General features: G+C 40.6%; 1 protein-coding gene and 2 non-coding genes across 18 annotated transcripts; all 3 read left to right on the forward strand.

Annotated features, from left to right (window-relative positions):
• The first annotated feature begins 2,512 nt into the window (after positions 1–2,512).
• On the forward strand, positions 2,513–229,368 carry OSBPL6 (oxysterol binding protein like 6). 16 transcript variants are annotated; one of them, XM_055396929.2, is made up of 28 exons: positions 2,513–2,671; positions 67,554–67,636; positions 79,996–80,041; positions 137,062–137,316; positions 157,025–157,117; positions 162,762–162,884; positions 165,511–165,564; positions 166,902–167,015; positions 167,122–167,292; positions 170,534–170,666; positions 178,958–179,061; positions 179,615–179,707; positions 184,060–184,134; positions 188,644–188,809; positions 192,424–192,557; positions 193,344–193,367; positions 199,761–199,868; positions 201,718–201,855; positions 209,352–209,439; positions 210,030–210,283; positions 211,003–211,140; positions 211,488–211,551; positions 213,585–213,663; positions 218,552–218,696; positions 220,330–220,474; positions 221,829–221,955; positions 224,287–224,409; positions 225,676–229,368. In XM_055396929.2, exons 4-28 carry the CDS (start codon positions 137,215–137,217, stop codon positions 225,782–225,784), a joined length of 2,904 nt encoding a protein of 967 aa, XP_055252904.2. In that variant the 5' UTR covers positions 2,513–2,671; positions 67,554–67,636; positions 79,996–80,041; positions 137,062–137,214; the 3' UTR covers positions 225,785–229,368. The 16 variants fall into 16 exon arrangements, with proteins under 16 accessions (XP_055252904.2, XP_055252906.2, XP_055252907.2 ...); XM_055396931.2 differs by lacking the exon at positions 184,060–184,134 and having other exon boundaries at positions 2,514–2,671; XM_055396932.2 differs by lacking the exon at positions 179,615–179,707 and having other exon boundaries at positions 2,514–2,671.
• LOC129538765 (small nucleolar RNA SNORA79) lies at positions 189,072–189,214 on the forward strand. The gene has a single exon (XR_008682306.1). It is a non-coding gene; the product is annotated as a small nucleolar RNA SNORA79 (small nucleolar RNA).
• On the forward strand, positions 198,421–198,493 carry TRNAQ-CUG (transfer RNA glutamine (anticodon CUG)). The gene has a single exon. It is a non-coding gene; the product is annotated as a tRNA-Gln (tRNA).
• Positions 229,369–255,327: the final 25,959 nt, after the last annotated feature.

The following is a 255,327-nucleotide window of genomic DNA, read 5'->3' on the forward strand; positions in this document are numbered from 1 at the left end:
ACAGAAGATGAGATGGTTGGGTGGCATTACTGACTCAATGGACATGAGTTTGAGGAAGCTCCAGGAGCTGGTGACAGGCAGGGAGTCCTGGCGTGCTGCAGTCCATGGAGTTGCAAAGAATCGGACATGACTGAGCAACTGAACTGAACTGTTCATAAACACATCACACGGCCAAGGAACTGGCTGCATCTCCTCAGGGTCATGAAGCACAGACAAGGTTGGCAAGACACCACCATGTATTTGCTTCCTGTTCTTTGTTGCACGTTTTTTCCCCTCACTCTTAATGCCCTGTGATTGCATCTTTCACTGAAGTATTAGCTTTTCAGTATACTTAAGAAATCCCAGCTAAAATTATACACGTAGAAAAATTGCAGTGAAAATAGTGTGAGTGTGATATGAAAATAACTGATGGTGGGGGCTATGATTCCAGTTTATTTCCGTATCCTGAAATTATGGCATTAATAGTAGTATTTAAGAATATCTTTATCTTCTTTCATTGAAAAAGTCTATGAACAAGTATTTCTGAGACAAACTGAAGGACTGAATCAGGAAGCAGAGATCCTTTTTGCTAACATATGACTTGTGAACTAATCTCTCAACAAGAGTACACTTAATGAAAATATTGCTTTCTGGCAACTTCTGAGCAATAACCCTGTCATAGCTCAGAAAGCAGTGAAAAGCCTATTATTCATATTGACATATATATGCCAGTCTAAGTTTTCAAAATATTGTGATACACACACTGGAAAACCTGCCTTTATATTATTCCATGTCAGCTCTCTTCATTTCACCCATATCCCCAAATGGATGGGTATAGTGCTCTCACAGCTTATTTGATCGTTACTCAATAAGACATGTAGGAGACTTGCCTCCTGATATTTAAAACTTACTTTCAAACAATAAAACGAGAAATTCCCTGACATTTCAGTGGTTAGGACTCTGTGTTTTCACTGCTGAGGGTCCAGGAACTAAGATCCCACAAGCTGTACAGCTGCCAATAACTAACTAAATAAATAAAATAATACAACAGAGATACTGTGGAATAGACTGAAAGCATACAAGTGTTCTTAAGGTAAAACATTAGATTTAGGGTGTGATAGTTCCTTTACCCTCCCTAATAAGTTTATGGTTCTCTGCTACTAGAGGTTCCCATAAAATATTTGAGCATTTCTTTAGGTTAACTACTCTGTGTGTGCTCTCTCCTTTCACACTTGTATTTTCTTATATGTGGGATTTACCTTTTTTTTCTTAAGAGAGAGAAAGAACCGTTTCAGTAGTTTCTATCAATAAAATCCAGATGAAAGGGGTGAAAATGTGATGGTCAACTGAAGGTCAGCACCCCAGTTGTCCCCTTGAGGAGAATATCTTCACAGGGAAGGAGTTAAGGTGAAACTGACACGTCACAGGGTCCAGCATCTATTATTTTTTGATAGGAGGATATGAGAATGATGTTAGGGTGGAAGTTGCTAAACCAAAAAGTGAGATTGGAGAGTCAAGAGAAATTGTGTGAGAATGAGTGTATATGATTATGTTTCATAGCAAAACAAGTTTGTCTTTGTTTTTTTTTTAATCAGCACAGAGAACGGTGAAATGCCATCGGAATTGCCTCTGTGAGTAGCAATATCTTAAATTTTTAAAGGCATCGCTACCCTCCTTCATCCAGTCCGGAACCCCAGAGAGCCCACAAAGCACTCCAGCGCTGTATCTGTAGTAGCTCCTGTGACAATCCGTGTTCTCGGGATTTTTTCCTCCTGAAGATGGTGATGACAGAAATGTCTTGAGATATTTCGTATATTTCCTCAGTCATCCATCTACAGAAGAAATCACCCCGTCCTTCCTAGCATATTTGCCTTTAGATTAACCAGCCCTGGCACCGGCTGGGAACGGTTTAAGAGTAGAAGAATGTAAGAGGGTGGGAAGGGTCCTAGTGAGGTGTTTCTCCGGGCCTGAGAACTTTTCCTCGCGAGTGTCAGGGCCGGCTGGGAGCAGGCAAACACAGTCCTGTCTGTTCACTGATCACCTGAATGAAGGCCCGAGTCTCCGGGGAGGTGACCGGGCTGCTGTTCTCTTCCGAATCCGCTCTCCCACGGTGCTCGAGCGGCTGCTCTCCGGGCCCCGGGCGCTGGGACCATCTGGGCCAACCCGCGCGAGCCCGGGCTGGCCCACCTCCGCCGGCTGGAGCTCGGGCGAACCGGGTCGTTTCTACGGCGCACAGGCCCGGGTTTGCCGGGTCAGGGGCTCCACGGCTGTGGTCTCTGGACAGCAGGGGTGTTCCCAGCGGGGCCGGCCGGGGACGAGACCCGGCAGTGAGACCCCCGCGCGTCCCGGCTCGGCGCGCCCGGCCCGCGGCTCTCCGGGGGGCCCGGAGGTGTCCAGCAGGTCCGGCGAGCGGCGCTCCCACTCCAGCTCCGCCGCCAGCGGGAGGCGGGGGCGGGGAGCCGGGAGCGCCGCCCCGCCGCGCGCCCCGCCCGTGGGAGAGGAGGGGCTGCGGCGCCGCGGACCGCTGGAGGCGCAGCGCCGCCGCCGCCGTGGGTGCCGGAGACCGCGGCTCCGCGCAGGCGGCGCCCGCGCCTCGGCTGCCCGGCCGGCCCGCGCGCCAGTCCGCCGGGGCCGTCTCCCGCCTCGCGTCGCTGCCCCCGCACCATCGGCTGCACCGCTGCTCGCCCTCCCGGTAGGTGCCCTAGCTGCGGAGGGGACACCCGGAGCCGCACGACGGTGCCCGCACCGCGGCCCGGGGGCATTGTGCGCGGCCGGAGGGCCGAGGACCCTCAGGGACGCGCGGCCGGGCAGCACGGCTTTGGGCCCCCGCGGCAGCGGAGCCTTCCGGGGGCTCCCCCGGCGGGAGAGCGGGCGGCGGCGGTGACAACCCCGCCCGCGGCCGTGGTGGGAGGGGGCGTCTGGGTCACGGGCCCCGCTGCCCGCCCTCCCCTCCCCCGCGTGGTGGGGAATTCCGGGCGCGCGGCTCTCCCGCCCGCACCCCCCGCGCTCCCCGCGCCCCGGCTGCTGGCGGGGAAGCTGGGGCAGGGACAGGGACTGATGCAATTGTCGGCGGAGAACCGAACCCGCGCGCCCGCGCCCGCTCCAGCTAACGCCTACGCCGCACCTTTCTGGGAAGCTGGGGAGCCGAGAGGAGCGGCTGGGCAAGTTGTGCATTGGGTTTTATTGTGCGCGTGCACTGCGGACTGCCCTCTCGGGGCACCCCTGCCCACCCGCTGCTGGCTCCCCTGCAGTCTTCTCTGCAGCCTTCGTTCACACCCCGGCCGGTCCCGAGCCTGCCTTCCCTGGTTCAGACCGGGACAGGGTTTGCATTGCAGTCAAGACGTGCTTCCCCTGCATCCAGCCGGGAGCTGCCCGCAAAACGTGTGGCCGGAGATGCTGGGGAGGAAGGGATGGGAGACCTGGGGAGGAAGCCGGGGAGAAGTTGTGACACCAGCACATCTTTTTTTTTTAAAGCCTCTGCTGAATACAGATATATCTGTATGACATCCTTTGAGCTGTTTTTGAAAGTTATGGCCAGATACTGATATTGTAGCAGTTCTGTTACATACCTGAAGGTAGCTTAAACATAGAGACTTAAAGCTGGGGGAAGCATTACATAATGGACGTGAAGCAGTTGACACGAAACTAAGTGAACCCACGGGGGTGCCAGATTATTTCTTTCTCCCGGATGCAAAGTCCTGTAGGATTTTTCTCTATACGAATTTCCATTTTTAAATCGCTGGACTAGTTTTAGTAAATTGTGATTTTCCCCCCAATACCAATTTTTTTCTTGACTATCTTTTCTTAAATTTAAAAATTGTATGCTAACGGATAGTTATATTTCACAGAGATGATTAGCAAATATGGTCTCTCTCCAAAAGTAAAATAATTTAATAGGCCATCTTAATATCATTAACTTTATTTTCCTCTTGGTATTTTTTTTTCCACCCTCCCTCCGCCCTTTTTTGGTTTTTGGAAGCATTTCTACAGTTTTAGGTACTGCGACCTCGCAATGTTGATATTCCTATCCAGTGCTACAGCATTGCAGATACAAAGACTAATAATAAATGAAACAGAAGACCTCGCAGTAACTCAAAGTGAGCAGAGTTCCCAAGGTCGAAGGGAAGCTGCAGTGTAACTGGGCTATAATCACCTATAGAGAATATGTATGCATAGCCCTCCTTGGGTTATAAGGAAGGCCCTGATAGGTGGACTATTATTCCTATCATTCCTATCATTCTTTCACCCAGAATGTCACGTGTTTCCCCCTAAAAATAATGTGGTTTATTTTTTTCCTCCAAGTAGAAACACAGCATTTTGAAATTAAAATCTTTGCTTTTAGAAAGCCTGAAAAATCCAGGGTTTGCCCATATTTTCAGTTTTGATGTTGATAGCTCAATTATACAATCAGTGGATGAATTCCTTTTGGGATATCTTAGTTTCAGATTATGATGACTTATCAGTTGTCTCCTGGCTATAGTAAAATGTGATTCTGTTAGACTTTTACAGAATTGCTTAAAATAAGTTTTCTTGTCCTTAGATTGCTTTAACTTTGTGTTAGTTAACTTTATTCCAAGAAGAAAGGTTAGGTCCTTCCAAGATGAAATATTTGTTGTTGGATATCTGTAGCATTATTGAAAAATTGTACAGAATTATACATAATTCCATAATTGTAGAATTAGGTTAATGCATAAGTAGATAGAAGTTTGTTGTCCTTTATGGAAGGATAAAGCACGAATTCTCAAAAGAGGATTTTTGTTGTTGCTGTTTTAGCTGCAGAGCTTAAGTAATAATTATAATACCTTTTTTTAGTTTGTTTTTAATTTTGAGGGAAAGGTCTCATGTACTGTCTGTTGATGTGTGAGACTTTTTTTCCTCACTCAACGTTATGTCACTATGATTCATCTATGTTGTATGTAGCTGTAGTTCATTGACTTACACTGATGTACAATATTCCATCATGTGTCTGTAACAAAATGTTTCCCTGCTCTCCTCCCAATAGCCCCCCCTTTTTTCATTTTTAAGAAGATTGCAGAATGCTGCTTTGCTCATTCATATTTCTTGGGGCACACGGGCAGGTGTTTCCCTTGGGTGAATACCAAGGTATAGAATTGTTGATTATGTAGGATGTGTGAACATTCAACTTATAGAAATTGCCAAATTATTTTACAAAATTGTACTAACTTACAGAAGCCAGGGAAACAAACAAACACAAATAATCAAATACAAACAAGCATACGTGTGTGTGTGTGTGTGTGTGTGTGTATGTATGTTAAATTGCTTTCCCCTGGCATAGTGATTTGGAGAACATCTTGCTGGTAGTTCCAAAAGCAGTTGAATGACAATGTGGCAACATCTTTAAGACAGAAGGAGAGAAGAAAGAAAGACCTCCCAAGAAAAAAACCTTGTTGCTTACCAATAAAAGTCAGATGTTATCAAAAAAGAAGCTCGTAAGAGAATAAAGGACTATAAACCTCTGTTATTCAGGGATGATTATCCACATCCCCTGCTTCAGCTGTACATTCCTTACATCCCCTGAATAGATATATTCAATGATTTGAAATTCAGAGTGAACTTAGTAGCTTTGATCAAGAAAATGAACTAAAGTTAATTTTAGGGATGACTGACATGGTGTATGTTACTTCTGATACTGACAGGATGTCAGTTACTGAACTTGTAGGTCTGCCCTTCTAGTGTTGTTCTGAGTCTCCATGAGCTTTGTGAATAGTTCTGTATCCATTCCTGGGCTTCCCAGGTGGTGCTAGTAGTAAAGAACCTGTCTGCCAATGTAAGGAACCCAAGAGACGCGTGTTCAGTTCCTGAGTAGGGAAGATCTCCTGGAGATCTTCCATGGCAACCTACTCCAGTATTCTTGCCTGGAGAATCCCCTGGACAGAGGAGCCTGGCAGACTATGGTCCATAGGTTCACAAAGAGTGGGATATGACTGAAGCTACTTAGCACACACGCACACTATGTCCATCCATTTGATTACCAAACCCTTGGCCAGTCACTCCTGTGGGTCTCATGTGGCAGTGATGTTGCATGTTCTTTCTCATTCAGCCTGCGTTTACTGAACACCTAGTATGTGCCAGGTGCCTTGTTAGGTGCTGGGTCAAAAACATGCCTGCCCTTAAGGATCTACTCAAAACAGCATCTACCAAAAACAAATCACTGTTGAATATGTATGCATGTGTGTGGGGTGCATCTGGCTTTGGTTTAGAATTTGCATGAAGTGTCTATTTTTTCTTTTGTTCCCTAAACTTTTTCCAGATTTATGTTTAGACCTCCTTGAGTTGAGAGTGCTTTGGGGGAAAAAATGCAGTTCTTGCAAAGAACAGTTACTTTAAATACAGTTTTATTGATTTCTTAAAAACAGAAGCTTTAAAAGGACTTATTCATGGTTAAGTCCTATTGTCATGAAGACACATGTTATCAAGTAGGAGAAAGACAGAGATCAGGGAAGGGATAGTTGGATGGTTGAATTCAGATTTGTTGGGAATGGAACATGACAGTTTTGAATTGGTTTTTCAAGAGAAAAATAGAAAATAGACAAAGATGAATGGTTATTAAGAGATCCAACTTGAGTATTACAGGAATCTCAAGAGTATATTAAATCTTGATGGTTTCAAGACAAAGTTCCTGGTGGATTATGTGAAATGTTTTCTTGTAAGTGGGTATTAACTTACATTGTGTTTGTATGAATGTAGTTTTTAATTATAATATAGTATAAAACAAATACTAAATATCTGTAAAAGGATAATGTTAATAGAGTGATGAATTATGAGAAGCAGAAATGTCCGAAGACTCTTTCTTGCAGTGGTTTTGCAGATTACTTGAAAGTAAAATCTACCCCGGGTGAGAGAATTCCAATGGATAGGGCCAGTATCTCAGAAAATCTATATAGTAAGTTGACAAAGGACAGAGCTACTCCAAGGAGGCCACTCCAACTAGTTTGATATCTAGGACTATCTAATGAATAACTGGGAAAGAGAGAATATTAAGTATGTCACTTAACCCGTAAAGTAAACTTAAGTAAATAAAAAAAAAGCTTAATACATAAAAATAAGTTTAAATAGGTAAAAATAAGTAAAATATTGGCAGATTATCATTTAATATCACCAGCATTATGAGAGTGAGTACAAAGAATTCATGATTAATATACAAATGTTTATCTTCTCCTTTAGAGATGATGGATTGTATGTTTTTCTATTCAATAAAACCTAGAGGTCAATTCATGAAATATATGAAGAAGGTACCTAGACACTGAAAATACTTATATTTTTTGATGTGCTTATTCTTAAATGACCTTCATATTAGGGTGTTAGAGGGCTTCTCTGTTGACTCAGATGGTAAAAATTTGCCTTCAGTGCCGGAGACCTGGGTTCAATCCCTGGGTCAGGAAGATCCCCTGGAGAAGGAAATGGCAACCCACTCCAGCATTCTTGCCTGGAGAATCCCATGAACAGCAGAGCCTCATGGGCTACAGTCCATGGGGTTGCAAAGAGTCAGACACGACTGAGCAACACACACACACACAAGGTGTTAGAGGTGTTCAGTTCAGTCCAGTTGCTCAGTCATGTCCGACTCTTTGCAACTGCATGGACTGCAGCACGCCAAGTCTCCCTATCCTTCACCAACTCCAGGAGTTTACTCAAACTCATGTCCATTGAGTTGGTGATGCCATCCAACCGTCTCATCCTCTGTCATCCCCTTCTCCCACCCTCAATCTTTCCCAGCATCAGGGTCTTCTCAAATGAGTCAGCTCTTCACATCAGGTGGCCAAAGTATTGGAGTTTCAGCTTCAACATCAGTCCTTCCAAAGAATATTCAGGACTGATTTGTTTAGGATGGACTGGTTGGATCTCCTTGCAGTCCAAGGGACTCTCAAGAGTCTTCTCCAACACTACAGTTCAAAATCATCAATTCTTCGGCACTCAGCTTTCTTTATAGTCCAATTCTCACATCCATACATGACTACTGGAAAAACCATAGCCTTGACTAGATGGACCTTTGTTGGCAAAGTAATGTCTCTGCTTTTTAATATGCTGTCTAGGTTGGTCATAACTTTCCTTCCAAGGAGTAAGCGTCTTTTAATTTCATGGCTGCAGTCACCATCTGCAGTGATTTTGGAGCCCCCCAAAATAAAGTCTGCCACTGTTTCCCCATCTATTTGCCATGAAGAGAAAAGGGCTTAAAAATCTTTTATTCCAATTCCAACCTTTCCCATTTTACAGGTGGAAAAACTGAGGCCCTGAGACTTGCCCAGTGAGGTGCCAGCTCCATTAGAAGATAGTGTGCCAAATAATTTACTTCTGTTGGTGGTAACAGGAGCCCTAAATTATGGGTAGGGGAATAACAAGATGAATCAATAGCAACATCTGCAGTGGATTTCCTGTCATTTTCTTTGAGTGGTTGGTATAGGAAGTGAAATCGAACATTTATTCTAAAGTTTTGCTTAGAGTTTTAGAGAAAAGTCTTCATTTTTGAGGGTATGATGAGGGATTAAATAAATATCATTATTTAAAAATTTTTGATGTTTGCTATTTTTATACCCATAGCTTTGTCTTTTGACTCAATGGACGGGAAAGGATAGCGGAAATTAAATTACCTTGTGCTTCTCTCTTTTCCTTTGTCATTCTCTTTCCATAAGCTAATATGAGACAAAATTGAAGTGTAGAGGGAATTGTCAGGAACAGGACATCAGCTCTTACGTTTTTACCTTGCCTGTTATTGAGGCAATTCTTACTATAACTCTTGACATAGTCCTATCCACCTTTTGAAAAGTGTGGAAGTAGAAGGGAGAACAACAGCAGTATATTTTTAGAATCTTTTTTTTTCCAAAAGTCAAATCTAAAATAAACGTGGCCTCAATTTCCAGCAATAGCTTTATTTCACAGCTCCTAAACCAGTGCTTAAGTTTTATCATAAATTTGAAGTTACCTTGTTATATTTTTATACATAATACAGTGTTGCTACAAGTAACATACTATGATCAGCTACTAAAGTTTAAAGAATCAAGTATCTAAAAGAACATTGCAGTTAAAAAAAAGTTTTGTTACATGTCATCTCTGGAGATAAAGAGGAAAGTCTGATTTATTTTAAATTAAGATAACATTTTTGCTTTTTGTTTGTCTCTAGCAGCTAGACAAGCTTTTGCATATTCACACCCCATCAGGCAACAATCTGAGCAGTTTTTGTGGTATGATTTCCCTAAAATAGAAGAAGTAGCACAATTTGAATGGCATGTTGATTATGAAAAGCCATTAATGAAATTCTTTTTGATCTCAATAAACTTCAAATTGAGCAAGAACTATAAAAAGAGTGTGATCTCCAAGGTAGGTCAAGCAAATGTAGGAAACTTTAGGAAGAAAGCAGGGAAAAGAAGAGATCAAATTCTATAGAAACTCGGTAAAATGGAACAGGAACGTCACGGAAGGAAGTAGATGGATGTATTATATCCCAGCTTGTTTTCCAGTTTTATTTCAAAAAATGCCAACAAAAAAAATAAACATGTAAATCTAAAGAGATGGTCGATGCAGACGATGGACTTCCCCGATTGCTCAGTTGGTAGAGAATCTGCCTGCAATGCAGGAGACCTGGTTGAATTCCTGGGTCTGGAAGATCCGCTGAAGAAGGGAAAGGCTACCCACTCCAGTATTCTGGTTGGGAAGATCCCCTAGAGAAGGCAAAGGTACCCACTCCAGTATTCTGGCCCGAGAATTCCATGGACTGTATAGTCCATGGAGTCGCAAAGAGACACAACTGAGCAACTTTTACTTCACTTCACTTCATTGTAGAAGATGTCTATTTCTACACTTAAAAAGAAGTTTTTAAACATCTTAAAGAAAAAAAAGAAGGTATAAGATGGAAATTGATAAATTCGCTTCATTTAAGAAAAGGTAGAAGGCAATGGCAACCCACTCCAGTACTCTTGCCTGGAAAATCCCATGGATGGAGGAGCCTGATGGGCTGCAGTCCATGGGGTCGCGAAGAGTCGGACACGACTGAGCGACTTCACTTTCACTTTTTACTTTCATGCATTGGAGAAGGAAATGGCAACCCACTCCAGTGTTCTTGCCTGGAGAATCCCAGGGACGGAGGAGCCTGGTGGGCTGCCGTCCATGGGGTCGCACAGAGTCGGACACGACTGATGCGACTTAGCAGCAGCAGCAGCAGCAGTATGTGTAAGAGGAAAGAGAAACATCATCACACCAGGAAGAAACTATTTTTAACATGTCATAGACTAGGGTTTACTTCTTAATATCCAAAGAGCTCCTATGTATCAATGAGAAAAAATGACTGTTAATCAGATAGAAAAGGGGGCAAAGGAAATGAAGAAACAGTTCACAGAAAAGGAATTACTTAGTGGCACTTACAAATATAAAATTATGCTCAACTCATACAAGAAATGCAATTTGAAACTATTTAACCTGTTAAATTGGCAAAGATCTTAATGTTTGTTAATTCCTTGGGGTGGCAGGGCTTCACGGAAACTGACAGGCTCGTACATTCTTCAGTTCAGTTCAGTTCAGTCGCTCAGTCGTGTCCGACTCTTTGTGACCCCATGAATCACAGCACGCCAGGCCTCCCTTCCATCACCAACTCCCGGAATTCACTCAAACTCATGTCCATCGAGTCAGTGATGCCATCCAGCCATCTCATTCTCTGTCGTTCCCTTCTCCTCCTGCCCCCAATCCCTCCCAGCATCAGAGTCTTTTCCAGTGAGTCAACTCTTTGCGTGAGGTGGCCAAAGTATTGGAGTTTCAGCTTTAGCATCAGTCCTTCCAGTGAACACCCAGGACTGATTTCCTTTAGAATGGACTGGTTGGATCTCCTTGCAGTCCAAGGGACTCTCAAGAGTCTTCTCCAGCACCATAGTTCAAAAGCATCAATTCTTCAGCGATCAGCTTTCTTCACAATCCAACTCTCACATCCATACATGACCACTGGAAAAACCATAGCCTTGACTAGACGGACCTTTGTTGGCAAAGTAATGTCTCTGCTTTTTAATATGCTGTCTAGGTTGGTCATAACTTTCCTTCCAAGGAGTAAGCGTCTTTTAATTTCATGGCTGCAATCAGCATCTGCAGTGATTTTGGAGCCCAAAAAAATAAAGTCTGACACTGTTTCCACTGTTTTCCCATCTATTTCCCATGAAGTGATGGGACCAGATGCCATGGATAGCAATTTGGCAATATTGCCAAAATTAAGAAGCCAGCTGTCTTCTCGTCCTAGGAAATATAAGAAATTTTGCTACAGACGTATTTGTACATTGCACAATGAATTTCACCAAGACATCCATTATGGCATTGTCTGTAACAACAAACAAAGATTTAGAGAGCAAGAGATCCATCAGTACGGGATTGGTTAAATAAGGAGCAGAAACAAGACTAGGTAGCTGTTATAAAGCTGATGTGAAATAATGTGTATTTGTGGAGTAATTCTGTATTTGCTGACATGGAATGATCTCTAAGATGTAAGAAGGAAACAAATCAAGGTGCAGAGCAGTTTGTGGTCATTGATGTTAAATATGTGCTTATAAATCTGTGCTTATGTTTGTGACTCTGGAGACTACCTCTTGAAGGTGACATAATGAACTAGTAACAGTGATTAGCTCTGAGGAAGAGAAGTGGGTGGTTGGGATGCGAATGAGCAGGACACTTACTTAGCATACTGTTTAAGTATACCTCTACTACTATTTGAACTCTTAAATATCTGAACATAGTATGTATTCAAGCCAAGATAATTTTTAAATTTCTTGAGGATCCCTTGTGTTGATCTAGAATGTTGAGGAGTTGTAGCCAATAGCGTTCCTTTGCAACTTTGGGTCCTATTCTGTGTTGACATAGGAACATGGTAGTTGTCATAAAGACTCACCCTGACTACTACCCTGACAGGCTGAAGTTCAAAGAGGAGGGAAACTGGCAATGGTTGCCCTTTGGGACGGAGTTGGCACACCTTGGTTCCCTGAAGTTGCCCTGCCCTTGCCACTATGGCCTGGCTAACAGGTCTTCCTGGAAAGGAGACTCAAGGGAGTTGATTAGGACCAGGGTACAGATGAGAGTGCCTGGGGAACAGACATCAGAGAAGGTGGTGGTAGATGCCTGAGGCTGGTGGAATGCAGAAAGAGAGATGATGTTCGTAGCCATCCTAACTTCATAAGATGCAGCTTACCGTGACACAATGGAGAGAAAGTCATTTTACCGGTCAGAGTCTTGAGGTCCTCTGCTACCCTTGAGGTTTGGTGTGGTGTCCAGGAATATGCATTTTTTAAAAGTGCCCATTCTGGGAATCACTGTCTCTTCCACCTTCCTTGTTTTATAGCTAAGACGATTCCCTTCATCCCTTGAAAAAAAAACATTTCATGGAATATTTTTCTAATGACTTCTGAAACCGTTGATGATATTGTACTCTTAAACTCATGCATTCATAGGGTGATGGCTTCATCTTGTATTTACCCTCCTAATGCCCACAAAGGGTATCTAACACTAAGCTATAGAATAGTAAGAAAGAGAACGCTGAGAAAATAGTTGAGTGGTTAGTGGGTCATAACTTTGGGAAGAGTAATCATGTGTTTAGAAACTAGGAGGAATAGGCAGCAGCCTCCAAGTGGCACACCATGAGAAGAGTTGGGTGTCCGAGTAGGGTGATTTGAAGAGCAGAGAACGATAAAGGTGAGAGGAGAGAGGCCAGAGAGACTCTGTATCACAGAAGAGGAGGCACTGGCCGGCTCTTTGGGGCATGTGTGTCAGTATCTAGACGATTCCTTACGTAACTTTCCAGGGCTCTTGAAATTTCAGGGTGCATTTGACCCTTAATCTGTGTATCTAATGTGTCTAATTCCCAGTGGGAGTTTAGAAGCAGGTTTAGTTTGACATGAATGAACGTTTACATTTCTATAAGAGATTCAGTAGCATATGTTAAATAAAATACACATAAACATGGTATTGTGCTTCTTCTTGCCAGACTTTCAACTTTTTATTTTCCCCCTTACTGTGTCGCTCTTTGAAAATGGCCTGCTATCTTGTGGTGCTTTTTGTCACAGTACCCACTTTGGAGAAGCAGTATATGTTTGACAGGAAGAACCCCGGAGGAGGTATTAATATCATGGATACCCAAGTTCTGTTCCCAGCTTCTCCGCTTGTTAAGCATCTGACCCTGGGCCAGTAACACCTGGGAGCTTCATCTGATAAATGACAGCAAAGCAGTTGTTGTTGGAGTGACCACATTTCCAATTAGTATATGGAAACACTTAGAGAACTATTAAGTCTTATGAAGGCAGAAAGTACAATTATTAATCATACCTTAATTTCCCATTTGCCTAAAATCCAAATAACCAGAAGACCAAAATAACTACAGTTTTTCCCCAGACTTGTCCAGTGATAACTGATTTAATGCCAACCTGCCCTGTGTCCCTGTAAATTCAGAGGTGACTTGGAAATCAAATACCAGCTACAGTTATATTCAGCAGGTTGTTTTTTTTTTTTAAACTAGTTCTTTGAAAATTAGTTGATTATATGTGGAAAGTCAAAGTAGAAAAATCCCAATTTCTGACCAATCTGGGGGAAAGCAGTCATCAGTCACAAGGTCAGCCCCGCTCTGGCTCCTTGCTTGGATGCTGCTCTTCCTGTTCGCAGTGGAGGCCTTTGTTTCCCTCGCAGCCCACGTCATGTACTCTTTCGCCTGGGATGCCCTCCTCCCTTTTGAGCCCCGCAAGGCAGTCAGAGTTCCTTGCAGCCCAGCGGCTTCTCCTCCTCTCCCCGCTCCACTGCGCGACTGCAGTTGGTTACCTTCTTGTATGTTTTGCTCTCCCGAGCTGGAAGGGCACCCCTTCCTTAGGGCCGGGGCTCTTTCTCGTTCCTTTCTGTCTTCAGAGCTCCTTCGGTGTCCACTCTGTGGTTGCTTTGCACTTCCCTGCTTCGCAACTCTGTGTTTGTCTAACACGATCAAGGAAAGAAGTGTTTCCAAAAAGTGACACCCCCATTAATTATGAACTCCCCTCCTAATTTTAAGCCTCCTTTTTTTTTCAGAAGTCTCTCTAGAATGTTTTCTATACTTTGAGTAAAAGAAGTTGCACGTGGAGACCGCCCCCAACAACCAACAATAGAGTCCAATAAATTGACAGTAGTAACTTTATCTAGACTGAGTGTACATTTAAATTTATTTTTTATGTTTTTGGCTGTTCTGGGTCTTCGATGCTGTGAAGGCTTTTCTCTAGTTGTGGGGTGCAGGCTTCGCGTTGCAATGACTTCTCTTGTTGAATAATGGGGGCTCTAGGGAGAGAAGGCTTAAGCAGTTGTGTGCATGCGCTTAGTTGGCCCAGGCATGTGTGGAATCTTCCCTGACTAGAGATTGAACCTGCGTGTCCTGCGTTGGCAGGCAGATTCTTAACCACTGGACCACCAGAGAAGTCCTCCCTACAAGTGTACGTTCTTGTTCTCCTCTTAATACAGAGGACTTTGGCTGTTTGGCTGCATGAATTGCTCCTTTACCAAATAACCCTGGAAATCTTCTACTTTGACTTTTAACTGACTGCCTCCACTCCTCCCTCAGATCTTTGCTTTCTCCTTCCATTAAGAGTTAGCTTTCTGATACCTGTGCGTGCTGCCCTTTCAGGAAGTGAGTCTGTCTTCTGACATATGGGAAATACTGAAGTAATTTTATTTTTCAGCCACATCTTTGAAGTAGTAAGTAGGAAATGCTTTTTACCCCTTCTTTTTCCGAAGTAGTTTTTCTTTAGCTCAGGGGTTCATTTTCCAGATAGAGCAAGATAGTTTAGATGGCATGAAGTCTCTCCCAGTGCTAATTAGGTCTGGATATTAGACTTTGTTTTTAGATTATAGAAGTGTTTATAGTTGCTGTGGATACTGGCAATGAATTATCATTCTCACCTTCTCTAATCTTAACAGGATGGTTAATTTATTTGACAAAATATTTGTGCTTAGAAATCACCAAAGGTCCCTGCTCTCCTAGAACTGACATGATAATAAGAGACAGTGAAAGTACATCGCTGTTCAAATGGCATTAAGAACTATAAGGACAATAAAAGTGACCAGTGGGGCAAGAGTATTTGGTGGTGATGGTGGTGGTGGTGGGTGTGTTATTTTCTTAGGGCTGCCATAACAAAGTGCCATGAATTGGCTGGTTTAAAACAATAGAGGTACTTTTTCTCAGTGCTGGAGACTAAAAGTCCAGAATCAAGATGGCTCCTTCCTTGCCTCTTCCACCATCTGGCAGCCCCAGGAATTCCTTGGTTTGTGTTAGTAAGCATTCTTTGCTTACTAAGCATAACCAGTCTCTGCCTCCTTCTTTACCTGGCCTTCTTTGTGTCTCTGTCTCTGTGTGTCTCTCCTTTATATAAGGACACCAGTCATAATTGATTAAGAGTCACCCCTACACTAGTAAGACCTCATCTTAATTAACTACCTTTCCACAACCCTATTAACAATTAAGGTCACATTCTTAGGTGTTGAGGGGTTAGGACTTCAGTGCATTTCTTTTGGGGATACAGTTCAGCCCTAAACAGTGGCATCTTTGGGTGGACTGACCAAGCAAAGCCTAGCTAGGTGGTAACATTTGAGCTGAACCTGAATGATGGGAAGGGGCAGACTGTGGAAAAGTCTAGGGCAGATCCTTTCCTGGTAGAGGGAACAGCAAGTGCAAGGACCTGGGGAGTGAGCCTGTTGGAGTGGAAGGTATGTACATTAGGAGCAAAAAATGTCTGGTTTGGGGAGGTTACTTATAAGACCAAAGGAATTTTGCTTTTGAGCACTTTTGGATATTTTTACTTTTGGTCAGGCAAAGACTGAAACAGTTTTTCTTAAAAAAAAAAAAAAATTAACTGCTGAGAAATCAGGCCTTCCAGCAGTATCTAATCACATATTAAGAATTTTGTTGATTAGAAGTTCACTTTGCATTTTAATAGTATAATTCTCCATTACTATATTTCGGCTTATTAACCTAAAAGTTTTAAGTATTACAACATCTGAGTATTGAGAAGACTTTGTGATAGTGGATAGAACTGTACATGGAACAACAGACTGGTTCCAAATAGGAAAAGGAGTATGTCAAGGTTGTATATTGTCACCCTGCTTATTTAACTTCTATGAAGAGTTATGAGGAACGCTGGGCTGGAAGAAGCACAAGCTGGAATCAAGATTGCTGGGAGAAATATCAATAACCTTAGATATGCAGATGACACCACCCTTATGGCAGAAAGTGAAGAGGAACTAAAAAAGCCTCTTGATGAAAGTGAAAGAGGAGAGTGAAAAGGTTGGCTTGAAGTTCAACATTCAGAAAACAAAGATCATGGTCTCTGGTCCCATCACTTCATAGGAAATAGATGGGAAAACAGTGGAAACAGTGTCAGACTTTATATTTTTGGGCTCAAAAATCACTGCGGATGTTGATTGCAGCCATGAAATTAAAAGACGCTTACTCCTTGGTAGGAAAATTATGACCAACCCAGATAGCATATTAAAAAGCAGAGACATTACTTTGCCAACAAAGGTCCGTCTAGTCAAGGCTATGGTTTTTCCCATGGTCATGTATGGATGTGAGAGTTGGACTGTGAAGAAAGCTGATCGCCGAAGAATTGATGCTTTTGAACTGTGGTGCTGGAGAAGACTCTTGAGAGTCCCTTGGACTGCAATGAGATCCAACCAGTCCATTCTGAAGGAGATCAATCCTGGGTATTCATTGGAAGGACTGATGCTAGAGCTGAAACTGCAATACTTTGGCCACCTCATGTGACAAGTTGACTCACTGGAAAAGACTCTGATGCTGGGAAGGATTGGGGGCGGGAGGAGACGGGGATGACAGAGAATGAGATGGCTGGATGGCATCACCAACTTGATGGAGGTGAGTTTGAGTGAACTCCAGGAGTTGGTGATGGACAGGGAGGCCTGGCGTGCTGTGATTCATGGGGTCGCTAAGAGTCGGACACGACTGGGCAACTGAACTGAACTGTGATAGTGGAGATTATTTTCTAGTGGTAGGAAATTAATTAAGGCTAAATATCCTCTAAAAACCTGACATCATAAATTAAATTGTCATTTTCAGCAAGATTGTAGCATTATTGTGGTTGTCCTATGTGACACCTATGCTAAGTAGCATTAGAGTGATTTTTGGTACATATTTATGAAAGTTCTTAGTTTTTGTTGAGCTTAAAAATAGATACAGAATCTAGAAAAATCTATATGGAAATGTAAATTTCCCAAGACACTCAAGAAAATTCCACATGGGTTGATAATACCATTAAGGATTCAAAAGTAGGATAAAGTAACTTAAACTATTGTAATATTTAATGCAGAGTTGACATTATGAAGTACGCATCAGTACATTATATATGTGTACTTTTAGCCAGAACTTGGACTTCCCTGGTGGCTCAGATGGTAAAGAATCCCCCTGCAAAGCAGGAGACCTGGGTTCAATCCCTAGGTGGGAAGATCCCCTGGAGAAGCGAATGGCAACCCCCCTCCAGTATTCTTGCCTGGAAAATCCCTTGAACAAAGGATCCTGGTGGTATGCAATCCATGGGGTTGCAGAGAGTTAGACATGACTGAGTGACTAAACACTCTTCACTTGGTGTAGTTAATACAGATATATTTGTTTATATTACAGAAAAAATATATTACTTATGGATAACAAGTTTCTCTAAAAAGTTCTAAATGAATTTTAAAATGCTTACATAAAATTAGATTTTTATGGTGAATGACTAGTTGACTCACTGGAAAAGACTCTGATGCTGGGAAAGGTTGGGGGCAGGAGGAGAAGGGGACGACAGAGAATGAGATGGCTGGATGGCATCACCGACTCTGTGGACATGAGTTTGAGTGAACTCCGGGAGTTGGTGATGGACAGGGAGGCCTGGCGTGCTGTGATTCATGGGGTCACGGAGAGTCGGACACGACTGAGCGACTGAACTGAACTGATGGTGAATGACTATTTAGATAAAGTTCAGGATTACAAGTCTAGACTGGAGTGAAGAACACCTGGGTTTAAATCCCGACTTTGTGTTGTGCAGCTGTGTGACTTTGAATAAATCATGTGATTTTGAATAAATTGTGTGATTTTGAATAAATCATTTAACCCTTCTCTGCCCTAGTTAACTCACTTGTAGAAGGGGAAATATAAAAATAATACCTAACTCAAAGCATTGTTGAAAGGATACAATTAATACATATACATTTCCTAGAAAGGGCACATACAAGTGCTGTGTAAGTGTTAGCTGTTATTATTTTTAGCATGTTAATTGAAAATTAGATATATTAATATTCATTAATTAGGAAACTCATTGTGTAAAATGTAAATAGAGTCAGTGTCTCTTATGTCTTCTTATACATCAAAAGTTAATTTGAGAGAGATAAGAAAATTGTCAACAGAATTCGCAAGGCTCTGTTAAGATGTTAATAATGTAAACGTATTTTATATGCTTACTCATTTAGTTACCTATAGCAATGACTATGTTCAAGAGACTTTGTTAGGTCTTAAGGGAGAAGGAAAGATGATTAAGCTGTTGGTCCTGCTTTCAAGAACCTGCCTATCCAATGGGGGAGATAAGACATAATTTAGTATAACATGAAATATAATGAGGTAAGTGTCATGCCAAGAATGTGATTTCGTACTCTGAGTATCTCTGGAGGCTGGGAAGCATCTGAGGAGGTATTGTGGATAAGAGGAGCATGTACAAAAATGTAGGAACGATGACATCATTAAGGGAGGGGAAGAATAGGAGAAATCTGAGGCTGAGAAGGAGTAGTTTGGTAAATAGGCAGAAGACCAAGACTCGTGTCCCTAAGTCAAGAGAGGAAAGAATTTCTAGGAAGAGAAATGGGCTGTCACAAATACTATAGAAAATTTATTTAAGGGGAGTGAAAATGGAAGAAAAATCATGAAAAACGTTCCCTCCTCATCTTCCTTGGGGCCAGAGAGGCTTTGTTGGGGATTCATTGGCTTTTCTTGACAAAATGGCATGAAACAGCAGAATTTCTAGGACATGACATATAACTGAAAAAACGTCACATCAGTTAAGGTATAGTCTGTTTGGTGTGACTCAAACATAGTGAAATTTCTGGGAGGTTCTAATTTCTAACTCCTTAAAGAACACTTTTAAGACTACCTACCATTCATTTAGCTTTTTTTTTTTGGTCTGCCGTACATTGAAACAGTCAAGATAATCATCCTCTCATTTAAAGCCTTTCAGCTGCTTTTGCAGCAGGTATTATTGCTTCCATTTTACAGATATGCAAGCCATGGTTCAAAGAGGAGGTGACCAGCTCACAGTCCTTCCATCTGTGATAAGCGACCACCATGGAATCAAACCCAGCCTGCCTGGCCCCAAAGCCTGAACTCTTCACCAATTTTAGCTGATAATTGTTTGGTAATTTCAAGGCATTTTGATGGAGAGTTAAGACCAACATTTACTGGTGACCAGCCACATTGGTCTTCTTGCTGTTCTTTAAATAAAACCGGGTTATTCCCCAATGTGGGCCTGTGCACTTGCTCTTTTCTTTCTTTAGAACTCTTTCCGCCTCTTTGCCTGATGGGCTCCTCCTCACCTTTCAGCTCTAGTGGCAGAGGAACCTTCCCCAGCACTCTGGTGAAAGACGTCCATCACCCCTGGTGCATGCTAGTCTGAGAACTAGCTCCCTCCTTGGGTGGTACTTGCTATTTTTTGCCTCCTAATATTCAACATCTAGCTTAGGTGCTGCTCTATTTCCAGGCCCCACTTCATGTTTCAGTAAATATTTGTGGAATGAATGAATGCATAATATCTTAAAGCCACAGAATTTTAAGTAATTGGTGAGATTTTTTGGTTTATGGAGATGTTAGAAGTATCAATATCAGTGATTATTTCATTTCTATTTAACTACATGCCTTCTTTGAATAACTTTGAATTGAAAACTGGGTGATATTTTAAAGAAAAGTCCTAAAAAGTTCTTATGTGTTGAAAGTGATACAAGCTCATTGTAGGACAACTTGCAAACTCATAAAAGAATATTGTAAAGTCAGTATATTTTACCTGAAGGTAAATTTTAATATTCAGGTATATTCCTTTAATTCTTTACAAATTGCTTTCTTTCCTCAGCAGTGTTTCATGAGTATTTCTTGTGTCATTCAGTATTCTCCTTAACTTCATTTTTAAAATAGAATTCCATTTTTAGAGCAGTTTTAGGTTCAGGGCAAAATTTAGCAGAAAGCACAGAGTTTTCCTGTGTCCCCGCTTTCTGCAAACAAGCCAAGCCCCCACCATCAACAACCCCCTCCTGCCACCAGAATGGTGCGTTTGTTACAGTCAACATACCCATATACATCATCATCACCCAGAGTCCATAATTTACATTATAGTTTGCCCTTGGTGTTGTGCCTTCCACAGGTTTTGATAAATAGATAATAACGTGTATGCACCATTAGAGTACTGTACAGACTACTTTCTCTGCCTTAAAAATCATCTGTGCTCTGCCTATTCATCCCTCCCTCCCCCCAACCCCTGGCAACCACTAATCTTTTTACAGTCCCCCAGCTAAATTTAATTTTTAATACATGCAGAATATTCCATTTTATGCACATGCCATACTTAATACTAGCTAGGCAGTGAGGTATTATAAATAACTTGATGAATGGCCTTGTGTAGAGATCTTTGTGTACAACTCCAGTTATTTCCTAGAGTGGCTAGATTAAGGGAAATGAACCTTTTAAGGCATTTGTTACATATCCCCTGACAGTCTAGCCCTTCAGATTGTTTTTAAAAACCATTTTTTGCTAAGAATGTATGGGAAGGCTTAGTAAAAAAACTGTCTAAATGTGGTGAAAATGTAGACACAATAATAATAGTTGATATATATGCAGTTTATGTATGTCAGGTGTTGTTTTAAGCACTTGATTTGAATTAACTCATTTAGTATTCACAGTAAGTGCTCTTATGAGTACTAATATTAGCTCCATTTTAGAGCTGAGAAAAATGAGGTACAAAAGGTTAAGGAATTTGCCCAAGTGATTTCCTTAATTGTAATATAGGGATACTATTGAGGCTATGGTTTTTCCAGTGGTCATGTATGAATGTGAGAGTTGGACTATAAAGAAAGCTGAGCGCCGAAGAATTGATGGTTTTGAACTGTGGTGTTGGAGAAGACTCTTGAGAGTCCCTTGGACTGCAAGGAGATCCAACCAGTCCATCCTAAAGGAAATCGGTCCTGAATATTCATTGGAAGGAGTGATGCTGAAGCTGAAACTCCAATACTTTGGCCACTTGATGCGAAGAGCCGCCTCATTGGAAAAGACCCCAATGCTGGGAAAGATTGAGGGCAGAAGGAGAAGGGGATGACAAAGGATGACATGGTTGGATGGCATCACAGACTCAATGGACATGGGTTTGGGTGGACTCCGAGAGTTGGTGATGGACAAGGAGGCCTGGTGTGCTGCAGTTCATGGGGTCGCAAAGAGCCGGACATGACTGAGTGACTGATCTGAACTGAACTGATTGAGACCTAAGTTTTAAGTTGTTGAGTTGAGTGTTCTGTGCTCTTCTGGCCCGTAGAAAAACTAATCGATTGTCACCAATAGTGTTAGGGAATCATCCCTGTTGTAGAAGTGATGATCAAAGACATGACAACTAAAATGATCATAGAGAATATATTAGCTCTTAGTATTTCAGTAAATATTCAAACAGAAAGTTTCTTTCAAATTCAACTTTGTCTAAATAACTCAACATTTACCACATCATTGATGTTTGTGCTATATGTGACTGCTATTTAGTGACAGCTTATGAATTTTTTTTTATTTTCTGAGAGGAAATTGGCTGTTGCATATGTATATCGGATGCTTTGGATTTTTAACACTGGTTTGGTTATCTTCAGTGTATAAATACTATCTAGCACATAGAAAAATATGACTAAAATTAGTAATCCTCATTGATGATTAAAAGAAGCATTAACATAAAACCCAGTTTCCTAAACTCAAAGGGAAGCTTCCATGTGTCAGTATGCAAAGGCAGCATTTCAGTTTTTGACTTTACTATGGAAATACTCGGCTGGAAGAATCACAAACTGGAATCAAGATTGCTAGGAGAAATATCAATAACCTGATATGCAGCTGACACCATCCTAAGTGAAGAGGAACTAAAAAGCCTTTTGATGAAGAGGCTTTTGAAAGAGGAAAGTGAAAAAAACTGACTTAAAACTCAACATTCAAAAACTAAGCTCATGGAATCCAGTCCTGTCACTTCATGGCAAATAAACGGGGGAAAAAATGGAAACAGTGACAGACTTTTTTTCTTGGGCTCCAAAATCATCGTGGACAGTGACTATGAAATTAAAAGAGGCTTGCTCTTTTAAGCTATGACAAACCTAGACAGCATATTAAAAAGTAGAGACATCACTTTGCCAACAAAGGTCTGTGTAGTCAAAGCTATGGTTTTTCCAGTAGTCATGTATGGATGTGAGAGATGGACCATAAAGAAGGCTGAGCATGGAAAAATTGATGCTTTCGAACTGTGGTGCTGGAGAAGACTCTTAGAGTCTCTTGGACTGCAAGGAGATCAAACCAGTCAATCCTTAAAGGAAATCAGTCCTTGAATATTCATTGTAAGGACTGATGCTGAAGCTGAACCTCCAATACTTTGGCCCCCTGATGTGAAGAGCCAACTCATTGGAGAAGAACCGACTCATTGGAGAAGACCCTGATGCTGGGAAAGATTGAGGACATAGGAGAAGGGAACAACAGAGGATGAGGTGGTTGGATGGCATCATTAACTCAATGAACATGAGTTTGAGCAAACTCTGGGAAGTTTGTGAAGGACAGGGAAGTGTGGTATGCTGCAGTTCACAGGGTCACAAAGAGTTGGACACAACTGAGCGACTAAGCAGCAAGGAAAATTCTGCTTTAAACAGATACAAGTCAACATTCTTTTCCCTCCTCTCTGCTGTTTCTCCCAAGCCCCAACCATTACCCCTTCCACACACTTAATTTCTCTGTTAATTTGCTCCTGAGGATGCTTATATATTTGCTGCTAAGTTTTCTTGGGTCTTTTTAGAGGACAAACTGATTTTACTGCCAAGATTTGGGGCTCCATCCGATGGTTCCCTGGCTTGCAGAGATATTGAGTCTTCAACCTTTAGTCTTTGAGTGACTTGTCAGATGTCACGGTGAGGCTTGGTGGGACTGATAAATCTTCGTTCGTTCGTTCGTTCCATCTCTCAGTCGTGTCCAACTCTATGCGACCCCGTGGACTGTAGCCTACCAGGCTTCTCCGTCCATGGGATTCTCCAGGCAAGAATACTGGAGTGGGTTACCATTTCCTTCTCCAGGGGATCTTCCCGACCCAGGAATCGAACCCGGGTCTCCCGCATTGGAGGCAGACGCTTTAACCTCTGAGCCACCAGGGAAGCCCGATAACTCTTAGGGTTGTTTTTTATTTTCACTTGTTAGATCTCCCAAATTAATGCTATTAAAGGGCCTTTCATAGAACTAAAAAGCTCGATCTAGTCATCCTTTTAACTCCCACATCACATTGTCTTGTACATAGTGGGCATTCAGTAAGTTGTTGAATATGTAATTTTTTGCTAATCGATTCATATAAAATTACACTGTACATTGTTTGCTATTATACATGCTAATTGTAAGTTTATTTAGTTTGTATTTATGCTCAATTATTTCAAAGCACTGAAGAAAAAACCTGTAGTTTTTCCTTTAAACTTTAAGAGCAAACACATATTCGGAGAGAGCACTGTTGTCCTTCTATTCTTAAATGTCTATTATGGCTTAGCTAACTAACAATTATTTGTTTCAATATATAAGAAGTATTTTTAAAAAATACCTTGAGAAGAATGCCCAATTATCCTTTATGAGCAGGATAATGTGAAATAACCGTTTAGAGATTACATTTTTCAAAGCCAGGAATAAAGTAAACAAAAGCTAAAATGCATTTCCTTAGGTTGGAGATACTAGCGCTTTTCAGTTGATTCTTTTTGGTTTTAAACACACCATTTGACATTTCTTTTCAGAGCAATAGCTTATGAGTTAAATAGAAGCAAGATTCTTTTTCTTCAGACACTTTAACAACTACCCACAAATCATAAGATAACTTTCTTCATTTCTCTTCTCTGGTATAGGTGTGTGATGACTGTATTAAAACAGGAAATTAGTAATCTCTTTTTGAGGATGGAGGTAGAAAGTTATCCCTGACAAATTAACCCATATGTCTGCTCCCAGGTTTTAGTTTAAATGTGTAACTCAGGTGATAATATTGCATTGAAAAGTGCTTCAGAACCAATTGGTCCAAAGTACTTTCTTCTTACTGAGATTGAGATTTCTGTTGAATGAGTAACTGGGGAGTTGAGAGTGTTAGAAAGAGAAAAGTTGAAGGGATAGCCTGTGATTAACTAGATCAGGTAAGGAGGGAGTCAGAGTTGAAGGTTGATGGGATGGGGAGAAAAATGTTGCAGAAGCCTTACGGTTTCTATGGTTTGACAATGGCTGTGATGGCCTTAACAAAATAAGGGAGCATGTACTTAGTCTTGGATGATGACAATGAAAGTGACATTGGTGAAGGAAGGTCCCCAGAATTTTACCTGATCTTCTAGTGAATCCTGGTTCTCTGATAACAGTTCCAGGGAGATCATAGACCTGAGAAAGGTGAAACAAAAATGTTCCAGAAAAAGTGAGCGAAGATTTTTTAAGATAAAACATAAAGAGTGTTCATCATCAAGGGGTAATGTATTAGAGTTCTTTTCATTGCAAACTCTGGCAGAGAGCAAAATAGCAGGCAACGGAACAGAGGATATTTCCAGTACATATATCCAAATCCTTTTCTGGTCAGTTTTACTTGGATGAATGAGAAGTTACATGTCGTCATTTATTGAAACACTAAAATGTTTTATTCTTTCTATCAGAAATTCATTAACAAACACCATGGCTTTATATATTTCCAGAATTGTTTGTCTAATCCTTTTAAGGGCATTATACCACTAAGCAGCACAGCTAAGTGTTTGATCAGTTTTAATTAGAATGATCATTTGTCACACTTTAGAAGCATTTGGCTCTTGGCTATAGAAGTATCAAGGCTGGGCAAAGAAGTATTAATTCTGCCATCTTTTAAGGTTACATTTCAAACTGTTGGTCACAATTGAGTCAGTTTATAACGTTCAACTATACAAGCCTATTCAGTATCCTGGTTAATCAGATTATGCATCTATTTTTTCCACAATATATGAAAGTCAAGCGATTAGGCTTTCTCTTATTGACTGTTTTAAGGAAATCAGCATCTATTTTTTGTCCTATGTAAGAATTAAAGTTAGTAGCTCAGTCATGTCCTACTCTTTGCGATCCCATGAACTGTAGCCCACCATGCTCTTCTGTCCATGGAATTCTCCAGGCAAGAGTACAAGAGTGGGTTGCCATTTCCTTCTCCAGGGGATCTTCCTGACCAGGAAGATTGAACACAGGTCTCCTGCATTGCAGGCAGATTCTTTACCCTTTGAGCCACCAGGGAAGCCCATAGTGTTTTCCAATAGGTAGAATAAGACAAAAGAGGATTGAGGAGTCTTGTATTCTTATATAGGTTAAAAAGCTATCGCACATTTTGTCAACACAAAGGAATGTAAGAACTCACAGACTGTGTAATATTCAGTGGTAAGAGATTACCAGGTAAGATGTTGCAAAGAGACCAGGTCCAAAGCTGCCTGTGAAAATCAGTGTCACGGCTTGCAGGATTATGGTAGACCAATGGGACACAAAGTCAGAGCGTAAGACCATGAGACCACAGTAGTACAGCCTATACACTTAGTGATGTGATTTCTCCTCTGTTTTCAAGGCGAGGAAAGAGTTAGAAATTTGATTCATGTTGAGTCACTCTCAAAAGGATTTAATTTAGTTGTCAAAGACTTTAGTACCTCTTTACCACCCCTCTCTTTTAGGAGTTGGGTTTTTAAATGAGAATATGCTGTAACTCAGGGGTCCCCAACCTACCTCTGGGATCTAATACCTGATGATCTGATGTCATAATAATAAAAATAAAGTGTACAATAAATGCCATGCACTTGAATCATTCTGAAACCATCCTCATCCCCCCACCCTCGGTCCATGGAAAAATTGTCTTCCACAAAATTGGTCCCTGGTGCTGAAAAGATTGGAGGAACACTGGTCTGACTGGTAGGCTCCTACTTATAAAGGTGATGCTGAGTAGCTGCCTCTGTGTGTGGGAGTTATACTGAGGTGGTGTATTAGTTGCCTGTGGCTGCTGTAACAAAGCACCACAAATTTCACAGCTTGAAAGAACACAAATTTATTCTCTCATCGTTCTGTGGACCAGCTGAAATCACGGGGTCAGTAGGACCACTGCCCCTCCGGAAGCCCCAGGGGAGAATCACTGCTTGTCTCTTCCCGCTTCCAGTGTTCCAGCATTCTCTGGTGGTCCTTGGCTTGTGGCCTCATGTCTCCAAATCTGTTTTATCTCTGCATTGCTGTTTCTTGTGTCTGTCTTTTCTGTTTGTGTCAGAACTCTCTCTGCCTCTCTCTTGTAAGGTTACATTTAATTGCATTTAGGGCCCTTTTGGCACAATGGTAAAGAATCCACCTGCCAATGCAGGAGACACAAGAGACTCAGGTTTGATCATTGGGTCGAGAAGATCCCTTGGAGAAGGAAAAGGAAGCTCACTCCAGTATTCTTGCCTGGAAAGTTCCATGGACAGAGAAGCCTAGCAGGCTACAGTCCATGGGGTTGCAAAGAGCTGGACATGACTGAGTGACAGCACCCACACAGATAATCCAGGATAAGCATTTCTTCTTAAGATCCTTAACTTAATCATATATATATATATATATATATTTTTTTTTTTTGCCTTGTATATAAGGCAGTAGTTTCTCTTTGGCCATATAAGGTAACATTTGCAAGTTCTGGGGATTCAGAAGTGAATATACCTTCGGGTGGCCATTTTTCAGCCTATCACAGTTGGTTTTTCCTGCTGTGAGTACACCTGCCATCAGGAGATGCCTGTAGAGGTACATTGGTGAACATCTGGATGCCATGAGTATGCAGGGGAAGTCACCTGTAAGAAACCCAGGTATGGTGGGCTGAATTTATAGCTCCTGGGTGTGTGAGGTGGGAGAGAGATGGAGGTGGAGTGAGTATTTTGAAAGAATGTTGAGGAAAGATACCAAATGTTCAGAGACCTTTCTAAAGCTAAGTAGTAAATGGTTTAAGATAGTCATGGCTTTCAGCTAATATTGAGGGTATTTTTTTCTTTCAACTATTTGATGATTAACAAGTAATAGAATTTTGGAGATTGAGTTTGGAGACCTTGTATATATCAAAGTGATGATTCAGTTCAGTTCAGTTCAGTTCAGTCGCTCAGTCGTGTCCGACTCTCCGCGACCCCATGAATCACCGCACGCCAGGCCTCCTGTCCATCACCAACTCCCGGAGTACACTCAAACTCACGTCCACAGAGTCGGTGATGCCATCCAGCCATCTCATCCTCTGTCGTCCCCTTCTCCTCCTGCCCCCAACCTTTCCCAGCATCAGAGTCTTTTCCAGTGAGTCAACTCGTCACATGAGGTGGCCAGAGTATTGCAGTTTCAGCTTTAGCATCAGTCCCTCCAATGAACACCCAGGATCGATCTCCCTTAGAATGGACTGGTTGGATCTCCTTGCAGTCCAAGGGACTCTCAAGAGTCTTCTCCAACACCACAGTTCAAAAGCATCAATTCTTTGGTGATCAGCTTTCTTCACAGTCCAGCTCTCACATCCATACATGACCACGAGAAAAACCATTGCCTTGACTAGATGGACCTTGGTTTAGCACAATTTTATTAGGAATAAAACATTGTCCAGTAGAATGCTTTCAGTATTATTGCTCATTATTTGGACTTATCCCTTTTTGTTTTTATCACACTCTTTAAAAATTGTTCAAGCACTTTAAAAATTGTTCTAAGCACTTTTAACATGATTAATTAGCTTTACATTTATTGCACTTTATTGCTGTTTATCTACACTTAAAAATTCATAATAACTGTAGGAGATGAATATGATCTCCTTACAGACGCATCTGTAAAGAAACTAAGGCATTGAGAAGTTAAGTAACTTGCTCGTGGTCCTGCAGTCAATAGTGTATTACCAGGATTTAAACTGAGTTTATACTCTTGTTTGTCAGGGTTTGGCAGGCTTTTTATTTAGAGTTGAATGGTAATTACTTTAGGCTTTGCAGGCCATGAAGTCTGTTGCAGCCACTCAGCTTTGCTGTTACAGCAGTGAAACAGCCATAGATATTAATAACAGGTAAATGAATGAACGTGGTGGTGTTCCAGTAAAATCTGATTTACAGAACTAGGCAGTGGTCAGATTTGGCCTGTGTGCCCCAGTTTTCAGTGTTTGCACTGTGCTGTACAAAGTTTTTTTTTGTTTGTTTATGGTTTTAATTTTGTATTTTCAAATAACTTTAGACCTACAGAAGAGTTGTAAATGTACAACAAAGAATCCCTGGTCCACCCTCATCTGCTTCTCTAATGTCATCCTCTTGTATAACTATAGCATGTCTGTGAAAATAACCTTGGTATAATACTATTAACCAGACTCTAGATCTCTTACCCTCTCCTTCCTCCCACCCTTTTTTTCCCTTCCAAAAGATTTAAGAGGTACAGTATGAAAAACTGTTAAAACTTTAAACGTTAGGATAGTCAAATCTGGTGCTAAAAGGATACAAATTTCTTAATTGTATTGTGCAGATATATATTTTTAGTAAATCAGTCTGCTTTTTTTCTCTGACAGCTGTATTAAAGTCTCCCACTGTACTTCTGGATTTGTCAATTTCTCCTCCTAGTTCTATCAGTTTTTTCTTTATTAATTTAAAAATGACTCTGTTAGGTGTATGTGTGCTTGTGCTGAGTCACTCAGTAATGTCTGACTCTTTGCAACCCCATGGACTGTAACCCACCAAGCTCCTCTGTCCATGGAATTCTCCAGGCAAGAATACTGGAGCGGGTTGCCATTCTCTTCTCCAGGGGATCTTCCCGACCCATGAATCAAATCCACAACTCCTGCATTGTAAGGTGGGTTCTTTACCACTAGAGCCACCTGGGAGGCCCTGTTGGGTATATACTGTGTCTGATTGTGCTTTCTGGTGCCTGACCCCTTTATCAGTATTAAATGCTTTAAAAATATGTTAATGATTTTGTCTTAAAGTCTGTATTGTGTGATATTACTCTAGCTAAGCCATTTTCCTTAACCCAGGCTTTCCCTTTCAGCCTTTCTTTGTTAAATTGTCTCTTGTAAAAGACATAATGTTAGTTTGGAAGTCTTTTTGTATTTGTTTGAATGTTTACTCTCATTTACATTTAAGGTGATTAGTGGTATATCTAGGATTAAACCAATTTCTATGTCCTTTTTCATTTTAAGACCTTACTTGTCTGTAAATATTTTTACATTATTCTCATTCTTCACTGATAGCTTGACTGAGCATAAAATTCTAGGTTGGAAATAATTTTCCTTAAGAATATTTAAGTCATCATCTCCTAGCTTCCAGTGTCTGTTAAAAAGAGCAAGGTTCTTCTAAAACCTCACCTTTTGAATCTGATTTCAAGTTTGCTTTCAGTCTAGTAGTTAATATTATTTTCTATTGTTAAATCCAATTTTTTTCTGGGTATATGGTGAGCCAGTTCAGACTGGAAAATTCAGGTTCTTAAGATCTGAAACATCTTCTTTAGTTTTATTGATGATTTTCTCCTCTTTATTCTTTTTTTCTGGAATCTTTGTTTGAGCAATAGACTTCTAGGATTCACTGATTTTATTTTCTCATATTTCTTCATTTTTAATCTTTTTTGCCTGATTTTTTGAGAAGTATCCTTAGCCTTATTTTGCAGCCCTTCTTCTGATTTTTTTCTTGTCTGAATTTCCTTTTTTTTTTTTTTTAAAGGATTTCTTGTTTTATGGATACAGTGTCTTTTCTTACTCCTTTAAGAATATTAATGTTTTCAATTCTCTGTACAATCTCTGTTTCCTCCATGATCCTTCTCTTCTGTTTGCTTATTTTAGTCTGTCTTTCATGTTAGAGCTGTTCCTTAGAAGTCTGGTAATCCTTGACTGTTTACTTCTCTTTAAGAGTGAGTCACCAGGGACCCGACTGGGAAGCTCGCAGCACTCACGGGGGCTTCTGAGCTGAGGGTTTTGCGGACAGAGCTAGTTTCATGAGGAAGCTTACCCTCACTGCCACAGCAATATCTTTAGGTTTTTTTCAGTCGGTCAGGGAAGATTTTACAAAGAGCAAGCTTCCTCTTGAAGGCTACAGACCTGGCTGCTGTTTTTCTTACCTACTAAGTGACTTAAAAGGCTTTTTAAGACAATGCCTTTTACCTCTTTTGTCCATATTATTGCTATGTATTCGGAAGAAAAATAAGGCTATATTAAAAATAAAAGTTGTAGGTATATTAAAAGTTTTTTAAGTCAACAAAGGCTTTAAAATTCATCTTCCTCTGCAATTAGGACAGACTAGTACTCTTGCCTGGAAAATCCCATGGATGGAGGAGCCTGTAGGCTGCAGTCCGTGGGGTCACTGGGAGTCGGACACGACTGAGCGACTTCACTTTCACTTTTCACTTTCATGCATTGGAGAAGGAAATGGCAACCCACTCCAGTGTTCTTGCCTGGAGAATCCCAGGGATGGGGGAGTCTGGTGGGCTTCCGTCTATGGGGTCACACAGAGTCGGACACGACTGAAGTGACTCAGCAGCAGCAGCAGTAGCAGTACTTTACTATTAGATGATTCAACCAATTTGATGGCTACCTTTTGTATATTTGGCTTCCTTGATAGCTCAGTTGGTAAAGAATCCACCTGCAATGCAGAAGAATGAATACTCTCCATTTGATTCCTGGATCGGGAAGATCCATTGGCGAAGGGATAGGCTACCCACTCTAGTATTTTTGGGCTTTCCTAGTGGCTTAGCTGGTAAAGAATCTGCCTGCAATGTGGGAGACCTGGGTTCAATCCCTGAGTTGGGAAGATCCCCTGGAGAATGGAAAGGCTACCCACTCTAGTATTCTGGCCTGGAGAATTCCATGGACTGTATAGTCCATGGGATCACAAAGAGTCGGACACAACTGAGCAGATTTCACTTTTGAATATCGTGCCTTGATGGCTTTTTGGGTTTAGATATCAATTTTGGAAGACTAATAAATATAGACACTATATGCCTTTTGTACACTGGACATATGAATGACTGCTCTCTCCTGGGATGGAACAGAGGCTCAGACAAGGACTGGGGTGAAGATAGAACCAAGCCACCAAGTCCAAATGGGACATAAGTACATGGATATGATGTCAGGGAAGTCTTGAATCACCTAGAAAATCCTGGGAAGGCCAGGCAGAGAACCTTTCGGTGTACAGATAGAGGAGTAGCTGCATGACTTTTGATATGGTTTCAGAGACTTCGGATAACAGTCTGTCCTGAAGGGCCAGGGGCCTTCGGTCTTCGATTAATACCTAACCTTGTCTAGGACTCACCTCTCAGGTTGTCCCTGGCCCGAGAACCACTTTTCCCCTCAGGGCTTCGGCTAGCACATAGTTGCTTCCAGCACTTGCGGCATATCTCTGACCACAGCCTCGTCATTTGGGGAAGGAATCCCTGACCCTCCTGTATCCCTGCAGCCCTGCTGGGGCTCGTGTCTTTGTCCTGGCCCACACTCACTTACCCTCCACATCCTCACCTTTGGGTTTTGGTCTGCCAGTGGCAGCCACTGGCCCCGACTCCCAACTACCGTCCGATCTTTACCCTCTGCCCACGTTCCTGGCCTGGAGCCAGATGAGTCCTTTTCCTGCTGCTTCGGAAAAGTGGCGTCTTTGTCCATTCTTGGACTGCTGCCGAGGAAAGATACATCCTTGGAATACGAAGTTATGCCCGATGTATTTTCTTCACAAAAGCATTGTTATAAATGGTGGTCAGAAGCTCTAGTTAAACTCTTGGGTTTAACCTATGGCCTGGGCTCCACCATTTATTACAGAACTTTTAAGGAAAAATGTGCTTCCGGTTCACATCATAGACTTGGCTCCAGTCCATTGATAAGATGGGGGCTGCCTTGTAACCGCATGCAAAGGAGGAAAAATGTCATTGTCAAACATTCATCAAGTTCCCCCTTGAGCACCATGCTGTGGTGACTGCTGGATCTGTGGGCCTCTGCTGGGCCTGTTTTTATAAACCATAATAAGGCTGCCTTACAAATTGCCCTCTGAACCTCAACGCACTGTAGAGCTTTCTCTGACATATCTTGTATTGTATTAATGGGGAGGATTAAGGCAAGAAGTGTTCCTAGTCTGAGAAAGTGCAATTTCAATTTAAATGTGTTTTTTCCTGGAGCCTAAGTTCCTTTAGTCACTGAGCCTGCACTAATTTGTGTGATTCTCTTGGGGGCCGGGGCGCTCTTCTTACAGCTTTTTAAAATTAGTACTTCCTATTGGTTCAGTGTTTTCTTTCAAGTGAGGCACTCTTAGAATTATGTGGCACATGGTGATTTTCAAAAGATTAAAGCAATGTGTTCTAATGTGAGCCTTGTAACTAATTGCCTCAACTAATTATACATAAAGGACGGAGTCATTAGTGTTAATAAGAAGTGACTTCGGAAAGTACAGTTTGACCCAAAGACTGAGTAACTGTTGCAAATAGTAATCAGTGAAGTGGTTTTCATTGTAGAAAACACCTTAGCTGGAAATTATTCATGTCGGTTTAAAGTGGGTTTTCCCTAAGTTGTTACCTTTACACTTGGTTACTAGTTCCTTTTCAGTGAAAAATGGGCACCCTTTTGCATGTAAATCTTCTCGATTGCTCCTCTTCAGGCTCTTCTTCCATCCACTTAAAATATCTGTGCTCCCAGGGCCCTGTCCTAGGTCTTATTCCCTCCCTATACTCCTTCTCTGTTTGACCTCATCAAGTTCTGATTCCACGCTAGCAAGTTCCACATATATTTATGTGGGCCAGGTATCTTCTAGATTCGAGATGCATGTATCCATGTGGATATCTTACAAGAATTGCAAACTTGTGTGTGCCCAAAACAGATCTTCTCTCCCAAATCTTCCCTCTCCCCACTCCTCCCACCCTGGCTTCTCAACCTGGGAAGTGATCCGTTGCAACCCCACATCCTGTTGATTTCTTTCAGCCATCTCTCTCCATCCCCATCACCTTGCCCTTGTCCATGCCCTCATTGTCCTTTTCTTTGCAGCAGTGAAAATCTTGTAACCACTCTCCCCAAATCCAGTTTGCTTCCTTTCAAATTTTACACAGCTGTAGAAAAATATTAAAGCACAGATCTGATCAGGTCACTATCTGCTTTAAAGTGTGCAGTGATTGTTGTTGTTTGTTGTTTCAGTTGCTGAGTCGTGTCCAACTCTTTTGCGACCCCATGGACTGTAGCCCACCAAGCTGCTCTGTTCATGTGATTTCCCAGGCAAGAATACTGGAGTGGGATGCCTTGCCCTCCTCCAGGGGATCTTCCCGATCCAGGGACTGAACCCGAATCTCCTGTGTTGGCAGGTGGATTCTTTACCACTGAGCCACCTGGGAAGCCCCTGGCTATATCCTATTGACCCTTCTAATCCTAGCTGCAGTGACATTTCCAAAAGTCCTCCCCAGTTGGTTAGATTCCCCTACTAAATATGCCAACAGCATCCTGTATTTCCTAGCATTCATCATAATTATAATTAAATGAGCATTAGTATAATTACTGTTTTGATTCCTGATTCTCTTACTAGCCTATAAACTCCCTGAGAGCAGGGACCATGCCTGTCTGGCTCACCATTCACTCCACAGTGCCTCTCATTACAAATATTTGTCAAATGAATGTATAATGAATATGGTTGGACAGAAGCCATGGCATATGTTATGTGTATTTGTTGGAATATAAGGTATCTGATGTTCTAGGACTCAAACACTTCCTACTCCATCATGAAGCAATACTGTGAAAGCTGATTTAGATCTTGTTAACTCTTCAGCTATTACATACTTGCATACATATTACAGCTTTCCCCCTCTATTCTAGAAGTAGTCTGTCTGTATATCTGTCAGGGTTCTATCAGAGAAACAGAATCAGTAGGAGAGAAAAGATTTATTGCAGGAGTCAGCCTTCTCACGTGATTGAAGGGGCCAGCTAGGCAAGTACATCTGTAAGGCAGGAGGTCAGGAAAGGCAGGCTGGAATTCTTGGGCTTAGGGCATAAGAAGGCTGCTGTTCACCGGCAGAATTTCTTCTTCAGGGAAGCCCCAGCTCCAACCTTCAGATCTTCCAAGTGACTGGAGCAGGGCCACCCAGATTATTTAGGATGACCCCCATACTTAAAAGTCAGCTGATTATGGACTTCAATTGCACTTACAAAGTATCTTCATAGTAATACCTAGATTGGATTGAATAACTGGAAACTGTAGCCTGAAGCCAACTTGATACATCAAGCTGACTCTCAAAGAAAACTTCGATACAAAGCACCTGTTTAAAAACATAACTGTGTTCATTGGAAGGACTGATGCTAAAGCTGAAAATCCAATACTTTGGCCACCTCACGCAACGAGTTGACTCACTGGAAAAGACTCTGATGCTGGAAAGGATTGGGGGTGGGAGGAGAAGGGGACGACAGAGAATGAGATGGCTGGATGGCATCACCGACTCAATAGACATGAGTTTGAGTGAACTCCGGGAGTTGGTGACGGACAGGGAGGCCTGGCGTGCTGTGATTCATGGGGTCTCAAAGAGTCGGACACGACTGAGTGACTGAACTGAACTGAAAAAAACCCCAAACAAACCAAACTTGGCACTTCTGGAATAGGGAATGGTAGTTAAATATTTATTCACTGGGTTTCTTTCTAACTATGTAATTAATGCCTGTTTTAAAGAGATTTTTACCTGTTCTGCTTATTCTAAATGACCTCATTACTCTGCTATCCAGAACAAATTTGTTATTACTTCGTGTGAATCAATAATAAAATTCTAGGAAAATTGGTTGTTTTGTGTGTGGTGCTTCTAGCAAGTGGACGGCTGTACCTCAGCCTCAGGTGCCTTTTTCGTTATTAACACAGACAATATTACTGAGAGTAGAGCTGGGCAGTGGAGATACAGGAAGAGCACAATACCGCCCTGTATTTTGAGGCCTTCTTTAGACAAATGGGTAATCAGATAATTACAGGCCTGGAGTTCAGTGAGGTTGCAGTATGGAATGCTAGGGAGACTTGGTTTGGTGCCACGCACCAATCATGGGGATCCTTCCTTATTTGACTGGATCCTCCGAGCTGAGGAGGGGCATGTTCGTATTAGTCAGAAAGAGGAACCTGGTGTGGAGGATAAAGTGAGGGAAGGAGAGAATGTTAAGGGCAGGAGCCTGAACTAGAAGCTAGATTCTAACGCTGGCAGAGTTTTATCAGCTGAGGGAGGGAGAGAGAAGATTTGAAGATAACTTTGTGGTTTATTGGTCAAAAGATGGGGTATCTGACAAGATTAGGTAGATGGAGGTAGATGGTACCAGAGGGGGAATGGATGTTTATTTCTGAGGTGGGTAGAAGGACAAACGTTAACAGCTACCACTAACTGAGCATCTGTACTGAGTCGGGTGAGTTATACCCATTATCTCATGTCATTTGAGGTGCCAGTGTGACCTGTAGCCAGTGTGAGATCACCAAGGAGTGTCCTGAACCACGGGAGATCTTTGAGGAAGATGCTTGGTGTCGAAAATTCTTTTTTACGTCCTTTTCTTTTTTTTTTTTTTAAAGGCTCATATAGGTACTCCCTTTTAAAAGCTATCTGACAATTGATTCTAACAGGAGATCTGTTTATAATTAAATATGAATGTCAACTAGGAGATAATGGAAAATAAAGAAGCTAGGATTTGTGAATGATTTCTGTGCTGTCTTACAACTCCCAAAGCACACTGAAAAAGAAGAGGTTTTTTTGGCAGTGAACATACCTCTGGGTACACAAAATTGTATTCACTGAATCTGCTTTCCAAAAACACAAGCGCAAGGGGCTCTCACAGATCATATCTGGAAAAACTAGAGCATTAAAATAAATAATGTAGAAAAGTATTATAAAGCATGAACTGAAATAAGATTTAATGAATCTGTGTTGATCAATAAATGAATGGGAATGGGGGAGAATAAGTTCTTACAGGAGAATGCCCACCAAAAAATTAGAAGGGTAGAAAATAGGAAAGTCATCATTTGGCAAACATCACAAGGATGATTGATAAAGACAGGAGTTGTCTGTGTGTGGGTGGAGGTTTGATGAAGAGTGGATACTGGCATAGTCTCAGTATTTTCCACAAAATACTCACTATTTACAAAGGAGGAAATGGAGACTTGATGGCGAAGTCTGGCAGACACAAACTTGTGCAGGTGATCAAGGTTAACACCATCAGTGATGGGATGACCTGACGTCCTTTGCCTACTGATGTGATGCGCTGAGAACAGCATAGCATCATTTTAGGGGTTTTCTTGCTAGGAATACAAAGCCCAAATGCATATTCACCTTGAATCCTCCCAATATTTTGGAGCAGATGTTTTTAATCCTTGTATTACAGAAAATTGAAGTACAGAAGTTGAACAATTAATCCAGAATCAAAAACGGCAAGTGGCAAAGCCCAGTTTCAAAATCCAAGGTAAATTTATCAACTTGTGATGCTTCAGTCCTACTGTAAAGCCCATGGGGGTTGTTAGTTCCATGACATTTGGGTTCTGTAGATAGTACCTTACGGTCCAAGGATGACATTTAGAGGAGTATCAATAAGGAGCCACAGATAGCAAGTCTTATGTTGCTTATAACATTAGTAGGGGAGGGAAAGCTGAATTTTATGTCAGCATCTGAATGGCTGGTTCTTAGCGAGTAATTATTTATGATCAGTGCGTGTTGCTGCTGAAAGCCATTCCATCAGACCCCTTTCCAGCAAGAGTCTCCTGAAACAGGAACTGATTATGCACTATTAAATCTGAGACCCATTTCATATTCAGAGGTTCCAGTGGTAAACCTCATATGTCAGGAGCAATTAGTGACCTTGTGACATGTCATCTTCAATATGCTGAACTGTGGTCAATAAATCCTAGCAGGATGGATGGAATTAAATAACTATCTCCACCATCACCCTAGTGCATCTGAGTAATGCCTTTTCAAGGCGACAAATGCAGGACACTCTCCTAACTAGTGTTACGAAGATTCAAAAAATGTGAGAATATAGTTAATTCTGAAAGTTCCGATTTTGAATGCTTAGGAAAAGGGACAGACATCTTGGACAGAGGATGAAGTCGTGCAGTATGGTCTGCAAGCAGATCATGGGGGCACTGCTCCTATGCACCTTCAATGGAATGATCACTGTGTGCTGAGGAAATCTGGGAATACACATAATCAGAAGCCAGAATGTGACAACAGGCTTGGCTAGGACTTAAGAACTAAGTTCTGTTGTGCTAATTTACTATCTCAGATTAATGGGAAATATGTAAGTTGGAAAATGAGTAAACTTCTTACTGGAATTTGATATCTGTTTATAAAATATATTTCATATTCTTATTTTATAGAGAAAAATGAAGAAATGAAACCATATTTTTAGAAGTAAAATGTGATGTCGCAGAAACATCAATTGAGTTGCATACACAGCTGGACTGTCTCTTGTAGTTCTGCTTCTGTTGCTAACATCAGGATTATCTCCTGAAATGGGATTTTCCTGTTGATTTTGGATTTTTTGCATGTTGCCTAGACACTCCACGGGAAAATGCAGTTACAGGAGGTTGCTAGTGTGTGGCAGAGCAGTGAAAGCATCTGAAAAGATTGCTCTTGTGGGATCACTGGACTGTGTCCATTAAGCCAGGTTCTTGCCCCAGAATGCTGGTTCTGTTATGGGCTTAGCTCAGAGGTAATTGACTCTTGAGCCCACTGAGGCAACTCAAGGACTCCCTGTGGTAAAGAACCTCTTTGTCTCCCCTGCATTCTGGGGCTTGGCTGTTTCAACTAGACTATTCACATTGACTGTAAATTCTAATCACCACAAAACAAGCTTCTGGAAGTCCCATTTGTGCACAGCCAAGAGACTGCCACTTATCAAATGCCTAAAAATCAAGAGAAAAAAGAAAAGAAGAGGAAATATAAACCTGAACAAAAATAAAAATAAAGAACTTGAGCAGCATTGGTGAAATTTAGGTGGGCCTGGGGTATTGCCAGCTATTTTAGTGTTGGGTAGAAGTATCAATCCAGAGAAGGCAATGGCAAGCCACTCCAGTACTATTGCCTAGAAAATCCCATGTTTGGAGGAGCCTGGTTGGCTGTAGTCCGTGGGGTCGCTAAGGGTCGGACATGACTGAGCGACTTCACTTTGACTTTTCACTTTCACACATTGGAGAAGGAAATGGCAACCCACTCCAGTGTTCTTGCCTGGAGAATCCCAGGGACAGGGGAGCCTGGTGGGCTTCCGTCTATGGGGTTGCACAGAGTCGGACACGACTGAAGTGACTTAGCAGCAGAAGCATCAATCAGAAATATCTAATAAGCACACCTAATAAGCTTATTATAAGCACATTTGCTAAGCACATTAGGTGCTACTTGAAGGATTGTATTGGAAACTGAATACATAACCTCTTAATAAGTGAGTCTGTCATTATTGAATGAACCTGATGGAAAGCACCCTGCATGGGTAGATGAGGCTGTGAGCATGCTGTTTTGGAAAAGTAAATTCTAAGATTCACTTCATTCGCTCAGTCGTGTCCAACTCTCCGCGACCCCATGAATCACAGCACGCCAGGCCTCCCTGTCCATCACCAACCCCCGGAGTTCACTCAAACTCATGTCCACAGAGTCGGTGATGCCATCCAGCCATCTCATTCTCGGTCGTCCCCTTCTCCTCCCGCCCCCAACCCTTCCCAGCATCAGAGTCTTTTCCAGTGAGTCAACTCGTATTTGTTGGTTATGCACATAAGTGTGTGTTTGTGTTATAAAATTTTCACCAGGTAATAAACTTCTAAACAGTCCCACAATGACAATAGCTGATCTTTAGTTTAAGGATAAAAGTTAACACTGTTCATCAGTCAAGCGCAATGTAGCCTTACAGAGATGTGGGTTGAGTTTTCAAAGGTGTGGCTTGGATTAGTGAATGATGCTCACAGGATAATTGATGCAGTCAACCAGCCATGTTTTGCTGGGTAGAAGGGAGCTGGTTTCATGACTGCGGATACATGAAGCAGCAAGCCTGAGATACTTTTACTTGGCAGAACAGGTAAAAATGAATGATTTTGCTTTCCTGGGGTCAGACCTGTTTTGTCAAGTGATCTCTCACAGGCACAGCATTTAGATTGTACGCACTAGAGTAAACCACCATGGGGCCCTGTATTTGAAAAATCCTCTTATTAGATCCTACTCTCAGATCCCGTGTTCTCTGTAGGTGTTGGCTTTTTTTCTGTTTTTTTCTATGGTGTACATTGAATTGGAGGGGAAAGGGGCAAGATATCTGCTGAGGAAATCACCCTCTTGGAGCCTGTAACGAGTGATGGTTTGTAGCATGTTCCCCACGAAGTTCTGATTCTGTGATTATGTCAGGGAGCATCCCTAAGCTGCAGCTTTCTCAGATACTATCCTGACTTGTAGGAATTGATGCTGGTGATGTTGTTTTAATCTCTTGTCCATCCATCTACCTAAAATCCATAGATGTCTAAGGACCTTCTATATTCTAATTTGCAGAGACTCACACATTACAAAGAGATTTAATAATCTTGGCCTAAAGCAAGTTTGCTGAAAAAAAAATCTTGATATGCATGTAAGGTAATTACAATTCATTTTAACATTTTAAAACTAAATGTTATGGGAGGTAATATTTTTCATGCCAGAAAAATAGTTAAGATAGAATCTCCCCCAAGAAATAAAAATCACTCATAATCCCACTGTCCAAACTTGGTGTTAAATACTCAGATAACATTTGGTGTTTAAATACCCATATTTTCTTCCCTAGGATTTATATTCCTATATTATTTATTTATTTTAAAAAATAGACACATGGTACTTTGTAAACCCTTTCCTTACCTCTTGCTCCAACCAGAGCAAATATTTGAACTGCTGTTCCATATTGGTGACTATATTTACATCATCACTTAGAATGGCTGTGAAGATTTGCTGGATGTAGGTTGTGTCCTGATTTTTTGCTATAATAAGCAGTCCCATGATGAACATCTTTGTATACATGATTGGGCACTTGCTTGATTATATACTTAAGATAAACTCTTAAATACAGAATTTATTAGATCAAAGCAGAACCTACATTGAAGGCTTAGAAGACTTGTTACTAGATTCCTTTCCTAAAAGTTTATTCTGCTTCATTAGTAATCTGTCACATGAAAAGTGGTTTCTTATTGTTTTAAATTGCATCTTTGTTTTTCAGGCTGAGCGTTTCTCTGTATTGTATTGGCCATTTGAATTTTGTGATCAATTGACTAGTTTGCTTTATCCATTTTCTATAGGAGTATTCCTGTTTTTGCCTTATTATTTTGTGAGAGCATTTCCTGTATTAGGGGCATGGATTTCTTCTCTGCATTCACTCCACTCAATTGGAATTTTGATTGTGATTTAGTCAAATGTAACATTAATTTGGTGGATATGAGCATGTTTTTCAATGTTGTGTCTTGGTGTTTGAGAATAACGTTTTAAATACTTCTGGTCTCAGGAAATTATAAAAAGTAAAAGGTACAGAGTTACTTTTTCCAGACCCTTCCATTTATTGCCTTGCCTCAGGGTAGAACTGTTTCTAAATCATTTGAGAAAACCCGAGTAGCTAAAGTGTTTTCACCAGCTAAGTGATCGAATTCCATCTGGTTGGTTTTTTAAGTGTTCATTTTGATGATTTTAGCACACTCACCTATTGTTCCTTCTCTAAGCCAGTATCTTTGGCTCTCTGAAATAGTCTGTTCACATGGGTCCTCATGGCTTTGGGAGGCTGACAGTTTTATGATTATGCAAATGTTATTGAGATCATCTTGATGGATGCTCCCTGAGTCCTTGGCTGACTGCACAGAGACTGTGCCTTTAACTGTCACGGGGTTGGCTAGTATGACCTTCACATCAGGCTGTGTAAAACACTCTTGCCAGGCATCCTAGGACAATTTGGAGCCGTTGCCTGGGCAACCTCACTTGCTTCTAATCGAATGCCCCAAGTCCCAGTGGGAATGCTACCACTGAAGGGAGGAAGTGAGCGGAAGTATTAATACATTTGTCTGTTTTAGGACATTCTACTAATGGGGGAAGTGAGGTTATGCCATGATCTCACATGAACTCAGGGAAGGGAGAGAATGAAGAAAAGAAAAGAGAATTGACAGAACAGGGACAGAAGGAGAGGCTGGAAGAAGGACGCATAGAAGTCAGTGATAGATATCAAAATAATAAATATGAGCAAAATAATAAATATGCATAAGAAAACAGTGTAGCCCAGACTGAGCAGAAAGGAATTGAGAATGAAGACCAGAAAGTTACTCTTAGGGAAAAAAATACATGGTCAATAAATGAATATCTGGGGAGAAAAAAGAATAGTGGAGACTTCTGGGAAGTATACAATAAAAATGTTTTTCCCTGAAACAGACTTGCCTATATGATGTCTTTGGTCAGCTCTCCTTTAGGAACTAATATTGTTTTCTTTCCAGTACTCTCCATTGTACCTTGAATAAATCATGAGTGATTTTTCTGGAATCAGAATGATGCCACTCAAAATCATAGGGCACAATTTTACTCACTGCTTTCATGAATCAGAACCATCACAGACTTGAAACTAGTTTAGTTAAAGCAGGTTTTTAAAAAACAAACCACATCTACAGTATACCTGGATGGTTATTATGACAGGTGGCGGTGTTTTAGCTGCTTGGATAAGCGGAATGCAGGCTCAGGCAAACAGGCATTGTGTGGTCCTGGGAAGGAAGCCTAGACAGGAGTACCAGTGAGTTGACCGTTCTCTACTCTAAGAATTCTTGGTCAGATGCTTAATTAGTCCTATTAAAAAAGTCCATGACTCATTCTTGAAATATCCAGAACTGCTCTTAAGAGCCCCCTTTTTGCAAATGTCAAACCAGGTTCAGGAGAGATGCAAATTTTACTCCAGTTGAAGCTAGCATATCCAGCACTTGATAAAATGTGCTGTCCAAGGCGTACCTTCAGTCAGTGTTGAACAGTGATATATTTCAGGCCCTTGGTAAACAGAAATTTTACTCAGATATTTTCAAGAGATTGGATTTTGTAGTTCCAGATGAGGACAGGGTCCAGAGAATCCCCAGGTTCCCTGGTGCCAGCAGGAGTGGAAACCATGACCTTCTCTAGGTCAGAAGGAACATGGGAGAAAACAGTGTTTCTGGGACCCAGTGAGTGAAAGCTCTGGCCATGAAACTGTAAGTGTGTAAGAGCTACAGCCAGGGCAGAAACAGGCGGGGAGATGGGGGTGAATGTAAATACCTTGACTCCCCTTTCCTCTCCTCTCCTATCTTCTTTGATCTGCTGGTATTTTTGTAGCCAGATTCATCTGGAAGGTAGTGGTAAGGGATCTTGGGTGATGCAGTCTTTGTGTGTGCCAAGTCGTTTTAGTCATGTCCAATTCTTTTGCAATCCTATGGACTATAGCCCACCAAGCTCCACTGTCCATGGGATTTTCCAGGCAGATATACTGGAGTGGACTGCAATGCCCTCTTCCAGGGGATCTTCCCAATCTAGGGATTGAACCCGTGTCTCCTGCAGCTCCTGCACTGCAGATGGATTCTTTACCACTGAGCCACCGGGGAAGCTGTGATGCAGTCTGTTGAGGTTAGCTTCCTGGAACACAGAGAAGAGCAAGAAAAGATTGGATAATGGAAGGGCAGGGAGTGGAGAATAACTAGCACAGTGTGCAAATCTCTGTTCTCTAAGGCTAGCCTTTACCCTTTGAGAGCAGAAGCATTTGGAAGAGAAGTCATTTATAAAGGATGCCAATTATAGGAGCTGGGCAGCAGAAAAGGAACACCAGTCAGTCTTAGATTTTCCCGTTACCTACTCCCTTGTTGGTGCTACGTGGAGTCTGGCGCATATTCTGCAGTTGCTGTTATTTCTTTAGGTGTGTCTTTCCCCCTCTAGACTTCAAATCCTTCAGATTATGAACTTCCTTTTTTTTGTCTTTGTCTCCCCAGCATCTAGCCAGGTGCTTGGCATTTGTAGGGAATTATGTCTTAAGTAAATGACGGAATGACTCTTCTAGACTCTTGCAAAATAAATTTGAGTTCTGTAGTGCTTTTCATAGTTAAATAGTTAATCATCTTTCTCCAGTGCTGGGCCTTCAGTACTGTTCTTTTTCAGTGAAACAGGGAGAATTCATGAATCTTGGTTCCTTACCAACTGAAGCTCCTGTATTGTTAGTGGCCACAGTGGAAATAGTTTGCTGTCCTTGTGAGCCATACAGTAACAGTTTCATTGAACATCTCCTGTGTGACCGACGTGTTTACTGATCCTTGTTTTCCCAGTAGTCATGTATGGATGTGAAAGTTGGACTGTAAAGAAAACTGAGCGCTGAAGAATCGATGCTTTTGAACTGTGGTGTTGGAGAAGACTCTTGAGAGTCCCTTGGACTGCAAGGAGATCCAACCAGTCCATCCTAAAGCAGATCAGTCCTGGGTGTTCATTGGAAGGACTGATGTTAAAGCTGAACCTCCAGTACTTTGGCCACCTGATGCGAAGAACTGACTCATTGGAAAAGACCCTGATGCTGGGAAAGATTGAGGGCAGGAGGAGAAGGGGACGGCAGAGGATGAGATGGTTGGATTGGGCATCACCGACTCAATGGACATGCGTTTGCGTGAACTCCAGGAGTTGGTGATGAACAGGGAGGCCTGGCGTGCTGTGGTTCATGGGATCGCAAAGAATCAGACACGACTGAGTGACTGAACTGAACCGAAAGCTTTTGACTGTGTAGATCACAATAAACTGTGGAAAATTCTTCAAGAGATGGGAATACCAGACCACCTTACCTGCCTTCTGAGAAATCTGTATTCTGGCCAAGAAGCAATGGTTCTTGAACCGGACATGGCAAACAGACTAGTTCAAAATTGGGAAAGGAGTACATCAAGGCTGTATATTGTCACCCTGCTTATTTAACTTATATGCAGAGTACATCATGAGAAATGCTGGGCTGGTTGAAGTACTAGCTGGAATCAAGATTTCCGGGAGAAATATCAATAATCTCAGACATGCAGATGACACCACCCTTATGGCAGAAAGCAAAGAGGAACTAAAGAACTTTTAGATGAAAGTGAAAGAGGAGAGTGAAAAAGCTGGCTTAAACTCAGCATTCAAAAAACAAAGATCATGGCATCTGGTCCCATCACTTCATAGTAATTAGATGGGGAAACAATGGAAACAGTGACAGATTTTATTTTCTTGGGCTTCAAAATCACTGCAGATGATGACTGCAGCCATGAAATTAAAAGATGCTTGCTCCTTGGACGAAAAGCTATGACCAACCTAGACAGCATATTAAAAAACAAGGATATTACTTTGCTGACAAAGGTCTGTATAGTCAAAGGTATGGTTTTTCCAGTAGTCGTGTGTGGATGTGAGAGTTGGACTATAAAGAAAGCTGAACACCGAAGAACTGATGCTTTTGAACTGTGGTGCTGGAGAAGACTCTTGAGAGTTCCTTGGACTGCAGGGATATCCCACCAGTCAATCCTAAACGAAAGTGAAAAGTGAAAGTGAAAGTCACTCAGTCGTGTCCAACTCTTTGCGACCCCATGGACTATACAGTCCATGGAATTTTCCAGGCCAGAATACTGTGAGTGGGTAGCCTGTCCCTTCTCTAGGGGTTCTTCCCAACCCAAGGATCGAACCCAGGCCTCCAGCATTGCAGGTGGATTCTTTACCAGCTGAGCCACAAGGGAAGCCCAAAAATACTGGAGTGGGTAGCCTTTCCCTTCTCCAGTGGATCTTCCCGACCCAGAAGTCGAACTAGGGTCTCCTGCATTGCAGGCAGATTCTTTGCCAACTGAGCTATGAGGAAAGCCTAAAGGAAATCAGTCCTGAATATTCATTGGAAGGACTGATGCTGAAGCTGAAACTCCAATACTTTGGCCACCTGATGCGAAGAACTGACTCACTGGAAAAGACCCTGATTCTGGGGAAGATTGAAGATAGGAGGAGAAGGGAACAACAGAGGATGAGGTGGTTGCATGGCATCACCAATGTGATGGATGGGAGTTTGAACAAGCTCCGGGAGTTGGTGATGGACAGGGAGTCCTGGCATGCTGTAGTCCATGGGGTTGCAAAGAATCAGACATGACTGAGCAACTTAACTGACTGATACTAAGAATGAGACCATTACCCATAGAACATGTGTGGGGAACAATCTAAAACTGGATGAGGCTTGAGCGTGGTGGTGCCAATCAAATGCAATAGGTTTAAAAAGAAGAGGGATCATTAGTGTTCCATTATAGAGTAAGTTAAATCTGAGTTTGACCTTGAATGTATGTATAAGGTTAGTAAGGAGGACGGACTTGCCCTGCCATATATCAAGACCTGTTATGAAGTTATAGATATTTAATGTGGTACTGGCACTTGGGCAGGTAACTGATCAGTGGAATAAAATAAAAACCCCAGAAAATACTGTATTAGTCTGCTGCTGCTGCTGCCAAGTCACTTCAGTCATGTCCGACTCTGTGCGACCCCATAGACGGCAGCCCACCAGGCTCCCCGGTCCCTGGGATTCTCCAGGCAAGAACACTGGAGTGGGTTTCCATTTCCTTCTCCAATGTGTGAAAGTGAAAAGTGAAAGTGAAATCACTTGGTCGTGTCTGACTCGTAGCGACCCCACGGACTTCAGCCTACCAGGCTCCTCCATCCATGGGATTTTCTAGGCAAGAGTACTGGAGTGGCTTGCCATTGCCTTCTCTGATTAGTCTGCTAGGGCTACCATAACAGAACACCATAGACTGAGTACCTTAAACATTAGAAATTTTTTCCTCACAGTTCTGGAATCTCGAAGTTCAAGATTGAGGTGATGTCTAGGTTTGTTTCTGGTGAGGACTTCTCCTTGGTTTGCAGATGACTGCCTTCATGCTGTGTCCTCACATGGCCTTTTCTCTGGGCATGTACTTCCCTGATGTCTCTTATTCTTCTTATAAGGACACCAGTCCTGTCGGATTAGGGCCAAACCCTTATGGCCTTATTTAACTTTAGTTACATCCTTAAAGGCCCTATATTGAATTACAGTCACACTTAGGATTTCAACATAAAATTTTGGGAGAACACAATTCAGACCATAGCACATACCTACAAACAGGTTTACATCTTTGGCATATGTTAGATTAGTAGGAAAAAAGAAGGGCTATTCAGTAAACAGAGCTGAGAAAAAAATGCTTATCCTTAGGAGAAAAGATGAAAATAGATCCTTACTTCATACCCTATCCAAAAAAAAAAAGAAATCAACTCCAGAAGAGTCAAAGTCTTAAATACCAAGAAAAAAACAAAACATAACTTTAAAACTTCATACTTGGTCATAAGAAGAAATTTCCTAAGGTGTTTTCGATTTTTAGTCTTCAAAGAAGGAGACTTCTTCAGACACAAAAAACACTTAATATAAAGGATAGATTGACAAGTTGGATTACATTAAAATAAAATCTAAATAAGCATTATTGAAATTATATGATGCCTGTTATTTGCGTCAATATAATCTGTGGGAATGGAGAGGAACAGAGGTATAGATGAAACAAAATTGGCCATGAATTGATCATTTTTGAAATTGAGTGTTGGGTACATGGGGTTTATTATACCAGATACACAAAAGATGAAAGGATTGGTAGAATATACAAAGAAGTCCTACCAATCAAAAAGAAAAGCATAAACATAGATACAGACAAGGATGTACATATGGCCAAGAAATACACCCAAAATGTTCAACATCATTTGTGATTTGGAAGGAAATATGACTCAGGGCCACAATGATGTACCATTTTATACCTACTCGACTGCAAAAATTAAAGGGGGTATTAATGTCAAGTGCTAGGGTAGATGGGGATCCAGAGGATCTCATTCCCTGCTAGTAAATTGGTACAACTGCCTTCGAAGATAGTTCTGGTGTTATCCCATAAAGTTGACCACATTTCCAACATTTTGCTTTCAAGTATATATGTAAAAGAAATTCTTGAACATATATACAGAAATATTTATGGTGGCACAGCACACAACATCAAAACCTTGGAAAACCCTGACATCTCTGGACAAGAGAATAGATGAGTAAACTGTATGATATGCACCCCGTGGGAGACATGCCATAATCAAAATAAAGTACAATGAAAGGGTTGCAGCATAGATGTTTAACAATATGGTGATTCTAAAAATATTACATATATTGCCTTTTCTATACATTTAAAAGCAACTAAAATCATAACCACAGTTTTTAGGAATACATGTAGATGAGATGATAATACATAGAAAGGAAAGCAGTAGAATCTTGAGTACAGGATTCAGGCTGCTTGTTATCTCAGGAGGCTGAGACCGGGAGAGCTATTTGAGTAGGTATTAGTAAGTTATTGTCACAGTCTAACTTTTGATTCGGGTGATGGGTTCATGGTTCCATATTACAACATTAGATATGAAGGATGAATGAATGAGGGAAGCCTGTGTGACCCAGAGATATGAAAGTGTTCCATATCAAAGATAATGATTAATCCAATTCTGTGCAGTTGAGGTTGAATTGAAAAAGAAAAAAGGATTAGAATGAGTGGAAAGGGAATAGTAGCATATTACATTTGTCACCAGGACTTTGGAATTTGTATATTTTGCATAGGAGGAAAACAGGGTTCAGGCTAAGTAGCTATTATAAAGAGACTGAAAACAAAACTAGCTGCTCATACAAGACAGGTCTGTGTCCCACTTTCTCTTTCTCATTCACATACTAATCTAGATCATTACCATTCAGTAAAAATGCAGTGTGAGCCACGTATGTAACAATATTAAATTTCCTAGTAGCCATGTTAAAAAAGAAATAAGTGAAATTGGTTTCATAAATATATCTTACTTGACTCAATGTAATAAAAATATTATCCTAGTATATAATCAGTATAAAATTTATTAATGAAATAAAGTTTCATCTTAATAAGTCTTCAAAGTCTTACATATATTTTATCCTTGTATCACATATCAACTCAGACACTAAATTTTCATCAGAAGTACTTGATCAGTGTTTAGAGTTCATAAAATATATAGTTGAAAAAAGTAGTTTCACATACCCAAGATATTCTAAACATAGTTAAAAGTTTTCTATTAACCAAACCAAATATTGGTACTTAGGCAATTAAAGTTAAATAATATTAAAGATTCAGCCCCTCAGTCTCACTAGCCACCTTTCAAGTGCTCAGTAGCCACATGTGGCTAGTGGCCACCCTAACAGGAGAGCAGTTCTGGTTGGTTCGTTCTTTAGCAGGATGTCCTCCCCTAGATAGACTGGCAGCCTTAATATCACCTGGGGACTTTTTAGAAATGCAAATTGTGAATCTGAAACTGGAGTTGGGCCCAACACTCATACTGTAAAGAATCTGCCTGCAAAGCAGGAGACCTGGGTTCAATCCCTGTGTTGGGAAGATCCCCTGGAAAAGGGAATTGCTACCCACTCCAGTATTCTTGCCTGGAGAATTCCATGGACAGAGGAGCCTGGCATGCTACAGTCCACCGGGTCACAAAGTGTGGGACATGACTGAATGTCTAACACTTCCAACACTCTGGGCTTAACAAGTCATGCAGGTAATTGTGATGTACACTGAAATTTGAAGACCACTGGTATACAAGCCATTTAGAGACCAGTGCTTTATACCTTGTTGTTCTCCAAATCACTTACAGTATTAACTTCATCTCCAGAGTAGAAACTAGCTGATTAGGGCCACTTTTGCACCATACCTGTAGCAAGGTTGGGAGCTGGGGAGAGAAAATAGAGTGGGCAAGCAATTTCTTTTTTTAAAGGCCTAATTGCACACATCCTTCTGCTCAGATTCCATTGGGTAGAGAGAGCTGGGTGGCCATGTCTAGATGAAAGAGAGGCTGGGAATTGTAGACAGGCTGGCTGCTACTGTGTGGAGATTTGTGGAGGTGGAGTGGTAGAGGGAGTTCTGTTTCTGTTAAAAAGAAGGGGAGAATGGACACTGAAGGAGGTTTGAAATCTCATAACAGATGGGTACAGTTTGATTTATTTTGCATCCTAGGACTTAGTCTTGGTTTTATTATTTCATTGGCATATTGGGTGGGTTCCTTGGAAAAGTCAAATAGATGAAATATGGAAGCATACAATGCCTCGGGAAGTGTGAAAGGCGCTATGGAACTGAGGGATGCAGGTCAGACAGAGAAGGAGAAATATTGTATGATATCCCTTATAAATGGAATCTAAAAAGAAATGATTGGAAAAGGAAATGGCAACCCACTGCAGTATTCCTGCCTGGAGAACCCCATGGACAGAGGAGCCTGGCAGGCCGTGGTTCATAGGGTCACGGAGAGTTGGACACGACTGAAGCGACCAAGCACGCATGCACAAAAGAAATGATGCAAATGAACTTACAAAATGGAAAGAGAGTCAGAGACTTAGAGTATGAACTTATGGTTGCCTGGACATAGTGCCATATTTAAAATGGATAACCAGCAAGGACCTACTATATGTAGCACATGGAACTCTGCTCAAAGTTATGTGGCAGCCTGGATGGGAGGGGAATTTGAAGGAGAATGTATACATGTGTGTCTGTGGCTGAGTCTCTTTGCTGTTCACTTGAAACTGTCACAACATTGTTTGTTAATCGACTATGTGCTGTGCTGTGCTTAGTCGCTCAGTAACATCCTACTCTTCATGACCCCGTGGACTGTAGCACACCAGGCTCCTCTCTCCATGGGGATTCTCCAGGCAAGAATACTGGAGTGGGTTGCCATGCCCTCCAGAGGATCTTCCTTATCTAGGGCTCGAACCCAGGTCTTCCACATTGCAGTCAGATTCTTTAACATCTGAGCCACCAGAGAAGCCCAAGAAGACTGGAATGGGTAGCTATCCCTCCTCCGGGAGCTCTTCCTGACCCAGGAATTGCTCTGGGGTCTCCTGCATTGCAGAAGCTACCAGGGAAGTCTCAAATCAGCTATACCCCAGTATAAATTAAAAAGTTTAAAAAAAATAAAGTTGCTATGAAATATGTGTAAACTTGAAAGGTGCCAGAGAGTATATGAGTTACTGAGATTATCCTTGACCTTTGATTATCCTTGACCTGAGATTATCCTTTGAAGTGGAAAAGGCTTCATGTGACACACTGGTGGAAGGCAGAACTTACTCTTAGGTATGATTGTTCAAAGAATGAATATATAATTGTCCCAATTGCATCCTGTAGAGATAATTGCCATTAACACTTTGGAGTGTCCACCACCTAGACTATAAAGATTTTTAATGGAATTATACTTTCTTGCTCTTTTGTAATCTGCCTTTCCCATCTAACTCATAGCACAGGTACATTTTGTACCAGTGATATAGATCTGCATTGTTGAAGACTACATAGCATCCTGTAAGTTAATCATTTCCTGTTGTGGGGATATTTCCATTGCTTATACTTTCTGTTTTATAATTGGCACCACAGTGACTATCAGTGTGCATTTCCACCTACAACAGTTCATCCATCCGTGGTTCTTTCCCCACCTCCTCATCATCCATAACATCCTGTTAAATCTCTGTGAATTGAATAAGCCTATTTAATGAATTTAAGCAAATAGGAGGTTAATCTTTGTTCAGATTTACACGTCTTTGACATCCATTTTAGAGTTTCTCAAACTGTGCCCCTATCACCTGTGAACTGGACACTGGTGTTCTGGGGTTCAGAGCCTTAAGCTGGGTAAAACAATAGTTAACTTTTCTCACTTCACAGACAAAATAAATCACAGCACAGCTTTCCTGTATTTAAAGTTTTCCTGTGTGTTTTTCTTAAATGTTTACCATGTTTTGCTGTTTACCTATTCTCTAATCTACTCTAAGATAACTTGGTATCACATAAAGATGTATATGACCTTTAGGTTTATTTTATCAGTACTTTATGGTGCTTTCTCACGAGTTCCTTCACTTCAAAGAGATACGTTGTGAAACCTCTAACCCAGGAGCCATAGGGCACTGTGGCTAAGGGCAGGGGAAGGCTCCAGATTCCAAGCACTTGTATTTGAATCCTAGCTTTCCCCTCCCAGCTGTATGATCTTGGAAAAGTTGTTGAATCTGTCAGAGCCTCAGTTTCTTCATTTGTAAAAATGGGATATAGTATTTATGTCATAAGGTGGTTGTGATGGTTAAATATGAAGATTAGTAGTACCCTTGTCACAGCTCACTAAGCAATTATTAGCTACTATTTTTATTTTCTCATAGAGGAGGAACCTGAGTTACCCAGCTCATTACTCTCAGAGTTTAAATAATGTATTACATTTGCTTTTTGTTTCTGTTGTCTGAAATCACATGGGGGCATTGTTCTTTATTTTGAGAATGCTGAGTTTCTACTCAGCCCATTACTTTTTTCTGGATTAACAGCTTCAGACTGGTCTTTTAAAAATTGCCCAGCAACACCCCTCTTTCGGAGAAGGCAATGGCAAGCCACTCCAGTACTCTTGCCTAGAAAATCCCATGGATGGAGGAGCCTGGTAGGCTGCAGTCCGTGGGGTCGCTAAGGGTCAGACACGACTGAGCGACTTCACTTTCACTTCTCACTTTCACACATTGGAGAAGGAAATGGCAACCCACTCCAGTGTTCTTGCCTGGAGAATCCCAGGGACGGGGGAGCATGGTGGGCTCCTGTCTATGGGGTCACACAGAGTCGGACACGACTGAAGTGACTTAGCAACACCCCTCTTTAGAACCTTTCCGTTCAGTATAGTGGAAGCAGGACATGCCCCTATGCCCCAGGTCTTCTCGTTCAGCTGCTGTGAGAAGGTTCATAGTGACTCAGCACTCCTGATTGTTTTTAACTATCAGATAATTTTTAATTGCAACTAACATTGGATAACAAATCATTACATAAGAAAGATTTCCTAATGACTTGAATAGAAACTGTCATGGTGTACTGCCTGGGATGTATTCATTTTCATAACATTCAGTTCAGTTCAGTTCAGTCACTCAGTCGTGTCCGACTATTTGAGACCCCATGAATCACAGCACGCCAGACCTCCCTGTCCATCACCAACTCCTGGAGTTCACTCAAACTCACCTCCATCAAGTTGGTGATGCCATCCAGACATCTCATTCTCTGTTGTCCCCTTCTCATCCTGCCCCCAATCCCTCCCAGCATCAGAGTCTTTTTCAGTGAGTCAACTCTTCGCATGAGGTGGCCAAAGTATTGCAGTTTCAGCTTCAGCATCAGTCCTTCCAATGAACACCCAGGACTGATCTCCTTTAGAATGGACTGGTTGGATCTCCTTGCAGTCCAAGGGACTCTCAAGAGTCTTCTCCAGCACCACAGTTCAAAAGCATCAATTCTTCAGTGATCAGCTTTCTTCACAGCCCAACTCTCACATCCATACGTGACCACTGGAAAAACCATAGCCTTGACTAGACGGACCTTTGTTGCAAAGTAATGTCTCTGCTTTTTAATATGCTATCTAGGTTGGTCATAACTTTCCTTCCAAGGAGTAAGTGTCTTTTAATTTCATGGCTGCAATCAGCATCCGCAGTGACTTTGGAGCCCAAAAGAATAAAGTCTGACACTGTTTCCACTGTTTCTGCATCTATTTCCCATGAAGTGATGGGACCTAGGAACTGTAAATTATTATTTTTCACATTTTATAATTTTTCAAGCAACCTAAAACAGCTGATTCAAGAAACCTGTTTAATAGTCCCAGTGTAAAAATAACAAGACTTATTTCTTCAATCTCTAAGTTTGGAATCAGGGTCGTCCCTTTAAGAAAAAAATTGAGAAAATACTCAGAATAAATCCTTGAATTAGCTTCAGAAGTGAAATACACCATAGAAGTGAAATTTAGAAATCAGATAACAACCACTTCCATTGAATTTCTAATTCTTGTAAAATGGCCTTGCTCTCTGAAAGTTTATGACCATTTCCATGTGGCGCTAGTGGTAAAGAACCTGCCTGCCAATGCAGGAGATTAAGAGACATGGGTTCGATCCCTGGGTTGGGAAGATCCTCTGGAGGAGTACATGGCAACCACTCCAGTATTCTTGCCTGCAGAATTCCCATGGACAGAGGAGCCTGAGGGACTATGGTCCATAGTGTCACAAAGAGTCGGACACAACTGAAGTGACTTGGCACACACACACGTAAAAATAACAAGACATACTTCTTTTGGAATCAGGGCTTCCCCTTTAAGAAAAATAAATAGAAAATATTCAGAAAGAATCCTTGAATTGGCTTCAGAAATGACATAACATCATAGAAGTGAAATTAGAAATCAGATAACAACCACTTCCATTGATGAATTTCTAATTCCTGTAAAATGGCCTTGCTCTCCCAAAGTTTGTAGCCAGTCCCATCGGTTTTGCTTGGCCTTATTTTATCATGGCTGCTTCCTTTGAATTGGTCAAGGCTTCTCAGTGTGGTGTGAGTTTCAGTGTTAATCCATCCACAGCAACTGGAATTACTGTGGACATTATTGTACACTCTAGTTGGTTGTTAGAATGTTTGGTGTCAAATTAAAAACTTTACCGGAAGCCCGAGCTCCTAATTTCTCTGACATTTTCAGAGCAGACCTGGGGTATCCCTGATCTGGAAATGTAAGGTGGTGATGACGTGGTGGGGGCAGTGGCAGTTGGATATTCAGTAGTTGTGACGTGAGTTCTAACATCATAGGAGCTCTGGCCATGGACTAGCTATTAAATCTCTCTCTTTACCCATCTTTCATAACAGTACCTACCTCATGGGTTGTATATATTAAGAAAGATGATCCACTTATGATGAGATTATTAGCACAGCATCTGGCACATAGTAATTCCCTTATGATTGCTATTAATTAAGTAGTAGTATTATTCAGAATAATTGAGACACTGAAAATACTCTTGCTGGCACACTATTTTATATATTGAGACAGTTCCTTAGTGCCAGTCTTCTCCTTTTCCCTATAACTCTATTAAGCTTTTGAATAATACTAGTCATAAAGCCTTCAAAACTAATATTTGTTCAGTATTACATTAATAGGAGAAAATGGAAATATTTTTATAACAGTTCTTAATGTTAACTACTGCATATGTTTGAAGTCATATAATTTACTCAGTTTCTATGGTGTATGTCATAATATGACTTCAGAAAGCAAAATAGTAATAATAATGACAACGGCATTAAACATCTGAATTAATATGAAGAGAATGCCTATGCCATTCAGGTTAACATTGTTGAAGATTTCATAAGTTGTGAGTTGTCAAGCTTTGCTGGATGATAACTCTTTAAAATAAATACTATTTCAGGTTGAGGTATAACTCACCAGCTTGTTATCAATGTGATAGCTAGATAGACAGGTCAGTTCAGTTCGGTCATTTAAAAAAAATTTTTTTGTTCTGAGATAGATTTACAGGAAGTTGCCTAAAAATGTATAGGGAGGTCCTGTGTATCTTGTCACTCGGTTTTCCTTAGGGACCATCTTACATCACTATAGTATAAAGCAAAACCAGGAAATGACATTGATGGCAATCCGCAGAGTTTATTCATATATGCAAATATTAATAATTTTCTTGTCTTTTCATTCTCTTCAAGGGGTCTTTTATAGAGCAAACATTTTTAATTTTGGTAATGTTCAATTTATCAGTTTTTCATTTTTATAATATAGGGTCAAGTTTCTCAAAAGGTGGTCTGCACATCACCTGCTTTGGAATCATCTGAAGTATTTGTCACAAGTCCATTTGCTTGAGCCCCACCCCAAATACTCTGAATCAGATTCTCAGGAATGGAGTCTGGTAGTCTGTTTAATTTAAGAAACTCCTTAAAACCTGAGAACCACTGATTCAAATTTGGCCTTGGGTTTTTTCCTTTTTGCTCTACCTTGTCTATAGGTTGTCCATTCTTTCCTACCTCTTATATTGTCAGATATATGTGGATAACTTCTGTACAACCTCTCTAATGAGCTCCAGAATTGCTGCCTTGCTGGATACTCTCTGCTACTGTACACAGAAAGTCTTTAATAAATAGATTATTGGTTAGATGGGCTGCTATGAGTAAGATGTAGTAGAATAAAAACCATCCTAGGAAATGGCAGTCTACTCCAGTATTCTTGCTTGGAAAATTCCAGGGACAGAGGAGCCTGGTAGGCTACAGTTCTTGAGGTCACAAAAAGTCAGACTTGACTGAGCATATTATAATTATAATTTTATAATTATTATTTATAAATTGTCAAAAAGCCTAGGCACTGGTCTTAGTGTTTGAAATTACTTAATTACATAATATTTGGGGGGGAAGTTTAGTTATAGAAATCTATAAATGGATATTTTATATACACACACACACACACACACGTATATGCTGCTGCTGCTGCTAAGTCACTTCAGTCATGTCTGACTCTGTGTGACCCCATAGACGGAAGCCCACCATTCTCCCCCGTCCCTGGGATTCTCCAGGCAAGAACACTGGAGTGGGCTGCCATGTCCTTCTCCAATGTGTGAAAGTGAAAAGTGAAAGTGAAGTCGCTCAGTCGTGTCCGACCCTTAGCAACCCCATGGACTGCAGCCTACCAGGTTCCTCCGTCCATGGGATTTTCTAGGCAAGAGTACTGGAATGGCTTGCCGTTGCCTTCTCTGCACACATGTATATAGTCTTGGGGTTATTTGCCTAACAGAAGCAGAAGATATTAAGAAGAGGTGGCAAGAATACACAGAAGAACTAAACAAAAAATATCTTAATGACACAGATAACCATGATAGTGTGATCATTCACCTAGAGCCAGACATCCTGGAATGTTAAGTCAAGAGGGCCTTAGGAAGCATCATTATGAACAAAGCTAGTGGAGATGATAGAATTCCAGTTGAGCGCTAGTGGAGGTGATGAACTGCAGTTGAGCTATTTCAAATCCTAAAAGACGATGCTGTGAAAGTGCTGCACTCAGTATGCTAGCAAATTTGGAAAACTCAGCAGTGGCCACAGGACTGGAAAAGATCAACTTTCATTCCAATCCCAAAGAAAGACAATGCCAAAGAATGCTCAAACTACCGCACAGTTGTACTCATCTCACACACTGGCAAAGTAATGCTCAAAATTCTCCAAGCCAGGGTTCAACAGTATGTGAACCATGAACTTCCAGATGTTCAAGCTGAATTTAGAAAAGTCAGAGGAACCAGAGATCAAATTGCCAACGTCCGTTGAATCATCAAAAAAAAGCAAGGGAGTTCCAGAAAAACATCTATTTCTGCTTTATTGACTATGCCAAAGCCTTTGACTGTATGGATCACATCAAACTGGAAAATTCTGAAAGAGATGGGAATACTAGACCACCTGACCTGCCTCCTGAGAAATCTGTATGCAGGTCAAGAAGCAATAGTTAGAACCAGACATGGAACAACAGACTGGTTCCAAATTGGGGAAGGAGTATGTCAAGTCTGTATATTCTCACACTGCTTATTTAACTTATATGCAGAGTACAACTTGAGAAACGCTGGGCTTGAGGAAGCACAAGCTGGAATCAAGATAGCTGGGAGAAATAGCAATAATCTGAGGTTATTGAGATATGCAAATGACACCACCAGTATGGCAAAAAGCGAAGAAGAACTAAAGAGCCTCTAGATGAAAGTGAAAGAGGAGAGTGAAAAGCTGGGTTAAAACTCAACATTCAAAAAATGAAGATCATGGCATTCAGTCCCATCACTTTATGGCAAATAGATGGGGAAACAGTGGAAACGTGACAGACTTTATTTCTTGGGCTTCAAAATCACTGCTGATGGTGACTGCAGCCATGAAATTAAAAGACGCTTGCTCCTTGGAAGAAAAGCTATGACCAACCTAGACAGCATATTAAAAAGCAGAGACATTACTTTGCCAACAAAGGTCTGTATAGTCAAGCTATGGTTTTTCTAGTAGTCATGTATGGACATGAGACTTGGACTATAAAGAAAGCTGAGCACAGAAGAATTGATGCTTTTGAACTGTGGTGTTGGAGAAGACTTTTGAGAGTCCTTTGGACTCCAAGGAGATCCAACCAGTCAATCGTAAATGAAATCAGTCCTGACTATTTATTGGAAGCACTAATGCTAAAGCTGAAGCTCCAATACTTTGGCCGCCTAAATGCGAAGAACCAACTCATTAGAAAAGACCCTGATGCTGGGAAAGGTTGAAGCTGGAGGATAAGGGGATGCCAGAAGATGAGATGATTGGATGGCATCACTGAGTTTATAAACATGAGTTTGAGCAAGCTCCGGGAGTTGATGATGGACAGGGAATCTGGCGTGCTGCAGTCTGTGGGGTCTCAGAGAGTTGGACATGACTGAGCAACTGAACTGAACTGATTTGTACCTCCTCTTCTATTCATTGGAGCAGATAATTTGATGCACTTTGGAGAAAAATTTATAGCACTTGAATATCACTATTCGTGTGGCTTAAAAGTGTAATATTTAGATGTCTGGTTGCTCTTTTGAAGAATTTAAAGTGGTTTAGACTACTTTATTTTTTAAAATGAAATTCTCATTTTGTGTTTTCTTCTGAATCATTTGCTCATGTTTCTAGCTGCTGCAGTCCCTTAAAAATTAAATTGTCTCTTTAAGATTCTCGGACACGCTGGAACAGGTCTCATGCTAAAAGACAGCAGCCAAAATGACGAAACTGTTTCTTGTATCTTCATCTTGGAAGAAAATGATAAATTTTAATGATGTTTGTATCTTCAGACAGGTAGAGTCCAGAAGGCAAGAAATTAAAGCTAATGTTGCCTTGATTGTGGAGCTGGATCTAGTCATCACCATGCTAGAGAGCAGTGATAACTGTGGGTCATGATGTACATCCTGTCATAAGGAATATCATGTGCTGTTCTATCATGGTGTCATCTTCCTGCATGTGCAGCTCTCAGGGGAGTTTGATGTCAGAGAGGTTTGAGTTCCATGTGGGCCAGCTAACCCTGGTGACACACCCTCCACTAACTTCAGATGGCCATGTCACTGATGCATGCTGTGGGATACACAAGGAGATCAAGTGACAGTGTGATTGGTGAACCTTAACAGAGAGATACTGACCTCTGAAGACTGATGCTGGTAGGAATATATTAAGGTTGGTGCAATGTAGGATGCAGTCCTTCCTGCCCCCACTGGATGTCAGAATTAGTCTACAGCCGTGGCTTTGTCTTGGACCTCATCATACTTTGGAACAATTTACCCTCCAACGTATGAGACCCCAAAGAGTTACTATCTTTGACCTTGGCTTCCTACCACTCTTTCTCCCTTCCTTCTTCCTCCTACCCACCTGGGTGTCTGTCCTTCCCATGGCACCCAGCCTCCTTTCTGTCTTCCCAGTTCATCTTCTTTTGGCATCATTACCATAGCTTGGATATCATGTAAGCCAACTCAGCAGGGCTGCCTAGTTTTCTTATCTCTTGTCCTTCAGTGATCCATCTGGCCAATCCTGACCTTGAGAAAACTCTGTCATTCTGCTTTGCTTTTCATTTCCATTATCATCAAGTTTCCCTTGTAGCCTGCTCACAACTCCTAATCTCCATTTCATCACTATTCAATTGATCATGAATCAGGCTTCTGACACCACCCATTACTGAAAATACTCTTAGAGGACCAAACTGCTTCTCTGGCAGCCAAATTCAGTGAATGGCCTTTGCTCAGTTCCTTAATTTTTTGCAGGTTTTGACACTGTAGCCTCATTTTTAATTGTATCCATCTCATTTGAAAAGACCCTGATGCTGGGAAATATTGGAGGCAGGAGGAGAAGGGGACGACAGAGAATGAGATGGCTGGATGGCATCACCGACTCGATGGACATGAGTTTGAGTGAACTCCAGGAGCTGGTGATGGACAGGGAGGCCTGGCATGCTGTGATTCATGTGGTCGCAAAGAGTCGGACACGACTGAGTGACTGAACTATGTATTCTTTTGGGTCTACTCCTATCTCCCTGTTTCCTTTCGATCTCCTTTCTCCGATACTTTCTAAATTCGGGGACTGTCGTCCATGTAATCCCCAGCTGTGTTCTTTTTCACAGTTCTTATCCCTTCTCATGTCTCTTCTGGTCACTGCTGTGTGGATGACTTCTAAATATAGATTCCATCTCAGCTGAACTCTAGGCTTATGAGTCCTTTTGCCTTTTGGCGATCTCTGCTTGATCTGCTACATGACGCATGAAACACAGTATGTTTTAAAACATACTATATGTATATTTGAAAACAAACTCCTGGGACTTCCCTGGCAGTCCAGTGGTTAGGACACTGCACTTCAGCTGCAGGGGGCATGGGTTTGATCCCTGGTTGAGGAACTAAAATCCTGCATGCCATATGGTGTGACCAAAAAATAGGAGAAAAATATGTAAGTAAAACTTCTTCCCCTTCCTTCTTTCACTGGTTCCTGTTAATGGGGCCACATTCCTTTATGTCAATGGTTCCCAAATGTTTTTGGTTGCACACCGCAACAGTAAAAAGTTCTGTGCATGTTATATCCAAAATATGATATTTGTTAATAATTATTATATGTGTATGATAATATTCTTATAAAACTTAGGAAACAGAAATTTTACAAAGATTATGGAAGATGAAATTAACATTTAAAATTTTAATAGGAAAATTTTTGTTCTAAAATATTACTAATAATTTAATATGCTTCATTTTTAAAAATCCGGATTTAATACCTTGTTATATAGAAATTTGAGTACCGTTTATTTTGATTGTTGATTTTAGTGTTTTAGTTGAAAACGATATCCTACAAATACATGTGAATTAAAATAGAAGAAGTATATTTTTAGCTATACTTGTGCTTAGTCACTCAGTTGTGTCCAACTCTTTGTGACCCCACAGACAGTAGCCCACCGGGCTCCTCTGTCCATGAGATTCTCCAGGCAAGAATGCTAGAGTGGGTTGCCATTTCCTTCTGCTATATTTATGTACTCATAATTCTTGAATAGAATGATGGTTGTCGGGGACTGGGGAGGCGGGCATGGGAATTATTATTTAAAACAGTACGGAGTTTCAGTTTTACAGCATAAAAAGAGCCTGGAGGTGGATGGTTGCACAACAGTGTAAATGTCCTGAATACCAATGCAGTGTATATTTAAAAAGGTAAATTTTATGTGTATTTTACCACAACTAAAAACAATAATTTGCCATAAAAAGGAACACATTTGAGTCAGTTCTAATGAGGTGGGTGAACCCAGAACCTATTATACAGAGTGCAGTGAGTCAGAAAGAGAACGATAAATACCGTATTCTGACACATATATGCAGAATCTAGAAAAACGGTTCTGAAGAATTTACTTACAGGGCAGCAGTGGAGAAACAGACACAGAGAACAGACTGTGGATGTGGGGAGAGGGGCGGAGAGGGTGAGATGTGTGGAGAGAGCAACATGGAAACTGACATTACCATGTGTAAAATAGACAGCCAACGGGAATTTGCTGTATGGCTCAGGAAACTCAAACAGGGGCTCTGTATCAACCTAGAGGGGTGGGATGGGGAGGGACATGGGAGGCAGGTTCAACAGGGAGGGGACATGTGTATACCTATGGCTGATTCATGTTGAGGTTTGACAGAAAACAGCAAAATTCTATAAAGCAATTATCCTTCAATAAAAAATAAATTAATTTTTTAAAAAAGTACTTAACTGAGAACCAGTCATATAATAAGCACATAATAAAAGTTAATGCTAATAATTGCTATTTCTGTACCACTGTCCTTGCTAATCATTTCCACAGGCCCATTCATACCTCTCAGTGTCCTAATTTTGACTCAGTAATTGAACACTGTACCCATTGGTTCAATAATTGATCACATAGTTCCTTATACATACTAGGCACTTAATAAATAATTATTGAATAAATGATGTGACAGCAATGGATTGCAGTTGCTTCTTGCTTTTTTCTTTTTACTTTAGGGACCTAGTTCTATGACCATGGGCATGGCTTGTGATTAAATATTTAATTCATTTTGATTTGATACTTTAAATGTACTAATGACATTCTGCATGGATACATACTCATGGCAGAAGTTTATATTTAAGACAATTAAGTGCATAAAGCACAGATAGGCCTTTTACTCCACAAATTATGTTACTCATACTGTGTATTGGTCATTTTAAATTTTATTTTGTGCCTTTAAAAAACATGTCTGATAAAATTGTGCCAAATTAACATAATTGCCTTGGATAAGAGTGGCTTTCAGATGATTTTAAGATATATCTTATGAAAGAGTGATTGAGAAGCTATCATTTAAAGTAGGTTAGATATGGAAAATGTCCTTTCCCTACAAGAAAAGGGAACGCTTAAGTCTTAATCTTTCACAGCTAAGACTCCGTGTTTTACTTGCCTTGCCTGTGTAACAGCATTTGACTCTTCTAATCTCATTTGACAAAGTACCTGCCTATTCTTTCTTTCTTCACTGGTTACCAGGAACCTTTCTGAGCAGCTGTCTAGCTCAGCAGCCGCGTGCCAGTAAAATGTAGTCTCACTCGCCACATCACTCCTGGCTTCACTGTCTGCTCTCCTGTCTCCTCGCTTTCGCCGGGAATCAGCGGATGAGGGTGACGTCATTTTTTCCTTCGGCCGTCTGGCTGGTGTTAAATGTCGCCCTGCCCCAAGTCAAGTGTGACAAGCCTGCTGCTTCGGCAGTTTTTGCTGGTATTTCAATCGATGGAAGTTTTGAATGAACAAAAAATTTGAATCATGGAAATTTAGTTAAAAGCAAACAAAAATCAACCCAGGGATCAGATATGAATGAATTAGAAGTTCCTGTAACCTGAAACCATAAACCAGTGGCTGATGGAAACAGTGATTGCATATCATCTTGTGGGGTTTTTCAAAATGCTACTAGTTGGCCAAAATGGGAGTAGGATGTTAATGCCATAAGTTTTTATCAAAGAGATGTTACATGAACTCACTTAATCATCTAAGCCCTGTCTTAAACATTAAAAAAAACCTATCATTTTAAGTTTTTTTATACTACAGCTGTGAAACAATATATACGATACATGGACACACAAAGCCTTCAAAAATGTACTTGTATTTTAAGATATAAAATTTATTTATAAATAAATAATATTATATATTTCATATGAACCAGTGAAGTTGCTCTGTCGTGTCTGAGTCTTTGCGATCCCATGGACTGTAGCCTACCAGGCTCCTCCATCCATGGAATTTTCCAGGCAAGAGTACTGAAGTGGGTTGCCATTTCCTTCTCCAGGGGATCTTCCCGACTCAGGGATTGAACCCAGGTCTCCCACATTGCAGGCAGACGCTTTACCGTCTGCGCTACCAGGGAAGCCCATATATTTTATTACTTATACATATGGGGCTTCCCAGGTGGTACTAGTGGTAAAGAACCTGCCTCCCAATGCAGGTAGACATAAGAGACGCTGGTTCACACCCTGGGTTGGGAAGATCCCTTGGAGAAGGACATGGCAACCCATTCCAGTATTCTTGCCTGGAGAATCCCGTGGACAGAGGAGCCTGGGGGCTTTCATCCATGGGGTTGCAAGGAGTCGAACGTGACTGAAGTGACTTAGCTCCCTTGAACACACTATATAAGTATATAATTTATAAGCTATATAAAATTGATAGCATAAAAATTTATAAAATCTACAACCCCATGTAGCTGGTATATTTCAGAGACTGCTTTGCTTTCTCAGGATATAAATTGCTCTACTCGAAAACGAGCACTGTTCACAGTTCTTAAAAAGGACCTATGTACCCATCTCCTTGGTTTGCTCCTTGGCAGGGAATGGACTGTGTCTGGAAGTGAGAGTGCGTGTGTGTGTGTGTGTGTTTTAGTTGCTCAGTTGTATCCGACTCTTTGCGACCCCATGGACTGTAGCCCACCAGGCTCCTTTGTCCATGGGATTCTCCAGGCAAGAATACTGGAATGGGTTGCCATTTCCTTCTCCAGGAAGTGAGTGAGGGTGGGAATGACTCCTTCAAAGGAGGCTGGACAACCTTTACCTGATGCAGCTACTAACTTAGATCCTAAGAATGAAATGCCACATGTATTACATTTCTGTTTCATATTATCCCAGCATTTACTTAACATTTCTTCCTGGAGATACCACAGAGATCTTCCACTTTTTAACATTTTGGTCAAAGCCAGCCTTACTTACTGGCTAAGCCTGTGCCTCTGTCCCTGTATGAGATCGCCCCCCACTCAGTTAGTTGCTCTAGTCAGAAACCAGGGGTCTTGTTTGACGCCTCACTTGCTCGCTGCTCTCCTGCACCCTTACTGAGCAATCCTGTCCGTTCATCTCCGAAATATATCCCAAGCTCATCTTCTTCTCCCATTTCCATTGCCATAACTTTCCCATTTCTTATCCTTCTCCATCCATTCTTTTAAAAATGCAAGTCCCATTCGGTCTGTACCCTGTTTGAAGCCTTTCGCTACCTTCTGTCGCACTAGGAAATGAAAACAACAAAGCATAATGCAAATCCTTTATTTGGCTCTGAACATTTGGTTCCTACCTACAGGCGTCACTTCATTTCACTCCTTCCTGTCCTGGCATACTCTGCTCAAGCTCCACTGGTCTCTTTTCAGGTCTGTAGTATGCCCAGCTCTTTCTTGCCTCAGAACCTTTGCACATGCTGTTCCTTTTAGCTAGAGTTTCCCCTCCCACTTTGGCCTTCAGTTTTTGGCTTAAATTGCTAATTCCTCCAAGAAGCCTTCTCGTCTCGAGTTGAATTCAGTCCCTGTTATTTATTTCTCATAGTACCATATCTTCTCCTTCTAGTATTTAATGTTTATAAGCATATGCTTACCTGTTTAATTTTTTAACCTCTCTCTGCCACCAGACCATAAGTCCATGAGAACAAGGACAGGTCTGTTTGCTGTATCACCATATCCCCGATCCCTAACACTGTCTGGCATGTAATAGAGGCTTAATATATTGCATAAGTGAACAAGTGAATGTCTTCAATAAAAAGAGGATAATAACAACCTCACATTGCTAACATCTCCCCCTTAGTGGTAGAGGTAGAAAGTTGATGGCTCTCTTGACTTGAAGGTGTTCAGTAGCTGGTGCTGCTGCTCCGTGTGCTCTTGGAGTTTCATGTGATTCTGAATATCCTGGTATTTCTATTCAAAGAGAGACTACCACTTATGCTTATTTCATGGTTCCTGACACTTGGTTAACAATTTAATTTTAAATCACTACTGAGATTTGCCTCGAATGGAAAAATAATTTTATCTAGGTTGTTTAAAATGTATGAGCCTTACTGTACTGCGTAGAACAGCAAAAATAATTTGCTGCTTTGGTTGTGAAATAAAAATTTCTCTCTCTGCATGTGTTATTTCTTCCCCCTACCTAGTGTAAGTAACAGAGCCAGTATTATCTCCATAATAATATTTTGATTGAATGGTAGGTAAGGCTGTAGCCTAAGCCACATTAAAACATACTTTTCCAGAGTATGCTTCGTTTCAGGGCTAAAGGGGATGCAAATGTGAAGTGACATGATGGATTTGACTGCAGCAACTTCTTACTTGGTGATTTGGCAGAACTAGAGCGTGTCTTCCACTCCCTGTGGGTTTCTGCCACTTGAGGGACGGTGTGGGGGAGTGCCTGACTCCTTGATCAGCTGGGAGGTAGTGGTTGGATTTTCTCTAGATGTCTTTTCTAGATCCATTGGCTGAGTATGCTTGGAATACGATTGCTTACTGTTTTCTTCTTAATTAAAAAAAAATCGTTGTAACATATGGAAGCCTTTTCATAATTGCACTTCTGCTAATTTGAGAATGCTGTTACAAAGCATTTTCTGTTGTTTGCTAGGAGTCTTACTAAAAACTCAGGCTGGGAACTGAGTTTAGGGATGTTGCTGTCCCTGTGTAGCCCTGTGGGATGTGGAAAACAAATGCAGTCTCACACTGTCATGAGGAGCAGGCTGGTGTTAGTCCGAGTCAGTGCGTGGTGAACACATGGGTGCAAAGTACTCTGTTAAAACCTGTGTGGAATGCACAGAGGTTGAACTAATCCTCCTCTAGTGAGAAACAAGTATACATGGAATAATAAGAGCCAATGATTTACCCATGGGGCTGTTCTGTCTCTTAAGGTGCATCTGCATGCGTGCTGTGTTTGAGGCCTTGAAGCGATCCTATGAAGTAGGTGGGAGTGTGTGTGCCTCGTACGGTTCTGCCTAATTTACTGATGGCAAAACTGGGCTTCTGATGATTTACGACATGCTCGTGGGTAGGTATATAGGTGGTAAGTGGCAGGACCAGCCCACAAAGCAGTGTCTTAGACTCCAAGCTCCCAGCCTAAAATTCCATAGAACAGGCCTGTAGGAGTTCAGAGAAGGGGAACATGCTCATATGCCTGGGCCCCCTGCACAGACCCTGTCCTCCTTGGTCTCACACATTTGGAAGAGACCCTGAAAACTGACCTCAAAGCCTCCATCTAGACCCTGACCCCTTCCTCTCTTGCTTTACCAGTTCTGCCCTCTCTTGGTGTTTCTATAGTTCTGGCCAGAAGGGGATGACAGGATGAGATGGTTGCATCGCATCACTGACTCAATGGACGTGAGTTTAGGCATGCTCCAGGAGATGGTGAAGGACAGGGAAAACTGGCGTGCTGCAGCCCATGGGGTCGCAGAGTCAGACACGACTAAGCGACTGAACAACAGCAATAGTTCTGACCTTACCGCTGGTTCTCCCATCTTTCTTCTCCACGTTTTTCTCTTGATCCAGCTTCCGCTTCCTGTCACCATCCTCTGCCTCCCTTCTTCCCCCGACTGCGAGAGCATTTCCTAAATCTCCTGTGTGGATGCCATTCACCCCTCAACCTGAAAGTTACTTATCGATAAGATCCCCAGTGGCGTCTGAGTTCTCATCTTGGTCCTTCTTCTCTTTGGTCTCCATGGAGACTGCCTCAGTGGACAAGCCTCCAGTTTCTGAATGTCTCCTCTTGCGGTTTGGATTCAGGGCACCTGCTGCTGCTCTGTCTTCCAGTGCTTTACCTCTACTCTACCCCTTAAGTATCGACACTTAAGGTCTGTGGTCTTCTGAGGCATAAGAACTGAGTTATCTGTGGCCATCTCTTCACGTCCAGCGGCTGCCCCATCAACCAAAAGATGACCATCTCCAACATCTCTAGTTCTGTGCTCTTCTGAGGTTCCGATCTCTGCATATCATATCACACGATGCCCAGAATGGAGCAGAAGTTCTTTCCATCTATTATGGAATCATTCCCCAGTTTCCCAAAAATAGCAGCCTTGGTGGCATCTTTATGTGGGGTTATCGGGAAACCTTGATACTCTTTTCTTAGAATTATTTATTGTGGCCTCCTAATTAGCCTCCCTTTCAGTCTCGCCCCACTCCAGAGAGTCTTCCATCCTGCTTCTAGAGTTACTGTCCTCTCAGTTTAGTCTGATTATATCACTCTCCTGATGAAAGGTCCCTGACTCCTATTTGTCTTCCCTACAGGGAAGGAGCCAGTTCCATTCATAGTGACTAGCAACTGGGCCTTGAATGCAGTTCAGTTCAGTTCAGTTCAGTCGCTCAGTCGTGTCCGACTCTCCGTGACCCCATGCATCACAGCACGCCAGGCCTCCCTGTCCATCACCAACTCCCGGAGTACACTCAAACTCATGTCCACAGAGCCATCTCATTCTCCGTCGTCCCCTTCTCAGACACTCAAAAATACCTGTTGAGTGAATGAATTTGGTTCCAATCTCATCTGTCAATTTTCTCTCTCTGCCCCTGTGCTGCTGTGTATCCGACTTCTCACCATTTCCCAAACCTCCACTTCTTGACTATTTCCTGCTTTTGTTGGTTTTATTCTTCTGTGCCACTTATCAAATTTCAGCTCAAACCTGTTTTCTCTTGGGCATCTTGTAAGTGATTTTTCTGTTCTGAAGAAAGCATCCTTTGTCTTTTTCTTTTGTCGTCTTTGTTGATTTCAATCAACTCTCCTTGCATCTCTTCTTTTTTTTTTTTTTTTGTTCTTTATCAACTTCTGTTGTTAATTTTTGTACTTCTGTTTCTAAGTGTTTTTAATTCCCCAAGTGCTTGTGTGAGAATATTTAATTCAGTTTGGAATGTTGTGTTATGGTTTTCTTCTGTTTCATGATTTTTGGTGGGGAGAATTTTCAGCAGCTGTTTGATTTTATGCTGATATTTTTCTCTTCCTGGGCACTTCATGAATGTTTCCTGGTTCAGGAGCTCTCATTTCTGTCAGAGGTGCAGTTTCTTTAAGGGATGATGGTGGTGCCAGTAGATGGAGAGGATCTGGGGTGTGCGGTATCCTCCATTTCTCCTTCTAAGATCCTTTACCATCCTGGCACCACTCCTTCCTTTACTTCTTTCTCTTCTAGAAGCACTAATTTTCTGGGTCTTGGGTCTCTCTCACCTTTAAACCCTTTCTTGACATGTAGCTGGTGCTGAGAACTACCAGGTCTCAGGCCTGAGTGTGGTGTGTGGTAAGTTGTTAGTGCAGGACTGTCTTTCCCTGTCTGTGGGTGATTCTCTTTGAATTTCATCTCCGTGTCCCTTTTCTCCTGTTCACAGGGCTTCCCTGCTCTTCACACACCCTGGATTGTAGCAGCGGCAGGAGCTGAGTTGGAAGTCGGTGTGTATTTCTCCACTCACAGGTAGTTTGAAGCTTGTGGTATTCCTTGGTCCTAATAATGCTGAATGGTTTGGGTCTCATAATGATATTTGCCCTCTTATTGAATCTGTGGTCTTTTGAGAAGGATGTTAGCGTGATTTGGGTCCACACAGCTTTTATTATCCTCCAAACCTGAAGGTTCCTGCTAGGAAAGTTTTATTCTCCCCACTTTTAGATAAGAAAACTAAGAAAAGCGAAATTACTTCGCCGAGGTTGCACAGATACCATGTACTGGAAGAAAAGGAGACCTGGCTCTTTTGCTTCTGTCAGAAACCGTTTAATCCCCTGTTGCGAAGCCTATTTATGTAATTTTTCTTGATAAATTTTGAATGCTATAGGGAAGTGAAGGTCCTCTAAAAATGTTTAATGTTTCTTTAAAAGAAATTTCAGATTTGGTTGTGGATGTGATCGTATGTAAATATGTACAAACTGGAAGTTTGTGTGACTTTCTCTTTTTACAATGAAACGAATCTTTTTCTATGATTTTCTCTCAGTGTGTGTTGTTAAAGATCAACAAAGAATATAGTCCGATTTGTGACCCTGATGTCAGTTGTTTTAGGGTTAGAAAAGAGCAGCACCAGTGGGGAACATGGCTCTATTTCATTAACAGAGGCTCAGGAAATACTACTGTCTGTCCCTGCAACAGTGTCCGGCTCCTTTTACTGCAAGGAGGAGAATGGAGATGTCTGTGTCGAGTCTTCAGTCTCACTGTTTCTCCTGAGCTTTGGTTTGGGGATTTGAGGACAAGGAGTGTCAAGTGTTTTTAAGGAAGAGTAGAAATTATCTGGCTTGTTTCATTTTCTTCCTATACAAGTAGCATCTACTCGTGCTATATCTGAAAAATAAAAAAGTACAAAGAAAGGGAAAAATCACCTAAAATCTTATTATCCAGAATTAACTTTAATTTTCTGGTATTGTATGCCCTACTGGGGTTTTTTTTTTCTATTATGCTTTTTTTTTTAAAACAAAACACTCAATGTTTAAAACAAAACATTGAGCATGCTAGTTTGTAGCCTACTTTTTTGAGGTACCAATAAAATATGAACATTTTCCCAATAAATCATCTGTGCCCTGATATCTACTAGCTATACATTTATTTTCTTACTTAGATGTGCCACACTTTACCTAATCAGTGTGCTGTTGTTGATTTAAGTGTTTTCGGTCATTTTTGCTCTTTATAGCATTATAGTGAATGTTCTTGCAAATATATCTTTGTATATATTTCTGATATATAAGGAGTTACTGATTCTCCTGTAAGATTGACTGTCGTTTTTTGGTTTGAAGATATAGATTTAAATGTACAGAACCTTTTTATGTCTACTGCCTTTCCTTCAACTCATCAACCTTTGTTTTGTGTTTGAGTTTAGGGAACTCCCTACAGGCTCATTCCCTGTTTTTCTTCCTCTGGACTCACTTCTGCATCAAATGATTCTGTTTTCTACAACTTCGGGTGCTATCTTTATGCTGTTGATAGCCACATGCTGACCTTTTAGCCAATTTATAAGTAAATCTTCAATTGCTATTATGAAGTCTCCAACTAGATGCCTGATTCATAATCTTCCAGCAGCATACTCAAGCCCTGAACATGCAGGATCCTTTCCACTATCTCCCACTAGGAGAGTTGTGAGCTGTAGAGCTCAGCTATCTAACTGCCTGTTGGACATTTTACTAAGGTTGCCGATAAGACATTTCCAGTGCAGAATAATAACTATAGCTGCTAATCTTTTATTGAGATTATTGTTTGCCATGCTAAGTGTTTCACTTTATATGCATCAGTTTTTTTATCGCAACAGTCATGAAGTTGGTACATAATTCCCGTTTTACAGATGATGAGCACAGGAGCTTGCAGAAAAGCCAGTAAATCTTACTGTGCTCTTTACAGATGTGCTGTGTGGTTTGCAAAGTGGAATTCTTGATGCTTCACCCTACAGTATCTTCCAAAAGCATGTCTTATCTTGGTAAACGGTGCGCTACCTACCCAGGAGCTCATGCTAGCAAATCGAGAGACATCCTTGGTACCTCTTTCTCCCTCATTTGTCAGTATATCCCCTGTTGATCATGTCTTCCAGATATACCTTGATTAATGCCGCTGTTCTGCACAGCTATTGCACGCCTCCCCCCCACCCCCTTTCCCAAAGCAGACCTCCATCATCTCCTGGGGCTCTGCTCCTACCCCTCAGGACCAGCCCTCACACACGGATGGTCTCTTCCTCCCCTGTTCATGGCCTCGCATTGTGCTTAGAATGAGTGAAAGTCACGGCTCTGATTTAGAAGGGATTGCTTCTCTTCCCAGCCTCTCTCTCACCTCTCTTGACTGAGCCAGACCTTCTCTTCCTTAGGGCTTCTGCACCTGCTCATCCTTCTGCCTGAAATACTCCTCAGCTCCTTTCTTCACCTGAACAACTCCTGCTCCTCCTAGTTTCATTTTAAATGTACTTGGGTGGAGCCAAAGCCTTCTCAGATCCCTTGATAAAAATGACGATTTCCCCCATATATTCTCACACTCCCGCTGCTCACCCTCACAATGCTGAACACAATTTATACACTCATAGTCTTAGACTAGACTGGGCTGTTTTTGTTCCCTTTTGAACCTAAGTGCAAATCCTGGCAGATAGGAGACATCCTTCAAATATTTGAATAAAAAAAGAAGCATATCGGAGCTTCCCTGGTGGCTCAGGTGGTAAAGAGTCTGCCTGCAGTGCAGGAGACCTAGGGTTCGATCCCTGGGTCGGGAAGACCCCCTGGAGAATTCCATGGACAGAGGAGCCTGGTAGGCTCTAGTCCATGGGGTCTCAAAGGGTTGGACATGACTGAGCGACTAACACGTCACTTCAAGCATATTGAGCCCTGGCCACACCTGAAATGAGATGAGCTGGGATGTCTCTCCCTCCAGGGGCGTGGGTGTGTATTTGACTCTCTAGTTTGTCCAGGGGGAGCCCAGGGACTTAAGGCCCAGGGCACACATTTAGACCAAGGGAAAGGGAGAGGTGGCCTCAGGGAGTGAAAGATGGTCCATAATGGAGAAGGAAGACCTGAAGGAGGGTGGAAGAGCCTCAGCTCTGCTTCCATCCCAGTGGGAGAGCCCATTGTGGTCCCCCACAGGGGTTGAAGGATTGAATTAGACCCAGTTTTTTAAGTTTTTATTTGGTAAGCCATCTATTCTTTCAATACCAGAAAGCCAAACTTAGCAACAGTTACTATGGGTGTTTTTTTTCTTCTTCTTCTTCTTCCTTCTCCTCTTAACTAGAGGAATATCTGTGTTTAATTTTCTGTGGCATAAAATTTCAGTAACTGTGAGTGTGTCATGTCTGCTTACAAGGACTTTCTGTGGGAGCAGAAAGGAGATTGCAAGGGGCCCTTCATGGTTGATTACTGTGGAGGAGGTGGCATTCAGCGAAGGCCTCTCAAAACCATAATGTCCTTCTGGCCATCAAGTCTGTCCTTCCAGGCACCTGTGTGGAGATCTTTTAAGGCTCCCAGTAGTCTCGGTTTTGAAGACAGTTGTTCTTTCTGATCACGCACTCTTCCTGCCTAAAGCAGTGAAACCACGGAAGAACTATGTTGATTTAAATTCTAAATCTCTGTAACAGTGACAATACCCTCAAAGGCACCAGCGCCAAATGGAGACAATTTCTGTATTCCTGTTTGACTGCATTTCCCTCATCAGACTACAAATACTGGTGGCAGCAGCCATCCAACACGTGTGCTTATCACTGTATAATTTCACCTCCTGAAATGCTGGACTCTGAGCAGCAACAAATGTGTTTTCTCATACTTCTGTGCCTGTGTGTTTATCCTTTGGATCCTTAAGAATATCTGAGACTGAGGAGTGGTGTTCCATTGAAACTATAGATAACTATATGAGCTACTACACCAAAAATGTTCCCTGGGCACTTTAGAGGTTGCAAAGGCTGAGTTCTTGACTGTGCCAGAAAGAACTCCTGCATTGGAAAGCTCCCATCCATTTTTAGAAAATTGTTACCCAAAAGATATAGAGCCTGGAATACTGTCACTTCATTTCTCTTTTTTAAATGTGGGATTAATGTTCAGTTCAATTCAGTTCAGTCACTCAATCGTGTCCGACTCTTTGCGACCACATGAATCACAGCACGCCAGGCCTCCCTGTCCATCACCAACTCCCGGAGTTCACTCAAACTCATGTCCATCAAGTTGGTGATGCCATCCAGCCATCTCATTCTCTGTCGTCCCCGTCTCCTCCTGCCCCCAATCCCTCCCAGCATCAGAGTCTTTTCCAGTGAGTCAACTCGTCACATGAGGTGACCGAAATATTGGAGTTTCAGCTTTAGCATCAGTCCTTCCAATGAACACCCAGGATTGATCTCCTTTAGAATGGACTGGTTGGATCTCCTTGCAGTCCAAGGGACTCTCAAGAGTCTTCTCCAGCACCATAGTTCAAAAGCAAGATGATGCTGTGAAAGTGCTGCACTCAATATGCCAGCTAATTTGGAAAACTCAGCAGTGGCCACAGGACTGGAAAAGGTCAGTCTTCATTCCAATCCCAAAGAAAGGGAATGCCAAAGAATGCTCAAACTACTGCACAATTGCACTCATCTCACACGCTAGTAAAGTCATGCTCAAAATTCTCCAAGCCAGGCTTCAGCAGTATGTGAACCGTGAACTTCCAGATGTTCAAGCAGGTTTTAGAAAAGGCAGAGACACCAGAGATCAAATTGCCAACATTCACTGGATCATGGAGAAAGCAAGAGAGTTCCAGGAAAACATCTATTTCTGCATCATTGACTATGCCAAAGACTTTGACTGTGTGGATCACAGTAAACTGTGGAACATTCTGAAAGAGATGGGCCAGACCACCTGACCTGCCTCTTGAGAAACCTGTATGCAGGTCAGGAAGCAACAGTTAGAACTGGACATGGAACAACAGACTGGTTCCAAATAGGAAAAGGAGTACGTCAAGGCTGTATATTGTCACCCTGCTTATTTAACTTATATGCAGAGTACATCATGAGGAACGCTGGGCTGGAAGAAGCACAAGCTGGAATCAAGATTGCCGGGAGAAATATCAATAATCTCAGATATGCAGATGACACTACCCTTATGGCAGAAAGTGAAGAGGAACTCAAAAGCCTCTTGATGAAAGTGAAAGAGGAGAGTGAAAATGTTGGCTTGAACCTCAACATTCAGAAAACAAAGATCATGGCATCTGGTCCCATCACTTCATGGGAAATAGATGGGGAAACAGTGGAAACAGTGTCAGACTTTATTTTTGGGGGCTCCAAAATCACTGTGGATGCTGATTGCAGTCATGAAATTAAAAGATGCTTACTCCTTGGAAGGAAAATTATGACCAACCTAGATAGTATATTAAAAAGCAGAGGCATTACTTTGCCAACCTAGGTCTGTCTAGTCAAGGCTATGGTTTTTCCCGTGGTCATGTATGGATGTGAGAGTTGGACTGTGAAGAAAGCTGATCGCTGAAAAATTGATGCTTTTGAACTCTGGTGCTGGGATTAATGTTAGTCATTTACAACTGGGATTGGCAAAGTTTACAGAAGAGCCAGATAGTATATATTAAGGATTTCGTGAACTATACAGTCTGTTGCCAACCACTCTGCTGTCATAGTGTGAAAGCAGCCATAGATACTACACAGATACATGAGTGTGGCCGTAGGTCAATAAAACTTTTATTGCAAAATAAGCAGAGGGCAAGATTTGACCCCATGGACCATAGTCTGCTGCTATAATTAGCATACTTGCCCACATCAAAGAGAAGGAAATGGCAACCCACTCCAGTATTCTTGCCTGGAGAATCTTGTGGACAGAGGAACCTGGTGGGCTGCTGTCCATGGGATTGCATGGAGTTGGACATGATTGAAGCGACTTAACATGCACGCGTGCATTGGAGAAGGAAATGGCAGCCCACTCCAGTATTCTTGCCTAGAAAATCCCAGAGACAGAGGAGCCGGGTGGGCTGCTGTCCATGGGGTCACACAGAGTTGGACACGACTGAAACGACTTAGCAGCAGCAGCAGCCCAAATCAAAACAGTTAAAGCAGGAGAAATAATTTGAGTGAACCAAAAAAATAGGAGATTTTGTGCTCTTGTATGATCAGTGCCTAAACTCAGACATTCAAGAGGAGCTCAGGGGTCTTTGTTAAAAAACTATGACCAAGTTAGATTCCATCTGTATCACAGATAACAACACTGGTTACTTGATCAAGGCCTTTTGAGTAAAACTAAATATGTACAGAGAGCCATAGTTCCTACTCCTTCCTCATGATAGTGCTAATACTGTAGACTGTCTTTAGTCAGCATGAATTAGACGCCTGCTATTTGTTCCTTCCTGACTTGAAGAGTTCATGGCATATCTCTGTCTTAGAATAATTTTGGATCTTTACTAAAATAATGTGAGTTTTTGGTAAGCAGTACATTAGGGATTACCATGTGTGATCATAGCCCCTGGTGTGATCATTATGAGGGAGCACTGTTTTCTGTGTAACCCCTGAGCATTTCTGATTTAGTGGACTGTGGACAGAATCTCTAGAAGGTACCAAATATTAGAGAACATTCAAATCGCTGTATAAAAGGAGCTGTGCAAAAAGAGGTTTCAGAAATTGCTTTTGGAAAAGTAGAAATGGATGACAAATTGAGTTGGTTGGCTATTTGCTTTTGTGAAGAAACTTCGTCCAGGAGACATGAGAATTTCAGACATTGATAACCAAATTTGATAAGGGTAAAGGTTTGTTAATAATTCAGTGGTTTACAGGAATTTTAGACCTGGTCCAACCCTTTCCATTTCACAGTTGGGGAAATTGAGGCTATCTGAGTAATATCACCATACTCATTTTCTTATTTTCTGAATTATCTACATGCTATATATTCTGAAGAGAGAAATTCTGAGTTAGCAAATCACAAGTGGATATAACAATGTTATGTTTTTTATGTGTATTTTTATTTTATCCATCATTATAGTGGAGGTGGGCCTGACAGTTGCCATTATTTAGCAAATAGAAATATAGGACTCCAAGTTAAATTTGAACTTCAGACAAACAAGGGATCATTTTTTAATATAAAAGTATAGTATTATTACTCAGCACTCTGTGGTGACCTAAAAGGGAAGGAAATCCAAAAAAGAAGGGATATATATATATATATGGGGCTTCCCTGATGGCTCAGGTGGTAAAGTGTCTGCCTGCAATGTGGGAGACCTGGGTTCAATCCCTGGGTGGGAAGATCCCCTGGAGATGGAAATAGCAACCCACTCCAGTACTGTTGCCTGGAAAATCTCATGGACAGAGGAGCCTGGTAGGCTACAGACCATGGGGTCACAAAGAGTCAGAAACGACTGAGTGACTTCACACACACACACACACACACACATTTTTTATTCACTTTGCTGTATAATAGAAACTGACTTAACATTGTAAAGCGACCATAATCCAATAAAAATTAATTTTAAAAAGGTGTAATATTAGGATTTCCATGGTGGCACAGTGTATAAGAATCTGCCTGCCAATGCAGGGCACATGGGTTCAATCCCTAGTCAAAGAAGATCCCGTATGCTGCAGAGCAGCTCAGCCTGTGGACCAGAACTACAGACCCCACACTCTAGGGCCCTCCAGCCACATCTACGGAGCCTGTGTGCCACAACTAGTGAAGCCCGGGTGCCTAGAGTTCGTGCTCCCCAATAAGAGATGCCAGTACAGTGAGAAGCCTGCACACCACGGTGACTAGTAGCCCCCACTCGCCGCAGCAGAGAAAGCCCTTCTAAAACAACGAAGACCCGGTGAAGCCGAAAAAAAAAAAAAGTCTTTTTTCTTTTAAAGTGTAATATTAAATGCAATATTTGAGATACACTAAATGATTAATAGTTTCAAATTTAACCAGATGTCCTATATTTTATTTGGCAACTCTGAGAGCACAAGATGAAGATGGAGAAAGACTAGCGGTGGTGGCTGCCAGAATTGGCCGGCTTGCGGATCCTCGCATCTACCTCGGGAGCTTCTGAAAGATTCTAGTTTCCAGGCCCATACCAGAGTCTGAATCAGTAGGACTGGGATGAGGTTCAAGTGTTAATACTGCTAACAGTGTCCCCAGGCGATTCTGCAGAGCTTTGGGGCTGCTCTTTTGTACTGTTCACTCACTGGTGTTCTCTGGAACGTGAGTCCTCAGAGAGGTAGCTCTAACTGTGGCCTTGACACCGTTACCCTCCACTGACTGAAACTCTGTAAGGGTTTTCCTCCATTTGTTGGTGGTTGCTACTGTGAGGTTGTCTTGAGGCTTACTTACCAAATGACTCAGCCCCTCACCTTCATTTCCTTCATTCACAGTGTGATATCAGGGCCTGGGTTTAGGGGCAAAGTGGGGACAGATTTGATAAAATGAACTAATTCGGAGAAGGGAGATAACAGAGGAAGGGGTCAGCCTAAAATCCTGAAGAGCTTCCTTTCAAACACCCTGTTCTCACTAAATTCCTCTGTTTTCCCACTTGTCAGTGTTTCCTTCTAAATGATAGAACTTCAGTTAAAAATGACCTTTGTGGAAGTCATCTGGCCTAAAGTCCTTGGAATGCATCCATTCAAGTTTTGGAGTTCACATCCTGTGGTTTGACCTTGATGTCTGTGATTTCTCTGCTCCATGAGGCAGCAGTCAGGATCTGGGATAGACAGTTGAGAAGTGAAGGTCCTTGATTCAGTGGACCACACGGCCAGTTACATCGTTCTGTGGACCTTGGGAACCTTTTCTCTTTGGCAGAAAAGCTGTACAACCCTGTGATGTTTTAGAGGGAAAAAAAGTAAAGAGCCGGTGTTTAGAGAAAGCAGCATAGCCTCTTAGAGGAAAGATCACTCTCACGGATAGAAGGTGTCAAACTGTAAGAGGAAATATGAACTTAGAACCTACCTCTAACTAGAATGTGAAGGTTTTGCTAACAGGGTGATAGCCTGAGTGAGGGTGTTAGCTTCACGCTTTGCTTTTTCTTGAATTGACCAGTTCTTTAACTGAGATACTGTGTAATGTTCTTTACCTTAACAAAGGAATAAGAAATGGACAGTTTCAGTCATGTTTTTGTTAAGTAAGTTCATAAGCAGCAGTTCAGATGGTCTTCCTTGCGCCATCCTAAAAGGGGTTGGCAGGGTTGACTGGCACTTTTTAGGGAATGTCATGGAAAAAATGGCCATGGCATTTGAGGCCATCTGAGGAGCATAGCAGGTCATTTCATACAGAGCCAAAGGCCACAGGAAGAGCTGAACTGAAAGGAACATGTTCCCCTAACCCAGATCTTAAAAGACATGGGCACACTACAAGTAGGCACTTGGTATGTACAGCTATCATTTGAAGATAAGATTAATGAAGAAGAACTTATCCAAGTGATTTATTAAAGTATATTTTGAACAAGAAAGTGCTTATTTAAAACATTGCTTTGACATGCTTGTTTAATTTGAAACTTGGTCCCATGACAGCACACCACCTTAGCCTGTTGTCCTTTCAGGGTACATCTGACTCTTGGAGATTAGACTGGGATATTAGAATAGACTCACACCTGGAAAGCACACACAGTCTCTCTCTCCCATGTCCTCTTTCTTTGAGTTGTATTTTGTGGTAGTTGTAAGGTTAGCCTAATAGGTTTAAATAAATAAATAAGTAAAATAAACGGAGCTCAGATGTCCCCTGAGCTTCCTTGAGTTGAGCCTTAAGATTGGAGAGCCAGATGGTTTAGCTTGCAAAGTATAATCAATTTGCATTAAGAATGTAACGTTTCTTATCTCTAATGTTGTGACTTTTATATGAACATTGTTTTGGATGGCCAAGCTTCAGTCGATTTTATAAGACTAGATTCTCAATTTTGATCATGTGAATTATCACCATCATTTAAAATCCTGAACAATCTTCCTTCTGTGGTGTGGTTTTAGGCATCTTCTTTCAGCCATCAAGTTGATATGTACACAAGACACTCAAGCTTTTCCTCAAGACCTAAATTTTTGCAGTCTTATGCAAAATAAGTCATATAGTATATTCTGTGATGAAATATGAATAACATTTATGTTATCCATATTTTATACTTAACCAGCTTTATTACGTTTTTTTTCAGGTAAGAATTAATAAAAAATGAGTGGATATACCTCATGTTACTACTGAAAGAAATATATTAATGATCTCTTCAGACATTCAAGGATGGAATGTAGTCTATTAGTAATTACAAATTTCATTATTATTGATTTTATATATTTGTATATTACTTTGCAGTTTAGAAGTTTTATATCCGTTGCCTTCCATGATACTTAGCAACATTCCAGGGTTGTTTTGAGTGAGGTGGGCACCACTCCTTATCTCCAGCTTATAGATGAATAAAATAAGGTTCAGAAAAGATCCAGAGACCCAATAGCTATGAAGTAGTGGGAGGAGATTAAAGTTCTAATTTTTTTTTTTTTAGAGAGTTCGCTTGGAACGTTTCAAACATGTACAAAATAAACAATAGTAAGGTGGATCCCCACGTACCCATCATCCAACCTCAACAATGATCAATATACTGCCATCTTATATCATCTATACCTTTACCAGCTCTTACCCCCCCCATGCTAATGATGGTGGTTTTCATAGTTTTTAAAGTAAGGTCTACATACACTGGAAAGTTCTAATCTTAGCTATATAGTTTTGACAAATGGGTGTACTTGTATAACTTACACCCATATCGTGATGATTGTCTCCCAGAAAGTTCCTTCATGCCCCCTCTCAGTCAACTCCCCCCTCATCTCAGATAACCACTGTTCTGATTTTTTTCACCTGATATTGGTCTGCTTGTTCTTGAACTCTTCATAACAGTGGAATCTCTCAGTGTGGCTACTTTTGTTCAGCATCATGGCTGTGAAGCTTTAATTTCTTGACCTAGAATTCAGTGCTGTTTGTTGAGAAGGGAGCTATATCTTCATCCCATAATTATAGAAAGATGATTCCCTGGATGATACCCTTTGAAAACCCAGGCTCTGGCTCATCTCTCTTTGAGTGCACATATAGACATGAAGCGGAGAAGGCAGTGGCACCCCACTCCAGTACTCTTGCCTGGAGAATCCCAGGGACAGAGGAGCCTGGTGGGCTGCCGTCTATGGGGTCGCACAGAGTTGGACACGACTGAAGCGACTTAGCAGCGACAGCATAGACATGAAGAGTTTTTCTTTACATATGGAGGATCCATCATTCTCTTCAGTGACGGAAGTGATTCCTTTCTGAGGGTTGGTGATGAAGGGGTGCTTCACCCTGAAATAATTTACCAACGTAGTCATTTGCTTCTAAGGCATGCATCCTCACCCTTCAGGCCCTCAACCAATTTCTCCTAATGTATTTGCTTATATGTTCTTGGCAAACTCCATTTGAGGTTGTGCTGATTTTTTAAGGTCAAGTACTGATAATTGTAAGATCCAGAAAGTCATTTACTTGTCTCATCATTTTTAATTAGATTACTTAATGGTATAGTTTTGCTAATTAAGTAGAAGAGAAATTATCAAAATAGTGGTTCAATTACTATATGCAGACCTTGCTTTTCATTTCATTTTATTTAAAAGAACTCAGTGAAGATTCAAAAGTAGAATTAGATCCAAATGTGTTTTTCTTCTGTAGGGAATTTTCTTTGAATTCTTTAATTCAATTATCTCTATTTTAGGTTAGAAAAGAACAACACAGACCAAAAAAAAAAGGAAGAATGATTCGTCTAGCTTTTAGGGAGGAAATGTGTAAGAATTATATAAGGAAGTTTCATAAGGAGAACAGTGAACTCAAGGAAGAACTAATTTATAGGTGCTTCTGGTTCCTTTGAAAGGCAGTGGCTTCTTTCTGAAAGAAAGTTTATACACCGATGTTGCTGAATGACTTGTAGTTTCTTAAAATGATTGGAAAGAAGAGAGCCTGAAAAGTAAAAATAACTTTGGCTTTATTCCCTCTGCTGTTCAAGTTTGAGTCAATACTGGATGACTTGTTTCCCCATATTAAACTTTTGAAGTAATCCTAGCAGCAATGGTGATCATTGCTGAGATCCCATTCATTCATTAGGAGATGTACAATGGTAATCGTCTGACATTTTTCTTCAGTTATTAGCTGGAATAAATTACTAGTTCCTGTAAAGAGAAACTTCTGTGTCATGGCCTCATTACCCAAGGTATAGCTTGTAACAGAAAAGCAGGGTAAATGCTGACCCTTTCCCTTTATTTACCAGTTTCAAAATGAATTAGTTAGATATCCTCCTCTAAAGGTGACCAATGCCTTTTTTTAAAAGATCGTAATGAACTTTGGGATTTTAATGCATTTGATATATTTCAATCCATTTGCAGTAATTATTTTATTTGATGATCAAATTGTCTGATTTTTGTCTAGGGGAGCCTCCTCCAGTTGGCTTCTGAGCTGTATGTATGTGATATATGTAAGTATCCATGCGTGTATGCATCAATAAGTCATCTATTTTTCTATCTTTCTATTTATTTATGATATGATTCTACTAGTCTTTGGTAGCAAGATGTTCCTACCTCATTGTATTTTTTGTTCCCAGACCTGAAATTAGCCATTTCTCCAAGGAGCTCTGGTTCCTTTTAATAGAAATTGTATTTCAGGACACAGTATAAACACTCATGGTGGTGACTGCTACTTGGTTTGTCATTATTTGGAGAAGGCAATGGCAACCCACTCCAGTACTCTTGCCTGGAAAATCCCATGGATGGAGGAGCCTGGTGGGCTGCAGTCCATGGGGTCAAGAAGAGTCAGACACGACTTCACTTTCACTTTCACTTTTCACTTTCATGCATTGGAGAAGGAAATGGCAACCCACTCCAGTGTTCTTGCCTGGAGAATCCCAGGAACAGGGGAGCCTGGTGGGCTGCCGTCTATGGGATCGCACAGAGTCAGACACGACTGAAGCAACTTAGCAGCAGCAGTTGTCATTATTTACAGGTCTTTTCAGAGGATAAACTTAGAAATTTTTATCTTTACATAAACTGCTTCATGAGTTTGTACCAATACTTCTAATTCACATTGAAGATTATGAAAAAATGATGATTAGATGGAAAATAATGGGGTGAATAAACAAGGACTGTAAGATCATGTAAAAGGCACTAAGGAAATAATTAATGAAATTATGGAAAATAGAACTGCAAAGGGAACTTAAAATAGCCGTGGTCTGTTTTTCTACCTACTCCTTTGCCTGCTCATAAAAGCTAAGTTTCAAGCTGTCTGAGTAGAGAAGAGGTTCAGGAAGGTGAAGCTCAAATATTAGTCACTGGCTTTGGCAGGACAGAAATGACTGGAGGCCACAATGTGAAGTGATTCGTGTGAACTGAAGAGATCAGAAAACAGATTACAGCAGTTCAAACGGAAAATTTTGTATTGAGCAAATTTCAACTTTAGTTGACCCTCCTGCAACTGTTTTCTCACTTTGAACTTTTTCTTGGAGAAAGGCTTTTATCTCTAGCAATGAGAAATCTGGTATGTGAAAGCAGGGCAAAGTTAGTTGCCAACAAGTCCCTCTCACACATGGTGGTTCTGGATTTTCCTTTTTGGACAAAAGAACTCTAGTTTATCATTTTTATTAGATTTCTCCTACTGATCTTAACTTTAATATCGTTGCTGTTGTTATTATTTAATGAGACGATGTGTAGGACATTTTGACTAGTGTTTTGTATTTACTATTTAGTATAATATTTAATATTAAAACAGGTGGAGGCAAGAAGCCTGGGCTGTAGTGTCCCCAGTTCAGTCTGGAAGGCAAATGTATTCATGTACACAGTCAATATCTAAAGCAAAACGTTGCATGTATGCAAGTTATCATAATAGAGATGCAAACTTGAATTACTTTACTTACTCCATAGGAAGATTCAAAAACTTCATATACATGTTTAAAATGCCAGTCTTGAAAGTATGTCTATTTTCAAATTGAATATCTGCAGTAAATGAAATAAACATCCCCAGCTGTTTGAGCATTAAATTTTCTTTAATTCATGTTGCAAAAGAGAATTGTTTTTGATGGGGAAAAAATGCAAATGTTATCAACTTTTAAGGTTAGTATCAAAATGTTAGCAAAACTCCATTTCATTATTAGTATTCAGAATCTGTCTCCAAGGGGAGCATTTCATGAATCAAGGTACATAAATGAAGTGTCATTGTGTTTCTTTAAACCTGATATTCATTTTCAAAGGGGAAATGTTAACATTTTGAAGTAGTCAGCAGTGAAATGCAGTGTTTTAAGGACAGGTTTCTTTTTAATGTTTCAACAAAAAATAGCTTAATAGCCTCCTCTCTAGGGTTATGGGATCCAATGGATTAAAGACAGAAGAGGTTGGCCTTCATTAAAATTAGAACTTCTAAGGGTGGCACAGTGGTAAAGAATCCGCCTGCCACTGCAGGAAATGTTGGTTCAATCCCTGGGTCAGGAGGATCCCCTGGAGAAGGAAATGGCAACCCACTCCAATAGTCTTGTCTGGGAAATCCCACGGACAAAGGAGCCTGGTGGGCTACAAAAGAGGAGCATGGGATCACAGAAGACTTAGGGAGTAAACAACAGCAGCAGCTCTGTGGAAGACACTGCCAGGAGGATGAGAAGACAGATCACAGATTAGGAGAAAATATGTGTAAGATAAGTTATATTATCCAAAATTTGCAAAGAATGCTTTAAAATTCAGTGTAAGAAAGCAAACAACTTCATTAACAAATGGGCCAAAGACCTTAACAGGTACCTCCATCAAAGAAGATAAATATACTCCACATCGGTATATTCTCAAGGGAATGCAAATTAAAACAGTGAGATACCCATATACACCTACTGGAAGGGCCAAAATCCAAAACATTGATAACACCAAACATTGCTGAGGATGTGGAACAACAGAAACTCTAATTCATTGCTGGTGGAAATGCAAAAATGGTTATCTGCCACTTTGGAGGACAGAATGGCAGTTTCTTACAAAAGTAAACATACTCTTAACATACAATCCAGCAATCACACTCCTTAGTATTTACCCAAAGGACTTGAAAACATATGTTTACACAAAAGCTTGCATTGGTATGTTTATTGCAGCTTTGTTCATAATTGCCAGCACTTGGAAGCAACCAAGCTGTCCTTCAGTAGGTGAATGGATAAATAAACTGATATATCCAGACCATGCAGTATCACTCAGCACTAAAAAAGAAATGAGCTATCAAGTCATGAAAAGACACAGAAGAATCTAAAATGCATATTGTTAAGCAAAAGAGGCCAATTTGAAAAGGCTACATAGCGTATGATTCCAACTATATGACATTCTCGAAAAAGCAAAATTATGAAGACAATAAAAAGATCAATAGTTGTCAAGGTTTGGAAGATGAAGAGGGTTGAACAGGTAGACAAAAAGGATTTTTGGAGTGGTGAAAATGCTCTGTAAGATACTATAATGAAAATAGATAACTTCTAGTCATTAGTTATACCCACTCTGGTGTTCTTGCCTGGAGAATCCCAGGGACGGGGGAGCCTGGTGGGCTTCCGTCTATGGGGTCACACAGAGTCGGACACGACTGAAGTGACTTAGCAGCAGCAGCAGCAGTCATTAGTTATATAGTATAGCTATGTTAGTATAGCTCAGGGAACTCTACTCAGTGTGCTGTGGGGACCTAAGTGGGTGTGTATGCACATGAGATGACATTGAAGTCACTCAGTCGTGTCTGACTCTTGCGACCCCATGGACTGCAGCCTACCAGGCTCCTCCATCCATGGGATTTTCCAGACAAGAGTACTGGAGTGGGTTGCCATTTCCTTCTCCAGGAGATCTTCCTGACCCAGGGATCGAACCCGGGTCTCCCGCATTGTAGGCAGACGCTTTACTGTCTGAGCCACCAGGGAAGTCCAGTGCATAGTTGTGTCCTATTCTTTGTGGCCCTATGGACTGTAGCCTGCCAGGCTTCTTTGTCCATGGAATTTTCCAGGCAAGAATACTGGAGTGGGTTGCTATTTCCTATTCCAGATCTACCTAAGGGGGAAGGAAATCAAAAAAAAAAAAAAAGGAGATATATGTGTACTTACAGCTGATTCAAGGGGCTTCCCTGGTGGCTCAGCAGTAAAGAATCTGCCTACAATGCAGGAGACTAGGGTTTGATCCCTGGGTCTGGAAGATCCCCTGGAGAAGGAAATGGCACTCCACTCCAGTATTCTTGTCTGGGACATCCCATGGACAGAGGAGCCTGGTGGGCTACAGTCCAGGGGGTTGCAAGAGTTGGATGTGACTTAGCAACTAAACCACCAACAACATAGCTGGTTCACTTTGCTGTACATTAAAAACTGACACAACATTTTAAAGTGACTATACTCAAATAAAAATTAATTTTGCAAAAAGATACTATAATGGTGGATGAATGTCAGATGTTTGCCCAAACCTGTGGAATGAAAAGCAACAAGAATGAATCATAATTTAAACTGTGGACTTTGGGTGATTTTGAAGTGTCAGTGTAGGTTCATCAGTTGTAGCAAAGGTTCCAGTTTGGAGGGGGTAATGATAATGAGGGAGGCTGTGCCTTTGTGGCTGCAGGGGCTAATATAGAAAATCTCTGTATTTTCCCCTCAATTTTGTTGTGAACCTAAAACTGCTCTAAAAAAAAATTGTCTTGCGTTTTTAAAGGTCTTGGAAAAAGTGGTACCAAGAAATTAGACTTCTTGAGTTTCTGCGTCTCTCACTCTTTCTTGGGATTAATAAATTGGAAAACTATAAAATAGAAGTTAGATAGTCAAATACCACTGAAATGCAGAGTTGGAGAAAGGATCTCCACACCCCGTATAATACTCAACATAACCAACACCCGGAACTTAATTATCCCTGTTTCATTAGTGGTTCAAGACTCAGTGTGCCATAGATATAGTTCCCAGATTTATACTGGAAATGGGTAAATAATTTTTTTTACCCATTTTACCCAGATTTGTTTCCTAACCTTTTCTTTTTTAAAAGCTGGACCATATCTATTCTGAAATGAGAGCTAGTTCTATAATGGGTTTCTCCAAAAACCCAAGTGCTCCTGTGATCCTGGACGAAAGTACACAGAGAGTAGCCTGTCAGAGTCGGAAGGAGCTTTGCTGTTATCTGGTTGCCTCACATCTTCGGTTTATAAATGAAGAAACCAAGCTCAGTGATACTGCTCAGTGACTTGCAAAAGGTGACACACTTTGAAGTAGCAGAAGTGTGACTGGGAACCCAGGCATCCAGCTCCTGGTCAGTGTGTTTTCCGCTGTATTGGGATGCTTGGTGGTTGCGTCCTTCTCAGTCTGACCGAGGGACTCCCACATCTCGGTTAGAAAGCTTAAGGGCCTTGCAGAGATACTGAGATCGATGTGTGTATGTATTCATCATTCAGAAGAGATAGAAAATTCTCAGTATCTTCTAAAATGATGATGGTGAATGGAAACTTGGCTTCAGGATATTAGGACGCCTCTGACATTGTAGCCTTTTGGCAAGAGCTTTTACCTCTTTTGCTGGCCAGAGTCACACTAAGTCATGTTTAGAAATAAAAAGGGGGGACAGTGACATGGTAACATGGTGCTCAGGGAGCTCTCCAGGTCAGGTGTGGCGCCTCCTTTCATTATGACTCACAGTGCGGCTGTGCATGGGACACAATTCTTGCATTTACCTAACTCCTGTATGCCAGTTGCTTTGTTCAGTAATATCTTCCAGTATTATTGAGTTTTTGAAATTATCTAACTAGGGAAAGTAAAATCCATAAACGTGAAAAAAAGTAAATTAAGTCCTTGAAATTACATGATCAAAAGCATCTTCCTGTCATATACATGTCTAAACTGATCATCAAATCAACTCTGTGGATTTATAAGACATCATCTCCTTTTAAGACCTTGTAGCAATTCACAAATGTTGATGAATGAATACTAACCATACTCCTCCTTGCATGACCTGTGAATTCTGTAAGGCTATTGGCAACAGTTTTGGCTCAGAGTAATAAGGGCACGTTTCACAGGTGAACTTCTTCCATCGATTCCATGGGAAACAGGACTAATTATATGTAATTGTCAAACTGCGTGACTTTTAACTATATGGAGTATGAGGATTCTTTAAACACACATAATCTCATGCCTTTCACCATGGTAATAATTGTGTTTTAACGTATTCGATCTGCAGGCAATACTTGCTCATAGGTGTATTTGCAAGCTCCACCTCCCCACCCACCCCCGCCCCTTTATAATAGCATAATCTCCAAGGGGTTCCTGGACCTTAGGTTGGAAACCACGGATGTAGACTTCCAGGGAGTGTGAAACTCAAAGAAGAGTGTTAACAGTGGGGCACAGTGGGGTTTTTTGTTTTTTTGGCTGTGCTGGATCTTCTGTGTGGCCCAGGCTTTTTCTCTAGTTGCAGCGAGCGGGGGCTAGTCTCTGGTTGTGGTGTGTGGGCTTCGCATTGCAGTGGCTTCTCTTGTTGCAGAGCACAGGCTCTAGGGTGCTTGGGCTTCAGTAGTTGCAACATGTGGGCTCAGTAGTTGCAGCTCCTGGGTTCTAGAGCACAGGCTTAGTAGCTCGGGTGCGTGGGCTTAGTGCTCTGTGACATGTGGGATCTTCCCAGATCAGAGATTGAACCCATGTTTCCTGCATTGGCAGGTGGATTCTTTACCAGCAAGTCACCGGGGAAGCCCAGTATTTTTTTTTTTTTACTTTTTTAGGGTTTTGTACTGATTATTTGATTTCTTTTAAAAAGTGTGTGTACATATGTTAAACAACTAAATGCAGCTCCCAAATTTTGCAGCATGTACTTTAGTCCATGCCATTTTTCAAATCCAGGATTGAATAATTGTCCCACAGCTGTTAGAGGTCATTGACTGTTTCCTAGTGATTTGACTTAAAAATTTAGGCCGGCTCTTGTAAGCATAGCACCATTTTAGTGGCAAGTATGAGCTAGATCAGCATGCTCTCCTCTGCCATTGACCTGAATCTGACATGACGGAAGCATGTATGCAGTAGATTGAATGTGTCCTCCTGAAACCCATATGTTGAAACCCTAACCTCAGGTGGGGTCTTTGGGAGATGATTAGGTCATGAGGGTGGAGCCCGCAAGAAAGGGGTTAAGTGTCCTTCTAAAAGGAACCCCAAAGAGCCTCTCACCCTTCAGCCTTGTGAGGACACAGGGAGAAGACGGTAGCCCATGAACCAAGATGGTTTTTTTCCCCACAAGGCACAGAATCTGCCCTGAACCTTGATCTTGACCTTTGCAGCCTTCAGAACTGTGAGGGATAAATAAATGTTTGTTGTCTGAGCCCCCCAGTCTGGTATTTTGTTACGCCAGCCCCATGGATGAGGTCAGTGGTCTATAGTTTTAAACCTTGCTCTTCCCTTTTCTTGCTCTTCTCCCCTCCGTTACTCTTTTCCTCTCTTTTCATGATTCTTTTTTTCCCTTCCTCCCTGCCCCACTTTGTTCTACAGATATTAAGCATGTAGCCTTGGGAAGCTTACAGATTAGTGGTTGAAACATGTGCTTCAAAAGAAATCACAGAAATCTCTGGCTGCAAACTGTGATAAGTGTTGAAGCAAAAATGTGGGTGCTGTGAGAATATGACAGAGATACAGCCCTGCCTGCGGGATCAGAGAACACTTCCCTGGGGAGCTGACAGTTGGGCTGATTTGGGATGAACTAGATGGTAAAGAAAGATGCGTTTTCCAGACAGAGATAACAATGTGCTTAAAGAATTAAGTTGAAGAGCAATAGTTTTGCCGAGGGGTGTGTGTGTTACTCTGTCAGTCATATCCGACTCTTTGTGACCCTGTGGACTGTAGCCCGGCAGGCTCCTCTGTCCATGGGCTTCTCCAGGCAAGAATACTGTAGTGGGTTGCCATGCCGTCCTCCAGGGGATCTTTCCAACCCAGGGATCAAACCCGAGTCTTTTATGTCTCCTGCATTGGCAAGCGGGTTCTTTACCGCTAGCGCCACCTGGGAAGCTGAGAGATGAGGCGAGGGCAAATCACACCAAAGTTTGTAGGGTCTGCCTGTTCAGAATTCTGGCTTCAATCCTAAGACCGGGTCTTAACATGAAATACTTTTGTGTGCCCAAGTGATTCAAGGACCACATTGAGCCCAATGAGCTACTGTTCGTATATGTTCCTATACTATATGTTCTCTGATTTTCACACGACAGTGCTAACCCCATAGCTCCTTACTGACTATATGTGTCCACTGGGGCTGCCATCACAGGATGCCACAGGCTAGATGGCTTAACACAGAAACTTACGTTCTCAAAGTTCTGGAGGTTCAAGTTCAACATCAAGATGCCATCAGGGTTGCCTTCTTGTGAGGACTCTTTTCCTGGCTTGTAGATGGCTACCTTCTTACTGCATCCTTACATGACTTCTGTATGTGCTGGGGGTGGGGGCGAGGGAGATCAATATCAGGTGTCTCTTCTCAGACACATGTATCCCATTGTTCACTGCAGCACTATTTACAATAGCTAGAACGTGGAAGCAACCTAGATGTCCATCAACAGATGAGTGGATAAAGAAGTTGTGGTACATATACACAATGGAATATTGCTCAGCTATAAAAAGGAACGCATTTGAGTCAGTTCTAATGAGGTGGATGAACCCAGAACCTATTATACAGAGTGAAGTGAGTCAGAAAAAGAAAGATAAATACTGTATTCTAACACATATACGGAATCTAGAAACATGGTACTAAAGAATTTATTTACAGGGCAGCAGTGGAGAAACAGACATAAAGAATAGACTTATGGACCTGGGGAGAGGGGAGGGGAGGGTGAGAGGTATGGAAAGAGTAACATAGAAACTGACATTACCATATGTAAAATAGACAGCCAATGGGAACTTGCTGTATGGCTCAGGAAACTCAAACAGGGACTCTGTATCAACCTAGAGAGGTGGGGTGGGGAGGGAGATGGGAGGGAGTTTCAAAAGAGAGGCGATATGTGTATACCTATGGCTGATTCATATTGAGGTTTGACAGAAAACAGCAAACTTCTGTAAAGCAATTATCCTTCAATAAAAAATAAATAAATTAAAAAAATCTAATGTCTCTTCTTATAAGACACCAGTCCTATCAAGTTGGAGTCCACCCTTTGACCTCATTTAACTCTAATTACCATCCTAAAGGCCCTATCTCCAAATAGAGTCACATTTGGGGGTTAGAACTTCAATATATCAATTGGTGGTGGTGAGGTGGGGGATGGGGAGACACAATTCAGCACATAACACTCACCTGTCACAATCTGGAGTGTGACATCCAGTGATTGTCCAGGACAATACCTCATGATTTATAATGAGCAGGTGTCTTAGAAGAGGACAGACCTTAAAGCCCTGCAAAAGAGCCAAACAGAATATGATTCTGTTAGGTCAGCGTGCTCCATCATGGAATCCCCAGAACTTGGGATTGATCAACTCGCTGCAACTCTAAGGTGGGCCTAGGCCACCGCCATGGACAGATGGTGCTTGGTCCTGGGATGCTGCAGGTCAGTGGGAAAGTTAACACAAAGCTTCAACACAGAGAGATGCCGAGACTTCCAGATGCAATCCTCAGAGTCTCGTGACATCAGGTCATAACAGTCAGCTTCAAGAATCACGTGAGACCTGCTATATTTAATAAGACCACAGAGAAGAGAACTATGAAGCTTAGGTAATGCACTGTTCTTGCCCTTTTTGTGAGAACAGTGGGAATTATGTTAACTACCTTTGGCTGTGGGGCTTGTGCTTTTTCCTGGGTCTTTTAAATTAGTGATCCTTCAAGAAAAGATTCTAAGGAAATGAATAAGCATGTCATTCTCAAGGGTATTTTCTGGACATGTTGATGCATCAGCAGGGCCGTGAGCAGTCTAGGATGGGGAAGCCAGAGAAACATGTGTATTTTTGTTTTTGCCAGTGCATCGCAAGCTGTCAAAGGAAAGTTTATCGTTTTCTCCCCAATGACGTGAGTTTATTGATTATGTCTGTACTTTCCCCACTTTACCTTTTATTTATTCTTATTATAAGATTCTATAATGAGATGAAATTATATACAATGAATTTCAATCTCTTATAGGTTGGAAAAGGATCAGTGAAGGAAAACTTAGAATAACAGAATCTCCATCCTACACTCTATTGGTAGATATAGTATATATAAGCTATATACTGTCTTAAGTGTCTTATGGGTTTTCAGGCTTCATATGTGGCATAAAAAGTGAAAACCTGGAGAAAAAGGACATTTGCCAGGAAACCTGAGGCAAAGAGAGGGACTATGATGTGATAGGCTAATAAATTATCAAACACATGCTCGGAATAAGATGCTGTACTAGGCATTTAAGGACATCAGTCAGTTCAGTCGCACAGTCATGTCCGACTCTTTGCGACCCCATGAACCGCAGCACACCAGGCCTCCCTATCCATCATCAACTCCCGGAGTCCACCCAACCCATGTCCATTGAGTTGGTGATGCCATCCAACCTTCTCATCCTCTGTCGTCCCCTTCTCCTCCTGCCCTCAATCTTTCCCAGCATCAGGGTCTTTTCAAATGAGTCAGCTCTCCGCATCAGGTGGTCAAAGTATTAGAGTTTCAGCTTCAACATCAGTCCCTCCAATGAATACCAAGGACTAATCTCCTTTAGGATGGACTGATTGGATCTCCTTGCAGTCCAAGGGACTCTCAAGAGTTCTCCAACACCGCAGTTCAAAAGCATCAATTCTTCTGCGCTCAGCTTTCTTTATAGTCCAACTCTCACATCCATACATGACCACTGGAAAAACCATAGCCTTGACTAGATGGACCTTTGTTGACAAAGTAATGTCTCTGCTTTTTAATATGCTGTCTAGGTTGGTCATAACTTTCCTTCCAAGGAAAGTGTCTTTTAATTTCATGGCTGCAATCAGCATCCACAGTGATTTTGGAAACCAGAAAAATAAAGTCAGCCGTTGTTTCCACTGTTTCCCCATCTATTTGCCATGAAGTGATGGGATTGGATGCCATGATCTTAGTTTTCTGAATGTTAAGCTTGAAGCCAACTTTTTCACTCTCTTCTTTCACTTTCATCAAGAGTCTCTTTAGTTCCTCTTCACTTTCTGCCATAAGGGTGGTGTCATCTGCATATCTGAGGTTATTGATATTTCTCCCGGCATTCTTGATTCCAGCTTGTGCTTCCTCCAGCCCAGCGTTCCTCATGATGTACTCTGCATATAAGTTAAATAAGCAGGGTGACAATATACAGCCTTGACGTACTCCTTTTCCTATTTGGAACCAGTCTGTTGTTCCATGTCCAGTTCTAACTGTTGCTTCCTGACCTGCATATAGGTTTCTCAAGAGGCAGATCAGGTGGTCTGGTATTCCCATCTCTTTCAGAATTTTCCACAGTTTATTGTGATCCATTAAGGACATAGGAAGATTAAAAAACAACCAAGAAACTCAAGGAATTTGCATTTTAAGTTAGATTAGCTATAAATCTAAGCAAAATATAAAATGTCAAGTAATTGAAGGAAAGTAATACAGACTGTAGCGACTTAGCAATACAGATGAACTATCAGAAGGTGGTATTTGATTTATTGCCAAATGACTGGTACTACCTATCAAGAGATTTTCTATACTAGCATCCGAACTCTGTAACAACAAGGTCTGTGCTTGCAGAGTTTAGCAAAGTGGTAGGCATTCATTGGAATGGATGAATGAGTGGTGTTTTGGCTTGTTTGTTACAAAGGCATAACTTATATATAGCAGGGTACACAAATTCTGAATGTAGACTCACTTTTCTGTATCTGTGTCTATGCACAGAACTACCTCCAGATGAAGATACAGAGCCTTTCTAGCACACTGGAAGGTTCTTTCATGCCTCTCCCAATCTGTGCTGCATAATACCATACTTACTGCTGTCACTGTTTTAATTCACCCTGTCTTTGAGCTTCATATAAATGGAATTGGAAGGTGGTTCTCTTTGGCTTAAGATTCACCCTTGTTGTGCTTTTGTAGTTGCAGTAGCCTGCATTCATAGTTGATTTTTTTTTTCCATTTCTGTTCATTGTTCTTAATGGACATTTGGGTTTCAAGTTTGAGGCTGTTATGAAAAAAAAACAGTGTGAACATTCTCAAATTTGCCTTTTGATGGATATAAACAGTCACTTCTCAGAACATATATCCGTTAGTGGAATTTCTGTGTCATAGAATATTATTAACTTTAGCCGACATTTTTTTTGAAGGGATTATATCAATTTATATTCCTATCAGCAGTGTAAGAGAGTTTAAATACAGATTCTGAATTGTATGTTTCAGTAAACTTTATTCAAAATGTATAAAGACTCTGGTCATTATAACTTGAGGGAGGGAATGAGTTTTTCCTAATATTAATATTGCTCATATTTCCAGATTCTGAACTCTCATGTCCAGACACAGTGTAGGCACTCAGTCGATATTTGAGTGGATTCTGAGATACGTCCGTAGTTCAGGAAAGAAGGCAAACATGAGAGCAGAGCATTGTGGCAACCAGTTATTTAATTCTGCCTGTTTCTTATCAAGCCTTCCCCTCATCAGTTTCACGATGCCATTGACTCCACAGTCAGAGTCTGTGCTCATTGAGAGTCTGTGCTGTGCCAAAAGCTCTGCCCCACTACTGTCGCTGCTGAATAAAGTTAAGAATGTCAAGCAAGGCCCGTAATATCACAGTGGCTGGTGCAGGCCTGTGCTGGTGACCAGTTTCCCTCTGCTCCTTCCTCAGGATGGGTTGTGGGCTGCACCATAATAGGAACCTCTGCAGTGGGGCCCTGCAGCGGGGTTGGGCTGGGCTCAGGTGAGGTCTCCACCAAGTAGGATAGGAATTAGGCCATGAATGCTTTCCAGTAATTTCCTCAGTTTAGCTCTCTTATCAAGAAAGATCTCCTGTTTTCTTTTTGTGGGGATGAACAAGGAAAACCAGAAAGCGTGACTGTGAGTTATGTGAGTCAGGATATATATGCAGTGTGACTGTTGGTCACAGTTGCTTTAATGATAATAAAAGCTGACATCAGGCACCTCCTGTGTACCCACTATTCTTGTTCAGTCCTCATTACAACCCTATGAAATACATACTCTTAGTCGCTCCATTTCACTGATTATGAAACCAAAAAACAGAGGAAAGACAGAACTCTTCCAAGGTCACGCGGCTAGAGAGGGGCAGAGAGGAATTGGAAAGTGGATAGTTCTGGAGACTGGGCTCTTAGCTGCTTACTGCATGATAGTTACCTATTACTTGTGACTTTCACCTTTTCAATTCACAGTCTTTATTTCTATGAGCCTCATAGAAGTTGACTATTTGACATGAATATTTCAATGATTTTTGCATGTAACTGTCCCCTGGGATGGCAGATTTGTAGTCTGAAGAAAGTATATAGTAAGCCCTCAAAATCTTCAGGTTCTGTATCTGCAGAGTCAACCAACTGCAGATTGAAACTATTCAGGGAAAAAATTTTCAGAAAGTTTCAGAAGCAAAACTTGAATTTGTGCTGTACCGGCAACTACAGGTGTACCTTGGCAGTATTGAGGATTTGGCTCCAGACCACTGCAGTAAAGTGAATATTGCAGTAGTCAGTCATACAAATTTTCTGGCTTCCCAGTGCATATACAAATTATGTTTATACTATATTGTAGTCTATTCAGTGTCCAATAGCATTATGTCTTAAAAAGCAATGTACGTACCTTAACATTAAAATACTTTATTGGGACTTACTTGGTGGTCCAGTGGTTAAGACTTCACCTTCCAGTGCAGGGGGTGTGGGTTCAGTCCCTAGTTGGGGAGCTAAGATCCCACATGTCTCTTGGCCAAAAACCAAAACATAAAACAGAAATAACACTGTAACAAATTCCAGACTTTAAAAATAGTCCACATTAAAAAAAAAAATCTTAAACATATTTTATTACTAAAAATTAATAACCATCATCTGAGCCTTCAGTGAGTCCTAATCCTTTTTGTAATAGTAACATCAAAGATCACTAATCATAGATCACCATGACAAAAATTATAATAATAATGAAAATGTTTGAAATATTGCAAAAGTTATCAAAATGTTACAGAGACACAAAGTGAACAAATGCTGTTGGGAAAATGGCATGTATAGACTGACTTGACAAAGAGTTTCCACAAGCGTTCAATTTCCAAAAATGTGCAGTATCTTTTAAGTGCAATAAAGTGAAGAGCAGTAAAAGGAGGGAAGTATGCTTATATTTAAATAGTATTCACATTGTATTGGGGCTTTCCTTGTGGCTCAGATGGTAAAGAATCTGCCTGCATTGCAGGAGACCTAGGTTTGATCCCTGGGTTGGGAAGGTCCCCTAGAGAAGGGAATGGCTACCCACTCCAGTATTCCTGCTTGGAGAATTCTGTGGACAGAGGAGCCTGGCGGGCTATGGTTCATGGGGTTGCAAAGAGTCAATCACACTTTCACTTGCACTTTTCACTTACATTGTATTAGGTTTTATAAGTACTGCAGAGATGATTTAAAGTGTACAGGAATATGTGCATAGGTTATATGCAAATACTATATACCGTTTGATATTAAAGGACTTGAGCATCCTTGGATTTTGTTGTTCACTGTAAGTAGGTGGGAATCCTGGAACCAATGCCCCACAGATAAGGAGGGATGACTCTATGGCTTATAGAGGTATTAGAATGATCCATAGATCTCAGTTTTTTAAAAAGAAAAAATTTTAATCTAATATTAGTTCCTCTATGTCAGAAGGTATGTAAATTGGCAGCCATACATACTACTCAATAATGTCTGTGTATTTTTAAATAAATTATGTGTTGTATGTAATGAGAAGTAAACAATAATTCTGAGGTCTGAAAATGTATGAGTTTAAAAACCTGTCCATAATTAACATTTGAACACCTGTCATGGGGTATGCAAAGTACGATCCTGAATGTATATCATCTGAAATCCCCAAAGCAACTTAAAGTAGGTTTTATTAGAGCCCAAATCCCCATTTTTCAGGTGAGAAAGTTGAGGATCAGATAGGCTAATTAACCTGCTCAATTTCATAGCTGGAGAACTTTGCTGGGATTTGAAGTAAGTCTGTTTTACTCCAAGACCCATGCTCTTTCCAGGATGTCACTGACTTCTACTTGTGCCCAAAGGAAGCCCTCAATTTCAACTAAAACTTCTGTTATATGATATCATAGTCTACCCAGCTTTCTTCATCTATTTTCTAAATCCATCTATGACATCAAATTAAATTTCCTGAAAAACAATTTTGAGTTGTAATGGATGGCATTGTTCATTGTCTCAGCATTTTAAAATTTATCCTGCTTTTACTGCCAGTATCATCTATCTGAATACCGGAAGCTTTAGTCATAAGAATGTTAATAGGCCTGATTCAGTTGTCAGATTTTTTTGTGGTCTGATGAACAAACAAGTAAGTCACTGTGGAAACCAAAGAGAAATCTAGACGCATTGATACAGCCAGAGGACTAAGAAATAGGGCAGCTTGAAATAATTCGATCAAAGTAGCATAGGAAGTGAAAGAGACTGACTCAAAGAGAAACAAGGCCAGAATTATTCAGTTAGGCCTTGTATGGAAAAAAAATAAAGATTACATATACAAAACTAATACTTGTTTAAGATCTTTTTTTAAAATTTTTATTATTATTAGTTAACACCAAAAACATTTTGTATTGGGGTATAGCTGATTAACAATATTGTGAACAGGGAAGGGACTCAGCCATACATATAGGGTCTATTTTATCATTTCAGACCGCTGCATAATTTATAACGATGCCACTGACAGTGTTTACCTGATTTGTTAACAGACTTTAGCATTGTATTGACTTCAGTTTTCATGTGGTAGGCATATTTGTACTATAAAAGAACATATAATTATAAAAGAACATAAAAGTAAGTTAAAACAGGGTCTCCAGCTACCTGCTCAAAAGGATTCAGTTTCTCGAAGATTCCAGTAGTCTGAGAGACACCAGCAATGTGATATTGGAGACTGGATGTCCAAATGTCATTGATCGGAAAACCATCCCAGGTGGAGCACTCAGCAGAACTTTCCATGAGCATAACTCCAAGTCCAGACATCCCTGTAAAAATGTTCTTTCCTCTGGGTTTGGGACATTAAGTTGTCTATTCTTTCAGGCTTTGGAGTTTAGGAAAGTTACTTATGTTTAGGAGTGCGTATTTAAACTCATTAATGTGATAGTTTGTGAACTGAATAGGAGAGACGTGTCATCTGTGAATATGGATCCACAGTCCGGATGTGGACTGGGCAGCTGTTCAGTGGCCTGGGAAGAACGTGGCTATCAGCACAGTCCTAGAGCATCACCCCAGAGTGAAGTGAGCCTCTCCTTTATGATCCAAATAGGTGTTTCACTTAGCACCACCCAAGTGACCTGTCTGACAAGTGAACTTCTGCCCAAGCTATAGCAGATTGCCAGGGTTTAGGGGTTCTTTTATTCGTCTTTCCCTCTCTTGGCATTAGTGGGTTCTGTTGTATATCAGATTCTCCAATTTTTGCATTTTGGTCCTTGGATATTTAGAGTTTAAAGCACATTAGATATGATGATTGCAACTATCACTCTGTGCACAGGTCTCGAGGGCTATTTATCCACAGCCCAGAGGCAGGTAGTGTTTTGAGTCTGTAGTCGGAGAAGTACAAGACCAGCTGTCTTATGCCTTCGCTAACTTTGGAGGTGTATTACCAGTTACATGAGTGGACGGGAAGCTTTTCATGCATCACTGTTAATAGTCGTTGACAAATCACCAGTTGGAAAATGTAAACGGAGTGTCTGTGTCCTGGGAGTAGCACTGAAATTCTCATCTCTCAACTTGCTTCACAAGAAAACAAATCGTACTGCATATCTTTTTAACTGTAGCCTTTTTTTCAGCAAAGTTTATCTGAGTTCATGTTTGTCCATTTGGTTTTCATGATCAGTCACATTGAACTTTAGCACATTCTAGCGTACTTCTTGTATACTTTAGCAAAATAGTAGATGTACCATGGTGCAGTCGGGCTTACAGAAATAGTGCAGGTGTGGATGTTGCCCTCAGAATGCATCCATTCTGGGAATTGAAAGACACATGTGTCAAAAACTCTGATCGAAATGGACTGAGGAGAGTCCAGGAGGTACTGAGCAAGGATTATAAAAGTCAGAAACCTGAAGAATTACTTCTAGCTGACCACGGAAGTAATTCCATGTCATCTGCACAGGGTTTAAAAGGAAGAATGGGTTTTAGACTTTGGAGGGTAAGGGGAAGACTGTTTTCTTTAGAGGAAACACATAAAATAGGCAAAGAGTGAGTATATTCGGGGGAATCACAAAGAGTTGTGTCTGTTAGAAGATTTCAAGGAGCCTATCATGGAAGATAAAGTTGGATAGTTGGTTGGAGTTAGATCATGGAAGACCTTTAATACTGGAATAAGGGATTTGAGCTTTATTCTCTTTCCTTAGTTTCAAATATTAACTCAAGTGTATTACCTTAGATGTGATTATTAGGTGTGATTATGCATAAGAGTACCATGATGCTTTGGGCAGTTTGCTTGGGAACAAAAAAAACTGTTACCCAGCTGTAATATGTGTGGTCTGGGTCAAATGGCTCTTTTTGGCTGAGAATTTTCTGCAGAGGCGGTGCCAAATATATCACATAATCCTTTACTCAGATGAAAGTCAGCTACATCACTACAGCATGCACTTATTTTGATTACTCCCTAGGTTCAATTATATTCAGTTCAGTTCAGTCGCTCAGTCGTGTCCGACTTTTTGCGACCCCATGAATCACAGCACGCCAGGCCTCCCTGTCCATCACCAACTCCCGGAGTTCACTCAAACTCATGTCCATCGAGTCAGTGATGCCATCCAGCCATCTCATTCTCTGTCGTCCCTGTCTCCTCCCACCCCCAATTCTTCCTAGCATCAGACTCTTTTCCAGTGAGTCAACTCGACGAATGAGGTGGCCAAAGTATTGGAGTTTCAGCTTTAGCATCAGTCCTTCCAATGAACACCCAGGATTGATCTCCTTTAGAATGGACTAGTTGGACCTCCTTGCAATCCAAGGGACTCTCAAGAGTCTTCTCCAGCACCACAGTTCAAAAGCATCAATTCTTCGGTGATCAGCTTTCTTCACAGTCCAACTCTCACATCCATACTTGACCACGGGAAAAACCATAGCCTTGACTAGACGGACCTTTCCTGGCAAAGTAATGTCTCTGCTTTTTAATATGCTGTCTAGGCTGGTCATAACTTTCCTTCCAAGGAGCAAGCGTCTTTTAATTTCATGGCTGCAATCAGCATCTGCAGTGATTTTGGAGCCCAAAAAAATAAAGTCTGACACTGTTTCCACTGTTTCCCCATCTATTTCCCATGAAGTGATGGGACCAGATGCCATAGGATTTATATTTCACAGCTTTCTGTTTGTTTGTTTGTTTGACACAGTGGGTGGTACTGTAATGCCTAATGCTCCATGTGCCTGACAGACAAGCTAGTTTGAAAGCTGAGTCATTAAGCTCCTTCATCTTCTCAATTTCCTACTTAACATTTTCCCTTCATATGGGCACTTTGTAAGCAATGAGGTAGCTACTGCCCAGGAAAGAGTAGCCCTGGTTTTTTTGTTGTTCTGTCCTATTCAAAGAGATTATTTTAGTCTACCTGTGTATGCCTTGGAAATGTTCTGAACTGATATTTTTTAGCTATTGGAGGCGAAGAAAAGCATCTGAATTTTATCAGACTTGGAACACTTTTCAACTGATAAAAATGGTAGTGAAAAGGGCCTTCATTGTTAGTGTTCTCTGGCTAATTGATTCAGTAGACTAAAGCTTGAGGCTTATGTGGCAAGGTCAGTTAGTTTTGCTCTCTGATTATCTCTTGGAGCCTCTAGTCCTGGCCATTGATTTCAAAAATAATTACAATTAACAACAAGCACTTACACAGTGCTATACACATAACCTCATTTAATCTTCAGAATAATCCTGAAGGGTAGGTACTGTTACTGTCTCCATCTTTACAGATCTTGAAACTGAGGCATTGAGAAGCTGTGTAACTTGCCATTACTGGTAGTTGACTGAACCAGGATTTGAACCGAGGCACTTAGGTTCCTGGGTCTTTATTCTTGATCTCATTAAAATCTAACTATGTCCCTACACTTAAGGAAACACAATATGCATCTAAATGTTTAAGGCAATTTATTTTGTATAGTATGAAGCTTTGAATTTAAGAAGTTTCAGGTCAAGGTATTTTATACAGACACCCAGAATCTATTTAGCATCTCTTTTGTTGTCTGTGGGAGGGGGCGGGGCGGGGCAAGGCTTCACAGAGGTAACATTTGAGGCCTGAGCCAGGACTTAAAGGATGCTCATGTGCTCATGCTCAGGCAGAGAAGAGCATCACAGGTTGGGCAAACAAACATACAGAGGCTTGAGGAGGCAAAAGGGCATTTGATGTGCATGTTTGTAGGAATGTGTGGTGTTCACTGTATCTAAAGCGTGGAGAGAGGGACTAAGGTGTAGTTTAAGAGTGCAGATTGTACCCTGCTAAATAGCTTAAAAATTATTTTCTCAGACAGAGACCTTTAAAAAAAATCAAAGGCTCACAAATTTTTGTATTCATTTCCAGAGGCTTCCCAGGTGCCCTGAAGCTCATGTGTAGGTCTGTGGGTCCCTTCCCCCAAGCAATTGAGAATAGCACGATCCAATATATGTTTTAAGAAAGATGACTCTGATGACAATGAAAGATGGCTTGGAGGAGAGAAGGATTAGAAGCAGAGGAATCAGGAGGCAGATACAAAAAGATCTGTCTGAGATGGCAAGAAGAACCATGTCTCTGAAAGATGTTTAGGAGACAGAAATGAGAGAGAGGACCCAGGGTGAGTTAAATGGGAAAGTCGTACATAAAATAGTTAAAAGTAACTGTCATATCTAGCTTGGTTTAAGGATGTACAGTGATGTCATTAACAAAAACTAAAGGAGAGGAAAGGGGCAAGAGTAGAAAGATTTGGGGCTTGATTTTTAGGCCTGCTGAGTTTCAGTGCCATGATATATACCAATGGGAATGTCTGCTGTACAGCTGGAAATGCAGTCTGGAAGAGAACCCAGCACTGGGGAGAGAGATTTAGCTGCTCGAAGGCAATGGCACCCACTCCAGTACTCTTGCCTGGAAATCCCATGGATGGAGGAGCCTAGTGGGCTGCAGTCCATGGGGTCGCTAGGAGTCGGACACGACTGAGCGACTTCACTTTCACACATTGGAGAAGGAAATGGCACCCACTCCAGTGTTCTTGCCTGGAGAATCCCAGGGACGGGGGAGCCTGGTGGGCTGCCGTCTGTGGGGTCACACAGAGTCGGACACGACTGAAGTGACTCAGCAGCAGTAGCAGCAGCAGCAAATGGTAGTTTGAAGCCCTCTGGGTGAGTCAGGGCCACCCAGGGGAGCCCAGAATGAGAAGACAAGGGCAGAGGAGGAGTGTCTGGTAAAGCTGGCTGGGGAGGCGAATCAGGGGAGCAGCAGCAGCCTTGAGGCATTTGAGCACTTCCTGTGTGCTGGGTCTGTTCTGAGCACTCTGTGGGCATTAGCTTGCCTAACCCTCAAACACCTCCCTGGAACGGCTGCGTTTTGCACAGGAGGAACCCGAGGCCGAGGCCGAGAGAAGGAATTTGCATAGAACTAATAAGTCACTTTTGATGGTAAATTAGTGGTTGCCTCATTAAGTTGATGTAATTGAATTAAGATAGCTTTTGTTATCACCTTTTTACAGATTTAAACAGAGATTGGTAAGCTTTGATGATACTATTTCCTTACTTTTGCCTCTGTTCTATCAAGTTAATATAGTATAATCATCAGAAGTCATGAAGAAAGTATGATAGGAGACTTGCATAAATTTCCAAATTCCCTGGCTTTTTCTCACGTGAATATTCTGTCAAAATTCATGCATTTCTTAAACGTATTTTTATTTAATAGCGTAAATTTTCCCTGAAGTTTTCTCCTAATTAATAATATGTTTGGCACTAATTGAAGAACTTCCTAAAATGGTTTCATGAGTCATATTTTCCTATTTCCACCTAGAATATATGTTGGACTCTCTTAGCAGTTATCTGAGACATCATCAACTCTACATTCTTATTTTAATTTACCCCAAACTTCTCGTGTCTCCTTGAATCCATCCCTTGCTTAGAGCCTCTTCATTTTGTTTTCCCTTTTATCACTACACCAGCAGTGGCGATTTTTCTTGGAGCCTGTTTACCCAGTAATTTTTTTTTATTACTTTATCAGAATTTTTCACACCAGTTAGATAAGAACAGTGAAACCATACCAGGTTGCCACAGTGGGATAATTTGCTAGACTGGGGTCAGCAAGCTACAGTCCATGGGCCAAATATGAGCTATTACATTTTTGTAAGTAAAGTTTTATTGGAACACAGCATGATCATTCATTTACATATTACCTGTGACTGCTTTCCAGTGCTACAAGGGCAGAGTTGAATAGCTGCATTAAGTGGTACAATGCATGGCCCACATAATCTAAAATGTTTAATTTGCTAATTTGGACCTTCACAGAGAAAATGCTGACTCTTGCTCTGTAGCATACGACTTTTGGAAAATTAGGATTGTCCAAAGAATAGGAATTATCCAAAGCTTTACAATTAAGGAGGTTCTCTTTTAATAAAATATTAAAGAAATTTTTTGAATCATGTAATAGAAACTGAATGGTTTCCGTAATATGTGTTGTTTGAATATATAACAGAAATTGTCAAGGGAATAATAAAATTGAAGACTCCTTTAAGTAATCTATAATTAGAATTCTTACCTGTAGCATCAGTCATCTGAGTTTTTGTTCATATTAACAGAGCTGTTTCATGTGGAAGAATTTTTTTTTTCTTTGAGTGCTCAATAGGTGCCAGGCCTTTTCTTGTGCTCAGCTTCTGGGAGTTGCAGAAATGTTAACATTTCCCTACCATCAGAGAAATATGTCTCAATTTCAGCTAAGTTAAATAGAAACCAAAAAAATTTGGAAAAATTGGCCTAGATCATAGATATGTAACAGAATGAGAAAAATATGTTTTGTGTTGAGTACATTATTTTAGTTTGTTAGCATATTGACCAGATCTTATACTGCAATCACATTTCTCAAAAAAAAGGAAGTGCTTTCTTTTCTCTTTTTTACTTGAGATATATTTGGTGTTCAGTATTACATAAGTTTCAAATGTACAGCGTAGCACTTCACAATTTTTAATGGTTATATTCTACATATAGTTACTATATAATATTGGCGGTATTTCCAGATGTGCTTTATTTTCTATTATTTTGTTAAAAAACAAGAAAAATGCCAGGACCAATGGGACCCCGTTCTGCCGTCTCAAATACGAGCTCTTCGCGTGTCCCTCCTGAATGCCTGTTGGTCTCTAGCTCTGCCCTCCCTTTTTGGCTGCTTTATCTTCCGAGATTCCCTCTTGCGTCTGGGTTCTCTTTGCTCCAGCTTGTCCTCCTGGTTCTGCCTCCCTGAAGCATAATCACGTAACTCCTCTACTCTAAACCCCACTTCAGTCCGCTGCAGCCCACCCAGTGAAATCTGGTCTTTCACCAACACTGAAGAAGACCTTTCAAAGCCACTCTCTGCCTTTTCTTCCCCTGTTGTCCTCCTTTGTACTCTAAACTCAGTACTGTGTCTGTACTTGCCTTCTGCTTGATTTTCATACGCTTTCCTCACTGTTTGAAATGCCCTTTAATTTCTGTGATACATGGTAGGATTAATGAGATTAGCTAAATTTTCAGTTGAAAAGTCTGCTCTTCAGTTATTGACAAGAAAGCCACCATAGTTGCTAGCTGAAAGTGCTTGGAGTCTTGGTTTTCTTCAGGAACTTACCTCAGCACATGTTTCCATAAACTCTGTTGGGTTGTAGCACTAAAACTGTACTCTCCGGGGGTTTAGACACAGTGTAAAAAGCTTCAATGTATTGAGATTATCACAGGTAAAAAGAGAACAATCAATTTTTTGTCTAAACATTGCTCCCAGAGAGAAAAGCAAAATCCTTCCTTTTACCAACTAAGGTATTTAATGGAGACAGTAGACAAGGAAAGCAAGACAATGAAGAAGGGTCTCACATGGTGTCTTGGGCTACGGTTTTCTGGGAAAGCACTTTAGGATTTTTAACCCTATATCACGACCAAACTTCCTTCGTGGACGTGATGTGCACATTGAATCAGAACTGTGGGCCACATGTTGTACAGAAACCAGCTGTAAAATAGACTTTGCTGTGGAGACTGCTAGCTTTGTGTAAATATACTCTTCTGGTTATTCTGGTCATCTTTACTGCCTTTACTATTTTAAGAATCTTTTCTGTAGTATTTTACAGAGTGACGGAGTTGCGTCTCCTTTCTCTGCACCGACTTAGTGCTACAGGGACAGTCCAGTCCTTGGTAGACTACATCATGTGCTAAGTAGAGGGGCTTGAGTAAGACGTGAGGAGACTGTGGGGACTGTGCAGACAAGAACATGGTGTCTGGTGGGCAAAGTTCAGGCTGTAGGAGGATTAGTCACATAATTTACAGGAAAAATTCTGTTGCAAAGAAAATGGATCATTTGGTGCCTGAATGAGCCATTCAGAAGGAACCTTTGCCACGTCACTAAACTCCCCTGATGAGATTTTGCAGAGACACCTACTCAAGTACTGTCTAGCATAAAAGACTTTGTTCAAATCAGCCTTTCCAACCTTTCCAACTATTAATTTATTAAGAGCCGAGCAGGTGGGTGTCAACCTGCAGAGGCCATCATTAAGCTGGAACTTGATTCCTTCAGTGTATTTTGATAGAAAACAGATATAATGTTTTCTTTTAAAGCGTCGGTTTTGGTTATAGTTTTAAAGAGAAACTGCATCTTCCCTTCTCTGAGTGTATTTTTTAATGAGGGTTTTAGGAATTAATCTTCAGTGTGTTCTGTCACAAGTAGTAATCAGACTTGAACTTTGTAAGCTTAGAGCCTTCGAACTTCTGCCCCATACACAGTTTATATGCAAGGTAAAACAAGATCCTTTATAGTTCCTAATTAAAGTTTAGTTGCCACTTGGTTAACTTTCTGGTTTTTGAATAAAACTTAATAAATTGGTCACCCAGAAATTTGGAAATAGAATGTGACAATATAAATCTTTCTGTACTAATGAAGTTTTTGAAGATGAATTAAAATGATTATTCCTAATATTTCTGGTATCAGGGACGTTTGATTTTATGTGACATATGTATTGATAGATTGGTAATTTTTAATGTAGAACGGTCAGCCCCCCAGAAGGTTATAGAGGGCACTACAGTATATAGTGGTTGTTGTCCTTTTGAAAATGATGCAGAATGTCTGTATAAGCATTAATTATAGTCTCAGAAATACCTTTTGCAAAGTACATATAAATAGAAAACTTCTAAAATTCACTTTTTAACTCCCACACTTACAGTGTACAAGAAACTGAGGTCTGGTCCCTGCTTCCAGAGTCAGCACAGCCTGGTAAGGCAGTGAGAGGTGCAAGCAGCATGAAAGACCAGGTCAGACTCTAGTCAGAACTGACCAAAGTACCAGGTGTGATGATGAGAAACTCCTTTCCAGCTGGGAACATCGATGAAGGAGTTGGAAGTTGTGGTTTTCAGCTGGATTTTGAAGGCTGTATAAGCAAAGACTATGCGGAAAGAGATGAGTGGAGTGAAAAATGGAACCCAGGCCAAGATGTGGTTCACACAAGCTAGACACCGGACATGCACGCAGTGTGTGTGATGTGGGAGGGAGGGGGGATGTACGATTAGCAAGATTCAACCACTCGGTGGGTCTGATATCTGCTTCTTGTCTGCTACTGGACTGGAGGAAACAGAGAAAGAGAGGAAACTTTGCTATTACCCCATGGTCCTCTGTTCTCCCTTACCTTCCTATTTGCTGTTACAGGATAGTAAGAAGTTATGCAGAATAAGACTAGGGAAGAGAAATGGAGGTGGGAGTGCACACTAAGAACTGCAGTGTAGGGGAGTTTCTATAGCTGACCATTCAGTCTGAATTATATTCAGTCTGCCTATAATTATATGGGATTAAAAAGCAGAGATTGAGTAGTGTTTGCAGAAAATAAACATATAATGCTGAGCATACAAAAATAATCTTGATGGATGCTAACCCTCATTCTTCTTTGTCATCACCATAACCAAATTTAAATTTTATAAAATATTATTTAATAATTATAAGATGCGCAGAATTGTCTTACAACACAGTAGAGATTTAAAAAGCTTTTTTTTGTAGAGTTAAAGGGGCTCTAAATGAACAAACACTTTTTTTTTTGTATAAAAATGATACTTAAAGAGCAACCATACACAAGATACTAAGTAGATGAAATCTTTTGCACTTTTAAGTCCTAGTTTTTCACTATATGCGTTTTGCTTTTTTTTTTCTTCTCTATAGGTAAAATGAGAAAAAACTAAAGCAGAATGAAAGAATAGGCTTGAAAGATAATCAGACCAGAGGAGTCATTTTTAAAGCTACCTTGTGAATAAACAAGGCTGCTAGAGAGAGGTCTGAGACTTGAAGGAAAAGACTGGTTGTCACATTTCAGGGTCAGATATTTATTTTCCTTTTTTTAAAAAACTTAAAGTGAACATCCTTTTGTCTTCTCATAAAATATTGTCTCTTTGCCTTCTGAGATATAATGCCAAGTTGAACACTATGCTTTGCTAGTATAGTTAGCTCTTTTTGCTAGAGGATTGTTCTAGGAATTTGGCAATAATTCTGCTCAGGGAAAATGAGAGACCATTAATAGGTCTTCGTCAGGATATTGGGATTGTACATTTGTGCAGTGGAACCACTTCATAGTGACTGTTTTAAAAAACTGAAAGAATCTAAAAATGACTAGGCATATGTATATATAACAGATTCACTTTGCTGTTCACCTGAAATTAACACAACATTGTCAATCAGCTATAACCCAATAAAAATTAAAAAAAAAAACTCTTTGATGTTTACATTTAATTGGATGTTTAAACATGTTTCTGGAAAAAAATCTCAAATGCCATACCTTATGAACTTTCTCCTCTAAAGAAAAATTGGAAAGAATTTTCTGTTGGCCACAGAGGCTCACGAAAGGTCTATGGAGACGTACTATACAACTGTAGTATCTCTCTTTTTCAGCTTCTGCCCCTTCCTGCAAAGAGAAATCGAGAAACCACTCATAATTTACCAGATAACCCCAGAAGCCTCGGTTGACAGACCAAATTCTCCAGTCAAAGCTACGGGCACTTTAGGATAAACTGCTTCAAACAGTTTTTACCTTAAAGCCAACCTAGAAGCCTTTGACCCCCAGTTACAAGGTGAGTTAGGATAATGCAAGCTTAAAATTAGAAGCAGGGCCTGGCTGTCCAGTGGTTAAGACTTTGCTTTCCAATGCAGGGGGTGCAAGTTTAATCCCTAGTCAGGAAAATAAGAAAATAAGATCCCACATGCTTCATGGCCAAAAACCAAAACATAAAACAGGAACAATATTGTAACAAATTTAATAAAATTTGGACCAATAAAAATGGTCCACAGAAAAAAAGCCTTTAAAAAAAATCAAAAGCAGGATCAGATTAGTCAGTGCTCAATGACAGCAAAAGATTAGCGAAATATTACCAAATCACAGAAATTTTTTTTTTCTTTTTTTTATGTATCTATCAGATCCAAAAATAAGGCATGGTAATTCTAGTCATGTTTAGCCATCTTAATAAAAAGTTCTGCGGTAATTTTCTTAAAGATAGGAAGTAAAAAACATGCCAAAATATTGAACCTTTTTTTAGTCTGATGTCTGGCATCGTGTGGAAATAAGACGGTCCCCTTCCCTTCTTGAGTGATGAGCCTGCAGACCTAATCCTGAAAATGGCTGAAAGGTTATCCTTGCTTTCATTATCTATGCATGGCGTTCACATTCTTAAAATGCATCCAGTTTTTATAATCTTTCATAGTGAATACATAGACAATTGATTGTATTATTTTTGCACATGAGGCTGAAATAAATAATATACCAGCAGTGCTCACTATGGGCTCCTTGTCATCTTTGATATTTGCAGTTATCGTTTTCAGAGCCACCTGACATATGCTATTTGACATTTTAGGCCCAGGGTCTTCACCGTTTGGACCCATCCCTCCCAGTTATATGAAGCTTTCTACTTTCTGAGGTCAGTGACCCCCAGAGTGGGAGGATGTATCATCATTGCTCTTGGGGTTCTTTTGCAGTGTTTGTCCCCTACTCAAACCCTTATTTTCTTGGAGGCACAAGAGCAGCAGTGGTGGTGGTGGTGTTACGATGGGAGCTTTCTGCTTATTATTTATTGCATTATTTAAAGTTAAATTCTAAAGCATAGCTTGCAAACTGGTGGCCTACTGGCCAAATTTTAGGCATAATTTTTTTAATCTATAGAAGTTTATTTTTAAAAATTGAGTTAATTGCCAACATTGGGCAATCTGGATACTTAACGTAAGATATATATATACACACACACCTGGCTTCTCTTGGTTGATTAAAAAATATGGTCTTTTTACTATGTGAAGGACTGAAATGTGGTAGTCTTTACCATCCCCTAAGTCTTAAAGCAACCAGCCTTGTATGTTACCTGCCTGTCTATAGGCTTTTGAGGTAAGATTTCTGCTTTAAGATCAGTTTCTTCTCCCCTTATATGAAGCCTCTTCCCTGTAGTTTACACATAACACTCTCTTAGTCTTTATTCACTTTCTCTTTTGGCATTTTATTATTTATATAAAATTTTGCACTGTGAGAATGATGATTTTCTGAGATTAAGCTAACACCTGCCAAGCTTGCCTATGAAGAAGGAAAACTTATGAAACCAGATGGCCCATGGTTCTTAGCTTGGAAATCTAATTTCCATGGTGATAAGGTCTGAATCATTTTTTCCAGCCCCGAGGTTGTCATTTCAGTCTGATGTGTCACAGCCTAACGGTTCCATTGCCTGATCTGACTATTTTGGTCCAGGGAGGTAAAGTGATTCATTGGGTTGGCTTCTTTTTGAATGACATGTATAGGCATTTGGGCTTCCCTGGTGGCTCAGATGGTAAAGAATCTGCATGCAATGCAGGAGACCCGGGTTTGATCCCTGGGTTGGAAAGTTCCCCTGGAGAAGAGGATGGCTACCACTCCAATATTCTTGCCTGCAGAATTCCATGGACAGAGGAGCCCTGCAGGCTACAGTCCATGGGTTGCAAAGAGTTGGACACGACTGAGTGACTAACACTTTAACTTATAGGATTTCGAGTCCATCTTCTAGGCCATCACTCGTTCTGGACGCCAGAGTGAATCACTCTGCCATCTACATGCACAGAACTTTTGACACTGAGAAATTTCACCATCAGAATCAGATACATCTTCAAGCACAGTGGGTTGTAGTTAATCACAAATTTCTCTTTCCCCATTTTTGATCACTGTATATTGTTGGGGACTAAATTACTTGCTGTAATGCTCCTCTTAATTTGATATTGAATCAAACTTTTGTATAGTAATAAAGAGCCTTAACCATGAACACATTTCAAATTATAGGACCCTTATGGGCATAATACCTTTTTGTCTGCATTGGCTAAATTCAAACATTACTTATTTGATCATAGTTTACAGATGGGGGAAACTGACTTGATCCCAAAACAGTGGTTCTTATCCTAGCACCTCATTTTTCAAATGGATAGTGCCTCTTACTAGAGCAGATTTTAGGTCTCAAAATACTCACTTTTAATGTTGAAGCAAACAAGAAAGAAGGCTACTGGGACTGGATGTTTATTTCTGGTAGTTTACTGTCCTCTGGCTACACTGCTTTTGCTTTATCTCATGGGATCTCTTAGGTATTGCCCAGTATCTCTTGATACTTGACCATACATGAAAATGAAATGTACATGAGTCCCTTTGACTGTCAGGTTAAGTTTATGGGACTAAAGTAACTGGAAATTTGTTTCCACACATTTGTGACTTGACTATATAAGAAAGAAATTAAACTCTTCTTAAAAGGAAAAAGTAGGTAAGTGGCATCTCATTTCCTTAGGGAAATAGGTTTGTTTCCATTCCTCTTTTGGAGTTAGTGTATATCCATGTAGAGTCAGCAGCCTCAGATATGCAGATGACTGGGGGAAATCCCTGGGTTGGGAAGATCCCCTGGAGAAGGGAAAGACTACCCGTTCCAGTATTCTGGCCTGGAGAATTCTGTAGACTGTGTAGTCCATGGGGTCACAAAGAATCACATATGACTGAGCGACTTTCACACTCACCACCCTAATAGCAGAAAGCGAAGAGGAATTAAAGAGCCTCTTGATGAAGGTGAAAAAGAAGAGCAAAAAACTCTCCAGCTTAAAATTTAACATTCAGAAAACTAAGATCATGGCATTCCATCCCATCACTTCATGGCAAGTAGATGGGGGGGGGGAATGAAAAACAGTGGCAGATTTTATTTTCTTGGGCTCCAAAATCACTGCGGATGGTGCTACAGCCATGAAATTAAAAGAAGCTTGCTCCTTGGAAGGAAAGCTATGACAAACCTATACTGCTGCTGCTGCTGCTAAGTCACTTCAGTCATGTCCAATTCTGTGCGACCCCATGGATAGCAGCCCACCAGGCTCCCCCATCCCTGGGATTCTCCAGTCATGAACACTGGAGTGGGTTGCCATTTCCTTCTCCAATGCATGAAAGTGAAAAGTGAAAGTGAAGTTGCTCAGTCATGTCCGACTCTTCGCGACCCCAGGGACTGCAGCCCACCAGCCCTCCATCCATGAGATTTTCCAGGCAAGAGTACTGGAGTGGGGTCTGCTACATGTTAGACCAGTGCAGTACCCTGAGAACAGAGAGACACTGCCTCTCCTGTCTCCCAGGGAGATATTCACACCTTGGTGATACAGACAGGTTATATGCCCTCTGCAATGGCAGAGAATGAGAGGAAAGCCCACAGTAAGAAACATGGCAGCATCCCCATTTTTAGAAAAGGGAACAACACAAACTTTGCAACTGAGCCTAACTTCAACTCGAGGTAAAATTCCAGAGCAGATGATCAAAAAAGGGTTTGTGGGCACTGAGAAAAGGATGAGGCGAATGGTTAGAACCGGCAAATGTACCTGAGTAAGCCACACCTGGCTAATGTCATGTCCTTGGTTTGATAGTTAATAGATTGGAAAAGAGTTGATATATCTGAATTTTATTAAAATTTGTTGATTTCATCTCTAATACTCTCTCTCATGATAAGATGGAGAAAAATGGGCTAAAATAAGGGTCAAGTATATTTGGAACTGCTAGAATGGTCTTGAGAAAAGAACTGATTGAGTAAACAGAGGTCCTCAAAGAAATGAATAACATTTTTAATAAATAAAGTAAAATGATAAATGATACCAAGGCAAAAAGATAACGGCACAGGGAGTTCCAAAGAAAACAGGCCGGCTAGACCACACTACAACGAACCCCACAATCAATAAGCCCTTCCCCAAATGAACATGAAGACATAAATGATTTGCTGACCAAATTATCAGATAATAGAAACTTGAGGAAGCAATAGCAAATACAACAGATAATAATGTCAGAATTCCGAAAGCTCATACAATCTGCCAAACTGGGCAAAAATTAGCAGCTTTACATTTTCTCAGAAAATTCAAGTTTTCTACTTATCTTTTTAAAATCCAACACTACTAGAACATGGTTGGAAGTGTGGGGGGCGGGGAATGACTTAGGGCTTTTGGTGGAACGCTAATGTAAGTAAAGTTGTTGAAAAGGCTAATGCAACCTTTGCATGTGTGCATGCTCGGTCATGTCCGACTCTTTGCAACCCCATGGACTGTATCCTGCCAGGCTCCTCCATCCATGGAACTCTCCTGGCAAGAATACTAGAGTGGGTTGCCATATCCCACTCCAGTGGATCCTCCTGATCCTGGGACCAAACCCGCATCTCCTGCATTGGCAGGCAGGTTCTTTACCACTGAGCCACCTGGGAAGCCCAATGCAACTTTAGGCAGCACTGAGAATTCAGAAGAAAGAACTGACTACATCTAGTCGAGTGAGTTCCTTTCTATGCACCACACTTCAGTGGAACTGTTGAACTAGAATTCACTCATACGGATGAGAGACATGGGTAGTACTTCTAGTAGTTGCTAACTGAACATATGCATTTAATGCTGCTCCCTCCCAAAATGCCACTTAAATGACAGTAGAGGAATGCAAAATATCTGGAACTAGGATTTAGGTAGGAAAAACAAGCAGAGACATCTCTTTGCCAACAAAGGTCCATATAGTCAAAGCTATGGTCTTTCCAGTAGTCATGTGTGGATGTGAGAGTTGGATAAACCATAAACCATAAAGAAGACTGAGTGCCAAAGAGTTGATGCTTTCGAACTGTGGTGCTGGAGAAGACTCTTGAGAGTGCCTATTACAGCAAGGAGATCAAACCAGTCCATCCTAAAGGAGATCAGTCCTGGGTGTTCATTGGAAGGACTGATGCTGAAACGGAAGCTCCTAACCTTTCCCAGCATTTTTCCAGTGAGTCAACTCGTCGCATGAGGTGGCCAAAGTATTGGAGTTTCAGCTTTAGCATCAGTCCCTCCAATGAACACCCAGGATTGATCTCCTTTACAATGGACTGGTGGGATCACTCTCAAGAGTCTTCTCCAGCACTACAGTTCAAAAGCATCAATTCTTCGGCGCTCAGCTTTCTTCACAGTCCAACTCTCACATCCATACATGACCACTGGAAAAACCATAGCCTTAACTAGATGGACCTTTGTTGGCAAAGTAATGTCTCTGCTTTTAAATATATTATCTAGGTTGGTCATAACTTTCCTTCCTAGGAGTAAGCGTCTTTTAATTTCATGGCTGCAATCAGCATCCACAGTGATTTTGGAGCCCCCCAAAATAAAGTCTGACACTGTTTCCACTGTTTCCCCATCGATTTCCCATGAAGTGATGGGACTGGATGCCATGATCTTTGTTTTCTGAATGTTGAGCCTCAAGCCAACCTTTTCACTCTCCTCTTTCACTTTCATCAAGAGGCTTTTTAGTTCCTCTTCACTTTCTGCCATAAGGGTGGTGTCATCTGCATATCTGAGGTTATTGATATTTCTCCCAGCAATCTTGATTCCAGCTTGTGCTTCTTCTAGCCCAGCGTTCCTCATGATATACTCTGCATATAAGTTAAATAAGCAGGGTGACAATATACAACCTTGACGTACTCCTTTTCCTATTTGGAACCAGTCTGTTGTTCCATGTCCACTTCTAACTGTTGCTTCCTGACCTGCATGCAGGTTTCTCAAGAGACAGGTCAGGTGGTCTGGTATTCCCATCTCTTTCATAATGTTCCACAGTTTATTGTGATCCACACAGTCAAAGGCTTTGGCATAGTCAATGAATAAAATAGGTTGAAATGTGGTGAAAACGGTAAACCCAGTAAATCAGCTAGTGAGTGAAGGTCGCTCAGTCGTGTCCAGCTCTGTGACCCCATGCACTATACTCAGTCTCAGTTCTCAGTTCCGTCGCTCAGCACTATACAGTCCATGGAATTCTCCAGGCCAGAATACTGGAGTGGGTAGCCTTTCCCTTCTCCAGGTGATCTTCCCAACTCAGGGATCAAACCCAGGTCTCCTGCATTGCAGGTGGATTCTTTACCAGGTGAGCCACAAGGGAAGCCGGTAAAGCAGCTAACCAGTCAACAAATATCACATAGGCAAAAACTGGAAGAAGAGAAAGAGTACTCAGTTCTGGTACAGCAAGACAGTTGATGTTTGCTCCCTTTTGCCTGTTATGAAGATCACAAGACTTCTCCCTCAGGTAGTGGAAATGGAGAGACTATCCAATGAGAACGGACAGTACTGATACCATTCCACTTGACTTCTCTGTTTAAAAGGTGATCAGAGATATTTCTTTTGTTCTTTTAGGGGGAGAGCTCCTTTTTTTCTTGAGGATCATTGTAAATTCATGGATTTTAAGAGTCTTAATATTTTGATTAGTTGCAGTGACTTTTTCTTTTTTTCAGAATACTCAAATAAAAACTTCTTTGTTCCTTGGGAACCCGTTCAGATTGGTTCCTATAAATACATACGGAAAAGAGAATCCATCATAAGTGAATCACAGTGAGTTTTCACAAACTCGGTATTCCCATATAATCAGCACCCAGATCAAGATAAAGAACATCCCAAAGGCACCCATGCCCTATTAGGTTTTTTGACCCCCACTTTTCGGTTCAAAGGGATACTTGAAGCTCCTCTTGTTCACTTCATAGCCCAGTCTAAGAATCAGTTATATCAGTTATTACAAGGAGCTCTGGTTCCTTTTAGTAGAAAATGGAATTTAGAAACTACAGTCTGAGCATTAAGGATATTCATTCTTATTGGTTGTCAGTGTTTCCAGGCCTTTTTAGGAAGCAGAGTCAGAAATATATATGTTTTAAAATAAAAAATTATAAGTTGACATTGAATTTTTCAAGTTAACCTTATGGAGTTTTAATATTATGTGATTTTATATTTGTATCTCTTTTCAGATGAATAATCTCAGTATTACTACTAACAATTGTTCTATTTTTGTAGAGGAAAAAATGTAGAATTTTATATATCTTTTATCATTATCATTATTTTTCATCTTCCAAAATTTATGTATGTGGTCAAAAACTGAATTTCTTTCACCTCCATTTTTGGTATTGATGTTGATATGTTTCTTGGCAGTGAGATTTAGTCTATTAAATCTTTAGTCCACCAATAATTTGAGTTACTTGCAAGTCATTACATCTTCAGCAGGAGAGGTTCCGGAAGTGACAGTGGGATTATTGTACTCTCTGCATGGTGGATCAATTTGTGCTGCATTGAATGCACTTATTAGTGTCTACCCTTCATTATAGTACAGGTCCAGAAACAGAAGAAAAATACTGTAAATAGTCTGAAAGTGCCACTGCTTCTTGCTTCTTTGTATCTGATAAGTGGATATTTTATGGATGCTTATCTTAGAATGCCTTTCTTTTTCCTTGCTCAGTCAAGGGATCAAGTGATTTGATTTTTGGACACATTTTGTAATATTTGATCTTGGGAGAAATGTACGTGTTCATATAGAGTACAGGACTAGATAGTTTCCTCTCCCTTCCTTCCTGCCATCTGTCCTTCCTTCCTGCCACCTGTCTATCCTTCCTTTTTTTCCCTACAACCAGGTGATTCCTTGAACTTGAAGCTGAGGGATAGACAGTAGGAGGGAAAAAGGAGAGGTTTTTTTCCCACTCACCATTAGACTTTTAAGCTTTTCACCTGTTTTCTCAAAATGTCTCATTTCCTAGCCTCCATAAAGTTGGAATCCAGTATTTTTGAGTTTTTTCCAAATATTTTTAGGTACAGAAATATGATTAATTAGACTTTAATTATGACTGAAGTGACTTAGCAGCAGCAGCAGCAGTCTAACTCTGAGGGTGATTTAAATGTTTTTTTTAATTGACTTTTCACATCAAATGAATAATGCCAGGAAGTCCTGAGTGCAGTGAACCAACAGTACAGATCTACTTTGAAAGCTTTGGCTTTCAGACTACAAGGATTTATTGGAAGTAACTTTTCTAGATTTTGTCTCAGTAAGAAGTGGTTACACAGGTGGTAGACTAACAAATAATCTCCCGAAAACTTCAGCTGTATATGGCTGGTGGTAAAGGATAGAACTTTCAGAAACAATGACAATTTAAATACATGTGTCTTTTATCACATGCCTTTTATCACCCCTGCCATATCTGGTGTTTGCTCATTTATTCATTCATCCAGCAAAGTCTATTGAGTGTCTCTATTCAGTGTGCACGAGCAGTATTCTAAGTGCAGAGATTATAACAAGGAGTAGCAGGAAACAAAACAGGTGAAGTCTCTGGGGAAAGACAAAAAGCCAATAAACAAATATGGTAACTATTGAGTGAGATGAGTGCTGTGAAGGAAATGAAAAGAGTATCACGCAGAAAAGTGACAGGGCATATGCCTATTTGAGGTGACAGAAGCTGAGAACTGAAGGGTGATTTGCCAACTAAATTTTCATATTAAACTAAATTTGAAAGTACTATACGATTTATTTAAACAATAACTGCACATTTGGCATTTGAATTTATTTTCAGATGTCTAATTTTTTTTCAACTGACACTATAAATTGTTGAACTGAACTTTCAAATGAAGATGTCTTGTTTTGTCAGCTTCTGAAAACTGGAGGAAGTCCTGGGTTTGGGGGAACTCTGTACTGTATTTGTAACTATTCTAAAAATCCAAAATTATTCTAGAATAAAACATTTAAAAGGAAGAACTGGTGAAAATTTATGCCAAAATGTATACTAAATCAAGTATAGTGTGGCAAAGATGAGGAATCCAGACTGTACAGGAGGGGTCTGCAAGGAGAATGGTGGGTGCTGAGAATTTGTTACTTGAGTGCACTTGTATAGACTGTTGTCTCATCACTCATTTTTTAACTAAACACATTTTGCCCCTTTTCATGTTTCTTTTTGCCTTCTTAAATTTTATAAACTTAACAAACCTTGCAAATAGAGTTAGTTTACATTTTTCCTTTTGTTAAAAAATTTATTCATTTTCTTAAAATATTCTTCGACTACTTAGGATGTGATCCTTCAGGTAGAGATTAGCAAATCTTTCTCATGTGTGGCTTTTAATAAAACTGTCATCAGAAGTAAAAGTTTCCTCTGATTAAAACAGTCTTCGCTAGACTTTGTTTTATTAGTGCTTTTCAGTTCATGTATTTCTAAGCATAAAGTACCTTTTTATTCACATGTTGGTGGCATTCCTGGGAACTCAGATGATAAAGAATCTGCCAGCAATGCAGGAGACCCAGGGTCAGTCAACGGGTCAGGAAGATCCCCTGGAGTAGGAAATGGTACCCACTCCACTATTCTTGCCTGGAGAATTCCATGGACAGGAGCCTGGCGGGTATAGTCCATGGGGTCACAAAGAGTCAGACACGACTGAGCTACTAACACTTGCACATGTTAGAGGAAATAAAAAAATCTGAAGTTGGCAAGAAGCTAATAAATTCAATATCTTCTTTATAAATAACTTTGCCAACTGTGTGTGTGTTCAGTTGCTCAGTCGTGTCCAACTCTTTGTGGCCTGTGGACTGTAGCTCACCAGGCTCCTCTGTCCTTGAGATTCTCTAGGCAAGAATACTGGAGTTGGGTGCCATTTCCTACTCCAGGGGATCTTTCCGATCCATGGATTGAATCTGTGTCTCTTGCGTCTCCTGCATTGGCAAGTGGATTCTTTAGTACATATTAACAGACCTGCCATGGGAGACTCTTTGGTAATCTATAATCTTTGAAAGTACTCTGTAGTATCCGGTCCCAAGAATGCTTCCTAATCATTCAAAATCTGGTTCAGGAGTCAGCAAATTATAGCCCACAAGCTTGCAGTCTTGCTTTGTAAATAAAGTTTTATTGGAACAAGCTGTGCTTGTTCAGGTACATATTGTCTCTGGCTCCTTTCCCACGACTGTAATCCCTCTTTATCCATGAGAGATAGATTCCAAGACTCTCAGTGGATGCTCAAAACTGTGGATAGGGCTGAACCCACTATATATGGTTTTTTCCTAATTATACATGCGTGTGATAAAGTTTTACTTATAATTAGGCACGGTAAGAGATTAATAATAATAAAATAGAAAAATTATAACAATATACTATAATAAAAGTTATATGAATGTGATCTCTTTCAAAATATTATGCAAATGTAATGCCTTTTCCATCTTAACTAAGCACTTAGGCACTGTGGCCCTAACTTTTGCAGTTTGAGGTATGATAGCAAAACTAGCACAAATTTCTTTTTTGTTTTACAGATAGAAGTTTCATTCTTACTGTAGATCTTATCAGCCTCCACATACAATTTTTTTCTTTACTTATTGAGTCAAGACGTTTACCTTTTCACTTAAAGGCAAGACGTTATGGCTTCTCTTTGGCAGATCTGAATTGCCAGCATCACTGCTCTTGCATTTTGGGGCCGTTATTAAGTCAAGTAAGGGTTAGTTGAACAAAAACCCTGTGATGCTACACCAATGATCTGATAACGCAGACAGCTACTAAGTGATCCATAAGTGGGATATGCCCGACACAGACTTGGTTCATGACCTGGGCCGGACAGAGCAAGATGGCAGGAGATTTTATCACACCACTAAGGACAGCATGCAGTTTAAGGTAAATGAATTATTTCTGAAATTTTCCATTTAATATTTTTCAGATCATGGTTGACCATGGATAACTGAAATATCAGAAATCAAAACCACACAAAAGGGGTAACTACTGAATAATGGTAGTGTTGAATAGTTGCAGTGAGGTTGTATATATGCCAGACCCTTACATAAAAAGTTTATTGACCTCCTTTCTAGTCAGTGGCAGTGACTGGATTATATCTTTCGTTTCTGAATCTGGAATTCAAGATATTTTGCAATCCCAAGGATTCAGTTCAGTTCAGTTCAGTCGCTCAGCCATGTCCGACTCTTTGTGACCCCATGAATCGCAGCACACCAGGTCTCCCTGTCCATCACCAACTCCCGGATTTAGCCCAAACTCATGTGCGTTGAGTCGGTGATGCCATCTAGCCATCTCATTATCTGTCATCCCTTTCTCCTCCTGCCCCCAATCCTTCCCAGCATCAGGGTCTTTTCCAAAGAGTCAACTCTTCACATGAGGTGACCAAAGTATTGGAGTTTCAGCCTCAGCATCAGTCCTTCCAATGAACACACAGGACTGGTCTCCTTTAGGATGGACTGGTTGGATCTCCTTGCAGTCCATGGGACTCTCAAGAGTCTTCTCCAGCACCACAGTTCAAAAGCATCAATTCTTCGGCGCTCAGCTTTCTTCACAGTCCAACTCTCACATCCATACATGACCACGGGAAAAACCATAGCCTTTACTAGACGGATCTTTGTTGGCAAAGAAATATCTCTGCTCTTTTAATATGCTATCTAGGTTGGTCATAACTTTTCTTCCAAGGAAAGTGTCTTTTAATTTCCTGGTTGCAGTCACCATCTGCAGTGATTTTGGAACCCCCAAAAATAAAGTCAGCCACTGTTTCCACTTTTTCCCCATCTGTTTCCCATGAAGTGATGGGACCAGATGCCATGATCTTTGTTTTCTGAATGTTAAGCTTTAAGCCAACATTTTCACTCTCCTCTTTTACTTTCATCAAGAGGCTTTTTAGTTCCTCTTCACTTTCTGCCATAAGGATGGTGTCATCTGCATATCTGAGGTTATTGATATTTCTCCCGGCAATCTTGATTCCAGCTTGTGCTTCTTCTAGCCCAGCTTTCCTCATGATGTACCCTGCATATAAGTTAAATAAGCAGGGTGACAATATACAGCCTTGGCGTACTCCTTTTCCTATTTGGAACCAGTCTGTTGTTCCATGTCCAGTTCTAACTGTTGCTTCCTGACCTGCATGCAGGTTTCTCAAGAGGCAGGTCAGGTGGTCTGGGATTCACATATCTTTCAGACTTTTCCGCAGTTTATTGTGATCCACACAGTCAAAGGCTTTGGCATAGTCAATAAAGCAGAAATAGATGTTTTTCTGGAACTCTCTTGCTTTTTCCATGATCCAGCGGATGTTGGCAATTTGATCTCTGGTGCCTCTGCCTTTTCTAAAACCTACTTGAACATCTGGAAGTTCACGGTTCACGTATTTTTGAAGCCTGGCTTGAAGAATTTTGAGCATGAATTTACTAGCATGTGAGATGAGTGCAATTGTGCGGTAGTTTGAGCATTCTTTGGCATTCCCTTTCTTTGGGATTGGAGTGAAAACTAACCCTTTCCAGTCCTGTGGCCACTGCTGAGCTTTCCAAATTTGCTTGCATATTGAGTGCAGCATTTTCACAGCATCATCTTTCAGGATTTGAAATAGCTCAACTGGAATTCCATCACCTCCACTAGCTTTGTTCATAGTGATGCTTTCTAAGGCCCATTTGACTTCACATTCCAGGATATCTGGCTCTAGGTGAGTGATCACACCGTCATGATTATCTGCGTCGTGAAGATCTTTTTTGTACAGTTCTTCTCTTCTTAATATCTTCTGCTTCTGTTAGGTCCACACCATTTCTGTCCTTTATCGAGCCCATCTTTGCGTGACATGTTCCCTTGGTATCTCTAATTTTCTTGAAGACATCTCTAGTCTTTCCCACTCTGTTGTTTTCCTCTATTTCTTTGCATTGATCACTGAGGAAGGCTTTCTTATCTCTCCTTGCTATTCTTTGGAACTCTACATTCAGTTGCTTATATCTTTCCTTTTCTCCTTTGCCTTTCACTTCTTTTCACACCTATATGTACGGCCTCCTCAGACAGCCATTTTGCTGTTTTGCATTTCTTTTCCATGGGGATGGTCTTGATTCCTGTCTCCTGTACAATGTCATGAACCTCCGTCCATAGTTCATCAGGCACTCTATCTATCAGATCTAGTCCCTTAAATCTATTTCTCACTTCCACTGTATAGTCATAAGGGATTTGATTTAGGTCATACCTGAATGGTCTAGTGGTTTTCCCTACTTTCTTCAATTTAAGTCTGAATTTGGCAATAAGGAGTTCATGATCTGAGCCACAGTCAGCTCCCGGTCTTGTTTTTGCTGACTTACAGAGCTTCTCCATCTTTGGCTGCAAAGAACATAATCAGTCTGATTTCGGTGTTGACCACCTGGTGATGTCCATGTGTAGAGTCTTCTCTTGTGTTGTTGGAAGAGGGTGTTTGCTATGACCAGTGCATTCTCTTGGCAGAACTCTATTAGCCTTTGCCCTGCTTCATTCCGTGCTCCAAGGTCAAATTTGCCTGTTACTCCAGGTGTTTCTTGACTTCCTACTTTTGCATTCCAGTCCCCTATAATGAAAAGGACATCTTTTTGGGGTGTTAGTTCTAGAAGGTCTTGTAAGTCTTCATAGAACCGTTCAACTTCAGCTTCTTCAGCGTTACTAGTTGGGGCATAGGGTTGGATTACCGTGGTATTGAATGGTTTGCCTTGGAAACGAACAGAGATCATTCTGTCGTTTTTGAGATTGCATCCAAGTACTGTATTTCAGACTCTTTTGTTGACCATGATGGCTACTTCATTTCTTCTAAGGGATTCCTGCCCACAGTAGTAGATATAATGGGCATCTGAGTTAAATTCACCCATTCCGGTCCATTTTAGTTCACTGATTCCTAGAATGTCTATGTTCACTCTTGCCATCTCCTGTTTGACCACTTCCAATTTGCCTTGATTCATGGACCTAACATTCCAGGTTCCTATGCAATATTGCTCTTTACAGCTTCAGACCTTGCTTCTATCACCAGTCACATCCACAACTGGGTATTGTTTTTGCTTTGGCTCCATCCCTTCATTCTTTCTGGAGTTATTTCTCCACTGATCTCCAGTATCTTACTGGGCACTTACCGACCTGGGGAGTTCCTCTTTCAGTATCCTATCATTCTGCCTTTTCATACTGTTCATGGGGTTCTCAAGGCAAGAATACTGAAGTAGTTTGCCATTCCCTCTCCAGTGGACCACATTCTGTTAGACCTCTCCACCATCACCTGTCCGTCTTGGGTGGCCCCATACAGCATGGCTTAGTTTCATTGAGTTAGACAAGGCTGTGGTCCATGTGATCAGATTGGCTAGTTTTCTGTGATCATGGTTTCAGTGTGTCTGCCCTCTGATGCCTTCTTGTGACACCTACCGTCTTTCTTGGGTTTCTCTTACCTTGGACGGGGGTATCTCTTCATGGCTGCTCCAGCAAAGCGTAGCTGCTGCTCCTTACCTTGGACGAATCACCCCTCCTGACCTTGAACGTGGATTAGTAGACAACAAAGTCCTGTTGGTTCATGATAGAGCTTTTTGCTTTATTTTCTTTTTTATTCATAAATGGAGGTACTGTTTTGTAGTAAAATTTTTCCATGAGCTTTCTAAAGTTTTCAGAAATAGGTTTGTAACACAGTGTCCATTTCTAGAAATACTAAAATATATATACTTTAGTTATCATTTAAAATTATTATTTTTGTTTAAATTTTGCAGGAAAAATATTTAAAATCCCTCCATTTTTGAGGCTGTAGGTCTTTACCTTGGAGTGCATCTGTGTCTCATGCTGTGTGATTCCACCCTGTGAAGAGCAGGGCCCCATTGGTAATCATCTACAGCTGCTGCATAGTTACAGGTTTGTCTTGAGCCTCAGAGTATTTGGTTCATTGGTATGGATGAATTTCATTGAAAATTTCATTAGAATTTCATTTGGAAATTATATTCCTGGGTATCTGGAAAAAAACAAAAACACTAAATCGAGACATACACTCCAACACATATAATTAACCAAGATATAGAAGCAACCCAAGTGCCCATCAACAGACAGTTGGGTTAAGAAGAATGTGTGTGTGTGTGTGCATGCACCTACTGGAATATTACTCAGCCATAAATAATGAAATCTTGCCATTTGTAGCAACATGGGCGGACCTAGAGAATATTATTCTTGGTGAAGTGATGTCGTACAGAAAGACACATACTGTATGATAGCACTTATGTGTGGAATCCAAGAAATAATACAAATGCATGCATATATGAAACAGAAGCAGACTCACAGATATGGAAAACAAACTTGGGTTACCAAAAGGGAGAGGGAAGAGGGAGAGGGAAAAATCAATGCTATAGGATTAACAGATACAAATGACTATATATAGTATAGATAAGCAACAAGGATTTACTGCATAGAATAGAGAGTTATATCCATTATCTTGTAATAACATACGTGTGCTGTGCTAAGTCACTTCAGTCATGTTCGACTCTATGAGACCATATGGACTGTAGCCCTCCAGGCTCCTCTGTCCTTGGGATTCTCCAGATAAGAATACTGGAGTGGATTGCCATGCCCTCCTCCAGGGGATCTTCCCAACCCAGGGATCAAAACTGCATTTCTTATGTCTCCTGCGTTGGCAGGCAGGTTCTTTACCACTAGTACCACCAGGGAAGCCCAAAATGGAATATAATCTGTAAAAGTATGCTGTACACCTGAAACTGATGCAATATTGTAAACCAATTGTATGTCAATTAAAAAAATAAAAAGACTTTGAATTTGGAATAAGTTCCCAGGTGGCACGTTCCTGACACCGCCTTTCAAAACCTCTGTTGTAGATAGCACTGGCATTTCCCAAACTTAAAATCTGGTGGAACAGTAGCATTTCTTCATCACAATTCAATATCAAATGACATTTTAGGCCTTTTTAAAAATTCCTTAAACTTCCACTCGCTGTCTTTTCAACTGGATTCACTAACGACTCAGATACGATTTTTCCACTTTTATCTGTTTTCCAGTCCCCAAATTCTGTCCTCATCACTCTTACGAAGTTCTACTTCAAGAAAAAAATGTCTCTTTACTGTTCCTTTCAGTGGTGTTTTGAAGTGAAATAGATCCTGTGTTCAACATGCCAGCTTTACTCTAAGATGTGTATGTGTATTTTAAAGTAATTCTTTCTTGATTCTCATAAAATCACACAATGTAAGTTGGACACAAAAATATCTGCCCTGTGCAGAGGAAGCAAAGACCCTGAGATGTAAGATCACGTGATCTGATAAAAAAGGAAAGTTCAAAGTCAGGTATTTTTTCATCCATTTCTTTGTTATTTATAATATAGCATGAATTTGACACTATCTGGACCTCAAACCATCAGGACCCCATTCCTTTACTTCATATCAGTATCTCAAGTATTCTGGACACTAAAATAATCTTAATAAGTACATTATTTGACTGTTCTCTTGTATTTATTTATAAGCTTATTTTTAATAAGAATAGTCTAGAAAATCCTTTTAAAGGCATATAGTGGTATGTTGTTTTCTATTTTGTGGATTTTTAAATTAATTTAGCGTTTCTCTTCCAAATACTTTTATCCTTTGATGGAAAATTGGCAAAGCTTTTACATAGAGACTCTTAATAAAATAACATCATAGATCAAATCAGTCTCAAAGTGGGAAGTCTTGAGACTGAAGTGTCCTGAACAACCTGATCTTGGAGGAAGGAAAAGGTCTCTTGGATATACAGTGTGTCCTCAAGTTTGTTTCCCCTCACAGAGTCTTCTGGAGGGTGGGTCAGACGAGGATGTGTAATAATACTAAGCATTTTGCATAGACTACTGCATTTATTTCTCACAATTCTGTGAAGTAGGATGTTATTATCTGTGTTTTATAGATGGAGAAACTGAGGCACAGAGAAACTAAATAAATTGTCTGAGGTTTCACAGTGTGGAACTGGCAGAGTTGGGATTCATCTCTAACCCAGGCAATCAAGGAGATTTTTTTTAGTGTAAACATAAAAGGAAGAAGCGCCACTCGATACGGGCCACGGTGAACAGATAAATGTTTAAAACTCAGCTCTCAAAAAAGAAAAAAAAAAAGGCACTGATTTGTATGGCATCCATACTCCCACCGTGGCTGAACCCGGTTTCCAGGGCTTATGTCTCTGGAGGCCGAGCTGGGGAGAGGTGTGTGCCGTTGGCTCCTGAGCCCGTGTAAGCCTGCCCCAGTAACCGCTAGATGTATGCAGAGATTACAGCACTCCAAGGAATTGCATTCACAAGGCGGAAGAAGCTAGGCCTGGCAGTAGATCTTTGGTTATTGCCAGCTGTTTCTTCCCTCTTGTAACAATGAATGAGCAGTAATTGAAAGCAACATTCCTACTGAATGCCCAGTGCAAGGAAAATTTAATTATAGGCAATCTGAGATATGGGTAAAGGTCTGCATAAATAGTGGTATTCTGGAGGGGTAACAGTTTTTAAAAATGCTGCTGAAGCCTTCTGAAATATCTGTTATTGGGAAGATAATGGGTAGTAAATTAGGTAAGTGGCAGGTAGAGCAACTGTGTACCCAACCTAACCTATCAGGCAGTGCTTTGAAAGAATTACACTGCTGCCTCCATTCCTACTTCTAATGTACAACTCTGCACCTGGGAGAATAGAGCTTAATAATGCTCCAGGCCTCTAGAGCACCATTAGCAGCCTGGTGGGTCTCTTTTTAGGACAACCAGGAGGTTTTCTCTTGGGAATGTTGAACTTTGTACAGTCTTTCTCTCTAGCTGACTGCTGAACAGATAGGGAACTCCAGTCTGCAAATCACTTGGGTTATTTTGAATTATCTTTGGTCAAATATAATAAAATCAAATAACTGATGTGAGGGTGGTTATCTTCAGGCAGACTGTGTGCGAAGTCAGCTGTACTTAATGTGTAGAACGGAGGCTTTAAGTCTTAACTAAGCATCTGCCTACAATGCAGGAGACCTGGGTTCGATCCCTGGGTCGGGAAGATCCCCTGGAGAAGGAAATGGCAACCCACTCCAGCATTCTTGCCTAGAGATTCTCATGGATGGAGGAGCCCAGTGGGCTACAGGCCATGGGGTCGCAAAGAGTCAGACACGACTGAGCGACTTCACTTTATATAATGATAAGCCCAGTAAACAATTTGAGTGGATTTTGTGGCCCATGACATCAGACTATAATGCTGAAAGTGACATAGTCCCCACCCTCAAAGATTGTGCAGGATCAATACAAATAAACACAGTGTAGTGTATGTCCAATATATGTGCATATATATAGAAATATTATAATACAGATTGAAGTGGCAGTTTTCTCTAGTAATTAGGGAAAATTTTATAAAGAAAATGAAACCTGAGCACAAAATAATGTAAAATTAATGCCTGCATACTATAAAAGTAATTATAGTTGATTATATTTTTTATGTGCATGTATACTAAGTTGCTTCAGTTGTGTCCAACTCTGTGTGACCTTATGGACAATAGCCTGTCAGACTCCTCTGTCCATGGGATTCTCCAGGCAAGAATACTGGAGTGGGTTGCCATGCACTTTTCTGGGGGGTCTTCCCAACCCAGGGAACTTGTGTCTCTTATGTGTCCTTCATTGACAGACAGGTTCTTTACCACTGGCACCATCTGGGAAGCCCCACAGTGATCATACAAGGACATTTTTATTGTTGCATAATATACATAAAATTTACCATTTTAATCATTTTTAAGTCTGCATTTCAGTTGCATTAAAGGCATTCACATTGTTCTGTAACCATAACCCCCACTATGTAAAATATACATTTATGTATATATTGTTGATTCCCAAAGAATCAAAAATAACAAAAAACCCTTGTAAGGAAACTCCTGTAAGTCTTTTTATGTATATTTTACAAAAATGAAAAATGTATGATCAGTTATGCACACAGTGTGTCTGAAGATAACCACACTCATGTCAGGTCTGGATGTTTGTGTGCTCCCTAAAATCCATGTTGAAACCCTAATCCCTAAGGTGATGGTGTTAGGAGGTGGGGCCTTTGAGAGATGACTGAGTCATGAATGGAATTGTTTCCCTTATAAGAAACCCAGAGAGAGCCCTTGCCTCCTTCTGCCATCTGAGGGCACAGTGAGAAGAAAGCCAACTGTGCCCTAGAAGAGTGTCTTCCAGTGCCACGATCCTAGACTTCCCTGCCTTCAGAACTGTGAGAAATAAGTGCTTTTGGTTATAAGCCACCCAGTATTTAGTTAGAGCAGTCCAAAGGGACTTAGACAAACCATTTTCTATCGTGGGAACTCTTTCATCTTCCGATCAGGACCCTGTAGCTATTAAATACTAACTCCATTTCCCTTGCCTCATAGACCGTGGCAGGCACCCTTCTGCTTTCTCTCTCTATTCACTTGGCTACTCAGTATTTCACATAGTACTCTGCCAGATAGAACCATGCAGCATTGGTCCGTTTGTGTCCAGTTTGCATCACTTAGCATAACCGTTTCAAGTTTCATCCGTGTTGTAGCGTGTGTCAGAATTTCCTTCCTTTTGAAGGTTGAATGATATTTCATTCTGCAGACACACAGTACTTTATTTCACTTGACTTTATTGTGCTGTGCAGATACTGTGTCTTTTACGTATTGAAGGTTTGTGACAATCTTGCATGGAGCAAGGCTATTGGTGCCATTTCTCCAATAGCCTTTGCTCACTTCATGTTTCTGTGTCGCCTCTTGGTAATTCTCACAGTATTTCAAACTTTTCCATAACTATTAGATTTGTTATGGTGGTCTGTGATCAACGATCTCTAATGTTACTATTGTAATTGTTTTTTATTTTGTATTTTTAAATTAAGGGATACACTTTCTTTTAGACATAGTGCCGTGCTGTGCTTAGTCGCTCAGTCGTGTCCGACTCTTTGCTATCCCATGGATTGAAGCCCACCAGGCTCCTCTGTCCATGGGGATTCTCCAGGCAAGAATACTGTAGTGAGTTGCCATGCCCTCCTCCAGAGGATCTTCCCAACCCAGGGATTGAACCCAGGTCTCCCACATTGCAGTCAGGTTCTTTACCATCTGAGCCACCAGGGAAGCCCAAGAATACTGAAGTGGGTAGCCAGTCCCTTCTCCAGGGGTTCTTCCTGACCCAGGAATCAAACTAGGGTCTCCTGCATTGCAGGCAGATTCTTTACCAGCTGAGCTAATAGGGAAGCCCAAGACACAGTGCTATTGCACCCTTAATAGATTACAGTATAATGTTAACATAGTTTTTATATACGCTGGGAAACCAAAAATTCATGTGACTCGCTGTATTGCCATGGTCTAGTATCTCTGAGTTAGGCCTGTATGAATATACCACATTTTGTTTATCCATTTATTGATGAACTCTTGAATTGCTTCTAGCTTCTGGCTATTATGAATAATGATGTTACGAATATGGGAATCCATATCTCTATTCAGATTGCTGCTCTCAGTTCTTTTGGGAAGATACCCTGTGCTGGGTCCTCATTGCTGTGCACGGACTTTTCTCTGGTTTCAGAGAGTGGGCCTCCTCTCTCGCTGCAGTGCATGAGCTTCTCATTGCAGTACCTTCTCTTGTCAAGCACAGCCTCTTGGCACTTCGACTTCAATAGTTGCGTCACGCAGCTCAGTAGTTGCAGTTCGAGGGTTCTAGAGTATAGGCTCAGTAGTTGTGGCACATGGACTTATTTGCTCCTGGATATGTGGAATTCTCCACGACCAGGGATCTACCCAAGTACCCTGCATTGGCAGGCAGATTCTTAACCACGGGACCACCAGAGAAGTACCCCCATGTTTTTTTTAAAACCTGTACTAATAACAATGCTTTTAGAAATATGAACCCCCAAGGACGTACTATTTTAGCTGTTTGATAATCTACTGAAAACTATTGAATAGCTCCTGAGTAATATAAAATGCACATGTAGCCAACACTTTTCAGATCATTCCTGGGGTTTAAAGAATACACTAAACCTTTAATAAACCCAGGCTAAGAGCTTCTATAAACGTGTATTGTACATCATCAGTAGTACTGCTAGGCTGATTTGCTGCTCGTGTATGTGTGCTCAGTTGTGTCCAACTCTTTGAGACCCTATGGACCGTAGCCCACCAGGCTCCTCTGTCCTTGGGGTTCTCCAGGCAGCAATACCAGAGTGGGTTGCCATGCCCTTCTCCAGGGTGTCTTCCTGACCCACGGACTAAACCCACATCTCTTAAGTCTCCTGCACTGGCAGGCAGGTTCTTTACCACTGGCACCACCTGGGAAACCCAGGTTACATGTAAACAGTGATGAAAGAATTTGTTGCGTGGGCTTTGATGTCAAATAGATTCGAAAACCAACGTGAGGACTGTTTAATAAACTTCCTCAGCCCTACGTTTCTCATCTGTGTACTGTGAATAATGAGAGTTCCTGAGAATGTATGGCAAATGCTTGGCAGCCAGGCCTGGCATGTGGAAAGAGCCTGATATTTTTATTGGTATTTTCCTCTGACATGATAGAGAAAGCTGGGAAGGAGGTAGTTGATCTTTTTTTTAGGACTCCAACCTCAAATAATATATTTTTTTACTCATTGATAATTTTCTGAAAGGCTGTTTGTTTTATCAATTAGAAGATGTCCAAAGAAGAAGGATTGCTTGGGGAAAGAGTATAAAAGGTAGTTTGGTTCTTTAGAATAAGGAAGTATTCCCTAATCTCTTTATGATTAACAATTTTTGGAAGTTCTTAGAACAATTCAATGCATCATGCCCCAAGCTCAACAAAACCTAAAATAGGAGGAAAGAACTTTCCATGTTCCTAGAATATAAATTTCATGACAAGTACAAAATTAAAACTAGATTAGAAAGAATATATAATTATTAAATCTAGGGACATGTATCCCAAATAGAGAATACCTCAGCTCAAGTTGCTGCTGCTGCTAAGTCACTTCAGTCGTGTCCGACTCTGTGTGACCCCATAGACGGAAGCCCACCAGGTTCCCCCGTCCCTGGGATTCTCCAGGCAAGAACACTGGAGTGGGTTGCCATTTCCTTCTCCAATGTGTGAAAGTGAAAAGTGAAAGTGAAGTCGCTCAGTCATGTCCGACCCATAGTGACCCCATGGACTGCAGCCTACCAGGCTCCTCCATCCATGGGATTTTCTAGGCAAGAGTACTGGAGTGGCTTGCCATTGCCTTCTCCGCAGCTCAAGTTACATTTCTCAAATAAAGACATTATTATATTAGAGCTTAACAGAGATTATGGGCTTCCCTGGTAGCTCAGTGGTAAAGAATCTGTCTGCCAATGAAGGAGACATGGGTTCCATTCCTGATCTGGGATGATCCCACCTGCCTCAGAGCAACTAAGCTCATGCGCCACAACTTGAAAGGCATAAAAATATAAAGTAAAATGTATTTTAAATTTTTAATTTTAAAATTCAAAGCTGTTCTTTAATATTGGTTAGGTTCACAGCAAAATTGAGCAGAAAGCACAGAGTTCCCCCATCCCCCACAAACACATAGCCTCGCCCATCAGTGTCCCACACTGACAAGTGCATAGTTAACTGTAGGGTCACCCTTGGCCTCAGCAGTCTATGAGTTTTGATGCACGTGCTTTATGTTGACCATTATAGCGTCATACAGAAGAGTTTAACTGCCCTAAAAATCCTCCGTGCTCCACTTAGTGCAGCCAGCGATCTTTTTTGTCTCCACAGTTTTGCCTTTTCCAAAATGTCAAGTAAATGGAATTATACAGTGTGTATTCTTTTCGGATTGGCTTGTTTAACTTAAAAATGAAGATGTGTGTGTGTGTGTGTGTATTTTGTAACCAGGTACTTAAATGAAATCTTTTTTTTTTCCTGGTTGATTTTCATTTGATTCTTACATTCATTTCACTTGGACAGCTTTATTTTTCGTAAGTTAGTACTCTGAGAACACAGTGTCAATAAGACAATAGCCAGCATCATTATTTTGTTGCTGACATCAGTGGAAACAGTGATCATCCTGTACCATTAAGCTTGATACTCGGTTGGAGCTTGTGTGTGTGTGTGTGTGTGTGTGTGTGTGTGTGTATGTACAGAAGAACACAAAAAACATATAAAAGCAGGTGTTCCAATATTTGTTAGGAGTTCATAAATATTTGTAAATGGATATTAAATGGATAGCGTACCTTTTAAGTCAAGATGATTGTAGAATATTCTAACTTTGACTTCTTATTTTAGTTGTTTATTATAGATTATAACAATTATCTCATAACTTAGTGTCTTCTGTTCCTTGGCTATATACTTTTTATAGCCTTTTTTCTATACTTATGGTTCCTGTTTTCTTTATTTAAAAGTGAAATATAAATAAAATAGTTAAACTGATAAATCCAAGAGTAATTATAGTTACTTTCCCTATATTTATCTTGAAGGGCTGGGTAACACAGAACATGGTTGCTGTTGAGTTGCTAAATCGTGTCTAGCTCTTTTGTGACCCCATGGACTGTAGCCCACCAGGCTCTTCTGTCCATGGGATTTCTCAGGCAGGTATACTGGAATAGGTTGCCATTTTCTTCTCGAGGGGATCGTCCCAACCCAGGGATTGAACCTATGTCTCCTGCCCCTCCTGCATTGTAGGCAGGTGGTCCCCGCTGAACCACCAGGGCAGAACATCAGTCAGTCAGTCAGTCAGTTCAGTCGTTCAGTTGTGTCCGACTCTTTGCGACCCCATGAATCACAGCACGCCAGGCCTCCCTGTCCATCACCAACTCCCGGAGTTCACTCAATTCATCATCAAGTCGGTGATGCCATCCAGCCATCTCATTCTCTGTCGTCCCCGTCTCCTCCCACCCCCAATCCTTCCCAGCATCAGAGTCTTTTCCAGTGAGTCAACTCGTCGCATGAGGTGGCCAAAGTATTGGAGTTTCAGCTTTAGCATCAGTCCTTCCAATGAACACCCAGGATTGATCTCCTTTAGAATGGACTGGTTGGATCTCCTTGCAGTCCAACGGACTCTCAAGAGTCTTCTCCAGCACCACAGTTCAGAAGCATCAATTCTTTGGCGATCAGCTTTCTTCACAGTCCAACTCTCACATCCATACATGACCACGGGAAAAACCATAGCCTTGACTAGATGGACCTTGGTTGGCAAAGTAATGTCTCTGCTTTTTAATATACAATCTAGGTTGGTCATAACTTTCGTTCCAAGGAAAGTGTCTTTTAATTTCCTGGCTGCAATCAGCATCTGCAGTGAGTTTGGAGCCCAAAAAAATAAAGTCTGACACTGTTTCCACTGTTTCCCCATCTATTTCCCATGAAGTGATGGGACCAGATGCCATGATCTTCGTTTTCTGAATGTTGGGAAGAACATAGATTTGTCTTATTCATTTACTGTGTAAAGAGCCTTTGGAGTGTGGGGAGAGATTAGTGTCTTGTATAGTCACCAGTAGAGAGTTTGTTTCTGTATTCATTCCTTTTAGTTTTGTAAATGACTGCACCAGAGGCCAGCTTGGTGATTGGAAGCTATATTTTAAGGGTGCATTGGGACATGTCCATGGTGCTTATCAGAAGGCAAGGTTAAGGGAAGCAACAAAGGGCAAAGTACCTATGGACTTGCTGTGCTGGGAGAGCTGTGCCTCCATGGGCTCTGAAAGCTTGTAATCTGTGACCAGCCTTTCCCCTAGGCCTCTTGCTGCCTTCCTTTTCAGCTTGGAGGAAAGTGGTTGGATCTTCCCAGACTTCCTTCCTATGACACCACTTGACTGTCTTGAGAAGGGCAGTCACATGTTGGTTTTCATATATTCTGGTTTTGTCCTGAATTAAATGATTCCTTAGATTTTATAGCATGTGGTGGCCACTATTCCCTAGAATAAGTACTAAATTCTTTTTTTTTAAATCCTTTTAGTCATTTTCCAGGAAAACCCTTATCAGATCTCACACTGCCATCTTTCCTGGACGTCTACAGCTTGCCCTCTTGAAATCAGTCCTTGAATTTCTTTTCCTCATCTGTAGATTAATGACCTTAGAAATAAAGCTTTCCTACCCTTTCTCTTTAAGGAAAAAAAGCTGTAATATATAATGATATTGTAATGAGTACGATATATAATGACAATGGGCATTCGTTGCTATGGTGATGAACTTGATAGAAAACTAATTTATTCCACCCAGCAGTACAATGATATTTACCTTGATAAGGTCAGTTGATAAGAATGTCCTACCCCAGGTGGCTGGTGTCTAGAATTATCTGATGAGGCTCCTCCTAATTGTCTATAAATAGTCATGCAAATCCAGAAAGGCAAGTTATCTGTATCCAGAACACTAACATAAAACAGAGTCTAATGTCAAAATGTTGAGGACTAGACCCCAGTTCTAGGGCCTCTGACATTGAGGAAAGTCTAACCGGGGCCTGATTGTGACGAACCTCAGCTGGTCTTGAGAAGAAGGAGACGACTTGCAAAGGGAAGAAAAATCTTTGCTTTACTCAGTCTGTCCTCACACTTAGAGGTCCCAGTTGGCCCCAGAGAAAGTCGTGTCAGCTCCTCCCTATTGCTCTAGAATCCTAAGTACAGTTCTGCAACACTCCAGATTAAATCACCAAGTTGAAATGAGGACTCAGGGGAGAAATTTTTTATTTGGGGGGAAGGGGTGTAGCGGCAGGAGGAGGAGAGGCTTATATTGCAAGGGAAGACTTGAAAGATACTGATTTACTCTTGACTCTGTCACTTACAGACCCCAGGTTCCACTATAATTTAGAGAGACTTAAAGGGGGTATGAGGCTTCCCTGGTGGCTTGGACGGTAAAGAATCTACCTGCAGTGCAGGAGACCCAAGTTCAATCCCTGGTTTGGGAAGATTCCCTGGAGAAGAGAATGGCTACTCACTCCAGTATTCTTACCCAAGAAATTCCGTGGACAGAGGCCGGCAGTACAGTCCATGGGGTCACAAGGAGTCAGACACAACTGAGTGACCAAGTACACAGTATAAAGGGGAGGGATTCCTTGGTGGGCCAGTGGTTAGGATTCCATCCTTCCAGTGAGAGGGGCATAGGTTTGATTCCTGATTAAGGAACTAAGATCCTGCAAGCCACATGGTGCAGCCAAAAAAAAAAAAAAAAGAGAGAGAAACGTAAAGGAGTTAATTTAAAAGGAATTTTAAATATAATAGAAAAAATAGAATTTTAAAGGGAGAATTGTATCTTCCAAATTAAGGACAAAAATAAAAGTCAGTTAAAACCATGGAAAAGTCAGTAGTATAAAGAAAGGCAGATTATATAGGAAAAGCCATCAAGCATTAGAGGAAACAAAGACAAACCAGAAAATATAGCGTAAAATGGTATGGCAGGGGTAAGGTGAATTGTTAGTGAAACAATAAATGGAAATGGGGAAAACTGAAACTAGTTTTTTTTATTAAAAACAACCCAACATGATTATTACTAAGAGGAACACATAATACACAAGTGTAGAAAGTTTAAAAGCCTGGACAAATCTCATTAATTACAAACAGGAAAAAAAAAAAAAGCAAATGCTATCAAGTAAAGTAAAACAAAGAGGGTGATTTTATAATAATCAAAGGTGGAAATATCTAACTGTCATGAACTCCTCTATGATAAATCTCATTGTTTCAGAATAGACTGAATGCAGTCTAAAGGTCCCACTAGAAGTTTGGTGAAATGTATTGTGTTATACCTCTGTGTTGGCCTTGTGCATTCCTTCTGTTGTTAAGTTGTATCTGACTCTTTGCACCTCATGGGCTGCAGCCTGCCAGGCCCCTCTGTCCATGGGGTTTTCCTGGCAAGAATACTGGAGTGGGTGGTCATTTTCTTCTCCAGGGGATCGTCCCAATTCAGGGGAACCCACATCTCCTGCATAGGCAAGCAAGTTCTTTACCACTGAGCTATCAGGGAAGCCCTTTGGTAAATACAATACATCATATTACTGTGCCCAAGTAATCACTGAGAGAATTATACTTTCATGCCTCATGGACTTCAGTTTGTCCATATGACTCGTTTTGGCCAATGAAAATTGTGAGTTTGAAGTAAGCTGCCTTCAAGCAAAAGCTCTAAGAACTTTTGGTCTAATGGTTTTGCCGTGGCTCTTTTCCTCCTTCATATTGGGCTGTTAGAGTAGCCAACCTCTAATGGACATGTAAATGGCTGAGAAATAAACCTTTCTTGTAAGCCCTTGAGATTTTGGAGTTCTTTGTTACCGCATCACAACTTAGCCTGGGGTAAGTTGTCCCCAGTTTCAGATGTTTTTCTGGACGTGCATGGTGTATGATACCTATAAATAGCAAGTTCTAAAAGTCTTCCCTACTACCTTTTGCTTTAGTTAGATCCACAGGTCATAAATCTGATTTTTATGTCACTAACTGTAAATGCAAGTGTTATAGCACTTAGAAACAATTGTAGTGATCCCACTGATATGTGAAGGAGGAATAAGACAGGAAAATTAGATGTTAGGTTCTTGTATTGCTGTTATTTTCAGCCACAATACTTTTCTCATTGAGTATAGGAATTATGTTGGTGTTGACTTTAAAATCTATGATCTAAAATAGGGCTAGAATTTTGTTTAAGTGATTTCTAAAAATGTGCTTTGACAGAGATTAAAGAAGTATTTTTTAATGTCACAACATTTCTTACATTCTAGGAATAAAGAATAAATAGACCTACCAAAGAGTTTATACTTACTTTTGTCAGTGCATTTTGAAATAGAGCATTGATCAGACCCTTGATTTATAATCAAATTGGAATGATCATTAAAGGTCATGTCATTCAACTTTTTATTAGGTATTTGAAACTTTTTTTTAAAGAAGATTTTTAAAAATAATAGAAAAAGCAATGCATGCTTAGTCGGTCAGTTGTGTCTGACTCTTTGTGACCCTTTGAACTGTAGTCCACCAGACTCCTCTGTCCATGGGACTTTTCAGGCAAGAGTACTGGAGTGAGTTGCCATTTTCCTCCTCCAGGGGATCTTCCCGACCCAGGGATCCAACCAGGCATCTCCTGTGTTTCCTGCATTGCAGACAGATTCTTTACTGGCTGAACCATCAGGGAAGCCCAGCAACAACAGTAACCTCAAAAACAATTCATGGAATGAATTAAATTCTCTTACTCACTTTTTCCTCATTCTTGACATTATTTGAGATATTCATAGTTATAATTCAACCAAAAATGCTGCCCTTTCTTCAAAGACAAGTTACTCTGAAAATATCACTTTGAATTAAAACAAAAACCAAAGTGTTAGCATTGATGTTAATGAGCAAAGTGCAGTTGGATGCTATTAGGGGAAAAAGAAAAGTACATCAGAGGAAATGTTGGCCCTTGATGTAGGTTGGGTTAAATTTACTTCCAAATGGATAAGAGTTAATGAGTTAGGTTGTCTCAGCATCATCCCTTGGGGCACTTGAGCACATCACAGAACCTCCATAGTTTTTGCTCAGGTATCAGCATCTACTTGTAAAGCTTCTTGGGCCAGTAAGCAAAGTACTTCATATGAAGAATTTGAGCAGTGTTCTTGCTTTCTGTTTGCTGGCACCAGAGCTTAGCTTGAGAACATTTATTAGACTACCTCATAAAAGAGAAGGACTAGCTGATCGTCTTTGTTGACTAATTACTCCCTCTTGCCAGTACTAAACAAAACCTGATCTCAAGCCAAAGAGCCAGCTCTACAGCTCTTTACATGTCTATTAGTCCAAACAGTAGTTTTGTTTCAAGAGAAAGTCTTCCAATTTGGGGGATAAGTAGATTTTGTTTTTCCTGTGGTGACAATGGCATTGAAATCTTGTGAAAGGACCCCAAGTAAAGTCCGATTTTCCAAGTTTATAGTCACATGCCTTTTACTTATTGGGATTGTTCTTTCAAATATTCTCTGTAGCCAGCTGACCATTAAAATCCTGATTACATTTGAGATCACATAATCAGTTAACATAATGTTGCAGGTTTTAAACATATAATGATAGGCTTTATGAAATTTATTTGCACTTGCAAAGTTTCCATGATCTATGTGTAAGTTGCTCGATATATTTGTATTGTTAACATAATCTATTAAACATTCATCTCCAGCCTAAATTTCTCTGAACTCCAGACTCATGTGTTTGTCTCCGTTTGAATGCCTCTGTTGTGCTTCACTGCTAATGCATCTGAAATGATACTCATGACCTGCTGTCAATCCTGATTGCCTTTGGCCAGCACTCGCTTGGAATACCAGAGACCTGGGAATCATCCTGAGCCCTGCTGTTTCCCCTTCTTGTGTGTGTGTGTGTGTGTGTGTTAGTCGCTCAGTAGAGTCTGACTCTTTTGCGACCCCATGAATTATAGCCTGCCAGGCTCCTTTGTCCATGGAATTCTCCAGGCAAGAATACTGGAGTGGATTGTCATTTTCTCCTTCAGGGGATCTTCCCAACCCAGGGATTGAACCCAGGTGTCCCACGTTGCAGGAAGATTCTTTACTGTCTGAGGCACCAGGGAAGCCCTTCCTCCCCCTTATCGAGACTCAGTGACAGGACCAGGTGCAGAGCGGTCCTGCCACCTCTCTGGTTCATCATCTTTTATTTTCAACTGGACTTCCCTTTTCTTCTTTACTTCTCCATTCTGGTTCTGCTCATGGCTGCCAAAGTGATCTTTTTAGCATACAAATCTGGTTATACCTCACCTCTTTATGGTCTCTTAGACTTAGGATAAAAATCTGAGTGCCGAACATGCCCTACAGGAATTGAACTCTGCTCTTCTTTGACCCTCTTGTCACTGTCTCCATGTGTTCTGATCGTATTGACTAGCATGAATTCCTAGATCACACCCAGCTGGACACCCAGACACCTGGTTAACTCCTTGTCATCTTTCAGATCTCAGGTCAAACCCATCTGCACAGGGATACTTCTGACCTCCTGACCCAGTGAGTTCCCCTTGTCCTGTGTCCTCCTAACACCCCAGGGATCTTCATCCTTTTTTGATTTTTTTCATTGACTGTCTCTGCCCCTGGACTGAAAAGTTCAGGTCTCACTTTTCTTCAGCCTAAAGATTCATATCTCTTCATCATTAGCAGGTTTTTTTGTTTGTTTGTTTTTTTCTGATTTGTGCTAAAGTACTTACCCAAGGGTCTGTGCTTCCTTCAAGGTATTTAGATTGGGCCTGGAACTTGGCCTTCCACTTTCTTAGAAGAGGACAAAGTTCACTTTAGTTGTCAGTCTTTGGGACACAGATTGTTGTATAAGCTTTTCATCTTACACTATAATGCTTACCTTAAAATTTTTTTTTCCCAACAACCTGTGTTGCCAGTTGAACAACAGGGACAAGTTTTTAGCCATAGTAGTTACAGTGCAGACTTTTCCTTATATGAATACAAATGAAAAATGACGTGGTTCTTGGCTGTGGATAAGTGAAGCAACTCCATCGTTTCCCCAGTCCCAGGACATGCCTGTCAGCCTGCAGATGCTTGTGAGCCTGTTGGTGTTGAGAGTCACATGTAGGTGTGCTGTGGTCTTGAAGTACAAATAACTGTTCATACGTGTATCCCTTCAGTTCAGTTCAGTTCAGTTGCTCAGTCGTGTCCGACTCTTTGCGACCCCATGGACTGCAGCTTGCCAGGCCTCCCTGTCCATCACCAACTGCCAGAGTTTACCCAAACTCATGTCCATGGAGTCAGTGATGCCATCCAACCATCTCATCCTCTGTCGTCCCGTTCTCCTCCTGCCTTCAATCTTTCGCAGCATCAGGGTCTTTTCAAATGAGTCAGCTCTTCGCATCAGATGGTCAAGGTATTGGAGTTTCATCTTCAACATCAGTCCTTCTAATGAACATTCAGGACTGATTTCCTTTAGGATGGACTGGTGTATCCCTTGATCCTTTCCACACTGGATCATATGATGCATGAAATGCGTCAGCTCTTTTCACTTTTGTCACAGACTTCTATGTGTTGGATTTAACTGTCACATGTATGAAATGACTGAACTAAAACAGCAACAGATATGGACGGCACTCCCATTATAATCCCTTGAGCAGGGGAAATTGCATTTCAGGGGAAGCAACTGATGTACTTTGGCATGAAGGTCCAGAACATAACGTTGTAATTTGCATTAAAACAATGAGAATACAGTGTAAGAATATCACTTTAACATATGGTCTCTTCCTGTTTTCCATGTTGACAGACGTTTGTTACATATTAACACTTTTATCCTCTACCTTAAAATCTAGAAGAAATAATATTTAGTAATATGTCAGAGTTCTTCCTCTCATATTTGTTTCCTAAATAGAATGATTTTTAATGTAATGTTTTTTAAAATCATTTACATGAGGTTTCTTTTTTGTTTGTTCATTTTACTTTTAGGTGTTTGGGACACCCTCAATATTTGTCTCCTCTTTTCTAATCAAACCTGATTCATGAAATGGACTGAAGCTGAAAAAATCACCTGCTTCTTTGTGAATCTGAAACACGATTGGCATGGTCTTCAGTGCGTTCAACTAGACTGTAACTGCAGCTATGAGTTCAGACGAGAAGGGCATATCCCCTGCTCATAAAACATCCACCCCCACCCATAGAAGTGCCTCCTCTTCGACGTCCTCCCAGAGGGACAGTAGGCAGGTAAGAGAAGCGTATAAAGTGCCTTTTGTTATTTTGGAGCAACTGTAGTACCATCACGATATGATGGGATGGCTAATCAAGTCTGAAACTTTTGTTGTGAACATTTTTATTCCCCAGGAAACCTCACTGTGTTCTGTAGATCTGCCTGATGATGTCATGAAGATCTTGCTCTTGCTTTTCTGTAATTGAGAATCCTTTTTCAGAGTACAAGCCACAGGAAGAGTGGCTAAGTGAAGCCCTCGATGTTCTCCTCATATCTGTTCCTGGGGGCAGAATGTGGCTTCTGGAACGTGAATGCTCTGCTGTTTCTTCTTCACTTGTGGAGGTGGCAAGGGACCTGGCATATTCCAACAAGTCTCTCATTGGTCTACCATGCACTAACTTTTGTTTGGAGTTTCATGGAATTTGGTAACAGATTCAGGAATGAGGTTACAAATTTAATTGTAGAATCAAGAAATTGAAGTCAATAGAGAAATTAAATTATTGTTGCTTAATTATTCCATGTAGCCCATTCTGTAAATTATTTTTGTTTACAGGATACTATATTACTACTTTGGGCTTCCCTGGTGGCTCAACTGGTAAAGAATCCACCTGCAATGCAGGAGACCTGGGTTCGATCCCTGGGTTGGGAAGATCCCCTGGAGAAGGGAACGGCTACCCACTCTAGTATTCTGGCCTGGAGAATTCATAGTCCATGGGTTTGCAAAGAATCAGACACTACTGAGCCATTTTCACATTATTACTACTTTAGTGGCTATTATACAGGCAAGGTTGTATAGAGATTAGTCATATGAATATGCTTCTTTGTCAAGACAGGTGAATCTTTTTGCCCAGCACTTAACTGAATATTATTTGCCATTATAATCTTATCTTGTGATAGACTTTCACAATAAGCAGATGTTAACTTTTTCTAAAAGCTTTCCTTTTGGGGGACATCCAATTAGCGAACATTATTGTGCGGTTTTTTCCCTCCTATTTTATATGTTCAGAGTATTTTGCTTAGTTTCTAGAGGTGCACACCTCAGTTATCTGATATTCCATAATACAGACTTGGGCCTTGAGATGCCAGTTCCACATGAGAATTCCTTCTTCTAGATGGTGGGAATGCACTTCTGGAGGTGTTTCTTAGAGAGCCCTCAGTCTACAGATTTCCCACTCCAAACTCCCTTTCCTATTTCTAGCAAGAAATTGCAGGGGAATTCAAAGAGGACATCTACATTCTGTTCATTAGAAGCAGTTATGTCATTAGCTGAATCTGTGATTACACATAGTTATAATGTTTATTGCATTACATCTTTAGAGTTTAAAAAAGTAAGAGTACTATGAATGAAAACACATTTAAATTAAATTACTGCTGCACACTGAGATGCTTTCTAAGTTTGCAATTTCATGCTACCCTTCACCTGCCTCTGTCCTCTCTTGTCATGGCTTCTCCATTTTCCCCTTGCCCTGAGCATTTAAATTGAGAGGAATTTTAAGCAGTGTGGCCGTCTGCCTGCTGAGGGAAGGAAGGGATCAGCCCTGCTCACCCTGGAGAACTTCGGCAAATGGAAGAGACTGCTGACTGTTGCAGAAACATCTATCAGGCTTAGTTGAACTGCCTATTTTACCTGAGCTCTGGAATGAGCATGCAAAAAAACAGGAAGGAACTGAGACTCTGGTCCACCAGAGGAGGTTTGGAGGTGGAATGTGTGACTCCTGGCTGGTTTGTGGATGGAAGGTTTTATGATGGGAATAAAATAGCATGTCTGCAAACTGATAATGCATTCTAGAAAAATAAGAAACGTTCAAATGGTGATTCTTCTTCAAGGAAAGAGTTTACTTTCATTCCTGTTTATCTCAGCAGGGGGATACTCTCCCAAGTACTTTCTCCCATGGTTCCTTCCTGCCTCCTGTTTTGGATCTGTTCATCTGCCTCAAGGGATAGGGGAATGAAGAACCATTCCAGTTCTTTTCCCTCCCTGTCTCATCACTTGTTAAAATCTGGTATTAGCTTAAGGAAATCAGAAAATGTGAGTGATCTTGTGACAGACTATGATGTAGTAGTTTTTAATGCATCTATTTTTGTGTGTGTGTGATGGCTGTTTTCATGGTGAAGGACATAGAGAAAATGATGAGTTAGTCTTCATTGAATGTTACCATTCTCCTGATTTGACAGACATCTATGTAGATGGTGCCAAACTGCAAAGTCCATCCCTGTTTCTCTCCTCAATTGATCATATCTTCAAAGGCTCTAGCACATTGTACATGCCATACAGTGGTAACTTCCTGCACATTATTTGCCTGCCCTTCCCAAGTTCTAGTTCCAGATCATGAATTACTTGATTGGGCATTTCTACTTAATTGTGTCATTGTCACCCTAAATCAGTGTGTATAAAGCAGTTTGCTATCAGGATAATCATTCTCTTGTAGACCCAAGGCCAAAGTCATTTCTTTCTTCTTTGTTTCTCCCACATTCAGTAGGTTAACAAGTCCCACTGATTATTTCCTCCTTCATAATATCATTATTTCTTTCTAGTCTCACTGCTCATTTCCTAGCCTAGATTCTCATCACCTCAGACTGGGGTCCTGCAGAGTACTCTTGCTTCACTGATTCCTTGTGGCCTCCTGAGCTCAAATTTCCTGAATTTGGAAGATTCATGCTCAAATTATTTCAAAGACTTTCAGTTCCCTATATGATTATGGCCAGATTTCCTTACTTAGTATCAAGAGACCACCATGATTGGATCCAGCCGCAGTGTCCTGTTTTCCTCCCAACCTGTACAGTCTTGTCTGCTCATGGCTCCCAAAACTTCCTTATCTCCATCTCTGCTCCTGACTCTCCTGCATGGATTCCCACCACCCTCCTCTCAACTCAGTACCTCCTGTGCTTCAAGGACTAGTCAGGTGACACTGTCACTGGCCACTAGCCCATGATGACCTTTCCTTTCTCTGAGCTTTATAGAACTTTTTGACAACATTTGACACTTTCTTAGTATCTTTTTATGTACTGATCTCTTCAACTATATTGCAAGCTCTTTTAAACAGACTTCACAGTATGATTCTTCAGAGACAAGCCTTGCACCTCAAGTATTTTAATGTATCCTAGAGGATATTTTTAAAGACCTGCAACAATATTAGTCTTGTCTTTTTATTACAGATTTTCCAATCCAGATTTATTTATCCTCATAGATGAGTATAAACAAAGAACATCTGCCAACTGCATAGTAGTAATTGGCTGCCCTTCCTGTCACTAAATTATGTAGCCCAACCAGTGAAGGAGGGAGAGGAGATGGGAAATAAAGTGATTTAGTGCCCCTGTGGTTTCACTGTTTCTTCACCAATGAGAGGGTCAGGATCCCACTTAGTATTTAACAATTTGGAAGACTTTAGTAACTGCTCCATTTACACTTTGTTCAAGACTGATATTAGATGTTAGAACGTCTAACAAAATTGGCTGTATCTGTGAATATGTATGTTTGTGTGTTCAACTATGATTCTGAAAATGCAAGAAATACACTCCCTAAAATTTTAGAAGAGGAAATAGGTTGATTATATGTCTAGGACTTTTGCATAACCAGCATTTCCCAAAGTATGGTCCAAGGAATGCTTGTCCCTTGAAATGTTGCATGAAAAGAGGGTTCTCAGTTCAGTTCAGTTCAGTTCAGTTGCTCAGTCGTGTCCGAGTCTTTGCAACCCCATGAATCACAGCACGCCAGGCCTCCCTGTCCATCACCAACTCCCGGAGTTCACTCAAACTCATGTCCATGAGTCAGTGATGCCATCCAGCCATCTCATTGTCTGTTGTCCCCTTCTCTTCTCGCCCCCAATCCTTCCCAGCATCAGAGTCTTTTCCAGTGAGTCAACTCGTCGCATGAGATGGCCAAAGTATTGCAGTTTCAGCTTTAGCATCAGTCCTTCCAATGAACACCCAGGATTGATCTCCTTTAGAATGGACTGGTTGGATCTCCTTGCAGTCCAAGGGACACTCAAGAGTCTTCTCCAGCACCACAGTTCAGAAGCATCAATTCTTCGACAATCAGCTTTCTTCACAGTCCAACTCTCACATCCATACATGACCACGGGAAAAACCATAGCCTTGACTAGACGGACCTTTGTTGGCAAAGTAATGTCTCTGCTTTTTAATATACTATCTAGGTTGGCCGTAACTTTCCTTCCACGGAGTAAGCGTCTTTTAATTTCATGGCTGCAGTCAGCATCCGCAGTGATTTTGGAGCCCAAAAAAATAGTCTGACAAGTAGATTAGAGAAATGCCAAACCCAGTCATTTTTTGCAATTAATTAATTAAAGACACCAATAGATCCTGCAGCCAGAACTTGATTTAACTGAGCACTTCTTGAATGTGATAGATTGTGGAGCTTTTTTTATTTCCCTAATGTTTGGTTGTTGAAAGTCCAGATTCTTCTCTGTGTTTCGAAGTGGGAAGGTAAAGGAACACTGGGCCCAGATCCCAAATGGCAACACTAGATTGGGCTCAGGGTTGGCTTCCCATTTAGATGAGGCATTTGCTCTTTCATCAGCCACAGTCTCTTCCTCTCCTTATTGTATTTCAATATTTTGTGTTTCCTGCCTGGCCCCTGAAAGCATTTGATTTCACGAACCCTGATTCGGGATGTCAGTCAGTTGACAACAATAATATTTAAGTGACCAAGGGAGAGCTCCACTTGGATACTAAGAAGGCATCTCAAACTTAACATGTCCAAAATTCTTAATTTCTCTCTCAAATCTACTCCTTCCCAGTCTGCCTTATCTCAGTAAACAGCAACTCTGTCCTTCCACTGGTCAGGCCAAAAACCTTCCAGGAGCCATCCTCGACTCCTCTCTTTTCTTCACACACTGCCTCCAGACCCTCAGCGAATCCCATTGGTTCTGCCTTCAGGATGTCCTGAATCTGACCACTACTTCCCTCCTCCTCCCCCTCTGCCCTGGTCTAAGCCGCCATCATTCCTTACCCAGACTATGGCCGTATCCTTCTAACTGGTCTCCCTACTTCTACCTTTGACTAACCTTCAGGTCATTTTGCACAAAGTAGTCAGAGTGGTCCCTTTAAAGCTAAATCAGATCAAGCTTCTCACCTGCGCCCAGGCCTCCAGTGGTTTCCCATTGCTCTCCAACTATTTGAACTGCTGACCGTTGTCTACAAGGTCATTCGTAACCTGGATGTGCATATACCTTTCTGGTCTCATCTCCTACCATGTTCCACTTAGTGCTCCCTGGCATCTTCCTTAGATGTGATAAGCATGCTCCCAACTTCAGGGACTTTGCATTCAGGGCCCCCTCAGACCAGCTCGAATTTCTTCCGAGTATCCCCAGATATGGTCACACTCTTGACTCATTCTCCAAACGTACCCTCTTCGGGCAGTCTTCCGCCACCCTCCCCTGTGTATCCTCGTCACTCACTGTCCACTTACGTGCTTTTGTCTTCAGAGCATTAGCCACTATCTGACATGTTACGTATTCGCCTGTTTACATTTGTATCCCTTTCCTCTGCTCCTTACCACTGCAGTGCAGGCACCCTGGAAACAGAAGTTTTATTTTGTCTCATAATGTCTCCCTAGCACCTTCTACAGCCCTGGCATATAATTTGGCTCAGAACATATTTGAATAAGCAAGTGAATAAGAGATTGGCATGGAGAGAAAGACTGTGAACCAGGTTCCAGAGGCCTTGGTAGCTGTGAAGGAATGATCATGCAATTGGGAGATGACAGCAAGGAGAGAAAGGAGTATAGTCAGGAGCTGAGTCTCCCAAGAACAGTGGGCTTTGAAAGTAGAGGAGAGATGATCCAGAGGTGGCAGAAGATACCAGGAGAGCACCGACCCTCTTGCTTGCTGCTAATGGCAACTGTACAGCAGAATAAATGACTTGGGGCTTATGTAGGCAGAGATAGCAAACAAAAGCAAAGCAATGGGAGCATTCTGCACAGATGTTTAAACTATTGGTGGGGTTGGAGATAACCCTAAAATAAGAGTTGTTGTTTCCTAGTTTCTCATCGTACTTATTTTACAGTCATATTATGTAATTGGCTTATAGCAAGCTGATTGGATTTTGTTTGTTTTGATAATTACCCTTATGATTACATTTTTTAGAGAATTTTTTGCAGTATACAAAACTGAGACCACCCTGTTGAGACAGTTTCAGTAGTTTGGGATCAGGCCAAGGATCTACATTTTAAAAAAGCTTTTTTTTTTAATGTGGACCATTTTTAAAAATAATTTTATTTATTTTTGGATGTGCTGGGTCTTTGTTGCTGTGGAGGCTTTTCTCTAGTTGGGGTGTGCAGGCTTCTCACTACGATGGCTTCTCTCGTTATGGAGCACAGGCTCTAAGGGACGCGGACTTCAGTAGTGGTGCCTCCCAGGCTTTAGAGCAAGGCTCGGTAGTGGTGGCGCATGGGCTTAGTTGCTCAGAGGCATGTGGGATCCTCCCGGATTGGGGATCAAACTCATGTCTCCTGCATTGGCAAGCAGATTCTTTACCACTGAGCCACCCAGGGAAACCCAGATCTACATTTTTTAAAGTAAAGCCTCTGTTTGGAGCCAGTGCTTATTTTTACTTGTGTCATTATCAAACCATTTCAGAAGATCAGATACTGTTGCTCCAAGAACTTGGAATTTGGAATGAATAACCATCAGATAGTGTTAGTTGCTCAGTCGTGTCCAAATCTTTGCGATCCCATGGACTGAAGTCTGTCAGGCTCCTCTCTCCGTGGGATTTTCCAGGCAAGAATGCTGGAATGGGTAGCCATTCCCTTCTCTAGGGGATCTTCCCAACCCAAGGACAGAACCAGGGTATCTCACATCGCAGGCAGATTCTTTACCATCTGAGCCACCAGGAAAGCCCAATTACCAGGTGACAGTGTCTGTTACTAGAGTGAATTGTTATAGCTCTACCGAGTTAGATGTGAAAGACTCACATATGAGTCAATCTGTTTGTTTAATGAAAAATCAAAGAAAAAAATACCAGCTATCCTTATAATAATTTAAAGTTTACAGAAGCTTAGAGATCATAAAATAAAGAACTTTTTAAGGAAAAAAATGATATTCCTAATAAGTCATAAGCGGCTGGTAGTTAATCTTCTTGCCAGTGTTTAATAAAATATATATTCAATATTATGGTCAGTGATTACAACTAATAGAACATTTCAATTACATGGATATCTAAAAATGTTTCCTGGGACTTCCCTGGTGGTCCATTGGAAGACGCTGCATTTCCATTGTAGGGTCATGGGTTCAATCCCTGGTTGGGGAACTAAGATCCCACATACCATGTGGCACATCCAGAAAAGAAAAAAAAAAAGAATAAAATATTAATAGTAAGAAAAAAATGTTTCCTATACATTATCTACAACAGTTAACAAAACAAACCATGGCCCATTCAGTTAATGTCCTCTGGTAGCTTGGGAGGCTGCCCCAACAGTGATTCAGTGGGACTCAGGTAACCATGATCTAGTTTACTATCACATAACCACCCAGTTCTGATTTCAGCAGCGTCTGCTCTATTTTCAACTTTCATTACTAGTGAAGGAGATGTCTAGCAAACCAGAAAGTAAAAATGTTCCTCATTAACAACTATACTTTGTGTATAGGGTTTTCATAACAAGTTTTATTCTTGGACAAACATATTGATAAAAATATCCCCCAGCATATACATGAACTGACTTGGAATATTTTTCTTCCAGTTGAATCTCTGAAGTATCTTTTTCAAATAGCTTTGCTAAACCAAGTTACTGCTTTGAAATATAGTATCTTTATTTTCTGAATATGAAACCTATTTCCATCTTTGGATTGTGAAAAATAAAATGTTCCCCAAACAAAAATATTCTCAGTTCTGGAGAGAAAAATTCAAGCATTCTTGATTTATATCTAACTTCCAGTTTAAATCATCTTGAGTCTTATCAGTGAGGAGGTGTATAATTTGAAATCTGCCAGTATCTAAATAGAAAAATTTTAGAATTCAATGCATCTAGGGATTTGCCAGATAACCCTGGAACCCAGCTCTCAGTTCAGAGAGAAATACTAAAGTGAAAGTGAAAGTTGCTCAGTTATGCCTGACTCTGAGACCCCATGGACTGTACGGTCCATGGAATTCTCCAGGCCAGAATACTGGAGTGGATAGCCTTTCCCTTCTCCGGAGGACCTTCCCGACCCAGGGATCAAACCTAGGTCTCCTGCATTGCAGGCAGATTCTTTACCAACTGATCTATCAGAGAAGCGGTGTCTTAACCAGAGCGAGACTGATATATAAAGCCCTGGGTGCCAGGTTAGTTTAAATTCCTGACTTACTTACAAATTAGCCTTTTGGTGATTCCAGTCATCCCAAGGAACCTAACTTTTAAGACTTCGGACCAGTGTTGATGGGAAAAATAGTATCTGCTTGCAAAAAGTCACGTTATGACCGACTTTTGTGATTTAGGTGCATGTTTAAAAAATTGGGTGTTCTGAGAAGTCTAAATATTAGGCACAGTTCATGAATAATAGAACAATAACAGCAACAGCTGCTATCTCATGAGTTCTCACTATGGACACCTGAAATATCATCAGTATTTCAGAGAACTAAACTTTGGTATAAAGCGGTGAAATATTCTGGCCACAGCTAATGAGCAGCTATGTCAGGGTTTGCCCCCTGGAAGCCTGATTCTGGAGTCCTGTTCTTGACCACTCCACTGCATGCTCCGTAGTAGGGCTTGATGAGCAGGAATGTCTGGGGAAAGGGCCTTCTGTACTTGTCTAAGTGAACTTTGTAACACTGCATTTGTCCGTTACCCTTGAGTTATGTATTGCCTCCTCATTTCTTCCCTCAACAATAGCAGTAATTTTTCACATCCTCGTTGGCCTGGGAAACAATAGACCAGAAGATACATAGATGAACATATTAATAATGATTATGAAGTCCTGGAATTAAAGGTGAATTTTTGTAGTTTGTGCTTTCCTGAATATTACATTTTCTGGACTTTCACTCCGTGTATTGCTTTTGGAGTGAGAAGTTCCAATCATTTATTTGTTTACTGAAAATTACAGTTAGCCTTTTCTGTGAAACAAAATGAGCAGCCCCACAGATTTCTTGCTGTCCCCACCATTTGGAGATTGCTGTCACTGCTGCTTGGTGTTTACGGCATGTGTTCAGTCCGTGTCAAATGTGCTGAAACTGAGACCACTGGAAGGAAATTTGCCACCTGGCACGTAGAAACTCATTACCCACAAGTGATTGAGAACTCAGTGTTATCCCAGAAAGAATCTGCTTGCTGCTTGCCCTGGTATGTTGGCCAAAGCACTTTGGTTCTCTCTGCCTGCCTTGGTTTCTCACTTAAGGAATTATTTTATTCCCTTCATCTGGCTGGTTTGGGTTAGCCTGTTTATAGAAGCAAGTCTGTCTGTCTGTCAGAGCCAGGATGAATACTGCCTGCTGGGTTCTTAGGCATAACACTAAATGGAGAGAAGCACACTATAATCAGTTATGAACCCTGGAGAGCCTCATTCGTAGGTCATTGATGAGGCCGGGGAATCTGTTGGTTGCAGAAGCTTCCTCAGGAGGTTGTTGTTCTCTGAGACTGGGACACAATCACTCCTATAGAACACATTTCAGGTATTTCATTAGGACTATAAAAACATCATCCCAAAGGACCACAGATCAACAAAACTGCTTTATTTGACTTTCAACTTGGACACATAGAAAAAATTACCAACCCTCTATCTTAGTAATTCTCCTAGGTTGTGTCAGGGGAGTGTGTAATTTCCTCGGTTCTGTCTCATCACAACAAAAATTTGAAGCGACGGACGTTAAAGCTCTCGGTGTGTCACACAGCTCTCAGACAGATCAGTGTTACAGCTCTGTGTTACAGCTCGGATTTATTTAGAAAATAAAGGAAAACACATTCTCGAGGTGTGAGGGCATGCCAACCCAAAAGACGGGAAGAGAAGAGAGAGGGAGAAAAGAGAGAGACCCTCGGCCCTTTGGCTCCTCTTTTTATATGTTTTTTCTTCTCCCCCTGGGCCTGCCTTATGTAAATTGGGCTAGCCAGGAGAGCTGTTTGTTCTACCTGAGGTCCTCACTCCAGTCCTTGGGCCTTCCTTTGTTCTATTTTCATGGGCTTTTCCCTTCCTTGCCTTTTAGCCACCGCCATTCTGGACTCCTTTTTTCTATTCTAGCTACCTAACAGTTGTAATTAAAATACCTTCACAAAAGTAAAGGAAAGCTCCATGCATGTTGTGCCAGCCTTCTTGACCTCAAATCCTAAAGAGCAGATTTTGTAGTAATGGGAATAGCCAGATTTGATGAGGTTTCAGGGAAATTGATGCTGTCATGCACTACTGCTTGGCATGTTAATTAATTCTGCTTTTCTGGAGGGAAATTTTACAGCATGTATCTAAAGTCTTTTAAAAAGTCAAACCATGGGACCTGGTAGCTCAGCTTCTAAGAAATGCATTCTAAGGAAACAACCAAAGATACATGTAAAGATTTCTGTGCAGAGATATTTGTCAAAGTATGTTTATGGTATTAAAAACTTAGAAGTAATCTAATATTCAACAAGGAGTTCATTTAATAACCGGACTCATAGCCATATAATGGAGTATTGCACAGCTGTTAAAAATGTTTTTAAAATGTTTAAAGCTCTTAGAAAATTGCATATTGTTAAATGAAAAAGACCCAGGTATTAAATTGAAAATATAGTGTATTTCCAATTTTGTTTTTAAGAATCAAAAAAGTATATGTTCATTTAAAAAGCTGAAAGCAAATATACCAGGATCTTGGAAGAGTTTGTTGCTGGTTGTGGGTGGTTTTAGTTTCTTTCTTTCCCCTCCCCTCAAATTTCTGCAGTGGATGTATATTGCTTCTATAGTCAAAAATGTTTATTTTTAAAGGTTATATTTTATGGGTTAATGTGCATATGTATGTAAAACATATATATTTAAAACAGTATATGGAATATAGTAAATACAGTATAAATGTCATCTATTTTAATTATAAAATTGTAAGCCTTAACTCCATAAGATTTAAAATTAAATGACTATGAAGTATATACCAGATGGGACACTTAAAGCAAGTTTTTAAAACCATTTTTGAGATGCTGTGAGCAAAACCTGTGCCCCTCTTTGCCCTTTCACTATCTATATTTATCTCATAGAAATTTAAGCAAGTTTTCCAGAAAATGGGAACTTGGACACTGTGTATTATTATAGTACATATTGTTCATTCTTTCAGCAAATATTTATGAGTACATATAGGCAAATCATAGATATATCTGCTCTGAGTTTACAAGGGTAATCAAAACAAACCAATTCTGCCTTAAATATACATATAAAAATGTTTATATGATTTTTTTTGCTTGTATTGTTAGCAAAATCTTGAGTGATTATCAAACAGAAAACCTTTGTCTGTTCTGGGTCATTTTAATAGCCTTAGAAAAAAGTACAAATTAACTTGAGTTAGTGTCCTTTTCTAGTCATACAGAACTGTTCTCCTGCCTCTTACTAACTCTGTGTGTTCCAGAGCCTTTGCTCTTGAAATGGCTTCGTATTTGTCCCTTTTATTTGCTGTTCGGTTGTAAGTGCTGTAGTGAGGTATGATCATAGTTGCTGGGTTTTTGAGTAGTTTTGCTGCATGTTTATGAGGATAGGTAGGGAGCAAGCCCACAGGTAAGTTCTGGTTCTAGTGTTACTGAAAGGCAATTGTGAGAATGAAAGAACTGTTTATTCATATGCCTTTTACCACTTCATAGTCAAGATTGCTGAACTCCTCTTGGCTATAAATGGACCACTCGATGGGCCGTGATTGTATTTCTTACAATGCAGGGTTTCCAACAACAGACGACTTCAGTGTGGGGCCATAGCTGTTGGCTCTTAACAGGCTTGTGTTTCTCTGCAGCAAGAGTCAAGAATGTGATGACTGTTGGTTCTTCCCTCAGGGTTTCCCAGGTGTGCTGTGTGGAATTTTCCCAGCCACTGTGTCTGAAGTTTTCTACTTTCATTTATCTTAGTGGTGCTTATATGGAGATTTATTATTAATGTAATTCTGCCGTCTTTCAGTGAGAGCAACATAATCATTACTATAGAGAAAGTAGTAGAATTAATTGCTTCTTCAGTCATGGCCTTCTGGCTTTGGTGATTTTGGTATTTTATGCCATTCCAAAAATAATAAAAAATAGCCCCTTAAGAACATGATGAAGAAGATAGCAGGCAAGACCGTGAGCCTCTTGCTGTAGGCATTCACGAGATATGGAATGTGCATACTATCCACTGCTGTTGCTCTCCCACTGGCAAGTATCCAAGGGCATCTGTCTCCACTCACTTTGTCAGCCTTCTCAGTAAGCTCCGGTGGTTCGGTCGTGAGACGGTGCTGACTACAGTTGCAAGATTGACCAGATAACATAACGGCCTTGTCAGATATGGCTTCCTTGCTTCCAATGGGCACCCAGGTGTTGTACACCTGTAGAGTATTTGGACACATCTTTCTGTGGAAATAAGAATGCACAAGATTCCTAAACATTTTTTCTTACATCATTTGTAACTGAGCTGTTAGTCACCATTTATGGAGTGCCTGCTGTGTGCCAGTGTAAGGTAGAGTCCATACACTGGGTGCCAACTCAGTGACTTGCAGTGTCTTCTAAGGTAGACTTTAACATCTCCATTTTGGAGATAGAAAACACTGAGGCTGAGAGAGGTTCATGATTTGCCCTCTTTATTTACATGGTAAATAGCAACATGGGGGTTTGTATGCTTGTCTATGTGACTGCAAAACTACGTTTGTTTCTCTTCATCAGACACTGCATTCCTGAAGTAGAGCTAGCTGACTTGCTCTTAGTTCTGGAAACTTGGAAGCAAACCTCATGGTTACACCCTATTTAAGAATGCTGTAAACTTATTTTTGTTTTATTCATTTCTGTCCCTCTGTTTCCATGAAAGGTTGTGGTATATGTGTTCAGTTAGTCTTAAGGTTAAACACTACTTGAAATTGCTGTACTTTTTGTCATCTAATATTGTATTGTTGCTGTTGTTCAGTTGCTAAGTCATGTCTGATTCTTTGTGACCTCATGGACTGCAGCATTACTGACTCCTTTGTCCTCCACTATCTCCCTGAGTTTGCTCAAATTCATGTCCATTGAGCCGGTGATGCTATCTAATCATGTCATTCTCTATCACCCGCTTCTCCTTTTGCCTTCCATCTTTCCCAGCATTGGGGTCTTTTCCAGTGAGTCAGTTCTTTACATCAGGTGGCCTAAGTATTAGAGCTTCAGCGTCATATTCAGTCCTTCCAATGAATATTCAAGGTTAATTTCCTTTAGGATTGACTGGTTTGACCTCCTTGCAGTTCAAGGGACTCTCAAGAGTCTTCTCCAGCACCATAGTTCAGAAGCATCAAGTATTCGGTGCTGAGTCTTCTTTATAATCCAATTCTCATATCCCCGTACCTGACTACTGTAAAAAACCATAGCTTTGACTGTATGAACCTTTGTCAGCCAAGGGATGTCTCTGTTTTGTTTTGCTTTTTTAATTATTTATTTATGTTTGTTTGTTTAAATTTTTGGCTGTGCTGGATCTTCGTTGCTGCGTGCTGGCCTTTGCTACTTGTGGTGAGCGGGGGCCACCCTGTAGTTGAGGTGCAAGGACTTCTCACTGTGGTGGCTTCTCTTGTTGAGCAGTACAGGCTCCAGGGTGTGCTGGCTTTGATTGTTGTGGCATGTGGGCTCAGTCGTTGGGGCTCGTGGCTTCCAGAGCTCGGGCTCAGTAGTTGTGGCACATGGGCTTAGCTGCCCCATGGCATATGGGGTCTTCCGGGACCATGGATTGAACTGGTGTCCCCTGCATTGCAAGGTGGACTCTTAACCCCTGCACCACCAAGGAAGCCCTGTTGTCTCAGCTTTTTAATATGTTGTCTAGGTTTGTCATAGCTTTCCTTCTAAGGAATAAATGTCTTGATTTCATGGCTACAGCCACCATCCACAGTGATTTTGGAGCTCAAGAAAATGAAATCTGTCATTGCTTCCACTTTCTCCCAGCAATCTTGACATCTCATACTAGCTTTGACTTTAGTAGAGGTCAGTATTTAAAAGCTTGGAGTCCAGAGGAGAATCTTGATTTTCATTCCAACTCTAATACTTACTCTGTGTCATTAACCTCACTGAGGCTCTGTTCAATCAGCCATAAAATAAATTGAATAGCCATTATTTAAAGGCTTTTAATGACGATGGAATGAAATAATCCGTGTAAGAGACAGGGATATAGAAAGCACTGAATATGAACTATACTATTGTCATCATCATCAACACTATAAAGGTTACTAGTATCACTAGAATAGTGTTGCTATGTCAAAATTAGAAAAACTAGAAGAGAGACAAGCCTAATCATCAGAAACTTGAATAAGTAAATACTTTTGAAGTTTATAAATCATTTTGGATATCTTTCTTTGAAAATAGTTTATACAATTCATGAACAGAAAAATATTATAGCTTAGATAAACTCATCGGACAAGCAGTTTCAATGGAGTTAACATTCAGAAAGCAATGGTCTCTTTAATACTGTTTTAAATTTGTATGGAAAGTGAGTCTATACAGAAATTGGTAGCCACAACCTACCATTTTTCCAGCAGCTCTTTTACATCTCTAAAATGAAATTACACAACAGGCCAGACAAGCCAAGAGACCCATTCAGCAGTTCTGTGGACTTTCATTTTAAGAGTCATGTTTCTCTCTGCAGGAGTTGCTACTAAACCACTCAGCTGCTATTAAATGTCTCTTTGTATGTCTGTTTACCCACATCTTTGATACCACATAAACCAGACTGTAGTCACGTAAACAGATTTCTGCTTGCTGCCCAGGAGGTATTAAGGTTCGTGGGTATTACCCAGGGGACTAACTTTTACCAATTGAAAGAGCGGCAGTGAAATATGCACTCAACTCCTGGTTTTAAGCTAAGTGCGCATCAGTTTTCTCTGAGCTGGAAGGTCAAAGGATGGGTGAGTACGTTCACCTTCTCTGTGTGTTCCAAGTTCCTTAAAATACTGACCTGGAATGAACCTAAGTTCATTTGTCACAAATGCACCACACTGATCAGAGGGATTGACACTGAGGGAGAGCAATGCGTGCGTGGGAGGACGGGTACATGGCACGTCTCTATACCTTCCTCTCAGTTTTGTTGTGGAGCTAAAACTGCTCTAGAAAAAAAAAAAGTCTTTAAAAAAAAACAGTGGTCTGGAAATTAAGTTGTAATTTTAGTATTTGAAAGGAAACTTGATTTTTAAAAGAACAGTGAACAGATATATGTAATCCTTTATTTAACCTTCTTATATAATATGTATAACACCTTGAGGGTAGGTGGCATGTGTCTCCAAGTCACCGTGAAAGAATATGAAAATAGGCAGCTTGTGAAGAAAACCAAGTATAGCAAAAGTTATGATCTTAAAGGGAACATGAAGGTTTAGTTTTTGTTACTGAAGATGTTGCCACATTATTAATACATTTTTTTGTGTTCTCCATTGACCGGTCACAGCTTTAAATCTAATGAACAAGAGCTTAATTCACCAGATGTTTTCGTTTTAAAAGTTAAGTCCTTATTTTAAAATGTTTTCAAAAGTTCTATCTTATTGGAGCTGTGATTTTTATAATTCCAAGATGAACCTCGAAGGGGGTTTTATACCTGATTTTGTGTTAATGATTGCTGAGAGACCATTCTCTACAACTTAATAAAAGAGATCTAAAAAATTCTAGAGATTGCCTGACTATAGTATGCAGGGCCTTGTGCTAGAGGTCAAGGGGGTGGGATACCAAGATGAAGATAAGTTTGTTCCTACTCTCATGGAACACACAGTTGAACTCGAGTCCAAGACTGAGTATGACAGATTTGAAAACTGTCTTCTTCATATCTGCCCATATTAAGAACATAGCATTCACGTACTTAGTATCTCATTAAAATAAAGAGTGATTGTGTGTCCTTATGTAACTTCAGGGATGTATTTTTTACTTTTATTTAAAAGCCACAAGTTTGAAGCCAATTCTTAAGGTAGTAGATTAATTTTTTATTATCAGATAGATGATAAGTTTGAATAATATACAAATATACAATATACTGCAGAAATTTGTTTAAAGAGCTTTTGGCTTCTTTATTATCATTATGAAAGGTAAATGAAATAGCTTATTTGGGGGGCTAGTTACATTTATAGTTGGTAATTTTATAAATCATGCCTTACTTTTCCAGTAAAATATACTGAGTTAGTGATAGTTGAAGGAGAAGACTGAAATTAAAGCGTGACTTTAAACAGTTTTTCCAAAAAAGAACTTAAAAACTTCTGTGATTATTTTGATAAGGTGTGCACCCAGATGTCCCCTGATAAGCAGGAAACTCTGTGGCCTTCAGGGAGATTGTCTGGCCCCTCCAGAATAAGGGGTCCCCAGGGAAACCCACTCCAGTGTTCTTGCCTGGAGAATCCCAGGGACGGGGGAGCCTGGTGAGCTGTCGTCTGTGGGGTCGCACAGAGTCGGACACGACTGAAGTGACTTAGCAGCAGCAGCAGGACCCTATGAAGAATCATTAAGCACTGAGTTTTTAAATTCAACTTAAGTTCCACTGAGTTTTTAAATTCAACTTAAGTTCAAATCTTGGATCCTCCATTTATTAGCCTTGTGATATAGCACAATTTAATCTCTTAAAGCCTCAATTTCCTCACAGTGGTAATAAAAATATCCATTTATTACTAAGATAGAATTATCTTAGTAAACATTTTTATGATTCTCTGTACCTTGGAAAATCAACAAAATTTGGGGTTTGGATTATCCACTAAGTTGGAATGTGTTGTTCAGCCGCTAAGTCATGTCCGACTCTTTGTTATAACAAGTTTGAAATGAATGAACCTCTTATTTTCTTCCCTAATGCAAACTTTTGTAAAATTGAGTGGAGAAAACAACTAGTATTGTGTTCTCTGTGACAGGTACTGCAGTAGGTATTTTACGGATCCTGCCCTGGTTTGTTTCATCACTAACCTTTCTGACCCACAGAATCCAAGCTACACTTTAAGTATCCCCAGGTCTCTATAGAGACAAAACTCATTTTTTTCACACTTTAAATATCCTAAATTGATTTCTGTGTCTGTAGCTTGATTTGAATATTAGGTGATTTAGTTTCTTTCACCTGGCTAAGTTTCTGAGTTAGTCCTTTATTTCTTGCCTACGTCGCTGCTAAGGTCAAGTTCCTTTCCAACTTTTGCATTTCTTACTGTGTGTATTTGTTATGGGGGGTAGGGAACAGGGACCCGAAGGCAATGTATGTGTGTTTTATTGCCCAGACATCTATCTACATGTATGAAAATAAAGAGGCGTCCTTATGTTATATAACCTCTGAAAAACTTCACTCTGCATTAGTGAGAGAATGAGAGTTAAAAAGATAAATAACATTTTGGTATGGTCAGAAGAAGTTTTCAACTTGCATGTGCCCTGGAAGGGCCATGGGAACCTCTAAGGTTCGTGGACAACCTTTTGAGAACCACTGCTGCAGAAGCTAGAGGGATGAGGCGTGGGGTGGGAACATTGACTTCTTTTGTATATTTCTGTTCTGTATTTGAATTTTTTATAATGAGCACATATTACTTTTATTATTTTTAAACACACACACAAAAATGAAAGGCTGTGAGGGCATCCTCGAAGGTAATACAGTTTTTGCTTCAAGCACGGCAATACTCATTTTAGTTCCTGTTACATACATGATCTCAGAATCAATCTAAATTTCACATTTAGCTGGTATGTTTTGAACAGGATCCCATCCAGAGCACTAACATGAACAATAATGCAAGTCCCAGATCGCTTGTTCCCATTGTTGTTAAAGATCTGAACACACACCGCCTGTTTTTCTCTTCATAGTCTGCCTTTGCTTCTGACTCCCACAAAAGGCACAGGCGCAGATGTGGATACCCGGTCCCATTTATCATTTTTCCCTGCTAACTGAAGTGAACCTAGGAATGGAAAGAGCAGAATCCCATTTAATGCTTAAATTGTCCTTGGACACATTGGCTGTCAGATTAGAAGTTCTTGCTAACCTCTGCCGCTTTGTGTTTGGTCACCAAATATCTGTTCTGATTTCTTCTGCTTCCTCACAAATTGGAAAAATAAATCTTCCACCTCAGTTATTCTCTTTCTAGTAAGTGACTTAAAAAAACAATCAGATACGATTTTTAAAAATTTAGTCAGACTTCTTATTTTCAAGATTACAGAAATCAAAAGTCTGAATAGAAACTAGAATAATTTGGCTTAGGTCAAAGTGTAACTTGCTTTATGAAGAAGCAAACATTAATCTGACAATTTTCCAATGAGATATGAAAACTGGAGAACTTAATAGGTAAATAAAATCCAACTTTGTGTATTGAAACAATGAAATGTTATAACTAGAGTAAAAATGTTACATTACATTTTCAGCCTATATCTAAATATTAATTCTATTGGATTATTTCTTTAATGTCTTTCAGATTTATCCCTTTGTATAAAGTGCACAATTTCTTCCGAATATAATGTATATTTTTGCACTAAAAAAATTAAGAAAAAAACTAAAAATCATCTGTAATTCTACCACCTCTGTACAGCTACTGTAACATTCTGGAATATATTTTGATTATAAACTTAGCATCATCATATTCTACATATTCTTTATAACCTGATTATTTAATTAACCAAACACCATGACTATTTTTTCCATATCAATAAACCAAAGTTCATGTTATCATTTTTAATCATTGCATGATATTAATACTTCCTTGAAAATCTGTACCATTCTCATCTATATTAGATTGTTTTACTATAATAAGATAATACTTTAGTAAGTATATCTGTTCCTGTATCTTTCCATATTAGTCTGATTACTTCCTTAAAGACTTAGCTATAAGATTTCTGGGTCAATGAGGCAGTACTTTTTTCTCCAAAGACTTTTTAATAAAATTGCAAAATTCCTCTTTAAAAAGTATACAGAATGTATACTCCTTTTCCCCCAACCCTGATCTATTCTTGAATGTAATGGGTTTTTAAAAATCATTATTATTTTGGTTTTCATTTCTTTAAATACCTCGGTGGTTGAAGTTGAACATCTTTTCCAATATACTGCACAAGTTGCCTACCCATATACTTTGCCTGTTTTCCTACTGGAATGTCATCTTACTGATCTGTGAATGTTCTTTATAATCTTTGTAAAAGACATCTACTGCTTGTTGAATTGTTTTCTTCTCTGCATTTAAGATTTATATTATTGTAACTATAATAATTATACTGTTATAATATATAATTATAAGGATTATAAGAAACTCTAGAGACTAAACAGTATTATGGCTCTGGGATTTTTGATGTAGACCTTTCTGTTTCCTGCCATTCAAAAGATGAGCAAATATGTCTATATAAGGCTAGCCATCTAAGTAGTAGGTATACCACCATTCTCATAAAGTTATTAAAATGTTGGGACTTATTCCGTGTTTGTTTTTTTTTAATTTATATGCTCTCTGACTCTTTTATAAGACTAAAATCAGTATTGTAGCAGAAATTCACCATCAAATCTATAAGGGAAGGAGACAAAATCCTGTCCTGACACTTTTCTTAGAGTTGTTGCTGCCTTTGGTCTCCTCTGGAACTTGTCATCTTTAACCTAGCTCACTGCTCTTACTGTGATATGTGTGATCTCACCCTCCTGTCCATCCACATGAGGAATGGATTCTCTAACCCTCAGCTGTATTTCCGTGTATTTTCAGAGCATCCACATACTGGAGAGGACTTCTTCCACTAGCACCGAACCCTCTATAAGTCGGCAACTGCTGGAACCAGAGCCGGTGCCCCTCTCCAAGGTCAGTGACGCAGTGTGCTGCTCTCTCAGGCAGCAGGATGCCTGGCCCGGGGCCTTTTGAATGACACTTCTCTCACCTGACTCCCCTAAACTAGTTGTGATGCCCATTGTAGAGCTGCTCTTTCTCTTCTTTCCACCCCCAGTATGTAGGGTATCTTGCCCTAAGAAGGGAAGAGATGAAAGTGTATTTGCTGAGATTTGCAGGGTTACATACAGATGGATAGAATTCTCTTTGTTTTGGGCTTCCCCAGTGGCTAAGAAAGTAAAGAATCTGGCTGCAATGCAGGAGACTCGTGTTGGATCGCTGGGTCTGGAAGATCCCCTGGAGGAGGAAATGAATTGAAATAGGCCAATCCACTACTGAAATTGAAATACTCCAATCAGTATTCTTGCCTGGAGAATTCCATGGGCAGAGGACCCTGGTAGTCTACAGTCCATGGGGTTGCAAAGAGTTGGACGCAACTGAGTGACCAAGACTTTCATTTCTTTTCACTTTCTCTTTGTTCTAAGGGAAAGGCAAGAGAAATTATTGTCCTTCTCTGTTGGAGAGATGAACTAATATTTCTATATCAAGGTAATTAAAAAAAAATCACTGGGCCCAGAAGTAACAGCAACAGCAGGTACCATGCACTGGGTGCCAGGTATTATACTAAGATTTGATTCCATTTACTGTAATCCTTATGAGCAGTTCCATGTAGTTTAGGTACTTACTACATTTTACAAATACAGGAACCAAGAGTTAGTAACTTGCCCAGAGTCAAAAAAGCTGCTGAGTAGCCAGGCAGGGACTCAGACTCATTTAAACTCTGCCCCACCTGCAGGGTAAAAGAGTCCCTACCCAGAGGGGCTGCTGTATGTTCAGAGCTCAGTACCCTTCTTACAGCTGGTCTTCCTAGCAGTGAGCTCAGAGGAGAACACATAGACTACTAATGCAGACCTTTTCTGAATCTTAGAAGCCGGTGTTCCTCTCCTTGGACCTCCTTTTCCTCAGACTATCAGTTTAGTTCAGTCACTCAGTCGTGTCCGACTCTGCGACCCCATGAATCACAGCACTCCAGGCCTCCCTGTCCATCACCGACTCCCGGAGTTCACCCAAACTCATGTCCATCGTGCCATCCAGCCATCTCATTCTCTGTCGTCCCCGTCTCCTCAGACTATGGGAACATCTAAATTAACTTATGCCTAAGCTGCAAAAATCATAAAGAAAAGTCAAGGAGACACCATCCTACTTATTCCCATCCCCTGCTCAATTCCCTGAGATTTTCAGGCTCCCCTATTGAGAAACTCAGAAAATAGAATGCATGGGGATTTTGAATCCAGATACAAAAATGGCACTTTATTTCCCCAAAAGGTTAACTGTATAACTGATTCATCCATGTTGCTTTTCCTACATTAAACAGAATCCTTTGTGAAAAGAATGTTCTACTACACTATTGTATTATAGAATATAGTACCTCTTTATACTTTGAAGGTGTTGCAAGCCATAGAGTTTATTCTGTCGGATAGGAGCAGATTGCCAAACTAAAATAAGGGAGTTATTGTTAAAAAAAAAAAACAACTTAGAAATGAAAACAATCTTATTTCTATTTGAATGGCAAACAGAGGGTGTCTACTTGGTAAACATGGCCAGAAATCTCTTTGAAACCTCAGTTCTCTCTTAAGACACAGCTAAAGGACAGAGCGAATAACTCCATGCAGGGGTGATGGAGAAGGTGGCTCACACTGATTGAGCACCCACTTTGGGATCTGGGTAGGACCCTGGCAACATCCACTTCTCATTACTTCTCCATGCATCTCCTGCTTAGATCTTGCTGTGTGACTCATATTCTTGTTGTGTTTTTGTGCAAATACATAACAGCTGTCTTGGGACCCCCTGAAATCAGAGAGTCCTGTTCAACCCAGACACCATAGCATCTCCCCATCCCTCAGCCCCTTTGAGAGAAGATGGGCTCCCTGGTTGGTGGTGGAAGAACACTGTTTAAAGTGCACATAGTCTTGTCTCAGGATTTGTTCAAATGCTTTGCTTGATACTGAAGCATTTCACACATCCACTACCTACATGTGTGCGCCTATAGAATATACTCTTGAGAAAGGAAGTGTCTTTTTTTTTCCAAATGAACAGCCTAGGGCTGTTATCAGGTTACTTTCTGTTTTGGGATATTGTTATTAAATCAAAGGGGGTTTTAAAACTTCTGTAATAGCAAAAATGTCTGTATATCTGTTTCAAGTACTGATTATGTTAGGATTTTTGACTCTGTTTCTAATATACATAAACCTATGACTTTAAGAAGAAAATTGATATTAATTGAAATTAGGAATAGTTATTAAATTTTCAGAAAGCAGTTTTAGCTTTCTCAAAACAGACCTGGTCTACTGAATATAGAGATGAATTGTACTAAGTCCTGAGATAGGATAGTTCATTTCTTACACACCTTATTTGTAGCATTATCATTAGTATTTATAATTGGAATAGAGTTGTTTGCTCTGGCATTATCCTTTGCTTTTTTGTCTGTTTGACAGTTTGTTTAACAATAAGAGCTGTATTAGGATTCTTCCTAATTTCTTTTGCTGGGTTTAGTAATGCTGAATCAGAGTGAGTGCAGTTACCTGTTCAGAACTGCTGCATGTATGTTTACAAAATACATTTTTAACTTTTTGCTTTTTCTATCTTATCCACACAGCCTCCCCGCTTTTTTTCCCTCTGTGGTTAAATTCCCAAAGAAGAAAAAAACTGCTGTGATAGAGATCAGTAGTCATAGTTCTATAGGGACAAGCTATTACTACATTCTGAATTTAATTAGGAAGAAATTCAAATAGCATTTGTACTTATTATTAAAGATTTCCATTTTCATAAGTAATGCAGAGTATTCGTCACACACGGAGAGAGAATAAATCAAAGAACACTAGCCTTCAAATAAGATAAGATCTAGTCAAAAATAAAAATGCTCTTCTTCTGGAGATGCTGTCCATGGATGGGACTACTAAAAATAGAAATATCATTAAATACAGCTGATATCTCTCTAAGACCAGAGAGAGGGCTCATGAATATAGGTGCACATATGTAGAGAGTTATTCTTTTAATTTTTTGATTATATTAAGGCTTTCTAAAAGAAATCTATAGAGACCTATTAATTTTATGGAATAAAAATCAATCATTTTTATCTGCTTTGCTGATGGGAGTGAAAAGCCAAAGATAACTGGACTTTGTACAAGAACCTGCTATTTTCTTCTATTATTCCCTCATTATTTATAAACAGTGCTCACCTGGATTGAATTACAGTTCAGTATTAAAAAATGAATATACCAAAGCACTCTGCTTTGCACTTCTGATGGCAGTGCCTTTTATTGTCCTCAAAATAGGCTACAGAGCCTGAAATTGTCTCATCAGAAGTTTTTTTTTTTTTTTTTTTTTAGGTAGGAATTGGATTTATTTAGAAAGAAATATTTTTGAAAAAATTACCATATCTAATTAACGGTTTTGATGAGATCAGTCACAGTTTCTGACAGTACTTAAGTAGAGAATCACTTTGTAGGTTGTTTTCTTGTATACAGGGAAGTTTACAGCTCCTTTAAAAGGTTCTTAATGTCACCAGATAAACACTGGTAGCTGCATTTCTGTGAGGGATGTATTAATAGTTCATTCACCAGGCACCCTCAGAGATGACCAAGAAGATGGAGAAATGGCAATGATCTTGGATTAGTTCTCAGGGGTGTTGGTGGTTGTGGGCTTGGGCTTCAGTCAGGTAGAAGCATGATGCTGGCTTCAGAAGCCAGGAGTATCTCCTCGACTTAATGATGTTAGCATGAAGCAATGTTCAGCCACATCTTCTGGAAACAATTTTCTGTGAAAATCCCACTCCATTTACACATATTTGGACTTAAACATAGATTTGACTCAGTCATAGAGCAAGTGGGCTTCTCTGCTGGCTCAGATGGCAAAGAATCCGCCTGCAATATGAGAGACCTAGATTTGATTCCTGGGGTGGAAAGATCCCCTGGAGGAGAGCATGGCAACCCACTCCAGTTTTCTTGCCTGGAGAATCCCCATGGACAGAGGAGCCTGGCAGGCTACAGTCCATGGGGTCTCAAAGAGTCAGACACGACACATAGCAGAGGGCAAGCGGCTTCTGAGATGAAAGGAGAAGACAGAAGAAAGAGGCATGGATGGTAAATATGCAGCCCTCTCCCCTCCCATCTCCGTGGCTGGTGTCAGTAACTGACTCTGGCCCCTTGGCCCCTGGGTCCTGTCAGAGCCTCACAGTCCTGCAGCAGACTCTGGACAGCCACTACCCAGACCCTGGGCTGGCAAGTCCATCTGCCCCAAGATAGAACCCCTTGCCATTCCTGCTGAAGCCTCTGCGCTATAGTCTAAAGAAGATTGCTGATAGGACAACCCTCAGAAGTCAGCTTCCTGAGTCAGTTTGGGTTAGTTCGTTCTGCAGAGAGGCCTGCCCTGATCCGTGAAGCTGCATCCAGCTTTCCAGAGCTGAGGTGGCCAGGCAGGTTGTGCTGAGAGATTTTGCTTCCCTGCTCCATGGGCAGGATTGCAGCATTTGTGCATGCGATGTGACCTCATTGTTCCAGCCTCTACTTCTGCTTGAGTGAGCCCCAAGCCTGAGATCTAGAACACGAGTGTTTGCCAGGTCAGCAGTTACTATAGAGCTTCCTGGGCCCTTGGAAATTACCTGGTCCAGGGATTTTAAAACCCAGGATGTTGCTACAGAGCAGCTATCCAGCATGGAAGCAGACCCAAGGGGGACTGTGGCAGATTGAAGATGGGCTGCCATCCCCCAGGGCAGGACCAATGTTGCCAGATCTTAGGCTTCCACAAACACTAGAAATCTGGATTTTTAAAGTCTGAAATCCTCTGATTTTTAAATATTGACAATTCATTTTAAAAGCTTTTTTTTAAAAAAAAAAAAACAACATAGATGAACAAAACATATCTTATGGAAGAGGGAACCATGATTTACTCTGTTTTTAACAGAGGAGGGTGATAATGTGGACTCTAGAAGGTCAGATTTTTGGCCATGCTGTCGGGCGTTCTTTCCACGGGCTTCCAAAGGTGTATGTTTCTCACAATGTGTGTCTTCGAAAGCACAGACTTCTTGGTGGGTATTTGGCAAGCGGGGCATTTTATGCTCACTCAGAAATGTCAGCAGCCTCACCAAGGGGAAACAGGTGCCCACAGCGCTGCTCTTCAGCCTAACAGTTTGTGAACCACTTAGGCTGCTGCAGCCTTTTTATTTCTACAGAAAGTCAGGCCCACACGCTAATTGAACATGTTTCGTCAAAATGATCTTATTTTAAAACTTTAATGTGCCTCTGTCCCCAGAGATGAACTGCCTGGAAAAGTGCATTTTAAATCTTGTGAATGCAGGCAATCAAAACCATTCTACCCCAGACTTCACCTCTGTCCAGCTTGTTTCTGATGGCCTGCATTCCTCCAGGTATACCCAGGAACTCGTTCTCACTTCAGTTATAAGTGCATAGCTGTGTGTGATGTTACAGAACGCTCCAGAATGATGTTCATACTTCTGATGGGTTGAGTGTTGTTTCAAAAGCAACTTCTACCTAGGAATTTGCTTTAAGTGTGTCATCAAACACTGAGAAATATGTGATTTGTTTTTCTTCTTTTCTCTTAGGAAGCTGACAGCTGGGAAATTATAGAAGGACTGAAAATAGGCCAAACCAATGTCCAGAGACCAGACAAACATGAAGGTTTTATGCTAAAGAAGAGAAAATGGCCTTTAAAAGGCTGGCACAAGGTAACATTTTCATCACATTCATCTTCATAATTTGAGAGGCTCTTACTTGGTGTCATTAGGTAGTTATACAGCCTTATTTTAGCCATACAGGCTGCAACATTTCGCATCTATTTAAGTCAGAGTTCTGTAATGTCTGTAAGCAGAGAAAAAATATTTTACATGATATTTAAAATCCAGTTTAGACATATTTTTGTGTACTCTGGTTTTTAAACTTAAATTAGGATAAATATGTTATTATTAAATATTCTTCTAAACCTGAGCTGCTTCAAATGCATGCATGCGTTTCATCAGATGGATTTATGCTATATATCCCACCACTACTGAATCAATTTCCTCTTGCTGTGTGTGTCCATGTATCTGATTTTTTTACTGTATGATATTGTGATGAAGATTCTTATACATGAATTTCCATTTAAGTTCTTGGAGTAAATTCCTAGAATTATTTTTTGCCAGTGCAAACTAAAGATGGAAAATCACTTGTCTTGGAAGTTTGTCTACTGCCCTTTAGTATATATGGTGTATTCCTCTCTCCCCAACTCCACATAATTTTTCCATCTTCCAGTTTTAATTATGAAGAAAATATTTTGCACTGTATTGTTGCAGTGACCTGAGTAGCAAGAATTCTGGACACTTAGGAGAAGCATGCTGTCCTCTGTTTTCAGTACAAGCCTTTGGATAGACCACCAGGATCTATCTAGAATCACTGAAAGAACAGGTTCATTACTTGCCACATCTGCTGATGGATTTCATCTCAAGGCAGATAGATTTGGGGGTGCAAATGGAGTGGTGGTTGCTGCCCATTGGCTCAAAAATGGAGTTATAGATTATAACATCCTTAAGGAAATGTATTTTTTGCAAATTAAGGGAAGGACTTAAAAATTAACAGATGGGAAATGTTGCCTCAACTCCCTATCTCTGAGGATGGAATAAAAGCAAGTCAAAGAGTCTTCTCTGTCACTTGTCAGAAACCGTGGCAGTCTCCTCAAACCCATAATATTATACCAGTACCAGGAATCTCTCTCCACCCTTGATCTCTCTTGGATTTTTGGTCAACTGGCCTTACACCTTCCTGGAAGCACCTTTGCCTTTCATTCTGACCTTCCCACTTTGCAATTCCTCAAATCAATGGCCTTGCTTATCTCCTCCCCATGACCCTTCTATAGGTTATCTCTGCTGGAATTCTCTGATAGATAGAAATGGAAAAATAGAAGAAAGGGGTCAAAGAAACACATTTATCTGAATTGCTGACTTTAATTTAGCACTCTCGGTCCATGTTTCAGCAAAATTGGCTGTGGTTCAACAGCAGCTGTCTCTGGATCTTCCCTTAGAACATTTTGCTACATGAGCAGTAGTAGCTAAGAGATCCTCCCTTGCATCTCCTTTGCTCCTGGTCTGTGATACTGTATTTATTCAAACATCAGTCCATTTGATTGCCCAAGTCATAGGCAATCAAAAAATCAAGTATTTTTCAGCTGTAGAGATTCTTTCTTCTGGAGCTTACTTGTTGCCCCCTAGAACTGTAACAAAGGGCTTACAGTGAGTTCTGTGGAGGGTGTCCCCAGGCCTGACTTCCTGTCACCTCAGCAGCCTAGAGCTCCTAAGTCACATAAAAATTTCCCAGCCGAGTAATTTACCAGCCACAGTAATTTACCTGCATCTGTGGAGACTAGAGGACCCTGGACCCATTGTTTGACTGGATCACGGGAGCTGTTTGTTCTCCTGTCAATTGTCCTTCGAAAGGAAATCAACCACAAAGAGCTCCTGAGGTTTGTGGATGAAAAATAGCTAGATTCATTTGGACTGGACCAGGAGTATCTTGGAAGAGATAAAAACCACTCCAAATATATATATTTATTCCCCCTTAATAGAGTTTAGAAATAATTTTAATCTGTTTTACTAATAGTGAAATGGAAGTATTTTTCTAAGTGGAGATGCAAGCATATTGATAAGACTACTTTTTAAACTTTCCAGATAGTTCATTATTCATAGCTCCAGTCCACTGGCTTCTATTTACAGACATGGGTATTTTCAGAAATATCCATGGTAGCTAGGGAAAGTCAAGAATTTACCTCCAAGGTGGAAAAGTAAACAAGCAGTCAAGTTCCTCACAGAATCACTGTGACCTAACTCAGTTTATTTTCATTTCTTATTTTGAAAAACACCCCAGTGTAGTTCATTCAGAAAGTCCTAGAGGTAGGCCCTGAGGTTCCTCCTACCACCCCCACACCCCCATTAAGAAAAACTGGTGATGGGGGAGATCCATGTGGCCCACTGGTTAGAATTCAGCACTTTCAGCACTGTGGCCCAGGTTCAATCCCTGGTCAGGGAACTGAGATTCCTCAAGCTGTGCGGTACAGCCAAAAAGAAAAGAAGAACTGTGGTGAAAGATTTCATCCCCATTGGATTATGTGTAAAAGAACCCTACTAGGTAAATGGTATGGAACGTGAGCTCAGATTTCCTTACCATTTCATGTGACTGGCTGTGGCCAGGTGCACTAAATTCAAATACATGGAAATGGTCAAACGTATTGATTAATAAGTACCAAGCAATATTAGACCCACATTTGTGAATGTTTTATGTAATTCAAAGTACTGATAGTAACTGGGGACTGTTTGGTTCTTGCAGCGTTTTTTTGTCCTGGATAATGGAATGTTAAAGTATTCAAAGGCACCACTTGATGTAAGTAGACAAAGAGATTGGTTTCGAATTCTGCTTGAAGTGAGTCAACACCACAGTGTACAAGTGTTGTGCCGTAGTTACCAGTTCTGTGTGTTTCTGTGCCTGTAAGACTTAACAACCTACCAAACTTCCATGTTGCGTGGAAGGTGTGTTTTATGCTTATGTTCAAACTAGCATAAAATCTCAAACTGCTGCATGAAAATTTAACTATTGTAATGTATGCTGTTAAAAGCAGAAGCTTAAACCTAAAAGTCACCAACTAACAAAAATCACCCTTTCTGTCTTAGAAAACTCAAGTAGACTTTTTTCCCTGCATTTCTCAATAAACTATGCTTTATGTGCTTTTTCTGAGATTTAGCGTTCTTACTGATGTTTTTTTAAGACTTATCTATGGTTCATTGGAGGGACTGATGCTAAAGCTGAAACTCCAATACTTTGGCCACCTCATGAGACGAGTTGACTCACTGGAAAAGACTCTGATGCTGGGAAAGGTTGGGGGCGGGAGGAGAAGGGGACGACGGAGAATGAGATGGCTGGATGTCATCACCGACTCTGTGGACATGAGTTTGAGTGTACTCCGGGAGTTGGTGATGGACAGGGAGGCCTGGCGTGCTGTGATTCATGGGGTCGCGGAGAGTCGGACACGACTGAGCGACTGAACTGAACTGAACTGATGGACTTCATTTCTGTTTCATACATTCCTTTATCTTGAGCATCCCAGCTCTAAAATTATTCCAAATTACTTTTCTTTAATATCAAAAGTTATCATTTGCATGCAAAACTGGAAAACACTCTCCTTATCACTGTGTGTGGGAGAAATAACAGAGGGCTCAGATTTCAGTTCTGACCCTAGCTCCTTCATGAGTCAGCTGTGTGTCCTTCATCAGATGAGGGCAGCCGGAAGATGAGCTGACTGCTCTGTGCACTCAGTCCCAACTGCCCATTTCTACCCTGCAGCTGTCTGCTAGCTGATTACTTGGGTATGTTTGGGGTTGTAGGTCAAAGATGGACCATAGTTATTTTAGGAACCAGAAAAAGTATCTCTTAGGATATAAACTGTATAATCTAGAGTTACAAAGAATTGACATTATAGTTACGCCAAAACAAGAATGAGATGAATAGTCTTACTTATTGAAATTGGCATAAAGTCACTGCAACTTCAGCTGTCCTCAGATTAAGGAGCTTAACTTCAGAACCTTAGCCATTTCCTCTCTGCTCAGGAGGTGTGATCTTCCATCTCCTGTAGATAAATGAGAGTTTACATTAAGCTCACTTCAGTACAGAAACACATCAGATCACATATCCTTCCAACCTTTTAACCAGTCTTTTGATTTCAGATCCAAAAAGGGAAGGTCCATGGAAGCATTGATGTGGGACTCTCTGTCATGTCAATTAAAAAGAAAGCTCGGAGAATAGACCTTGACACCGAAGAACACATCTATCATTTGAAGGTAAAGATGCCTTTCAGTGGTTTCTCTGCCAATATCTGGGGAAATGATTTGCCTAGACTAGTGGTTATTGGCTTCACCATTACCTATTCCTCTTTTTCAATTGTAGGTGAAATCCCAGGACTGGTTTGATACATGGGTCTCCAAACTGCGCCATCATCGGTTGTATCGGCAGAATGAAATTGTGAGATCACCACGAGATGCTAGTTTTCACATATTTCCTTCAACCTCCACAGCTGAATCCTCACCAGCTGCTAATGTTTCAGTTGTGGATGGAAAGGTATGACTTTGTTATGTAAAAGTCAGCCCAGAAATTGCTTGGAAGATTATGCAGATATAGTTACTGAGTCTTATTTGACAAACCAGTAAGAGAAGGTTGGCTTTGTAAACTAACTCTCAGAAGACAGTAGTGACATTTAGCATCAAAGTTAATTACAAGTATAGAATAGATTAGATGGAAATGTGGATCATCAAGAGAACAGTTACTTTTCCTATGAATGGACTACATCTTAATTTTACATGGCTTTATAAACATATTAGAGAGTAGAGTGAACATTTGGTTAATCAACACCTAGAAATCAATGTCTTCCTGGGTGATAATAAAAAGATCACGATGTTTTCAGAATGAAACTTGCTTTTTTGCCTTGAGCTTCCATCTATGGGGTCACACAGAGTCGGACACGACTGAAGTGACACAGCAGCAGCAGCAGCAGCAGCATAATAGATACATAACCACGAAAGAGACCAGTGAATTTCCCCATGATAAGGCAAGTGGGCTAGAGATTACGACAGTAACATAAGTAGTGACCTATTTGAGACTAGGCACTGTGTTAAGTACTGGACATTCATTCATCTCTAGTCTTTAATATATCCAAAGCTCAGAGACAGTTAAGAATTTTTCCAGAAGACATTATCAGCTGAGTCTTCATCTCAGCTTCATCTGAATCTTCATCTTTGTTTCCAAAATCCAATGTCTTTTCCATTGTACCAGATTAAGGGAGGCTGAAGCTATTCTTTGGGCTGTTTTTTTCTGTGTTGTTGAAAAACTAGAGGTGTTGCCTATTAAAAACCAAGGTTAAGTCAGTGGAACAGGGAGAGAGCTGTTTTTGCCTTTGCTTCAATAATTAGGTTTTCTGAACCATAGGCATATTGCACTACCTAGGAGTCTTCCAGTTTCTTACGTGGCACCTGATATTGAAAATAGAGACATCTGAACAGCTGACTGCCACAGGGAACTGAGTTAAAGTGTGTTTCAGTGAAGGTTCTGCTTTTCTCTGTTTTCCTACATAGGGATATGTGGACTAACATATAGCCAAGTTTCCTTACAAAGCATTGAAAAACCTCATGGAGTAACTGGAAGACTCATCCAATCAGATTAAATTAAATACAGCTGCATTTAGCTATTGCTCTTTTGATAGACATTATTTAAGTAATTTTTGTTAAATCCTGTTAATTATATTCAGTTGACCCAAAATTTCATTCAGGTTTTTCCATAACATCCTACAGAAACACCCAAAAGAACTTTTTGGCTAACCCAGTATTTCGTAAGGCTCACAAGCATATTTCATTCTGGAATATTTCTCTCCTAGAAACAGGGTGTTGGATTAACCCTAATACTAACTGCTTCTAAAATAAAAGGAAAAGAATCAATTGTTGTTTAGTCACTAAGTCATGTCCAACTCTTTTGTGACCCCATGGACTATATAGCCTGCCAGGCTATATGGTGGGATTTTCCAGGCAAGAATACTGGAGTGGGTTGCCATTTCCTTCTCCAGGGGACTAATGAATCAGTAAATCGGGGTTATTAGGGAACAGGGCACTTACTGAGTAACACACACAAGATGTTCAAGATAGTCCCCAAGATTCTCTGGGCCTCCTGTGTTCTCATCACAAAATGGAATGAATCCCAGAGTTAGTCCAAATTAAACAAGAATTTTATTCTAGATGGATATTAAAAATATATACATATTTAATCATTTGGTTCTTCCAGCTTCTGCCTGTGTCTTTGGCACAGAATGTTGATAAAAGATGTATTATTTTCATCTCTTGTGTTATGTATTAAATAACTTGGGTGACATCTGAGAATGGAGAACTGAAACCAAATCCTCCGCATTGTTTGCCTTGGAATAAGAAAGGGCTTCAGCTCTGGTTTTCATAGATGTATTGCTCTCATTACAAACGACATACCTCTAAGATCTAACTCGGTGAAAGATTTCCATTACATTTATCAAAATGCAGTAAAGAGGGAAAAGAGCTTTTTATCACTTTGCTTGCATTCTAGGCATCAAATGATGAAGTTCCAGAATGTTAATTGCTTTGTGGCCCTGTGCGGGTAATAAATAAGTCTGGATTTGCTAAGCATGTGCATCCTTCACTTCATAATAATTTACAAGAGACACAATCAGTTGTAATTGAATATTAAAGTCAAATATGGAGTTTTAAAGTTGTTTCAGGTTTAGGGGAATAAGTTTCTGCTTTTTTCTTGGAGTATTTCTTACACTTACTTTAGTATCTACTTACTTCATACAACTTTATTTCACGTAAAATCTCTTTAATAGAAAGTCTGTCAGCTATAGATAATAATAACTTGCCAAGGCTGCCTTTTTTTTTTTTTTTTTTTGCCATGCTGTGTGGCTTGTAGAATCTCACTTTGCTGGCCAGGGAAGAACCCGGGCTCCCTTTAGTGAAAGCGCCGAGTCCTCACCACTGGAGTGCCAGGGAATTCCCAAGACTGCCATCTTATATGTTACAGTTTTCAATATGCAATGTCATACTGCATATGCAGTTTTCAATATTTTGATGGAAAGGATGCTTGCCAGTGCATAATGTATTTAAGAATCACAAGTGGCTGATAATACCATGAGTTAGTCATAAGGGTACAGAGAGCTTTCAAAAAGTAAAGGCCTTCAGTCATGAGTTGAGGACTACAAGAAGGACACTATCAACCATAACTTTCAGTTCAGTTCAGTTCAGTCGCTCAGTCGTGTCCGACTCTTTGCGAACCCATGAATCACGGCACGCCAGGCCTCCCTGTCCATCATCAACTCCCAGAGCTCACTCAAACTCACGTCCATCGAGTCGGTGATGCAGCCATCTCATTCTCTGTCGTCCCCTTCTCCCGCCCCCAATACTTCCCAGCATCAGAGTCTTTTCCAGTGAGTCAACTCGTCGCATGAGGTGTCCAAAGTATTGGAGTTTCAGCTTTAGCATCAGTCCTTCCAATGACTTAGTGGGTAATTAAAAACGATTGAAAATTTGAGTTGGCAGGCCCTTGCAAGTATAACATTCTTAAGCATTGTCTGCTTCATTGTATGGTGGAGACGGCAGCTTAACGAGTGTTGTTACCACCTATGAATTTTTACTCCCCTGAGCTTGTACCACTTTCAGCCAAGAGGCTTCTTATGTATTTTGAGCTTGCCCTTTTCCCCCTTTCTACCGTCGCTTAGAGGATGCTAGTGTTCTGTTTAGTCACTTACATGTACTATTTCTACCTAACCCTACACATTTTCTGTTCACTGTAGGTGCAGCCAAACAGCTTTCCATGGCAGTCCCCGCTGCCCTGTAGCAGCAGCCTCCCTGCGACCTGCACGACCGGCCAGAGCAAGGTGGCAGCCTGGCTACAGGACTCGGAAGAGATGGACAGGTGTGCGGAAGGTCAGTTCATGCCCCGTGTGGGCTCTCAGGGTGAGCCAACAAGACAGACACAAAGGGGCCAAATTGTATGGGTCCTGCACCTATCGGGTTTCTTACCTGTCCATTCTCCTGCACCCTCAGAACTGCTGAATCTGGTTTGGCCCTTACGCTGACTCCCACCCACTTCAACCCTCTCACCTCCTTTACTTAGCAGTTTCCTCTGGCTTCCTTAGCCTCCCACAGCCTGGACCCTGGGGGCAATCACCCAGCTGAGTGCTGCCTCGGGAGGACCCCCGCCCTCTCTCCTGACAATCCACTAGGTCACTTACATGGCTGCCTTCTCTGCTGCTCTGTCCGGCCGACAGAACGGTGTATCTTCCCCAACTACCGGCAATAAGCAGCTATGTTATGCTGCATTTTATAGCCACAATTACCTGGGGGTGCTGTCCCACTCTGGATCAGTTATTGAATACTCTGAACTAGTACACAGTTCCTTCATTATACCATCTCTCAGCCTCTTGACCTGCAGAAGCTTTTTCCTTCCATGTAATGAACCTGAGCATGTTGGTTCAAACTGGATTCGCAGACCATTTCCAGTCTGTGAGACGGCTTTCATTTGACATTCAAAAATGAAAAGAAAAAATAAAACAGGTATTTAATAAATCTAAATTGATTTAATTTTTAAATTATTTTTAGGTGATATTGGGCCCAATTCATTTTTTAATATTAAGTTTTTTTCTTTATAAAGTTACGGTGAAAGGAGATGTTACATTATTTTATGACCTCACTTAGAAAAATTGAAATTTGGTGATCTGTGTTCATGCCCTGACCAAAACAAATTTTTTTTTTGCTCTACACATGTGTGAACTCAAAGTCTGCAGCATTTTTATTAGTTCTCTCCACATCCCAAGCTCAGTATTTATGTGAAAAATATGACTTTAAGGGGGATGTTATATTCATTAAGTGTGTCAAGCTAACATTCCATTGAAAGGGTTTTACTTGGTGTATACACAAAACACACAGATATTACTTTGCCTTTATGAACTTCAGGTTGGGGAAGAAGCTGAGCTCACTGTCCTACGGACCAAAGACTCACTCGCCCCTGTGGCTGTGCCAGTCAGCCTCTCCTCTACTTTCTGCCTCCTTGTACATGCTTGTGGCATTCAACCTGGCCACCAACGTTGTTGAAAAGATGGAGACTGTCCACTGGGACAAAAGTGCATTCATGTTACCAAAATAAATAGACATCGGCCTTGATGCCAAGAAGCCCCTGACTGGTGGGGGATGTCTGTGTCTCCCTGTGTGCTTCTAAATACTCTGTGGCCCATCCCTGTGCCCTTTCGCCAGTCTCAGAGTGACCCTCTTTTCTCCCCATCCTGACCTTTCCACCTGAGTCCTCATCCTGCCATTCTCTTCTTCAGGATTTAGCGGAGGAATGATCTCTTCTCTTGGGAACAACCTAAGTCTTTCCCACTTTCCTTGTTCCTGCCTGTAGATTCCAGCTTCTCTCCCCTAAGTTGACTTGGCCCTTATGACTCTATGGCAAAAGCGTTCTTGGCAACTAGAGGCCGTCTGATTTCTGTTGTATTCTCAACCTCATCCTCTGACCTGCCCTGCAAGACCTTGCCTAATGAGCCTCTGTGCTTAGGTCCTGTGAAGTTTTCCCTTTTTTTTTTTCCAGTTGTTCCTCCTTTATTTCACTAGGATTCTACTCTGGTCAGCCTTGGTTGTAGGGCTGATCAAGATTGAGTATTCTGCTTTTAGCTTCAGTAATAATAAGCATAGTTTATTGAGTGCTCAATAAACTATGGGTCAGGCACAGAGTTAAGTACTTCACACATGTGGTCTTTTATACATTTTCACAACAGTACCAAGCAGGAATTATGAGCCATATTTTTATAAATAGGAAAACCACAGCTCAGAGAGGTCTAGTAACTTGTCCATGTTACACAGCAAGTACTTGGCAGAGCTGCAGGGCCAACCCAGATCAACTTGATCCTAATGACTGTGCTCAGTGCTTTGGAAACAACAGGCACGCTTCTAACCACAGTCTCTATTGTGATGATGATGGTGATGATAAGATGGTAGTGGTCGTGGTGGCAGTTGATAGGATGGGTCACGTCTTGTGCAGCAAGCGCTGTTCTAGGCCTTCTATATGCATTGACTCATTCAATCCTCTCAGTGCCGCTTTACAGGTGAGAAAACATAGGTTCAGAGAAGTCAGGTCACTTTAACCAAGTTGACACGGCTAGTGACGGTGGAGCTGGGATTCAGACTCATGGTCTGACTCCAGAGCGTGCGCTCTTAGTCACTGTACCGTATTTCCCGCGGAAGGGCTGAACGCTCTGTGTGTCAGGCCTCCGTACGCAGCCTGTGCTGGGCTCCCACCCGCTTCCCTACTGTTGACCCTTTCTGTGATGCACTTAGTCACGCTTTCTTCCCAGCCTGTCAAAAGCCAGTCCTGTCTCCTCTGTGAAAACGGCCCCAGTGCCTGGATTCCCCTGTGTTTGTCAGTGCTCCTGTCATAACCACTCCTGAAACCTCCGTCATCTCTGCCCCACCCAACCTGTTCATCCTGCTGAGGCTGAGGTCGTTATTTCTTTGAAACCTTCCCCCCCACCACTCCCCCTCATCTGCCTTCCTCTGGAATTCCATTTCTGCCAACCCAACTCATGCTGTCTCTTTGCTCACCAGCCTCTGACTGGTACCCACACCCTGAGTCTCTTGCTATCTGATTCCATGGCTCTCAGAGGCTCCTGGGCAACTAGTGTTCTTGGATGTGTTCACAGATGGTGCCAGCACTTAGCAGGCATCGTTCCATTGCCCTTGGCTATGAGATATATGTGTTACTGCTGCCCCCACTTTGCAGATGAGGAAAGTGAAAAGTGTGGAGGTTAAGGAATCTTCCCAGTTATGCACTGCCCTGATGGAGAGCCTGGGGCTCCAGCCAACCCACATTTACTAATCCCAAAGCCAATTCTTTGTTCACTACATAAAATATGTAGTCCTTCAAGACCACTATTTCTTAAAATAACTTTTTGCAAAAATCTCTTGAAGTGGTTTTCTGTGGACTCTTGGGCTGTAGTCCAAACTACTTAGCCTAGCATTTAACATCCAACTTTCAGCTTTCTAGCCCTGCCTACCCTTTCAACCTTGCCTTCCATAGGCCGAATTGAACTTACTTGCTATCTCCAGAGTGTCCTTGCGCATTCCTGCCTCCATGCCTTTGCACAGGCTGTTCTTCTCAACCTGCTGTGACCACTCTGCCCTTCTCCATCTTCCTATTTTTCTGAATCCTCTATCAATCCTCCAGACCCACAAAAGTTTCTACTGTCTAATCTACTCTGACGACCTCAAACCACAGTAACTATCCCTTTCTTGAACTACCACAGCACATTTTTTTTTGTCTATTCTGATCATTTTATAGAGTCCCATCATTGAGGTTGGTTGCAGTTCAGAAGTTCATCATGTAACATCTTCTTAAACCCATAACATAGCACATTTATAGTTCCAGAACTTAAAGAGGTTAGCTATTCAGAGGTCTGGATGTGTCAGTCCAGATCTCAAGTACGTAAGGGAGTTTCTTAGCTCTTGGAGAGCATCTTTTCTCACAGATGCAAAATGTTAAATTAGTATTTTATGTGCCTTCCTTGTGTACTAGTATATGACATCACTAAAATGGGTATATAATAGTTTAAGGTACAGATTATTTATTGTATATATTTTCTTTAAACCAGAGTGTAAATTCCATAAATCTTACTTTATTGCTATATTCCCTATGCTTAGAACTGTGCTGGTTGCATAATGTCTTCCCAACCAGTGGTACCAAAATGAGATAGTAAATGGATAACTTTGGATGTGTCCTGAGCGTGTAGTCATTAGTTGTGTCCGATTGTTTGCAACCCTTTGGACTGTGGTCCACAAGGCTCCTCTTTGTGTGGGATTTTCCAACAGGAATACTGGAGTGGGTTGCCATTTCCTTCTTAGGGGATCTTCCTGACCCAGGAATCAAACCCATGTCTCCTGTGTCTCCTGCATTGCAGACAGATTCTTTACCCACCGAGCCACTGGGGAACCTTAATTTATTTAATCATTGCACAATTGGATAACATGTTTCTTTTTATTTTTTAATTTAACTTTTTATTTTGTGCGGGAGTACGGACAAGGCAATGGCACTCCACTCCAGTACTCTTGCCTGGAAAATCCCATGGATGGAGGAGCCTGGTAGGCTGCAGTCCATGGGGTCGCGAAGAGTCAGACACGACTGAGCAACTTCACTTTCACTTTTCCCTTTCATCCATTGGAGAAGGAAATGGCAACCCACTCCAGTGTTCCTGCCTGGAGAATCCCAGGGACGGGGGAGCCTGATGGGCTGCCGTCTATGGGGTCACACAGAGTCAGACACAACTGAAGTGACTTAGCAACAGCAGCAGTAGCAGCATAGTTGACTTACAATGTTATGTTCATATCAGCAGGGCAATTCAGTTATATATATACATATATTCACTCTTTCAGATTCTTTTCCCATATAGGTTATTACAGAATATTGGATAGAGTTCTTTTTAGGACAAAGTAGGGAGAAGGAACGGAGAAGGCAATGGCACCCCACTCCAGTACTCCTGCCTGGAAAATCCCATGGACGGGGGAGCCTGGTAGGCTGCAGTCCATGGGGTCGCTGGGAGTCGGAGATGACTGAGCGACTTCACTTTCACTTTTCACTTTCATGCATTGGAGAAGGAAATGGCAACCCACTCCAGTGTTCTTGCCTGGAGAATCCCAGGGACGGGGGAGCCTGGTGGGCTGCCATCTATGGGGTCTCACAGAGTCATACAGGACTGAAGTGACTTAGCAGCAGCAGCAGCAGGGATGATGAGAAAATAAGTAAACCACTATATACTTAAGTTTTCAATTTTTTACTGTTATAAACTATCTCAACAGTCTTTTCTTGGCATAATTTTTCCTTTTTCCCAGATTCTAAAAATAGATTTAATCTTGATTTAATGACATTCTAGAGATTTTTTTAAAGGTATTTTTATTGTCTTGGGTAAATTTTTATAATCCTTATGTACAACCAGACACCTAGGCAAGGAGTAAAATTCTGCCAAGGATTTCATTTCTTCCATATTTTAAATGAGAAGTGTCAAGAAATGGTGAGGCTTGTTCCAAGTTAAGGCTCTAGAAGAGTGATTAAACATAGTGCAATTAATATTCCATAAAGACAGTTTCTGGTTTTCAGAGAATTTTCTCATAAAGAAGAGAAGCGAAAAGCAAAGGAGAAAAGGAAAGATATAAGCATCTGAATGCAGAGTTCCAAAGAATAGCAAGGAGAGATAAGAAATCCTTCCTCAGTGATCAATGCAAAGAAATAGAGGAAAACAACAGAATAGGAAAAACAAGAGATCTCTTCAAGAAAATTAGAGATTCCAAGGGAACATTTCATGCAAAGATGGGCTCGATAAAGGACAGAAATGGTATGGACCTAACAGAAGCAGAAGATATTAAGAAGAGGTGGCAAGAATACACAGAAGAACTGTACAAAAAAGATCTTCACGACCAAGATAGTCACAATAACGTGATCACTGACCTAGAGCCAGACATCTTGGAATGTGAAGTCAAGTGGGCCTTAGAGAGCATTACTACGAACAAAGCTAGTGGTGGTGATGGAATTCCAGTTGAGCTATTTCAAGTCTTGAAAGATGATGCTGTGAAAGTGCTGCACTCAATATGCCATCAAATTTGGAAAACTCAGCAGTGGCCACAGGACTGGAAAAGGTCAGTCTTCATTCCAATCCCAAAGAAAGGCAATGCCAAAGAATGCTTAAACTACCGCCCAGTTGCACTCATATCACACGCTAGTAAAGTCATGCTCAAAATTCTCCAAGCCAGGCTTCAGCAATATGTGAACCGTGAACTCCCAGATGTTCAAGCAGGTTTTAGAAAAGACAGAGGCACCAGAGATCAAATTGCCAACATCCTCTGGATCATGGATAAACCAAGAGAGTTCCAGAAAAACATCTATTTCTGCTTCATTGACTATGCCAAGGCCTTTGACTGTGTGGATCACAGTAAACTGTGGAAAATTCTGAAAGAGATGGGAATACCAGACCACCTGACCTGCCTCTTGAGAAACCTATATGCAGGTCAGGAAGCAACAGTCAGAACTGTACATGGAACAACAGACTGGTTCCAAATAGGAAAAGGAGTGCGTCAAGGCGGTATATTGTCACCTTGCTTATTTAACTTATATGCAGAGTACATCATGAGGAACGCTGGGCTGGAAGAAGCACAAGCTGGAATCAAGATTGCTGGGAGAAATATCAATAATCTCAGATATGCAGATGACACTACCCTTATGGCAGAAAGTAAAGAGGAACTCAAAAGCCTCTTGATGAAAGTGAAAGAGGAGAGTGAAAAGGTTGGCTTGAAGCTCAACATTCAGAAAACAAAGATCATGGCATCTGGTCCCATCACTTCATGGGAAATAGATGGAAAAACAGTGGAAACAGTGTCAGACTTTGTTTTTTGGGCTCCAAAATCACTGCAGATGCTGATTGCAGCCATGAAATTAAAAGACGCGTACTCCTTGGAAGGAAAGTTATGACCAACCTTGATAATATATTAAAAAGCAGAGACATTACTTTGCCAACCAAGGTCCGTCTAGTCAAGGCTATGGTTTTTCCCGTGGTCATGTATGGATGTGAGAGTTGGACTGTGAAGAAAGCTGATCGCCGAAGAATTGATGCCTTTGAACTGTGGTGTTGGAGAAGACTCTTGAGAGTCCCTTGTACCGCAAGGAGATCCAACCAGTCCATTCTAAGGGAGATCAATCCAGGGTGTTCATTGGAAGGACTGATGCTAAAGCTGAAACTGCAATACTTTGGCCACCTCATGCGACGAGTTGACTCACTGGAAAAGACTCTGATGCTGGGAAAGGTTGGGGGCGGGAGGAGAAGGGGATGACGGAGAGTGAGATGGCTGGATGGCATCACCGACTCTGTGGACATGAGTTTGAGTGAACTCCGGGAGTTGGTGATGGACAGGGAGGCCTGGCGTGCTGTGATTCATGGGGTCGCTGAGAGTCAGACACGACTGAGCGACTGAACTGACTAACTGACTGAACTGACTGACTGACTGACCATCTCAGTTGCTACTTTCATTAAGAAGGTAAGAGAGTAAATATTAACTGTTACCACTCAACAGGTAAGAAAACTACAGCTGAGAAATATAAAGTAAATCAATGTTTCCCAACCCTTAGTTTTGAATCCTTTTGCCTTCGATCAAATCCATTCCCCAAGTTCTCTTTCCATTCTGTTAGAAAGGGTTTTAAGCCCCATTTTTAGATCTCTATACTACCCTCTTATACCATTTGTATAGAATAATCACAGTTATTAAGAAGAATGAATGTAGTATTTAGCAAATAGAAGGCTGAATGGATAGGCAGTGTTAGGTTATGTCCCTGTCAGCACGGTGCTTATGATGCAGTTTTAAGGCAAGTTAATATGAGGTCTCTTTTCACCATCTTTTCTCCTCTTCCATTCCAACCCCTTCCTTCTTTCTTTGTACTGCTTTTCTCTCTCATCCCTTCCCTCTTATCTTTTGTATTTCCTACCCATCCAAACCACTTGTTTTATTTTCTTCATGGGGGGAAATGGGAGGAGTGTAATGGTGCTGCCTCCCCTGAAATGAGGAGGGAGTGATGGAAGAGTCCTGGCCTCCTCTCTACTCTGGTCTGCCACCTCCATGGTCATTTCCTCTCTTGAGGAATTTAAAGGCCACTGATGGCCAAGAGTTCCCTAGAAGAACAACAGCAGCACTTGAATAGCTCAGCCAGACTCCAGCCTAGGGCAGATGCTGCCGAGAGATGGAGCCTGGGTGGGGCCTGGCCCCTAGTGTATTGCTGCTGCCCTGCTCTCTGTAGGGTGTGCAGGGGTTCTGAGTCCTATATACGAAGACCTTCACAGCAGGTAGACACGTTCCCAACAGCAAAACTGGACGACCACTGAAGTTCCCTGGAGTGTGCTTCTGATGTGACAAAGGCCATCTCAGCAGAATCTCCCAGTTTCACTGGGATTTTAATGGCTTTCGACACTAATCGTCCATCTGTAAGAGTGGGTTTTGAATTCATCCAATAAATAATCAGTGGTTTTATGGTTCTAAACCAGAGAAGGGTCTGTTTTATTTCATTTGCCACTATCATCGTCCTGTAAACGTGGATCTTCCTGATCATATTTGCCATAATTTGGATAGACTGCCTTTTATTATCATCACTTCCTGCCCAGTTGTAACGTATTTTTATTTCTGATCTGTTTTAGACCTTGCACACTGCCAGTCAAACCTTGTGGAACTTAGCAAACTCCTGCAAAATTTGGAAATACTTCAGAGAACTCAGTCAGCACCTAACTTTACTGACATGCAGGTAAACATAGCTGCTGGTCAAAGGAACTTAAAATATTCACTCAGAATTTTTACTGAATTGTTATGAATATATAAGGCAATATTTAAAGGGACATAACTATAATACAGATTAGCTTATATTCTGGAGTTATTCTTAATAACTTTTTGAATCTTGGTGTCATTGTGTTAAGATGTCTTTTTTAAAATGTTGTACATTTAAATACAGACTAGAAGTGAATATCTGAATCATTCTTCCACATTTATTTGCATTAGAAATGATAATTATGAAGGTGTAATTTGGGTAATGTAAGAATTTGTGCTATCTTTTCAAGTAGCAAAAAAACACCAAAGGTCTCTAATCCTGTTTTCATTTTGCATAGCAGAAAAATATGCTTTGTTTTTGTCTCTGCTTTTAATACCCTTTATGCATCAGATGTACCTTTATCTCCTGGCTGGTTTGCTTTCGGTATCTAACAATGATTCTTACTAACTTGCTGTGCTGTCTTTGTCTATGCCTGTATTATCTGTGTTAACTTAGTAACGCTTTGTTGCTTTTAACTATTTATGCAATGTAGGCTAACTGTGTAGATATTTCAAAGAAAGACAAGCGGGTCACAAGACGATGGAGAACAAAAAGTGTCAGCAAAGATACAAAAATACAACTGCAGGTACAGACCTTACTTTTCCTTCATTCATATTTATAGCTTTTTTTAAAATATTAGTATTTCTGTATCAGTTCTTAGAAGTTTAAAAGGTTAAAGCAACTGTTAACTGCTTTAAAGCTAGTGCTTTTCAACCTGAGTTATATTATCTAAAATAGTGAGAAATCTATTCTTATTGTGGCATAAGTAAAGATAATTTAAAAGAAAGCTTAAAATTATGTAATATGGCTGTCAAGTGGCATTTTCATTCTCAATTATGGCCTTTGAACCATTAAAATATATTTTAACAAGTCACCTTAAAAATCTAGACTAAAAGTCAAATGGGTTGTAATGAACATTTATATATACTAAATCTTAAAGGAGCCTTTTATGTGTTAGTGTTGTCCAATCTTATGTCTATCAGTACATGAGATGAAGACTGCAATAGGTTAGAAATGAACAAACTTGGGTTCTAGTCTAATTACTGTGATTTCCTGGCAGTATAATCTCATTTATTTCTGTTAAATTGTCTGGGCTTCCATTAACTTCTGGGTAAAGTGATAGAGTTGCATTAATGATCTCTGGATTACCTTTCAACTCTAAAATTCTGTGATTCTACAAAAATAGATATTATTTGCCATCAACAGTCACTTTTAAAATTTGAACTAACATCTTCATGGTTCATAATAAATTTACTTGAAATTCATTTAAAATAAGTTATATGAATAGTTGAAAATTTTTGAAGTAAGATCCTCTTATGTCATTGCATTGCAATGATACAAAATATGGTAAATGCCTACAACCTCTCATGTCAAAATTCATGTTACTTTCAGATCTTTAAGCTTGAAATTTTACCACTCCAGTCCTAACTATATATTAATATTATAAGGGACTTTTGCCCTGCACAATCAGAATTAGACTTCTTGTTTTGCTTTTCTTTTTATTATGCTGTAAATCAGTCTGTAACACAAAGAAGGACTGCTTTTTAGAATATTTCAGTGTCTTTTAAATAAGAACAATAATTCTTCCTTAATTCTGATTTTACTGATAACATTCTTTGTGTTTTGATTCTAAATGTGTAAATAACCAATTCTTCGTTACTTTGTTTACTAATCTGATTAATTTGAAAATAGATTTTTGCAAGCAATAAAGATCTTTTTTTTTTTTCAGTTAGAATGTCCACATTGTGTGAACACAATTTTTTGTGGTCTTTCGTTCAGTATGTTTTTCTGTTTTTTTCCCTTCTATTCAGAACATTAATACTGTAGAGACAAATGTGCCAAATGACTTCACAAGGAAATTGCCTAAAATTGCTTTCGGGAGTACCATATTTTTGAGCAAGTGATTGTCTAGTTTTGTGTGTGTATTTTTAAAACATAGTATCTATGGTTATCATAGGTAGGGGAAGAGAACCTTAATTATAAATAGAATAACTGGAGAAGGCCAGCGTCATAGGAGCAGGCACAGTTGTGGGTAGTTACCATTTCAATCTTGTTTTTTTATAAGATATCCCATTGAACATACTGCCATCCACAACTATGGTCTGGAGTAGGTTGGTTCTCAGTGACTGAGCACAGTATCGCTGGCTGTCTTCTTACAGTTTCGAGGACCAACACAGTCACTCAGGGTTTTTTTTTCTGAAACAAACGGAATGCCACTCTGAATAACCCTCCCATTCTTGGGCTGTGCTTTTCAATGTGTGGAGAGTTTGATGAAGGCTTTTCTTTTTTTTAATCATCAAAAGAAGTTGTTCAAAAAGCAGGAAAATATTCTTCTTTCATATTTATATCACATTCTGGGGTTGATTCTTTGTTCATAAAGTTTCATTTATGCTCTATTGTCTTGTTTCTGTTTTGCCAAAGAGTGGCAAAATGGCCCTTGTGATTCTAGTTTAATTATTTGGGGGAGAATTGAAATCATTTCATCCCCATAATCAAAGAAAGTGTTAAACTTTCAAAAGTAGGAAATTTAGTTCCAACTCCTGTGGAAATAAATAGATGAAGGGGTAGTGGTAAGCTGTTAATCATTTCCAGAAAAACCTCACTTCCACTTGAACTGGTAAAGCAAAGGATCGTAGCGTGAATGCTACAGAATTTAGTACAACCTCTAGACATTTTCTGCTCACTCAAACCAGCGACCTTCCAAGACCCCTTAGAATGCTCATTCTCTATCACTGCGAAGTTACCAGAAGTTTCTTCACCATCATACCTTACTGGGAAACCGTAAAAATCTGCCAGCGATGACTATGACTAATATGAATGTCATTACTCATCAGTTTTTTATCTACAGAAAGGCACAGCATTTATTTTTACTGTGACGGATTAAACATACCCACCACTTTCTCCCACCCTAATATGCAGATTTACTCCTCCTGTTTTAAATGTTTCTTGACCTTTAGAACTGCGTCTCATGGTTCCAAGTATTTGTTTTGAGCTCCTAATCGTCTCACTACTTGAATCACTTTCTCTGAATGAGGGGCTTTTTGTAGTAAATGGCTCGTTTTTCGTCCTCTGGCATCTGGAACGTTTAGTCCACCAGCCATTTATGGAGGAAATCTGAACTGTGTTGTGGATGCGGCAGTGCTTATTGTTATTTCTGTTGTTGTTATGGATCTTGTTTTATGGAACTTGGTCTTTAGCATTCTGTAGTTGTAATTTTTGAAATAATTATAAAATAGATCATTTAAAACATTGACCTCAGGAAAGTAAAAAATGAAGAACATGTTAAACGAGATGTTTGACTGCTTATTCTTACATAAGTACACTGTTGATTTGAATGTGAATGTTAAAATTTGGACCACATTTCTACGTGAAGCTCAAGAATCCACTGAGTAATTCATTGGAGGCACTATGTGTCCTAGAAGTCTCTGTGGAATTACCTGTTAGGAAAAATTTTCCCTGTGTCCTAAAGTTCAAATTTCTGGTTCTAATAAAAATCTCAGTATCATCATTATGCAATAAAACAGTTTGGTTGTGTTTTAAATGAGTGGAGAATGGCAAGAAGAGAATGATTTTATAAGGGTTGCTGGAGAAGAGATTACTACTAGATTTCCTGTATTGCTAATAGCATGAATTAAATACGAGGTCCCTAGATACTGGAGAGAATGAGGAATAGTTGGAGGTATGGGGTAGCAGATAAATGATCTGTTGTCATTCATTCATCCTGGAACTCACAGATGCTCATATTACATTGAAGAGTAAAACTACATTCTTTCTCATTTTTTTCTAACTACAGTAGGCATAAAGAGATTTTGTATAGAAAATGTTTTGTCTGAAACAGATTATGTGTTTGTGTTTAATAATAATATATGTATATGTACACAAAGGATTTGTGAAGATGGAAGAGAACTGTGAATGTAATTTGGAAATTTTAAAGAGAATTGGAGATATAAGAATTTAAAATATTTTTCTGTTGTCCAAAAAGACTAACACAGCCATGCTGGGTTTTTTTTTTTTTTCTCAGTCTGACTGTTATGTGACTCTGAGAGCGTTTCAGCTAATTGGAACTGAAATTAATTCTCACAACCTTGAAGAGTCAGGGTCTGTCAAATACAAGTATAGTTGAGTTGATTAGAAGGAAATATTACTATCCCTTAATCCTGTCCACCAAAAAGAGAAGACAGAAAGAAAAGCTCTGAGAGTCTTCTACTGGCATAGGTGCACATCACTAAATGAAGCATATGCCTTCAGGTTTTCATAGTTGATTTTTATAGGTGTTGTCCCAAAAGACTGAGCACATTGAGGTTTACCTTCCTATTCTATGGAGACTGGCTGCCTCCTTGGAAAATTCTTCAATCTGAAAATCCCAACACCATTCTTAGTACTGAATCCCAGAGACCTTTATAGGAGGAGAGAAAGTGGGGAGTTGAATATTCCTGGTATCCTTCCCCTTACTTTTTCCTTCCAGCAAGAAACAAAAAATTCTTCGTGGCCAACAGGAGGCTCTCATTACAACCTGTTTGTTTTAGCCTTTGCATATTATTTATTTAGTCACTTTCCCCCAAACTTATTTTTTCCTTTGCTTCCATTTACTGAGTGCCTTTTGGCTTCATATAACATAGCATTGCATGAATAAAACAAAAGGTACGTTGATTTTACCTTGAAATCGTAAACTCTTCATCGCTTCATAACTTTCCATCTCCTTTTGGGGTAGGGGTTATATTCAGCAAATAGATTTAAGTGTTTGGGTGGTCTGCATGATAGACTTTTCTCATGGCATGATGAATGCTCCTTCAAGCTCTTTTCAATGCTAAGATTTAGCAAAAGTCAACTTCAGTTAAAAATTCTCCCTCTCCCTTGTCTGATTATCTTTCATCCTCCCATATCCCCCTCCCCAATCCCGTGTTTTCTCCTCCCTCCTCTTCTCTCATTCACTGTCAGGAAGGGCCATCTGCGAAGGGCCAGTTCAGCACAACTCGGCGCCGGCAGAGGCTAGCAGCAGCAGTGGCTACAACAGTGAGTGGATTTCGATCTCCAGTGGATGTTTAAAGAGAGTGAGAAGCTCTGTACTGGTGTCATCCCCTGCTCTAATGGTGCCGCTCGCATGATGGCATCAAGCACAGCCCTCCTGGGTTGGCGGAGCTCTCACATGTTCTCTGACTGTCTGCGTGGCAGGCGTCTCGCGCACACAGGTGTTTGGGTTTGCAATGGAAGACTATCATGTGATCCAGATCTCTGCTCCTACCCTCAGTGTCAGAGACAGTTTAAATTCAAGGATGGATGTGGGATTTTCTTAAATGGTGTGGGTTGGGGGGGGTTGGTTTTGGTTTGGTTTGGTTTTTTGCCATCCTGGTCTTAGAACTTTTGCTCACTGATTTCGGGTTTTCTAAGAAAAGTCAATTACTACAGACATAAGTTGTGCTTTTTTGGTCGCAGTGTGACTGTTTGAAAAGGATGTGAGAATAAAGAAATGAGAGAGTACAAAAAGGTGAATTTTGATGCTCTCTCTCAGTGGCTATTCAAACTTACACTTAGCAAAGGAAAATTGCTTTCTGGAAAGAATATCGAGCTGAAAATCAGAAAATATAGTGTGGAAAGGAGAAAACCACAAAGTTAAATGGTGTTTAATTCACATCTAGATGTTGGTTTGGTTTTTTTTTTTTTTTTTAAGAGAAAATAGTATGGATTTTAGGCAGATAGAGGAAGTATTGAGATAGATAAGGCAGATAACCAAAACTTGCTTAGAATAGTGAACTATCCACATGGAATATGAAATAGAATATGTAAACACAAGAACCGTATGCTGGATAAAAAGACATCATAATATTTGCTTAATCATAATCATAATGTCCTATCAACTTTGTAAATACAGAGTTGTGAGTTCATAGCAGACATTAGTTTTTTGGCTGTTATATAACATTTCCTGAATTATAGTCTTGCCCTTGCTGCTGGTATATTTTAAGACTAAAATTGCTGAAAAATATGAAAAGATTTTGGTTGCATTCTAGGAGAATGGATATTGGTGTATGGATTGTTGGTTTTATGCTCCATAACTAGTGACTGACTCTTGATTTATATCTGGGTACTTAGCTGGATTGTTTGAGAGATAGAAATGATTTTGATTATGAAATGAACTAATGACTTGGAATTTATTAGGGAAGTGACTGAAACTCACAGTTCTATCATTTGGACAAAGAAATATTTTAAATTGATTTCATAGTTAGTGGCTGTCTTACACATATATTCAGATAAGATGAATAAAGTATCTAACTGACATGGTAGCAGATTCTGACAATAAATACATGTAAAATCAATTTTTTAATTCTTAAATGTAACCTTTCATTTACAAAATTCAGAAATCCACATGATTATTAGAGAACAATATCTCAGTATGGAAAGGAAAGGTCAGTCATTTTATGAAAATACAGATGTTTCCTTGAATAATATACTTCTCAGATGGCATGCAGGAAGTGATTGTATGTCTACTGTGTTCAATTTTTAATTGCAGATAAATATATAATGAATATAATAAAACTGAAATTAGAACCTGTTTGAATAGAATAGGTTTATATATTTTTTTATTTGGAAGTGCAAGAGAAAAAGGTTTTGAAAGATGGAAGGATGCTTCACCTTAATGCTCACCTTCCCCCCTAGGGTAACTGTGACCATAGAGGTTAAGAATAACTTAAAGCAACTAATGAGCAATGCTGGCACGTTTAGTCATATATTCAGGAATAATTAGAGGGAATGGGTACTCTAAACCCTCTAGGATCTATACTTTTAATTCCATACCGGAGCAGAACAACATCTAACAGGATCTAACAAAATCATTTCTGCCTCCTTCGGCCTGCTCACCACATCTCAGTGACCTGTCATTGGTGACTCAGCCCTCCTGTTTCTTTGACTGCAGTGGTTCCCCTTAACTCCCTGTCATTCCTCCTCCCAAAACTAAAATTAGCCCACATGTTTTGAGTCCATCCTATCCTGCTCGGTGTCTTTTATCTGGAATTCTTCCAGGAGGCTCCAGTCACTTGTTCTCCTTGCCCAACTCAGATGTGTTAGGGCAGCTGAGATTGCTCCCAAAGATAAGTACACCCAAGATGTTTCTGAGATTTGTTCTTGTTGATTCTTAGCACACACATCCACGATGGTCCACTTATGCCATCAGCCAGACCCATCAGAATAGGGGGATGGAAAAGAGAAACACTAGCGCCTCCCTATGGGGGAACCCTGAGAGTCCCTGCACTTGGTACTCCCCACAGGCACCCTGGACACGTGATGCAGAGTAACAGCAGCAGCAGACTTTTCACTCGGGCTCTGTGAGTGGTGTATGCTCAGTGTCTTCCTTATACCTGCTCGTGTCTGCTCTCTTTCTCGCCCTTGTTGGCCATGTTTTTCTTCTCAGCATCTGACTGAACTTTTAATAGAGAGGCCTTTATCTTGGGAACAAGCCTGGGTCCTCACTGGACTCCCCAGGCCTCCACTGCACCTGGGCCTCCCATCACCACCTCTCCCTCAGCCTCCGTGCCCACTCAAGGGAGGAGACCACCGTCCTACACAGGTTAGTGCCTGGAGTCTCAGGGTTCCTGAGTGCAGATAAAACCCTTTTACATGATCCTCAACACATTTCATTTTCCACCATCAAACACCTACATTCCTTTTTTTCAAATGCTCTCCTAGTTCCTTGTATCCTGAAACCACATCCTTAAATCTGAAAACTTCTCTATTTCCTCAAGTCACAGTCTCTGCCCTTGACCTCCTCATCACCACCATTTCCATGGACTCTCTCTGTCCCTCCTAGAGGGCCTTGGGCTGTCTGTTCTTTCTATTAATAGATTTAACATCATCACAGTCACGGTCAGCAATTTTCTTTATCTACCTTCAAACATTCTTCTACATAAATTGTCCCATTCCTTTATAGATGTCCTAGAAAACCTCAATCGTTATTGTCACAAAGTTGCCGGGATAGGATTCCAGCTAATTATTGAACCCAAGGACTCCATTTTCTCAAATGGGTTATCTGCACTTTAGTATCTGTTCTCTGGGAGAGTCTCTGGGAGAGTTGTTGACATCTCCCAGCCCAGGACCCCCATGGAGGATGAGGAAGAGTTACTCTGATGTCTCCAGATAACAAATGCTTCAGATATCCTATATTACCATGCTTAACTTAGCTGAATCTGGGAAAAAGCTTCATTCTCTCTTTCTTTCCTGGGAAGCCTGAATATCTTTCGAGATAAATAACTCCTTGCCAGGACCAAGCTGCATCCTAAGGACCCTCTTAAGTCTCAATTGCCATCATCCAGACCCACAAACTGCAGCTCAGGCTAGATTTTTGGGGGTCTCTCCCTCCCCTCCATCCTCTGTGTCTTCTGGGCACAGGCACAGTCTTGCTTGCTCTCTCTCACCCCTTCGCCTCCCTTTTTCTATCATGAGATTTAAAGCTAAGTCAAAAACTGAGGAAAGGAAGAGGTTCTAGCGTACCTATACATCAGACAAAATATTGGTTCCTTCCTCCTACAGCATATTTTCTATTAGATAGAGGTTGTGAATTAGCTTTTAATTTATATAAAATTCAGCTTGTGGAGGTGTCTTAAGTCTGGTTCTTGAAGGTAATTGAATGCATATCTGTGTAGTAAGAATTAGGGGAGGTTACTGGTGTTCTGATTTATAAAAGGAATTAGCATTCTCATTCTCCAAGAATGGTTGGCTGACAGCATTTATAATGGTCAGGTAGAACCTTCTAGAAGAAGAGAGAATGAGTATTTTGCCTCCACCCATCAGAAGCCTAGCCCAAATCCAAGGCAAGGAAGTGCCTCTAGCCATTTGGGAAAATCTATAGTAGTATGACTTTATTTTACTTAATGCTTTTTGGCCAGTTCATAAGCCACGTTCATGTATGTAAGAGAGTTGTGTGTCATATACAAAAGTAGCTATAGTAATTTATATAATATTTCCTTTACAGGTGCATTTTGATAAATCAATTTCAAATTTAATTGCAGGTCTCTTTAAGCCATTATTATATATAGTATTAAACTTACTTATGTTTTATCTAATGACAGTGGAGCAAGTGAATCTTTCTGTGTATGCACCTCTTGAATTTTTACCTGTTCAGTGACTTATTGCTCCAGGCTCAGAGAGAAGTCAGCATAAAAGCCCTCTGACTTGAACACCCAGACTTTGTGAGAGAAGGTCAGCTCCCCCTCGGTTCAGATTGCTTTCTGCCAGTGTTGTTTCAGTGGGTTCAGTGCTGAAGCCTGTCTGGGATTGTGCCCTTTCTTCCTGTCATTTTGTCAGCATCTCTGCCTGTGACAGTCAGCAGCCAGTGAGTCAGTAGCAGTACTAAATCAACCACGGGAAACAGACTCCTTCCTACCCGAACCACCTGCCAAATAGACGTGTACTGTCTCCAAGTGTGTCATCAGAGAGGAATCTATTATTTTGGAGAATAGAATAGGTCTTTTCTATGTAAGCAACTGTAGGACAATGTGCTGCTGCTCTTTAATAATTTGTGTCCTCCCTTTTCAGGTTCCTTTCAGTGCTACCATGTCCCCAGTTCGCTTGCATTCCTCCAACCCCAACCTTTGTGCAGATATTGAATTTCAGACTCCCCCTAGCCACCTCACAGACCCTCTGGAAAGTTCAACGGATTATACAAAGCTTCAAGAAGAATTTTGTCTGATTGCACAGAAAGGTAACAATAAATATAATGTGCCCTTTATAGCGGCTTTTTTCCTTGATGGGAAGTTGCCATTCATTCTCTTACCCTTGTCTAGGTGGTCATGGTGGCAAGGTCAAATGGTGTATAGACTTATTGCAGTTCTATAGATAAAACACAGTGGGATATGATGACTGCCTCCTGGGAAAACACACATCATAGGGTTTCAGTTTTGACTGAGGAAAGAAAGTATTATTGAGGGTGAGAAAAGACAGCAAGACTAAAAGGGTGTTATCTTTGATGATGTTCCTCCTATTGCCTTCAGGCCTGGCATTAGGTTTTTAGGTCATCATAAATCAAAATTTGCTTTTTCTTCACTCAGAGAATATTAGGGTAATGGGATTATCTATGTATTCTCTGATTTTGCAGAGTCAAACACTTAGGGAGAAAAATAAGATATTATGCTAGGCAGACGAGCCCACAATATTATTCAGCATCTTTTTTTTTATCATGTCATACATACTTGTGAGTTAGCAGATTCTGTTTGAAACCTTTTTTTTTTTTTCAAATTAAATGGCACTCACTGATTTTACTTTACAGTTTGTGGGTGAGGAATCAAGAGGGCTCAGCCAAGCAGTTCTTCTGTCCTCCGTGGCATCAGCTGGACTCCCTCCGTGGTATTCAGCTGGAAGCCTGGCTGAATGGTTCAAGGGGGCTTCACTGGCACTTTGGTTGGACAGCTGGGAGGCTGCACACAACTCTGTCCCTCTCCCCTCCCCTTCCACGGCAGCTCGGGGCTCCAAGTGGAGTGGATTGCAATGGAAGTGGCCAACTCTGGGTCTGGAGCGTTGTCCCTTCACTGCTAGTCCAGATTAGAGGAGAGTGGACATCCAGCCCACCTTGGAGTCTCTTTTTTGATGTTAAATGTTCAGTAAGTCATGTTACAGAAGCTCAACTGCTGTCATCAGGCACAGAGAGCAGTGTAATAGATCAGAAGCAGGAGAGTGATAGCAGGTGGATTGGACAGTCTTGACCGTGTTCACCAAGAAGAGCCGCAGCTCCTAAATTAATTCCCTCCCCTTAATGCTAAAGTATCTAAATTTCGGCCACCGAAATTCATTTTTTACCTTATAATAGTGCCTTCCCAGTCATTGTCTTTTGAAATTATAATCTTTAGGAGAAAGACATTATGTTGTTTTCAGTCACTAACATCTTATTATGAATTTTTCGCATTTATTTCCTCTGGGGCTGCTGGCAATAGGTTATAAAATATTCTTGAAAATGTGTGTTAAATGAAACATCTCAAGTACCACCCCCCATAATATTCAAAAGCCTAGTGACTCAAGAAAAGAAGAGGTGTACACTGCAGGTATTTCTGAGAAAGGTGAAGTCAGCAAAACTGCATACTCTCAAACCATCAGCAGAGACGTGCTACCAGAGATTTCTTTAATTCCACCATCCTGAAGCAACTAAAGTAAATCTTCTCCCCCCAACCACCTTTTTTTTCTACAGATTTTTCAACTGAGATTCTGTAAGGCCAACTCTCACCTGTTTTACTCCTTGTACATTTTTATTACATCTTAACCGGATGCTAATCATGTCATTAGAGCAATGCTAAATTATTTATGTAACGGCATAGATTTATGATCAGGAAGCCAGTAACTTTTGCTTTTAATGCAAGATTGTAGGAACAGGTAAAATGAGGCAGCAAATGTGTGAATTAAATATAGCACAGCTTCTAAAGGAAGACGGGTAAATTTGAAGGTAGCCCCAGGAAAGCTTTATGTATTTGGTTGCACTCCTGAGGCTTTTAGGTAATCCAAGTTTCAACAGACTTGTAAAGCCTTTGTTGAAGCAGCATATTTTCTTTTCAGCTGTGCTTGGGGAAAAAGGTGGCTTTTATATGACTATTGAGTGAACTCTTTAGGAGAAATTACGGATTTTGAAATAAATGAGAATCTCCTGTTAGAGCTGCTAGTTGGGTTAATGTATTTCAGCTATCAAGTTATTACCTTAAAATTGATGACAACTAGAACTTAGCTCATGAATCAATGAATTGCACATTCTTTATGATCCCATTATTTTTCCCATTTAATTCTGGTCACTATTTTCTGCTACATTTTTCCACTTCTTCTAAAAATAACCTTTCTCTTACAAGGAAATCCCTATTTTAGAAGACTTTACATTTTGCAGAAACTGTTACTATAAAGATAAGAGTTAGAAATTCAACATTTTTGTGTTTCAGAATTAAAGACTGCCAGACATAACAAATGTCTGTTGTTAAGTATGTGGAAATGAGGGTGGAGGTTGTTTTTAGTTGCCTTTATTTTGTTTTAATTTCCAGCTTTATTGAGATAAAATGAACATGTAACATTGTATAAGTTCAAGGTATATATGTTGATTTGAAATATATTGCAAAATAATTACTACCATAGGATAGCTAATATCTCCAGCATGTCACATAATTACCATTTCTTTTTTGTGGTGAGAACATTCGAGATCTACTCTCTTAACTAATTCGGGTAAATAATACAGTACTGTTAACTATAACCATCCTGCAGATTAGATTCCCAGAACGTATTCATGCTATAACTGGTAGTTTGTACTCTTTGAAAGCACTTTTGATATCATGATGGTTTTGGCTGAGAAAGTAATGCAAGTGTTGTTCTTAAGACCAAATCATTTCAACAAAACAGAAATAAAGACACAGATGTAGAAAACAAAGTTATGGTTACCAGCAGGGGAAGAGGGAAGGGATAAATTGGGAGATTGAGATTGATATATCCACATTATTATATATAAAATAGGTGACTAGTAAGGACATGGCAACCCACTCCAGTGTTCTTGCCTGGAGAGTCCCAGGGACAGCGGAGTCTGGTGGGTGGCTGTCTATGGGGTCGCACAGAGTCGGACATGACTGAAGCGACTTAGCAGCAGCAGCAGCAGTAAGGACATACTGTATAGCACAAGGGATGCCACTCAATTTTCGGTATTGACCTATATGGGAAAAGAATCTAAAAAATAGTGGATATATGTATATTTATATAACTGATTTACTTTGCTATACAGCAGAAACTAACACAACATTTTAGATCAATGATACTCTGATAAATATTTTTTTAAAAAAGACCAAATCATTTCCTACCACAAAGAGAACTAGCTCCAACTTCTAAAACAGCTGTTTGATTTATATTTGCAAGACTCATAAAATGCCCTTTTTTGGATGCACACTTTGGGGTGATAATTTGATAGTTCTAAATTATTTGCATGAGACTTCATTGTACACATAACTGCTCAAATATTATCATCAACTGTGGCAGAGTAAAACTTCTTCCCTTTTCCTTCTAAGAATTATGGGTTAGTTTCTAAGTATTGAAATTTAAAAATTGGTAGTTTGTATGCTGCTTCCAGGTCTTCGTTGACTTCTGGTATGAAATGCTAAAACTTTCATCCTGATTAGCTACCATTCCCATATTTGTTTTGTATTTAGATATTCTGGTAGATTCCATTTTAAGGCTGACTTTCAACTAGACTGTTAACATAACCTTTCCAGAAAATATTCATGAATGGTTACAAGTGCTGAGAAGTTTGTAATTCTGTTGTTTTTCTGGATCCATTTGATCCTGTCTCTTACTTTTCTCCCCGCCCAGTGCATTCTCTTTTGAAGTCTGCGTTTAATAGCATAGCTATAGAGAAGGAGAAGCTTAAGCAGATGGTTTCTGAGCAGGATCACAATAAAGGCCACAGCACACAGATGGCACGACTCCGACAGTCATTGTCGCAGGTAAGTGAGAGTGTTTGTATCATTCTCAGGACGCATTCCTAACCCTCCAAGCCAGCGATGGGGGTGGAGACAGTCCATCATGGGAATGACACCTCTGTCTGAAATTCCCCCAAGCCATCACAGTGTCAGTATTAAATTGTATCACTTTTCTTCCAAAAGATATCAAGGTAAGAGTGACAATCAACCAAACTTGCTTGCAAACATAATTTCTATTTTGGCTGATTTTAATGCCCCTCTGCGGTCTTATAAGGCCATCCCTGGTTTAAAAAACTAATGCATTTATACATGATTTACCTACACATCTAAACTGTGTTCCAGACTACGTCCAATCCATCGTCAGACAAAGTCTACCAGATCTTCCACACTTAGTATTTTTCCTACTTATGATGCTTTTTAACCTGTTGAAAACTACTGATTACTATTATTTTTTTTCTTTTTTGATTTGCACTCTTAGGATTTTCTTCCTGTCTATGTTCCCTGAATCCAGACTCTAAAATTTCAGTATATATTTTATGCTATAATATGTATTACTTAATATATATTATCTTGATCTTATTAATACTAATCAAATCCCTGTATATTTCAAGGTTGTAATTTCTGTTAAAAATCCTTTAAAACTACACTTCTGCTTTCTTAAAACTGAGCACTTCCTCTGAAATATTTTCTTCACTTAATCTATAAATGCACCTTTAAAATTTCCTTTAAGACTTCAATGTTGTTACTGATTTTGTGTGAGAACTCAGTGATTACATAAAATATTGTTCACTTCCTGGTGCCTTGGATCAGAGCGAAGGAGCAAGCAAATCCTGGGTAAGTGGTTTTCCATGTGGATCAGCTCCTGCTTGAACAGTTTCCCTCAGTTCCTGCAAATTAGACTTACACCGTCTCACTATGTTTTATGTACCTGAACTGTCAGCTTCTTTTCAGTGTTAAGTTTCATGTTATTGAATGCTGTTGTCTGGGCCACACTTTCTGCTGTTTGCCATTAAACACTGTCAGTTGAGGCACATACGCTGCTTGGAAACTCAAGAGCCTGTGCATTCAAAGCGGCAACTGGTTGCCAGTTTGCAGAGGGCTTCCTTCCCAAGCACACTTTAATGGTCTGCCCTGGCTCGTATATTTGTTGAACACCATCTTAATGGATCTACTGAATTATGACCCTAAAAAGGATCATAAATCAGAAAGATCAAAATAATGGCTAGTAAGCATCTTGTATGTCATCTTGCAAACGTGTCAAATACACTTTTGTTCCCCTACATGTTGCATTGTTTTATTCAGATGTACTAATGATTGAAGGCTTAGTGGTATGAAATAAGCTCGTACTAAGAAAAATGAGAAAATGTGCTTGTTTCTTGCTTGCTTGCTTTTTATTCGCTTCTTGGTAAGGCAAAGATTGGGCTTCCCTGGTGGCTCAGCTGGTTAACAATCCACCTGCAATGCGGGAGACCTGGGTTCTATCCCTGGGTTTGGAAGATCCCCTGGAGAAAGGAACGGCTATCCTCTCCAGTGTTCTGGCCTGGACAATCCCATGGACAGAGGAGCCTGGTGGGCTACGGTCCATGAGGTCACAAAGAGTCGGACACGACTGAAGCAACTGAGCAGCAGTAGCAACATAAAGAGAGTAATACCCTATCCACTAGAGAATTCCATGTTTCCAGTTCTGTGTTACACAGCATTTTGGCTGTGTTTACATCCTTGTGTCTGTACATACCTTCACATTGGGTGGGGTCATTTTCTCCTGAGCTGTTGGGCTCAGGAGAGAAGCCCAAGCTGGAGAGAAAGATGTGGATATCCCAGTATCTTGGTGAATTTATAGCTGTTGATCAATTGTGTTTTCAGTCAGAATAAAAGAGGTCAGTGGTGCTGCCATAGTGAACATTAGTATTTAAAGGACAAGCTGAAAAAAGAAAAGAGAATCCTTTGATGGAAACCCAGGGGAAACCACTGACGAATTTAGATAGCAATGACCACTGAGATCAAGAAGAAAGAGTTTTGATAATTTCGAAAACGAAAAGGTTAACAGGATCTGATTTAGCAGTAAATGATATATGGACTGAAAGTCAGCCTTGAAGTTTCAGTCACCTCAGTTTGTTTGTATCATAAAGGGAAAGAACTAACAGATAAGGAGACATTGAAGATAGGAAACAGTTAACGGATGTAGCCATCCTGGTTGGCTACCTCTGTTATTCTCATTGTGCCTCTTCAAATATAGGATTTAGGATTAAACAAGATATGAAACAGCTTGAGTATATTGAGACAGCTGTTCTGAATATGTTTATATATTAATATAATTTCACTTTACAGTGTGATTTCAGGTAGCCTAAAGACATCGTTGATCCTTTTTCAGATGTCATCAGTTAGAACCCAGATTTTTTTAAATGAATGATTTCCAACCCAAATCTCCCCCTCGAAGGGAAAGGAGAGAGACTATTTAAATAACTTCTTAGATTAGTCTAACATTTTGGAACTTATTTTTTATTTGACATAAGTCCTATTTGATATATGTCTAATGGTTAAAATGCTGCTTTTCAATAAAGCTTTTAAATATAACAACTTGGCAAATTCCATCATCCTTTTAGAAGGCACGTAGCATAATAAAATATATAAAATTAGCATTTTTCACTGCATGCTCAGCATAAATTGTTACCTGCCTTGAGTGTGTAATGATTTGCAAGGCTGAACAGTGTAATGAATTTCTCTTCTATAGTAATATTTCATCCCTGATCTATAGGTATACAGAGCCATGCATAATTCTGGTATTTTACTCCCGTGAAGCTTTAAAAGCAAACTTTTACACCTGAAAGGCAGCACAGATATCGGATTTACATCTGTAGGACAAGATATTTTATGTGGCATCTCTCCTTTTATAAATGACTTTATTTCACATCAGCTATAATTTTATGTACTAAACACCAAAATCAAATAATATGTAATAAGACTGTGGTAAACTCAGCACCCTAGATTACTGCGGTAAAGAGACTCAGCATGACTTGTGTCTGTCTTCAGGGCATTGCACTTTGTCACTGTTACTCGTTTGATTTCTGACCCCAGAGTTTGTGCACAACTTGTGCTAAATGCTTTGGGTGTCGGGTTCATACAAGTATGAACAGTACAATGATTCTTGTACTCCATCTACAACTATTACATTTCATTAAATCAGTATGGCATTCGTTGTTCAATATGCCATCATTCTGTGCACTACTAAGGAAGAAAACACTACTTAGTAGTAGTTAGTTAGTTTTGAGAACTGTGCATCTTAGAGTCAAAGAAATGTGGTATGTATCGGAATGTAGCCAAAAAATTGGCTTAAGGCACATGGCAGCATAATTAAAATCCCAGGCATAGTATTTACCATCCTTCCTGTCTACAACATTTTATACATCCAAAATAAATATTCTGTGTTGGAGTAAATGTTTTAAATATATTTGTTCCTGAATTTCGCAGTTCCCTGAGACTTAACCAAATTTGTTATTTATGAAGATATTCTTCATAGAATCCTTTGCATTTTTTTTTTTTTAGCTATCCAGTAACTTTAAATCAGTGTCATTTTGGGCATAATTTGGTGATGTTTATTTAAAACCTTCAAAGTATTTTATGCTTTGGTCCTTTGGTTCATGGCTGATATGCATAATCTAAGGGAGTAACGCTGAATGTAGAAAACATATGCACATAAACATTCATGGCAGCTTTATTTGTTCTAATAAAAATCAGTAACAACATCATAAGTGCCCAATAGTGGAAAAATAACCACTTATTCCACAGTTACTAAAATCACACTTGTGAAGAGTTTGCAACATAAAATAAATATCTGTGTACAAAGAGTAAATAGCGAAGGATGTAGAGTATGTTCTCGTTTTTTTTGTTCCCATTTTTTAATGTGAAAAATGCATAAGAAAAAAGCTAGAAGGAAATATACCAAGCTACCAAAAGTCGGTTGATTAAGTAGTAAGATATGAATTTTTAGAAATATTTTTCTACTTTTTTGCATTTTCCAAATACACTTAGTATTTATTTTAAAATAGAAAACAAGGTGAATTTTAAGAGCTAGCCATGATTTGATTCTTGATAGCTCTCGCTTTGACAATTTGCATACTCACATTCTCACGCCTTTTGAACCAGTTTTGCTTTTATCTGAAGAGTTTAAATCTTCCCAGAACCTGCAGTTCCATTCAGTAGAATGCATTTGCTATGCCAGACTCTCCCCCACTCTAAGGTAAATTCTCACCCATTGTCTGCCTGAGTGGGAAAATGGTAGTTAATAGCCAAGGAAGTGAGGATTTGGGCAATTCATTCTGACTCAGAACTTCAAGATGGTAACTTCCTTCATAGCTTGGTCAGGAATGCTATGTTCCGTGGATATATGGCACTTCTTGAATGTGTGTGAGGTGTGGGAAAGTGAGCATACCTTGTGGAGAGTTTGTACTGCGGCCTGAGCTCACTCATGAAAGTAAGTATGAGACTTGCTAAAGAATCCAGGCATGGTTCCGAGCTGAGGCTGCTTCCTGCCGTTAGGGCTTGGCCCCATCTGCCCCTCCTAGAGCACTGTTATCCCTCACAAGCTTCCGTGGCTTTTCTTGCTCACGGGCTGGCGCCAGTGGCTGGCGACTTGCCTCCTTTTCCCTCGCCTTACCACTGTACAGGCTCCTTGGCTGTTTTCTGTGTATTGTTCCTGCCACCGCCTGGACTCGTCTGTGTTAACAATCACCAGTAGCGAGCTTCAGGGAGGAAGTAACAAGTGTGGTCCTGAGTCCTCGTGGTGCCCGGTGTAGCCACCTTCCACTGGGGTCTGTGTGACCGAGGGAAAAGGAGGAGCCGCGCTGGCAAGGCGCACACAAATGGGCTGCTGCACGCTCTGCGTCTGCTTCCACTTTCCACCCTCGGGGTTGCTGGAGTTGGAAGAGTACTTATTTCCAGGCCTTTTTTGTGCTGTGTAACATGTTTCTACTACTGCATATATATAATTAACACAGTATTTCTTTAATTTTCAGCTCATGTCCTATTGATATTAGCAGCTAGAGGCTACCTTGCGGTGCCTTCACACACACCTGTAGACAGGATCACATTTGATGAATATTGGATGAGATGAGAGATTACATGGAAGTTTCACTTTCTTAAATATCCAGAGCAAGCAATTCTACAAGTTTCCTTATGGATGGAAAACTTGTGTTTTAAACTCCCACCTGCTGGGGAAAAAAAAAATTACTTGTCCTTGCCTGTGAGTTTTTGTGGGGTTGTTTTGTTAACTTTGTTCCAGGGCAACAGAAGGTGTTGTCATTTTGGAGGAACCCTTAGGTGAGGTTTGTGTGAAACCCTGAAGTCGTGAATGTGATTCTGCCATTAAAACCATCAAACAACCTACAACAAGGCCTCCTACTTCCAAGACAGCAAAATCTATCTGGGTCCAATTATATCAGTAACTAAGATGACTTTCAGTACCCTTGTGGACAGAATAACAATGAAAGAACAAATAAGCATATATAGTTGCAAAGAAAAGGAGTGAGGCAGTATTTTTTTTTTTCAAATTTCAACTGTTTGAGATTTTGCTCCAAGAAAAAGATCCTGAGCACTTTTGTAGAGTGTAAAGGTACTGGGAAGCACATGATTTATTTCTAAAAATGTAATCACCTTTTTTCTCACTAACACATCCCTGTTTGCTCAGCGAACTGGAGACATATTTTCGCCTGTCTGCAATGTAATGACTGTAGGATCTGTGTCCACCTTTAATCCATCAATACCTGACAACCCACAAGACCAAATGTATTCTGTTTTACACTGTTTTACAGACTGGTTCTAAAGACTTTAAATGAAAGCCGAAAGCTGTGAGTGAAGAATTTTCTCCTTAAAAAGAGATAACCGAGGGAATTCCCTGGTGGTCTAGTGGTTAGGACTCGGCACTCTGACTCCCAAGGCCCTGGGTTTGATCCTCAGTCAGGGAACTAAAATCCCATAAGCTGGACAGAGTAGCCAAAAAAAAAAAGCTGAGCAGAAAGGAAAGAGGGGAGACTGTTCTATGCTCCATGCTCAAGAACTCTGCACCGCTCAATGCAAGTGTGAAGGTTAGCCACTTTGTCATTTATCCTGGGTGACTGAATAGGTACAAATTTAGAGTTAGGCTGTTGTATCTGTGTGTTTATCAGTTTAGTGTATTCGTTGACTCCTTATGAAGAAAAGCAGAATCCTCACTCCCTGGGGCAGCTTCACTCTTCAGTAAGTCCTGACATTTATCTTCCATTCTGAAATATTCACTTCCATCTTCTCATTGCTGGATTTAACAGGAAGGAAAGGAGCAGTCCAGCTTTTCACTGGGCTTTGTCCTCACAAAGGTCTCTTACTTGAGACTTGGTGTAATCTACTCAGCTACATGTGTCTTCTGTATATGGAACAGATTTCCATGTAGTGATGTGATCCACGAGCCTCTGTCCCCAGGGCCCCTAAAGGGAGCCCATGTTTATGTAAAGATGTTCCCTTTCCACCACACACACTAAACTGGGTTACAGCAGATGGTGTTTTACTGATGCTGACTTAGGGTGTGCTGAGAATCATGAGATGCAGATAGCTTAGTTTCCTTTCTGTGATACGCTCTTTATTATGCTTGTCAATGTCTACACTGTTCAGGGGAGGCAGCTTTGGTCTGCACTTGAATTAGTTCTGCTGTACTGTCATAGGTACTAATTATGTGCTCATAGAAAATGGAAACAGAGCAACTGTCTTCTTTCACCAGGTCAAAATATAGCTCTATGAAATATAAAGCCAGTTCATTGTTCCTTCCATTTACAAATAATTTATAAGACATCTGGCTTTGAAACAACTCCCAAACTTTAGAAACTGGAACCAAAAAAAGCAAAGAATCAATAGGTTTTATCCTAGAGTATAAAATGTTATATGTATGTGGTGGTAGACTGGGCTTGGATATAGTGGGCCTGACTGTAAAGGAGAGAAAATTCCATGAATCAATTTTATGAAATCCTTGAACTCTTTTCAACCCACTAATCTACTAAGTAGTAGTCTTATATTGCGAAAAATGAATGCCTTAATTCTGAGCCATTTCTTTCCTTCTTACTAGTGGGATCTGGCCTGTGGTGGCTCCAAAGTTACAGCTAAAAGCATCATAGACTTTGTTGTCTAAAGTGTACCTGTGTGCTCGCTATGCTTTATGTTTGCTCAATAACTTGAAATTACATGTGCGGTTTTTGTTATTTTAAGGCACTCAACCAGAATGCTGAACTAAGGAGCCGGTTGAACAGAATACATTCAGAATCTATTATTTGTGATCAGGTTGTTAGTGTAAATATTATTCCTAGCCCTGATGAGGTAAGATTCATTTTTAATAGATATAGAATATGTATTTTGTATCATCTATACCTACTGCATTTTTAAATTTATTTTTATAAAGTTCTTTCACTACTAATACAATTCCCGGCATAAATCTTGTGTTGCTGACAGTTCAGTGTTCTTTGGAGTGAGGGATATACATAAGCTTGACATCATTTATCGTTGGTGATTGGTTGTCTATTTATTTCTGTGTTCATCTCATGCTACTGATTATTTAATTTATATATACTCCAGCTTGTGACTTTTCTGTCACTCTTCATTTGAAATATTCATTATCACTAATGGTCCATGAAATGTTGAAACAAACACTTTTAGCAGAGAAGGTGCTAAATAAAAAGTTTTCTTAAGGTTTGTTTTAAAAGTTCTATCTAAGAAGAGAAGTCACCTGACCTTGGTAAGAAAATATTATTAGCGCTGCTACAGCTCCTGGTGATGATGCTAATAATTAATGGTTAGCACATGTCAAGTGAATGCTTACTATGTGCTTGGCACTACATGTGTTATCTCATTTGATACCCCCAACAACTCTCTGATGTAGGTGCTATTATTATTCCATTTTTCAGAAGAATTTTTGAAAAAACAGTAAGAGGATAGGAGAACATTCAGTATTTGGACTTAATATGAGTGTATAGTTGCAGTGGCTCAAACGGTAAAGAATCCGTCTGCAATGCAGGAGACCTAGGTTTAATACGTGAATCAGGAAGATCCCCTGGGAAGGGCATGGCAACCCACTCGTATTCTTGCTTGGAGAATTCCAGGGACAGAGGAACCTGGTGGGCTAGAGTCCAAGAGTCTCAAAGAGTCAGACATGACTGAGCAACTAACACTTTCATAAAGTTATTATTTTTAGCCAGAATTTGCACTTTGAACAGTAATACATGTAACAGGTGAGAGTTGTAACTAATGCTAAGGCCATATTTGCACCAAACATACATTTTTCTAGAAATCTATAAGTGTAAGGGTTCTGCTATCCTACTGCTTAAGAAATACCATCCCCAGACAGCTTCTCTTGGATGTAAGTTACAGACCCTGTGTCCATCCACCTCCATGGGTCCTGTGATCTCTGATGACCCTTATGCCCCCTCAACTGCCCAGAATCTAGAATATTTCTAAAATTTTATCATTTAAAAATTAGTCAACAGTCTCAGTTTGAATCTTCTTTTCAATTTAAAATGTGTACTTGGTGTACTAGATGTTTAAAATGTATAGTTCTCTTACCTATTTTTCTGGTTGCAACTTAAATTGCTTTCTTGAAAGCAATATCATTTGCTATCATTGTATGAATATAAACACAGTTGGAAATAAGGTTCAATACTCTAATCATATGTTTCATTGGCTAAAATTCATGATCAGATTGGAAAGTGACTTTTTATATCAATATATTCTGTCTCAAACATTAGTCTTATAGAATATTTTCTTAGCATATCGCTTGTGGTTTCTACAAATACTTTTTGAGTTGTAGTATACTGGTTAGAATATGGCTAATAATGACAGGCCAAAGCGTATGGCAAGGAACTTGTCTCCACAGTCAATTCAGGGTATTTGGGGGCTCAATCTATTATCCAATCCCCTAAATGTCAATTGAGCATAGATTTAAAATCTACTTACCTTTTGTCTGCACTTTTGGATTCTTCAGGCATATTGGAAGGAAACTTATGCAGTGGTCATTACTCAGTTTCAAGTGAAAATTGCTTGTGCTCACGAGTCCTTTAACATATGCTGTGAATTTTTCTAGGGATCTGGCTAGTACTTCATTGTCTAATTTGAACAAATATTCATTCATATGAGGGAAGAAAGTGATCACACCATCTACTTTTCTCTCCTGTAGGCTGGTGAGCAAATCCACGTCAGTCTCCCCCTGTCACAGCAAGTAGCCAATGAGAGCCGCCTCTCCATGTCAGAATCTGTCTCTGAGTTCTTCGATGCCCAGGAAGTGCTCCTCTCTGCAAGCTCATCAGAGAATGAGGTAAGGTTCCTGGATGCATCAACCCCAACTGCTTCTGACCATGAGTTTGGGTTAAAGAAAGTAAGACTTTGGAACTTGGTTTTAACATCATAATAAGATGTCCAAATAGTAGCAAAGCCAAAAGCATGCAGACTATATGGATTCCATTTACTGAGCCCTTAGCCAACTCAGTACTCTTAAATTTGATGAATAAAAAGAAAGAATCAAGATTTATTCTGATTTACCTGTACAGTTCATATTTCAGGGTAAACAGGTGATAACAGTTCTTTATAGAAGGAGACTAGCTAATAAATATAAAAAGAATGAGAGCATAAGAAAAATACCATTCTTATTTGTACATACAAACACACATCTTTGCCAGAGACTGAATTTGAATTTAGAAGCATAATGTCTAGCATATATCTAGTTGGATAATTATGGCTTTTGGAGGTTACCACTCGCTACCATGAGGCTTCCCTGGTGGCTTAGTTGGTAAAGAATCTGCCTGCAATGCAGGAGACCCAGGTTCAATCCCTAGGTTGGAAAGATCCCCTGGAGAAAGAAGTGGCAACTCATTCCAGTATTGTTGCCTGAAAAATCGCATGGATAGAGGAACTTGGTGGGCTTCCAGCCCATCGGGTCACAAGAATCAGACATGACTGAGTGACTAAACCACCACCATCACTCTCTACCATTAAAGATTTATTGAATAGCTTGTCATGCTCATGAATCTTGGCAAGGTCTTGATCAGGTTGCAGAAATTCTTTTACTGAAATTTAGTCAAGTACACTTTGAATTTTTTCTTTCTTGGCGTGAGAGAAGCAGCCAAAACTCTTTCCTACACAATTGTTTAATTTTGTCATTTGAGATTGCAAATCTATAATGCATTTTTACAAAAAGGGAATGAAGTAATTAAGTAAGTGTTAGTTGCTCAGTCATGTCTGGCTCTTTGTGACCTCATGGACTATAGCCCACCAGGCTCCTCTGTTCATGGAATTCTCCAGGCAAGAATACTGGAGTGGGTAGCTATTCCTTTCTCCAAGGGGTCTTCTTGACCCAGGAATAGAACGTGGGTCCCCTGCATTGCAGGCAGATTCTTTACCACCTGAGCCACCAGGGAAGTCCAAAAGGAGATGAAATCATTGATAGATGTTATTTCCATATGCATAGAAAATAGATTGGAAGGAAACATCCTGACAGTTAGTAGTAGTTCCTTTTGGACATTTGGAATTACGAGTGATTTTAGAAAAATAGAAATAATGAACACATATCACTTTGATAATGGAGAAAAATTAAAACAGAATTGTTATATCAGGTACTAAATTTGTTACCACATCAAACTAAGCACCTGCCTCTCAGATTCCAAGTCATAGATTCACAGATTCACAGATATTCCCATTCACAAGGCAGAAACTAGTTTAATTATTCATAGACAATTGATGTTATCAAATAGACAAAATAATCCTGTTTGCTGATCATGTCTCTTTCCCTGGAGGCAAATCTGCCCAGGAAGCCTAATTATGGTTAGGAGGTTGGTGAACAAGGAAGGAATGGGAGCAGGAGAAATGAGCTGAAGGCTGTGAGGGCCAGGATGTAATTGCTCCAGACTTTCATCTCCATTTCAGGGATGCTGTCCCATGTGGTGGGGAATTAGTGTCTGTGAGTCCGTCTCCACCCTAGGGACCACAGTGCTGGAGACGTGTTCCCAGTATTTATTTCTTCTCTGATTCTCCCTTTTCTGGGATCCCATAGCTGACCATTCTTTGTCCTTATTCAGGCAAACTTGCCTGTACATTATCTAGGCTTTGACCCACCATCTGATAACCTCATACCTTTCTGAGAGTAACCTAATTGCCCTGTGTCTAAGTTCTTGGGGGCACATCTGCCTGGGTGCCCAGTCGTCACTTGCACCAGCCCCTGGTAAGACAGAAAGGAAGATGTGAGGGGGGTTATTGTATGGGTCCAAGCGAGGTGGCGGTGCCAGCACAGGGAAAGAGTGAGCCCGTTGGCCAACAGAGGGGCAGGGTAGTAGAGGACAGAGGCGCATGCAGATGACTCGTTCATGCTAAGGCACTGCAAACTTATCAGACTTCTTGGCGGAGGGATCTGGCAGCCTTTTGGATGTTCAGGTCTACAGCTCAGGAAGAAAGCAGGTGTGAAGAGAAAGCAGGCTTTGGCTTGGGATCCGCCTAACCACCTACCTGTGAGACACTGCCATCTGGGTGCTCCACAGAATCTCTAATTCAGCATGTCCAAATGAAGTAATGAACAACCCCCTTACACACACACACACCCAAGGGAAAAAACACAAGCCTACCTCTACTTCTCATATTGCCTTTCTAAGTACCTTTCTACCCAAGTGTTCACATCAAATACCTGAATTTCCTCATATTTCCCTTCACTCCTCTGCCTCCCTATCACCCACCACCCACATTGATTTACTCATCAGGTTCTGTATTCTGTCACCTAAATAATCTCAGATACATATATTTTCCTGAGAAAAGCTTCACTACCACTCCTCCCATTCAATCCTCCATCAACTCCCACCTGTCAATCTCCATAACTAGTTTTCCTGCCCGCTTTCTTTCTGCCTGGAATCCATTTCCACTGGGCAGCCTGGTTAACCTTTCCAAAATGCAAATCTGATGGCATCTCTATTCCCCAGTGTTCCTAGGATGACACTAAACTCCTTAGCTACATACAGAGACTCATAATCTGGTCTCTGTTCTCAGCTGCAGCCTCTTGGAACCTCTGTTCTTTTGGAGCCATCCAGAGGCAACGGAGTAATTCTGGAGTCGTCCATTTACTGCAGACACCCCCTGTCCCTTGCTGATAGAAGAAGAGTAAATCTCTCCTACAACCCACACGGGAAAGAACTGAACTATATGTTTGTTCCTTGCAACTGTATCTTACAGGTTTTCATAAAATGCCTGTTTTTTACTCAAATCTCTTCCCTTTATCACAGCACTCAGTCTTAAGTATTTGAAGAGGCTGGACCAGGAGATAAGCCCAAGTGACAGGCACCTCATTGTTCTCAAGGTTGCTCTTGCCCTTTGGCTGAGCCTTGTTCCTGAGGCAACTCTATCTGTCCAGGTTTCTGAGTCCCCTTGTGATGAGATGGCCCTGGAAGGCTCCTTGAGTCTTCATACCACGACTTGGCCAGCCCACTTGGTTGGTTCACTGCATGTGTGAGAATCTAGTAGCAGCTGCAGGATGGGCTCAACTGCACATTCTGCATGACAGCTGGCAAAGGCTGTTGGGCCTCTGTGTTGCCACCCACCCTGGTTGGAACACTTCCAGGGCCATGTGGTCAGATTGCTCACTCGCTTCAGTCTACTCAAAAGTCACCTTCCAAGAAGCCTGCCCTGGATGCCCTGGCTACACCGTAGAGCTACCATTTCCTCCTTGCCCCTGACCTTTCACTTGCCTGGTCCCTTCCGATTTTTTTCCATAGTGCTTATCACTGTCTAACAGAATATATATTTCTTGTTTATTGTGTGTCTCTCCCACTGGAATGAGGGAAGAGATTTCAGCACTCTGTCCGCAGCACCAGAACATTCTTGTGAGCCCAGAACTCAGAAAATATTTGCTAACTGAAGGAAGGAAGGAATGCTTAGCACCTTACACATGATTAGTCTGAGAAACCTGGGCCTTAGCTGTCTTATATTAACATTTTCTGGGACTGAGAGAAAATTCTTTATGTGTTCATTTAATGAATGTACAACCTCTTTTTTAAAAAATGCTCTTTCTTATTTCCAGAATGATCTCCTTGTCTCTACTGTTAAATGTGTTTCTGCAGTGCTGAATGGTTGCACTTTTCTAAATGGTCACGTTTAGAAAAAAATATTTCCTAAATTCTTTTGAATCCCAAACCCCTTAAAGAGAAATATTTGGCTCCAAGACTTCTTGACCATGGGAGAGAAAGTAAATATATAGTAATCATTTTATTATAATACTGCTGAGTATTATCCTATATCCTTATATACAGGATAAAATGCGTGGACCACAGCCAGCCTGCCCAGCCTTAGCTACTGCTCCCACATGCGATAATATAGATCTTATTCAAGACCCACTGTAATTGTAGAATTAATTTATATTCTACACAGATCTTTCTATGTGAACATGAATATTGGACCATTTCTATCATGTATTAGTTTGAGTGAAATTAGACATTGAAGAAGATAGACTGTGTATAGCTTCTAAATGTTCATGTAGTAAACACATGCAATATGAATTAGGTTGGGGCAGGCATTTATTTCCGCTAACATCACTGGATGTGATTAGCTTTTTTCAGAGTAATCACATGGAAGAGTTTGATTTACTTTTTATTTCTATCAAGGTTCAGAGTGTGGCTTTCATGGGCCTGAAGGTTTAACTTTCCGTTTTGTTGCAGTCATGGGAAAATGGAAACCTGCTGCAGTGGGAAAATACAAGTCAGAAAAAGACTTTATTCTCAATTTGCCATCTTTAGAGCCTTTCTCAGAGTACAAAAGCAAAACTACAGTTATTCATTTATGCATAAAATCATTCTTCCTGTAATTCTATCTCCTTAAGTGTATCAACTCTTCCCAACTCTATTAAAAATATCAGCAGTAAATTCAGAAACTGTAAAGGCAAAGGCTGATTGTTTTTATTATATACAAATTTTAGAACCTTTACCTGACCATAAAATGGCATAAGCAACATTTAAAAAGAAATTGCAAACTAGAAAAAAAATTACAGTTTATATGAAGAGTTTCTTCGTGCAGTTTATATGAAGAGCTGAAAAATGTGTGAAAATGAGTTTCACTAAAGATGAAGTTCAGACTGTGAAAAGAGGTCTTTTATGTGTGTTAGGTAGATAGATACTAATGTAGATTGATAATGTGTGGTGTTTAATTGGGGGAGAGATGGGTGCTCTCATATGCTGATGGTGAGAATAAACTAATATAGTACAGTCTTCCAGGAGAGCAATTCGGCAACATAAGGCTGAAGCCTAAGAGTGACTCATTTGCCCCAGCAATTTCACTTCTGGGAATAAATCTTAATGAAATTGCCAGGCAGATTCACAGAAACATGTTTCCAAGGTTGTTCATCCAAGTATTGTCTATAAATAATAAAGAATTGGATGCCACGTGAATGTTGGTTAAATTCTTTGTGTTATGTAACTATCTGCCATTAAGTAAAGATGGAAAGCTGTTTTCATGAGAATGGGAGTATATTCAGAACACTATAAAATAGCATATAAACCCATCTGCTTTTTCAGTATATAAAGATAGGTGTATCTGTGTGTTTATATAGGCATTTTGAAATTGGGGGTAAAACCTACAAAATGTTGAAAGTGATTTCTTTTAGGTCACAGGATGGGTGATTTCCATATCATCTGTTTACCTTCATGCAATTTCTGATTTTTTACAATAAGAGTGTTCTGTTTTTGTGTTCAGAAAAAATATAACATATTTCCATTTTGAAGACAGTGAATAGGTATCAACAGCTTTCTTGCCTATAGTAAAAACATTGGTTTTCCCATTCCTCTGAATGGCTCTACAGTACTCTGTTTTCTTATCTGCTCTGTCTCTAAATCCCCTTAATACATATGTTGCCCTTAATTTTATTCTTACGTGAATCTTGGTTTCATTTTAGTTCCGTATTTTTCTCGTGTAGCTCAGTTCAGTTCAGTCGCTCAGTCGTGTCCGACTCTTCATGACCCCATGAATCACAGCATGCCAGGCCTCCCTGTCTATCACCAACTCCCGGAGTTCACTCAAACTCATGTCCATCGAGTCGGTGATGCCATCCAGCCATCTCATTCTCTGTCGTCCCCTTCTCCTCCTGCCCCCAATCCTTCCCAGCATCAGACTCTTTCCCAGTGAGTCAGCTCATCGCATGAGGTGGCCAAAGTATTTGAGTTTCAGCTTTAGCATCAGTCCTTTCAATGAACACCCAGGATTGATCTCCTTTAGGATGGACTGGTTGGATCTCCTTGCAGTCCAAGGGACTCTCAAGAGTCTTCTCCAGCACCACAGTTCAAAAGCATCAATTCTTCGGTGCTCAGCTTTCTTCACAGTCCAACTCTCACATCCATACATGACCACTGGAAAAACCACAGCCTTGACTAGTCAGACCTTTGTTGTCAAAGTAATGTCTCTGCTTTTTAATATGCTATCTAGGTTGATCATAACTTTCCTTCCAAGGAGTAAGTGTCTTTTAATTTCATGGCTGCAATCAGCATCCACAGTGATTTTGGAGCCCAAAAAAATAAAGTCTGACACTGTTTCCACTATTACCCCATTTATTTCCCGTGAAGTGATGGGCCCAGATGCCATGATCTTAGTTTTCTGAATGTTGAGCTTCAAGCCAACCTTTTCACTCTCCTCTTTCACTTTCCTCAAGAGGCTTTTGAGTTCCTCTTCACTTTCTGCCATAAGGGTGGTGTCATCTGCATATCTGAGGTTATTGATATCTCTCCCAGCAATCTTGATTCCAGCTCAAGAGAATGGCTTAATTCTCAATTTCTCTGTATCCCTAAATCTTTCTTCCCCATCCCCAAATTGTCTGCCAGATTTTATCTGTTACACTTTAAATGTGGTTTCCAAATGCAGCTGTACTGCCTGAAATGAACCTTACTGTGGGCATCTTAGTGAAATCAATCAGTGTTTCTTATCCACATCTACATAGGATATTTGTACTCCCTAGGACAAGTTGCGGAGTGTCTTCCTGAGAAGAACCAAATATGACTCTATCCATAATTCATACGATTATATGTGAGGGCTTCCCAGATGGCACTAGTGGTAAAGAACCTGCCTGCCAATGCAGGAGACATAAGAGACACTGTTTCAGTCCCTTGGTTGGGAAGATCCCCTGAAGAAGGAAATGGCAACCCACTCCAGCATTCTTGCCTGGAGAACTCCCATGGACAGGGGAGCCTGGTGGGCTGCAGTCTTTGGGTCACATAGAGTCAGACGCAACTGAAGTGACTTAGCACGCACACATGCACATGAAAAACCCTTCGCAGTCAGACCTCTTCATCTTTGCCCCATCTTCTGTTACAGCACTTGACTTCTTAACATTCCTAGAAGAAATGTTTTTCTCACGGTCCTTGCTTTTGTACACCATCCCTTCTTCTTGTGCTTTGTCCCCGCTTCTAACAACTGGGCAACTCTGCATCCTCCAACACCCAGATAAAATATTATTTCTTCTGCCAACCTTTCCTGACTCCTCTGTGGGGATTTGTAGAGTCTCCTTTTTTGCACATTCTTACTGTGTTGGATTCAAACATTTCTGGTTATGTACTGGCCTCTCCCAACTTCTCAGCCCAACTTTAGATAGAAAGCTACTTAAAGGCTGCTTCCTGGCAGTCCTATATTCTGGCTCATGGGATACCCTAAGTTGTTCATTGGCCATGTGCCACATATATTTCCCACTATGATCTCTGTTTTCCATTTGAGCAATACCTGTTGTTTTTAATTGTTTAATTTTTCTGAAATGTCAAGACTGAATGAAAATTCTGATCCTTTCTATGTTCTTCTCTTTCTTAGGCTTCAGATGATGAGTCTTACATCAGTGATGTGAGCGATAATATATCTGAAGACAACACCAGTGTTGCAGACAACATCTCTCGGCAAAGTATGCATCCTTTGAGTTTCGAGGTTGCCCTGTCTGCATGCCAAATACAATGCTGATGATTCAGTGAACAATCATTTTGGCCCCCTTGCTAATTGTTCCTTTTGCAGCTTATTGTTCAATAAATTTTATATTTGTATAATCTGGTGAGGTAAATGGTTGAAAACTTTGTTAGGGAGAGGATTAAGATAAAAAGTTTAGTTCTTGCCCAAACCAAAATCTTGAGTCCTTTGTAATTAAATATATTTATATTTAGTTTTTAAAATTTTGACTTGTTTAGGACTTCTTTGGCAGTCCAGTGGTTAAGACTTTGAGCTCCCAAGGCAAGGGGCATGGGTTCAATCCCTGGTTGGGGGACTAAGATCCCACGAGTCGTGAAGCAACACCAGAAAGAACTATACATTGATGTTTTGTGCGTTTATCAGCAACCTTGTATTGAAATAATTCTGTTCACTCTTGGCAGAGTGTAAGGAAGGCTTAAGAAATGTATCACAGTCAGAATTATTTGAGAGGGTTCTTTCCCTCCCATGTTTTAGGAAATCAGAAAAGCAAAAGATCTTTCACTGTGATTCTCATCTTTCTCCTTCTTCTAGTCTTGAACGGGGAGCTTACAGGAGGAGCCTTCCGAAACGGACGTCGAACATGCCTGCCAGCTCCCTGTCCCGACACCAGTAACATTAACCTGTGGAATATATTGAGGAACAACATTGGTAAAGACCTGTCTAAAGTCTCCATGCCTGTGGAGCTAAACGAGCCACTCAATACTCTGCAGCATCTCTGCGAGGAAATGGAATACAGTGAGCTCCTGGACAAGGCTTCGGAAACTGACAGTCCCTACGAGCGCATGGTAATAAATAGCAGAGCAGCGCCCTTTGGATTTGCCAACCCTAGACCTGGGCAAGGGAAGATTCATTAGGATAGTGTATTTGCTTGTTGCCTAATACTCTAACTGCATAGGTAAGAGAAACCCGTTTGCATAAACCAGGCAGGGCGAAAAAAGCTCTAGATACCTCTAATGAAAGGTATCACTCTTTGTGACTTATTCTTGGGTCCGAGAGGTTCTGAAGTTAGAATGTAAAGGCATCACACTTCTTACAGGTTTAATACATGCCTGGCCTTGCTTTATCAGCTTTTTCTGAATGCCAGGTAAGCCCATTTGTTTAGGAACTTGGGTCTGAGAAGGTAACTTCCTGTTTGTTCTCTGCCCTGGCCTTTCTTGACCTGCCCTCTGAAAAGCACCAGCAGCCACAGCTTTCCTAAGATTGTATAAATGGCATAACCTGGCTTTCAGAACCTTTGAACTCTGTGATACTCAAGAAATTGGATGGACAGATGAATGTAGAATATTTGGCCTCAGTTGCCTGCTGGTTCCCATGCAAAGAGTTTAACTGCATTTTCATTTATTTTTTTTTCCCCATGAGTATATGAAGAGTCTGTGCAAGTAATAGAGTTGTCATCAAATCAGCACCCACTAATGTGGGTATATAAAATCTAGAGGAATAAGGGACAAACAGACCTGGAAATAGTCTCTCCTATATTATTTTCCTTTCTTAAATGTTTTAACAGGTTCTTATTGCTGCATTTGCAGTTTCAGGATATTGCTCCACCTATTTCAGAGCAGGAAGTAAGCCATTCAACCCTGTCCTTGGGGAGACTTATGAATGCATTAGAGAGGACAAAGGATTCCGATTTTTCTCAGAACAAGTAAGTGCCACTGGACTCAGGTTTCTGTGTAGAAACTGTAGGAGGGTTGTTTGATGATGAAAATAGCTTTTTTTTGTAAACATCTGATTGAGATGGGTTATAATACTAGTTAACAGAAAATTCACTTAGCTTATCTATATAATTACATCCTCTAAATGTTTTTAAGCATGAAGTTGTAAGATTTGGTAATTTACTTACACGTTTTGAGAATAATGCTATAACAGAGAAGGATAAGTTGAGTAATTTTTATTTGGGGGTAGCCAAATACATGCTGCGAAAAATGATCATTTGTGGAAGTTTTAACACTGATGTCATTGCCTTTTTGTTTGTTTGTTTTTAACTTTCAGGTTAGCCATCATCCACCCATTTCTGCCTGTCACTGTGAATCCAAGAATTTTGTGTTTTGGCAAGGTTTGTATTTCAATTATAACTTCAAAATCCAATTGATAAGCCTATAAGAAAGTTTCTAATTTCCAAAGTACTCAGTTTAGATTTCTTCTTTTAGAACTCAGAAAATGTTGGTAATTGGCCTGGAGTTCAGTTTGAGAGATTAGGTTTCTTGATTTAAATATGAAACCATGTCGCCTGGGAGATGGGGTTATTTATTTAGGAAGCACAGCCCTATGAGACAGCAGAGCTCTGTGCTGACAGTGCCAGCCCTGGGCACTCTCTTTACCTCACTGTGCCTCGTTGTCTGCATCAGCAGCATGAAGGTTGTATCTGCTGTCTTCTTGCTTCTTCAGTTCAGTTCAGTCACTCAGTCGTGTCCGACTCTTTGCAACCCCATGAACCACAGCACGCCAGGCCTCCCTGTCCATCACCAACTCCCGGAGTTCACTCAAACTCATGTCCACAGAGTCGGTGATGCCATCCAGCCACCTCATTCTCTGTCGTCCCCGTCTCCTCCTGCCCCCAATCGCTCCCAGCATCAGAGTCTTTTCCAGTGAGTCAACTCGTCGCATGAGGTGGCCAAAGTATTGCAGTTTCAGCTTTAGCATAAGTCCTTCCAATGAACACTAGGATTGATCTCCTCTAGAATGGACTGGTTGGATCTCCTTGCAGTCCAAGGGACTCTCAAGAGTCTTCTCCAGCAGCACTTAAAGGTGTACAAATAGATCTTAATGCTGAAAGAAAGCTCTGCTACACATCATCTGTGCTCACAGTCTATTGAGAGATACATACGTAGCAGTAATTTCTGTTTTTTAACTCATTGAGGCTTGGGGGTTTGAACTGAAGTATATTAAATTAATATCCATTGTTAGAATGTTGGAAACTCACCTAGGAGAAAAAGTTTCAAAACCCTTCTAGAAAGAAAAGTATATATATTTGTAAGTGAAAGTGTTAGTCATTCAGTTGTGGCCGACTCTTCCTGACCCCGTGGATTGTAGCCTGCCAGACTTCTCTATCCATGGGATTTCCCAGGCAGGAATACTGAAGTGGGTCGCCATTCCCTTCTGCATGCAATCTTCCCAACCCAGGATGGAAGCAAGGTCTCCTGCACTGCAGGAGAGTTCTTTACCATCTGAGCCATCGTATATGTGTACGTTTACCATTAAATGTAAATAATTCCCTCACATTTGAAAAGGCACTTCACTGATCACAGTATGACTCTTCTCACATGCACTTCCTCAACCTAAAAATGATATGAAAAGATAGAGCAGCACCGTGACTGTACTTTAGTGCAGACTAAGAAAGCAAGTCATTTCTTGTTCATAACAAAGAGTCAGAAATTTTGTGGAGGGAGCACTAAGCTTCCTTATCTCATCAAAAAGGAGACCAGGCAATAATACACAAGCGCAGATATACCTGAGTCTCCACAAGTAAAACAAAAATCCATCATGTGAGAGAAAATTCTGGGCCCTGAGTAGTATCTTAACAACCAGCACAGGAACACATTTATTAAGTTAATCTCACTTTCTCATAAATCTTACCATCTATAGTTAGAGGCTTAATTTTTTTTTATACTTGTTCTCCCAAGTCATGTAACTTTTCAAATGAATGTGTGTATAAATCAATGTTACTGCCATACTACAATCTACAATTACTATACACCATATATAAACACACACATGTATAAAATATTTCCACCATTTAGCTAAATCTTCTAACAGCATTTGTGAAGACATTAAAGCAGAGTAGAGTCTATGTATATGTGTATATGAATATGCACACACAGATTATTCCGTCTTTCCCAGTTTTATTTGTTGAAAACGCATATAAAGAATATATTATGGAAAAATAGATATTTTTGGGCGGTTCCCAGTTAATCTTCTCACCTTGGACCATCCTCAGGCGCTTGTCATGTTAGAACAACAGTATAGAATTGATTGTGATTACAAAAGTTCTTTGTAAAATGTAAAGTATATTATAAAAGTTCACTTTTCTAGAGTAAATGATTAGATATAGAGTGTAATTCTTTTTGTCCTCTGCCTCATGTCATTTAGACATCAGATGGAAAAACAAGTTCTGGGGCAAGTCAATGGAGATCCTGCCCGTGGGAACCCTGAATGTCATGCTTCCAAAGTAGGTTTCTCTCCTCTTCCTCATGGTCTCTTATCTCCTTTTCCAAATCATAAATGGGCATTTGAAACTCTTGTTGTTTATTACTGTCCAGTCGCTCAGTCGTGCCTGACTCTTCGCAACCCCATGGACTGCAGCACGCCAGGCTTCCCTGTCCTTTCACCATCTCCCACAGTTTGCTCAAACTCATGTCCATGGAGTTGGTGATGCCATCCAACCATCCCATCCTCTGTCACCCCCTTCTCCTCCTGCCTCAATCTTTCCCAGCACCAGGGTCTTTTCAAATGAGTCAGCTCTTTGAAACTCCAGATGGTGCCAAGGAGCTGTTGCCCTTTATGGCCAAGGCTTCTGTCAACTTCATCAAAGGTTTTTTTTTTCTAATTGGAGTGTAATTGCTTTACAACGTTTCATTGGTTTCAAAGTTTTGAGACTGGACCCCCTCAAAAGCAAATGAGAATTTTAGCATATGTGTCAAAGCTTCCTTTTTTTCTCTACATACCCTCCATTTAACAGTCAGCACCTCCCTGTCCCAATCACCATGTTAGCTTGCATTTTATTTTTATTTTATTTGGATTGACATGTAGTTGAATTACAATATTTTGTTAATTACTACTATACAACAAAGTAACTTCATTATATATATATGTATATATACATTCTTTTTCATAGTCTTTTCCATTATGATTTATCACAGGATATTGAATATAGTTCTCTAGGCTATACAGTATGACCTTGTTTATTTAGTCTGTATATACTGGTTTGCATCTGACAATCCCAAACTCCTATTCATATCCTTTTCCACCTCCCTCCCCTTGGCAACCACCAGTCTATTCTCTGTGTCTCTGTTTGCATTATATATGAAAGTTTCTCTTTTTACCATTTATTTTCTATATAATTTATACTTTCACTGCTGAGTTCATCTTAGCCCCAGGCACTATTTTTAATGTTTAAGTTATTTTATTAAGGAAGTGATGGGATCCTTATACAGTTGTTTTCTGGTGAATATAGGCTTGTTGTTGTTATTGTTGTTTAGTCACTAAGTCATGACCCCTTTGCGACCCCATGGACTGTAGCCCTTCAGGGATTTCCTAGGCAGGACTACTGGAGTGAGTTGCCATTTCCTTCCCCAGGGATCAAACCTGCATCTCCTGCATTAAGGTGAATTCTTTACCATTGAACCACTAGGGAACCCCTGAATTTAGCCTATGCATCTTAAAGTTTAATTGAAGTTTTCATTGAGGCCAAAGGTTTAATTGTTTTTCTTTCATTCTTCATTCAATTGATTTTGTTTTCGTTTTGTTTTTGTCTATTTGAATGACAGAGTTTTCTGGTATGTTGAATATGGAGGATGGTTGGGAAAGGGAGCAATTCTCAGGACCACAAAATAAATTTTCAGTATTTACAAACTCATAAGGAAGAGAGTTTTCCCAGGTATATATAGTGCCTACATCATACCAATTCATAAACTTTCTAGAAATCCAGAAGCATTTTTGATTGAAATAGCATTTTATTTGAATATATAATAATGTGCAGTTTCAAGTTCAGTTCAGTTGCTCAGTCATGTCTGACTCTTTGTAACCCCATGGACTGCAGCATGCCAGGCTTCCCTGTCCATCACCAACTCCTGGAGCTTGCTCAAACTCATGTCCATCAAGTCAGTGATGCCATCCAACCATCTTATCCTCTTTCATCCCCTTCTCCTCTTGCCTTCAATCTTTCCCAGCATCAGGGTCTTTTGCAATGAGTCAGTTCTTTACATCAGGTGGCCAAAGTATTGGAACTTCAGCTTCAGCATCAGTCCTTCCAATGAATATTTAGGACTGATTTCCTTTACAATTGATTAGTTTGATCTCCTTGCTGTCTAAGGGACTCTCAAGGGTCTTTGCCAGGGCCACAGTTCAAAAGTATCAGTTCTTCAGCTCTCAGTCTTCTTTATGGTCCAACTTTTGCATCCATACATGACCACTGAAAAAACCACACCTTTGACTATATGGACCTTTGTCAGCCAAGTGATATCTTTGCTTTTTAATATGCTGTCTAGGTTTGTCATAGCTTTCCATCCAAGGAGCAAGCATCTTTTAATTTCGTGACTGCAGTCACAGTCTGCACTGATTTTGGAGCCCAAGAATATGAAATCTGACACTGTTTTCACTTTTTCCCCATCTATTTTCCATGAAGTGATAGAACCAGATGCCATAATCTTTGCTTTTTGAATGTTGAATTTTAAGCCAGCATTTTCACTCTCTTCTTTCACTTTCATCAAGAGATTCTTTAGTTCCTCTTCACTTTCTGCCATTAAAGTGATATCATCTGCATATCTGAAGTTGTTGATGTTTCTCCTGGCCATCTTGATTCCAGCTTGTGATCCAGCCCAGCATTTCGTATGATGTACTCTGCATGTAAGTTCTTCAGCTTCTGTTAGGCCCTTGCCATTTTTGTCCTTTACTGTGTCTATCTTTGCATGAAATGTTCCCTTGGTATCTTCAGTTTTCTTAAAGAGATCTTTAGTCTTTCCAGTTCTATTGTTTTCCTCTATTTCTTTGCATTGTTCACTTAAGAAGGCTTTCCTTGCTATTCTCTGGAACTCTGCATTCAGTTGGGTATATCTTTCCCTTTCTCCTTTGCCTTTCATTTCTCCTCTTTTCTCAGCTATTTGTAAGGCCTATTCAAACAACCGTTTTGCCTTTTTGAATTTCTTTTGCTTGGGGATGGTTTTGGTTACCACCTCCTGTACAGTGTTATGAACTCCTGCCCATAGTTCATTAGGCATTCTGTCTACAAGATCTAGTACCTTAAATCTATTCATCACCTTCACTGTATAATCATAAGGGATTTGATTTAGGTCATACCTGGATGACCTAGTTGTTTTCCTTGCTTTCTTCAATTTCAGCCTGAATTTTGCAATAAAGAGCTGATAATCTGAGCCACAGTCAGCTCCAGGTTTTGTTTTTTCTGACTGCATACAGCTTCTCCATCTTTGGCTGCAAAGAACATAATCAGTCTGATTTCAGTATTGACCATCAGGTGATGTCCATGTGTAGAGTCGTCTCTTATGTTGTTGGAAGAGGGTGTTTGCTATTACCAATGCATTCTCTTGGCAAAACTCTGTTAGCCTTTGCCCTACTTCATGTTGAACTCCAAGACCAAACTTGCCTGTTACTCCAGGTATCTCTTGATTTCCTACTTTTCCATTTCAGTCCCCTATGATGAAAAGGACATCTTTTTTTGGTGTTAGTTCTAGAAGGTCTTGTAGATCTTCACAGAATCATTTGTTCAACTTCATCTTTGACATTAGTGGTTGGGGCATAGACTTGGATTGCTATAATTTTGAATGGTTTGCCTTGGAAATGAACTGAACTCATTCTGTCATTTTTGAGATTGCAACCAAGTACTGCATTTTGACTCTTTTGTTGACTATGAGGGCTACTCCATTCCTTCTAAGAGATTCTTATCCACAGTAGTAGATATAATGGTCATCTGATGGATGGATATGAGAGTTGGACTATAAAGAAAGCTGAGCACCAAAGAATTGATGTTTTTGAACTGTGGTGTTGGAGAAGACTCTTGAGAGTCCCTTGGACAGCAAGGAGATCCAACCAGTCCATCCTAAAGGAGATCAGTCCTGGATATTCATTGGAAGAACTGGTGCTGAAGCTGAAGTTCCAATACTTTGGCCACCTGATGCAAAAAACTAACTCACTTGAAAAGACCCTGATACTGGGAAAGATTGAAGGCAGGAGGAGAAGGGGACAACAGAGGATGAGATGGCTGGATGGGATCACCAACTCAATGGACATGAATTTGAAGAAACTCCGGGAGTTGGTGATGGACAGGGAGGCCTGGCTCCCCTGGAGTCCCTGGGGTTACAAAGAGTCAGACACAACTGAACAACTGAACTGAACTCAATTAAATTCACCCATTCCCGTCCATTTTAGTTCACTGATTCCTAAAATAACAGTGTTCACTCTTGCCATCTCCTGTTTGAGAACATCCAATTTACCTCGATTCATGGACCTAGCATTCCATGTTCCTGTGCAATGTTGTTCTTTACATTATCGGACTTTACTTTCACCACCAAATGCAACCACAATTGGGCATCATTTCTGCTTTGACTCATCTTCTTCACTCTTTCTATAACTTTACTCCCCAGAAATTCCATGAGATCTTTGTTATCTATGCTCATCTGTCTTTTCCCAAGGAATTATTCACATATTTTGCCCTAACTCAGAGCATGAAGCCCTATCCTCAGAGTAGCCTTTCTTAAATGCATGCCCTGCTATGCCTCTTGCCCTCCCCACCCCGAACCCTTCCCTTGATGGCACATTGCCTGCAGGGTAAATCCAGACTCATTAGTGTCTTTTAGGGCCTTCCATGCTCCCACCTACCAGCCTTACCCCTCTGCACCCACTCACCTATAGCGTGCTACACACAGGTTCCCAGGTGCATTGTGCTCTTTTGGCCTCTGTGGCTTTGTCTCTGCTTTTCCCAGCCTGTAGTACCTTCCTGTCCCCGCTCCTAGCTTAGACCAAACCAACCTCCTCTGGAAAATCTTCCTTGACACTCACCACACATGCCAGGCAGATCTAAGGACCCTCCTGCTCTCAGAAGCATCCATCTACCCCTGCCTTACTGTTGGACCTAGGAGAGCAGGAGACAGGCCCTGCTCAACTTGGTGGCTTTAGCACCTGGCCCTTAGAAAGCACCAGCATAGCCCTTAAATGAATGAATCATGTGGTAAGTGTCCTTGACCACATAGAAACTTCCAACAAAGAAGTGAGAGGAGGATGACGTTCGGAAAGGAGGCTTTGGTGAAAACTGTTCTCACTGGTAGAAACAGTAATAGATACTCGTGAGCTTCACTGTTTTTCATTGGTGTTGTATTCTTCTCTAGGTTCGGAGATTGCTATGTGTGGAATAAGGTCACCACGTGCATACACAACATCCTGAGTGGGAGGCGATGGATAGAGCATTATGGAGAAGTAACTGTTAGAAACACCAAAAGCAGCGCTTGCATTTGCAAGCTCACATTCGTCAAGGTAGAGAATTTCATACCATAGCCAAGGGAAGACGCATAAAATGCCTCCTAGGAAAGAAACAGAGCAATTACCTTTAATGGCAGCAAGTGAATCAGTCCTGTAGCATTAATCCTTATGGACGTTTAGTTAAGAAAGCAGAACAAAATGGTAGAGTTGCCCCAGGCCTGCAGACGTCTGACCATGTAGAAGTCAAAAAAGGCACCATCTTGAAACAGAAAAAAGAATTCTTTTTAAAGAATGTTCTTTTTAAGCAACCAGTCAGTTCATTAAGTAAAATTCCAGAGAGTATTTCTTCTGTAACAAGTCTCCTGGTTTATATTCTATTTATATTCTTGCTTGATTACAACATATTCAAGTGATCTTATTTTAGGGAACTAAATATATCACAGTTGTGTTTTCTGAGGATACATAGAGATGACAGCTTCTAGTCCCTATAAATTTGTCCAACTCTGCCACTGTTATACATAATCTTATATAAGTTCAACAAAAAGCAGTACCTTTCCTAACATGAGAAGATGTCAGATATTTTCCTTTTTTCCTTTTTTTCTTATAGATTGATTATGTGGCTCAGAACTGAAGAGCCTGAATCAGTATTTGTTCTGACTAGGTCATGACAGTAGCTGTGTGTATTTAGTTTTGTAGTCTAGGAGAAACTTCAGTTTAGGCCTGCCTCTAATATTTGCAGAGCTCAGGGTGAGAGTACAAATGGACATCCCCATTCCGTATGTGTGAATATTTAAAATATGTAAACCAAGCCCACAAGCTGTCAAATAAAATATGTTTATACTGACAAAAGTACTTTTGTAAAAATAAAATCTGCAAGTCTAGGTTGGACACTTGGGAACACCGAGCTGGAAACCCAGCAGCTCAGGAGAGCCAGTCTGGCCCACAGCCTTCACCACTTACTCCCCACCCCCATCTCTGCCCCAGACTGCAAGAAGCCACACATATTTATATAGACAATCCAGCCCACACTTCCAGACTCTGTCCACACCCCTTCAAACCAGCACCCTTGGCCAGCCCTCAGGCCTAATGATTCACATTTTCATCTGCCTGTGAGTAGAGGAAGCAAGGAAAGGCCTGTGCAGGCTGTGGAATAAGCTTAGAGCCATTTGGACAGGAATTGGGACCTCATCTAGAATGAGGCCATGGGATCCAAATGGGTCAGTTTTCACAGGCTTCTGACCCCTTGAGAAGGAGTATGGCTGGAAGAGAACTAGAACAAGGTCTTCCTGATTAAATTCAGCCATTTACAGCTACTATGAAAATTATTTTACAGTTTTCTCCAGCGTTGCTGATTGAAAATCATTAAAATCCAGGAGCCAAGGAAAATTCAAGACAGGAGGTTGGGAAGGATTACTCATCTATAGATTAATACTCAGTTAAGACAGAAACTCAGCCTTCTCTGAGTTGTGCTGTCATACTCTAGCATGGAGTAGGGTCATCCATTTCTTAGAAGTTAAGCCAACTAGTGCTTAGAAAGTCACCCTTCCTTGCAAAACATTTTGAGATAGATGTCTGGAAATGGCTTGCCTGAGAAACATCAAGGTTAAGGAAATTTTCCATATGAAAATTATAGGGATTGGTTTTATTAAACAGATCAGGTATTTTAACAGGAGTTTGGTTTTTCCAGGTGAATTACTGGAATTCTAATGTGAATGAAGTCCAGGGGGTTGTGATGGATCAGGAGGGGAAGGTGGTGCACCGGCTGTTTGGGAAATGGCATGAAGGGCTGTACTGTGGTGTGGCCCCTTCTGCTAAGTGCATCTGGAGACCAGGTGAGACTGGCTTGAGTGTCCTGCCTCTAGGGGGCGCCATGAGTGGCAGAAGGTAGGGAAGGTCCCATCATCTCATGAGGTACACCTTATGTTTTAATAGTGAGATTATAAACATAAATGCTTAAGGCAATTACAGTTACATTTATACTTAATCTATAAGTTTAATAAGTCCAATATTTGATAATAAGGAGTTGTCGAATTGAGACCAAATCTGATGTGTGGTCAGAGATTGGGCTTCATGTAAAATCTCTCTAAATGTAATGCTCACATTTCCAAAGCTAGGTTTACTTATTAAAGCATTTAAATAATTCAAATATGCAAATTTAAATACTCATGTTTTTTATTTATTCTGTTTTAGTAAAACAAAAGCCTGCAAACATCCATAATCCAGAAATTCAATTATTTAACCAGAATAAGTGATCTTTTTACATGAGCAGCAAAGAGCTACAATATGTTGACATATAATAAAAGACATCAAGAGAGCTCTGGTAATACACTAGCATATAACTGACTATCAAGTACAAATGGAACAAGTATCCACATGATATTTATTTTCGTTGGAATTTTGTCAGTTGTTAGTTTCCTTAGAGACCTCAACTGAGTATATAAATTTCCTGCTAGTAAAGTGGTTAGTTCATTTATTTGTCAGTTATATACTGAGTAGTGACTAAGCTTCAGCTCTCTTCTGGAAGCTTGGAAGTGCATTAATGTGCAGAGCCTGCAACGACTCTACCTTCTAATGTAGTTTAAAAGTGCCAGTAAACATTAGATCTGAATCTTTTTCTTTTCTAAATGGAAATAAATTGTGTTTCTGGTGATATCTTAATACTGCTCATAGTTAATCACTCAAACATTTAGTTACGCAGTTGCATATTTGAGAGAAAAATTAGGGTGTAGGTTAGCCAGTGAAGACTACTATATGTGCAAAGTTGTATTTTAAAGGCCAGATTTTATTAAATATATGAATCTATCAGTTCTAATAGTCAACATAAAAGTTTTTCATCTTACAAAATAAAACCAATTTAATTTCTTTAAAAATTTGTAATCTAGGGACTTCCTTGTGATCCAGTGGCTAAGACTGTGTGCTTCCAATACAGGGGGCCCGGGTTCAATCCCTACTCAGGGAACTCAATCCCGCATGCTGCAACTAAGTGTTCTAATGCCGCAGTGAAAACTGAAGATGTCACATGCCGCAACTAAGACCCAGCACAGCCAAATAAATAAATAAATAGTTTAAAATTTGTAATCTAATGTTTATGACTACAGATTTAATGTTTATGTGAGCGTTAAGTCAGCCTCTGCATGCTCTGTACACCTCTTTGCCTCTCACAGTGGTTTCTTGGCTTCATTCCAGGTTCCATGCCCACCAACTATGAGCTCTACTATGGCTTCACAAGGTTTGCTATTGAGCTCAACGAGTTAGATCCTGTACTGAAAGACCTCCTTCCTCCAACAGATGCCCGATTCCGGCCAGATCAGAGGTGAGCAGAGTGGTGCGGTTTAAAACGAACACTGGGTCATGGCATGGTGCTTGCAGAAGTCATCAGTACTTTCATCGCCATCCTTCACTTATTCACTGAGTCATTCATTCCCTCAGCAACAGCTGAGCCTTCCAACCCTAGGTCAGGAGTACTCAGAGTATGATCATGATAGATTACCTCAACAAAAGTGCCCCGCAGAAGATAACACAGATGTTTTTTAACAAAAAGCGCAGCCCCCCAATTTACCAAAAGTCTGCAAATTATTGAACTCTTCACTAAATACAGTGACTCCTCACCTCAGTGTTTGTACTTATATACTTCTGTTACTTTTTAACATGGAGCATCTTTTTGTATTCAAGTAACTTTGGTGTTACATTATATAATTATAACATTATGTATGTACTAATGGGCCTCCCAGATGGCGCTAGTGGTAAAGAACCTGCCTGCCAGTGTAGGAGTCATAAGAGATGTGGGCTCAGTCTCTGGGTTGGGAAGACCCCCTGGAGGAGGGCATAGCAACCCACTCCAGCATTCTTGCCTGGAGAATGCCACGGACAGAGGAGCCTGGTGGGCTACAAGCCATAGTGTCTCTAAGAGTTGGACATGACTGAAGGAGCTTAGCACGCATGCATATATAGTAATATTATGTAATTTTCATGTGTACAAATTATATTTCTACATCTGTATACTTATGTATACCAAAAATTTAGTTTCTATCCATCATCATACAGTTGATCTCCTTTATCCATTTCAGTGACGAATAAGAGAAGATACAGGGATACCTGGAAATGATGATTGTCATCGTTTAGTAGCTAACTCGTGTCTGACTCTTTGCAACCCCAGGAACTATAGTCCTCCAGGCTCCTCTGTCCATGGGATTTCCTAGGCAAGAGTACTAGAGTGTGTTGCCATTTCCTTCTCCAGGGGATCTTCTTGACCCAGGGATCAAACCAATGTCTCTTGCATTGGCAGGTGGATTCTTTATCACTGAGCCACCAGGGAAGCCCATACCTCGAAATACTTTGAGTCAAGAATTGGCGTTTTCCCAGCATGTTTTTGATTCCCTAGAGTGTGAGATATACTCAATATACAGTATCTTTAATACCTTCTGATTTTATTTTTTTTTTGGTAATTAATTTATTTTTTATTGGAGGCAAATTATTTTACAATATTATATTGGTTGGTTTTGCCATACATTGATATGAATTCGCCCCGGGTTTACCTAAGTTCCCCCTCCTCAACCTCCCTCCCACCTCCCTCCAATACCTTCTGATTTTAAAAAATTTATTCTTACATATTTCTGTACTCATATTTTCTATTCCTACAGAATTAATTTTACTCTTTACAGAAATTCTATGTCATACAAATTCCAGCCAAGATTTTCTGTTTCCAGTGTCTTTGTGGCCTTGTCTGTCTTCTGCCAAAATGTCCCCAGTGTTGGATGTTCTAGTATTCAGTTTTCTTATGTTCCCCCTCTTTCTCTAGAACATTCTGTATCACTGTTTGACATTCAAACTTATCAATAAGCTTCCTGTACAGTGTGTATCATATTGTATCCCTGTTCTTTGCTCTCATTTTGAGATTTAAATATTTGCAAATCACCATTGGGTCTGCTTTCTCGATTCTATTTCAATATTGCCTTTCTGAATTTCATTTACTACTTATTTCCTTTCTGTGGCCTTTTGTAATTTCCCCCAACTGTTACCTTTTCTTTTTTCATCAGCTTTACTCTTTCCAATAAAAGATGAGAGCGCCTCCCTCTCAATCTGTTCTAAACGTAGCTGGAGAACAGCCAGGTCACATCCTCCATGCAGTAACCTTTCACAAGTGCTTCATTATAACATAATGAAAAGGAGCAGAGCCAGGGACTTCGTGATGTTCTACCTCAGACTCTCCAGTCGTCCCCAAAAATCTCAAGTTTTGGAACCTGAGACAGCACAGAGAAGCTGACCCCTTTCACTTCTGCCTGCAATGCAGAAGACCCAGGTTCAGTATACCTGGGTTGGGAAGATCCCCGGGAGAAGGGAATGGCAGCCCACTCCAGTATTCTTGCCTGGAGAATTCCATGGACAGAGGAGCCTGGTGGGCTTCAGTCCATGGGGTCACAAAGAGTCTGACACAACTGAGTAACTTTTACACTTTTGCACACACAGAAAACATATTAGCTGATGGCAGACAGAGACTGTGGCAGGGGCAAGGGGATATTATCAGAGTGTTACTGTTCATTGTGTTATGTTCATAGCAACCAGAATTTAAGCTTATGCAAGTGGGACGATTTTTTTTCTCAGTAAAGAAGATAATATAGTAAAAGATAAACTGCTTTCTGCTTAGATTTTTGGAAGAAGGAAATTTAGAAGCTGCAGCAGCAGAGAAGCAAAGAGTAGAGGAACTCCAGAGATCTCGAAGACGATACATGGATGAAAACAACCTTGAACATATACCAAAATTTTTTAAGTAAGTCAATTTATTCCCGCAACAAGTTCATGCTTTGCAAATGGTTGCCACAAGCAATGAAAAACTTAGGGTAAAAAGAAAATGAGAGAGAGTTTCATGTCCAGGGCACTCTGAGGTAGAAAATTAAACTGATTTTGGTAACTGGTATTTGGCAGTGAAAATTCTGAATCAGATTTTTTGGTCTCGTGAAGTTTGTAACCATAGACATAAATTCTGCTCGACAGCTCTTCTCTTTCCATGGGCAGCAATAAAGACTGAGGGTCCTGCCCGAAAGACTCCTTGTCCTCCAGCTACATCCTTTTGAATGGTAGAAACTTCTTCCCACTCCCTCACCCAGAGATAAGCTGGGACCCTATTGCCCACAGGGTCATTCTGGCTTCATTAGTATTTAATTTTACTTCTTTCATATAGAGGGGCTTCCCTGGTGGCTCAGACAGTAAACAATCTGCCTGCAATGTCAGAGACCCGGTTCGATCCCTGGCTTGGGAAGATTTTTCCCCTGGAGAAGGAAATGGCAACCCACTCCAGTATCCTTGCCTGGAGAAATCCCATGGACAGAGGAGCCTGGCGGGCTACAGTCCATGGGGTCACAAACAGTCAGACACGGCTGAGCGACTAACACCCTCTATCATATAGAGCTTTTTGTCCATTCAGATTTGACCCTTCTGTGGTATGATCATGGTGATTATTACAGGATTATTTGAGGGATTATATACACATCACACAGACTAAGGTTTCCAGATCCATCTGCCACCCTTTAGAATCAGGACACATCCGCTCAGAATAACCTCATACCCCTTTTAGCTGCCGTCTCCTGGCTCTCCTGGAGCGGAACAACAGCCCTGCTGTTTAGATGTTGAGAGTGCTTTCACTGGGCCTGAACCCTGAGGAGGCTCTTACAGCTACTGAGGCTGCATACCTTCCCCATCAGTGAAGCAGAGAAAATTCTTGTGGGTCTGGGGTCTAGTTACAGTGTTTGTACATGCTTTGTTTGGGCCACTTCACTTTCTATTCCTGCCTTGAGGTGACTTATCCCCACTCTTAGCCCCTCTCAGCCCCTCTCCCTAGGACCCTGCCCACTTCCATTTCACGACAAAAATGAGTTTATTTTTGGTCAAAAATAATCAAATCATCAGCCAGCAGATAGAATGTTCACTGGCTTACAAAGTACTGATTCTAATACACACCTTATCTACAGGAGGGGGTCCAATTACCAGGTCACGTGAATGAGACTTACGTCTAATGTTGATTTGTGTATTTTCACAGAAAAGTGATTGATGCCAATCAAAGAGAAGCCTGGGTTTCTAACGACACCTACTGGGAGCTGCGAAAGGACCCTGGGTTTAGCAAAGTAGATAGCCCTGTTCTCTGGTAAACTGGAAACGTAGAGCTAGTTGACATATCACGCTCTGAATGAATAAATAACTATGCACAATTATGTTTCTTAGAGCTCTGCGTGGTTTCTGGGTCTACTGAAAACCGACCATTTGCTTTTCTATTCATCTTTATAATGAACTTTCAGAAGTGCATTAGACAAGGCCTCTAACCACTTTCGGATCCTTTCTGTTTTGCTGCAACCATATTCCTTAAAAAACATCCACACCCTCCTCAAAAAGCAGAATAAAAGGAGCAGAATATAAAATCCAAAGTCTGAAGAGTCTGTAAAGAGAAACAAGCTGTAACTGGTGCTTAAAAAGCTGATCCAGAGAGTTTAAAGCAACATGACACATGAACCATGCATCTGGTCCTTCTCCAGAAGCGCCATCCTCTCCTTGCAGGAGCTCCAGGGCCATGGCAGTTGGTCAGCTCAGACTTGGAGCTTGTCTGTTTGATGTGGTGTACCTGTGCTGGCCTTTTCAAAAGAGATGTGATGCTTCTCAGAACCTGTTCCATCTGTACGCCATTGTTCATGCCTTAAGAAATGCAAAGATGTACAATAAATCATTTTTTTAAATGTGCGCTCCTAGGTTTGTGTGAAGGACAGATCTTTTGAATCATGGCATGATTCACTTTATGGGGTCAAAAGAATTATTAGACTAACTCAAATAGCTTGAAAAAGTAAACAACACATGCTTTACTTTGATATATTGGTTACTATATCACATGTCTGTAAGGCAAGAAGGAAAAGGTGTGCTAAGTAGATCTCTGTATTCACGTTGCTCGTCAGTTTCCTGTCCTGCGTACAGTTAATAAACCATCCCTCTTCCACCTAAGCTCCCAGTGTGCCCTATTATTTGGCAACATCCGTATTTGATTTGCACACTTGCCATCGGTGTTAAAACTTTGGAAGGAAATAGCAGAAAGCGTATGGAATTTCTCTGTGGGCTTCGGAGTACTGTAAGTCTAACTATTTTTGAGTGAAGCACAGTGCAGCCCACATCTATCCTGTGTCTGACCCACTGGCGCTGTTGGAATTCCACTGGGAACGGAAGTGAGAACACTAGAAGCTTATTTGCATTGTTTAAATGAGTTCTATGCAAAATCACATGTCATATTTTCATCAAGTGTTTCTGTATGATACATAGCCACAGATTAAGCATTTACCTTGCTATTGGCAGAAATATAAAATTTAAGCTAAGGAATTTATCCATCCCAACAAAAAAGGAGGGAGATGAGGGACAGAAATGTGTTTTGCATATTTTAGAATTTGTTTTTTTCCTCCACTGATATATAAAAGTTTTGTAGGAACTTGCATCAGTATTTCTGAGTTTCTGCATATAGATAATTATATAAATGCTTATATATATATATATATAAAATCTCTAGAGATTTTCCTAGAGAATTATAAAATCACATGTATTTTGTTCTGTTAAATTTTTATTCTTAGACTCTTATCATCAGATTTTATGTGTCATTTTAAGCTCTGATGATAAGGTTACTGATTTCTTTATTATGAGGTGTTGATTTTAGTTTTGTTTCTTTTCCTGAAGAAATTCCTAATTATGGCTATTTCACTATCAAATCAAGACTGCTGAGAGCATACGGGAAAACTCCGAAGTCTCCACTAGGTGGGGCAGGTTTCAATTATCTGAAACTCATTCCTCCTTTTATCTGAGTCTGTACCTTCTATGTACAGCGTGCACTGGTTCAGAATGCAGTTTCATTATCAAGCAAACTCCCAGCTCTGAGCATGTAAGCAGAACCCTCCCTCAGTCTCTCAATGCCTTTAATTCCTATTTTAAGTCTTTGGTGGCTTCCCCCATGGCAGTAACATGTTCCTTATTATTGATTCTTTTTCTGCCTATTCATCTTGACGTCCTTTTATATGCATCCTGAGATACATGCCTTTAATTTTGATTAAATTTTAATTAGAATTTTGTTGGCTTCCTCAAAGAAGTCTGTTCTCCCTTAATTGGTAAAATTTTAGATACTATTTACAGTGGTTCTTGTCTGTAATTACTAGCATGTCCCTGAAGAGTCTCCGAATTTTAGCCTAAAGATAAATTCTGCAAAATAAAGGTACTGCAAATAAGAAGATACTACAAGTAGGAAGGTAAGACAGAAGGTGACCAACGATAATATCAATCAGGCGGCTGGACAAGGACCCATGAGCCAAGAGGGAGGCAACTGCTGTACCTCGCAGTGGGCTTTGAGAAAGAGAATAACTAGTTGGATGGACCTTTACTACCTAGTAAGTTAAAGGTACAAATCAGGTAGGCGGATGTTGGTCAGAGCTAACCGGAAACTCTTACTAGGATTTCAAGATGAGAATGAGAAGAGTGTCAAATTAATTAAAATCACCACATTATTTGTAACTCTTTTAAGATTCAGATATACTGATTAGAATTCCAATTCAAGTGATCAAGTTTTAGATAATGCTTCTGTAGTACCTGATTCACAAATATTCCCTTCAAACATTCATACCAGTGTAATGGCCCCATCCCTCATTTCTTTCTCACTTTTTATTTATTTGATAATTGCAGAATTGTAAGACTCTGTATTCATCTGCATAATTTGGAGGCTTTTGAGACTAGTTTCAACAGCAAAAGGATAGACATTAGATCATTCTTGATAAAATTTGACTTCTTAGAATTTGATGTAAACCTTTTCATTTCAGGGGTACTTTTCCCCCTAAAACAGTCTAGGATAGAGGAGGACTTAATATGTCTTTATACCTCCTCTGTGATTTATTCTAAGCTTCTGCATATTTTTGAGTGGGTCATTAAGGAAAGCAGTAATAACTGATGATGGTCCTGTGGTGTGGCTAGACAGAAAAGAGCGATGGCACACACCAGCACGTGCAGAGGCCAACCAGGAACCAGTTTTGCTTCCGTATGCTGCTACCAAGGGTGCAAATTTTCTTTCAGATTTTGCTATTATTTTATTGGGTTTTTTAATTAAGTTATTACTTTTCATGGGTTACTTTAAATTCCAGACAATTGTAAAAACAAACCTCATTTGAGATATTTTAATATTACATATCAATTATACATGACATGAAAACTACCAGATGTACTTTGGTAAGAGAAATCAAGGAGTTTCTCATACAAAGGATGCCCGGTTATTGATTTTCTAAACCTTGTGCTCCTCTTCATTAATCTGGCCCCTAGGACTTCCAGTGATTCCACTAATTAAGCATTACATTAGGTCCTGCCCCAAGGAGCGCTAGGTGGGTACAGAGTTAAAGAGGAAGCTGATCCAACTGTTTTGCTTAGTTCTAATTATGGCCCTGGCTGGAGAAGAGTTTATAATCATGATCGAATGTGCATTTTGTTAGTACCTTGGGTTTCAATTATCCATCTTGTCTCATCTTGTACTCTGTCATCCAGATAATGAAGTATTTGTGGGAGCAGAGCTCCTCACGCACCAGGGGGTGTAATAAATGTTTGCACTTGACTCAAGTTGATATATTATGACTGTGGCACAGTAAATAAAGCTTGTGTACAAAATATTTATTTCTATGGCAGCCATTATGTTCAGGATATATAAACTGTATCTAATTAAACAATTATGAATCTGTTTTGTGCTCTAGAAATATTCTTTTGGGGGAAAGATGGAAAAAATGTCATGGGAGCTAAGATTAAACTATTTGGGTTTTTTTTTTTTTCCAAAAAGCTTCCCAGTGATTTAGAAATACTGCTTATCAAACTAGGATTAGATTCTCTAAGTTTTCATTGAATTTCTTTTGTAAGATTGATCCTTTTTAACTATACATTGCATGAATCATTCTGTTAAACCTTTGTTTAATACATATTTATACGAACACACATTTGTGACTGAATTGTAAAACCTTTGTTGTAGCCTATTAGTGAAAATGGCAAATTGTTCCAGAAAGGACTAGTTTTAATCCTTCCAAAGTGAGATCGAAAGAGTGAATTCTTTAAAAATTACTGTGATGAGTCAGCATTCCCAATATCTTAAGCAAATGGAAGCCCCATGTGGCACTATGCTGCTACCCATTTACTCTCAGATTTTTGTAAATTCACTCTCAGATTTTCCTGGTCTTTAATTGGCTTTTAAAAAAATTAAGTCATTATTTTTCATGGGTTACTTTATCCCATAATTTCCAGCTTACAGTCCTGTTAGTCATGTGCATCCTTTTGTTTTCCAAAATAACTATCTTACTTGATTCATTTTCTCTTTTCCTCTGGTCCTGAAATAATGAGGGGCAGGAATGCACATGCTGATTCTTTTGCACTATGCTATTGAGCGTTTGTAAAATATGCAACATTTATGCACAGTTGCAGGCTAGTGTATCAATATTAGAACCATTGCATTTAGCTCCTATGGAACACTACTTTTAATTGTTTGTGGATTAAAAATTACCCCATTGTTACATATTATTAGTTTTCTCAGTATCTCCAGACTGGTAGGAAAAACATACTTAAAAAGGAACGCTTTTATTTTCTGCAAAAAAGTTTTTTTCTCTCAGTTCTTCCTTCTAAATATAAGTTAAGGCAGTTTTGGAGAGAGGAATATCGAGCTTTCAGAAAGCAAAGTATAATCCTATTTGAGTTCTGTTTCTTCTTACTCTTAGTTAACAAGGTACATGCGTGCATGGTAAGTCACTTCAGTCGTGTCCAACTTTTTGCGACCCCATGGACTTGTAGCCCCCCAGGCTGCTCTGTCCATGGGATTCTCCAGGCAAGAATACTGGAGCGGGTTGCCAAGCCTTCCTCCAGGGGATCTTCCCGACCCAGGGATCAAACCTGCATCTCTTACGTTTCCTGCGTTGGCAGGCAGTTTCTTTACCACTAGCACCATGTAGGAAGTCCTGAGTTAAAAGAATAAGCACAACTTAATACTGTTAAAGACAGAATAATGCTAAAATGATTACTGCTTTTATCTTCGGTATTAACAGCTAATCCCCGCCCATTTAATGATCTTCATTATTTCTTTAGGAAATAATACAGTTAATAGAAACTTTTCTTCCAGTCATTTCGAGCTTACTTTAAAAGTTGTACTGACTTTATTTAACTGACATACAATAAACTTTACATACCTGAACTGTGCAAGGTGGTACATTCTGACATATGCCTATGCTCTTGACACCAGCACTGCAGTTACAACAATGGACATATCTGTCATCACTCAGCATTTTCTCTGCCTCTTACTAATCCCACTCTTCTCCACCACACCACCCTTCCTTTTGAGGCATTGATTCATCTGCTTCTATCAGTTTTCAAAATCTGCATATTTTCCTGTATTAATTGCATATGGAAGTTTTCTAGAAGGCTGTTGTGCATATGCATCCAGCCGCCTCCCATGCCCCCACCTCAGTATGCACCATCAAATAGAAACATACTGCAGGATAAAGATCTCATTCAGTTCTAGCTAGGTTTGTTAAACAGTTTTAGATTTAAAATACTTTGAAAACAACAAACTATTTTTCACATCAAAATAGTCATGTGAGTCAATTTTCATCTTTTTGGAGTCCAAAACAGTGGTAACACTGAACTTGCTGGCAGTGCCGAGGAAGCCCTGGGAAGTGATTTCTCTTGTTTGTAATGAAAGAATCCCTGACAAAGCCATAGGAATCCAGAATGAAGGCTCTTGAAATAATGTCATGCTGCTGTTAAAGAGGGAAGTAGCCTATGCTGAGGACCCTAGTCAGTAACGAATCCAAGACGGGGTCTCAGTGATCCTTTTAAATACCATCACTTGTGTCACCAATGTAGGTCTGCTTGTCATCAGTGTAGGTCTGCACTAGATTTTTTTATTGGGCTGGGCCTTTGTTGCTGTGCTTCAGTAGTTGTTTCATGTGGCTCAGTGGTTGCGGCGGCCTGTGGTCTCCAGAGCTCAGACTCAGTATTTGTGGCACATGGGCTTAGTTGCCCAGAGACATGTGGGATCGTCCCAGAACAGGGTTCCAACTTCTGTCCCTTGCATTGCTCTTGACCACTGGACCACCAGGGAAGCCCCTGCACTAGCTTTTAGATTTTGTACATTTTCTTCTAGGAGGTACCTGGATATGCAGGCACCTACCTAGGTGGCCACACAGGACGATGGCATTCCCACCAAAGTCTCTTCAGTCAGTAATGTTCAGACTCATAGTCCCAAGAGGTCAAAGTTATCTTCTAAATTCCTCCCAGTTTTGCCGAATATAGTTACCAATACTTAATGAAATATTCTGAACTTTTAAATTTTGTTCATTGAACAGGATATTTTCCCACTGTTTAACTGAATTGGCCCAAGTGTTTATATCCAGTGTTGTATCAGAAGCTGTCTGATCTGGCCATTCAAGAGGGCTTGGGTGCGCTCAGTACTTCTCAGGGCCTGCTTCACCTACACTCAATTCACACGATTAATACTCATTTCCTACATACTTGCCCAGGCCCCAGCTGGTAATTGTTCTTCTCTTCAAATCAAAACATCTCCACCTGGATAGTTATGGAAGGCTTAGTGAGAGGCGGGTCCCTCTGCTAGTTCCCTTGGTAATCGATGAGCCAACCAGAAGTCAAGTCTCCTATAAAGGGTAACCCCGGCCTCCTTTGCTGGGAGCAGGGATGCCCAACATCTCCTAGCCAGCTGTGCACACAGTGGGGTGTCAGTTCAAGGACCTTGGTTCAGACAGGTAAGCTTCCCCCAACCCCACCCCAGCTCTCTCTTCTCCCCTGGCAAGTACAGGGCTTGCAAGCCTGCGCGGTGCAGCACAACAGAAGCCCTTAGGTTATTAATTTAAATGTTTTACCTTTAATTTGTTAGTATCTGGGACAAATCCTGACAATATATCCGTGCAGCTATTTTATTTGCACTTCACATCTGACAGATTCTGGAAAAGCCTGTCGGCCATCTCACATGATACCACCTTCTCAGTAGATTTGAGGAACCACAAAGCAAACCTTTGATTTTTTTCTAGTCAGTGGGGTAGATTTGCAAAACTGCTAATTCATGGATGATACTAGTGCTTTTAGTTACACCCTAGATTCCACTTGTGTAAATTACAGTTATACTCAAAACCTAGGCCTATGCCTGTATCAGTTTCTTTTTTAAAAACTTGTTTATTTGGCTGTACCAGCCTTAGTTGTGGCACGTGGGATCTTCGGTCTTCATTGCAGCGTGCAGCCTCTTCAGCTGTGGCCTGTGGACCCTTAACTGTGTGGGATCTAGTTTCCAGAGGAGGGATCGAACCCAAGCCCCCTGCATTAGGTGCACAGAGTCTCAGCCACTGGACCACCAAGGAAGTCTCTTTTATTAGTTTTCTATTGGTGTCTTAACAAGTTGTTCAGTTGCTAAGGCATTTCTGACTCTTTTTGACCTCATAAACTGCAGCACACCAAGAGTCCTTGTCCTTCACTGTCTCCTGGAGTTTGCTCAGACTCATGTGCATTAAGTCAGTGATGGCCATCCAACCATCATCCTCTGTCACCCCCTTCTCTTCCTACCCTCAGTCTTTCCCAGCATCAGGGTCTTTTCCAGTGAGTCGGCTCTTCACATCAGATGGCCAAAGCTTCAGAGCTTCAGCATCAGTCCTTCCAATGAGTTTTCAGGGTTGATTTCCTTTAGGATTGACTGGTTTGATCTCCTTGATATCCATGGGACTCTCAAGAGTCTTCTCCAGCACCACCTTTCAAAAGCATCAATTCTTCTGCACTCAGCCTTTTTATGGTCCTGAGAGGGTAACAGGCAGTAAGGCCGGGGTCTCCAAAGGGAGGAAATAGGCTGCAAGTGTCAGACATTTTTTATCTCTGTCTTAAGCGGCAGGAGGAAACAAACAAGTGTTAGATTTTTTTCCCCTTGTCTATACGAATTTATAAAGAGGTTTCTCTTAAAATTCTGTGTTGCTGTGAGGACACCTGGTTCCACCTGAACTTAACTTTTCTGAAACCTAGAGCTAACCAATGTGGTTTTTCTTTTGGAAATGTTTGTCTTAAGCTATGTTAATGAACTATGTATTTACTCTGTTTTTCTTCAAGTCGGCTCCACTTAAGACTCAGAACTGATAAGGGCTCAATAAACCAGTATGTTTTACTCATACATTGTTCTCCTAATCTATGTTAATGAAACTATATATTTACTTGGAAACCTGCCCCTCTTCAAGATTCATCTTATGGCCTGGGATGACTCACTGGTGCCAATGTTATCTCAAAATGCATGTTGTAGGTGAGGGGCCCAGTGCCACTCTGAGTTTTGAGACATCTTTCTATAATTAACAGTTTGCTAGTGGACTCTGGGAGTTGCTGATGGACAGGGAGGCCTGGCATGCTGCAGTCCATGGGGTCGCAAAGAGTCAGACATGACTGAGCGATTGAACTGAACCGAACCGAAGTAGCTATATAACATTTGGCTAAAGACGTCTGCCTGCTTCTGATGTCTATGTCAGAAGTTTTCTCTATCTCTTTTATACTTTAATAAAACTTTATTACACAAATGCTCTGAGCAATCAAACCTTGTCACTGGCCCCAGATTGAATTCTTCTCTTCCAGAGGCCAAGAATCCCAGCGTCTTTCATGGTTCAGCAACAATCTTTCAGTCCAACACATATCTGGCATGACTACTGGAAAAATCATAGCTTTGACTATACAAATCTTTGTGGGCAAAGTGATGTCTCTGCTTTTTAGTATATTGTCTAGGTTGGTCATAGCTTCTCTTCCAAAGAACAAATATCTTAGTTTTGTGGCTGTAGTCATCGTCCACAGTGATTTTGAAGCCCAGGGAAATAAAATCTGTCATGTTACTGTAAGGTCGAAATGGTCCAATGATGTCGAATAAAAGAACTCAGACGCCAAATAGATAATGAAACAGGCTTTAATGGCCAGGCACCCCTAGGCGGGATTCCAAGATGCAACAGAGTGAAGTCGAGGAAGTCCATGCTGAACAAAGGCAGAGAGCAACTTTTTAACCTCACAGTAAGGAACAGTGAAAACCTTCCCCAAAAAAGGCAAGGTTTGGGATGGTGGTCTCTCACAGGTCAGGTAGTCGAGGTGGCGAGACCGGGTTGATTGCTCCGGAGGTCTAAGAGGGAGGGTTGATTTCTGTCAGAAGCTGTTTCGTCAGAGGCTCTTCAACGGTCTGGCAGGACCTTTTCCCGCTGGCAGGAAATGAAGAGGAGAAGAAGAAGCCAAATGGCCACTGGGGAAGAGAAGCCAAGATGGCCACCGAGGTCCGGCCTTACATTCCGACCCTTTTGATAGGATAGGGGGCGACGCTGTCATCTCTGGCTACTTCCTGCTGGAAAGGGGCATCATGGAGCTTTTGGGTCATGGCCAGGCCCCGGTGTTCCCAGGGGCTCAGGGTCTTTAGGCAGGAGTCTGGAATTGGCGGTCATCATCATTTTCTGTCTGTTGGCATTTCAGGTCATCTTTTGCAGCTGTTGGTATGTGGACTGAAGAGCAATGTGAGTAAAGTGGCTGTAAGAATAAAAACAGGTTTAATTCCGACCGGCTAACATGGTCTTGGGTCTGCAGCCTGTCATTCCATTGTTGTTGTTTGAGCTCTTCAACTCTTCCCTCCCTCACCGGTATCTTATCTAGATTCAATCCTGTGTCTCTGTTAATTGCGTAGGCTGGCACTGAGACCTCAGGACCATAAGTTGAACTGAATTTACCCGTTCCCTAACAAAATTGGTCAGCTTGTTGATGATGCAGGGCCCGATTGTTAACAAGAGGAGGAATATGACAAGTGGACCCATCAAGGCTGAGATTAAAGTCGTCAACCAAGGAGACCCGCTGAACAATTGTTCGTACCATACACTCTCTTTGGGTTCTCTCTCTTTAATACGGCATCTCAGCAAAGCCATGGAGTCTTTAATGACTCCAGAATGGTTGAAATAAAAACAGCATTGTTCTCCCAAAGCTGCACAGAGGCCCCCTTGTTGCATAAAGAGGAGATCCAGCCCTCGTCTGTTTTGTAGGGTTACCTCCGCTAGGGAATTTTGAGATTCTTCTAATTTAGTCAGGGACTGTTCTAAATGTTTAAGATCCGAGTCAATGGCCGACTGCAGGATTTTATAATTTCTGTCTTGTAGGATCAGGGCTGAGGTTCCTACCCCTATAGCCCCAGCTATGCCCAACCCCACCATGGATGACAGAACTGCAGCTGCTCTGATAGCTCGTCTAGTCCTAGACAGGAAAGGGGAAAACGCCAGTTCCATCTGAATCTTTTCATAATAGGTCATTTTAGGAAACAGCTGGACCATCACACAGTAGCCTTTTCCAGAATTTATAACAGTGCCATGAATACAGGGAGTAAGACCTGTTGAGCAAGCCCACCACCCAGTGGGAGCAGAGTAGTAAGAACCGTTGGACACTGAAAGGGTACTGCTACAATAACCCCGCAGGGGCTTGAGCTCCTGGAGATATAACACATGTGCCTGCTCCCGTTACCTGTTGGAGTGATTAAAGGGTTGGTGTGGGTTGGCAATACGTGCAGCTAGCAGTATGGTCAGAATCAGGAGCGCTTGACTTAGAGTAGTCAGAAGAGGCCGCAGAGCAAGCATGGCTGATTAAGATATTAGGCAGAGGAGAACCAAGGTATAAAAGTTGATCTGGGAATTATGAACAACAGCATTAATTCTCCTGTAATAAGTTGAAAGGAATTGGACCCTAACAGTGATAGGAAAGGAAGTGATAAGAAACAGCTTTTCCATCCTGTGTGTTAACCTGGCTGTTGGTGTGTCACTTCAAGTTCTGTTGTTTGAGGAAAGATAAATCTTACGAACCCTTACCTCAGGCTTTTTAAAACACAGGGTACCACTTAGCCATCAGGAAGCCCATTAAAAGACAGGGAGGTCCAGTAATCAAGTCTTTTAGGAAATTGGTAATGATGTCACCTAAACTTGAAACATTATAAAAAAAAAAGTGTTCTCAACTATGTAATATCTTTCTCCTCCTACCTTCTCAAATGTAATCCTAGGAATTTTGCCTGTAAACAAAGCATTTCTGGACCAGAAATTCTTTCTTTCTTTATAGCAAGGCTTCACATTATATATTGAGTGGCACAGGTTTCATCATTTTTAAGGGACAGAGACATAAATGATAAATAATGGATATAAAATATTACAATCTGCCACCTCAAAAAATATTTTTATGGAGCTTGGAGATTCAAGTATTGATTGCAGTTTTATTTTGAAAAGAATGCTTCAACTTATGTGGTTTTTCTTCCTCATGTTTATATTAAAAGAAAAGCTAATAAACTCTATTTTAATTTAAAAAAAAAAGTTGATCTGGGTGTCGGTATAAAGAAGGAAGTTTCCCTGTAGCCAAAGTTCAATGATAGCCTGGGTGAGAGAATAAAAGTCAGTTATAGGAGTGGCAAGCCAGAGATCTTGCAGGTCAGACAGAAAGTTTTCAAGACTAGCTAATGTGAGAGACATGTAGAGAGGGAGGTCACTACAAAAAATAGTAGCACCCCAGAAGTATAGCGCTACCTACGATGTAGGCGAGGGCCAGAAAGAGGCGGAGAGCAAAGGACCACTCCGGTGGGGCGATTGAAGCGAGGCCTATGGCAAAAAGTATGGCCAGGAGGGTGACTAGAAGCAAGTCCCAACAGTTGAGCTCAATAGTCATTGCTCGCCTATGGGTGGAAGGGCTCTTTTGGTTATAGTGAGTCTGGCGGGCCTGGAACCTTTGGAAGTGTAGGTATGGGTATTTGTGGACTGAGGAGGGAGAAGGCCATGTGAGGGGGCCTGTTTAAGCCTGGTGATGTGATACCACGGTTTGTGTCCCAAGAGTTTGGCCACTGTGGGAGTGGTGATAATCACTGTGAAAGGGCCAGTCCACCGTGGTTGGAGGGGGTTAGGTGTCAGTGTCTTTAAGAGAACCTGGTCTCCCAGAGCCAAGGTAGTTAATGGAGGCTCCCGATTTGCATCGCTATCGGGCTGGGGCAGGGTGCGGTCTGCGTGTTCCTGTAGAAGGGATCGGAGGAGTGTGAAATAGGGCAGATAGGCTCCGAGAGGTGGTAGTGGGGGGTCTGGGAGATTGGCGAGCAGATACGGCCTACCGTATAGCAGCTCGAATGGCGTGAGGCCTGTCTTGGAATGGGGAGAGTCATTCGGATGTGTGTGAGTGCTGCCGGCAGAAGGTGACTTGTTTCAGCATTGTCTAGGTGTTGGTCAGGGAATATTCTTGTCATACTACCACTTGGAGATTTGTTGCATCCTGGAAAAAACAAACTTAACAAGAAAGTTAAAGGTACATGGCTCAAAGATTAATAGAAGTAGAAAAGCTGCTCAGGGGCTACCAGGAGAACCAGGACTAGACATTGGTTCATAACGTTAATGTTTCTCTAGGTACGAGAAGATGCAAGAATTTGGGCTCATAAAATATTTACCTGAAAGCATCTGACTATCTGAGGGCTGGATCTTCTGGGTTTTTCCCAGAGCACAGAGTACCTTATTTCTGATCTCCACCCTGAACTCCTTTCAGAGGGTGTTGAAGGTCAGCAGCTTACAGTGGTCATGATGTAATCTTTGTAGAGGTAGCTGGCAAGTATCAACTTCCAGTCAGCAGGGTCCCTTCATAGCCACATATTTGACCATGTTTGGGGGCCATTTCATGGCCATTGTGTCCCGCGGTGCTGGGAAGGCTCATCCCCAGGTCTAGGGAAGAGTCCACTGATGGGCCACTCAGTGTGCTAAAGTTGGGCCAGACCTTGCAAGTAGCAAAAGTAGCTGGACCACTGTCTTACTAGCCTCTTGGTCCAGGAAAAGATACCTTCTTGTTGCTTCTTCCCATGTCTAGAGTTATATTATTACAATCATTGATCTCATATGGAACTGCATATCAGCATTATATCACAGGCTCAGTCACACATTTGTTAAAGTAAGAAATAATCTTCTGAAACAAGCAACATAGAAAATAATATAGCCATAGCTAGCAGTTATTAGTAAAGTCATAAGTAAGAATTATAAGTCAAGAACTTTCATTAGGTAAAACCTGGTATACCCCAAGTCATCTGACTTGATTTGTTAAATGACTATAGCCTGGTGTTAATCTCCTGGTTGTACATTATGGAGCATCTGACCTTTATCTGAAGATTGGTTACTGAGATAAGCCTTAGAAACAAACTTAGAGTGTCCTTTTCAATAACATAATTAAATTTTTTAGCAATATCACGTAACAAGGACCTGTCACAGCAGTGAGTCTTAGTAAACACTAGACCTTAATTAACAAAACTAGAAACTTAGTTTAACAATTTACAAAACTTAATATTCAGTGATTTTTCATTGTGGAGGCATTAACCCTGTAGCCAGGAAGGCTTTAACCCATCAAATAAAAATGAGGTTTGTCAGGGAGCTGGGAAAAGCCAAGCAGCCGTCTTGGATTTCCCATAGCCCTGACTCTGATTTTCAGCTATTGTTCACCCATTTTTAATTCCCCAGTTTAGGAATAGACTGTTGCCACGGTTTAAGGACATCAGGATACCACAAGTCTAACAGTGAGGGGTTAGTTTTTGTATAAGCAGAATGAGCTTTTACATGTACCATAATCTTAAATAACATTCATTTACTAAAGTAACAAAAGATTTTAAAAACAAATATGAATCACTTAAACGCAAAGAAATTCACAATCCGTTATTGAAAGATTTATTCTAAGAAAGCTTTGTTCTCTTAACATAGAGAGTAGACTAAATTCCAGTCTGTTACCAATTTACCATATAGCAAACAAACAAAATTTATCAGTTAATCTTAGAAAAGTCTTTTCCATAAATCTTGAAGAGCTAGCATATTTTTTAAAGGCATGAGAGTGAAACCATACAAGGCATGTTTAAAATCTAATTAAATTATAATTTACAAAGTAGCCTGGTCATTGCTGTGACTTGTAACATTTAAACATGATAACTAGAATTATAACTGACAACACTTTACCGGGACATATCAGATTTTCATGAATTTCACATAATTTCTAGGATATTTATATAAGTAGCGTCACCCATACAGTATAACCTGAGAAGACTCATCACTCCTCCAACAATATTTTCCATGCAATTTTAACATGTCAGATGAACTGAGGTAGTTTAATAGCTCTTTGGGATGTCTCAGGGGCCCTCTGAAGCATCCCAAAGTCAGCTAGAAGTCAAGCTATTTAGGCAGTTTTGTCAGCAAGTATCAAAAGGGTTCATAACACTCAGTTAGGTAGAATCATGTAGATCACTGTAAAATAATATATTCACTTAGCCAAAGTAACAAAGAGGATTTCAAAGGTAAACATAGAACAGATCACTTCAGAGGTAAAGAAACTTAAAATGCATTATCAAAGGCAGTTCAACATCTCAAGAAAACTTTTATCTATACATAGAAACTCTTTATTTGGGGTCTCAGTTCAGTCACTCAGTCATGTCCAACTCTCCGCGACCCCATGAATCACAGCACGCCAGGCCTCCCTGTCCATCACCAACTCCCAGAGTTCACTCAAACTCATGTCCACAGAGTCAGTGATGCCATCCAGCCATCTCATTCTCTGTCGTCCCCTTCTCCTCCCGCCCCCAACCTTTTCTAGCATCAGAGTCTTTTCCAGTGAGTCAACTCGTCACATCAGGTAGCCAACGTATTGCAGTTTCAGCTTTAGCATCAGTCCTTCCAATGAACACCCAGGATTGATCTCCTTTAGAATGGACTGGTTGGATCTCCTTGCAGTCCAAGGGACTCTCAAGAGTCTTCTCCAGCACCACAGTTCAAAAGCATCAATTCTTCAGCGATCAGCTTTCTTCACAGTCCAACTCTCACATCCATACATGACCACAGGAAAAACCATAGCCTTGACTAGACGGACCTTGGTTGGCAAAGTAATGTCTCTGCTTTTTAATATACTATCAAGATTGGTCATAACTTTCCTTCCAAGGAGTAAGTGTCTTTTAATTTCATGGCTGCAATCAGCATCCGCAGTGATTTTGGAGCCCAAAAAAATAAAGTCTGACAATGTTTCCACTGTTTTCCATCTATTTCCCATGAAGTGATGGGACCAGATGCCATGATCTTTGTTTTCTGAATGTTGAGCTTCAAGCCAACCTTTTCACTCTCTTCTTTCACATTCATCAAGAGGCTTTTTAGTTCCTCTTCACTTTCTGCCATAAGGGTAGTGTCATCTGCATATCTGAGGTTATTGATATTTCTCCCGGCAATCTTGATTCCAGCTTGTGCTTCTTCCAGCCCAGCGTTCCTCATGATGTATCTGCATAGAAGTTAAATAAGCAGGGTGACAATATACAGCCTTGACGTACTCCTTTTCCTATTTGGAACCAGTCTGTTGTTCCATGTCCAGTTCTGACTGTTGCTTCCTGACCTGCATACAGGTTTCTCAAGAGGCAGGTCAGGTGGTCTGGGATTCCCATCTCTTTCAGAATGTTCCACAGTTTATTGTGATCCACACAGTCAAAGGCTTTGGCATAGTCAATGAAGCAGAAATAGATGTTTTTCTGGAACTCTCTTGCTTCCTCCATGATCCAGTGGATGTTGGCAATTTGATCTCTGGTGCCTCTGCCTTTTCTAAAACCTGCTTGAACATCTGGAAGTTCACGGTTTACATATTGCTGAAGCCTGGCTTGGAGAATTTTGAGCATGACTTTACTAGCGTGTGAGATGAGTGCAACTGGGCGGTAGTTTAAGCATTCTTTGGCATTGCCTTTCTTTGGGATTGGAATGAAGACTGACCTTTTCCAGTCCTGTGGCCATCGCTGAGTTTTCCAAATTTGCTGGCATATTGAGTGCAGCACTTTCACAGCATCATCTTTCAGGATTTGAAATAGCTCAACTGGGATTCCATCACCTCCACTAGCTTTGTTTGTAGTGATGCTTTCTAAGGCCCACTTGACTTCACATTCCAAGATGTCTGACTCTAGGTCAGTGATCACGTTATCGTGACTATCTTGGTCGTGAAGATCTTTTTCGTACAGTTCTTCTGTGTATTCTTGCCACCTCTTCTTAATATCTTCTGCTTCTGTTAGGTCCATACCATTTCTGTCTTTTATCGAGTCCATCTTTGCATGAAATGTTCCCTTGGAATCTCTAATTTTCTTGAAGAGATCTCTTGTTTTTCCTATTCTGTTGTTTTTCTCTATTTCTTTGCATTGATCACTGAGGAAGGCTTTCTTATCTCTCCTTGCTATTCTTTGGAACTCTGCATTCAGATGCTTATATCTTTCCTTTTCTCCTTTGCTTTTCGCTTCTCTTCTTTTCACAGCTATTTGTAAGGCCTCCTCAGACAGCCATTTTGCTTTTTTGCATTTCTTTTCCATGGGGATGGTCTTGGTCCCTGTCTCCTGTACAATGTCACGAACCTCCGTCCAGAGTTCACCAGGCACTCTATCTATCAGATCTAGTCCCTTAAATCTATTTCTCACTTCCACTGTATAATCATAATGGATTTGGGGTCTACTTTCCACCAAACCTTCTTATCACTCTCTGTACCCATTTGTTTTCCCATCCTGGAACAGCCACCTGTAAGTCAGACCTACTTCCTTTTTCCTTCATAAAATGTAACTTCATTTTTCATACCTTCTTTACTGAACATATACATCCTATTTTCCTTAAGCAATCAAGAATTGTCCTTTATATTAGCATTCTATAGATTGGTGAACAAGCTAGTTGTTTCTAATTGCACATGCAAAAGGAACCAGTTTTGCAGTTCTTAAGAAAAAAAATTTTCACTTTAATTAGTTTTCTCCGGAGTCTAAAGACTATCATGGCCATCCTGTGTCAAAAAAGTCATCTTACCTTTCTGTAGTCATAGTTTTATACCTAAATTATAGATATAGACCAAATATGGTCAAATTGACTCTGATATCAGGGGCAGATTAGTTGATAAAATTCTTGGATTGTCCCTCTGGTGGGAAGTGAGGTCTTTGCCCCATCTGAAGAATCTGAAGGGTTAAGGAAATATGCAGGAGTGGAGAAAGCTTGACCCTTTTCCACCCTGAGAAACAGGAGTAGAAGGGAGATGGTACAGGGACATAGGCCAGGCCTTTTGGGCCGGCCACTTGGCAAAGAGGAAATAGGGGGGTTGGCGATGTTTGGAGTATAGGGTTAGGGGCGGTTTGGGATCTAATGTGGGAACTAACAGGCGAATCCGAAGCAGGGAGGAGTTTAGGGAGGGATGGATATTGTGGTGGAACAGAGGAAGTTCCCGAGTGTCTCCAGGGCGGTTTGCAACCTGGTGTGAGAAGGGACAGGAGAGTTGGAAGGGGGAAGAAGTTTAGGGAGGGAGGGATAAAGCGACGGGACTGAGGAAGCCTCGGAGCGAATTTCCGGGGATCTATCTCTCAAGCGTGATGGCTGTGGAGAAGGCACCGAAAGTGTTAATGAAGGAGGGGTTGGGGAAGCGGGGGAAGAGCGAGTTGAGAAAGTAACAGAAGCAGAAGGCAGGGTGCCTTCAGATCTTCTGGAGGAACCATGAGGGCAGAGTTTTTCTCGGTCAGCTGCTAGCGAGCCGAGGACTCCTGCAGCCGCTTGCAGGGAGCTGGGGATAGAGTTTTCCTCCGTCTGTGCAGACGATGCTTTGGCTGGCGGTGAGGGGCCAGAAGGGGAAGAGGGAAGAAGAATTTGGAAGGGGGTTAGAAAGTATAGGGGAGGGGCAGGAGCGCAATCGCCACTAAAGCCTGTTCCCAGGGTATTTCAGACCATTTTCCCATCTTCTGGCAGTAATTATCTAAATCACGGAGGATATTAAAATCAGAAGTCCCCATTGATGGCCACTGTGAGCCATTGTCAAGAGGATATTGAGGCCATGCCTCAGAGCACAGAAAGGTCAACCGCTTGCACTCTAAGGGGGTTGACCAATCTCGGTAGGCTTTGGAAGCAGCAGTCCCCATGGCGAGCGGCAGAATTAGGCTTAGGGGTCGAGTCAGTCAGGCGTCCCTGAGTGATTCAACACCCCAGCGAGGGTTAGGGCTACCACAGTTGAAACGGACGTCTCCTTAATCGACTAGTGCCAAGGAACGGTAGGGCCACCATAGCTGAGATGGACGCCTCCGAACCAACTGGCGCCGAGGAGCAGGCTTAGCCTGCGGCAGAAGAGAGCTCGGAGGCAGCCGCGGTTTCGGGACTGGACTCCCAGGACCAAACACCAAAGGGAGGGGAGGACCCGCCCCAAGACCTGATTTGAGGGACTTACTCCGGATGCTGCCAGACGGTAAAGCAGTCCTATCGAGGTGATGAATCAGCCTGGGGCGCAGGTCGGACCCGAGGGAGCCACAGACCCCGTGGCCGGTGGGGTGGTCTCTCACCTCGAGGCCCACATTGGGCACCAAATGTAAGGTCGAAACGGCCCAATGATGTTGAATAAAAGAACCCAGACACCAAATAGATAATGTAACAGGCTTTAATGGCCAGGTGTCCCCAGGAGGGATCCCAAGACCCAACAGAGAGAGGTCGAGGAAGCCCCTGCTGAACAAAGGCAGAGAGCAACTTTTTAACCAATGTAAGGCCGGACCCCGGTGGCCATCTTGGCTTCTCCTCCCCAGTGGCCATTTTGGTTTCTCTTCCCCGGTGGCCATCTTGGCTTCTTCTTCTCCTCTTCATTTCCCGCCAGCGGGAAAAGGTCCCGCTAGACCGTTGAAGAGCCTCTGACGAAACAGCTTCTGACAGAAATCAACCCTCCCTCTTAGACCTCCGGAGCTACCAACCCGGTCTCGCCACCTCAACTAGCTGACCTATGAGAGACCACCATCCCAAACCTTGCCTTTTGGGGGGAAGATTTTCACTGTTCCTTACTGTGAGGTTAAAAAGTTGCTCTCTGCCTTTGTTCAGCATGGACTTCCTCGACCTCACTCTCTTGGGTCTTGGGATCCTGCCCGGGGGTGCCTGGCCATTAAAGCCTGTTACATTATCTATTTGGCGTCTGGGTTCTTTTATTCAACATCATTGGGCCGTTTAGACCTTACAGTTACCACTTTCTCCCCACATATTTGCCATGAAGTGGACCAGATGCCATGATCTTTGTTTTTGGAATGTTTAGTTTTAAGCCAGATTTTTCACTGTCCTCTTTCACCTTCATCAAGAGGTTCTTTACTTTCTCTTTGCTTTCTGCCATTCAAGTGGTATTATCTGCATGTTTCTCCTGGCAATCTTGATTCCAGCTTGTGCTTCATCCAGCCCAGCATTTTGCATGATGTACTCTGCATAGAAGTTAAACAACCAGGGTGACAATAAACAGCCTTGTAGTACTCCTTTGCCAATTTTGAACCAGTCAGTTGTTTCATGTCCAGTTCTGTTTCTTCTTGACCCACATACGTGTTTCTCAGGAGACAGTTAAGATGGTCTGGTATTCCCATCTCTAAGAATTTTCTGCAGTTGTGATCCACACAGTCAAAGGCTATGTGGTCCCCACCATCAAAATTAGAAATCTGAACACTTTTGCCAGTGCAAATGGGTTTTGTTTTGATGACATATTCTTGAAAACAAATAAAAATCCTGATGTTCAAAAGATAATGGGTTTTTATTTTTTTCTTTGCACATTTTCCTTTGGGAAAAATCCAAGCAAGGTGAGAGACTTTAAAAAGCATTTCTAAATGATATCAGAGAATGTAGATCTGTACATTTTGTTGTGCATACTACCTTTACCACTCTGTATATTACTACTCAGAGTGATTGTACTAATGCATTTCTCATTGAGCGCTCTTTATTCCAAGAGATTATCTTTCCTTCATGAGAAGTCAGGAATGTTACTTAAAGACGGATTCTTCAGGTTTTGCTGTGACTACTTATCAATGTTTAGAGAAATTAGGAGGTACTAGTCCATACCAGGAAGAAAATTTTACTGTTAGGTGCACAATCACTCACAGAATTCAAAGGTTGATAGAAAAGAATTTGTGAAGCAGTAACTAGGACTGAAGGTTAAGTACCAAATTTCTCTTTCTCAGAAAAGCTGGTGAAGAATAAGTAACACACCAAATGTTATCAACCATTTATCATCCACCATTGGTAATATTATCCACCATGAAATCAGAGACCACACCGTGGAAATGAGTGAAGACCATCCACATGAGCACACAAGCTGTTTATTCAGAGCTTGCTGTAGCAAAGGAGCCACCATCATTGGGGAGTGGGAATGTTCTATAGTGAAAAAATTCTGATATGCTTGGGTTGGAAACTGTTGACATGGGGAAGATGTAGGCAGGCTAACTAGAAGTACTCTGTCTCACATGCTTAACTTGGAAAGAGTATTTGGCTTTCTCTGGTTGGTCTAAGTTGGAAACCAAGGCAAAAATAGGCAAGTTAGCATCCATTGACTAAGTCCTGACAGTTTGGGGCCAATTGCTGCAGAGGTTGTGGATGAGAGTTCTGTTGTCATAAATGGTATGGCCATTGCCTCTTTGTCCATTCAGTCTCTCAACATGAAAATCAGAATATGAAAACCAAAAACGTCAGATGATTCAAATCTGCTGAAAAGGCAACATACACTTGAAAAGCTAATTGTTATTTTAAGAATGTCATGCCTGAAGACGATTTAATACATGGCAGCAGGAGGTGCATTTTCACATCACTCTGAGAAGCATTATTTTTATTCAGGTCATGTGCATCTATTTCTAAAGTACTTTTACTCATATTGAGTCCAGATATCTTACCTGCACAGTAGCATGTAGCCATAGCTGTCAGTGTGTTAGCTCTATTAGCAAAAGAATTTTGCGGATAATTAAAATAATGTCAATTTTTAAAAACTGAAGTATAGTTGATTTACAGTGATTCAGTATGCAACAAATTTAATCAGTTATACATCAATCTATGTCTGTTTTTCAGATTCTTTTCCATTATAGGTTATTACAAGATACTGAACATAGTTCCCTCTGCTATCCTCTTCCTAGCCCTCTGCTATCCAGTAGGTCCTTGTTGTTATCTATTTTTATTCGTACCAGTTTGGATATGTTAATCCCAATCTCCTAATTTATTTCTCCCCCTGACGTTTCCTCTTTGGTAACCATAAATTTGTTTTCTATATCTATGAATATATTTTAGGGTTTTTAAAGTTAATTTTTACTGCAGTACAGGTCATATACAATGTTACATTTTTGCTGTACAGCAAAGTGAATCAGTTATAGTATCTGACTCCATTTTTGTGAATATATTATAAATTCAGTTTAAAAATTCAACTTTGCTATGAAAATGAAAATATTGGTGAGTACAGTACTGTGATAAAAACAAAGTTCTTAATAAATTATGAAACCTCCAGAATAGAAATATGCAAAGAATTGGCTATTGTACAATCTAATGTATAACTGTGTTCAAACAAGCTGACAAATCTTACCAATAAGATTTGTCTTACCAATTTAAGTTATCAAATTTAATAAATATTTTTATATAATAAAAATAACGAAATTACAAAATTTTTGTAACAAAACTGATGTTGGATAAAAAATTCAGAGTTTTCAGATGGTTATATGCTATTTAACCAGCATCGATTGAATTTTAAAATGTTTGAGTAGTACTTTGAAGTACTACTTTGTAAATTATTCTAAGTATCTTGCATTGGTATCAAACATTTTTGTAACAAGTTCTCTAAATTTTGGTTTCACTTTGCTCAAAGTTAATTGGAAATTGTTAATTTAAATATTCAATAAGTCAGTTCAGTTCAGTCACTCAGCCATGTCCGATTCTCCGCGACCCCATGAATCACAGCACACCAGGCCTCCCTGTCCATCACCAACTCCCGGAGTTCACTCAAACTCATGTCCACAGAGTCGCCAAAAACTTCAGCTTTTGAAGTTTTTAGTGAATTGCAATTATTGAAAACAAAATTTCCATACAGGAAGACAATGAATTTTATCCCTCCAAGCACGAGGAAGGAACTGACCAAATTGAATGCTGAGAGCTCACACAACGTAGATGTAATCTTTAAATTCTCTGAGCTTTTGGAAATCTAGACTTATAAGAAGAGCATTTTGACGGCACTCCTATTAATATTTTTTGATTGGATAAATTTACATTCTTTATTTGAATGGAATTAACAAGAACAACCAATGGTTTTACAGTATTTAAATTTGGCAAAATATTAAAAATAATTATAGACTCCATTTATTAGATACATTTTTTCTTATAAACTCTTTTTGTTGCGTAAGGCACTTTTATGACAAAGGGACAGTACCTGTGAGAATCTTTGGGCTGAAGTTTTACACATTTTACAAAAAAGTGTTAGATTTTAGAATATCTTCCATTTAGAATTTGCTCCAAATTTACCAAGTACCTCAGCATTTGTGGAGAATAGTACCTTCTCAATTAAAAATACTGTGTTCTATGAGGAAGAAGCAATTGAAGAGGTAAACAATCATAAATGTATTTACTGTAAACTGCAACTTAAAGAATACTATAGGCAAGTTAAGAAAAAAATGAAAAATAGTAAGACCATACTAAAAATATATATACTTCAGAAAATCTCTCAGTCAAAATTTTCTTTTTATAATGAAACCAGCCATGTTGGATTAGCTGCTGCTGCTACTGCTAAGCTGCTTCAGTCGTGTCCGACTCTGTGCGACCCTATAGGTGGCAGCCCACCAGGCTCCCCTGTCCCTGGGATTCTCCAGGCAAGAATACTGGAGTGGGTGGCCATTTCCTTCTCTAATGCATGAAAGTGAAAAGTGAAAGTGAAGTCGCTCAGTCGTGTCCAAGTCTTAGCAACCCCATGGACCGCAGCCTACCAGGCTCCTGCATCCATGGGATTTTCCAGGCAAGAGAACTGGAGTGGGGTGCCATTGCCTTCTCCGATATTGGATTAGAGTTCACCCCAAAAGGTCATTTTAATTTAATTACTTCTTAAAAGGACTTATCTTCAAAATGTTGGCACATTCTGGCATCTAGGGGTTAGGACTTCAGCATGAATTTGAAGGGGGCACAACTCAGTCCCTAACAATACCCAAAATAACTGAAATCAGGATCTCAAAGATATTTGTACACCCATGAATATGGGTATTCAATAGCAGCATTATTCACAATAGCCAAAAGGTGGAAGCAACCCAAGTATCCTTCAGGAGACAAATAAATAACTAAAATGAGGTATCTACATACAATGGAACATTATGGTCTTAAAAAGAAAATAAATTCTGATATGTGATAGAGCATTGGATGAACCTTGGGGACACTGTGCTAAGTGATTTGAAACAGTCACAAAAAGACAAATATTGTAATTCTACTTACATCAGTCATCTATACAGTTAATAGAAACAAAGTACAGAGTGGTTCCCAGAGACTGGGGGAGAGAGGAATGGGGAGTTAGTATTTAATGGGCACAAAATTTCAGTTTTGCAATTTCAAAATTGCAGTTTTGCAACTCTTTTGCAAGAAAGAGTTCTCCAGATTGGCTGCGTAACAGTGTGAATGTACTTGACACTACTCAACTGTACACCTTAACATGGTTACAGTGGTAAATTTTATGTTGCTTATACTTTAAATTTAAAAGTTGCATAGATGAGCTGTATATACATGTTGTACCATTATTAATTTCCTTGTTCTGATAATGTATTATAGTTATGTAAGCTAAAGCTGAAACTCCAATACTTTGGCCACCTCATGCAACGAGTTGACTCACTGGAAAAGACTCTGATGCTGGGAGGGATTGGGGGTGGGAGGAGACGGGGACGACAGAGAATGAGATGGCTGGATGGCATCACCAACTCGATGGACATGAGTTTGAGTGAACTCCGGGAGTTGGTGATGGACAGGGATGCCTGGCGTGCTGTGATTCATGGGGTCGCAAAGAGTCGGACATGACTGAGTGACTGAACTGAACTGAAGATGTAATCATTTAGAGACACCGAGTTAAAGGTACAGGGGACCTCTTTGTACTATCTTTGCAACTTCCTGTGAATGTTTTATTGCTTCAAAGAAAAGGTTTTTTAAAATTATACTCTTGTGTTTGAAAAAAATAAGGAAGTTAGAGACTGCCAATTCAATCTCTGGACCAGGATAATAGAACTTCATGAAAACAGAGATTAATGTGTTTAAACACAGCTTACCCAGGGAGGTAACTTTGTTCAGAAAGAAGCTTACACACAGCAGGACCAAGTAACCCATATAATGACTATTACAAGTTATTAGCCGCCAAGGGAAATTGCATTAACAAGCTTTCCTTTTGGCATTGGGGCCTTGCTAATGGTTTCCTATTGAGCAAAGTTCTCAACAATATTTCCCCACGTGTCAAATGCCCAATATTGCCCAAAAGTAAACCGTAAAATGTAGTTCAGATTCTCTCCATGCGTATCATCCAGTGTCACACTGAGGGCATTGCTGTTGTTCAGCTGCTCAGTCATATATGGTCCTTTGCAATACCATGGACTGCAGCATGCCAGGCTTCCCTGTCCTTTGCTATCTCCCAGAGTTTGCTCAAACTCATGTTCATTGAGTCAATGATGCCATCCAAACATCTCCTCCTCTGTCATCCTCTTCTCCTCCTGCCCTTAGTCTTTCCAGCATATCACCCAGAGGGCATAGCTACAGTAATGCCTCTGACCAAGGACAACTTGCAGCAGCAGGCTTTTACCTCCAAATTCAGACACAAGATTTAACCTTCCCTTGGGAAGAAGCTATTGCTGTACAATTGTTCATGTTGGTTTACTATTTCTTAGAATTTGCTGTGTCTGAAATTATTTCCCTCTTTTTATTACACATTTTGCTTCTTGCCATTTTTGCTCTTTAGGCTGGTTTGTTTGCTGTTTTTCCTAAAATTCTGCCAGAGGTCTGTGTAGCAGGCTTGTCTATGGTTTTATTAATAAACTCCAATGTTTTTGCTCCCTCCGGGGCCCATAGCTTATTGTTCCCGGCTTGGTCACTCTTGCATGAGCTCCACCTTGCCTGATTCCCCTCTGAGCACACTGAGCACAAAAGCGCACAGCAGAAGGTAGCTGATACCGTCTACCTAAGACGGGGCATCGTTTGTGAATGGGTGAAATAAGTAATGATGTGTTCAGTGGATTGGAGGAGGCCCGTTTGGGGTGGCCCACATGCTGTGTGTCTCCCCTAAGTGACCGGTGTGGTATAGTTCCTCTGGTAAAAGGCAGTTGCTCTCTATGGCTGATTCATGTTGAGGTTTGACAGAAAACAACAAAATTCTGGAAAGCAATTATCCTTCAATTAAAAAATAAAGAAATTTTGGGAAAGAAGGATAGTTGCTATATTCTAAGTTATCAACAAGGTAACACTCACCAATTTGAACACACCCTGTGTGTATAGCAACAATTCTAGAAGCTTGACATGTGAAAAGATATGACACACTATACAAATACCCAGAAGGAGTAAGACTAGATCTTAGGAGTAAGGCTAGGAAAAAAGTAAAATCAAAATGTGCATGTACTGTGTCAAAACTCTGTTATGAGCTAATAAGAATTATAAAAACTTAGAGAATGAGGTCAGAGAGTGTTTTCCAAAGTGTCTGTTCCTCTCAGCTAATCTGACAGGGTGTTGAAAGGACTCTGACATCAAAATAAACTTGGAAAATTCTCCCAGCTGCGATATTTTTTTAAAGGACCTGATAAATAAGTTTGTTTAACCCAAAGTTTACCAGATGTATTTATATGTGGAATCTACATATGTGGAATCTTTTAAAAAGTATTATTATTAGTAGTAATAGTAGTATAAAGTCTATTAAACCTAAGCTGTGGAACAGACTTTCTGAAACACAGTTCTAGAATTGCCATTGTATATGGCAGTAAGACCTGGAGAAGGAAACAGTAACCCACTCCAGTATTCTTGCCTGGAGAATCCCATGGAAGGAGAAGCCTGGTAGGCTACAGTCCACGGGGTCGCAAAGAGTCAGACACGACTGAGCGACTGAACGGAACGGAACGGATGGCAGTAAGAAGCTCAGTGAGTGACCCTGAGGAAACCTGTGAGAATGGTAGGATTAAACTGTTATTAAGATGAAAGAATAAGATGAGGAAATAACAGTGATTATAACCTGTGAGCTGGAGTTCCCAATGAAAGAAAGAGATGTAATGGTTAATTCTTATGTGTCAACTTGAGTGAACCACAGTATTTGGTCAAACATGATTCTGAGCCTTTCTGTGAAAATATTGATACTTTTTGGAAGAGATTAACATTTAAATCTGTAGACTTAGAGTCAAGCAGATTGTGCTCTGTGATGTGGGTGGGTCTCATCCAATCAGTTAAAGCCCTTAACAGAGCAAGGTCTGACTTCTCCTAGAAAGAAGGAATTCTGCCAGCACACTGCCTTTAGACTCAAAATGTGATTCTTCCTTAAGTCCCCAAAGCTGCTGCCCCAACCCCTTCAGATTTTGCATTCAGGAAGTCTGTATAGTCCAATGAGCCAGTTTCCTAAAATAAATCTACCCCCTTACTCCACCCCACCCAGATTTATTGGGTGTTTGTTGTGGGGTTTTGTTTTGTGTGTGTGTGGCTTAGAAAATGTTTGTGACTGTCTCACATGCAATTAAGAAGAACATATATCCTTTCTTACAGAATGCATGTGTGTCATGTCTCCTGCTGTTAATCCAGTTTTTGTGGCGAACCCTGACTAACACAGGCACTGTTTCGTTGGGTCAGAAGAGAACTAACTAACCCAGCTAATGGGAGAAAGAAGAATTGATGATTTGGAAGAGAAATGGAGTTACTGATGCCACAAGGTCCATGAAGGAAGTGTAGGAGGCAGAGTCAACACTGCAATTAGAATATTTAACCAGATTTCTCTGAGACATGAGCAAAGGAAGAGTGACTAGGAGAAAGTATAAAGTGTGAGGTGGCATAAAAAGTGTGAGTAATTGGAGCCATTCAAGTATTGCAAAGTGTGATTGCTTAACACGTTGATTCTAAGACATCTCATTAATACTACTCAGTCGGACATGACTGAGTGACTGAACTGAACTGAAACGCTTTCCTAGAGCAATATACTGTGGTAGGAAAGAGTCCATCCAGGATCTCAATCTTCTCTGTGATAATAGAAGCATCTGTCTGCAATTAAGTGTTACTTGGGATCTTCCTGTCCTAAAGAACACAGGAAAGTCTGTAGGAGCAGTTGCACAAACTCCTTTGGAAGTAGTGAAGGCTGAATAAAAGGAAGTCAGGTGGCGCTAGTGGTCGACTTAAGAGATGCAAGCCTCGACCACTGGGTTGGGAAGATCCCCTGGAGGAGGGCATGGCAACCCACTCCAGTATTCCTGCCTGGAGAATCCCAGGGACAGAAGAGCCTGGTGGGTTGCAGTCCATGGGATTGCACAGAGTGGAACACGACTGAAGCGACTTAGCACAGCACGCAGGAGCAGAGCGTGGGAAGTCTGCCGTCAGGGAACTGGCATTTCCGCGTCAGAGGCGAGCCTTAGTTGTCCTGTAGTCCAGTCGCTTGTTACATGGGACTGTTGAGCTTGAAATGTGGTTAGTTTGAACAGACATGTGCTGTAAATGTAAATTACAGTTCAGATTTCATCAACTTAGTATATAAAAATGTAACAGATCAGCAGCATTGTCCCCCCAAAAAACCCCATATTACAAATCACATATGTAAATATTCTAGTAGACACATTATTAAAGAAACTAAACAAGTGAAATTAACTTTAATATTTTTTTAACCCCAGTTGAAATAATATTTTATATATACATGGGGTTAAATAAAAATATTAAAGTTAACTTCACCTGTCTGTTTTCTCTAGTAATGTGTCTACTGGAACAGTTACATATGTGATTTGTAATATGGCTTGTTTTGGGGGACAATGCTGATCTAAACTGTTAAATAGCAACCAAAGTGCTCAGTATCATTTAAGGAAAAAGGCCAATCACCAGACAGTACAGTGCAGATTGGAAGAAGAGGAAGTGCTGCAGAGAATCAGACAATGCTATCAATAAACTTGGGTCCTATCTTTGGGCCAGACTTTTTAATGTATACTCTGCTGATCTCATAAGCATATACCTCAAGGCTTGTTGAAATGTTGTAGAAGGAATTTGTTTGAGTGAGTCACTGCAATTTTGTAACTTGGTAAAGAGAATGTTTGATACTGTGTGTATCTTCAAGGTTTTCAAAGTACTTGCACATTCATTATTTCATCTTTTTAATGCTCTGGGAGGAAGGTAAAACTGGTTATCTCTATTTTGACGAGGAAATTGAGCCTCGAAGAGTCGGTGCAATGCAAAGGACATTGGAATCAAGGATGCTGCAGAACATTGAGTGACAGTGACCAAATATTGCGAGGCCCTAGAAAAAACACTGGATTTGGAGTCAGAAAGTTCAGTTCTTCCCAGATGGGTGGCTTTAAACAGACATTCTCACCAAAGTTTCATTTATTCGAGTGTAAAACGGGATAATCAGAGTACCTGCTTCAGAGAGTTGCTGTTCAGTTGCTAAGTAGTGTCTGACTCTTTGAGACCCTGTGGACAGCAGCACACCAGGCTTCCCAGTTCTTCACCATCTCCTGGAGTTTGCTCAAATTCATGTCCATTGAGTCAGTGATGCCATCCAGCCATCTCATCCTTTGTTATCTCTTTCTTCTCCTGCCTTCTATCTTTCCCAACATCAAGGTCTTTTCCAATCAGTCAACTCTTTGTATCAGGTGGCCAAAGGATTGGAGTTCCAGCATCAGTCCTTCCAGTGAATATTCAGGGTTGATCGCCTTCAGGATGGACTGGTTGGATCTCCTTGCAGTCCAAGGGACTCTCAAGAGTCTTCTCCAGCACCACAGTTCAAGAGCATCAGTTCTTCAGCACGCAGCCTTCTTTACGATCCAACTCTCACATCTGTACATGATTACTGGCTGTGTAGTCATGTACAATATGTACATGCACCCATGTACCATAGCTGCGACTTTATGGACCTTTGTCAGCAAAGTGATGCCTCTGTTTTTTAAGCTCTATACAGTTAGCAAAATCAAGACCAGGAGCTGACTGTGGCTCAGATCGTGAACTCCTTATTGACAAATTCAGACTGAAATTGAAAGAAAGTAGGGAAAACTACTAGACCATTCAGATATGACCTAAATCAAATCCCTTATGATTATACAGTGGAAGTAAGAAATAGATTTAAGGGACTAGATCTGATAGATAGAGTGCCTGATGAACTCTGGATGGGGGTTTGTGACACTGTACAGGAGATAGGGACCAAAACCATCCCCATGGAAAAGAAATGCAAAAAAGCAAAATGGCTGTCTGAGGAGACCTTACAAATAGCTGTGAAAAGAAGAGAAGCGAAAAGCAAAGGAGAAAAGGAAAGATATAAGCATCTGAATGCAGAGTTCCAAAAAATAGCAAGGAGAGATAAGAAAGCCTTCCTTAGCAATCAATGCAAAGAAATAGAGGAAAATAACAAAATAGGAAAAACAAGAGATCTCTTCAAGAAAATTAGAGATACCAAAGGAATATTTCATGCAAAGATGGGCTCGATAAAGGAAAGAAATGCTATGGACCTAACAGAAGCAGAAGATATTAAGAAGAGGTGGCAAGAATACACAGAAGAACTGTACAAAAAAGATCTTCACGACCAAGATAATAATGATGGTGTGATCACTCACCTGGAGCCAGACATCTTGGAATGTGAAGTCAAGTGGGCCTTAGAGAGCATCACTATGAATAAAGCTAGTGGAAGTGATGGAATTCCAGTTGAGCTATTTCAAATCCTGAAA

The sequence above is a fragment of the Moschus berezovskii genome, chromosome 2 (genome assembly GCF_049115385.1).
Source record: "Moschus berezovskii isolate FMDL1 chromosome 2, NW_MosBer_1.0, whole genome shotgun sequence".
NCBI lineage: Eukaryota > Metazoa > Chordata > Mammalia > Artiodactyla > Moschidae > Moschus > Moschus berezovskii.

Coding starts and splice junctions, on each gene's coding strand:
- OSBPL6 (XM_055396929.2), top strand. CDS start 137,215: ATGAGTTCAGACGAGAAGGGCATATCCCCTGCTCATAAAACATCCACC. Junction 170,667..178,957: donor GATGGACAGGTGTGCGGAAG/GTCAGTTCATGC, acceptor GATCTGTTTTAG/ACCTTGCACACTGCCAGTCA. Junction 193,368..199,760: donor AAGGAGCAAGCAAATCCTGG/GTAAGTGGTTTT, acceptor TGTTATTTTAAG/GCACTCAACCAGAATGCTGA.